The 288,358-nt window shown below is 39.4% G+C and overlaps 7 protein-coding genes across 14 annotated transcripts; 4 read left to right on the plus strand and 3 right to left on the minus strand.

The window, feature by feature from the left end:
• The first annotated feature begins 860 nt into the window (after nt 1-860).
• On the plus strand, nt 861-15,223 carry CCDC28A (coiled-coil domain containing 28A). Of its 2 annotated transcripts, none has more exons than XM_081943379.1 (6): nt 861-1,014; nt 3,948-4,114; nt 7,323-7,486; nt 11,629-11,783; nt 12,835-12,857; nt 14,781-15,223. In XM_081943379.1, the coding sequence occupies exons 2-6, from the start codon at nt 3,957-3,959 to the stop codon at nt 14,833-14,835; spliced, it is 555 nt and encodes a 184-aa protein (XP_081799505.1). In that variant the 5' UTR covers nt 861-1,014; nt 3,948-3,956; the 3' UTR covers nt 14,836-15,223. The 2 variants fall into 2 exon arrangements, with proteins under 2 accessions (XP_081799505.1, XP_081799506.1); XM_081943380.1 differs by having other exon boundaries at nt 14,785-15,223.
• A 2,678-nt stretch (nt 15,224-17,901) lies between these two features.
• On the plus strand, nt 17,902-70,960 carry ECT2L (epithelial cell transforming 2 like). Its single transcript, XM_081940563.1, has 22 exons — nt 17,902-17,964; nt 19,875-20,099; nt 23,186-23,298; nt 25,022-25,184; nt 26,337-26,586; nt 27,749-27,882; nt 31,500-31,588; nt 34,261-34,354; nt 36,750-36,918; nt 40,541-40,669; nt 43,206-43,298; nt 44,276-44,458; nt 45,332-45,435; nt 46,790-46,909; nt 47,641-47,852; nt 50,557-50,704; nt 52,838-52,911; nt 53,818-53,974; nt 56,789-56,854; nt 58,035-58,120; nt 61,853-62,025; nt 69,315-70,960. Exons 2-22 carry the CDS (start codon nt 20,034-20,036, stop codon nt 69,443-69,445), a joined length of 2,754 nt encoding a protein of 917 aa, XP_081796689.1. The 5' UTR covers nt 17,902-17,964; nt 19,875-20,033; the 3' UTR covers nt 69,446-70,960.
• Nucleotides 70,961-71,081: 121 nt separating this feature from the next.
• On the minus strand, nt 71,082-124,605 carry REPS1 (RALBP1 associated Eps domain containing 1). 4 transcript variants are annotated; one of them, XM_081940561.1, is made up of 20 exons: nt 123,966-124,605; nt 118,801-118,924; nt 116,654-116,850; nt 113,967-114,120; nt 106,623-106,687; nt 102,344-102,506; nt 101,724-101,787; nt 99,817-99,971; nt 98,405-98,541; nt 92,279-92,359; nt 87,270-87,357; nt 84,876-84,977; nt 79,973-80,042; nt 78,265-78,383; nt 76,717-76,781; nt 76,207-76,389; nt 75,985-76,080; nt 74,684-74,832; nt 73,863-73,968; nt 71,082-72,383 (listed from the first exon to the last, which is right to left on the minus strand). In XM_081940561.1, the coding sequence occupies exons 1-20, from the start codon at nt 124,116-124,118 to the stop codon at nt 72,315-72,317; spliced, it is 2,340 nt and encodes a 779-aa protein (XP_081796687.1). In that variant the 5' UTR covers nt 124,119-124,605; the 3' UTR covers nt 71,082-72,314. The 4 variants fall into 4 exon arrangements, with proteins under 4 accessions (XP_081796687.1, XP_081796686.1, XP_081796685.1 ...); XM_081940560.1 differs by having other exon boundaries at nt 92,279-92,356; nt 106,560-106,687; nt 123,966-124,604; XM_081940559.1 differs by having other exon boundaries at nt 106,560-106,687; nt 123,966-124,602.
• Nucleotides 124,606-129,393: 4,788 nt separating this feature from the next.
• On the plus strand, nt 129,394-142,952 carry ABRACL (ABRA C-terminal like). Of its 3 annotated transcripts, none has more exons than XM_081941158.1 (3): nt 129,394-129,591; nt 134,752-134,818; nt 138,756-141,822. In XM_081941158.1, the coding sequence occupies exons 2-3, from the start codon at nt 134,758-134,760 to the stop codon at nt 138,938-138,940; spliced, it is 246 nt and encodes an 81-aa protein (XP_081797284.1). In that variant the 5' UTR covers nt 129,394-129,591; nt 134,752-134,757; the 3' UTR covers nt 138,941-141,822. The 3 variants fall into 3 exon arrangements, with proteins under 3 accessions (XP_081797284.1, XP_081797283.1, XP_081797285.1); XM_081941157.1 differs by lacking the exon at nt 129,394-129,591 and adding an exon at nt 129,732-129,880 and having other exon boundaries at nt 138,756-142,952; XM_081941159.1 differs by lacking the exon at nt 129,394-129,591 and adding an exon at nt 129,897-129,980 and having other exon boundaries at nt 138,756-142,952.
• Nucleotides 142,953-154,269: 11,317 nt separating this feature from the next.
• HECA (hdc homolog, cell cycle regulator) lies at nt 154,270-191,224 on the plus strand. Its single transcript, XM_081943500.1, has 4 exons — nt 154,270-155,690; nt 174,059-175,099; nt 189,131-189,285; nt 190,373-191,224. The coding sequence occupies exons 1-4, from the start codon at nt 155,462-155,464 to the stop codon at nt 190,535-190,537; spliced, it is 1,590 nt and encodes a 529-aa protein (XP_081799626.1). The 5' UTR covers nt 154,270-155,461; the 3' UTR covers nt 190,538-191,224.
• Nucleotides 191,225-200,450: 9,226 nt separating this feature from the next.
• Nucleotides 200,451-229,872, minus strand: TXLNB (taxilin beta). The gene is made up of 10 exons (XM_081943499.1): nt 229,692-229,872; nt 223,336-223,768; nt 219,109-219,200; nt 215,111-215,281; nt 213,096-213,290; nt 211,752-211,871; nt 207,666-207,740; nt 205,754-205,846; nt 202,715-202,810; nt 200,451-201,927 (listed from the first exon to the last, which is right to left on the minus strand). Exons 2-10 carry the CDS (start codon nt 223,757-223,759, stop codon nt 201,397-201,399), a joined length of 1,797 nt encoding a protein of 598 aa, XP_081799625.1. The 5' UTR covers nt 223,760-223,768; nt 229,692-229,872; the 3' UTR covers nt 200,451-201,396.
• Nucleotides 229,873-255,863: 25,991 nt separating this feature from the next.
• Nucleotides 255,864-258,897, minus strand: CITED2 (Cbp/p300 interacting transactivator with Glu/Asp rich carboxy-terminal domain 2). Of its 2 annotated transcripts, none has more exons than XM_081943501.1 (2): nt 258,360-258,897; nt 255,864-257,844 (listed from the first exon to the last, which is right to left on the minus strand). In XM_081943501.1, exons 1-2 carry the CDS (start codon nt 258,398-258,400, stop codon nt 257,121-257,123), a joined length of 765 nt encoding a protein of 254 aa, XP_081799627.1. In that variant the 5' UTR covers nt 258,401-258,897; the 3' UTR covers nt 255,864-257,120. The 2 variants fall into 2 exon arrangements, with proteins under 2 accessions (XP_081799627.1, XP_081799628.1); XM_081943502.1 differs by having other exon boundaries at nt 258,470-258,890.
• Between the last annotated feature and the right edge of the window lie 29,461 nt (nt 258,898-288,358).

The following is a 288,358-nucleotide window of genomic DNA, read 5'->3' on the forward strand; positions in this document are numbered from 1 at the left end:
GAGAGTGGGGAATGGAGAAAAGAGGAATAAGGGAGATATTTGGGATTGCACTCATTGCCCCAGTTGGAACAGAGAGCAATGCCTGCCCTTTCTGGTGCAAGCAAGCTTCAGGCAATGTTCTTCCCCAACCTGGTTCCTGCTAGCTTAAAATTCCCATCTGGGCAGCATCTATTGTAGCTGGGAGATGATGGAACTATGAAATAATGCATCCTAGCTAAAGCAATAGGACTATGGCCACTGTAGAGCTTTGGGTTCCAGTAGAACCTTTATCCCTGAGTAAAAGGAACAAATAAATACAAGCCGATCAGTGCCCAACACACAAAAGGGTGGGGGGAAGAAGGAGAGAAAGAGAGAGGGGAGGGAAAGAGAGATAGAGGGGAAATAGAAGAGAGAGGGAGGGGAGGAAAAGAAAGGGGAAGGGGAAAAGAGAAAGAAAGAGAAAGAGAGGATAAGAGAGAGAAAAAGGGAGAGAGAGAAAGAGAGAGGGGGCAAAGAAAGGAGAAGGGGAACAGAGGGAAAGAGAGAGAGAGAAAGAGAGGAAGGGAGAGACAGAGGAAGGGAGGAAGAAGAGAAAGAGAAAAAGAGGAAGGGAGAGAGAAAGAAAGAAAAAGGAAAAAGAAAGAAAAAGAAAAGAGGAAGGGAGAGAGGAAGGAAGAAACGAAAGAAAGAAAGAAAGAAAAAAAGAAAGAAAGAAAGAAAGAAAGAAAGAAAGAAAGAAAGAAAGAAAGAAAGGGTCGCGCGTTTCAGCGACGTGGAAGAGGCACTCTGGAGAAGGACGCGCGGTCACATGACCGACCTCTTCCGGGTTCTCTCCTCTGGGTTTCGTCTCCTGGAGCACGTGGGTTCTTGTTTGGAACAGGCCCGGAAGTTTCGTTCTACCGGCTGATTCCGAAGGGCTGAGTTGTGCGGGGGTGGGGGAGGGTGACCGCCTTATCGGGGAAGATATAACCCAGTGCCGGCAGGTTACGGGCCAGACTGACTTGGGGGAGATACCGGGCTTCCTCGCCGCCGCAGGTAGGTCCGAGGACCCATTGCTCCCGCCCCCCCCCCCCCCCCGATGTTAACAGCGCTTCCACGACAGGGTGAAGCCCAAACTGCCTACCAACCGTTTACTTCCAAGTCGGTTAACTGAGAAAATGGTGTGCGGGATCCATCGCGCATTTGCAAAACGCTAATAACGCTTGTTGCGAGATAGTGGGAATACCTATGAACAAGACACGGGAAGATTCAGGTCAAAACTATTTCAACCTATTCCCTATTGAAATATGGCTTCGATTAAAGGGTTTCCGGACCTGACCAAACTCTTTGGATTTCAAATAGGATTTCAAATGCTTCGGTCTACTTTGCCTCTGTTTTCTCTGGAATCAACGAGGGTGTAATTTGTTGCATTAGAGAGTAGCAAAGACTTCTCGAGGGCTGAAATCAAAGCCAGACCCAAGTGAGCCTGCTGCAGCTTATTTAAATCAAAGGACCACTCAAGCACAGTTATCCTAAAAAAACGGTTTTGCCAGTTGGAACTATCAGTGGTAGGAGACTCTCATTTCCAGAGCAACAGGTCAAGCAAGAGCTGAGAGGAAAAAGATTAAGTTTTAGGTTTAAAATTGTGGGACTAGATTCTTTTCCTCCTTAAAATATTACCCAGGATATGGTAAATAAGTAAATAAATAAAAATGGCAGCCATAATGGTGCAGTCAAAATTGAAAGTGTCACATATTTCTGTACAGGTTTGACTTAGCAACAGAAATTCTGGCCTCAATTATTATGGTTATGAGACATGAGTTTTTCCCCACTTTATGACCTTAGCTACCACATTTGTTAAATTAATAACCGTTTTAAAGTGAACCTGGCTTCCCAATATCTATGGAGATTCAGGTCATGGTTGTCCCAAAGGTGCTTTTTTTCAAGAGGCAACTAGACTGTCTGGTTTTTTCTTTGAAGACGTTTCGCTTCTCAGCCAAGCTTTTTGGATGAGAAGCGAAATGTCTTCAAAGAAAAATCAGAAAGTCCAGTTGCCTCTTGGAAAAAAGTACCTTTGAGCCTGGCTTCCCAATAACTTTGCTTGTCAGAAGGTTGCAAAAAGCAATTGTATGATCCTGGGACACTGCAACCATCATAAATATGAACGAATTGCCAAGCATGCAAATTTTGATCACATGACCATCGGGATGCTACAATGGTTATAAGAGTAGAAAATGGTCATCAGTCACTTTTTTTAGTGTTGTAACTTGGAGTGGTCACTAAATGAATATTTGTTAATTGAGAATTACCTGTGTTCATCCAATTGCTGACCATCTATGCTCAGAGATGTCAAACTCACAGCGGTGTTACAAGACGTATCCTGACTTTCCCCCCCTTTGCTAAACTGGGCGCGAGCGTGGCCAGTGCGTGATGCATCCCACCCAGGGGCCGCAAGTTTGACAGCCCTGATCTAGCTCTAGGCAGCTTACAATAAAGTGAATACATAAAATACACAATATAAAAACAAAGAGGCATTCAAGAATTGGATATGTGGTTATTATCTTGACTTTTTGTGACCATAATGTGGGGACACATCTATCACTTTGAATGGAATTGTACTACAACTCTCACAGTCCTTGAGATAGTAAGGAATGCAGAGAAGTTTTTTTAGGAGCTTTCTGATGTGTATGCATATATAGTATACCAATTTGATAGCCATGCAAAGCTTTTATTGAACAGATTGGAATTTTAAAAATAGGTCAGTGGAAATGAATTATTTTGGGGGGAGAGGTGGAAACAGCTATCTATTATCTTCTGAATAACTAGCATTTTTAAAGGGGTATACTCATACTGATTTTCAAGCAAGGTTGATTATATTGGCTGACATTTGTATTTGATATCACTTACAGACCTTCCAGTAATTCCCCCAGTTCTAATGGATATTATCATATATTTTAATACATTTTCTGTGGATTACATGTTCATTATGACATACATTAGACCCACTTTTGAAGATGAAATTCTGAAGACTGTTGTTAACCAAAGTATTAATACATTTTACAACACTTTTTGAATAAATAAGGCCACAGGAAATAGAACTGATTTTACTCCTGTTGAGATATTAGTTAATGGGACTATTTAAATGTATGTTACTTATTCAGTGTATATCCTTCTTTTCAAAGAGTTGAAAGACATAATCAATAAAAATGTTGTCTGTCCCAAAAGCCATTTAGAAGTTTAGAGCTTCAGCTCTATTATTTTTATTTGGAAAAATATTTTATGAATTTCTGGCTTCTGTAATATGCAGTCATAAGATTTGACTAATAATATCTCCTTTACTGAAAGTAGCTGTCAGATTGTATCATTCACATTTGACAAGTAGGCAGGCAGCAAGCTGGTGGGTGCAACATTTATCACCTCTTCCATTTTGGATTTTCTCCTTCCTTCCTTCCTTCCTTCCATCCATCCTTCCTTCCTTCCTTCCTTCCTTCCTTCCTTCCTTCCTTCCTTCCTTCCTCTCTCTCTCTCTCTCTCACTCTTTCTTTCTTTCTTTCTTTCTTTCTTTCTTTCTTTCTTTCTTTCATTCATTCTTTCTCTTTTCATTCTTTTCTTCCTTCCTTTCCATTCCTCTTTCTTTCTCTCTTCTTTCTTTTGTTCCTTTCTTCCTTTCTCCCTTCCTCTTTCTTTCTTTCTTTCTTTCTTTCTTTTTCTTCCTTCCTTTCTTTCTTTCCTGCATTGTGCTGTCTTTCTATGTGTTTTCTTTCTATGCTGCATTGTGGTGATAATTTAATTTGGAGGATTTATATATTGATTTCTAGTATATCTGAGTTGGCTTGTTTCAAGATGGGCGGCAAACAAATACAATCAAGCTGGTTTATGAAATTTAAAAATACACACTGTGCAAAATTATATTTCCATTGAAGTCATGATATGATAAGCATATGTATATATAAATGTAATTAGCTATTTCTCTTCCTCTATAATACAAGAATCAGGAAATGGAGGAGAAAAAAAACAAAAGGAGAAGTCCCAAGTCATCCATGACTCATGTCAGTCAAGTTCACAACAATAAGAAAAACACTGTGCCTTCTAGCAAAAGTACAGCATTTACCAATTCTGCAACCCAGGTTCATTTACAAAGACCAAAGCTTAAAAGGTAAGGTTTTATATGGAATGTGCTACTGGCAATCAAAGCTGGCTAAATTGAGGGCTGTACAATTTTCAGACAGGGAGACATTAAGAGATAAAGAATACCTGGCCCACAAACCATCCAGCTTGCCATGCTGTGGCATCCCCTTTTTTGAAGCTTGTCTGCCAAGAGCTCCTTGGTATGATGTTTCCCACCCCTCTCATTTGGAGAGGGTTATGGATCAGACAAACTCAAGCTTAAGGATGCTGGCCCCTTTTGAAATCATCCAAACTCCATTTATGAATTTAGTCATTAGAGGCAATATTTCATTCTAAACATATTTTAGTTCTATTGGATTGATTAATTAAACACATATATTTATTCTTTAACTAAACAGGAGTTTTGTATTTTTAAAATGGAGTGTGATCTTTACTAGTTGCTAAAATGGTGCATAAAACAAAAAAATACTTTTCTTCCTGTCAATATTTTGATACAAATTTCCATAAGCTCAAGAGCTTCATGGAGCTTTGCATTACACTTCAAGTGGGCAGGGCAAGGAACACAATTTTTGAAGTTTTTCTAGGTTTTAAGGGGGATAATATATATATCCCCCACACACACAAAAAATAGTAATAGTGGACATTTCCTGCCAATCCTGTCATTCCAATAGAAGAGAATATCTGCAGTTTAGAGTTGAACATTGAAGTCTTTGGATCTCTCTAAGCTGGTTGTTTGCTTGCAGATGTTTCATTACCCAACTAGCTGATATCATCAGCGTGAGTAAGTGTGGGGTTTGCTCCCTGTTTTCATACAGCACCTTACCCCGCCATTTTTGGTGGGGATGTAGTTTTCTCTTAATCAAAGAACTACCAAGGAGAATGAATGTAATGAAATATTTGTAAGCAAACAGCCCAGCTTTGAGAGCACCAGGGACTTCACATCCCTATAATTTGAAACAATTAAGGAGGTTCATCTTCAGGGCTTTTCTAATCCCCAGATGCTACAGTTTTCCAGATTTTTTTCAAAAAGCAGGAAAAGCAAAGTGAAGCCATACCTTCAAAGGAAAAATAACATGGCACTACTAGAGCTTCCAAAGATGGATGCCATAGAAGGATTTTAAAAGATTTTTAGACGATGAAACCTGTTAGTTAAAATAATATTTTTAAAGAACCTGATCAAGAGGCCAGACTTCAATTGTGTTCAAGTAAACTTTGCTCTTAATCTTTCACAAAATCCAATCAACACAACACTGTTTGAAAAAAATAATGCTGCTAGGGCAGTCATTTCAGCAGATGGAGGAGATAATTCCAAAAATCATTGAGACAAAGAATAGAAGCAGTGTGTCACTAATATTTTATACTCTCTTCTGCCGTTTTGTTGTTGTTTTGTCATTTCTATATCTGATTTCAAGTTTCACAGAACTACTTGCTTCTGTTTAGGGGTGAAGAAAAACTAACTACAGGACAATTCAAATATGGTCTGAGAAATATCTCAGCTGCTCTGTTGACTTGTTTCTTTTTTATATTTGGCAAGGAATGTTTTAGCCAGAAAACAGAACAAGACATGTCCAGATAAAAGAGATAGCATCCTTTAGTTAGGTCCTGAAATGTCTCTGTTCTAGGACAAATGCATTGCCATTTCAAGGTCTAATGAGCATTGCAGGATGAAGGCAGCAGTGCAAGTTCTGCTAATTATTCGAGCCGAGGAACATTTCCCATAAGTTTTCTTCTTCTTTTCTTAATAATCAACAATGGAACAATGTGTTTCCTCCTGGATTTGAAGTGATTGTACGGTATTATGTAGATAAAAATATTTCTGAATGTAAACTCAGAACACAATCAAAGAAACCTATTTCTGAAGATGAGTTCTTGGCTGCTAAAGATATATTAAAGGTGTACATGTGAATTCCTGTTATGTTCAGCCCTTAAATGGGCTTATATTTTTCTTTCAGGAATAGTGATATGCAATGCAAGCTCACTCTTTTTTTCCTAGTAACTTTGATATCATGTGAGATAGTTTACTTGGCCACTCAGATTTACCTCGAACTGAGTGGCATATAAATTTGATAAATACATCTAGGGATACATCCAAAAGCTTTGATAGCAAATATCCAGGCATGTCTGGAATTCCTGCTCAATGGACAGAGTGCAATTGCAAACAATAATCATAATAACAGGTTCTACTTAAATACAGCATAACTCAGTTTATCCAAAATATAAGAAAGTGAAAAAGCAAGTTCTTCATGAGACGCCCAATAATTCTGCTACTTTTACTGATCAGATAGTAGGTCATGCTGGTCAAGATAAGGTGGCACCTGTACATTATATCTCTTCTTAAATTATTTTCACAAGAGATAAGCCCAAACATGAGGCCAGAAAGATATTACAGGAAGTCGTATGTCTCACTAATCAGCTGAATCTTCAAACATTCCTGTACAATGCAAGAAGGCTAAAAATTGAGGGAGCTGGATATTGCAACAAGGCTTGCATGTTCTCACAAATATTGTCTGGATTTCTGAAAAGGGCTAATACTTCAGCCCTAATAACCATTTTCATTTATTCTTGTACTTGGTACAAGAATAGAAGAGTACAAATAAGAATAATAAGTTATTTGGAACTGAAATGTACCAGATTGGGTTCTTTCAGCTTTTAAGGGCAAAGTGTGGAATTAGCATACTGTAATTAATGTGTACTAGGGTGTATGGTATATGATACAGTATCTTTTTGGGGAAAGTTGGAACAAAGCTAATTCCTATCATGATTTGTCCAAATTGGACACTGCAATAAGATAACTTCACTTAGTGGAGCAATAGAAATAGTTGCCCCATACCAATTAGAGAAGAAAAGGAGGCTTTTCCCAGACACTGAAAACTTTCCTAAGCTATTTAAGCAGTTTCCCATTAGCCTTCTTAATAAAGGAAAATAAAAGTATGGACATAAGCTACCTCCTTGGTAGCTTTAGAAACTAATCCTGAGTTCCTCTAATTAATTGTTTTTGTATATAGGGAGAGAAGGGGTTAAGTTCTTCCTTCAGAGCAGGGGTGTCAAACTCAGCATCACATTGTCATGTGACATATCACAACTCCCCCCCCCCTTTGCTAAACTGGGATGGGGGTGACCAGCGCAAGACGCATCCGGCCTGCAGGCCACGGGTTTAACACCCTACTTCAGAGCATTTGTTGAGGTGGGACATTCAAAGTAGCAAGCAAAACTAAATGACAACTTTTCTGTCTTAGAGGTGTGAAAGAGAAAGCCAGAACACCAGGAGTGGAAAACAAAGGAGCCCAGTCAGCTCCAATCCAGCATTCATTTCTCACAGATGTATCAGATGTTCAAGAAATGGAGAAGGGGCTTCTGAGTCTTCTGAATGACTTCCACTCTGGAAAACTGCAAGCATTTGGTATTTTTATTCTGACTGTTACCTTAGATAAATTACATGTTGAAATGCTCATGTGACCACTGTTGGAAAAAGTGGGACATTGAACACATAACTGAAAGCAACTGCGTGATTTGCTGAAGTCATACAAATTGGGAAATGTTTCATTAAACTTATTTTTTCAAGGCAGAACAAGTTGCTTAGATCAACGTACTGTTGCTATTATGGTACTACCGTATTTTTCGGAGTATAAGAAGCACCTTTTTCCCCTGAAAAAGAGGGTGAAAATCTGGGTGGTTCTTATACACTGAATACAGCATTTTGGGCCTCTTAAAACTCTGCCCCCTTTGCAAAAATGGCTGTGCAGAGCCCTGGGGCCCAGGGAGGGCAAAAATGAGTGGAAAATGGGCCGTTATTTGCTAGTTTTTGCTTCCCCAGCCCCCAGAAGCACTCTATAAACCACCTAAAGGTTATGCATGCCATTTTTTTTGGCAAAAAACAGCCCTGTTTTCATGAAAAACGGGCCATTTTTTGCTTGTTTCACCCCCCCCCCCAGCCCTCAGGAGCAATCTACAAGCCTCCTAAAGGCTATGCATGCCTTTTGTTTGGACAAAAAACGGGCCCGTTTTTGCAAAAAACGGGCCGTTTTTGGGAGGTCTGCAGAGTGCAAAAACTTTTTTTTAAAATTTGCCTCTTCAGAATCTTGGTGCGTTTTATACTCTGGTGTGTCTTATACTCTGAAAAATACGGTACTTAATGGATTTATGTAACAGTTTTCTACTGTGGTGAATACTCAAGATAATTAAAAAAGTATTTAGAAAATGAAAATCAACACTAAAATAGACAGTAATGTTATTTAACAATTCTGGCCCTGGCAACCCTGTTTTGTATTCCATTTTTAATATATTTGCTATCCGAACTCTCTTCAGAATTTATATTTTTAAAGGAGGAATGGAGTTGTAAGAAAATGAGATTTTTAAAAATAAGTTAGCATTCAGAGTAAATTGTCCATAGTGGCTGTGGTTTCATCTGTTAAGACTAGAAAGTAGGGTATGTAACATATATATTTCAGCATTCTATACTCACAGGCCTACATCCTCGCTGGCTGTGTAAGTGATCGTAATACATATTTAAATTAGCTGCTCAAACTCTCCTGAGCCACAAGATGGGCAGAAGTTTTGATAAATAAATAAAATAAATAAATTACTTTATCCTCCCAAAGAGACACAAATTTTATTTGCTACATGTCCAAGCATGGGGAGTACGGTCTGTGTCTTTTCCATCAGTTATGAATTCTAGCTAGATATTTGAATTTTTACATTATTTTCTTTGATTTTTTTTTCTTCAGAAAGATTGGGAAAGCTGAAACAAATTAGAAGGCATAAAACAAATCCAATGAAATGTTTTCTTTAGAATAATGAACACAATGTGACAAAAAGCTGTTTTATTTCTCCCAAATGTCTCTGGTTATGGCTAAGCAATGTGTAGAGGCATGCTTGTAGACTCTTGCAATTCATAAAATCCAATGTGTTTTTCTGGAATAACACTGAAACTGAAGGGAAGCATTTGATCCTAGGAAAAAATACCCCTGGTTTAAAAGATTTGCAGAGAGCTGTCCTGTAAGCGTTGCTTGGTTCGCAGCCCTACTTTCTATTGACTTGTAATAAGTAGGCTTTTATCTAGGGCAGCAGAATACAGCAAAATTCCTGTATGTGGAGGACAAGCAATGCAGTATAGTTCTCAAAGGCAACAGTGAGATGCTTTGCTGTTCCTAGGTGGCCACAAGTGGTGAAGGAAGGAAGGAAGAAGATTCAAGGCTTGATTTGCTTGTGGAATTGTCTGCTGCTGACTTTTTTGTTTAAGATCTTAAGTAAGCCTCAAAGGATAGAAGAAACACCCAGAAATAAAATTACTATGTTACTAAAGCAGTGCTTCTCTAGCTTGGATAAATTGCTCAGGCTCTTTGGATAATAACACACAAATCTATTACCAAATCCCCTCAGAGACATTCAAATTAAAGTGTTTTATCTACAATGGGTAAAAAGGGACCCTTCTGATAAGTGGCTTTGGGTAACAAAGGAAAACATTTTGGAGCGATGGGTTAAAGTATACTATTCCATTTAATAAGCATACCAAACTTGATATATGAGTTATATGCAGATTACATATACATACATTATGGAGATTACATTGTATTTCTGAAAATAGTAAAATGAATCTATACCGCTAAGGATGTAAAAATGAATATGGTACGACTTCGCCACTAGTAGTCTATACTGCAGCACAGGTCTACATGGGACTGCCTCTGAACTTCACCTGGAGCCGGAATGGCGAACCTATGGTACGCGTGCCACAGGTGGTGCACGGAGCCATTTGTCAGGGCACATGAGGCGTTGCCTTGTCAGCTGGCCAGCGCGCATGTGCGCACTGGCCAACTGAGTTCACCCTTTTTTAAAGCCATTTTTCGCCCTCCCCAGGCTCCAGAGGCTTTATAGGAGCCTGGGGAGGGTGAAAACAGCCTCCCTCGCCCCGCCCGGAGGCCGTCCGGAGGCTTCAGGAATTTCCCTAAAGCCTCTGGAGCGCAAAAGCCTGCCCCTACAGGCAAACCGAAAGTTTGGAAAAGATTTCCGGTTTGTTTGTAGGGCCAGTTTAAACCCTCCGGAGCCTTCAGGGACCTTCAGGAGAACCCTGAAGGTTCTGGAGGATGAAAAACGACCCAATGGACAAACCGGAAGTCACCTGAAGGTCCCTGGAGGTTCTGGAGCACTAAAAACGGCCCTACGAGCAAACCGTAAGTGACTTCCAGTTTGCTTGTTGGGTCATTTTTCATCCTCTGGAGCCTTCAGGGAAGCCTCCTAAAGGTCCCTGAAGGCTCCGGAGAGCTTAAACCGCTCCTACGAGCAAACCGGAAGTCCGTTCCCGAACTTCTGGTTTGCCTGTAGGGCCGGTTGTTTGCACTCCAGAGGCTTCAGGGAAGTTCCTGAAGCCTCCGGGGGGACAGGGGGGCTGTTTTCGCCCTCCCCAGGCTCCTATAAAGCCTCTGAAGCTGGGGAGGGCGAAAAAAGCATGGAAAAAATGGAGGGGAGCATCTGTCATGTGCGCTGGGGGGGTCGCCCATTGCATTATGGGTGTGGCATGCCCGCGTATGACCTCCCCCCCACGCTTATGGCACATGAGCCAAAAAAGATTCGCCATCGCTGACCTAGAGCCTTCTGTTGATCCACCATGTGGTAGCCCAGGTGCTAGCTGTTACATGCTGACATGAATACATGACACCTGCACCCTACAATGGCTCTGTTGGTTTCTAAGTGCAATTCAAATGCTGGTTTTAACTTTTAAAGCCTTACGTGACTTAGCCTGAAGATAATTTCAGGATCACCTTATCTACCATATGTTGTAGTAGAACCTGCTGGTGGCTGCTCACATCTTCAAAGTTAATAGGCTTGGTGACTCACAGGTTGCTTGTCCTTTGGTGCGCTTGCATTCTTGGAGAGTCTTTTCCTGGCAATTGTATCAACACCCACACTTCTGATTTTCTGTAAGCTATAGAAGTGGAGCTTTACAGAGAGCTTTTGAGATTTGAGATGGTATCATAAACCTCCCTTAGGGTTGGCTGACTATTTGTAATTCATTTTCTCTCTCTCTCTTTTTATTGTGAACGTTTTATGCTATTACATTGATGGAAGGGGTGAACTAACAAGTGTTTTCTTGAATGCGGTGAGGTAAATCCAATAAATCATATTTATTCATCACCCCACAAAACCACTTTTAAAAAATGATATGTGGCTTCAAAGCCTCCACAGATGCCACATCTTTAGCTTGGGATCGCCTAAAGAAAGCAGAAAACCATCTGCAAGATTTATGGAAGGACAGGTTCAGGGAGAATTACTATGAAGAAGAACTAAATTATGGGGTTATCAGATCTTCAAAGGGGAACATTGCTTCTATGCTGTTTCAAGCGAAGTACTCTTTTGAAGCTGGTTTGTGAAGTCATGTTGCCCTTCAGTTCTGAAGAGTAAAGGACTGGCGCGATGTTGCACTTTGATCATTTTCTTAATCCTCCTGTAGCAGTTCTGATCTGTTTGTTAGCATGATGGAAAGTTAATACTTTTAATTATTATCAAATCTTTGGCTTAATGCTCTTTTTATACCTTTGTTTACTTCAGGAAATGAATGTTCTATTGAGCAAATGGAACATGTAAGAGAAATGCAAGAGAAGTTGGCCCGCTTGAATTTGGAGCTTTACGGAGAGTTGGAAGAACTTCCTGAAGATAAAAGAAAATTAGCTAGTGACTCTAATCTGGATAGGTTGTTGTCAGATGTAAGTATAATCAGGGTGCAGGGAGCTTATAATAGAGGCTTACAAAGGGTTTGTTTCAACCGTCTCAAAGGTGCTTTTTCAAAAAGCACTTTGTTTTTCCTTGAAGATGTTTTGCTTCTTCCGTTCTGTTTGTTTCAAACAATTTTACCACCAGATTTTTAAAGAGTGACCCATTTTAACAGCAAAACTATCTCACAGTGCTCAAAATATCCTGCCTTGCATACAACCCTGTACTTTTGTGACATTTTATGTTCCAAATTGTACAAAATGAAGTATTTTGCACACTCCTAATTGATAGCAGAGGCGCAAAAATTCCCCTGACTTCAGGTCTGTTTTTCATCCTTCAAAAACATGTGGCTTTGTTATTTTTGTAGCGTTTGCATAATATCAAAATTACATTGTTCAAACTATCACCTTTTCCTTCATAAGTGAGGGTGCACTGACAATGAGATATTTTCCCAATATTATACCACCCTCTATTGATAAAGAAAAAACACTGCAGTCTTCCTTTTTTTAAACAGGAGAATACACTTTAAAAGGAAATTATCATTCCGTTTTTTGTCTCCTCACTAAAACCCTTTAAATACCATTAAATTTTCATAAATTTCAGCATTACAATCTCTGGAAGAAACAAAAAGAGGTATTGTTAGGCTTCAGATATCTGTTTTGCATTCTGTCTTTGTGGTATCATTACATTTGCATTTGGAAATTTGGTAAAGGATGAAAGTTGAATCTAATGTGGATTGCAAGATTAGTTTAGTTCTGTCACAAATATTTGAATAACAAAAAATGATTAAATTGGTGGGCCCCTGTTGTTTCCCAAATTAGAAGTCTCCTGCAGAAAAGGCAAATTCATTGACGAAAAAAATGTTCTAGTTTGGAAACACTGCAGAACAGTGTGGGGACATTGTTGTGGGAAATTGACATCCAGTTCTTTCCCTAGTTGGGGTTCCAGTAGATCTCCGTCTCTTTCCTCAATATAATTAAGCCTTACTGATAAATTATCTGGACAATTAATAAGTGCAACTTTTTATATTTCTTTCTACTGTAGCTGGAAGAACTGAATTCTTCTATGTATCCTTTTTGTGAAATGTCCAGTCTTAATCAAATAGCGCTCTAAATGCAATAGCTTATTTTATACAAAGAGTAAAATTAAGTGCATGTGAGGCAACTGCATCTCAGTCTAAGAATAGTTTGTTCTGTTTTGTCTTTTTAAGCCTGCAACCGAGAAACATTTAACATTTCTTCATGATTTACAAGTTAAGAAACAGTGTGATTTACTGCATATTTGGGCTGTAAATTGATTTCACACGCTTCCCACAAAACCCTTCTCAATATTGGCCTGAATAATAGTGGAAAGTCATTTTTTGGTTCAGTAATATTTATTTATTTATTTTTTATTTCTAAACCAACAAAAACAGACAAAGACATAAAACACATACAACCTTCTTCCGTTTCACATAGTGTGTCATTTGATTACAAGATTTTGTGCGTCCTTTCCATGGTCACCACTTATAATTATGTATCAAATCACAAATTATTCATTATCATTATATATCAATTATTCAACTGTAATTGTTATCCCTTAATTTTAAATGAGTTATTCTAAGTAATAAATTCATACATACAACATCCTTTTGCATCAATAGTTCAACTCCAATTGTTATTTCTACATTTTAAACAGAATATTCTATATATTGAGATCATACATCACTCCATTACATCGTTCCAATCTGTTTAACAATACTAAACCCTTAAAGTATTGCATATATTATTCTATTATTCTTTTTTTTTATTGAAAAAGTTTTATTCAAACATATTTTCCCCCTTTAAGCCCCCCACCATACAGTGTAAATCCCATACAGATACTATACCCCCTCCCCTCCCCCCAGCCCCCCCTAAAAAAAGGAAATTCAAATATTATACCAATTATTTTACCCCCTCCCCCTGTCTAAAAGTAGATTACTCATACACATATTGTACCCCCTCTCTTCCCAACAATCACAATATAAATTTCTCTTAGAATAATAATAGCCCATCAATCCCTTCTTCTAAACTAATTTAACATATATAAATCATAATATAAATTTCTCTTAAAATAATATTTCATTAATCCCATCTTCTAGTATATTTATACATATAACCCCACCCTCCACCCTAACCCACCCCCACCTCCCACTCAACCCCCCCCCCTGACTTCCACTATACACCACTCTAATGATTCCAAGCATCCCATGTATTATTTACTCTAATCAACTATCAGTCTAAACAATCTTAGCTAAAGGCTACATAATACCTCCTAGTCTGGTACTTATTCTGTATATAATCAATCAATTTTGCCCATTCCTGTGTATAATTCTCCTGCTTCTGATCTTTTAAAAAAGCTGAAATTTTTGCCATTTCGGCGAACCCCGGGGCCCTAAGAAACCAGAAGATTATAGGCCGATATCTCTTCTGAATACAGATTATAAAATATTTGCTAAGGTACTAGCCAACAGATTGATGCCGGTTATTCAAGAGATTATTCATCATGATCAAGCAGGATTTATTGAAGGCAGACATATGAAGGAGAATGTAAGGCAACTCATAGATTTAATTGACTATCTTGATAAGATTAAGCAGATCTCGGCAGCGCTGGTCTTCTTGGATGCAGAGAAGGCCTTTGATCGAGTGAACTGGAATTTTCTAACCAAGACTCTGGAAAAGATGGATATGGGACCACGATTTCGGCAGGCGATTGGAGCAATTTATCAGCAACAAAATGCACAACTTATTATTAATGGAAATCTGTCAACAACTTTCGAGATACAAAAAGGTACAAGACAAGGTTGCCCATTATCTCTATTCTATTATTCTTAAAATATAAAAGGTTCTCCAACATTTTCCATTGCCATGATTTTTTATCAAACCATTGATAGAACAAGTCCCAAACCTTGTAAAATTGTTCATCTTCTTGTTCTCTAATTTCAAATGCTATTCCTTGACTCCTTGCTTCAGACAGAAACTTCACTTAGCAGATGTTCAAGATCTGCCGAATACCAGCACAAGCTAAATCTACCATTTTCTTGCTTGTTTTGGGGATCCAAGTTCCCGTATTTAATTTCCAGCAGACTGTTCCTTGCTTCTGTAACAACATGTTGAAAATAATTAATATGTGCACACATTCCTCTTAGCAGATGTGCATTGTTGCAGCCTTGTCAGGCTTGAAGCTTAGGGTACAGTATGGCCATGTTTTGCTGCTATGCTTTGTATTGTTGCCTTATCCTCTGTGAAAAGGGGGGAAAACTTGAAAGAGAAGTTCTAAAATGGGGGAAAAAATCAGTATTGATTAACAATGGTGTGCCTGCTTCCTTTTCCACAATGTAGACAATCAGCACATGCTCAGTGATGCCATTAAATGAATGTTTAATTTATTTTATCAATAAAATAATTTTAAAGACCTCTGCTTTCTATAGAATGTATGTTACTATGTGTACCTTTATTTATGCATTGAATTTATAAAGCTGCCAAATTCATAATTTATTACTCTGGGCAGCAGATACAAGTAAATATCCAATAAATATAAAACCAGCATAATAAACTACAACAGCACACAGATAACCAAGACTAAAAATAGCCCTTAGACTTATATACAGCTTCATAGTGCTTTATGGGCCCTTTTAACAGGTTTACAGAGTCAACGTATTGCCCCCAACAATCTGGGTCCTCATTTCACCAACCTCAGAAGGATGGAAGGCTGAGACAACCTTGAGTTGGTGAGAATCAAACTCCTGGTAGTCAGCAGAATTAGCCTGCAATATTGCATTCTCAGCAGTGTGCCACCAAGGCTCAAATAAACACTCCTTCATAATTGAGTGGGTTCAGTTACCATCTTGGTCCAAGACACAAGAGTAAAGCATCTCTTCACAGCTTTACAAAACAGTAGTAGAATCAGAGTGCCTGTACCTTAGGGGTGGGGAAGAAGCTCATCCCAAAGAACAGATGTTTCAACAGTAAAGGTGTGGAGTCTAGGTCCCATTAGATAACTCTGCCTCAGGGGACCTGAAGCATGTCTACTTTGCTGAGTTGCATGAGCAGAAATAGCTGAAGATGGGCTCATATCCTGCACATAACTCAGCCCTCGGAGCAAGGGAGAAATTGCACTACATTTTCATTACAGCTTTACATTTCATTTATCACTTGGGAGCCCTTGTTATTAGAAAGAACGAGTTTTCAGGTGTACATTGATCTCACCCATTTAATAACCTTGAGTGAGAAAACAGTCTCAGACATTTGTCTGCAAGCAGACAACCAAGCTCAGAGAGTAACAAGGATTCCACAATGGTCTCTGTTGCGCGTGTGTGTGTACATATGTGTATGTATGTATGTGTATACATATACATATACATACATGCATGCTGGTCTTGTAATCGGGTTGTATTCGGGAAATGAAAGTGTGACGGTATGGTGTTCAAATTTTCCACTTCTAGTTGCTTTCAGGTAATTAGCCGCCTATATCTGCATGGTATTATTTTCAGCTGATTGATGAAGAGGAAATAAAAACCAGATGCCAGACACTTATTGTGTGAAAGTGAGTGGTTTCATATGGAAATCATTATATTGATGACAGATTAGCATCATAGCTTGATTCTCACAGTAATAATACCCTTTCTCTGCTGAGCTTTACTCATCTGGTCCCTTCCATATAAGTGGAGACCACAGTAATTCTCACCATAATAGATATTGACAGGTTTTAATTGTTTCAGAGGTGTTATTCAGTGGTAAGTTGCTTCTGTTTTCTGGAAAATTGAGTCTCTACTTTGTGTTGCTGTTTGATGTGTTAAAATTAGTAACAATATGGATTACTATTTGAATACTTGATACTCATGGAAATTGCCACTGGGGATGTGGCACCTCTTCGTGTTATGGTGATGTCCAGGTAAGCAAAAGAACACCTTGATCCTTAGTCTAACCGAAGTAGTCAAGGTGACCACTCAAGATTGCTTTCTCCCTATCTTTTATATCTCTATAAAACCTTTCCATTAATCCTAAAAATCAGGAGATTTTCTGGGAAGAGATAGATAGGATTGCATTTGTGTTATATGATATGTCATATATTTAAATGATCTCAACTGCTAAGTAGAGTTGATAGTTATACACACATACAAACCAAGCATCCTGGACAGCACACAGCTTCCCCACTTTAAGCATACATCCCCCATTCTCTTCTTAGCATAGGTGACCCAAAAGAATGGTGGAAATGGAACAAGAAAAAGGGTAGATTCACTGGGGAAGAGTAAGAGAAGCTGATCACAAAACTGAAATAAGATGTGGGGAAGGAGCTGTGGTGGGATTCAAATTTTTTTACTGCCAGTTCTGTGGGTGTGGAAGTGGAAGGAATACTGCAAAATCCCCATTCTCAAAATATCCGCTACCGGTTCTCCAGAACCTGTCAGAACTGGCTGAATACCACCTATGGGAAGGAAGTGTAACTGGACAGGAAATTAAGGAAAAGTTGGAGTAGACTTGCTTAGAAGTTACAGAGAACACTAAACTCGCTATGAGTACAGCCTTTTTCTGCAGGCATTGCTTTTGTTGCCTGTGTCCTGCAGCTTCTATTTCTACAAACTACAAGAACCCATATGTTTACAGCTTATTATTTGGAGAGATCTTATTTCCACTTAACAGGTTTCCACTAATGCAAGGGGCTTTTTCAATCCAAGCTGATATTGTTTAAAAAGGAAAAAGTAGAAGGAATTTGCAGATGTTTTCTTTTGGGTTTCTTTTTAGCAAGGAAAAAGGGCATAGTATAGGAGTGTCAAACTCAAGGCCTGCAGGCTGGATCTGTGCCAGCAACAATGTATGAAAGTTTGGTTTTTTAAAATTCGGCCTCCCTTTCTAGGAAGATCTTTATCTCTCTCGTTCTCTCTTTTTTATTCGAAGCCCCATCAGAAGAAATACTGTTGTACAGGTTGATAGATATAGTGCTACAGTGCCATGGAAATCCAAGGAACTTTGCCCTTGTAAATAGATTCAAACTGGACAAGAAATATTTTCCTCTGGTCCTGAGTCAGACAGTGTTGGCTAAAAGCCCAAGGTATGTTGTATTGTGTACATTGGTTCCTATGGAGATGTGGAGAAGACCTTCAGCCAACAGTACTTCTGGCTTTTCTCGGAAGGGAAAGATCCATCAATTCTTAAGGTAAAGTAGTTGATCTACCGGTGATTATTTATTTGTTCGAACGTGTGAATGGATAGAGAGGATACTGAGGGGTCGGGATGTGTGTATTGTGTGTGCTGTGTTTCAGAAACTGCGGAGTTGGTATTTTCTTAGACTAAAAAGAACAAAATACATCATAATACTGAATCCCAAGACTGGTGCACAAAAGCTTAATTTGTAGTATAATTCTAGAGGTTAATAGGATTCAAATTCATTTCAGAGTGCAATTGTTTCCCTTATAAAATTTATAATCAAAACATTCAAAATTAGCCTACCAAAAAGAAAGAGTGAAAACAAGATCGAAACTTGGAATGTTAGAGGAGGAGGAAAATTTCCCCTTTTTGCTTTTCCAGTGAACATTATTGAGCTTTAATCCCTCTTCTTTCTATCCTGTCTTCCTTATATTGAGGTGGTCACTCTTCTCCCCACCACCACCAACCACAAAATCCACAATGGAGCTTTTGAAAAGAAAAAGTGTATGTTTTAATAAGAAACTAATAACTTAGTATTTGATTTCGCCCCTTCCACACACACATATGGGTAGTAGTCACTGATTTATTTCCTGCATTTTAACCCCATGTTTGAAACAATTCTTCCTCCAAACAGTTTGTGTAAGAATGAAAAAAGGGTCCATGTACACAGTCTAGAACAAGTGATCCAAAGCTCTTCAGCTCATTGACCCCTTCCTGATGTTTCATACTGTTAATAGCTTCAGAGAAAAGTACCTTAATATTTCTAAAGCAAATGTAAAGATAGAAAAGGTGAACGGGGATTTCTTCAGATGTACAGTATGTAGAGCTCACCCAATAGCATCAGGTAGTACCAATTTTTGGTCCAGTTACTAATACTGAGGATAAATTAAAATACCACCACAGTTTGTCATGTGGCCAAATTATCATGATGCAAATAAATGGATGTTAATATCACACTCAATATGGATTGATGGGGATCCAAGTAATATTTGAAAAAAACAAAGGATGTAGCGAAGGTAAAGTGTCTATTTGCTCATTCTGATAAAGTTACTAACTTCTAGAGATTACCCATGAGGTAGCATTCCCAGTCTAGAATTCATACTTCAACGCCTTCTGCACATTATAGCTCCTCCCAGAACTTGCACAAACAATGCCCTTTTTGATAGGGGGACAATGGGTGTTGTAGGCCCAGTGTATCTGTCAGATTACAAAAGGCCAATATGTATTTATTTATTTTATTTTTATCCAGCTTTTACTATTTTTACAAATAACTCAAGACAATGAACATATTCAATACACCTTTGCCTTCCTATTTTCCCCACAACAACCCTGTGATGTGATTTGGGCTTAGAGATGGCCCAAAGTCAACAAGTTGGACTGCACAAAAATCAATCCACGTTTTATAGTTCTCTCTGCGTGTGGTTTTAAGCCAGTTTTGACTGTTAGACTGTTTGGACTAGTCCCTGTGTTTGTAACTGGTTTACTATTGCCTTCATCCTAGGGCTAAGAGAGTGACCCAAATTCTGTTGAAACTGGCTCAGATTCACAGAGCAGGCATTGTATCTAAGGCAGGATTAATATTCCTGATTTCCAGGTTTTTTATCCTGCTGCCAATGACAATAAACTGCCTCTGTTTTACAGTATTGCCCTATTTTAATCAAACACCATATTTTGTTTCCACCACTATTAATAATAACATTAATAGTATAAATATGAAATCCTATGTTTCTTATTTTATAATAAGATCTATATTTCAAAAATTGACACAGGAGATCCAGAATAATTTGAAGAAACTAAAGACACACTCCAAATGTTCGTCTTGTTTTTAGAGGTTTTGTGATTAGGATGTAGATTTTGGTTGAATTTAGAACTCGGCATTTACTCTTGAGCATGAAAGTTACACCATTATTCCATTTCTAGCCACTAATAGGAATCTAATTGATGTGTACAACAGAATTAACAGCAGACGAAAGTGACTATTACTTGAATAATTATAGTTCATACAATATATACACCTCATGGTAACATTTGAAAAGCTTAGGACACCCTATAAGAGACAGACAGAGTCCACATCAAATAATGGAAATCCTGCATACACGATTCAGTTCTTGGACACCAATTGAAAATAAATCACTCAACAATCAGGTGAGTTAATATTAAATTAACACTTAGCACTTAAACTGCTAAACTTTTGCTTTTCAATTTAATATTTCCAAAACTTTCATAGCTTGCTTGTCCATTAACAGCAGGATGGTTTTGTAGTTTGTTTAAATGTTTCCAGAAAAAAAAGTACTCTATATGCCAGTTTGTTGTAGCAGAACTATGCATACTATGAAATTGTGGTACCTAGTTCTGCCTATAACTGAAGACTATCATAGTAAGACTTCATAAAAGTGATTGAGTTCTGCTTCTCACCTTCTGATTTCAACCAAGAGAATACGTTTGTTATTTTAGCACTTGCTAACCTAGGGGTTTTGCTGCGTGCAGTAAAAACATGCTGTTGTAGACAAATATTATTTTGATGCACATTTCACCTGTGGTTTCTATATTCTTACGTAAATCTGGAATAAATACAGTTACCTAATACAACTGTTGTTCTTTTTTTCTTTCTTTTTTTGGCTGCTAACATAAAAAACAAATCTGTTAAAGCAATCTCATATCCAAAATGTTTCTCTCACCACAATCAATTGATGCAACATTGTTTTTTAAAAATACATTTGATTGCTTTTAAAATAATAACAAAAAAAGAAAAAAAGGGAATAAAACACAAAATACATTCCAAAAATAAAGTGATTACTTAAAAATCAGTGAAAAGTATATTGGATGCATAAACATATAAACATGCATAATGTTTGCATTATGTTACAGCGGTGGGTTCAGCCAGTTTGCTCCAGTTCAGGCGAACTGGTTGTTAAATTCCCACCCCGCGCTATCCAAGTGAATCCTTGGATGCTATGCTGCAATAGAGAAACGGGCAACGGAGCGGCCAGCGTGAGAGAAGGAGACTGCTTTCTCTATTTCTTCTCCCTGATCCTCCTTCCCTCATGTTGGCCACTCCATTTCCTGTTTCTCTATTGCAGTGCAGCACCCAAGATCCACTTTGATAGCGGGCCGGGGGGTGGGGGATTTAATAACCGGTTCTCCCAGGGTCAGGTTGGCTGATGCGAGAGGCTCATCCCACATGTGTGGCGGAGCTGGAGAACAGGGATAGGCCATGCCTTCCACAACAGCCAATCTGACACTGGGCAAACCGGTTGAATCTCACCACTGGTTATATATATATAATTCCAACTGTTTACTGTATATTTACTCTTATAATGACATACTGTGCAAGAAAAGAAATACTAGCATTAAACACTAACTGTGTGCGTTGTATACAGTCTTGTTCTGTCTTGAGCTGTGGTGGCACAGTGGTTAGAATGCAGTACTGCAGGCTACTTCTGCTGACTGCTGGCTGCCTGCAATTTGGCAGTTCGAATCTCATCAGGCTCAAGGTTGACTCAGCCTTCCATCTTTCCAAAATCGGTAAAATGAAGACCCAGATTGTTGGCAGCAATATGCTGACTCTATAAACCACTTAGAGAGGGCTGTAAAGCACTGTGAAGTGATATATAAGTCTAAATATTATTGCTAAGTGCTATTGCTAATACCTACAGTTGGAACAGAAGTACAGTATTCCATTCCTCTGAAGGTCTACAAATTCTGCTATCTTGCCTGTAGAATTATAATGTTGACTGTCTACTATTGTTCAGCATGCTCAGTTTCCCCCCCCCCCCAGTGATTTTCCTTTCTGCTTTTTATTATTATTATTTTATAACCTAAGCCACACTGTATAGAATTGGGCAGGTTCAAAATTTAAATCAATCAATCAATCAATAGTATTGACATCAATTTTAGCAATTTTACTAATTTACTAATTTTCTGCTTTGTATATTTTGGATTTTTGATATAATAAAGAACTACTACTACCACACTTCTTCCCCGCCCCCCAAATAGTGTTACAAAATAAATCAAAATGGCATGCTAGTGGTATGCTACAAAACTAAATGCCGTCCCTTAGCATTATGCTTACTAATACCGTAGTTTATTTATTAATGATAACTTTTAATAATATCTTAGGATCCTAGATAGGCCTAAAACAATGGAGCTCAGTTGAAAGAGAGTCTGTATACTACGTACACATGATAAATAAACAGCATGGGTCAGTGATGGCAAACCGTTTTCTTCTGGCGTGACACAATTGTTTGTGTGCGTGCTATTGTGAGCATGTTATTGCACACGTGCATGTGCCTACACCAATTCAAACCTCCCCGCCCACCTGCGCATGTGAGCACAACCCTCCCGTGCATGTGCGCACAACCCCTCCCCAGGCTCCAGATGCTTTCCTGAAGCCTGGGGATGGCAAAAATGGCCTTCGCCAGCCCCACCCCAGAGGCCCTCCAGAAGCGGATCATTTCTGAACTTCCGGTTGGCCCGTTGGCCCGTTTTTCGCCCTCCCCAGCCTCCAGAGGCTTTCCTGAAGCCTGGGGAGGGCAAAAACAGGCTCCCCAAGCCCTCCAGAAGATCGAAAATCAGCGGGTGCCAGAACTGATGGCTGGCGTGCCAGCAAATATAGCTCCATGTGCCACCTGTGGCACGTGTGCCATAGGTTCACCATCACGGGCATAGTAGAAAGTAAATGAGTGTTCTGTGACTGATGCCTGTTTTGTGTGTGGTCCTCATATATGCTGCAAAATCAAGCTTTGGAACAAAATCCTTACCTTCAAATGAAGTTCTGACTGGCTGGATGTTCTGTGACTGATGCCTGTTTTGTGTGGGTGGTCACGATTTATTTTGAACATTTCAGTGGGGTCCCCAGACCATAAAGATTTTTTGCCCCTAGTCCAGGTTGTTTTACCAGTAGGAAATAATCCAGCGAGTCAGAACTTCATTTGAAGGTAAGGATTTTGTTCCAAAGCTTGATTTTGCAGCATATATGAAGATCCGTGGTCCTCCAGATATAGTAGCCAAAGACATTAGTACTGTCCAACACAGCCAATGTTGAGGGTTATTGACAATTGAAGTTAGCGATGTCTAAGGACTCCAGATTATTACCCAAGTTGCATCTTATAATGAGGTTATAAAGTGACCCTAAAGTGAAAAAATTAGCAGTATTGTATGTGGAATGGTCTAATATTGTATGTTATTGAACTATATATTTTTATTTTAAAATATCATGTGGCTTTGTTTAGCTTTATCAGGAAAGAATCAGACTTGTAAGCCACTGGTTTGACTTGTGGACAGACAAACAACGCAAGCAATTTCTCTTCTTGATATTGAACCAGTGCAGTAAATCACAGCTGAAGTAAGTGAGCCACTTGCTTTATTTTAGTACTAGGCTTTGGAAAATAAAAAGTATATTATGCAAGGGCACCTCCTATAATATAAATTATTTACTGCACCGTTGTTTGCCTTTTCTGGAGCCCAATCCTATAATTAGCTGGAACTCATTGAGATCTCCCAAACAGAGATCTAGAAGTGCTAATTCTTGTAAAACGTGGATGTACAAATTTGATGGACCAAAAGGCATATTTCCAACCTTTGGGATCTAGATTTCAAAAAAATTGACTTGTGCTAAGGAAGAAAATTGTTTTAAATTAATTTAACACTGTGAATATGGTTATTTCCTAGGCATTTAATAATTCTCCCTGTTCAGTTAACAGTTGTGATTTAGCTACAACTTTTGGTGGGCGTTTGGGCTAGTTGTAGCTCTAGCAACTATCCATATGTGTTATAAAATACATACATGAAAGCTAGTGACACGAATATCTTACTTCGGTATTGATGACAATATAAAGTCTTATTCCATAGAGTATGGAGCAAAAGAGTTAAGGGAATAAATGTATTTTAAGAGTAAAATACATTTTGACCCATGTGCAGCCTTATTTTCCAAGAAATCAGGGAAAGGTGGGCCAGAATGGGGAAAATACATGAGATAGAAATGTGCCTCTGGTGTCCAAGGTCTTGGAGTGATGATATCTAATGTTAAGGTGGGCCTCTTCTAAATTTGAATATGTCCGCTAGCTTCCTATGAAGCTGGAGATTATAATCATGTGTCAATTGACAGACACTAACAAAAAATATTGGTGTTGCCCTGTCTTAGGAGGTGCTGTCACATGAAAATGAAAGTATAGAATAATAGAATAGAATAGAATAACAGAGTTGGAAGGGACCTTGGAGGTCTTCTAGTCTAACCCCCTGCTTAGGCAGAAAACCCTATACCACTTCAGACAAATGGTTATCCAACATCTTCTTAAAACTTCCAGTGTTGGAGCATTCACAACCTCTGGAGGCAAGCTGTTCCACAGATTAATTCAAAAATTTCTGCAAAAGGTTCTTTGCCCGGTTGCTGGGTGGGTGTGGCCGTGGTGGGGGTGGCCTAATTGGCCGCCTGCACTATGGTGGGGGGGGTGTTTTTGCCTCCCCCAGGCTCTGGAGACTTTCCTTGAGCCTCTGGGAGGGCGAAACCTGCTTCCCCTAGGCTCCGGGGCCATTTCCAGCCTTCTGGAACTTCTTGGGGGGGGTTCATTTTCCCCCCTCCCCGAGCCTCCACATGGGCCCTACACTTACTTCACATCCAAAACGGCCACATGGAGACTCCTGGGAGGGGTGGGAGGGGAGGGGCATGGCATGGTGGGAGGGGCTGCCAAGGGTGAGATTTGGAGGTTCTCTGAACCGGCCATAATGTTAGTTACAGGTTCTCCCAAACCTGGGTGAATCCGTAGCATCCCACCCCTGGATTAATTGTCAGAAAATTTCTCCTTAGTTCTAAGTTGCTTCTCTCCTTGATTAATTTCCTTCTCAAGTGAACTTGAGAAGTTGAATATATGGGGAGAAAGCACAGTGGGGGAGAATCATGGCTTACTCATTAAATGTTTAAAACCTCAAACATGATGTTGCTTTCTATTTAACACAAGCCATGGTTCACTTTTACAATCCTCTTCTCCTGGCAATAAATGTAAGTATTTTCCTAGTTCCGATAATTCATTTCATTGTTGTTGTTGTTTTTCCCCTTCCTTGTTTCATAGGTGTGTTGAAAAATGGCTTGTAGAAAATATCCCACTGACCCATGTAGATTTCACCACTCTGCTTCCACGTTTCATATCTCTCTATATATTCTCCTTTCTCAGTCCAAGGGAACTTTGTGCTGCAGCCCAAATCAATTGGCACTGGAAATTTTTAACTGAACAGGTAGTATCAAACTATGCCTTGTTCTCAGGTGAGCCAATGCTACATGCTAGAGTTGTAGAACCATAGTCCTCTAAGTGACGTTCAATTCCCAACTATTCCAGATTATGTGACCCATGGTGAGATACTGGGAACTGTAGGTCAGCAACATTAAAAAATCATAGGTTATCACCTTCATTCTTTGAATAAGCCCCATCAAGTTCAAAATTGAGAGTGAGGTTTACAGAGTCACTTTGTAGTCATCCCAATTAAACACCAAGTTCTTATGGTCATTGATTTGAAATGGCATGAACGTTTGTAACATTCCTTAGTGACATTTCCCATTTGTGTTACCTGTCTCTTAATTATGGCAATTTCTTTTCCAATCTTGAGTTCTTAGATGAAGTAGGTATCTTTCTTATTCCTAATGGAAGGAAAATAGTCCTGTTGTCAATTATTAAAATTCATTGGCTTTATTCAAATTTAAAGTGGGAAACTACCAATTGTAGGGGAAGGAGTGGCAGAATCTGGGGGCAGAGTCAAAAAAGGAATCAGCCTGGACTCTATGTAGTCACAAATGGACGAATCCAACCCTTCTTGAATTCAGTTGCCCCTTATCTACCGCTAAATTAGTGCTAACCGTTAATTAAGTAGATTGCTGTGCAGAGACATGAAAAGATAAATTGATTTAATTAAAACTTCATATCCGTGCTCCTGACATCAATACAATAATTGGCAATAATTAATTTTACATTCAGGTGGCATCTATCAGATCTATTGAAGAATTAACATACATACAGAATAGCATATAGCCTTGTTTGTATGTCTATTTATTTTTGTACTATTTATCATTGTTTTTCTATATCTCTACTATTTCCACATATTATTAGGGTATGATCATAATAATTATTCAAATCAACCAGTCTAATTAAAATTAAACCAAACAATGAGGCTCCTGAGTTAAAATCCAAAGAATTACCTTTAACTCTCTTTCAAATAAAACAGATTGCATGTACCTTCCAAATCAAGGAAAAGGGAGAAGCTAGTATTTGTTTACATCATCCTCATAGATCTCTTACATATCTGATGTTATCAACAATTAAATCATACTTTACTTGATTTGATAAGTTTTCATAATAACTTCTCTTTGAAAATAAATGTTTTCACTTCCTTAAGGAATGTCTGTGGATGCCAAAATGCCTTAAGTTAGGATGGTTTCTTCCATATGTTCCTGAAAAGAATGAATATGGCGCTTGGAAGCGATACTATATTGCCTGTGCAACCAGCCTGGAAGATCTAACTCCTAGGAGAATTGCATACCATGGCACCACTAGTGATCTCAAAACAAAAATTGAAGAGCAAGAGGAAAGATGGCAAGCAAAATGTCTTCAGAAATTTATTCGAGGAGGACTGGCAGTACGCAAAAGTCAGTTTGGTTCAGTTATTAGTAAGGGAGGATCCCGTATTTTATCTGTAGCAGCTGGGAATCATTAAATACTTGAGAATATATTAGATGCATAGGAATGCCTAGCAAGCCCCAAGGACTAAAACAAGAAATAAATAGCTTTTTAAATAATTGCATTAGACAGAAAAATGGAAAAAGTTTGGCTGAGTTTGACCTCTTTTCACAAATGCAGCAAAGTGATTAGAATATTAGGGCATTGTCTTCTCTTTGAAGTATGTGTATGCCTTCTTAAATTAATATAATTATTTTCCATGGGGATTGAATGTAAAATACTCTAATGAATGATTCCTATAAGTCATATCAAATGATTGCAAAAGTGGAATGCAGTTTATAGAATGAGTCATTCTTCTCTGTTCCTTGCTGCTCCTATGAATTTGATTCTCTGCTTTGCCAGTTTGTTTTGGATGCCAGTAGTTTCCCACGTTAGCTTAATTTATTTAATTTTATTTTTCACATTTCTGAACTGTCCATCTCCCTCAAAGACGGTAACTGCAGCATTGACACCTACCTTGTTTCTCCAAAAATAAGACCAGGTCTTATATTAACTTTGTCTTATTTTAGGGGTAATACAGTACTAAATGCATCTGGCTGACAATGTTAACTGGGGATTAGTCTTAGATTACGAGCATCCTGAAAGATCGTGCTAGGGCTTATTTTTCAGTTGAGTCTTATTTTCTGGAAAACATGGTAGTAATCTCTCTTTTTTGTACTAACTTGGACAGAAATTTGTGGGCCAAATCCTTTATTTGCACCCCCATGGCATGTTTCTATTACAGCCATTGTGATAAAAAAGAATAGGGAGAAAAATTGAAGAAGTCATGTCAATCTTCTATTATGACACATGTGGTGAATTCTTTGCCCCTTTTTAGTAGAACAGTTTGCATTTTTTGTGTATTGCATGTTTATGAAGATCCAAATGTGAGGCTAGTTTGGGCGGCTCATTGATTTATATATAAATTCTCTTCTCATTAGGAATCTTGCACAGCTTATTAAAATCTAGAACTGGCTGTAAATTAAAATAGATTTTTAAATTAATAGTATAACCTGACAGTGAAAAAGGGAGCATAAATAATCACCTTTTGAAGCTGACATACAATATAATTGAATGGGATTTATTTTTCAGAGGAATTATTCAAAGCTCGTCCACCTTGGATAAGTGGAATCCGGAGCTCAGGATTTTACAAGTCTGGATTTCAACCACATTTATCCCAATCTGTCTATGACAAGGCTAAATTATCAGCCGAATTATTAATGAAGGTATTATTTTCCCCTCCCCATGTTTAAATTTTTATGTCTGTGCATATAGAGCTTCACTTAAGACTTGTCTCCATCTCCAAAATAATTTTGAGTAACAGTGCCTAGAGCCGTGATGGTGAACCTATGGCACGCGTGCCTGAAGTGGCATGCGGAGTCATGTCGCTTGGTGTTGCCCGTTCCTCTTCTGACTTTCTGGCGTGCATGCGCGTGATAATCAGCTGGCCTTCATATTTGCGGTACTGCTGGAAACTGGAAGAGCTGGTCTTCCCTTTACTGGCATGAGCATTCACGCCAGCCATCTGATCGTTGCACATGCATGCATGCATGCCAGGAGCTGGAAAACTAGTCGGCTGGTGCGCATGCCCACACTGGAAACCGGAAGTTCATTTTCCGGCGCGCGCATGCCCCCTTGGCTGCACCTCTTCCAGGTTGCGCCTCCGACAAGTGTGTGAAGTGCACATGAGCTTGCTCCCTTTTCGGCACTCAGTGCCAAAAAGATTCACCATCACTGTCTTAGAGCTTAAGCATGTGTTAAGGAGAGCAGTGTAGGCATCTGAGTAAGTGGACTTTAGGGCCTGAGGAGGTGCTAAACAAGCAACGTTGGCACTGGGGTCCCTATTGCCAATCTCTGGTTTTGTTAATCTCATTGCTGTGCCTGTGTTTCCATCAGTCTCCTCTGACTGAATAACGATGGTAGGAAAACCATTCTCTTCAACTACCTCCTTTAAATGGCTATGCAGATTAACGTAGATGAGTGTTGCTCAACCGTGGCAATTTTAAAATGAGTGGACTTCAACTCTCAGCATTTCCATCCCAATGTTGAAAAACACTGACCTACACAAATAATCTAACAACTAGCAAAGATGGTGTAGGGCCGTGATGGCGAACCTATGGCACGCGTGCCACAAGTGGCATAATAATAATAATAATAATAATAATAATAATAATAATAATAATAATAATAATAATAATAATAATAATAATAATAATAATAATAATATTTAATGCTTCTAGACCGCCCCCTCTCCCGCAAGGGACTCGGGGCGGTGTACAGTTCATACAAAATATAACAGGATACAATAAAATTAAATTAAATATGTACAGTTGACAATTGACATGGAGGAGGTTAAAATGTAGTTAAAAGAACTGTACAAAGCAGATATAAAATAAATTCAAACCCCTAAAAACAAATACAGTAAATTAAAAAGCCCCTAAAATAACCAGATATAATACATTTGCCAGGAGGGACAGTTGAATTATGCCAGGCCTGCTAATCGGAACAGGTGGGCATGTGGAGCCATTTGTCAGGGCACGCGAGGCGCTGCCCTGTCAGCTGGCCAGCGCGCATGCGCGCGCTGGCCAGCTAAGTTCACCTTTTTAAAAGCTATTTTTCGCCTTCCCCAGGCTCCAGAGGCTTTATAGGAGCCTGGGGAGGGCGAAAAGAGCCCCCCGCCCCCCCGGAGGCTTCAGGGACCGTCCCTGAAGCCTTTGGAACGCTTAAAACTACCCTCCGAGCAAACCGGAAGTGACTTCCGGGTTGCTCGGAGGGTCGTTTTAAGCATTCCGAAGGCTTCAGAGACTGTCCAAGGCTACCCTCATGCCTTTGGAGTGCTTAAAACGACCCTCCGAGCAACCCAGAAGTGACTTCCGGTTTGCTCGGAGGGTGGTTTTAAGCACTCCGAAGGCTTCAGGGAAGCCTCTGGACAGTCCCTGAAGCCTCCAGAGGGCCTCCGGGGGGTCGGGGGAGGCTCTTTTCGCCCTCCTCAGGCTCCTATAAAGCCCCTGGAGCATGGGGAGGGCAAAAAAAACATGTAAAAATGGGGGGGTCGCACGTTTTTCGCACATGCACACTGGGGGGGTCGCGCGTTGCATTATGGGTGTGGCACGCCCGCACTCGACCCCCCTGCGCTCCCCCCACTTGTGGCATGTGAGCCAAAAAAGGTTCGCCATCACTGGTGTAGGGTATTGGCATTTTATCTGGTACTCCCTAATGGCTGCAGCTGACACTATCTTTGTTTGTACCAAGTACAGCTAGTGTCTTTAGTGTCTTTTTTCCTTGTTAGAGAAATTTTGTATTCAAGAAGCAGCATTTTCTGTATTTTGACATCCCTTACTGAATTTTAGCAGGCACTGCTTAAATTCTCAAGATGTGGTGTGATACTTTTCATTTTAGTCTTGTGGCAGATCTAGTTGGTTAAACAGCAGCGAATTGATTTTTCTGAAGCCGCTCAAGTGGCTTCAATAATTCAATCTGAATCTTTGTAGCAGAAGACTAAAATGTTTAGCCAACAACAGAGGAATTAAATGTCAATGGTCTGGGGATCGGTATTAATCAAAAATATTGCCCTTTTCTTTTGTTCGGAGCAAATTAACGTGCTCCCGACCTGTACATCCTCAGCGTTCAATTCATTAAGAAGAAAATGCAGGAAGATCCATTGCAATTTAAATGTAAAATGGAATGTCAATAAGATAATGACAATGTATTATCTCTCCTCCTCCCAGTTGTAACCTTATAACAGCCTTTGGCATTAAGAGTTGTTAATGCCTCCAAATCACAGAACATATCTTGACTGCAAAGGCCTAGGCCAGTGATGGCAAACCTTTTAGACACGAATGCCCAAACTGTGTGTGTGCATGCCTAAACAGAAAGGTGCGTGCGAACATGCTCAGACATGCACAAACATGTGCACGTGCATGCAAAGATAGGTGTGCATGCGCAGCAGAGACCCGAAGATCAGCTGGCTGACAGGAGGCGGGGTCTCCCAACACCGGCAGCGCAGCAAGAGGTAACATTTTTCTTTCGTGAGCTTCTGCTTTGTTGCTTGCAGGGAAACAAAAGCTCACGAAAGAAACGCTACAGAGAGCTGAGCTGGGGTGACAGTGAGGGCTCTACGTGCCACCTCTGGCACGTGTGCCATCACGGGCCTAGGCCAAGGGACAAACTGTGCAGCAACTTCTTTTCTTTTCTTATGCAAGAAATAGCAATTCTAGTTGCTAGTTGTTCTTTTTTTTTGAACTGCTGAAAAAATGAAATAAGGGAAATAATATACAGAGGAGAAATCTTCCTCAAAGACCTGAGTTGAGAGGCTAGGCCTTTTTTCCTACTCTGCCTCTATGAATGGTGTCATCTTTACTCCTCACCCTTCAGCAGGGAGTATATACCTCCTGTAGGAATTTAACACTTAGATGTCTTGCCTTTTCTACAGTAGTGTTTCCCAAGCTTAGCCATTTTCAGGGGATGGACATCAACTACCAGAATTCTTATCAATGGCCCTGCACGCTGTGCAATAATGGAAACTGAAGTCCACACACTCCAAAATGGGCATGTTTTGGAAGCCCTGTTCTAGAGCAGGGGTGTCAAACTGGTGGCCTGCAGGCTGGATGCGTCACAAGTAGGCCACGCCCACCCCAGCTCCGCGAAGGAAAAAAAAAATCGCAATATATCACGTGACAGCAATGTGACCCTGTGAGTTTGACACTCGTGTTCCAGAGTATACACCTATCATCGTTAGAATTGTGGTTCCTCTTAGATATGCCATGTCATCTCTCTCCCTCTCTCTCTCTAAATGCTTTTATTGAAAACGTTCTTTCCACAAATAATTCATTTTTTCAAACAGAATTATCAACAGAATAAATCTACATCAGGGTTCAGACTAGAAGCTGAGAAGCCGTTCATATTGTCGCCTGGGAAATCTCTACCAGAAAGGTAAAATGCCTTTTCAAATTAATTCCATATTTTCTGCATATGGAATGAGGACGGTCAACAAAAGTTTCTATAAGGGCTCAGAGCTAGAGCGAGAAGGGAATCTTGTCCTATCCTGTTCGCCATCTGAATTGAGAAAAAAAATCCCCCTGTCTTGGGGCAGAAGCAGAATTTCCTTGCAACATGGGGGTTTGACAATAGAGCTATATATGGGCTTTAGCAGTGTTTCCCAGCATCTGCTTGCCTGCTGTATTCCTTAAAAGCTGTAAACTTTGACGATATCTGTCTGTCTATAGCTGTGCCCTCCCTCAGGGAAATGAGGAAAAACATGTTTCCTCTCTTTGTCCTCTCCCCTTCCCTCTGTTTCTTGTCTTTCCTTCCTCTGGCGGCATTCCATTTTTGTGTTGCAAATTATGTACACCATACAATGTCCAGTCTGAGAGAGAAAATTGCTTGCTTTGGTACTAACTGATGAATTTGCCTTATAATGGGGAGATGGTAGGACCTCCCTTCACTGTGCCACAGCTAATCTAATTCTGCCATAAATAGCCAAGAGATACCTATCTCTGGAGTATCTTTTGTGCTGCTATTGAGATTTATATGCAGTATGGCTGCCGGGGGGAATTCTGTGAGTTGCAGTTTACACGTTTTAAATTGCCAAGGTTGAGAAAATCAGTATACAGGTTGATTTAAAACATTTGCCTTAGAATTTCTGTTTCCAGTCAATGACCAAGAGAAACTTTGCTGTGGCAGGAAATAGTGCGGTATTCCTTTCTGAGCCCTGACTGTTTTTGAGATTCAGCAAGGAAGGACTGATAACAATGTGCTGCGTAGTATCTAGTCTGTTTCTGTCTCCTAGTGCAACAGAAAGGCTTGCTGGCTTTGCAGCAATTGAATTTTCCTCAGATCTGAAGCTTCCTGAACAAATACGTTGCTTTCACACAATTGTGAAGGGATGGGGGGTGGGGGGTGGGGGAGACACTATCAGGGGAAATCCTGTTGCAGGAGAGGAAATCTGCCACTGTAATATTAGAGGGAGACTTCAATCTGGATGTAGCCCCAGGATGACCTTTGGAAGCTGAGTGCACAACTTGTTTGTCTTATAATTTAAAACAAAAAAGGCAGCTTCTGAAATATTAGGGCAGTGGCTTTGGAATCTAAGCTGGCAGACTTGCTGCTAACTTCCCACCTAAAAGCATGAGAAATTCAGGGAGGAGTGGAGCCATAATATGGCCAGAAAAATAATGAGATCATTCAGCCAGCATGATGACTTGACCATTTTAAAAAGTTGAGTGTGAAATAAGATTGATGAAAGGTGATTTATTGTTTACTTATTTATTCCATTTTTATTTCTGCTCACCTCCAATAAATCAAGTTTGGGCTTACCACATTTGTGTTTTCTTTTTTTAAGCAGAAATTGCAGGGAGACCCATATCTAGTTGCTATTTTAGGACAAGAGAAGATGTGTGTTGTCTGTCTGTCCGACCCTACTTTACAAGCCTAGGGCTCTTGTTCTGTTGTGTGGAGAACTGCTACTATTGTTGTTGCTGCTGCTGCATGCAGAACCTAAATATCTTTCCCAGAATGAATGAAGCCCAATGATTGGTTCATCTGATCTAATATTATCCATACTGAGTGGCAAAAGGATCTCTAGAGTTTTGGGCAGATATTTTTCTATTTCGGTCTGGCTGTACCATGGATTGATGTCCTCTGCCATTGAGTTACTTAAGTCCATAAAGCTAGAGTTCGCACACAGTTGATTGTGTTCACCACAGAAGTTGCAAGAGAAAAGGGGGAGCACCATGGACGCTTCAGGCTTAGCTTCTGTCCCCTTCCACTTGATGCTACTGGTTGGAGGAACTGATGTGACCTTTTCTAACAACCCATTGGAGCACTGCCCCATATCAATCTATATGTCCATAACCCTCACCTTGTTTATTTTATTTAAAAGACTTATATTCTGGCCCATTATCAAAATCCTGGGTGATTCACAGTCGTCGTAGTTAGTTGTGAAGTTGTGTCTGACCCATCATGACCCCCATGAACAACGTTCCTCCAGGCCTTCGTGTCCTCTACCATCCTCTGGATTCCATTTAAGCTCACGCCTACTGCTTCGGTGACTCCATCCAGCCACCTCATTCTCTGTTGTCCCCTTCTTTTTTTGCCCTCAATCTTTCCCTGCATTAGGATTTTCTCCAGTAAGTCCTTCCTTCTCATTAGGTGGCCAGAGTATTTGAGTTTCATATCCAGGATCTGGCCTTCTAAAGAGCAGTCAGAGTTGATCTCCTCTAGGACTGACCGGTATGATCGCCTTGCAGTCCAAGGGACTCGCAGGAGTCTTCTCCAGCACCATAGTTCAAAGGCCTCAATTCTTTGGTGCTCAGCCTTTCTTGTGGTTCAACTTTCACAGCCATCCATTGCAACTGGGAAAACCATAGCCTTTACTATACGCATAGTATGCCCAATTAATATTTTTCTATCTAATTAAACACATCAAAATATGCTCTGTCCACTGGATTGGGGTGGAGAGGAAAGAGAACTTCTAAGTGGAACTTTATTTGTGTGACATTTGATCATCATAATTATAAAACTTCATATGTAACTTTATATGTAACTTTTTATTTGTACAGAAGGAATATTACTTGTAGCAGTTCTTGCCCTAACTTGTCTCATAGATTTTGTCAGCCTGTTTCCAAAGGATACCCCAGTGGGATGCATTCACTTCATCCACACCTGGTCTTGATATCCTCCCACCTTCCTGCGTATGAGGTAAAACTTTATGAAATCTGTCTTTCCTGCTTTCCTCCATGGGACTGAACGAGATGTCTTTTTCCCTTTTGTACATATAAGGAAGAGCGATGAACCAAATATATCAAAGCAATCAAACAACAGAAAATCTGTTAGGTCAAATAGGACAAAACACAAGGACGCAAACAAAATGAAAATAGATTTCATATCTCATAACTTTTAATCTACTGTACGAGCTAAAATTGGGGAGGAGTGAAAAACAGAAAGAAAGCTAGCTAGTTCTCTGTAGCCTTTCCCATCCTATATTTGCATTGCGCTGAAGACTTTAAATGCTAGTTTTCCAAGCTGAATAAGTATGTTAAACTCTGTTGGCTGATTGACAGAACCTTCTGACTCATTTTTGTGGGGTTGTTACTTTCCCCTTAGCCAGATGCTGGCAGCAAATCCAATTTCTCTTGATTTTCATAAATGTGTTGATCCACCAATTTCAACCCAAGACTTCAGCTGTGGTATGAGTGGTGATGTTGGTAATGATGATCATCATCATATAAATATCTCCATGGGCTTTATTTATTTGGTCATGATGTCATTAACCAAGTTACCTTCCTTGATGCAATAATAGAAAAATCCCTTAAAATCAAGGCCTAGGCATTAAATATGGGGTCAGAACTGCCACCTCACTGCCACAAACCATGGAGGGGCGGGGAAGCTGGAAGGAAGGCTGAGGGCCTGGGGGAAAGTGAACTGTGAAACTGAACTGTAAGAAGATAGAATAGAATAGAATAGGAAAGAGAGAGAGAGAGATATTTCAGGAACTATGCATTCTTTTAATGCACATGCAATTATTGGAGAAAGGCATCTATAATATCCGTGGTGGCACAGTGGTTAGAATGCAATCCTGCAGCTAATTCTGCTGACTGCCAGCTACCCGCAATTTGATAGTTCAAGTCACACCGGCTCAAGATTGACTCAGCCTTCCCTTCTTCTGAGGTGGGTAAAATGAGGACCCAGATTATTGGGGGCAATATGCTGACACTGTAAGTCACTTAGAGAGGACTGGAAAGCACTGTGAAGTGATATATAAATCTAAGTGCTATTGCTAACTAGTGTCGAACTAATAAACTTTGAAAGATGCCATATAAAACAGGAAATAGCGTTATCTTGTTTAAACTGTGCATATACATGTCATGGTGGGGGTTTGTTTCCATTCTTCTTTTTTATATGTGGATTATTTTATTACAATCCTGAATTTAAAAAAGAAACAGTTTAGGAGAGTAAACCACAGTTTACAATAGATTTTTTTTTGTTGGCTCACTGCAACTGTGGCTTAGCATGAACAGGAATATATGGTTTGTGCGTGTGTGTGTGTGTGTGTGTGGTGTGTGTGTGTGTGTGTAATCATACTTTGAATTCTTTTGGTAAGCATCAGAAGTGGAAGAAGCTTTGAAAAGGAGACATAAGCAAGCATAGAGTATTTTCTGGACAATAGTCTTGTTTTCTTTCTGGTTTGGCAACTAGAAAATTGTTAAACTGACTTAGTGGTGATACAAAACCAGCAACTGGAATGGTGGCAAATCAGTCCTGTACAGAAAAACACCACTTTTGAAGTCATTGCCATGATTATCAGTAGACTAGTGTTTCAATTGCTAGTGTTAGTTGTTATTTATATAAAGTCCTACATGGCACACCAACCTGTTATAGCTTGATGGAGTGAAATCTGCCCACCCAATTTGATCATGGGAGAGTCTACTTAGAGATCCTCATCCCTTTGAGAAGTAAAGGTTGGACATGGTGGCAGGATCTCTCAGCAGTAACTGATTTTATAAACATATATCTCCATTGAGCTTCGTGTGACTCCCACCTCTTTGTAAGCAAATGAAATTAGTCTTATTCCATCAAGTCCCAACTGAATAGGGATACCATGATGAGTATTTTGAAGACTTTTGTAGCAGTCCTCTTGTATTGTTTGTTTTAACTAATCTACTGGGCATAATGTGACCTAGAACTGCCATCAAAATCAACCAACCAACCAACCAACCAATAAATAAAAATAAACCTTCTATGCAGAGTATATGGCTCAGAATAATGGATAAATTAATATATAGGAAGGCAGAATATAGAAAAGGAAAATGAGAATAAGAGTACTTTAATAATGGAACCAATCTCAGCAGGTTGCATTTGAGGATTTCAATTATATTTTCAACCCTGCTTTTCTATGAATAATTCATTTTATGAATATAATGTTAACATTTTCCTTTTGTTGTCATACAAATAAATCATATCCATAACACGTACAAATGTATTACAATGCAAGAACATCTTTAGACTGATAAAATTCATCCGTTGTACTAAACACATTTGCTTTTAATTTGAAAACTATGTTCTTTCTTGTTGTTTTCTTCCGGTTTTATTTCAGATGGTTGTGGACAGTGTAAAGCTTGGCGTCGTTCTGGTAGTGTATGAACATACTGGGAGCACACTGGAAAGCCTTATTCATTCAGTAGAAAGGGCCTTGGATGGCCAAATAGCAAAGAGTATTGGGATAATTAGTGATGGCGATTCCAGAGAGATTAACTTGCTTCAAGGTAAAAATATAATAATAATAATAATAATAATAATAATAATAATAATAATAATAATAACAACAACAACAACAACAACAACAACAACAACAACAACAACCTAGGCCCCTGGGTGGGCCCGACTAGTAATCAATGCCAAATCCGGTGAAACAACTGGCCGCTGTGATACAATCGAATAATAATAATAATAATAATAATAATAATAATAATAATAATAATAATAATAATAATAATAATAATAATAATAATAATAATAATAATAATAATAATAATAATATAAGAATTTAGTCAAGACATTGGCATGTAGTTTGAAATTGACAAATGTGCAACAATGGCAATCAAAGCAGACAAGGTCATAGAAGATGATGGAATAGAACTTGAGAATGAAGAAATGATAAAGGCAGTAAAACTAGAAGGAGGTTACAAGTACTTGGGGATTTTAGAGGCCTCTGACAATGCATAATAAAGTCAAGGAATCAACTTCAGCCAAGTAGATTCAACAAATTCGCAAAATATTAAAGTGCTAATTGAGTGGAGGAAACATAAAAGCAATAAATACCTGGGCTATACCTGTGATCCGATACTCTGCAGGAATAATTGACTGGACCCAGATGGAGTTGGACAATTTGGACAGAAAAACAAGGAAGCTTATGACAATGAATCATGCTTTGCACCCTAAAAGTGATGTTGACCAATTATATCTACCAAGAGCAGAAGGTGGTTGAGGACTCCTACAAGTAAAGCAGACTGGGGAAGAAGAAAACACAACCTGAATGACTACATCCAGAAAAGTGAAGAACCAATGATTAAGGAAGTAAATAAAGGAGGCCTTCTGAAGACAACTAAGTCGAAAGCTGAATACAAACAAGAAGTAATTGAGAAGTGAATTGAAAATTAGAAAAGCAAAGCTATGCATGGCAAATAGTTGAAAAGTATTGAAAGCAAAGCTGACCAAAAGCTAACTTGAAACTGCTTAAGATCAGGAGTGCTGAAAAAAGAAACAGAAGGTTTATTTTGGCAGTTCAAGAACAAGCCTGAACCACAAATTACATGAAGGCAAAAATTCAGCATGTTACCGCCAATAGCAAATGTCGCCTATGTAATGAGAAAGATGAGACAGTCTACCATTTGATCAGTGGGTGCAGCAAAATTTCACAAACTGACTACCTACAACGCCATGACTGAGTTGCTAAGATCATTCACTGGAAATTGTGCCAGAAGTTTGGATTTGAGTACATCAAAAACCACTGGGGACATCAGGTTGAGAAGGTTCTAGAGAATGAAAAAGTCAAGATCTTGTGGGATTTCAGAATTCAGACTGACAGGCACTTGGCCTACAACACACCTTTTCAATAGTAGAAAAGAAAAAAGTATGGTTCATTGACATTGCAATACCTGGTGATGCACAAATTGAAGATAAGCAGCAAGGAAAAATCACAAAGTACCGGGGACTTGCAAATTGAAGTTGAGCGACCGTGGAAAAAGAAATCGAGTGTTGCCCCAATTGTAATTGGAGCCCTTGGAGCAATACCTAAAGGGCTACCTCGCTATTTGGAAATTCTAAATTTATCGGACTTGAACATTCTGACTCTACAAAAAACCACCCTACTTGGAACAGCTTATATCCTTTGATGTTACCTTAACAGTTCCTAGGTCCTTGGTTAGGACTCGAGTTGTTGAGCTACCAACCATCCCCAAAGGCTGTGATTCTCACCAAAGATTATCATCATCATCATCATCATCACAACAACAACAACAACAACAACATGTTCAAGAATTTTACAAAACACATCAAGAAATTGCAGCTTCCTGCCTTAACACCAGCTTAACTGCAAAAAACTGTGCTGCTTGGAACATCATATATTTTAAGAAGATACTTGGTTGATATCTAGGATGCTGGCAACAACACATATCAACCATTAGTACCAGTCAATGGTATTTGTGACACATTTTTGAATGTTCAATTGACTGAGTTTCATGTTTAATGAATAAAATAGATGATGATGATGATGATGATGATGATGATGATGATGATAATACATGTATGGTATGATATTTTGTACTGAAGTATTACACAGAAGAGTTGAAGTATGTTGAAGTGAATTTCCTTAAGACTCTGAGTTATTGTGAGACACATTGCAAGCTATATTGATTTACCTGTTTTCTAGCTAATTATGGAAAACCAACTTCTTCCAGAAAAAAGATAACTATATAAAATATTATTGTTAAAATATTTTTAAATTACCAACAGCAGCAGCAGCAACAACAAAAATCCTAAACTAGGGAATACATCCATGTACAGTACAGAAGTAGTCAAGTATAGATTTTAAAAACATTTTGGTTGGAAAGATACTAAAAATAATAATGGAGAGTTGATTAGGGAATGGAGGAATAGGAAACCAAATCAGATCTGAAAGTGACCAAAATATTTTATTAGGAAACTGTGGGTTTTCTTTCTTTGTTTCAAATCAGTTAGTGGCCAGCACCTGATTGATCCTTGTTAATCTCAAAAAGCTAAGCATGCTTAGATCTGAACCATACTTGAAAGGGAAATTTCAAAGTGATAAATTTCCCTTCTTACGATTTTTTTCTCCTTGATTAAGAGGTTATAAGATCTTCTGAGTGTGAAATTTAATTATTTTTGACTCGGCCTAATAATATTTCTCTAATTTTCTCATCCTCCACTGACGTTTAAGGACCATAAAGTGTAGCAAGGTATATTTGATCATCATAATTTCCATAACTAATTTTCAATAATCAATCTTTATTTTTCTGCAACTTATAGTGGTAAAAACATGAAGTGGTATAAAAATGCATTAATTTCTTCACTTCCCAGTAACTTAATTTACTCCCATTGCTCAATATAAGGCATGATTTCCTTACTTAGGAAAAATACAAACAATATTTTATATAGAAGCCTAATTATCTTTCCTCAGCCTTTTATTAGCTTTATTAGATTTTAAGTACTTAAAAAAATAGAGATCCTGATAAAATAAAAGAAAATTTGGGAAAGTAGAACAGAAAGAGAGTATCAGACAAGAAGAAAGCACAAAGAAAAGGTTTTTTTTCTGCCAGCCCAAGATTTAAAAACTTACAAAACTCTTATATATTATACCAACAAGCTATCCTTACTCTGAACTCTGGGATAATCTTTATATATCATCATCAATGCAGATGGCAATTTGCAAAGGAAGAAAGGTTTTGCTGGTTCCTGCCTCAGTTTGATTAGAATCTAAAAATATATACAAAAAGGAGCAGGAAGAGGGAAACAGGACAATTCTTACACATTTCCTACACTAGGAAAAGATTATTGTGGCTCTAAAGTTAAGAGATAGGTTCCAACTCATGATGTTGGATATCTATCTCATGATGTTGGATATCTATCAATGATATCTATCAATCTTATGACTTCTTTTAAAAATAATAGACATAGGAGTTTGTGCATCTGAAGAGTAGCAGAATCAGAGTCTGGCACTTTACTTTTACATTTTCTAGAGAAAAAAATTGCATCAGTCAATACTTCCTGATGGGGTATAGTAGTAGAATCTTTTTGCAGTTCAAGACAGTTGGGATTCTGAACGTTGCCCCTTCACCTTAATTGCACCCTTTACTTAATTTTATTTAGGTTACAAAATCAACGCCCCAAATCTTCTTAAACCTGAGGTGAGAGAGTTTTGGAAGCGCTTAACAAGTTGCATTATCTCTCCAGAAGAAGGTGGAAGCATAGACCTCTTTGTTCCTCTGGCAGCTTCAGGTCAGTCTAACTTGCCACCCAGAAAAATTGGCATCTTTCCCTTTGTTTATAATAGATCTACTCAAACAGGAAACTCCTTTGATTTGGTTGGGGCTTCAAAGGAGCTACCATGTGTTATGCAACGGTTAATTACATGGCCACAAATCATGAGTGGTTTTGCTTCTCCCTTTTCCTTCCCAACCTCTTTTCCTTTGGATAGAGCCTTTTAGATGTTAGCCAGAAAGTGGGTGTTATCACCACTTACTCATGTTTTCAAGTAATTTCCACAGTACAAACATAACCAGGGACATACATTGGTCAAAAAGTCAAGATGTTGACTGTAACTACTGTATTTTTCAGAGTATAAGAAGCACCTTTTCCTTTCAAAAAACAGCTTGAAAATCTGGGTGCGTCTTATACATTGAATACAGCATTTTTTGCCTTCTGAAACCCACCCCTTCACCAAAATGGCCGTGCATAGCCTTTAGGAGGCTTTCAGAGTGCTCCTGGGTGCTGGGAGGGCAGAAATGAGTGATAAACAATGAGTTTTTTGCTCAATTTTGCCCCTCCAGCTCCCAGGAGCACTCTATAAGCCTCCTAAAGGCTATGCATGCCCTTTTTTTGACAGCAATGGGCTCATTTTTGTGAAAAATGGGCCATTTTCTGTTTGTTTTTGGCCCACCCACCCCAGGAGCACTCTACAAGCCTCCTAAAGGCTATTCATGCTCTTTTTTTGAAATTAAAAAATGGGCCCCTTTTCGCAAAAAACGAGCCCTTTTTGGGAGGTCTGCAGAGTGAAAAAAAACTGTTTTTTTCTTCAAAATCTTGGTGCGTCTTGTGCTCCGGTGCATCTTATACTCCGAAAAATACAGTATGTGATTGAAGCCAAGGCGTGTGTGTGTGTGTGTGTGTGTGTGTGTGCGTGCACGCACGCGCATGCCCACACATGTTTGTAAGTATGATTGTTTTGGGATCACCAACTCCCCCCCCCTCCAATATAATATACTCGTTGAGTATAACTTCATTTAATTTAGCTTCACCTAGCAAAACATTTGGGCTATCCTCAGTTGTATCAGATGTGGTCTTCAACAGCCAAAGACCTTGAGAGTTGGTCCAAAGGCCAAAGTCTAAAATATTGTTTAGTAACTTGCTTTTCATGTTCAGATTAAAAAAGGGTGAAAAGCAGCCTCAAAAGAAGGCTGAAGTCAGCTGGCCAGCGTGTGCATGCATGCTGGAGCTGACAGGGCAATGCCTTGCGTGCCCTAACAAATGGCTCCGCGTGCCACCTGTGGCATGCGTGCCATAGTTTCACCATCACGGCACTATACCATTTCAGATAAATGGTTGTCCAATCTGTTCTTAAAAACTTCCAGGGTTGGAAAATTTACAACAGGGGTGTCAAACTCATGTCGTCACGAAGTTGTCATGTGACGTATCATGACTTCCCCCCCACGTGATGCATTTGGCCCGCTGGCCGCAAGTTTGGCACCCCTGATTTACAACTTCTAGAGGGATGTTGTTCCACTGGTTAATTGTTCTAACTCTTAGGAAATTTCTTCTTAGTTTTTGGTTCCTTCTCTCCTTGATTAGCTTGATGTTTATTTTAGGGTTGTAATTGCTACATTCTACATTTTTCAAATAATGTTTATTAAAAGTTTGAATTAAACAATAAAAGATAATAAAGACTAAAAGAAAAAAATGCAAGAAAATAAATGTATAAAGGGGGGGGAGGAAACCCTTCTCCCTAAGAAAATGATTCCTCACCCTCTTCATGGCAAGTAGACAGTAAACAATTCCCTAATCCATTTACCTTCTCTTAGCTAACAAATATAAAGCTCTGCACCTTACATCTATTTCTTAATAATAGGCAAATCAAACAAGTAACTATGTTTTCAATGAAGTTACCAGCAAAAGATCCAAGCAGAGTTCTAAATTTTTAATCAACATATACAGTACAAATCTCAACATTCCTCATCTTGTAACTATTGGCTGTCCTTGACGTATGATCATAATCAAGTCAAAAATTTATGTTGCTAAGCAAGACAGTTGTTAAATGAATTGTGTCCTATTTTAAGGCCTTTTTTGCCACAGCAGTTGTTAAATGACTTGCTGTTAGCTGTTAAGTGAATCATATGGTTGATTTTGCTTGTTGGAAGCCAGCTGGAAAGGTTCCAAAGTATGATCGCATGACCCCAGGACATCATAAATACAAGTCAATTGCCTAGCGTCTGAATGTTGATCATGTCATTAGGGGAAGGCTGCAACGGTCATAAGTGTGAAACCCAGTCATAAGTTGGTTTTTTTTTCAGTGCCGTTGTGACTTGAATGATCGGGAAACAAATGATTGTAAGTCGAGTGTATAACAAAATACCATTTGAAAGTCAAAAAATGGCCCCACTATCCTAATATAAACAAAATAAAACCCCCAAAATTTAACATGAGAGAAGGAACCATTTATCCTTCACAAAAGACCAGCCCCTAATACACAACATTCAAAATAATATCTTATCCTCAAATACATGTTACACTTTTACAGGATTACTTTAATCATTTTCAGAGGCAGGAAAAGAGATCCTTTCACAGCTGACTCATCTAACTGGAGCATTCTTCAGGAGTCCCACAGGAATAGCTACCGGGTCTTATCAACACAGTAGGTGGAGAAAATTCCTACATATTTGGGAAGATCTACATCAGATATTTGACTGCTGGCCATATTTTAAATCAGCTGCATCCCATCTTATTTTCCTCAAAGTTGCTTAGATTTTGAACAGATGAGATTGCTAATAGATTACAAGTGAACAATGACAATTGCTGGCAATGATCTATTGCCAATCAGAAACTGACATATCAAGTTTAAGGATCAGTGATCTGACTTGGCGCAATAAACAGATGCAAATGGCATTTTGTAATGGGATCCTGAAAGAATCTAAACAAACAGGAGCAGGTTCTTCTAGAATCTTTTCAGCAATACTAAGAATTGAATGGATAAACTATAAGATGCTGCTGTAAAACAATGTTGTCTGTATATGCATGTATGCTTCCACATGTTATTAAATTGCAAGACGTCCAAGCTACAGGTTTGGAACAGGGGAAACTGGAGAAGAAAAAACAAATTTAATTACATCATTAATACTAATACTTTCATGTTGGAAGTATCAAAGTCTTCCATGCCAAAAGAATTTACCAGTGACATCATCATTGCCCGGTGGGGGCCCAGTTGGGGGCTCCTTTCGTGTCCTCGTGATGTTGCCCACTGAAGTGGTACCATTTATCTACTTGCAATTTCCCACTTTTGAACCGCTGGGTTGGCCACAAGCTGGAGCGAGTGACAGGATCTCACCCTGTCCTGCAGCAGCAACAGGTCTCAAACATGAGACTGCTAGTCATCAGCCCAGTGTTTTAACCTCGTGACCCACCAAGTACCTATTACAGCCTTTATATGCAGCACTGCTTTATTTTCCAGGGGTTTTTAATACAGAAAATAAAATTCGCATTTTTTAATTTGATACCGGTTGGTGCTCCCCAAATCTTAGACAATTCTGGTTTTTTGGGGGGTGGGGGGTTGCAGAGAGACTGGAACATAAGAAATAGTCCATGGACAGGGAAATGACTTTTGTATTATTACAGTCCTCAGTGAATGGCTGGCACATCAGAAAGAAAGCCCTCCTCCATTTCTCTACCTCACTGAAGTAAAACTGCAAATATGGCTCAGATTCACCGAGCTGCTGGAAGAGGCACTGGATGTTGTCAGGAAAAAGCTGAGTCCATATTTTTTTGATTTGCAAAAGAACATGGCTGGCAAAATTCTTGGTAATTTTTTCTCAATATGCTCTTCTATGTATATCTGAAATTAGAATTCCATTGGACATTTTAGACTTTTGTCAGTATAAAAAATGCATCCCACCTTAGCAACGGTGTTCAGTTTATTATAAAGATAGATGCTATTTTTTGGCCTGGCCTGTATATTACAGATGTGGATTTTTTTCTGTGTTATTTATTTGTGCATGCTTGTCATTGGTGGGTTTCTATTATGGTCACTATGATTCGCTCGCGTGTGTTTGCGCAATGCTTCTGCACATGCATAGAAGTGTCCGGGTGGGTGGGCGGAGCCTCCTGCCGCCGCCACTACAGTTCACCAAATCTGGGCCGAACCAGAAGCAACCCACCTCTGATTCTTGTATGCCTTCAAAGTCAATGTTGACTCCTGGCAATGGCCTGGATATGCCCCTGAAGTGTTATTGGCAAGATTTTTGCCTTTGCATCTTTCTTAGGGGGTGAGAAAGAATGACTAGCCCAAGGTCAGCCAACCGGTTTCATGCTTAAAATGGGACTTAAGCTCAGTTTTCTGTTTTCTAGCCTGGTATGTTAATCACTATCGCAAAGTGGCTCTCTATTTACAATATAAAATCTCATTATTGAGTTTGACTCCTGTTCAAATACTCATCAGGTTCAATGCTGTTTAGTTGCAGGCAATCATCTAGATTTGACTAGATGCTACCAACTAACTCTCTGTGTCTGGATCTGTTTATGTGCATGCGCAAGTAACTGGGTAATCAGAATATACAAAATAATCTAGTTTAAAGGGAATTCCCTATTTTTGTCCCCCTTTAAACAAAGCTATGTAATGACAAGTAGCAACCCTGTGAGTGTGACATCTTAAAGTAACTAATATTTCATACACAGGTCAAATTATGTTTAATACTATGAGTTGGTCCGATATTCAAGACAATGAAGAAATAATCCAGATTTTGGCTAATGGATTAGTTGAACTCTCAAGAGGAAACCATGTATGATAAGTGTAATCTTTTAATGTACTCTATATTAATATTAAGTTACAATGGCATCAGTTTTGACTTCAGGACTTATTTGAAGCCCTTCCATTGGCATCACTGCACTATCTTGTGGTAGGTGCTTTCCATTGCTAAGGAGGCAGGGCAATATTACTTTGTGGCGGTCCCGAAAACAGGGAATTAAAACCCTGATTCTATGCACAAACTATCACTAAAATGGGCACATCATTGTAATTCCTGTAACCCTAATGTTTCTTACATCTTAGATATGTGGGATCAGATCTAAGATGCAAGAAACAATACATGGAATAAATTTCTCTATGAATTCACTTACTAGCCTGATAGCCATTATGCCACTTTTCCGACAATCTTCCAGGGGAGGATGTGAGCAGAACAGGGAAAACCTGCAGCGTCTTTGTTTACAGGCCAAGTGACTGGTTATAGCATCCATTTTAGTAGACCAGAAGCCCCTATTTCAGATCTACATTATGTTTCTTACAGTTCTCTTCATAAGTTGATCTCACACAGAAGGGTATAAAAGAAGACCGAAACTAGGCTTCCTGCTCCAGTACTATGGCATTTATGCACTGAGTACCACAGTTACAAAGCAAAACCTATAATATACAGAGTCTGCCGTGTGTACAAAAAACAGCAGAACATGTTAATCCCTTCTTCTGTTTTTGCACATAACTGTATTTTTAGACAACAGCTGAACAGTACTTCCCCCACAAGTTAAGATGCATGCAGTGATAAGCAGGAACGTGATTAGAAATGCTACTTCTATGCTTTGACACAATGCAAATAATTTAATTTAGTTAATGAAGAATTCTCTTTATTGAGCAATCAACCAAAAAAGTATTCCTATCCCTGGGCTTTTGTAAAGGTGAATGCATGTCCTGTTACAGTCTGCTTGAGAACAGTTGCTCTCAACTGTTGTTGCTTTGAGAACAAATTGTTATCAGTATCCTATTGCACAGAGGGAGACTGCCACAAAGGAAGCCAACCTTAAGCAGCTGAATAATCTGCCATGTGTTTTTCCATATCTTCCGCATCTATCTGCCTGTGCATGATAGCCACTATTCTTAGCATGTGACAATGAAGTATCAACCTGATCAATGTGTTAATGTCATGTGTTTTCACTGCCTTTCTTTATATGTGTGTTGGGAGAAATGATTCCAGATGAACTCTCTGGTGAATCATGCCATAACTTGCTACTACATTAAGATGAAAAGAAAATAGTTGAAACCTTATCTGTACTTCCTCTCTTACTAGTTGATTGGCAGTGGCTGTATCTGCATGAAAGGAAACAGTAGACATATTCTTCTAAGCATTTATCTGTATGATTCTTTAGGAAAAACCCCTGGAATTTCTATCATCTTTCCTCATGAAGAAATGTAAGAATGGAGAACTTGGAGACCAGGATCTCTTGACCAAGGGCACTTCAGAATCAGGGCTTGATGTGCTACTTAAGGTACACAAGGGTCAAATGTTGGGTTTTCGCTACTCCTATAATTTTTAGTTTTGTCCTTATTCTGTTTGAAACCTTTTTCTTGACAAAGTGAAAGATAAGTGGTTTGTCATAAGATTTGAGGTCTTTGATAGATCATTACTTAATTTTTTTTATTGAGAGGGTATAGTTAGAATAATTTTATATCCCTAAATTGAAAGGAAATTAATACGTAATTTTATTAAAAACATATTTGCACTCTAATTCTCTGTTTCAGAATTCATAAAATTGAACTCATGTATAATATATATGTTTCCAGCATGGAAACTGTAATAATTGAAGTGGCCTATTTTAGTTAGTGCCATGCAAGCCAAAGTTATTTCAGCAGCTCATGCAAGCAAATGCCTACTGTAAATGTGAAAAGAGGATATTGAAATCTTCAGATCAGTTGTGCCATACTTCAGATGAATGAACTGTATGATGTCTTACTTATGAGAACAAGTAACGAGCAGTACTATATATTTTGATTCAAAAGCAAAGCCAAATAAGGTTTCATCCCAGGTAAGCATCTGTAGTGCTGAATCTAAAGAGGCTTTTGAAATAAAAGCAATATGTTTTAATCTATTTATGGTTGGATATATGAAAAGAAGCTTCCAAGTTGCATAACCAGAAATCAGGTAGTAATACATTGCATCAGGCTTTAGATGGTTAAAATAAGCACATTTTAAAAAGTTGTCTCTGTCTTTGAAATTTAGATAGATGAACCTCAAGGTGTGATAGAGAAGCGCCAAAGCTTTGCCAGAGAACTTCTCTTGAGTGAGAGAAACTACGTGCACATTCTGGAAATTGTGAAAGATGTCTATGTTAAACCATTGAAAGCAGCATTGGCATCCCATCAGGCCATCCTAAGTGATATAAGTATTCCGCTCATCTTTTCTGATGTCTTGGATATTTTACAAGTAAACAGGTATATTACATTGACTACTTTGAACCATTTCATTATTTTAAAACTTTTAGAGATAAAAACAAAGCAGTCCCTAGTAACCCAGCACTAATAAACACTCAACGGTTTGGGAATATAATAATTAGAACTGACTAGTAGATTTCCTGTAGACATAACTTCTTGCTAATCTGGATGGAGGGATGGACAGACAGACAGACAGATAGACCTTTGAGTCAGTGTTGACTCCTGGTGACTGCCTGGACAAGTTTTCTTGGCAAGTTTTTCAGAAGTGGTTTGCCATTGCCTCTTTTTAGGATTAAGCGTGAAGGACCTAATATCATCCACCTGGCTTTGTGGTTCAGGCAGAACTAAAACTACAGCAGGGCTGTCAAACTCCCGTATGTGTCATCAGCTAGCCACACCCACACCCGGTTTAGCGAAGGGGGAAAAAGTGCCGATATGTTGCGTGATGCTGCCGTGATGATGTGCGTTTGACACCCCTGAACTACAGTCTCCCAGTTTCTAGTGCCTTAATTGCTACTCAAACTTGTTCTCTGTGTTCCAGTACAGTTAACTGCTTTCTAATCTGCTTTGTTAAAGAGTTATCAATAGGAGTAAACATTGAATATGATTCCAAGTGTTTGCTTTCAGTGAAAAGCAGGATAGGAAGCTGGACGTTTCAGATCAGGAGCAACTGGGTCGATTTCCAAATGAAAGTAGTAGGGCCACTGTTTTCTGTACAAGCCAAACCTCAGCCCTGGTTCCAGTTCTGAGCACCTCCATTTCTGAACACCTTAAGAATAATTCAGAAAAAATTGGATAGGTATGGAGAAGTTCAAGAAGAATGATTAGAAGACTAGAAACTGAGATCAGTGCAAAACACATTGGTACAGTGAAGTACTACTCTTGTAGTACCAATGCAGTCATATTCTTTGGAAAACTTGGTACAACTGTGCTTTCTCATGTCATCACCACACAAATAAGCACCTCACCTTCACCAGTGGTCCCATCACCATAGGAATGTGTCTGTTCAAGCAAACAACCTAAGAAAGCAAGCCATCAGTGCAGTCCCATTGACCTTTGACGGGGTTACCTCGACACTTCAAACAGGAATCTTACTTCAATATTCTTCACAAAATGTCTTTTCTAAATGGTTTGCTTAGCTTAATAAGTAGGTTTTATATGGTTATAAAAGCACTTCTCCAATACCTGGAGGGATGGCACACAAAAATCAAATGCTGTTTGTATCTTCTTGGAATGTAGGTAGAAAAGTGGATTCCATCTGAATGCAGAATAAATATCCCAATGGTAACAGCAGATCACCACTAGAACCAGTAAGGGAGATGGTGAGCTCCCTTTCCTAAGGATAGCTAGCTATTCATGGTACTTTAATTTGGATTTCTGCACTGAGGATGGGGTTGGATTTGGTGGTTCATTTAAATCAGAGGTGGTATTCGGCAGGTTCTGACCAGTTCTGGAGAACTGGTAGCAGAAATTTTAAGTAGTTTGGAGAACCAGTAAATACCACCTCTGACTGGCCCCGCCCCCATCTATTCTCTGCCTCCCGAGTCTCAGCTGATTGGGAGGAAATGGGAATTTTGCAGTAACTTCCCCTGGAGTGGGGAGAGAATGGAGATTTTATAGTATCCTTCTCCTTCCATGCCCACCAAGCCACACCCACCAAGTCATGCCATGCCTACCAAGCCACGCCCACAGAACCACTAATACATTTTTTGAATCCACTATGATTCCCCAGGTGCGTGGCAAAGTCACAATGTATTATAATATTTAGGATAAACATTTGAGAAAGTTTAGTAGGTCTCTCTTGTAAATTGGTTGGCAGAGAACCTCCCAGTTTTGATAATGAGATAAATAAATAGCTAGAGAGATTATTCTTGACAGTAATCTTGATAAGAACTTTGCTTTTTTCCCAAGATTCCTCCCTCCGCCCCTTTCTAAATCTAGCCTACAGTCCTTAGATGTCTTAGTTTCCTCTTCTGGCACTCAGGCCTGACTCTGACTTAGTTAGGTTAGCCAGGTGCTGCTGGCTGATAGAACCTCAACTGTTACAGGCAAGTCTGGATTAGCAAGCATTCCACTTCATGCAGGTGATTTAACAAAATTTCCCAGGGGTAACTGCCTCAATGCTTAAAGGTGTTTCCACCCCCCCCCCTCCCAAATGTGGGTCAGGCAAAGTATCAAATTTGCTAAAGGTTATACAAAGCTGAGTTTCTTGTTTATGAATGGATAGCTCTAATATATCCTGTAGTAATTCTAGATATAAGGAATCACTTGGTATAAGGCAGGCTGAAATAACTGGATACCGGGGATTCTTCTTAGTAAAAAATGCATTCAACAGCATCATTTACACCTGCCAACTATTTTTCAAGGGACAGATCCTATTCTACCACTTTCTCAGATTTCTACTTGGGTATGAACTTATCAGTTTTTAAGAATAGAATATCTTAATGTTGGCCAATTGAGTATTGAGCCTACCTGCTATAAATTAATATTTACAGATTAATAGTTTTCTGTAACCTTACTGGGATCTTTTCTACTGGAGTGGAGGCAGACCCATTAAAGGTAAGCCTTAAGCCTTGCCTCCTGCAAACTGGAAGGGAGATGGCTCCTTAGATGTAGAAATATAATGTTGTCATCACCAGCTGTTGCAACTTGTTTGCAACCAGATAGAAAGATAGAAACACCCTTCTGTGTGTTTCAAATACAGGTGTTTTTTAGCTGAGTTAACACGAAGGCTTAATGAATGGAGCCCTGCCCAAAACGTAGGAGACATATTCATTAAGTTGGGCCAGCAGTTTCAAATCTATGCAAATTTTTTCAACAACTATGCAGTGATTCTGAAAACTATCGATAAGGTAAGAATGCATCTCTCAAGATCTGACTTATTCTCTACAGGTTTATTTTATTAAACATACTCTTGCTAATTCATTTAAAATGCATGATGGGCATTTCCCTTTTACAACTTTCAAATGGTGCCAGTGATGGAAGCCTTTGGTTTGTGGCTAGCATGCATACAACAGGTTTAACTGGAATTCTCATCTCGATGGAGCCAGAAAATAGGTTTGAAAGTGCCTGGAGGATTTTCCAATTCCTCTCCCTTGAGGCCAGCATGTATTATGGCAAAAGTTTTTGCTATTCAGTTGTTTCTTTTTAATCTGATAATCGGATATCACTGTTTGTGTTTTCCCTGTAATTCCATCCATCTCACCGGACTAACATTGCTTCCGTCGTTTCATTCATAACCTATTTTGATATTTCAGTTAATTTTACTATGTAGCCCATCTCCCTGTTTTTAGATAGTTGTGCTTTCCATCTCATATAAGCCAGTTACTATGTGGTTTTTCCATTCCACACAATTTCAATTGATGAAGGGACAATTTTGACAGGATTGTTTCAGATTTATCTCCAGAATTGACACTTGGCTTATTTTTGCTATATGGGATATAAAATTATACAATAAGGAAATATAAGGAAAGCAATTCTTGCCGTATCAGATACATAATCAATATTGTATTATCCTTATCATTATTCACGCCTGTGAACCAGATGGCCTTAACCTAGTTTGGGCTGTTCATTGAGTTCAAGGTATCTACAGTATTTTCATTAAATAAAATGTGTTCCTTCCAATCATAATTGTACACAACCACAGACTGGGGCTCAAATTAGAGTTTAATGCCTAGTTTCACGTTGGCACAAAGTTACATGCAAACCATGGCTTATGGGAATGGATTTTTTTTCTTATCTGATCTGCCCACCCAGAGAATTCCTAAACTTCTTAAGCCAACTTAGAAAAGATAACTCTTAAATCTCAGTTATCATTGTGTTGATTGGGAATGATGGGCTTTATAATCTAATGCATCTAGGACAGATTGGTGGAAAATAGTGTAATCATACAAAAATAGACAGATGCACATCATTGTAGAAAACTCTAAAAGGAAAACAAGGCAAAATGTATTGGCAATTTCATTAAGGCAATAGTCTGAATACATTTTCTGCTGCAGCTCTCTTCAGCAACTTTTAGCACATGTTTGATGTGACTTTGTCTTGCTGATTGTTGAAAGAAATCTTTCTTTAATGAAACCATCTTGACCTGAGCAGATACACCAGACTTCTAATTAACACTCATAATACCATGGTATATATCCTTTAGACAGAAAGCATTTTATGAACTGCCTGACCAAAGAAGTGAAGAGTTTTGCTGGGACAGAGTGCTAACAAAATGGGGCAATGTGAAATGATATCTGTGTTAGAAAAGCTGAGAGCTGCCCATAAGTTCCTGGAAAATAATAGTGAAGTGTAACAGAAACAAGACATTTGCGTCTAGTTCCCCACTGCTTCAGGTTTCAATGCAATATCTGGAAAGATGGATAGTGTCTCCAGAGGGAGTGAAAGAAGAGTGGGCTTGTCATTTTTCCCAAGCTTAGTTAGATTCATGAATGTGTTGCTTGAAACTTTTAACTAGTAGTAATTGTATATTAAAATATTATTATAACCTTATATTCTGTTATCTGCAGTTCAAAACTATTTGAAGTTATTAGGTATGATTGACTAGAAATTTATTTCTTCCTGGTATCCATTAGTAAATTCTTAAATATTTCTCATTTTTTGTTCTGAGACCTATTTGTGAAGGTCTAAGAAATTTAAAAAACAAGCGAAACCAAACTATGAATTTAATCCATACTTATACACCATATGATTTGCCTTCATTTGAGCCCTTGGTTTTCCCCCTCACCATCATATCCTTGAAGAGAGATTTAGTATAACCCAGTTTCCTTAATGGGTAATATTCTAAACACATGACTGAATAATGTTGCAATTTGTGAGAGCTCAGTTTAGAGATAGCTCAGGATTATAATGCAGCACCTTTAAAAACTGGCAATTACAATGTTTTTCTTATTGAAAACTCTCTGATTGGACCAGATTAGACAATTGTCCTGTTTCATACATAATCTGGTCATTATGATAACCGAAACCTCTTGTTTTCATAGTGCCGAGAAACTATTCCACTATTCTGTGCTTTCTTGAAGAGACACGATCGGACTGTGGTTACCACCATGAGAAGGTAACCCAACCTTATTTCACATAAAGATTGTCATAACCTGGGAGCAAAACAATTGGCACACATCTTTTTATTAAAGTTTTAATATATCCTTCGGACTTAAAGAGGGATTCCTAATAAATAAGGAAAAAAGCAAAGTTAGGCTCTACCAAATAATGCTTTTCTATAAAGTTGTTCTAGATACACAAAGACCCAGAAATTTCTTGTTCTGGCTCTGTCAGCCAGCCCTTCAGCCACATTTTCTTCACAGGATAACATTAATACCATACATTCTTTTCTCATCTAGAAAAAGCACACTATTCTCTTCTCATTGGCAAGTTTATATATCTGCTTCCATATATGTGGAAAGGAAAAATTCTATGGTTGCATAGAGGGTAGGAGCGGAAGCAGTACTACTTTCTTTCCATTTCATATTCTGGTCGGCAAAAAACGATTTTAACTCCTGATTTTGGCTCTTAGATAAATTAACGTAAATACTAGCTTCTTCCTTCTTCCTTCTTCTTTCGTTGGATACGTTATCCAATATATTTTGGGAGTGTCTCACACCCAGGAAGGAAGGGAAATGATAGGTAGGCAGCTGACATGATAATGTGGCCTGTTGGCTAAACAATCGGCATATCTGGTGAGGTCTTTTAAAGTTGTGATGATGGTAGCATTGACATTAGAGAAATCTTCACTGTAAAGTAAAATAGAGTAATCTATCTAGCATGCAGATCATAGCAGTCTGTACAGCATTCAGTTTTATAGGTAAGATTTTTAAAGAAGTTAAGTTGCTTGTAGAAATATGGTGCTTCTACCATATGAGTTAGTTGACTTAGCTTTAAAATTTGTCTCTTAACAATTTGTTTTGACTGTACTTATCTGCCATTTTTCTAATTAAAACATTTAATGTATGTGTTTCCTGTGTAGCTTACAAGAACTTCTGCTCTGCCCTGCTAAGAGGGTCAAAGAATACATCACTCTCCTCTGTGCTCTTAGACTTCACACTCCTCAAGAACACACTGACCACGAAGACTTGGCCACTGCAATTAAGCAAATAAAACAACTCAGTGATTACATAGACAAGGTCTGTCTTCTACATTTGCTTTAGCACAATGATTATTTTGCACCCTTTTAGATGAATGGGGTTTATTTCATGCTACACGGAATATCCTCTAGTTTAATGAACCCAAATGGGATTGTGAAATAGGAGTGCCTCCTCCTCTTCCTCTTTTAATGCAATGGGATTCATGGTTTCAGTCACATTCTGGAGCTGCTGTTAGTTGCAAAAGAAAAAACCAAACCCAAGCTAACTATATGATATTTCCTTTGTGGCTAATAGGAGGCCAAAGTAGTAAACCAGCTGAGAAATTCCAGTCACAGCTGTTCAGTTTTATGTCTTTGTAGATTTTTTCAGATATGCTCATACTCAGACAGTAACTAGAGAATTTTTTTTCAAGCAATGGTGCTATAGCCAGCAGAATTCCTATCACAGGGAGAACTTGGTTATTCTCCAGAATATTCTCCAGCTCCTTAAATAGATTGTAGACCAGGTTTATTACTCTGTATGTGGTAGTGGATGATCAGTCACAATGCCAGGCTTTGGGGGATATTCTTGTATATCTGGATTTGGATTGATATAAAATGGATAAACTTTCTCACTTAGATTTGTGATTACATTGATCTATGCAATAGAAAACTAAAGCCTGTTCATTATGTCTTCTGACTGCTATCTGGTGTTCGGGAACAATTTGTGCTTCTTTGTCCTACATAGCGGTTTTCACGATCTTCCCATTTTTGTGTTGTAAATAAGTTCTGCTCTGTCTTAAATTGATGGATTTTGAGGTATGCCTAGGATACTTGGAGAGATTCCATTGATATGGGGGCCACTCTAAAAGTCTAGTAGTTGAAGTAATTTGCTGGTGGGAGATGTACTGTTTTATACAGTTTTTTTTAATTGGAATTTGGATTGCCACTTTGGTGGTGCAATTCTTTGTTGTTATTTTTTTTATATGCATACCACTGTTTTCTCTGCTGATAAGAATATCTTTTTCTCTTGTAAATTTGATCCTGTTGAAGATGTTATTGGTTGTATTCTGTGTGTTTTCTAAGTGACTTTTTTAATTATGACAAATGTTTTGTACACTCAACTGAATCTACATTTTGGATTGTATGTGTGGGAGGCCAATTGCTTCCAGATGTTGCATGACTGTTTTTGCTATGAAACTTGATAATTTCCATAAGGGTTCCTCTGATTAGTTTGTTCTGTCCATCAGAATTAAAGTCAGTCCAGAGGCAAAGGTCTTTAAGTTTCATGATTAGATTTATTAAAATGCTTACACACTTGGCAAGGTTTGGTACTTTATATAATAAGGCTGAGAACGGCTGGTTTTGGATCCATGGGTGTGTAGGGTGTTCTGTCATGAAATGAAGTAATAATTTCATATTTCTCAATTGTTAAGCCTTAGATTTTCTGAAGGCACTGCAAGGGTGAATTAATTATATGTTTATTCCTATTTATGCAATTTCCAATTTTTTGTAGTGAGCCCTAAGTTCAGTGGTGGGTTTCTGCCGGTTTGCACCGGCTCGGGAGAACTGGATGGTGAAAGTTACTGATCCAGTGTGAGGAGGTTCGACTGGTGGACCCAGAAGTAACTTCCGGAACACCTGCCCCGGCCCTGTCACTCGCTCGCTACCCCCCGCGCCCATCCGCACTATCCTAGCCCAATTCAGTGTCAAGTCCAATACCTGGGAGTGGAGGTGGTGAACTGAGAAGCATGGAGAGGTCCAGCGGCACAATCCACCAGATAGCAGCGGCAAGCTCAGGAGTTTTCTCCTGGATTCCCCTCTGTCCTCCGATCTCCCAAAGTTCTTTCCCCAACATGTGATAGTTTTATACTGGATTCCTCTCTGTCCTGCCTTCTCCAATTTCCCTAATTTCGGCCCTTAATCCTCCAGTTGTCTATTTTTGGGAAGTTTTCCCCTCTCCCCCCCCCCCCGTCATAGGAGTCCCAAAAAATTTTGCCACATGACTTGGGGTGGTGGTGGTCATGTGACTGAGTGTGCATGAGTGATGTCAAGTTGGCCATAGCCGCCCGGTCACCTGACTGCCAAGCCACGCCCACAAAATAGGCCACACCCACAGAATAGGTTCTAAAAAATGTTGAAACCCACCACTGCCTAAGTTGTAGGTCGTGGTTTCAGGTAGCAACACAGTTAGATAGCTTTATATTTGATTTGCTTATTTGGGGGGCATCTTGGGTTGAGGATGGGTTCACAACTTTTCATATGCCATTCTTCTTTTCTAAGCTGTCCTATGTTACCTGCATCAATTGCAGTTTTCTTGGCCTGCTTGTACAGTTTCTTTTAGGTTTGCATATTTGCATATTTGTGTAATATATTATTGATTGCATGATAAATGCAACAAATATGTAAATTGTCAGTTGTTCATCTGGTGCACTTCCATCATACAACTGTTAATTTTTACTTGGGGAGTCTACTGTGTAGGACATAAATCATTGGAACTTGTTTGAAGGCAATCTGCTCCCACAAAAGTTTACTTAGATGTTTTAAATTTATGCAAATATTTTTAGACAGGTGACTCTTTATATGAATATTGAAATGAAGGAAATTACATTTTCTTAGCAGACAGTAATTTGAGCTGATCCAGGTAATGCTTTGAGGGACTATAAAATAGGTTCTCAAAATTTAATCCAAATATACATGCCTGATTCACTGTGCTAAATTAGACTTCATTTTTTTAAAATGACTTTATTTTTTAACAAAAAATTAACGTACAGTTGTTTTATTTGCTTTTTAAAGAATATCTTCTTGGTTATGTAGCATAGCCCTCTAAAGAGATCCTTGCAGTAATTTACTTCCCATATATTAAATTTTCTAGTTGAAACTGAATGTGGGCAGAAATGATCAGCTCTTAAGTGTGCAACAATGCATCCAAGGAGGTCCTGTAAGTAATCAGCTTTGTTTATATGAACCAAAATGCCCAACAAGTGCATGGCATTTATTTGTCATAATGTCAGAAGATGTTCCCATAGTTTAATGTGTTCAGCAATAAATGACAAAGACAAAACCAATAGAGTTACTCAAAGAAATATGTTTTGGTAGAATAACAAAGAAAAGTAAATGCCTTTTATGAATGGGAAAGTTGATTGGAAAAGTATTAAAAACTGCAATATGAGAATGGGTCAATTAAAGGTCAGTGTGTATAATAAACTTACAAAAATAAAATTTCAAGCAAGTAAAACATAGTGGCTGAGTTACTAGAATTGACTATGCTAAAATCCCATTCAAGCACAGAACTATGTTCTTCTATAGTAATTAGTGTCCTTGACTAGGAATAAGGTTTCTGTAGTATTTGACTCATCTTCAAAGGCAGCTCTATGTTGAGTTCATCGTGATAGCCCAGCTGCAAGGGTTTGAGGTACTTTTACCACTTCATTGTGGTAGGTAAACTACAACTGGTGTGCCAGCCAAAACTAAGGAATAGATCCCGTGGCCACAGCCTAGTTTACATGATGATTTAGCAGGAGTTTTCAACAAAAAAGTTCCTTCTCCAACTCAAGGATTAGCCTATTCTAGAGATCGTGATCCTAGCAAGAATCATTAGTTTCAATGTTAACTACCCTGATGTTTATAAACACAAGAAACTACGTATTGTCATGGTTTAGTTTTTGTTAGTTTGAGTTTGTTTCTTCCTATTTCAGATCCTAATTATCTCCAAACACTAGTGTTACTGGATCTGGAAGTTGGAATATATGACACAACCCATGGATAGTTGGATTGATGTATTGATTGTATTGTCTATGGATCAAATGTTGTATCCCTCACTGTAACCATCAATTAGTGAATCATAATCAGACATTTATATATTCATTGGAGTGTTGTTGCTATGTTTTAATTGGTCTTTGAGACGCACAATCATGATGTTGAAATGGGTGACCATACAGATTGAAAAAAAAACCCAGAGTAAACCAAGAATGTTGATCAATACCGCAAAAAGTACTTCTGATGTTTAAACATTTTAGAAGCCTATGATTTATAAACACTTGCAATTCAATGCAAAGTAGCTGAAAATAGTGAAGGAATTTGATAACAGTTTGCATCATTTTTAATGTTCTCATTCACAGCAGTTATTGAAAGCCAGTAGATACCTAATTATGGAGCAAGATGTGGCCCAGCTAAATTGTTCTCAGAGAATGAATTTGCCATTCAGGTAAATGTATCAGTAAAATATTAAGGATAATATAAACAAAATTAGGACTAGCATTATAGAAATGCTCCTTCGTTTGTTTTTTTAAACGTTTTCTTCTTTCTAAACAGATACCATGAAGATAATAAATGCTAACTGAATTGAATTATTTATTGGGTAAATAATATGTCACATTGCATACTTTCCTTTTTAGAGTGCGATAAATCTTTTTAAATAAATAAATAAATAGAAATATACAAATATAAACATAAACACAAGAATATAAACACGGCTATAAAAAGTTACAGTATATCTGGACTTCCGGTTCCGGCGGCTACGGCAACAGGCAAGCCTTTGCCCGCTCCCGCTCTCCCGGTGGGCTTCCCCCGCTTCTGGGGGGGCACAGGACGCCCCGGAGAGGCGTCCTGCCGAGGGAGGGCTCGCGGAGGGCCCTGGCATCAGTGGCGGCTGGTGGGGGCTTCTCCGCTTCGCTCTAGGCACCGGGGAGCAGTTTCTGAGGGCGCGCATGCGCCTCGCTCCATGCCGATCGGACAATGTACTTTTGAAGGAAGCAGCGGCGGTATGGTGAGAGGTTTCCTTTCTTCATTCCCTTTCTTTTGAACTGATGGACTTTTCAGCGTTTTTAGAAGTTAAACTTTCGGATTCTTGCTGGAGGTGCGGCTAGAGGGAGGGGGATTCCGCCCCCCCCTTGGACAAGCGGCTTGAGAAGATTTTGCTTTCGCCCCCAGGGGAAGGAGGAGGGGGGAGAGCCAACTAATGATGCCTCACCCCTGTAAAAGTGACTTTCATTGGATTTAGCTCCAGAACTTATGGGTGAACTGAGAATTTTTTGAACTTTTAAAATTTTGTTATGCCTCTGAGCCCAAAGCTGGCAGGGCAAGATGGCACACTTCCGTTGCCTTCATGAACTGTGAAACCTGACTCCACCTTTAAAATTCAGGCTTCCGGTCTTTGTCTCCGTGTCACCCAGAAGAAACTCTTGTGGATTGCTATTTCCTGAATCCTCTGGAGAGAAAATTTTTCTCTATTGCTAGACTGACTAAAGAAACTCCCAGCTGCTTGGATCTTCTGCCTCCTGAACTCATCTGCCTGCTCTACCTCTTCAGCTGTCCAGTGTCTACACTGACTGATCTCTCTGCTTTATAAACTATGTCTCCAAAAAGACCACCACCTGGAAAACCTGGCTTTGCTACCTCTGCACCGACATCTGCAACATCCAGTCCTGCCACACAGTCAAAGATTACAGAACTGATGCAACCTAAGAGTACAGAGATGGATTTGCAACAAATGCTTCAGCAACTCATACAGGGCCAGGAAGAAATTAAGAAACAATTAAAGGAAATGAAGGAAGAAATTAAAGAGAATCAAGTCCAAATTTATAAGAACTCACAGAGACTGGACCTTGTGGAGGGTGGGGTGGCGGAGGCGAGGGGGGGGGTAGAAGCTTTGCAGAAGGGTAACAAAGAACTTGATATCCAACAAATGAAAACAGAATTTGAGAGAATGTCCTTTTATCTTAGATTTCAAAATGTTATAGAAGCAGATGGGGAAAACATAAGGGACATCATGACTAATATCTTAGCTGAATATATACACAAAGATAAACAACAGATGGAATGGGAGATAGACCTGGTCTATAGAGTGAACTCAGCATATGCCAGAACACACAATGTACCCAGGGAGGTCCATATCAAATTTCTTAGGAAAAGCACAAGAGACATAATTCTGGGTGTACAAAGGGGGCAAGCATTGACATATCACGACAGGGAGATAACCATCTTGAAGCAGATCCCAAAAAAAATTAGGGAGAAAAGGAAAAATTATTCGCAATTGGCGAATAAATTATACCAGAAAGGGGTGTGGTTTAGATGGTTGATGCCTGAAGGGATGCTGATATTCTGGGAGGAGACAAGAATCAGAATTAATACACCCATAGAGGCTCAGGCCTTTATGGAAAAAAATAAAGCGAACCTAGAAAAAACAGAAGACTCTTCAACGGTCACACAGGACACGGGAGGGGCCGGAGCTCTGCCAGCGGGGGGAGAAGGGGCAACACTAAGAAAGCTCAGATCACAAAAATGAATAAGAAAATCACATTGTTATAAACAGACCGAAAGTAATAATGAAATTATATCTAGACTATATATCATAATATATAAGCTGATTGAATTTTTTTTTATAGAATTAATATGCTGATTTTATACAATTTTGTATTAATGTTTTATACATAGATGTATCTTATAAGTTTGGAGGGAGGGGGCGTCTGCCATACTTGCAACTGCCAAAATTTGTATACCATTCCACCTACCCTTTTCCTTATAAATGTTTTAAAAAACCAATAAAATTTTCTGAAAAAAAAAAGTTACAGTATATCTCTGGGTAGTTTTAAGACTGCTCATCCATAGAGATTCTGCCCACTCAATTCACGGGCACAAAGAGTGCCTTACACCAATAATGGAAAGTTCCTATCCTTAAGGGATCCTGAAAGTGGGCATTCTCTTCAGGGACTTCTCTATTCTGGAGCAGCTTGGTCCCCAAGGGACAAGGGTAGCTTCCATTCTCCTGTCCCCCTAGAGGTTCATAGGAACTTGACAGATTTGGAAATCCTTGGGACTTGAGAGGCTACACCTCCTGTTGCTAGAAATATTAATCCTAATTTTAAATCTAGTTTTCTATTGCATTTTTCTTATTGTATGTTACTATCACCAGAGGTGGGCTGCTGGGGGTTCGCATGGGTTCTAGCTAGAATTCTGCCCAGTTCAGCGAACCCCCAAATGCCACGCCTGGCTGGCTCCTCCCACCTCTCCCATCCTGCCCTGCCCCTCCTAGGAGACGCCACGCGGCCCGTTCATCATGCAAGGTAAGTGCAGGGCCCGCGCGGAGGCTTATGGAGGGCGAAAAACTGGCTTACTGGAGATTCCGGAAGTCTGGAAATGGGTCTGTTTCTTGCCTCCGGAGTCCGGAGGAAGCAGTTTTTGCTCTCCCTGAGGCTCGAGGAAAGCCTCCGGAGCCTGGGGAGGGTGAAAAACGGACCTTCCAGAAGTCCAGAAATGGGCTGTTTCTGGCCTTTGAAGGGTCTCTGGAGCCCGGGGGAATCAGTTTTTGCACTCCCACAGGCTCGAAAAAAGCCCCCCCCCCCTGTGGTGCAGGAGGCTGACTAGGCCATACCCACGATGGCCTTGCCCACCCAGCAATGGGGAAGCGAACCCATTGCCGGAACTTTTGAAGCTTACCACTGACTATCCATCAATGCATTCGCTGCAGCTGGAGCTTTTGTGTACTGCTTAGAATAATCTTGACTGAAATAGTTTACAAATTTATAAATAAAAAGATTTTAAAAATTAAATATAGAGGGACACCAATAATATTATATCATCGGGCAAAACAATTCAGGCAATTGTGCCGCTAACATCATTCCAAAAATGTACAGCAAATCAGCCTTTTTAATGAGGTCCTCGCTGAGCTTTGAGTTTGAGCAGTTAGGGAACTGTTTTATGAGTATGAATGGGTGAAACATGTTAACTTCTGTATTTTATTGTAGTGATCCAAAAGATTTTGCGTTTTGTCTTATACTTTTCAAGGGGTAGACTTTTCCTTTTTTTCCCCTTTTAGAACACTTTTATAAACATTCACTATAATGCACTTTAAAAAAAATGTAATGTTCTCCTGTGGTTGTTAAATGATTTATAAATAATATTAACATGGATAACGAAACTAATCTTTCAATTTTTCCAGGTTGTATGAGCATACCCATGATCTTAGGCTTTTCCTGTTCAATGACATCCTTGTTATTTCACAACGCAACATCTCCTACAAGCCCTTTGAACGAATCCCCAAGGTCATGTACCAGTTTTTGACTACAATCATGCTCCATCAGCTCCAGATTGAAGACATTCCAGATTCTAAATGTATGCTTTTCATTACTCTAAAATAGTAAAAAAAAGTTGAATGCTGTCATAGGAAGTTTAAAAATATATATATTTACCGTATTTTTTGGAGTACAAGACGCACCAAGGTTTTGAAGAGGCGAATTGTTAAGTCCTCGAGGCTACGGTGCCATTGACTATCATTACCGGCCCCTGATTGGTTGAGACGCGAGCATCCAGCTGGCGGGAGAATGCAGCCATTCTATTGGTTCAGCGTCTGACAGCTCTAGTATAAAAAGGGCTGTCAGCTGTCAAATGCTGCTGTTTGCCGGGTCGAGGTTTGCCTTACATTTTGCCGTCTTATACTCTTAATAAAGGTTGTGCTAGTTTCAACCTGCCTTGCCCCAGTTCCTGTCTGCCTCGTTCTCCCTATAGAACACAAATTTTAAAAAAAGGTTTTTGCACTCTGCAAACTTCCCCAAAACAGCCAGTTTTTCATGAAAACGGGCCTTTTTTTTCCAATAAGGCACAATAGCCTTTAGGGGGCTTGCAGAGTGCTCCTGGGGCTGGGAAGGGGGGGAAATTGAGCAAAAACACCTCATTTTTCACTCATTTTTGCCCTCCTCAGCCCCAGGAGCTCTCTGAAAGCCTTCTACAGGCTCTGCACGGCCATTTTGGTGAAGGGGGCGGGGTTTCAGAAGAAAAAAAATGCTGTATTCAGCATCTAAGATGTACCCAGATTTTCAGCCTCTTTTTTGAGGGAAAAAGGTGTGTCTTATACGCCGAAAAATACAATAATTATAACATTAAGTATTGTTACAAAATCTCAAAGACATTCTCAGAATCAAACTATGTGATGCTTGTAGTGAGATCTGACTTCTGGCAACTTCCTGCAATATTCCTGGAAAAAAAGATGCACTTTGCTCTTGCCTTCTTTTTAGGGCTGAGAAAGTGGGGCTGGCCAGGCATGAAATCTTCTTACCTTCACTACTTGTTCGGAACTGGGAGTGTTCCCAGTTATACGTGTGCTTGCTTCACTCGCATGTGGCACTTTTGTGCATACGCAGAGTGTCTGTGATGATGTCTGGGCAGGTGGGCGGAGCCTCCCACCACCGCCACTACCGGTTCACGCGAACCGCAGCGAACCAGCAGAATACCATCTCTGGGGCCGGCCCAGGGTTGTCCAGCTGCCTAAGGACGAATTAAAGTTCCCAGTTTTTAACCTGGTCCCTTAACCACTGAACCAAACTGTCTCTCTCTTCTTTAGCAAGAACCGTTATAACATACAACATTGCTTTTGAAAGTAGGCTTGTTCCAATTTGAGCATTTAGGAAAGAAAGACCCTTGACTCCATTTTAAAGTGAAAAGGTTTACTTTTACCAAAGTTGAGCACTTACAGCATAAGCAAAGCTGGATCTGAATATACCTGCGCAAAGCCTGCGTTTTCCCTGGCCCTGCCCCCACCCCCTTGACTAGTGTATCAATGTCCAATGATATTTGAATTAGAAATTTTGGGAATGGCCTTCAGATTTGGCACCTCTGTAGTGGAGTTTCACATTCCATTCTCATGGCTCCATCCTTGATTGGACAGTCTGTTCCGGATTGACACCTCTTGTTCCTGTCATATTTCCCCATTTACCTCCCCAATCTCCCCTCTCCCTGCATTTTATGGCAGGATGCCAGCAAAATGGAGTACACTGAAGATGGCAGAGCCTGGCAATCTTGCACTTTTTTTTTTAATGTAACAGGAGAACCTCTGGTTTAATGATCGTTTAGAACAGTTTGTTTACACCACTGGAAAAACGACCGTTGCAGCATTCTCACAGTCATGTGATCAAAATTCAGACGCTTGGTAACTGACTCATATCTATGACAGTTGCAGTGTCCCAGGGTCATGTGATCACTTTTCGTGACCTTCTGTCAAAGAAAGTCAATGGGGAAGCCAGAGTCACTTACTGTGGCAAGAAAATTAAAGTGGGGCAAAACTCACTTTAGAAATGTCTCAGTTAGCAACATAAATTTTGGCCTCAGTTGTGGTTGTAAGTCGAAGACTGCCTGTAGTAGATGGGAGGAGCTGTTAGTATATACTTTTTAGGAATTTCCATCTCTTACCTTTCTCTTTCTGTGACTGTTGATGTAGGAGAGAGAGAAATATTCACACATTTTCACTGTGAGTCTGCTATAAGTCTCAGTATTTGCTGCTGGGGTGGCAGATGTATCAAAATGAATACATGGCACTGTAATGGATACTAAATCATATCCAAATCCCCTAAGGCTTTATTTGAAATTCTGGAAGTCTATTTAGAATACAAAGTAGCATGTGTACCCAGACACAAAGAAACAGCAGAACAATGCAAATCAAACTGATGATAGTTTAAAAACAACTGCTCAGTAATGTAATGAATGCTTCCATTACCCTCATTCTGGTTTCCTTGGGGTATTTAAGTCATTGACTGAGATGGGTGGCTATAGAAATTGAAGAAATAATAAATAAAACAAATGTTGGTTCAAAGACAAAAGCCTGAACCTTTTCTAAATCTGCACACTGTGGGCAAAGTAATTTGACCAAAAATATTCCAGTGAAAGGAATTTTTTAAAAATCAAATACCTCTAAAGATGGCTCCATCCCGCCTATACTTTAGAAGAGGAGCCAGAATTAAGCCAAACAACTAAAGGTCAATAACCACACAGTCATCCTTACTAAAGGTATAAAACTAGATCAAAATTAATCTGAACATTTAAAATTTAGTAAGGCAAATAGTAACAAACGTTCCTGATTTATTAAAGCCAAAGTTGTCCTAACAAGTATGTTCAATAGGGGCACTTTTGTATTTCAACAATTAAACCATAGCGAGGGCAAATAAAAAAAATGGGGGGGGGGGGGAGAAAATTCCATGAAGCAAATATTTCACAAATTTGGTTTATCACCAATTCCAAGAATGGTATTGATTGTTGCGGTTTGTCTGATAAAAACAATGGGAGAAAGATTTAGGTAGACTGTTGTGTAAAAAAGACTGAACTATTAGGAAATAATCTTTAAGGGATTGCAATCAATAATGTTTATGACAGTTTTGGGTTGTTTTCCAAGTCAACTTAAATTGTTGGTTTTAGTTGATCCCAGGACAATTCAGCAAATACAAAAGTTAAAATAATTTTGATGGAACAGTGGCCAATAATAATAAAATAAATAAAGTCAATCCAGATAGATTTCAAGATTTTGACAGAAATGTAGTCATCAATAATAAAGTAATTGAATGACTGGGCTAGACTGGGCTTTTGTAATCTCATTTTTCAAAATTTCCCAAGCTTCTTGAGTTGTTTTCCCCTTGAGGATTCTCATCCATGGAATTCTTCCCAAGCTCTCTCTAAGTTTATTGAAATTAGCTCTCTTAAAGTCCAAGACTCTAGTTTGACTTTGTTCTACTACTTGTGTTTGCATAATGTTGAATTCTAATATTGCATGGTCACTTGCCCCCAGGGTTCCTGTGGCCTCAACACCTTCTATCATTTCCTCTCTGTTAGTGAGAATTAAGTCCAATATGGCTGATCCCCTTGTTCCCTTCTCTACTTTTTGGGAAACAAAGTTGTCTGCTAGGTTCATTAAGAACCTGTTGGATCTTCCACTTGGTGCAGAGTTTGTTTCCCAGTTGATTTCAGGGTAATTAAAATCCCCCATTACTATTGTGATGTGCTTCCTACATACCTTAGTTAGCTGACTAGCAAAAAGTTCATCTACTTCCTCTGCTTGGTTGGGTGGCCTGTAATATAGACCTATGTCAATATCATTCCCTCCCAAACTTTAATATTGACCCAAATGCATTCAAGATAGTTCTCATCATTGTTGTGCTCTATTTCTGTAGTGATGTGGTTATTTCTTATATATAGTGCAACTTCACCTCCTCTTTTATTTGGTCTATTTCTTTTAAATAATTGAAATCCTTCCAGCTGTATGTTCCATTTGTCGGTTTCATCCCACCAAGTTTCTGTAATGGCAACAATATCGTATCTGCCCTCATTTACTTGAATTTCTAATTCACCCTGTTTATTCCTCATATTCTGTGCATTGGTGTATAGACATTTGAGTCCATTTTGATTGATCCTGTGTTTACTATCTACATAACCTGTGTTATGCCTGACTGCCCCTATTTTCTTGCCACTTGTATGATTCATGCACATGGCATGGCACTCACAAATTTTGTAGAAGAGTTTTATTGGACTGAGTATCACTTTGGAGGGGGGGCTTCTCATTTCTAAAATTATAGATTAGGTTGAAGGGTATTCTGTTGACAAAAATATCCAAGGCCTTAATATTGGGATCCTATACAGATACTCCTCGACTTACAACAGCAACCGAGACTTGAATTTCCATTGCTAAGCAAGACAATTGTCTTGTGAGATGCACCCAATTTTACAACCTTTTTTTTGTCATGCTTAAGTAAATCACTGCAGCTGTTAACCACACAGTGGTTAAGTGAATCTGGCATGCCCCCATTTGCTTTGTTGGTCAGAAGCTGGCTGGGAAGGTAGCAAATGGCAATCACAATGACTCCAGAACGCTGCAACCATCATAAATATACACCAATTGCCAAGCAGTTGAATTTTGATCATGTTATCAAAATTCATGGTAATTTGGGGAAGCTGCAATGTTCCCAAGAATGGTTGTAATACTCTTTTTACAGTGCTTTTAACTTTAAATAATAACTAAATGAATGGTTGTAAGTTAGGGACTACCTGTATATCAGGAGAATATTGGGCCTTTTTGTTGCTCTAAAACAAATGGATCAGTCACTATTTGACTCCAACCATTAGCAGTTCACAAAAAAAAAACCCCACCACACACACACACACACCACACACACACACACACACACACAGACACACACGACAAAGCGCTTGATGGAAAACCCACTCACTTTAGTGCACGGGTTTCCTGTTTAGCAGGCATTTGTAGATTAGATTAGCTATTTCTGCAGTAAGGACATGTCCAGAACTGACTTTATTTGGAAGCTGAGAAAACAATTGCTATCTTCCTTGATCATTCATATGCATCTTTAATATCCTTCAACCTATTCAAATGGGAATTCTCTTTAAAGCCAGATGAACAGCATCTGATTCCAGCCAGTTGATTACAAAGGGGGTGCATTTCTGAATTGTAGTTTCCTAAGCCATTTTCTTTAGATCAGGAGTGTCAAACTCGCAGTCATGTTGTCGTCATGTGATGTATCACAATTTTTCCCCCTTTGCTAAACGGGCGTGGGCGTGGCCAGCACATGACACATCCGGCCCAAGGCCATGAGGTTGACAACCCTGCTTTAGTTGATTAAGTATACCCACCTGTGCTCTCATCTTTCAACAGCAAGTTTGGTGTGGCAGTTAAGGTATCAGCCTAAAAACTGGGAGACTGATTTTGTGCCTTAGGCACAAAACTAGCTGGGTGACATTGTGCCAAATGCACCTTCTCCACCCTCGGAAGAAGGAAATGGCAAGCCAAAAATCTTGCCAAGAATACTGAGGGCACTAATTCAGAGTTACCAGGAGTTAAAACTGCATTTTGGAAAGAGCCAGATAAGACAACTCTTTTGCCTAGCTCTGACCACATATCATGCTCACAATGAATCTCACAGAAAGGTTGAACCTATATATGGTTCAATGGATGGCATGGGCCAGGTCATATGAAGAACCACCTCTGAAGATACCTAAAGGTATCACAAAGGTGCTTTTTCAAGAGGCAACTGGACTTTGCTTTTCTTTGAAGATGTTTCACTTCTCATCCAAGAAGCTTCTTCAGCTTTGGCTAGAGTCAGATGCTGTTCGTCTGGTTTCAAAGGGAAGAAGCTTCTTGGATGAGAAGCGAAACGTCTTCAAAGAAAAACCAGAAAGACCAGTTGCCTCTTGAAAAAGCACCTTTGGGACAACCATGACCTTAATGACTGAGACTCTCCATAGACATACCTGAGGATCAGGGATGGGTTGTTGCTGGCATTCCTATCAGTTTGGTGCGCATGCGCTGTTGCCTGTAAATAGATCTGCGCTTGCACAGAACATTAAAATATGCCCCAAAAAACATGTCACAGTGACCGGGTAACTGGTTCAGAGGTGTGGCCAACCTAGGTCGCTGCCGGTTCTGCGACCCTGGCCAACATTCCGGAACCAATGCGAATCAGTAGCAACCCACCTCTGCTGAGGAGATCTCCCTGTGCTGCCAGGTCAGATATAGTAAGTTTTCCAATCCCTTAATGGTATCACCTAGTAGGACCTGGGAGATTGGTCTTAGAGAGCCTTTTACTCTTCCAAAAGGTCTTGAAAGGCTGACTTTTTACCTCAGCATTGGCATAGAGTAAACCTGAAACTCACTGATTGCAATCATGTATGTATTGGGGATAATTGTTTATGGATACGTTCTATTTCTTTGGCGGCTGGTTTTATTACTTCTATGTTTTGTTGTAAGCTGTTCTGAGTTTTGACAGATAAGGTAGGCGGTCATTTAAATCTCTTAATACAAGAGATGAAGTTCTAAGAGCTCAAAGGGGAGGACCATTAAAATATAAGGATAAAGAAATAACCATTCTTAAGCAGATCCCAAAGAAAGTAAGAGATAAGAGAAGGAAATATTCCTTCTTAGCAAAAAAATTATACAATAATGGGGTTTGGTTTAGGTGGTTGTTACCAGAAGGTATGTTGATTTTTTGGGAGGGCAGTAGAATTAGAATTAACACAGTTGCGGAAGCAGAGGCTTTCACTAAAAAACACAGTGCTCTCTTAGGTGACATGGGGGATGTTACACAAGAAACAAAGCAGGGAGGGGCTGAGGCTCTGCCAGTGGACGGGGGGGGGGAGGATGCGACAACAAGAAGACTCAGATCACAAAAGTGAATTGAAACATTATTGCAAATGTTATCACAATGTACTTTCATGGAAGTGATAAAAAGTAAAATGATTGAAACATACTGATGATTTTGTGTTAAACCTAAAACTGCTAATATCTATGTAAATGTTCATAACTTTCTATTTTTCTTTTTGTAAAAGTTGCGAGACCCGGGGGGGCTTCTCCCCCCAGCACGATGTAGCTGTCAAAATGTTCTATAACCTTCTAACCCCTTTTTCCCTGTAAAACTTTTAAAATCAATAAAATTTGGACAATAAAATCTCTTAATACATTCATACAGATTGGAATTTTTAAGCATTCTATAGAAGTACGTAATACTTACCTGGATAATATTTTTTTTTGCAATGTATATCCATTCCAATTTTTAACTGCTGCACATTTTGACTTAACAAATATTCCTAAGGAATCTAAATTAATGCCAAATTTTGTTTGCTTCTTTTCACAGATATCAAGAATGCTTTACTTTTACAAGGGCCCAAGCAGCAATGGATTTGTTCTACAGATGAAGACAAGTTTGTATGGTTTTCTGCATTACGAAAAGCAATTCACTGTAGTATCAGTGAGCATGTAAACTGAATAAGGTAGTCCTCATTTAGTGACTGCAGTTGGGATGGACAACTCTGCCATTAAGTGAAGCAGTTGTTATGTGAAATCCATGTCTGTGTTTATGATCTTATTTTAAATGTTTTCCTGTGTGTTATATACCTACAAGAGTTGTAAATGTGATGATTGGTCACCAAGTTTTCTTCCTGTTGCAACTGTGAATGGTTGCTATATGAGGCAGTTGCTAAAGAAGGCCTACCTGTATACTTTCCATGTATACTGCTCATGATTTAATGACATGGTGGATGTAACCATTAGCTGCATTAACTTTCTTATTATAAACAAATTTAGTGTGAAATAAGTATATACAATGATTTATCGCAGGAGCATGTGGTTGAGTCATAGGTTTTGAATGTGATTAATAAAATAGATATCAGACTTTTTTAAAGAGATACTTCCTTATCACCAATAAAATACAGCTTGCCTGATTTTGGACTTTACATATGCAGTCAAAAATTTATATCTGAAAATTATGCAGTAGAGTGTGTTTCAAACACTATCACGATGCTCTTATCCGTATCTTGCACAAGAGCTTGGGTAGGCATCTATAACCCTTATACTGATTAGTGCTGTAGGGAATCTCCAAACTAAGTAAGAGCTGGAATCTTTGGATTTGAATATGAGAATGTCAGGATTGAGCATGATACTATATGACAGGCACACACTGTAACCAAGTGCTCATGAGCTTCAAAATAAAGTGAGAATAAAAGGGTTTTGTTTCAATGACTGAATATATAAGGGATATAACTACCTTTCTAGTCCTTTCATCCATAGAAACATGTTTTCATGCAAAAGAAAATGTTTAGTAAAATAATAAATGACACTTGCTGTGACTTGATATTCTGTTTATGCAATACAATATGTAGAGAGAGATTAATGAACCTAATGTCAGTGCATGATGCATTATACTTTATTTTGAATATGTTGATTGTTTGGCATGTGCAGAAAATGGTTTTTTTTTCTTGTTTCTTCCTGAAAGTTTGATATTTTCTACTAAAAAGTTTGTTTCCAATTTTTATTAGTGAATATAGGACTATCAGTAGCATATACAACCTTAGATGCAAGCAGATAGTCTGGTGCCCACAGAATGCTAAACGTGTCTTTCTTATTTACCCTATCATGTATGAACCCACCCAGTTTTAGCGTTAAAATAACTGACTATATATTCAGTAAGTAAGGGATGCGGTGGCTCAGTGGCGAAGACGCTGAGCTTGTCAATCAGAAAGGTTGGCAGTTGGATGGCTTGAATCCCTAGTGTTGTGTAACGTAGTGAGCTCCCGTTATTTGTCCCAGCTTCTGCCAACTTAGCAGTTTGAAAGCATGTAAAATGCATTTAGAAAATAGGAACCACCTTTGTGGGAAGGTAACAACATTACATGTGCCTTTGGCGTTTAGTCATGCTGGACACATGACCACAGAGATGTCTTCGGGCAATGCTGGCTCTTCAGCTTTGAAATTGAGATGAGCACCGCTCCCTAGAGTTGGGAACAACTAGCACATATGTGCAAGGGGAACCCCTACCTTTTTATATTCAGTAAAAAAATGTAAAAAAACTTGTCTTCTATCCACTTGTCTCATTATTGAGCCAAATTAAAAGAATTAACTCCAATTAAAATATTGTGCTGTTTTATTGTTGTAAAAATCACACAGTTGCTAGTTCTGATTCTGCTGAGATACTTCCATGCATTTTAACATCTATGATCCCACAGCCAGAATAAGCCATTAAATAGAATATCTGCTGTTAGTCAGCATTAATGCAAATTTACATACGAGATCAAAAGGTGTGTATTATACAATATACAACAAATCCTAATACAGTACATCAACCTGAATAGCAGGATACACTCAGGAAACTTTGTGTTAATAATGAAGCCTGTCTACAAGCCAGAACAAGAATGCTTGGAGACATGAACAGAAATAAGAACCCCAACTTTTTAAAAAAACACAAATTGGGGGTGGTGTGGTGTGAGGAGTGGAGGGGAAAGACTGGGCAAGAGTTGAGGTACTGACACATTTCTTGACCACAGTGTTACAGTAATGTTTGGTGGGTGTGTCAGTTTGTAAAAGATAATGTGCAAAGCATGCAACTATATGTGGTGTTCAGGAAATATGCACGACTGAGATCGACACCCAATCCTTTAACAGAAGAGAAACACTTTGTGGGCAGACTGCAAAAATGACATCATGAATGCAAACATTTCAACAATAGTCAAGCTGTGGTCACACATGCAATGGATTAAAAGTCAAGGACAACGGAATTTGGCATGGGAAAGTATCAAAGGACATAGGCAGGACTTGGAAGATAATTGGCTTACTCAAAAAGAATAGGCTTCTGAAATTACTAATGATTTGCAAGACTGCGAACTCTGATTTGGGGGATCAGTGATGACCACAGCTGGCTAATTTCCATTTACACAGTAAGACAGATGTGTAAAAGGTATTTATGATACATATATGTGCTTTTGTGATAAAAGTAGCTATTGGGATGTTTTTATACATGATTTTTGATGTGAAAGATAGAAAATTCATTCAGTATTCAGTTCCAGTTTGGGATATAGGCCACTTAAGTTGTATAAATCTGGCTCCAACTTAAAAATTATGTCCTCCCAAGAAAATGGGAAGATTGGCAGTGCCAATATATTGAACATTCAAGGAAATGCTTATTCCATTCTTTGTATTAAAATTATAAAAAGTTACTTAAATACAACTGTGGACAGAGGACATAACAATCACAACAAAAATGTTAAAGAGTGCACTGAGTGAAACATATGGGATTTTAATTAGGCCTTTTACCCAAATTTCTGTTTCAGAGTTAATTATTTCACAGTTAATGGCAATTGGTTTATAAGTGAGAGAAGGGTCGGAGCTGTTCCAGTTGAACCTCCAGTGAAATTCTCTCTTCCAGAACATCCTAGAAAAGAAATTGCCATTTAGATACCATAATTAAAGTGTATTACTATATATACACACATGCACAATTATATATATATATATTGCTGATTTTATATAGAGAAAATTAAATGTTTATGTAAATAATGTAGGACTATGAAGACACAACTTTTACTTCAGCATGCAAAATTTCTTCCTAAACAAGTATTCTTTATATTTTTCTTAAAAACATGTCAGCAATTAAATTCAATAATCTTGTTTAGGAAGGAACACTTGTGGTTTCCTTGCATGTAAAGAAGTAAACCAATAAAGAAATATTGAAACAAACTTACGTTTCAACAAGCCTCTTTATTTTACATTTAGTAGATAGAAAATATTAATGGATGTATGAACTGCATAAGATGTCAGTTTATCAGTAGTCAAATTCATTATTGTGTTAAGAGTAGTGGTTGTGAATAACGCTGAAAAATTACTTTTACAAAACTATGTTGATGGAAAAATGTGACAATTAAAAACTTATATTCTCTGTGAATCTGCAGTCACAATCATCTAATGATTGTTCCACCAACTCTTTCAGTGAAATGTCTGAGAATAGATTGTCAACATTCATACATAGGCTACTTACCGTGTTTCCCCAAAAATAAGACAGTGACTTATTTTCTTTTGACCCCCGAAATAAGTGCTTGGCCTTATTTTCGGAGAGGTCTTATTATTTTTGAGGGGCAGGAGGCAGCGAGCATGGTGACCTCATGGCAGCTGCTGTGTTGCAATATTTTTGCATGTGCTCAAAAACCCGATTGGGCTTATTATCTGGGGAGGTCTTAACGCATTTGCTCAAAAGCCCGATTGGGTTTATTATCTGGGGAGGTCTTAACGCATGCGCTGAAAAGCCCGATTGGGCTTATTATCTGGGGAGGTCTTAATGCATGCGCTGAAAAGCCCAATTGGGCTTATTATCTGGGGAGGTCTTAACGCATGTGCTGAAAAGCCCGATTGGGTTTATTATCTGGGGAGGTCTTAATGCATGCGCTCAAAAACCCGATTGGGTTTATTATCTGGGGAGGTCTTAACGCATGCGCTGAAAAGCCCAATTGGGCTTATTATCTGGGGAGGTCTTAACACATGCGCTGAAAAGCCCGATTGGGTTTATTATCTGGGGAGGTCTTAATGCATGCGCTCAAAAGCCCAATTGGGCTTATTATCTGGGGAGGTCTTATTTTCTGGGAAACAGGGTATGTATCTGAACTGAAGAACTGAATAGCTCTTTTCCCTTTTCTTCCCTAATCCCATGGATCTGGTAATTAGTTTTCCAACATGTTCTGAAGCCTTTGGTATTCTGCAAAATAAATCTCACTTAAACTATATGAAGGAATTAGCTGAAGAGAACATGCAAACTGAAAGCATGAGCTATGGATCCTGGGATTTTCTTTACACGTTTGCTAAATGGAAGGAACAATGTATTTTTGTAAAATATTTCATAATAACTTGTCAATTGTCTTACCTTTAATTGTTGCTGCAATTCACTGTTCAGTCTGGCCAGAACAGTATTGGTCTCCTTATTGCGTCTAATCGATGCCTGAATAGCTTTCTTGTCCTTTCCTACCGATCTGAGGGAACATTTCATGAACATTTCACCGCCCCGAGTCTCTTTTGAGAGAGGGGCGGTCTAAAAATCCAATAAAGTTAAAAGTTAAATAACTTTCAGGAATTGTGTAATACTTTCCCCCCATTATAGCTCAAGTTGTTCTGAACACAATATTGTTAAATTCCCAAATTAAGCAACAAAAATCACAGGTTTTTTTTTTTTTTTTTTGGCGGGGAAGCAGTTTACAAAATCAAAAGCACATTATCCTGTACTTTGACCACTGTAACTTAGAAAAATACCGAAAGGTCTCAATCTCCAGCCCTGGACATATGTTAGATTCAATTTCAGTTTAGAACATTACCCAAATGGAAAAAATTACCCCAATGTTTGTTAGTTGCATTCTCTCAATCATATAACCAAAAGCTCCATATGATGAAAGAAGGATCTATGTGCATCAATGGGTTTGCATGAGCCATTCCATTCCCTCCTTATGCAGAATACAGATATTTTATGTAATTTTAATAAATTTAACATGGAAAAGTAGCTTGCAAAATATTTTGTAGTAATTTTCTCTACAGTCTCAATTTTTGCAAATTAAAGCTTGTTTATGCTGCCTTTCCTAGCAATTCGAGAATTCAAGCATCACAGACCATTAAACGTCCCTTTAATAAATTTATTTGCTATTTAAAATGAAAATATCTCAGTATTAGGAGATACTCATACACATCTTGGATTACCTAGGAATAGATGGCTGAGAAGCAAGAACAGCAGCTATGACACCTGCTTTCTGTGCATGTTCCTCAACTTCAGGTCTCAGCTCATCTTCGGATTTTGGCCTTCTGCGAATAGGCTTTGGTGGTGGTGCTAGAGGTGTAGTGCCTTTGGCCTGAAAAGAGAGTCATCATGGTTGATGAATGCATATTGAAGTAAGTTTCACCTGACCTCAGAAATATTAGTTGGTTAAATAATTACAAATACTGATTATTTAAGGTGTAAGAATCACTTTGATGTAGGGGTTAAAGTAGGGGTGTCAAACTCAATTTCATCGAGGGCCACGTTAGGGTTGTGTTTGACTTCGAAGGGGGGGGCGTGCCAGCAGTGGCATAGCCATCTTGACGTCACTCATGTCGGGGGGGGGGGGGGGGGGCAAGCAGGCTGCTAGCGAAATGGGTTCCTGAGCTCAGTTTCAGGCAGTGATGGGCTCCTACAGCCCTCCACCAGCGAAAATGAAGCTCTGTTTTTGCTGGTGGAAGTCTGTAGGAGGCCATCACAGCTGAAAACAGAATGTGGGAGGGAGATGTGTGGCCCTCTCGAGCTCCATTTTCTCTGGTAGAGGCACTGCAGAGGCTGGTCGCTCGCTGTTTTCAGGGGGGCTGCGCGGGCCAGATCTATGCACCCCGCAGGCTGTATACAGCCTGCGGCCCTTGAGTTTGACACCTCTGTGTTAAGGCATCAGGCTAGAAACCAGAGGACTGAGTTCCTGTCCCATCCTATGTACAAAGCCATATATGTTACCAGGGCCAGTCCCCTCCTCTCAGCTTTTGAAGAGAGCAAAGGCAAATCATTTCCAAAATCTTGCCAAGTTCATGCAGTTGCCAGGAGACAACACTGACTTGAAGACGCACACATGCACACTCAGAAAGCTAGCTATTAAACTAATTAGTACATTTAATTATGGCTTTTAAAGAGACCTTACTGTAAGTCTCGTTAATAAAAGACCACACACAATTCTACAAGCTATAAGGTGGCTGTGCCTAGGGATATAGGACCTTTCCTGAGAGGTCATCTCACTTGGTAGAAGCAGCTAATTTTCATAAACCTCTTTGAAGACATCAGCCGCAAAATAAATCAGCAGCCATTTGCACTTCATGCCAATTCCTTGATTTCCCATGATTCTTCAGTTCTTTAACAAAAAAAGCTTATTGGCTGTGTTCAATATTTATAAACAATGAAAAGAAAAGAAACCTGAATGTATTGCTTTCTGTACATTGATTAATACATTTTATAAGATATGTTCACCTGTTAGTATGTTGCATACCATGTTTGCAGGGGTAGTAGAAACTGTTTTGTCTTCTATTCTTCCATCTCCTTTGGCAACTCTTATAGATCCTGCAGTATCAGAGGGTTTTTCTACCTAAAGAGAGTCAGAGACATATTCCAGAAACTTATCAAGGCTAAGGATGAAAATGCTCTTCAAATTTATGGAAAGTCTCACTTAATATAGCTATAGACAGATACAGATATATTGATATGTGCTAACCTGGACAACCTCTGGAAGTTTCTCAATTTCTTCAACATCATCTTCATTTACATTTGATGCAGCAAAAACCTCAAAATGGCTAAAGTCTGCAAAGTTTGGCTGTTCTGGGATTTGTTGAGGTGAAGTATTGTTATGCACTATTAAGCCGTCAGCATCTGCTGATCGATGAGCGTGGCTTCCAGCCTATAATTTAAAAAAAAAAAAACCTTTTAAAATCTAAAACAAATATATGCAAAAAGTTGATGAAAAAAGTTTGCTACTATACACTTAACCTAGTCATCACCAACTCAGTCACATTATGGCTCTGGTTATGAGGACTCTTTCACATTATGAGAGCTCATCATTTTGAGAATGCAAAATTCTTTCTTGCTTTCTCCAAGAGACTTCTATGCACTGGCAAAGAGTCCTGTAGTAAAGGGAGAACTGTATTTCATGGCCTAGAGGAAAATGCAATCCGAAAAGAATATCGCAAGAAAACATTGCTAAGTTAAAACAGAAATTCAAACATACCTGTGCGGGCAGAGGTCTTGGAGGCACTGCAGGGGGACAAGCAATCGCTCCAGTCTGCTGTTGACCTAAAAACAGTAAAATTGAAAACCTTCTTGCTTAATAATACACTAATCATATTAATTTCTGGAAAATATTTAGCTGTTGTTTGGATATAATACAGGATCCTGTCAATTAAGAGTCATACCTCAGTAGTATCTGTTGTTCTATTTCAGCCCATCATACATGTTAAGGGTATACAAGATTTAATAGGTTTTAAAACTTTGTGCAAAAGACAGTCTTCTATTTATAAATTCTATACAGTAGTAGAGATAGAAATTCTTTAAATCATCTCTATTAAATTTTAGAATGTCTATACTACTTTGACATGTATACAAAGTCAAAGTTGCAATTACAATTGATAGTACCTTGAATGCCATACAAAAAAAATTACCTAAGTGATTCATAATCTAATAATACTATTATACATGGGTGCCCATAAATTTTAATGTGCCCAATGACAACTGGCATTTGTCAGTACCCTGTTTCACATGGTGGTATTTTTATTTATTATTATTATTATTATTATTATTATTATTATTATTATTATTATTATTATTATTATTATTATTATTATTTATTATTATTATTATTATTATTATTATTATTATTATTATTATTATTATTATTATTATTATTATTATTTGCTAAATCAATGTTTTGTGTTTGGTTCTAACTGTTGAGCAATTATTTCTGTAAGAATATAAACAGTGGGTCTCTGGCCCATCTAGTGCAACAATCTGTTCTCTCAGTGGCCAAGCAACTGCATAAAGAAGTCTATTAGTCTCAGCAGAGGCAGCCTTCAGAGGAAGCCGTACACTGCAATCAAGACCAATTTATGATTTCCATAAATTGGTCCAATGCTTATGCCAGCCAAACTGGCAGTCCGTGTATCTTAAGTAACACCACATCTCATGGTAAAAGATACCATATCACACTCTTCAAATTAAAATATATAGATTGTCATTAACAAATGGGTACCCTGGTTCACTAAACTGTATCAGAGATGTTTTCCTTTGAGCTTTATATAGACATTCCTGTGATTTAAAATTGAAGACTACAGAATCTAATTATAGTAATGATATCACATTAAACTCCTCTGTTAAAAAACATAACTACCAAGACTGGCCTAGGGAATATTAAGAGCTGAGGAATTTCCCTCTGAGGAAACATAATAAATAGCATTTTAATTGCAGGTCTTGAGGAATGGAATGTATTACTAACCATCTTAGAATTGTGAAGTCTTGAATATGTAATGTTTTAAAAAACTACCATTAATTTTGTACATCAAGGTATTTTCCCCCTCTGTATTAGAAAAGTCTTGTAGCATTTAACGTTACCTTAATTGTAATAGTATTAAATACATTTCACTAGTTTCATAAGACTTCTTTAATATTACTTGGAAAAAAAAATCTAAATTATTTCACAACCAACATGTGCATTTCTAAAAATGGGTTAATACAAAATAACAAAAAAAAAAAAAACACCCCCACACATTTCAACTACACTCACCTGGAGTAACTGGGAAGGTCCTGTTCATATCTAAAGATGATGATCGCGAATGAGAGGGATGAGGCCTTGGAGGGGGTGGAGGAGGAGCAGGGTTATCTGGAGAAGTCCCTGAATGTGACCTGAAAAACAATGGAACTACAGAAATTCTATTGCAAACTGCAACTTCCAAAGACTAAAAGATCAGAAAAGTAACATATTAACTTACAAAATAATAATATTGATCCCATACAATGCAAAGACCCATTTTTAAATTTGTGCATCACACCTGATGCATTTGTTATAATTGCTATTACATCGAAGTTCAGCTGCACCTTTTTCACTTATACATTTACATTTGAAACTGGATATGTTATGAATCAAGGCAGTGTTCCCCCATCTGATGCCCCATCAAGAGGTGCTAGAACAGGGGTGTCAAACTCCCTGCCCACGGCCCGGATGCATCACACACTGGCCATGGCTACCTGTTTTAGCGAAGGGGAAAAAAGTAATGATATGTCACATGACAACAACGTGATGCTGCGAGTTTGACACGCCTGTGCTAGACCATCACTTCATCCAATAGGCAACCCGTAGTATCTGGAAGGACTTTGAAAATACCAGCTAAGGAAAGGCTGAATGAAAAACTTTAAAGCAGTAGTCCCCAACCAATCTGGCTCTGTGGACGGCAGCGTGGCGGAGGGAGTGGGGAGGGGATGGTTTCATGTGCACACATGTGCCACTTGTGCAAATGCAGCTTCATGCACTCACCTGCTGCTTGCGTGACCCAGTTCCCAATGGACTGCGGCCCAGTACTAGACTACACACCAGGGGTTGGGAACCCATTTGGAAAAACAGGGCCTTTCTGATCTGCTGAAACTAGCTCTTATCGTACCTTCCTCAACGATCATGGAGAAATCTGGGACTATGCTGCCAGGGATGTTGAGAACTTGAAAATAACAGATGGAAACCTAAGCTATTTATTGGAAAGCAGTTATTCTATCAGGTAACAGAGAAAGGTGAGGAGTGTTTTGCTGAAGCAGCATCTCCGGGGGGTGTGTGTGTCCCTCTTATTATTTGCACCTATGTTATTCACTATAAGAATTGTGTAAGTTTATGAATGATGATTTAGTTCATCACCTTTTTCCTACTTTTGTTTTGCACCTGTATATTATCCTTTCTCATGTTTTATTTCATGAAAGCAGGATACAATATTGTTAATAAGCAAATAAAATTAGGTGAGTGCTCCTAGCAGGAGCACTTATAGAGTGTGATATTATTTTTGGAACAATTTCTTTTTTTAAAAAAAAGATGAATAGCAAAAAGAGCAACAGAGTGACAATTTAGCTGAGGACAGTGAGATTTCTGGTGACAGAATAACACCTTCTGCAAAGCATAACTATGTACCTCCATTATTCCATTTCATTTTGCCTAGAACTCAATCATCTAATTATTTAAACTTTCTGTGAGGGTTTTAACTTCTAAAAGCCTAAAATACTGAAAATCCTCTGAATTGATAACTCTGGCAAGTAGTACATAAACATTCATTTCATTTTTATGTTAATAAATAATGCTATTAAAAGTAGAGCAGTAACACCAGGAAATAACCCTTGAATGACTATCATAGAATCACAGGAAATTTTACCAGACTGAAGTATGTTCTGCAAACAAGCTACAGGGTAGCCAGTTCAGCCAAATAACATTCTGTTGTAATATTTAAGCAGCCAATTACCGTTGTCTAGTTACAGTAGTTCCAATGTGTTCTGCATCTGAAGTAAAGGAATCTGAGCTGCTGTAACCATCTGCTGGAATAAATTAAAATAAAATCTTACCATTGATAAATTACCGTATTTTTCGGAGTATAAGACACACCTTTTTTCCTCAAAAAAAGAGGCTGAAAATCTGGGTGCGTCTTATACATTGAATACAGCATTTTTTGCCTCCTGAAGCCCCGCACCCTTCACCAAAATGGTCGTGCATAGCCTTATGGAGGCTTTCAGAGAGCTCCTGCGGCCTGGGAGGGCAGAAATGAGCAAAAAATGGGCCGTTTTTTGCCCCCCTAGCAGCAGCACTCTATAAGCCTCCAGAAGGTTATGCATGCAACTTTTTTGACAAAATACAGGCCCGTTTTTGCGAAAAACAGGCTGTTTTTTGCTCTTTTTTAGCCCCTCACCCTCCCAGGAGCACTCTGCAAGCCCCCCCAAGGCTATTCATGCTGTTTTTCGGAGGTTTGCAGAGTGCAAAAACTTTTTTTCCTTTTGGAAAGCTCTAACAGATGAGAATTACATTGATCAAATACTGTGCCAGCAGAAACAAAGTCTTAAGGTTTGTCAGCGATTTCCTTCTCTAGCACATGGATAAATACACCTGGAAACACCTACCTACCTACCTACCTACCTACTCTCTTTCTCCCTCTCTACCTACTGTATCTCTCTCTCTTTCTCTATTCCTCTATCTACCTAGCTACTCGCTCTCTCTACTGTATTTCTCTCTCTTTCTATTTCTCTCTCTCTCTCTCTCTCCCTCTACAGACCTACCTACCAACCTACCTACACACACACACTCTCTCTCCCTATCTAGCTACTGTATTTTTCTCTCTCTATCCCTCTACCTACCCTCTCTCTCCCTACCTATCTACTGTATTTCTCTCTCTCTTTCTATTTCTCTCTCTCTCTCTCTCTCCCTCTACCTACCTACCTACCTACCTACCTACCTACCTACCTACCTACCTACACACACACACTCTCTCTCCCTATCTAGCTACTGTATTTTTTTCTCTCTCTATCCCTCTACCTACCTACCCTCTCTCTCCCTACCTATCTACTGTATTTCTCTCTCTCTTTCTATTTCTCTCTATCCCTCTACCTACCTACACTCTCTCTCCCTACCTACCTACTGTATTTCTCTATCTATCTATCTATCTATCTATCTATCTATCTATCTATCTATCTATCTATCTATCTATCTATCTATCTATCTATCTATCAATCTATCTATCTATCATCTATCTATCATCTATCTATCTATCTATCTATCTATCTATCTATCTATCTATCTATCATCATCATCTAGCTAGCTAGCTATCATCTATCTATCATCTATCTATCATCTATCTATCTATCTATCTATCTATCTATCATCTATCTATCTATCATCTATCTATCTATCTATCTATCTATCATCTATCTATCTATCTATCTATCTATCTATCTATCTATCATCTATCATCTATCTATCTATCTATCTATCTATCTATCTATCTATCTATCTATCTATCTATCTATCATCATCATCATCTATCTATCTATCATCTATCTATCATCTCTCTCTCTCTCTCTCTCTCTCTCTCTCTCTCTCTCTCTCTCTCTCTCTCTCCCTTTATCAACCTACCTACCTACCTACTGTATTTCTCTTTCTCTCCCTCTCTCTCTCCCTCTATCTACCTACTTTTTTTTTAATCTGCCTCTTCAAAACCTGGGTGTGTCTTATACTCTGAAAAATACGGTATATTACATTACAATCTACAGAATGAATTTAACTTTTAAGAATGTAAAAAATAGGGGGGGGGGAGAGGAGCTGACATCGCGACGACACGACGTGCGATCTTGGAGCTCCAAGATCGCAGTCAATACTTTTGCTGCTGGACGGTCCTTTTGGACCTAAACTGTCCCGAAGAGACAGTGACAGGGAAGAGTATGTCCTGCTGATCTCAGGGACACCACAAAGTCTCTGATTGATCCAGGAGAATCTCTTTTTTTCCGGTGACAGAAGCGCAGCCATTGAAACTGCTGAAGTTGGGACAGCTCCAGAACGGGAAGAAAATGGAAAGAGAAAGTGTGTTGCCTGGTGAGGAAATCGTATTATTATAAAAGAGATTCCCCCCCCCCCCAAAAAAAAAGTTAAAGCTAAATTAAATTTGAAAACAGAAGAGAACATGTGGCAAAATTAAGCTATATTAGACAGTGTGTTATTTTTTTTTTAAATTTTCTTTTAGGGATGGAACTTTTGCAAATGTTTCCTATTCTTTAAATTGAATGGATTAGTTTTTCTTCTACTACTTTTTATATTCTTTTTTTTACTCTTATGGATTAAAATCTTTTTCCTTATTTTTATAATGCTGGATTGTATGGGGTTTTTTGCTCCATTTAAGAATTTTGTTTTCTTTAAGCCTGGAATATAAAGAAGATATAAAAGGAATACAAAGAGGGCTGTAATAACAGAGGGAAAGGAAGTAACACTGCCACTTGAGGCTGGAGGCTTGGAAATATTGTTTTTTCTTTTTTCTCTTTGATCATTTGACTTTGCATTTCAAGGTTCTTCAGCCCGTTTACAGAGAGTGATAGTGAGAAGAGCATGGGTTGTTTATACAGGTGCTCTTCGGGAGCTTTATTGGCAGCTGGAGTGGAGTGAAAACAAAACCTTGTCTTGAAAGATTATAAATGAACTTGCTTTAAATTTAATAAAAAGTTTTGAATGCCAGAGTGGCAGTGTTTACAAGTTGGAAGAATGGCGCAACATGAAAAAGAAACCTTAACATTGCAAAAGATTATGTTTGAAATTCAAAAATAATTAGAAGTAACAGAGAAAATTGAGAAGAGATTGGAGAACATAGATCATAGAACAGTAAAATTTGATGGAAAAATTGAGGGTGTTCATCAAATGAAGAAAGTGGAGGTCAGAGTTCTAAAAACTGAAGGAAAAAATAAACAAAGAGACAAGAAAATTGTTGATACTGACAGTGAATTGAGCGCGGTTGGAAATGGAAAGTGTGGAATATGGAAAGGGGAGATAGATGGGCTCTACCCCAGATTTCAAAGTATAGAAGAAGAAAAGAGAGAAGAATTGATGGAACTAAGGAGAGAAATCTTGTCAGAAGCACTAGTGATAACCAAAGATAAGCTGATCGAAGAAGCAGAGGGAGGGGTTTCGAGTTTATACAAGATATGCAATAAGCAATAAGTTGCGAAGAGAAGTCCATACAAAACTTACTAAGGAGATAACCAGAATACTAATGCCACAAATGGCAAGAGACACAAGACTGCACTATTACTGGAAAGACACAGGTTGATGTAATGAAAGCTTACAATAAAAAATTAAGTCAAATTTAGTTAAATTTAGAGCATTATGTATAAAATGAAGTGATAATGTATATAGTTAAATAATTGATTGACAATGATAATAATGCATATATATCTACTGGTTTGATAAGAGGAAATTTAATATAAATTGCAAATGGTGACTACGAAAGGAGGTTTAGAAACTCTGTTATTAAATATAACCAATTTTTATTTAGAACATGTTATAAAGATGTAATGTTACTGGGTGATATTGGGAAGAGCTAATGGAATGCCATTATGTGATTTTGCTTTAAATCTGAAATATTTTATATAAAAGGACGTAAAAACAATTATAGTCAAATGAAGGTTGAGGTATAATGGGAGTAATATATATAAATATATTTGATTTAAAATATATGATTTGATATGAATTGTAGGTGATGACTGTGGAAGGGATGCACAGAAGTTTTTGTAACCAATCGACACACTTTCTACAAGTTGTAATGGAAGATGGTTTGGTGTTTGTGTGTGTGTGTGTTTTGTCTGTGTTTATTCAAAAACAAAAAAAATCTTTTTAAAAAAAAGAATGTAAAAAATAATAAATTGAGCCCAACTGATAAAATATTTGACATAAGACAGATTTCTAGTGTCCAGCCCTGAGACTACCATTAAGAGTATGCTCTTATAGGTATATAGATAGATGGCCCACAATGGATACTTACAGCATAAAAGAAATTACAGTATATGAGTAATTAATTTTAAGTGAGCAGAAGGTCACATAAAAATAATAAATTGAGCCCAACTGATAAAATATTTGACTAGGTTTAAGAAATGTATAGTTTACAACCTGGAAGATTATGTTGCATGAATAAAGCTCTATTAGAAAGGATTGTGTGAATCATAAAATTTGAAAGAACTTCACCTGCCATAGATGGGATTTTATATTTACTGAACTAAATTGTATCTTTATACTAGGAGAAAACATTTTGACTAAAAGTATTCCTCGAGTTACAACAGTTCATTTAGTGACTGTTCAAAGTTACAATGTCACTGAAAAAAGTGACATGACCATTTTTAATAGTCACGACTTTTGCAGTATCCACATGAACATGTGATCAAAATCCAGATGCTTCGTTAACTGGTTCATATTTATGATGGTTGCAGTGTTTCAAGGTCATGCGATCACCTTCTGCAACCTTTTGACAAACAAAGTCAATGGGAAAGCCAGATTCCTTAACAACTGGGTTACTAACTTATCAACTGTGTAATTTACTTAACAACTGAGGCAGGAAAGGTCATAAAATGGGGAAAAACTTCATTTAACAAATGTCTCACTTAAGAACAGATATTTTGAGCTCAGTTGTGGTTGTAAGTCGAGGATTACCTGTAAATAAAAACTACAAACCATCTCAAGACAATTCCAGAACACGGCACTTATAAAACAGCTGCTAAATCTCAGAAAACTTTCAACACATTGTTGCTGAGTCAGAAGAGAACTAAGCTATACTTTATTTTTTTTCAGCTGACTGGAATAACACGTTTTCAAGACATTATTGAAAAATAAATTCTGATACTTGCCAGCCGCATTTCCTCCTGTGAATTTTACTGATGAACTTATTTTACTTTCTTCTGCAAGATCTGGTGACTTCACTAGCAAGGGACTTGTAGGATTTGTGTGATCTGGAAAGAAATTTAAAAACATTCAGCGCAAGTTTAGATAATTACTCTGACTATTTGAGACGAAGATTGTGAAGTTTGATGCAAGCCACTAAACAATAAAGGTGCGCTTGCCTGCTTGATTTGAAACAAAAAAAAACAGAAAACAAATGGTATGTTAAACTAGTTTTGGTATATGAAGTCAGACCCAGCATGGGAAATTTAAAACTGTGCAGCATTTAAACCATTAAAATTTAAATGCTGCAAGGTTGATCCTGAATTTTTATTCAAAGGCAACCCAATAAAGAGATAATAATACAATAGCAGAGTTGGAAGGGACCTTGGAGGTCTTCTAGTCCAACCCCCTGCCTAGGCAGGAAACCCTGTACCATTTCAGACAAATGGCTATCCAACATCTTCTTAAAGACTTCCAGCGTTGGGGCATTCACAACTTCTGGAGGCAAGCTATTCCACTGATTAATTGTTCTAACTGTCAGGAAATTTCTCCTCAGTTCTAAGTTGCTTCTCTCCTTGATTAGTTTCCACCCATTGCTTCTTGTTCTACTCTCAGGTGCCTTGGAGAATAGTTTGACTCCCTCTTCTATGTGGCAACCCCTGAGATATTGGAACACTGCTATCATGTCTCCCCTAGTCCTTCTTTTCATTAAACTAGACATACCCAGTTCCTGCAACTGTTCCTGTGCATTTCGTTTTTCTTGCCTAAATGTAGAACCTTACTCTTTTCACCATTGAATTTCACTTTATTAGATAGTGCCCAATGTTCAAGTTTGTCAAGATCCTTCTGTATCTTAAGCTTATGTTCTGGAATGTTGGCTATTCCTGCCATCTTGGTGTCATCATTTAAGACATCATATCTTAAAATCTCAAATTTAACTTTTGCAGTTTGTTTCTTCATTATCTTTTATTTTATAACCTTGCCTCACTAAGAGATCTGGAGAAAATGTGCATACTTTTATATAACTTTGATTACTCCTAGTAAATATTCTCCCAATAATTGATTTTGCATTTGCTCCGTAATCTCGTTTACAATTCAAGCTGTATTGTTCTTCTAAGTTGTCATTACAGAAAATCAGAGAGATCATGCACTTCTTTAAAATATAAAAATGCATTTTCAAACATATAATTCTCTTACAAAAGTGTATTTGGAAAATGAACTCAACTTCACGTTAAGTACCAAACTGAATGTTTTGACCCCCTTCCAGTATTTAAGATCTATACTACGTCAGAGGTGAGCTAGATTCTTGACAGAAGAGTTAACAGGATAACCAATTATGCTGCCATTAGTGAAAGATGCACTGTACAGTCTGTCACAAGCCTTAATCATCATCTCGAGATAGAGATACAGTGGTACAATCTGTCTCTGTCTCTCTCTCTCACACACACCCCTCCCCAACTAACAGTCTGCCTGACACTTTTTTAAAAAAAAATATTGGTTATTTCACCAAGTTCAAAACTTTTCACAGTGAATTGGGAACATTTTGTCAGTTTGTAATCTTTGCACATGGGTAGGCAATTAATTTTGCCAAGGGGCTACTCCCATCCCCCATCCCCCAAATGGTTGCTGCCCAGACAGGGAGAGTGAAATATAAAATGCCTATGTTTGCCCTAGCAGGTAACAAAACCTGGATATCCATCCATGTTTGAAAAAGAAACAGCAATAGAATTAGAATTAAAACTAACTAAAAATAAAATCAAAAGTAAATATGAAAACAAGAAGGAATACTAACTGGGAGTGTGTGTGTGTGTGTGTGTGTGTGTGACAGAGAGAGAGAGAGAGAGGGAGGGAGGGAGGGAGGGAGAGAGAGAGAGAGAAAGAGAGAGAGAGAGAGAGAGGGGTATCTTAGGAATTTATGAACATTTTAAGCATTTCTGTACAATATTTATTTATAATACAATGCAATATTTTATTCTATAGAAAAAGGCAATCTAGTAAGAAACATTTCAGTTAAAATTGAGGCTCAGTTTGGCTGAATTTGTCCTTGAAAGAGTTTTTCAAGACTCTGTTAGATTAATTTTTAAGGTGAAAGAGTTTTCTGTGTTTTTGAATCCCAGTTCATTATACAGTATGTGGTATTCATATAAAACATTATTGGTTGAGTCAGAATTATCCCAAAACACTCTTAAGTGCACCAAGATTAAAAAATCGGGTATTTTGAAATATTTAATGAGTAACAAAATGATTAGTGTCTTTCCTTGGAGCCCTTAAATCTGTAGTTTTTAACAAATAACTAATTATCGTGGAAGTGATTCTTGGCTATTAAAAAGATACTTCTATAAGTGACAAGCATCTCTTACCATTTCCAGTTCTTTTAAGTTCCATTTCTTGCATATGAATTTTGCTTGGTGTCATTCGAATAGGAACAGGGTGAACAATAGCAGTATCCTAAAACAGAAAGGGATTTAAAAGGAAACTATTTAAACCAATTATTCTATTAAACTATGTTGACTGTTTTAAAATAAGATAAATTGTTCTCGGGCTTATTATCCATATCCATACCCATTTCACTTTTCTCCTTTTGTTGCTGCTTGCTTATGTGTCCTTGGCTACCTTTTCCCTAGATATACAGTTTTTCAATTTTTTTATATTCTCTTAAGAAGCAAGCTACACTTAAACCATTTGTTCTGATTATGTCATCTACATAAGGCTACTATCAAAAGAGGCAAATCCACAAAGCAAGTCTTAAATTTTCTTTAATTTCATTTACAGGATTATCAGAAAATGGATTAATTATGCTACAGAAAGAAGTATAGCTTGACCTCTAAGGCTTACTCTTATAATTAAATACTGGGTACAAGAACACTATGCACAATGTAGGTACTATCTCTGTAAATCTCTTTTATACCTCAATAGCATTAACATTTTGCACACATACAGTATTTGGGATCTAACATAGTGAATATCAGCTCTTTTCCTGACATTACACAAAGGCACACATTTCACTGGGAAAGCATGTCTATTTTCCTCAATACCAAAGCAAAATGCATTGGTAGTTACTAAGTGTGAAACTTCCCAAAGCAGTTTTTATGCAATATTCTTCCCATAAAATGATAAAAGGTTCAGAAGCACATGCATCACATGTCTAATAATTTACGTAGAGACAGGGATCAACAAGCTAGGCAGAAATGTATCCCCACCTCCAAAGAGAAAAATAATGTTATATTTTTATAGTGCTCCTTATTAATTTTGAAGGGCTAGCTATAGGAAAACCATGTTGGACAAAGTTCAAACAAAGCAAAATAAAGGAAGCAAAAATGTGCTGCCTGTGATCTGAAGTAGCATAACTACATTCAATACGGTAAATTGGAGGACTACTAACAGAACAATAAATATTTCCATGTTTCAGGCAATAGATTTGTGACTAGCAGCAATATAACATGAAATAAAGGGCTAAAGATGTTCTAAGGCAGTAGTTTTCAAACATCTTGGTCTCTATTTTTGTTTCAGGATCCCTTTACTTTCTTAAAAATAATTGAGGAACACAAAGAGCTTTGGATTATGTGGCTCATATTTATTATTATTTACTGTATTAGAAATTAAAACTGAGCTATTTTAAAATGTTCATTTAATTTTTCTTTGTGAGCCCCCCTGAAAAGGTCACGGGGACCTTTGGCCCACACTTTGATAATCTCTGCTTTAGGGCACTGATTCTTCCATTGTGGAAGACAGACCTTAAGCAGGAAGAACAACTTAGTTCAAAGGAGTATTATTGTTGTTGTTGTTGTTGTTCTTTACAGTCAGCCAAATGTTTAGATTGGATTTGGCATTTTATCCACTTATCAAGTTCTTTCCAAGAACATGGGACAGGCAGATCTTGTGTGATCGTATTAAAGCTATGGCTGCAGTGAAAGCTGTTCTGAGTAAAACTGCCTTTTGTAATCAAATGATGGTGATTTTATCAATACTGATGTAATCAACTGGTGCTCCAGATGTTTTGGGATTGTACCCAAGGTACCTATTACTATTGTTACTTTGCTTTCTTTTGCCTTACTTCTGTTTGTAAAAACAGAAAACAGAGTATTCTATTCTATTTGTATTTTGTGATTTTCTTCCATTCTCTCTCTTCAATGAGGTTGTCTCCAGGTACTGTAACAACAAAGAACTCTCCAGACTTTGTCTTTCTTTTTAACAATGGTTAAAGTCTAAGGCAGGGGTGTCCAAACTTGGCAACTTTAAGACTTGTGGACTTCAACTCCCAGAATTCCCCAGCCAGCAGAGCAGAGCTGGCTGGGGAATTCTGGGAGTTGAAGTCCACAAGTCTTAAAGTTGCCAAGTTTGGACACCCCTGGTCTAAGGTTTTATGTGGCAGGTGCTTCTCTGTTAAAGTCCCAGAGCATTTTAGCTTCTTCATTTTCTTTGTTTATTTTGTGGTCCCACCAGTTCTTGCTTGCAGATAAATGGTATTTCTTGCAGAACTTCCGATGCACCATTGTTGCCACTTTGTCATGCTGCTATTTGTAGTCAATCTATATCAACTCTTTGCAGCACCTAATTATTGGTGGCCCAATGCTTCTTCACCTTCTTTGCAGAGTTTATTATTGTTATTAATTTTTATCTTTCCCCATTTTTGTATGGCATTTTTATATTCATAAGATGCAAAGTTCTGGATAGGAAGGTCAAGAATAAGCTAGTTTGCTTCCACTAAGTTTACAATAATCAAGAAAGCTGCAGACATAGGGGTTATATGAAAACTTTTTATTACTGATATCTTAATTATTTTTCTTCCCACTACTTATCCTCCTTTGAAAAAAATCACTGACAAGTAACTTGTTCTTGATCTCTTTTAATGACAATGTGGACGTATATTCCAACTCATTCATTTCTAGGCATAGATTACTGAATAATATATTTTCCTTTCCTTTACAAAATCATCAAAGTGGATTACATTGGATAAAATACAAAATAAAAATATAGAATAAAAAGGTTCGCAAAGAAAAAAAAGAATAGAAAGAAAATTCATCCAATATTCAAATAAAGAAGGCTTAAGTGAAATTTTAAATCTTTTAACAAGCGCTTCAACTGTTTCTGAGGGAAAATAAAAGCTGAAACTGAACTCAGACCAGGGTGGATAAAAATCAATGGTTTAAAAAAACCCGATTTATTTAAATTGGAGTTTTTTATTTTTATCAAATTTATTTTAATAAAATGCTTTTGGAATAAAATATATCTAAATATAGTTTTATATTTAATATACATTAATAATTTAGTTTATTCAGCATGAAATGGAGTTTAGTTATGTAGCATGAGGCTGTATATTCTGCAATATTGGGACTATTGGGGAGTCAACCGGAAGAGGAGCTGCTGTGGGACAGAAATACAATAAAATACAATACAACAGCAGAGTTGGAAGGGACCTTGGAGATCTTCTAGTCCAACCCCCTACCTAGGCAGGAAACCCTAAACCATTTTAGACAAATGGCTATCCAACATATTCTTAAAGACTTCCAGCGTTGGGGCATTCACAACTTCTGGAGGCAAGCTGTTCCACTGATTAATTGTACTAACGGTCAGGAAGTTTCTCCTCAGTTCTAAGTTGCTTCTCTTGATTAGTTTCCACCCATTGCTTCTTGTTCTACCCTCAGGTGCCTTGGAAAATAGTTTGACTCCCTCTTCTTTGTGGCAACCCCTGAGATATTGGAACACTGCTATCATGTCTCCCCTAGTCCTTCTTTTCATTAAACTAGACATACCCAGTTCCTGCAACCGTTCCTGTGCTTTTCATTTTTCTTGCCTAAATGTAGAACCTTACTCTTTTCACCATTGAATTTCACTTTATTAGATAGTGCCCAATGTTCAAGTTTGTCAAGATCCTTCTGTATCTTTAGCCTATCTTCTGGAGTGTTGGCTATTCCTGCCAGCTTGGTATCATCTGCAAATTTGATGAGTTCCCCATTTATTCCCTCATCCAAATCATTGATGAAGATGTTGAAGAGTACTGGGCCCAAAACAGAGCCTTGGGGTACTCCACTGCATACCTCCCTCCATGTAGATGCAGTTCCTTTGAGGACTACACGTTGAGTATGGTTGGTCAGCCAGTTACGAATCCATCTGGTGGTGATGCTGTCTAACCCACATTCTGCTACTTTATCTAGTAGTAGGTTATGGTCTACCTTATCAAATGCCTTACTGAAGTCCAAGTGACAGTTGCTCTTTAAAAATTATGATTTAAATCGAGTTGATTTAAATCAAATGCACCTAGACAACATGGAATATTGATTCTGAATTCTTGACATCAAATTTTGACACTTAGCAGTTCTGATGGAGCTGCGCTCTTCTTTAAAACAAGTTGACAGTCTGGGGCAGTCTTGGATCACTATTTATACTGTATTAACGTATCACAAAAATTATCAATTCTGGATCTGGTGATCCATGAATTAATAACATCAAGGCTGGACTACTGCAATGTGTGGCGGCCCTTAGGATGATCAAACAATTGCAAATGTCTGAGCCCAATTTGTGACAGTGCCTCCTAGAGGGTACCCATTATCCTACTAATAGAACAACCTCCTTATACTCACTGGTTGTTGTCAGAGTCCAATTCAAGGTGTGCTCATAAGGTGTATAAATATTTATATGCTTATACCTAAGCTATTATAGAACTGATGACTCCTTCCATCTGCAACATACACTCTGGTCATCAATAGAGCATTTTTTGAGGGTCCTCCCCCATATAAATTTGACAACAACAATAAATTCTGAGAAATAATATTAGGGGAAATATTGATTCTTTGGGGATAAGTTATTATATTTAGTCTAGCTTTCTTGTGTGCAAGATCATATGATGAAGTATGTGTGCCTGACAGTACCTATGGCATCCATGATTTCCATGAACAGTGAAGGATGTGAGAAAAGGTTTAAATTATGTAATTGTGAAATATGTCTACAAAGGGTGTATTCATGTAATAAGCTTTTGGGTGTAACAGAACTGGATCCAGAAAAACGAGATGCTCACATTAGCTTTTGACAACTCACCGTTTTTACTCATTTTATTTCTAACACATTTATCAGTAAAGAAAAATCAGTTAAAATGTTTTACCATCCTTTAAAAAACAGTTAAATAAAAAAATCTCAAAATATTGGGGCAAATATTAGAAAAGAACAGACCTAATTTTATTTTTGCACTTCTAAAATATTTTGTTATTTTAATTGCAGTGACAGACAGGACCCTTTGATGAATTTTAAAGCAGAACAAATTATTAAATTGTTTACCATTCCCCTTTACTTAGCATGCAAAACCAAAACAATTAATGAAAATTTGGAGTTAATAAAATTAATTTCAAAGAAGCAAGCTAAGTGATTGACTTACAGGATCAGCTGGTGCAATGTTAGAATCAAATTGGGTCAGAGTTTGTGAGCTGGAAGAGCGTTCACTAAATGTCTCCCACTGCTGAACAGACAGAGGAGAGACAACATGAGAATAGAGTCACCCCTGGAGAAGATTTAGCATAGTTCAGAGGTTGTAATGGCAGTTGTTTTTCTTGGGGGGGGGAGGGAGGGGGGAGGAGCCAAAGTATACATTTCAACAGTTTTCAGATTCTGCCTTGCAAAATCTTTTGAATCAACGTGAAATACTGTACAGATTAAAGAAATCAATTTGAAAGTGAAAGTCAGCACTGATTGAGAAATTTTTAACAAAATCAAACTACAGAAAACAGAAGCTTTAAAAGTCACTGCTGCTATTGCTACCAATGTGTAAGATTCCTTGCTTTTCTAGAATCTTTTATTTCATTTAAATAAAAATTAATAATAAATTCTCTTCACATGAGGTCAGAAATAATGTATATCTTTATATTAGGAAAAAAATTTAAAAGAATCACATGCAAATTGCCATTGCTATACCTGAAAACATTTCTAATAAAGTACATTTTATACATAAATTAAAGATATGTTTGATGATTGAACAATTCAAAGTATTCAATGTATTCAATTATGTTTGATAATTCAATTTAAAGTATTCAATGTATTATTATTATTATTATTTATTCACATTTCTAAACCGCCCCCTCTCCCAAAAAGGGACTCGGGGCGGTGTACAGTCCACAATAAATCACAGATAAAATACAAATATAAATAGGGCTATAAATATATGTATGTATGTATGTGGAGGAGGTTAAAATTAACAGTCCTGTACAGAAGAATAAATAAATATGAGGCTAAAAGCCCTAAAAACAATTAAAACTAAAACATTACCCTTAAAATAACCAGATGAGAATATACTACCAGGAGTTCATAGATGTAACATTTATAATCATGCCAGGCCAGCTAGTCGGAACAGGTGAGTCTTCAATTTTTGACGGAAGGAGCGGAAGTCCGAGGTGGTTCTAATGTCGGGGGGGAGGTCATTCCAGAGGGTTGGGCCCATCACAGAGAAGGCTCTACTCCTTGGCGCCGCCCGCTGGCATTGCCTAGTGGACGGCACCTGGAGAAGGCCCTCTCTGTGAGAGCGGATTGGCCGCAGGGATGTATGTGGGAGGAATGTAAAAGGAAAGACTGCTTTAGCAATCATTTCAGTAAGATCCAAGACATGCCCCGCTGAAATATATAACTGCCAAATCATTTTTTTTCATGCATAAACTAAGATACAGGCAAAACAGAAATAATCAGGTTTCCAAGCAATGAAGGATTTGGTCTGAGATTCAATGCTCAAGATTACTTCTTGGAAGGAAATGTTAATATCTCTGTTAGTGGAATGGTGAGTTAATTATTAGACATATCAAACATTTACACAAATGGACTGAATATATTTTCCTAGCAAATCGGGAGCCGTTTATGCTGCACAGCTGGGAAAGAACTTAGCTGATCATAAGGGGTGAACCTAGGTGGAGATATAGTTGCTTTTGGATAAACAAATTAAACTTAGCTGGGAGAGTGTACAAAGGAAAGTTAGTGTGGATAATATATGTACATGTTGTACGTCATTGGTTAGAATTCTAAAATCTAATATATCCTTATATGAATATTCTGAAGAATTTTAGAAATTAAAAAGAAATCCAGAGACAATAATGTAGAAATCTAATGAGCCAGGTTTTTTTTTAAAATATATAGTATTAGGTATAATGGACAGAATTCAAAGACCCATGAGCAAGATTAACAGATAAAACTTCAGTAGCAGCTTTCTAAATTTAATTTGGCATGTTTGAAAAGCAATCTGCAGTTTGCACAGAATCAAGGAATTCTGTGGGAATTGTAAAATCTCCTTGCATGAATTATATATTCAGATATTATCCAATATTGTTTGTTTATAGATAGTATCTTTTGTATAAATCTAAGATATTTATGGTAAGTAGAAAGCAGTTTAGTACCTCCCCCAACTCTTCCAGGATAAAATGAGGAACTTAGCAAGTGGCAAACAACTTTCTACTGACAAGCAGAAAACACTGAAATGAAATTTGATATACATCAAAGGTTTCAACTGCAGCTGGTGTAATCCCCTCTAATTTTCACTGTGTTTCATACTTCCATGATGATGCCAGCCTGTTTTTATTGCCCTACACGTGTTATCAATCTAATATGCAAAGACCTTATGGTATTTGACTATGGGCAATGCTGCCTTATTTTACTGAGTCTCTTCACATTTCTTTAAGTTTCAGTTTGATGCCTACTAATTTCTGACATGTATTGTATTAATGGTCTCCAACTCTGCAAGATCATTTTCATGTTGATATATCTAATCCATTAAGAGTGAATTAATGTGTTCAAAGCTGGGAATAATAACAAAAGGTTTCCGACTGTAAATTATTATAATTATAATTATTTTAATATTCAATTTTATTTTAACTGTACTGATTTTTACCATTATTTTCCTGTATTTCACATTATTTAATTATTGTAAGCCATCTAGAATGTTTACACACATAGAAAAGCAGGACACAGCTTTAATTGATAAATTAAAAAATACATTTTTTGAGGTCAAGAAACTGGAAGAAGTAATTTGTTCAGCTAGTAATGAAGTTTTTAGGGGATCTACATAAACCGACAAATAGTAGATTTATGGTTTCTGAGCTGATTTTTAGAATCAGAACAGAACATTCTGAGCTCAAAACAAGTTATTCTAAATATTTCAAATCTGGAGCCATACATTTGTATTTTGGAGATTTTGGTCCAGCTTGCTGCAAAAACACAATGGCTCTTTGGAATATTCTGGATGGAATTAACGATTGGCCTATTTTATTGGGATCACCACTCCATTTCCTGCCACCAATGCTTCCAACCTAACAAGAATTCTGGTTCCATTTCTGAGATAAATGCCAGAAGAATATGACCAAAGATTTTACTGGAGATTTGCCACCTAATGTTTTGGAGCTATAGGAATCTAGTTGTCCAGGTCAGAAAACAACACATTCTCCCTACATCCTGTTACAATAATGTGTTTCTTTTCAAATGATATGCATCCAATAGATGAGCAAGATCCTCCTTTCAATATACGCTCCGTTTCCCTCCAGATGCAACCCAAGTATCAGATTCATCTTGACAGAAATTAGCAACATCAGTCAGCAATCTTTTGAACAAGTACCTTGGATACTCTTGGATATTTCCAATGGAAGGGAGAGCAACATCTAGCTAGCATGAATGCAAATTTCCCAGAGAGCTAGTCCATCAAGATATCTCTAAATGATGGAATTCCAACTCTCTGTTATTAAAGGTTCTGCATTATGGGGCAAAGCATTCAAAATGTGTATCTCCTCAATCAACAAGAAAGAAAACCCACAGCTAACCCAATTCATTTCACCCACTTCAAAATGGTGCCTGGTCCTGGGATGGTGTCACACAGCCTCCGTAATACATAGGGAAGGTAAGGAGTGGAATGGCAAACTCTCCTTCCTAAAGGAGAACTAGGCATTTCACCCTTCAGCCTTCCTATACAGTATGGAGCCATATGGCATCATCCTTGAAGTGGGCACCATTTCGAAGGAGCCACAATTCATTGCAAAATGATGTCCACTTCTGGAATGGCTGGAGCTCTGTGTAGGAAGGACTCTTGGCTAAGGAGCTGCTTTTCAAAGGAGAACTACTGAAAAGATAAGACACAGAGCTGTGATGAGGATGTAGACCCAACAGGATGGGAAACAAACCCAAGTTTGCAGGGACCCCCAGCAGGGTAGGATTGGAAAAAGACAGGCTGCAGTGTCCCTCTAGTCAAAAATCTGAATTTTGTTCACATGTCTGTGGGAGTGCTACAATGGTAGTAACTTTGGGCAGCAGTCTTCATTCAGTGCCATCATCATTTCAAATGGTCGCTGACTCTGTATTTGCTTAGACTGCTGAGCCATATAATAAGGCAATGGTTGTAATGAAGATTTGTTTTTTTTTCCTCTTCAAGGTTGGGCCATCTTTAGCCCCAAAATGGAAGTAGGCACCATTTCCAAGACTAGGGGACACTGTTAGAATTTTGAAATAAAGAGGACAAACTATACCTATACCTGTACCCCAAAAGCAACAAGCAATGCAAGCGTCTTTGCCCTCCACCTAATTCTTCTGGCTTGGTGCCCTCGGGATATCACTAGGTCGGCAAGCGGTGCTTTGCCTGGCCAGAGGGGGGTGATTGTCCAGGGGGCTTATTGGGGGGGGGGAGGGCTAATATTTTTGCCCACCCGAAATATGTGGCAAGGATTTAGTTTCAGGACAGGTTGTCTTTTCGGGGGAACACAGTATTTAATTGCTTTTCAGCTACTAGGAAACTTTGGATTGATTGACAGTTTAATTTACAGCAACAGATAAGTTTCCTTCAAGTTTTAAATAGACTTTTAAAGAACTTTTAAAAAAATAAACAGCAAAAGGGTGAATAGAATTTTGATTTTGGAATGTTATAAATAAAGAGTCCAGATTTGAAATATAATTTTTAAATTAATTATAAGTATCCTTCCCATGAGGAAATGCCTAATTCTTTTTTTAAAAACAAACCAACATGATAAATGGGACTTTAAAGGTTGGACACTAGAAGGAACTAAAGATTACAATTAAAAGGAAAGAACACTTAATTTACCAATAGAGAATGAAGCAAAATATTTTAAGACTGGACACACTTGACTACAGGTTAGGGTTAGATTAGGATTTTTAATAGTGGACACAGAAATTAATTTCAACAAGTTCTGGTGTCCATTTAAAAAGTGTTATGGAAGAGCAACAATTTTTACCTGACAAGACTGAGACTGATCTGAAAGTGGACTTAAAAAAGATAGGCTACAAGAATGATATGGGAAAAGATGATACAAAAAGATATCCAGTGGATATCTTAATAATTAAAAGGAACATTCAAATAGCAAACCAAAAGACCTGCATAATCTTATTACAAAAGAGGCATATTAAAGTTTTAAAGAATTTTGGGAGAAATGACAGAAAAAACCAAAAGAAATCAAGTTTAAAAGGATTAAAGATCAACACTGTTAAAAGTAAAAAGAAGGAATATAAAGTTGGTTTATTTGACCAAGGTTAAAATAGATATATTGTTCTCTCTGCTAACCCTTAATAGACTTTTGCTGATCAGGACTGAATGATGAGATTCTAAAGATTTGTTTATAGATAAGAGGTGAGACATGGGAAGAAGAGATCATTTGTATTTTAAGAGAAGAGACTGTTTATACTTGTGATGGAGAGTCCTCCCCCCCCCCTTTTTCCTTACTATATTATTTTTTCTTTTCTATTTTTAAGTTTTATTGTTGCAGTTGTAATTTTTAATAAAATTACTATAAAAACCATATTTTTTTAGTGAGCATTCACCAAACAAGGATTTTTCAAATGTATTGAAATCTAATTCCCAGTCAATGGCCAGACTGATTTAAATGGAATCCTGATTGTACTAGATATAGGCAAAATGGTTTCTGGTCTAGGTCAGAAAGGTAGTAGAACCTAGTCAATTTAAATAATCCCAGAAAGCTAAACAGGACTGGACCGTGACTAGCATTTGGATGGAAACTACCAGAAACTTTCCAAGGTTTTAGATTAGAGATTTAGATTAGGGAAATCAAAAAAGGGAAGCCAAAAACAGTTATGGCGAATCACATCCATGCTTTTGCTAAGCAAACATAGACAGTCACTAGGAATCCAGTCACCTCAAGAGGGACTTTATCTTTTACTTTCATATAACAGCAAAAAATGAACTGAATCACTCCAAAAGGAAGCTCTCTAATCTTTTCTACCTTACAGAGAATTGAAATCACCCTCAAGAAATTAGCAAAGGACCTATGCTGGATTTAGAACAGAAATCACGGACGGCAGAATAACTTTTGTTTTAAAGAACAGGAAAAGAAAAAGAAAAAAGTGAGCTTTTGTGTACAATCCCATATATATTCTCCAATTATTATGACAAGGATCAAGGTTATATACAGAAACACTAAAACTAACCTCAAATTTAGAACGCAATCCAATCTATATTGTGTTATACATTCATTCTCAAAGTAGGAACTTCTAAGAAAATAAGGTATATTTTGCTAACCTCGCTGCTTTGATTCAGTTCAGGCCACGTTTGATTAAGTGATGGCATTGATGGCGATTTGCTTGGCGGTGCTTCTGCTGGGGAACTTGCAAAACCTACCTCAGCAGATTGATCCCCCACTTCTGAAACAGGAACCGCTACAAAAGCCAAACACAACATTGTAGCCATGTCTTTAAAACTGTGTGTTAATAGTTTGTTGCAATTTCATAATTAATGCATGGAAGCATGCTTATAGCGTATGTTATTTATGATCATTGATCAATTCATTTCAGAGATGCTCATTATACAAAGAACTGCATTATATTTACTTTATTTCTACAGCATGTTGTAGTACATTTAGCTCCATTATAAATTTTGTAGAACGGATTCCTCATGGGATATTTGGGAAGTCACAGGGCTCAAGGACAGTTCTGTCATTAATCCTGGTCTCAGTCCCTCTACATTAAAAAAGTCCTTCAATTTTATTGCAAACCAAAGTATCACCAACCACATAGATTCTATTCCCATTAATGACTCTAGGCCCTATGGCAGCGATGGCGAACCTTTTTTGGCTTGCGCGCCATAAGTGGGGGGAGTGCAGGGAGGTCGTGTGTGGGCGTGCCGCACCTACAATGCAATGCGCTCCCCCCCAGTGCGCATGCGCACACTACTACAGGCGCTCCCCCCATTTTTACCTGCTTTTTTCGCCCTTCCCAGGCTCCAGAGGCTTTATAGGAGCCTGGGGAGGGCGAAAACAGCCTCCCTCGCCCCCTTGCTATTTCCTGGCTGTAAAAAGGAGTTGCTAGGTTGGGGTATCGGGCACATTGCTTTGTTAGTAATATCAACCATTTTCTTTATTTTTATATTTTAAATTGTTTGATTAAATTGTAACACAGGTGAAATATATTTTTTTCTAATAAGCAGACATGTAGCTTTACAAGAATCTAAAAACATTTTGAAGGGAGCTGAATAATAGCTTCCCACAAAACAAAAATTTAAAGGACTTTTTACAGTAAGACAAACATGTCACGTGAATTCCGTGTTTCCTTCAACATATTAGTTACTGAACACACATATAATTTACGTGCTCGAGAATAAGAGACTAGCTGGAAATATAAACTTTAGCCACCTAGAATCATGGACAAATGGGCAACCTTAGAAAGCAATAGAAGCAATAACAATTAATTGGAAGTTGAATAAAAGACGTTTTAAATTCTGTAATAGAATGCTTGAGTAAATGCAAGTAGAATCAACTTACATTTTTGATAAACTATTGTAGTTTACATACATAAGGACAGAAGCTTCTGTCTCAAAAAGAAAATCAATTTTATACAGACACATACAAGAGAATGAAATCAAACAATTGCAACGCACATGCAGTACAGTTGTGTTACACATCCTTTAGCTACTAATTTGAAGTGGGGAAAAAGTACCTGCTGAGTCCTCCAAATCAATCAACTTGGGCATTAAACTTTCTGGTAGCTTTTCCGGCAAGTCATAACCATTCTTCCTAGCAACCACTAGATGGAAAGCAGCACAGAACTCATCCAGTGTTAATGCACCGTCTTTATCAAAATCTGACAGCTCCCTGAAATGAAATTATTTAACTTTATTGTACTTTTTTTGGGGGGGAAAAAACCTTTTCTGTATTTTCCCAAAGTCTTTCAAATTGACAATAATTAATTTGAAGAATTTCTTCCTAATACCAGATATTTGTTCAAGGTAAACATTAGACTTTCATAGTCTGGTATATTGTATTTAAAACACAATTAATTGAATCCTGAGAATCCATGAACTCATGGAATGCTCCTATTGGATGAAGAATAATAACAAATTAAAAAAAACTAATTTTCCCATTTTTTAAAAAAAAGAAAACCTTAAAGAATTTCTCCAAAGAGTTGTAAGAGTACTTATATGTACTCTATGCATTGAGGGGATGCAGGAGAATTATTAGGAAAGGCAAACTGTCAACAATTATTTTCATTGCTTCTTTGCCAAAAGGAATTTGTACAGGTAGTCCTTGCCTTACAATTGAGCCCCAAACTTCTGTTGTTAAATGAGACATTTGTTAAGGGAATTTTGTCCCAATTTACAACCTTTCTTGCTCAGTTGTTAAATGACTCAGTGCAGTTGCTAAGTCAATAACCTGCTTGTTAAGTGAATCTGGCTTCCCCGTTGACTTTACTTGTCAGAAGGTCGCAAAAGGGGACCATATGATCCCAGGGTACCGCAACTGTCATAAATATGAACCACTTGCCAAGCATCTGAATTCTGATCACATGACCATGCTGCAAAGGTTGTAACTGTGAAAAACAGTAATAAGTCACTTTTTTCAGTGCCATTGTAACTTTGAATGGTCACTAAACAAACTGTTGTAAGTTGTGGACTACTTGTAATGTATCAGAAACCCATCTATTCACACAATATTAACTCAGAATCAAAACCATAGCATTCAGTATTGTGGAAACCTTGAAGAAAACCCTAATTTTCTGTGGTGCAAGAAAAGCTGATAACTATTAAATTTGACAACTATTTCTTAAAGAATGTGAAGGGAGCATCTTATCCAATGAAGCATTCAAAACACTTATCCCTTTAGGCTTGCAGTGATAGATAGTATGGAAAGTACATCAAACTGAGCTATTATCTTGTCCCTTAAAAAACAGTAGGCAAACTGATGCCATCTAGATTACAATTCTTATCAGACAATATAAACAAAATTGTAGCCCCAAATATTTAGTGTGACATGAAGGCATGCATAAAAAATATTATTTGAACAATAATTGGGCCCAGAGTATGTCATATTTACTTCATACAGAAAACAAAAGGCAGAGGTTGTGATTAATTTGTTCTATTGATTGGAGCTAATACATGTAATCCTTGTTTAGCGATTGCTTTGTTTATTAACTGGACAAAGTTTTGATAGTTATGACAAAGTAATTTCAGCACCAGTTCTCACATTTATGACCTTCACAGGTCTATAAAGCAAAGAAAAGCTGAAGTAAGATCACAATCACAGTTGCGGTTTCACTTAGCAATCGCTTTGCTTAACAATGAAATGGTCAGTCCCAGTTATTGTCACTAAATGAGACTGTAATTTGGATATAGGTATGAAGTTTTATGTTTGTTTCCTTGGTAATTACAACAAAATTTAATATGATAACACATTAAATGGAAACTTACTCAATTTTAATGGAAATATAATTAAGCTTCTAAATTACATTTGTTTTTAAGACAAGGTTTCAATATAAATGGTAGCGTTGGTTGCTAGACATTTCAGTTTTATTATCAAATAATTTGGGATTTTAGAACAATGAGTTTAAATAATTATATTTTAACTTACCAGATGTGTGAAAGTTCAAGAATAGGAAGCTTTGATTTTGTGAAAAATTCTTTAGCTGCAGAACCTAAAAATATTAAATGTATTTATTTGCAAAATGTATTGGCTGCCCATCTTACCCAGAGTCATAATGTTTGACTTTCAAACTAGAATTATAACCTTAATTGCAAATTTAGTATAAGCTTTATCTATGACTCAAAAGCTAGTGACTTTTTAAAGATACACTAGGGCTGGGGGCTGGGAGCATGAATTCAAAAATGCAAATGTAGGAAATCGTTACAAAACATTAAAGCTAAGAAATTCACAAAAGGGCTTACACAATATTTAATAGGCTCTCTTATGAATAAAGAATTCTCTCTATTAAGAGAAGGATCTCTGAACTAGCAGAAATTAATACCAAAAGCTGCATGGAAATTTCTTTCCTCACAATGTCATTCCCTGGCTCAGTTTTCTTAAAGGTGCAGAAGAAAATGAAGAACTCCTTTAGTAACATCTTTAGTTTCTACATGCCAGGAATCTCTTTACTGAAATTTGAACTACTGGTATGCACAGTTTGTAAAATAAGTCTAATATTGGATAATTATAAAATTATTCATTTTATCATATGTGCTTAAAAAGCTTACCTGGAATATATCCATTCAGATCAGGCTGAATAGTTTTAAACTGATTTACATAATATTGCCTTTGTTCATCTGTTATTTTCCAAGGATCATCATAACTACTCGACTGCCTACGAATTTCATTTGTTGTTGTAGCTGATGCTACAGTTCGTACTGTAGTCTGGTCCTGCAATAAAATATTTGTCTTCAGCATTTTCTAGCTTTATTGACAATCTTCTGTATTTATTTGCCTCGAAAAAGAAAGCAATTGTAGACTTCTGATTAGTGTTAGCTGAGTAGACCCATAATTTTCTTTTTCAATATTTAAAGGGTCTTTATGATTGTGAACTCAGCCACCTATTCTCTAGATCCATGGCGCTCCTATCTAACTAAAACTGCCAGCCGTCGTGGAGCAGTGGTTAGAATGCAGAATTGCAGGCTAATTCTCCCAATCGCCAGCAATTAGATTCTTACTGACTCAAAGTTGACTCAGCTTTCCATCCTTCTGAGGTCAGTAAAATGAGGATCCAGATTATTGGGGGCAACATGCTAACTCTGTAAACCGCTTAGAGAGGGCTATAAAGCACTGTGAAGCGGTATATAAGTCGAAGTAGTATCGCTGCTTGTGGGAGAGCTCTTGCTGGCAATGAATTATTCCTTGAATAAGAGGGTCTGACCCTTCCCTAAGAAGCCACTACAGGATCACATCATACTGGAAAACTAATCTCCCCACTTTTTTCAATCAGGATTCATGCCTCAGTAGAAGATGGCAATGGCATTGGTTGTGCTTTACGATGATCTCTGGTGGTAGCAGGATGGAGGTTGTGAAACCATCCTTGCTCTATTTGACCTGGCACCAACATGGTATCTTTGTGGATAGTTGGTGGTAATTGGATAGAAGAGATCAGCCCCTATCCTGATACTTTCTCTTCTCGTATTCAACATCAACATGAAGCCACTGGGTGACACCTTGTGTCCCCATGGAATGTGGTATCTTCAAAATGCTAAGGATGCCCAATTATACTTTTCAGCTCCTGATGACTTGACCAATGCAGTCGATATCTTATCCTAGTAACTAGGGGCTATGGGAGCCTAAATGGGGAACACCAAACTTCAACTGAATCCTGATAGGATTAAGGGACTCTGGGTTTTGAAGCCCTCTGGCTCAGATACTATGATATTATTGGTACTTGGGTTGCAGTGTCCCAAACAGATTTAGTGCGCAACTTTCTAGATTTGTGACTCCAACTCAAAGAGCAGGTGGAATCATAACTAGGAGGGTTTTTGCACATCTTTGTGTTATGTACATGTGGTGCCCACATGTGGTGCTCATATCTGGATTGGGAGACTGGCTCACAGATGTCCTGGTCACTTCTCAAATGGACTATTTTAATATGCTTTACATGTGATTGCCCTTGAAGAGTATCTGGAAGGTCGGGCAGGGTGCAAAATGCAAAGGTGTAGTTAATGGGATGTGTTGCCCGAGAACAGTACACATTGCATCTCTGCTCTGTGAGTTGCACTGATTGCCAGTTTACTTCTGGATCCCATTCAAGGTGCAGGTGTTGATTTTTAAAGTCCTCTATGGCATGGGGCCGGGTTTGAAGGACCAACTCCATGCAATTATCTGTCCATTGCATCAGGAAATATGCTGCAGATCTATGAAAGAGTTTCATCTGGCAAGAGATGGTCTTATTTGGCATGGTACCCACCCTCTGGAACATCATCCCAACTGAGATGAGATTGGTCCCATCCTTGACATCTTTCCAGAAGTCTATTAAAGCATAACTGTCTGGGTCAGCAGGCCTGGAGATCTCAATGAAACGATGATTTCATGAAATGGTTGCATTGTTTTCAACATCAATTCTTTCTATTATTATATTATTAATGTTTTTTAATTGTAGTTTTAATATTTGGATGTTATAATTGCTTTTACTGTTAGCCACTTACAGTTCCTCTACTCTTGAGATGGGCAGATATATGTGACAGATAAATAAATAATTTGAAATGACAACAGCCATTGAAGCAACATAATGTTATGAAAAGTGTGCACAGAAGAGTTTTTTAAAAATAAAAAACAACAAAAAGCTGACAGCTGGTTTTACAAATGAGTTTTAAAATTAAGATTCCTTGATCAAGAATCTTCAGTGATACATGTTCAATGCCAGATTACATTGAGAAAGGAAAAATGAATTAGAGCAGCGGTTCTCAACCTGTGGGTTGAGACCCCATTTGGGGTCGAACAACCTTTTGACAGGGGTCGCCGAGGAGCCTCCCGCAGAGAGGCTGGCGAGAAGCCGGCCCGAAGGGAAGGAGCGGCTCGGGTTCCCCACGTGGCGGAAGGAGAGGTGTGTGTGTGTGTGTGGGGGGAAGTAGGAGCCAGAATGGAGGTGAGGAGGGGGAAAAGAGAGATGCGCGCAGCATAGAGGACGCTGGGAAAGCAGCTTAGCCTAGTGATGGAGGTTGATGGGCAGACCTACGGAAGCCAAGAGGTACCATTTCTGAAGCATAAAACAAGGCGGGGAAAATAAAATAAAGGAACCTGGGATGCGCGTACGCTGAGATTCCCTATTAAGACTGTTACCCATGCTTAGCATGGGTAACAGTCTAAATAGGCTTTGGTTCCTCTCCTGCGGCTTCCTGCTGACCCAATCGCACAATCTGCTCTTCACCCTGAGAAGTCACGAGCCTCTTGCCTATTTTTGTGAATCAGAGTCCTTCCCAGGCAACTCAGTGTTGGGAAGAGCTCCAGCCCTTTTGTCGCGCTTATCTCTTGCGCGCGTGCACAAGCAAAATACCCTCCTGGGCCAGGATCAAGGCGGAGGGGACGACTCTCCTCCCGCTGTCACCATTGCGCAATGAGGTGAGTAACTGGGTACCCAGCGCAGGAGACTCTTCAGCGCCAGACTCAGGTCAGCGCGAGCTGCGGTCCCCTTCGTGTTGGCTCAGGAAGGAGAATGGGGAGCAGCAGCAGCAGCTGGTTGGGTGCAGGGAGGGAAGAGCTCCAGTTCTCCTACGCTGCACAGGGCTCTTCTTGCACAGGCTCTGGAACTCTTCCCCTCTGTGCATCCAGAGTCGGCTGCTCTGGCTGTTTCCTGAGTCAACACGAAGGAGTTGAGGAGGAGTCTCCTGTGCAGCGCAGCCAGCTACTCACTTCTCAGTGGCGGCAGCGGAAGGAGTTGCTGTCCCCGCCGCCGTGATCCCGGCCCAGGAGGGTATTTTGCTTGCACACGCAAGAAAGAGATGAAAGAGAAAAGGGTTAGAAAGAGATAGAGAGAAATGAAAGAGAGCTGGAAGGAGAGAATGGGAGGGAGGGAAAATAGAGGGAAACAAATTAGAGGGAGAAGGGGGAGAGGGAGAAAGAAATGAAAGAAAGCTGAAGGGAAAGAATGAGAGAGAGGGAAAAGAGAGGGAAACAAATCAGGGGGAGAGAAAGGAAAAGAAAGAAAGAAACTAACTTTCTCAGACCTTTTAACGAAAGCAATGGCAAGCTAGATCTCTTGTCAAGAAAACTGCAGTTTGCCAGAAGGCACAAATTGGAAGCAAGTCTGAGTTTTTAAAACTCAGAAACAGAGATGGCAAAAAAAAATGCATCTGAAAATAAGATTATTTATAATTTTGGATAACGTATTATATTGTCAAACTCAAAAGAAATCAAAATATATATCCTATTGCTGTTAGTACAATCTTGCCAGCTTCTATCAACTTAGAGTTCATCATGAAAAGATTACAAAGAAGCAATTTCCTACAATTAATAACTTTATTTTGGATTTGCTATCATATTCAATGAGAAAGAAAGAAAAAGAAAGAGGGAAAGGGAAGGAAAGAAAGAAGAGAAAGGGGGAGGAAAAATAGAGAAAAACAGGAATGAGAGGGAGGGGGAGAGAAGAGAGAGAGACGCTATTCCCACAGAAAACACTCAGCCATGAAACCTTGGTAGGCATGTCTGGGGGATGTCATGTGACTGGGTGGGAGTGATGTTGAGTTGGCCACACCCACCCAGGTTTTGTGGCTCCCAGTGTTACATAGTAGCAATGAAAATAATTTTATGGTTGGGGGTCACCACAACATGAGGAACTGTATTAAAGGGTCGCGGCATTAGGAAGGTTGAGAACCACTGAGTTAGAGCTTAATCTTAAAAGACATGTAAAGACACAGCACAAATCTTTAGCAGCAATATGAAAATGACTGACGTTATTTGGAATGAAGCAAATAAAATAGTACTAATAAAATGTCACACCTGGACAGAAGCAGGATGCATGGTTAAAATAGTACTGGTTGGAGCATTATCTGCAAAACTGACCCAGTTTTCTTGATGCGGTGGTGGTGAATGGCCAGACCACACAGGATCACCGGAATTACAGGAGCCTAAAAATCAGAATGCATGTCAGTTTCAAAATCAGTATAACAGTCTATTCAAGAAATATCCGTCTTGAAAAACTTTTAAGAAGTTAGCTGAAACAGTGGTTTGGTCAGGGGCTTAGAAAAATTTAAAGCAGGATCCTAATAATATAGATTCAAATGAAATTTGAATTCAATTACATATTCTTTTTTAAGTATTCTTAGAAAGACTATATGCATTCTTGATTTCCTAATTCACATACCGATTTCAAAATAATTCTCTTGGTAACCTGCTAATTGTGTTAACCATTATTACTACAAAGATTGCTTAGCAAGGCTTGGTTTCCTAATCTTGTCAGTCAGACATGTTACAATTTGCAGTTTTCTAGGAGAACAAATTTGAATGTAATAAATTAGGCACCCCAAATCTGAATGTGTTAACAAGAGCAGTGAATGAGCTTAAGACTTACTCCTAATAAACAAAACTTCAATACAACAAACAATACACTGTCAGAGATACTTTCTGTAATAAATATCAACCAAACCATGGTTGCAATGGGTGATTCTTTAACTTTAATCAGATAACAGACTTTGGAACCTTTTTTGATGACACACTGTTGGGGGGTTACCTAGTTCAGTAGAATAAAACTAAAATTCCCTGGTTGTGTTAACTATGAAACCTCAAATCTGAGGAGTCCATTCAAAACTTATGCCAATATTTTCTATCAATTTACCACCATTTTTTTCACGAAACTTTTAATTTTCCATAGACAAGTTGCTACAAAGGACAGAAGCATTGCAAATCTGGGTTTCAAGCAAAGACTAAGAAACATGTTCCCTTATTCACCCAAAAAGCTTTTTCAGTTTGCCCTGATTGTTCCACTGCGCCTGGGGTTTGTACTCTAAAATGAATTAACTAACCTGGCCCCGCCTTCCTGCAAAATAGGGAGCACCATAAAAATAAGTCATCAAGCCCATTACTAGTGCTTAGTTAAGCATATAAAGACATTTAAAATCTGGGTTTAGAAAAGATAGCCGCAAAAAAATACAGTATTTATATATTCCATTTAAATTGATTTTTTAAAAAATTTAAATAGTGGATTTCTTTTTGCTAATGTGCTTTTTAAATTTTGATGTTAAAATTGAAGTTTTTGCATGAAAAATAAATATAATAAAGAAAAAAGTTTTGTTTAAAAAAAAACCTTTCAAGGAATTTTGGCTAAAAAAGAAAAGAAAAAAGTGAAATGATTGACAAGATCATCAATGGTTTCAGTGATTGAAAAAGATGAGAATTAAATAAGAGACTGAGGGATTTCTGCAATAGTTAAGAGAAAGGAGAGATGATGAGTTTCTTTCTTTCTTTTTGCTAATATCAACGACAAGGACATACTTTCACAAATGAAATATGGGAAGGCTGAAATTCTATAACTAAAGAAACTTCAAAAATGAACTAATCCATCCTGTGGTGATAAGACAGTTGAAATTTCAACAAATGCTGCAAGCACTGAGTACTGGATTAATTTCTTGTAAGTGAAACAGAAGTCTTTATCATAACTTTTCACAATAAGGTGAGAATATGCACAGATCTAGGCCTAGGTTTTTTAGTTCTATTTAATTCTATTAAAGCCTATAATTTTATTAGGTAACAGAATTTAATTCTATTTCAACCCAACCTTTCTTAAATGTAGGTGTTACATCATAACCAGATGCAGGCATTTTTTTCTAGAGAAACCTAGTTAAAAACCTATGAAAAGTGTTATTTCAATACATAAAATAAAGCTTATTCCTGAGTGTGGAGAAAACAGCATTATGTCACAATTATTATCTTAATTATTACCACTTCCTCATCTGCCAGCAGCTTTATAGAATATTATACTATTTATCTGAGTAAGTCTGAAAGTCTTAGGCAGACCAACTTGAAATTTGGGGGTGAAAATGGGCAATAAATATATGACAAAATAACAAATGACATCCATTTTCAGGACCTCAGTTTACCCATCTGAATCCCATCTTATTTGAAAGGACATTAGGACATACTCATAAGGACATTGCACTTAAAAACATGTTACAACTACAAAACTGAACTGGGTTGACATATGTGTTTTGGTCCATGCAATGTAGTAACCCTAAATATGAGTTCATACTATTCCTATGTTCACATTACATATTATGCCCAAACACATAAAGCATATTGTGCTTAACATGATGCTTGATTCCACAAACATACTAAGATAGTAGTTGTGCCCCCACCACGTACTGAATGACAAACTATTCCACTCCATTTTGGTTTTCTTGTAAAATTCAACTCAGATGTTGCAAAATTGAAATTAGGATAATTCTTGACTTATGATTGTAATTGAGTCCAAAATTACAATAGTAAATCATTGCGGTTGTTAATCAGGTTACCACATGACTGTGTTCAATTTTATTACCTTTTGGGGTAGTCATTAAGTGAACACCAGAGTCATTATGCAAATCCATTTTATCCAATGGGCATTTCTTTTTATGAAAACCAGAAATAAATACTGGAAACTGGCAAAAATATATATATGAAAACTTGTTGCCATGAGACTGCAGGATGCTGCAAACAGCCATATAAGTTAGCTAGTTGTCAAGCACCCAAAATATAATCACTGGCCCGTGGGAGTTTGTGAGCAGCTATCGTACTTTAAAATCAGGTTGTAAGTAGGTTTGGGAGGTGCGTCGTAACTCTGAAAGGTCGCTAAGTGATCAGCCTTAAGTTGAAAAATATCTGTAATGATGAAATAAAGATATCCACTGCTCTAAGCTATGTGAAAAAGGAAAGATATAAATATCAATGAATTAACTTTACTTCGTAATTACTGAAGTAGAATATATCAGCTTAATTATATTCATTTGGGGCGCTATCAAATTAGGGATTTCACACTGTTTACATCCCTGAAACCATTCAACTCCCTATTCATTTGTCAATATATTGGTCAGATGCCAAGAGGTGGGTGGTGTATGCTAAATCCAAACCAAAGAGATTACATTAAGGATTATGTGATATGCAGATTGCGACAGCAGTCTACAGCAAGCATTGTTAGCCTGTTCAGATTGATGCCTACCATTTCTCTACAGCTTTAAGGAAAGATAAGGTAGAGATGGAGGAATTACAAGGAAACTGAATTTAAAAGTGATGCAAATATGTAACCTCTCTTGCTTGTTCGGGCTATTCTCTACATTCTCTTCTGTGGGCTTCAGTTGTTTAGTGAAGCAGCACGTGCCTATCATAAGGGCAGATCACCTAACTTCAAGAGCCTCCTGTTTGTTATAAATCCCTTATTCCAGAACAGCTTGCCAAGATCAGACTGTGTCTTTCAGTGTTGTCCCTTAGGAAAGCAGCAAAGACTGCTTTTTCACAGAGCCTATGGGCAAGATGCCTCCTACATAAAAGCAATGGCATTTTATTAGAGACTGGTCAGTATGAAGCTGTTTGTATTATTTTTATCACTGTCTTTTTATATCTGCTTTTATTATATTGGGAATGTAAGTGGTCTGCAATCTTCGAGTAGGTGGCATAAAACTATTACAAAGGTGAGATGCTATATCCCCAGTCTTAACAAGAAAGTATAAGCCAATTTAACAATTGCTTAATAGAGTCATGGATAAAAATATATGGCATGTTCAAATTGGAGCCTAAGCTTATTACTAGTCAGTGCTTCAAGGTAGACATCATAAAATGCTATAATTCTACTCCATGGATAACAGAATATAGTAACAGAATCTTAAAATTTGGTTTCTCCTCCCTCCCTCGAGAGTGTCAAATGGGGTGATCTTAAGTTTCCTTCTCACACCTTCCTGTTTCATACGCTAAGTTTATGTTTCTCCAATGGTTGCTGCATATTTTCTGGAAGGCAATCTCTACATCCCTCACCTCTCTCTCTCTCACACACACACAATTTCATTGCATCTAATTGCAATGCAGTTAGCAAGCTTTTCCTAATGGAAAAAGAGGAAAATCAGAATCAAGACTTTAAACATATCAAGCAGTTTTCTGTAGCGCTGCAAATGCAGGCATATAACAACTGAGACGTTAACATAGGAAGTATAGTAGTATTTTATAGTAGTACAGTATTTGACCCCTAAAAGGGGGATGAATGGTAAGGGGATAATAGAAACAAGTGGGATTCAGACATAAATGCGGGTATTAATTTATATCCATATTCAGCATGAAAATCAGGCATAATTAGCCGTTATGAGAGGGAGGGAGAGGGAGCGAAAGAGAAGGAGGGGGAAGAGAAGAGGGAGGGAGGGAGAGAGCTTGCTTTCAAGCTTTTCCTTGAAAGCACAATATGACATGTCTATGTCTATGGGGATAACAAAATAGGCTGGTAGAAGTAACATTTTAAAATTCATAGCTAACCTAGATAAGTTTCATTTGAGTCAAAATCCAACTTCTAAAGATTTAATGAAAACACAGGTTTCTTGGGAACTTTATGAAATACTTAGGTAGGTTAATTCAATTTTTTTTGCCATCTGGTATGCTCTGTCAGCTTCTAGTTTATACACACACACACACACACACTTACTTCAGAGTAAGTGAAAGATTAATACTCTTTTTGCTAACCTAGCAATAGCAAAATTATTTACACTCAAAGAGATGTTGATATGGAAATTTGACACGAACAATGTCCCAGATTAAGATCTTGCTAAAGTATTATTCTTGTAATCTGCTCAACAATGTGTTTTAAAATACAGTATATATTTTGGTACAGAAAGGGTGTGAATCCTCTTTTCCTCTTTAGAATACATACAGGAAAAAACCCCAAAGCCCTGAAAAATTATGTACACTTCTTGGATGTATCGGCTAACCTATTTAAAGTTCCTCTAATTCTCTGTGGGCAAGTAAAAGGGATGGGGGGGGGGGGAGACAGAGACGTGGGGAGACAAATAAGTCTGCATTTTCTAATCTTTATACCGTTAGTCCTTGACATACAATCACAAAATTTTCTGTTGCTAAGGCAAGACATTTGTTCAGTGAATTTTGCCCCATTTTATGACTTTTCTTATCACAGTTGTTAAATGAAATTGCAATTATTAAGTTAGTAACATGGTTGTTAAGTGACTCCAGCTCCCCATTGACTTTGATTAGAAGGTTGCAAAAGGGGATCACATGACTCAGGACACTGCAACCATCATAAATATAAATCAATCCACAAGCATCTGAATCTTGAACACCTGACCATGGGATGGGAATGCTGCAACAGCCCTAAGTGCAAAAAATGGCAGTAAGTCATTTTTTTCATGCTGTTCTAACTTTGAATGATCACTAAATGAACTGTTGTAAGTCGAGGACTCCCTGTACATTTGAATTTGGATCTGTGAAATTGAAAAAAGAATAATTTGAACATTTCTGAGACTGCAGTCTCAGAGCAAGCAAAGAATTTTATTATCATCTGCTAAAAATAAATTATTCTGACCAGCCAAATAACTGCAGTAGATTTTATCTTCCAGAGGCCACTTCATTTTTGCTTGCTGTTTTTTTTAAAGGTATCAGTGGATTTAGGAAGAAAAGTCAATGCTGGGGGAAAAATAAGCATGTCTCATATACAACTTTCTATATTCCCCATAGTTAATTTTACAAAAAAAAAGCATGGATTCTGACACTAGAAAGATGCTTTTTGGCAAGTAATGTGAACATGGGAAGTAGATTTATTTAAAAAAAAGAAAGAAAAAACAAAACAAGGATGTAAAAACTCTGATTGTGGGTTACTTGTTCCCCCTTGCTGCAATAATTTTCAAGTCACTGCAGTGGTGTAATGATGTGATAGAAGGAGAAATTATGAAATATATGGCCATTAACATTTAACTGGAATTCATTTAAATTACATGCAATTTTTTTTCCTGGATCCATACACTTTTTAAAGTACAGTATACTTTATACACTATAATGAAAGACTAAGTCTGGTTTCCTTCATTATAAAATGTATTATGAATGATAAAGATATGTTACCTGCTGTAACTGTGCAGCAGGGTAACTAATATTCTGTTTAGTTAAAAATTAAAGTGCCCTGGTAGACAGATTGTACATACATGAATCAGCAAAGGGAAATTTAATTTGGAAAAACTAGTGTACTGTATTCCTAGTAAAAGCCCGTACTACTGCTGCTGTCTGGTTCCTTTTATACTCATGCCCCTCCAATCTCCCTACAACACTCTTCTTACTATTGTGGTGGCTGATTTAAAATGGATCAAGTACTGTACAAAGGCCAAGATGTCATAGCACTATAAAAATAGTATAACCAGAAGTATTATTTATACCCTGAGTCCCCCAAAATAAGCCCTCTCCAGATAATAAGCCCTCTCGGGCTTTTGAGGACATGTGCTAAAATAAGCCCTCCCCGAAAATATTGCAACACGGCAGCAGCCATGAGGTTACCATGGTCACTGCTCCTGCCCCTCAAAAATAATAAGACCTCCCCAAAAATAAGGCCAAGCACTTATTTCGGGGTTCAAAAGAAAATAAGATCCTGTCTTATTTTCAGGAAAACAAGGTAGTAGTGAGTTACTACTATAACCAGAAGTGCTATACTGATGTTTTTTCCTCTCTCATCCTTCTCTACTCCAGACATGAGGGAGACACAAATCTCACACACCTAGAGTGCGATGATTGATTGATTGATTGATTAAAGCCACACCTTTGAAATTAGCAGGAGGAACATGGTTGCCTAATCTTGGTATATTATCTAGGGTCAACAATAGTTCATAGAGATAATCCTGAGAGCAGCTGTCTTTCCCACCCCCACCCTCAAACCAGCATGGTTTCCAAACAGTAGAAACATTATTATGCAGGTCCAGATAAAACAAGGGATGGGCACATGATAAAGTGGTATGACTGGTTATTGTCATTTATGAATTTTTTAGCAAAAGATTTGACTTCCCACAATGCATAAATAGCCAGGAAGTATATAATATCTGTGTGATATTGAACTATACAAAAAAAGTTGAAGTAATAAAGAGTCAAGCATTATGTGGACACTCTGTAGAGCTCCTTTGAAAATAAAGAGGATTGTCTCACTGATTTCTCAGAATGAGAAAGGATAGGAGTTTGCACTGGTGCAGGGAAGAAGGTAAAGATTATTATCACTAGTGTCAGCATTGCCTGAAGTGTGTGTATTCAAGACATGAAGTACAGTGAAAATAACTTTTATGCATATCACATGCAAGTTCACCCCATTCTAGAGGCAGGCTACCTCAAATCACTGGAATCCCTAATTAGTTATTAAATTGTCTGAAAGGAGTTTCACAAGCCCAAACAATGCAAGAAGACATTTCTTAATACCTGATTGTGCTTCATTAAACGGAGCCCAGAAAGGCCCCGGTCCAGCAACCGATCGTTCATTATTTCCTCCACTAGGATGGCGGCTGTGTTTCCTCCATGAATGGGGAGAAGTTGGTGGCGACTGCTGTGGTGACACGACTGGAGATGTAGACTCCTAAAAATGAAGCAAACTAATAAGTGCTGAAACGTATTTGTAAAAATCACTGCTCTTGGGTAAAAACCATTATCCCAGCAATGGATTTCTATTTATATAATTTCTTCCCTTCCTTCCGTCCACTCTGAACCAGATTACGAGTAGTCCAAAAGTGATTTACAAGTGGTGCTTACACTTAACAAGAATTTCAGTGTCCTGCAGATACGTCACTGCTATTTGTAATCTTTCCAACTGATTCCAACAAGCAATCAATGGCATCACCAGCAGGAGGTTGCTAGTTGTAGTCATGCGATGCTTCACTTAACAACCATGGATGAATAACTTAACTACAAAGGGACTGCCATTGCTAACTGGAATGGTCATGTGTAATTTCCTTAACAACCACCTTATTCTCAATTACAGTCATTAAGTGAGGACTACTTGTACATGGGAAGCTTCAGGGAATGAATTCTTTTAATCCTCTCACTTTATCTAGAAGAAACCGTTTCTGCTACTGAATATATGAAGCTGGATTTCACACAAGATATAATTTTATTAGAATAGGTTGACATGTTCCTATTTTTTTTGAGTGCAGTACAGCATTACATGAATAAATTAATATCTCCCCCATCACTGAACAATTAAAATACTCCTCCAAACAATGACAGATGTCACTATTAAGACAACAGCAATTGTCAAAGATTCTTGTGGAATCAAATTTAGTTCTCTTAATTGAGAAACAAATGAATGAAACAAACAAACAAAAAACTACAGGGAAATTACATGCTGCGTGAACCAATTACCACTTGAGGCTTTTCCTTGCCCCTTTTCAAGCAAAATCTGCTCAAAAGATTGGACAGTTCTTTGAAACATATGTTAAGGGTGTGACAAAGAAGGGAGAACTACTCTAGTCTAGCTTTCTTGATGAAAACCATTCCAACAATATCTATGGAGATTCTCGGTCATCCAGGCCATGGTTGTCCCAAAGGTGCTTTTTCAAGAGGCAACTGGATTTTCCCGTTTTTCTTTGAAGACGTTTAGCTTCTCATCCATCCTCTTCTTCAAAAAGAACTGAAGAAGCTTCTTGGATGAGAAGTGAAAGAATGGATTTTACTCTAGACATGAAACATTCATTAACAATAGTAGTTTGTACTCAAAAGTTCTGCAGACATAAAATCTTCAGAAAAGTTTCTCATTCTAATTTACAACAGTTCAAAGCTGCCTGATACTCAATAGACAGGGTATCACTACAATTTTTCCAGCATTTACTCTCTTATTGCAATTGTTCTCCACCACACTTGTGGGGGAGAGGTGACGGGAAATACTCTTTCAAGAATATCTTTCTGTTAACACAATCTCTGATCAAGTCCAGCTTGTTCAGACACGCCTGATTCCAAAGCATTCAGTAACAATATATTATATACGTTTAATGGAATTATATTACATGTTCTGCTGTCAGCACCATATACAGAAAACAGTTGAATGCATAATTTTAATACAGGTTATAATCTGTCATCTCTGTGATAAAGGTTTTCAGTTGAAGGCAGTCAGGTGAAAAGTAATCAATAAAGGCTGCCTATATTTAGCAATCGGTTCTAAGCAAGGTAAACAACTTGTTCAAAACAGTATTACTATGGATACATAAATTAGGGCTGTGCAAAGCCTTCCAAAGAGGTATTTTTTCTGTGTGGGAACATGTAGGAAGCATCTTTCCTGAAATAATTAAGAGTTATTTACAAAAACTGCATGGAAGCTAATCCCAGATCTTTGCACATGCATACATCAACATCCATTTTGTTTCACTTAGCCGTTGGAACTTATTGATTCTATATACTTACTGCCAATGATTTTAACTTTTTCACTTTTGGGGGGGGGGGGTCTCAGAAATCTGCACCTATCTAATTCTATGCAGATGACTGCAGGTTTTTAATAATTCTTCCTTACAAAATACGTCTCAGACCAGCTGTGTCTAATCCATGGCCCATGGGCCATATGCAGTTTTTGACAGCTAGCAATGTGGTACCACAAGATCATAAAAGTATAAAAATAATGAACTTTGATTTGCATATACATTAACTATATTATATATTTTATATATGGCTCAACAAAATTCCTTTTTGCTCAAGCCAGGCAAGCCAAAAAGTTAGATACCATGTCTTAGATCTTGGCGAACCTGATGCCAACTAAAATGGCACTCAAGATCATCAGAGAACAAACTGCAACTTCTCAATAGAAATGAGATAGCACAAGATTATTATTATTAATCAAATATATGAACAGCTGGAAAAAATGGCATTTAAAATAATAGTTAAATGTATTGCTTAAACAACAGAAAGATTAGTAGCTGAAATCCCTGGTACTATTGCCTGGTACACAATTTCTTACACAAGTTAAAGTAAATTTGACTATTGTTCTTTTGCAACTATTGTTCCTTTTTAACACATCAAAGAAATAGACTAGTTTCATTGTATTTAAGTACAATGACAATAAAGATTATACTTACTTAGACATGAAATACACATGTACCCATAAGCCAGCCTCTAGACTGCATTACCTGTTGATCTGTAGCTGGACGTTGCTGAACTATATCATGGCTCACAGAGCCCTTTTTAGCTTGTATTCTGCCTGGTGGAGGAGGAATTGCACCTGAATAGGAAGATGAGTTATCAGCATCTGAAGAATATAAGGATGAATGCCTTAACTCTTGCTCATTCTTTGACATCACAAATCGGGGTAGGGGGAGGTCTTTGACTGTCAAAATAAGATGACATGGATTAAGAAACTTATATTACAAAATTCCTTTGAGCAATAAATTAAAATATAATTTTACTTTGGGCTGTTGCTAAAATTCTTTGTTAAATCATATTGCATTACTATAAAAATAACTAAGATTCAGTCAAGAGCCAAAGAACAATTAACTTTAGTATCAGTATTTTCAAATATAGAAACATCAATGCAGGTAATCCTCAACTTAAAACAGTTGCTTTAGTGACTGTTCAAAGTTACAACACTGAAAAAAAATATGACAAGACCGTTTTTCAGTTATGTTCTTTCCACTATCTTCATGGTCACGTGATCAAAATTCAGACACTTGGCAACTGGTTCATATTTATGACCGTGGCTGTGTCCCAGGGCCATGTGATCCCCTTTTGTGACCTTCTGACGAGCAAAGTCAATGGGGAAGCCAGATTCACTTAAGAACCAGATTAGAAACTTATCTATTGCAGTGATTCACTTAACAACAGAGTCAAGAAAGGTGATAAAATGGGCAAAATTAACCTAACAAATGTCTCAATGTCAGAAATTTGGGGCTCAAATGTGTTTGCAAGTTGAGGACTACCTGTAATTTAATCTAAATATAAAATTTAAATATTATAATAGGGATAATTCATTTTCAAAATTTTGTGAAACTTTAAATACATTTTTTATTATTTAATATTTTGTGTTTGTTAACAAACATCAAAAGACATTTAATTCATAAATGTAGATACAGGAGTAGCTTCCATGAAATAAGAAAATGTAACTTTTAATACAATGTACAAACATGTAGTTTTGAATCACTTTTGTCAATACATAAATGAACAAGTTTAATGTTTTTGAGTCATTTGTTTAATTGGGATCTCTTGATCTAGTTTTAGGACTTGTGGGTAGAACAGGTGATGTTTTAGGTCACATTTATGCAGAAATATTGAAAATTCAAAAGGATCCACAAACCTTTAAAAAACTCTGTATGTATTTGCATCTAAACAATAAGACATGGTATCTTAACAAGATGTATCACAGTAACTTAACACTGAGCTTACTTGTAATATTACAACTTCCCAAATCCAAATTTAAAGCATTTTAAAGCCTTGACTAACTAAGCGGGTGAACCTCAGGAAGAGAATGAAAATAGTTTCAACTCAGATTCATGGAAAAGCTTGCATCTATTAATGGAACAATTGATGCTTATTTTAACAGCAAGTTCTCAAGTTTGAAAAGTGTAGTGTTGCAGCTATGCCCCTACTCCTCAACAGCATTTTTAAAAACATTTAATCCACTGCCAAAAAAATAAATAAAAATCTAATGAAGTATCACAATCTGGGCTTTTAGCTTGATAATTCCAAAAGCACATCAAGCACATAACAGCATAATACCTGAGTAGCCAGGTATTAGAATGCACAGATGTTTCTCTGCTTGTGCTTTTTTTCACCTGCTTCTATACTTACTAACAATGAATGCAGAAATCTTATTAGGCATTACTATTTCATTCTTCTATAGGTTCACTTATTTATTCCTTTTTCCTACTAGAGGAAAAATGATTAAATAAACACCGACTTTGAGAATAAGTTAAAGTGAAAATCAGGCCAAGCTATTCGACACTCCTTTTCATATTAAAAACAAAATTCTGCATCTTCCCTTACACTTAAAAATGCATGACAATTTAAGGCTGAAAGGTTTATGCATGTGTGTGTGTGTGTGTGTGTGTGTGCTTACATACATGTAAGAAGTCAAACTCGGCTTTCTTTTTTTGTTGCTCAAGAGCTGGAATTCTGTGATTGTTCCACTTTCTTGTGATAGTAAGAACACTAACACAACCATGCGTGAGACGCTGTTTTATGAGTTCCTTATTTCATTTTTGAGGAACTAGCCCAGTAATATATCATGGTCAGACAACAGGCATATTTTTAAATTTGATTTTAATATTATTTCAAGGCTTACCAGAATTTAAACTTTCCATTCGTAGTGGAAACCCAGACTGAGCCACTGCAACAAGTTTCAAAGCAATGTAGAATTGGCTTCTTCCGAAGTATCCAAGTCTAGTTGCACCACAAAGTTCCATGATCTACAGGCAGATCAATATACATAACGTGAGATTGTATCTGTCTATAAAGCTTAGTATTAATATATGCATTCTATCAAAGGAATAAATAATTCCAAAATACAAAGTGAATGATACTGAGCCATTTCTCAATAGCTACATATTGTAATAAGACAACTTGGCAATGCATGGGTGCATATTACTTATTATTAATTTCCTCATAGATAATATGCATGCAGCACTGCACAGTGTAGTCATGCATTTCTAACTGTAATGAAAAATTTGGCAATCTTAAATGGACATTTTAATAGCCACTGATTCAAAGAAAATAACATCCAGAAAAGGGGAAACAGAATGAATAGGTGTCTGAAATCATACGAATGTTCACTACAAATTGCAGTCCATTGTTTAGCAATGATTCTGTTCACCAATAATGCTAAAATATTGTAAGGTACTAATTTACAAGTTTCTGCTCAATATTTAACTTGTATGCTTTGTGGCACTTAACAGTTCATATTCAGTGAAATATCTTAATTTCGTCAGTTTGAATGCTAGTACCTAATATTTGTTACAGCAATATATTTTGCTGCTTCCACCAGAAAAAGAACCTCATTTTTTATTAATTCCTGAGAATCTCAACTTCAGTTTTTAATCATACATTTTTCTGACAGCAGCATGCTGTACAAGCAAATCTACCAAAAACAATCTGTAATGATCTGATTGACAATATCAACATCAAGTCAATTAGCTATGGAAACCATTACTGCTCAGCAACTTCACTGAAAATTTGGTTTGAAGCATTCTGGAATCTGTCATACCAGATAAAAAAAGCTGGGTACTCAAAACCTGAATTATAACAGTAGTAATAAAACTGATGCAGTTTGGTTTGATTTAATTTTAAAAGGTTCCAGTACACCGAAAGATTTACACACACACACACACAAATTTAATATATAACAAAATGGTTTTCTGATGAAACATAGAAAGGGTAGAATACAATATGTCTTGCTGTTACAAAATATATTTCAAAGGCTTGTCCATTAAATCATCAGTCATCAAGTTCAACTTGGAGAGGTCTTTATTTTAGCTAAGAAATACCACTGAATTCCTAGAGACAGCAAAAAAAGGACTATCTGTAAGAGGTGTTTAATTTACCCCAATATGACTAGTAGACTACAAGCAATCTCTCTTCTTGTGTAAGTTCAGTCTCTGCAACAATTTGTACAAAAGCTGCAAATGAATGTATAATAGCATTGCAGGATTAGGCACATTAAGCATGATTAATTCAATCCCGTAAACTCCCACAATATTTTGGACTGAAAATTGAGATAATTATGTTTTTTCAGACTTTAAACATAGTATTGATTCAAAGTTTTTTTTCATTAATTGATAAATGCTTTAAAGAGTCCCTAAGTAGGTAATTTCTTCATATTTTTGAATTCTTTTTGTAATATGTAAAACACAGACATTAATTGTATCTTACTTTAGGATAACTATTTATATTCTAGAATTTTTTAAAAAAATGTTATCATAAACAAGATAGTAGTAACTGAAACAGTATCTCAATAATTGCAAGAAACGCATGTGCTATTTAAGTATAGCTCATACAGTTCTAATTCAAATAGCAGCTAAACATGATACAGCATTTTAAGTGACTACTTACTGCATCAGAAGTACCCATAGCTGTACAATTTTCTAAAATATCATTAAAAGAAATTCTTCACATTTGAACCTTAAGCAAATTTGTTTTTATATATATTAAACAAACTTGTTTTACAATCATTAAACAAGTTAGGGAATAGACATATCAACCATGGATTCTGGATCTTTTGCCCAATCCCTTAACAATAGCTCTGTTGTAATTCATCCTAAGCAGGGAGCTTAGAATGGAAAAGCTGGAAACATTGTGAGACATTGTCGTACTGTCTTATAGAAATGCAATTGAGAATTCCCCCCCCCCCCCGATATTTTTCTACATAGTTCTTAGCTACATATGGACCTTTCTTTAAAGACCTGAACTCTCTTTTATCAGCTTCTCCATCCCTACCAGATGTGGTTCACTTTTCAGAAAGTTAGTCTGCTGATGAACAAACAGATGGCATGATGGTCCAGTTGCCTTTACATAAAAATAAAATAAAATTTTATACACTTCTATCCACCAATCACTCCATACAGGTAATCAAATGCTTAATCTATGAAGTTCTAACAGAATGCACTGAACTTCCTGCTCACATGAAACTGCCTAAGCTTCCACTACACTTTCTTCATAGAATAGAAACGATGGACACCTAATTTGATCCCATTTTTATTTTCCATAATACATGTTTTGCATTACTGATAGGCTAAAGAGGCATAGTCCAAGCTTCCCTTTTTTATTCCACTGGGGTTCTCTGTTAATCATTTTTCTACTGCATGCTTTCTTTTCAACTAGATTCCAAAAAGGGAAGATAGTTTACTTATTGATAGTTCACCTTATTTAGAACTGAATCTTAGGAGATAACTGGCTTTGTATCAAAGGTAAAACAGTATTTATTGGTAGTGTTTCTCTCCATTCTGAGTACAAGCACAAATATGTATATGAAATACTACAGCAATCAGTGAAGCAATCATTACTTGAAGAGTTTCACAGCTAAAAATGAACTGTATTATTATGTGGGCTTAAAGACATTTATGCAATATGCATTACAATGAGGTGAGTTAAAGCTAAATATAATATTCTGAATCAACACAGGAGAAATTCTAATTTTTAGGGGGGGGGGGTTTTGTCAAATTTTGTCAAGTTTTTGTCCTAGCCTGCTTCTGAATGTTTTACAAAGTATGCAATTTCCCATGTCAAACTTTTAAAAACTTCATTGTAAACAATTAAAACACAGCAGAAATGTATATGTATGTGTTTACGAATCAGAACAGCATCTATTTTGACTAATATACATATATATTTTGACTAATTTATAAATGTACCATAATTTTAATATACGAGCATACATGGCAAACAGTCACTCACATGCACATTTATTAATGTTCAAAGTCAGGGGCTTTTCTCAAATAGAAAAAACAATGAATCAAACGATCTAATGGATCTGAAAAACATAAAGAACTTATGCTGATGAGACATCATAAAGAACTCTGAGAGCTATCTCACCTTTACCAAAAACAAATTCAGGAACACAATACTACCTTGAATCGTAATAGGCAGCCTATTAGATGCTTTGGACACTATTCTTTTTACAGTACAGCCAAAGGCAAAAAGGTTTGTGGTTGATATAGTCCAAAGTACTTAGAGGGCATCTGGCTACATATGTGGACTTAAAAGGTCTAAATGAAAAACAATGCTTAAAATGTACTTAAAAACAAAAACAGGTTCCCCTCTCAAAAGAGGGGTACTAACATTTACAATGAATACATTCAGAACAATAAACATAGCTACTGATCTTCATAATATAAATGGTTATTGATAAAAGTGATTAGCTGGAAAATAAAAACAGAAGAACATATACAATGTGCTTGAATAGTGACAGAATTGAATCTATTTTGACAATTACAGAAGATGTGGATCTCATTCAAGTTTAACTAAAACTCACCCCCTTTTAAAACAATTGTATTCATAAGCAAATTCAGCAAGTTTTGTCAAAAAGTTATCTTTTAGACATGTTCCAGTTAGTCAAGATTCAAGGCCATGTCCATTTCATACAAGGGGCAAAGCAGTCTTAATACAGTCTTCTCTACTTGTTTATTGGCAACAGTTGTGTAATACACAGTTCAGGCTTTCAATAGATTAAAACAATGTAACACAACATCTACTTACTAACCATATCATTAATAGATAAATTTGTTTTGCCTCATGAGAGCCCTGCCACAGCATGCTAAAATACAGTACACTGGCGGCTTTTTATTTGTTCAAGTTAAGGAAATAATACTGTCCAAAAGAGTTGGAAGCACTAATTGTCACTGACCTACTTCAGGGCCTTACATTTTCAATAACTTCAAAAAGAAGTTGGCCTGCATTTTACATTTAATTAAAAAAAATGAGGCACTGATACAGGGTAACGACCACTACTGCTTCTTATACTTTGGGATAATAATCAAATGATGATGATGAAGTCACACCAATGACCTCACACTTACAAAACACAAGCCACTGAATGTCTTTGTGCAAACTAGTGAAATGAGCTAGTGGAATAATTAAAAGTTCAGCATATCAGACTGGCAATGGCAGTATTACGCCACTTTCTATGAAGTAGAAAAAGTGTTTTTTTTAAATATTTCGCATGGTTGCACACTTCCAGAAAGAATCCAAGGCAAAAAAATTGAAAACAGCTGTACTAAATTTCAAAACATACATTCCTAACCTATAAGGTATAGTTTACCTAGCTAAGCTAACTTATCTAGCTAAGATTATAAAGCATCCACTCCATACCATGAAACTGTGTCCAGTAATTCAGAGTAGCGGCTCAACAAAACAACATCGAAAAAGGATTATCATATAATTAGATTGAATACTAATGAAGTAGAAAAAAAAGGCAAAATGTTGTTTCTGTGTTACCTTTAAGCATTACTTCCACTCAAAAGTTATAGGGGGGGGGGGAAGTCTCGCTAAATTCTAAATTCCTTGGAAACACCTACCTTCATATTTAGTTTCCAATTCAATGGTTTCCCCAGTTTATCACTTTTGCCGAAGATTTAAAAAACCCAAACCAAGCGATTAACGTCATACCTTGCGTTCTGTCGTTAAGTGCTGATCTTGCAACAGGGAAAGAAGAAGTGCAAAAGTGCTCGAGAGCCTTGGGGGGGCTGCAACCGAAGAAGCACCAGCCAGCTTTGCACTGCCTGCCTCGCTCGGCGGTGCATTTGCTGAAATGGACCCGCTTTTCCTTAAAAAATTCAACACCCCCCCCCTCCAGCCACCCTCCCTCAAAATCCTCGAAGGGAAGCAGGAATTCCCTGTTGACGCTTCTCTTAGCCAAGGCACCCACCACCCACCCCGCCGGAGGTCAAAAGCAGCAGTCTGGGAGGGGGTCGTCTTCAAGGGGGGGAACCAGGTAGAAGGAAGGAGACGGAGGCTTACCTGCATGACTATCTCGTTGGGTAACTGCGCGGCGCGGAAAAGCTCTAGGACCCGCCCGTTGGACGCCACTTTCTTGGTGCTCTCCGTGTCGCAGTAGGAGAAGAGGTCGCAGTAATAGCGCTGCTCCGTTTCACTCAGCGTTAAACTCTCCATCTTACGCCGGCCCTGCCCTGCCCCGGGGATCGATCCTACAACGGGGTAGAGTGGAGGAGGGAGCGGGGCCGCGCTCGCACGCGCGAAGCCGCCGGCGCCGCCTCCTCCTCCTCGCGCCAGTAGCGGCCGGGGAGGAGGGGCGGGGGTGGGGGAAGAAGGAGGCCTTCCGCAAAAAAAAAAAAAAAAAAAAAAAAAGGAACGAGAGCGCGCGTGCGTGTGTGTCTTTCGCCGCCTCGGCTGTCGCTTGTTGATCTCGCGCCGCGAACCTGCCTTGCCCGACAAGAGTTGCGGAGGAAGGTTCCAATCCAGAGGAAGCCCGACGACAGGGGGAGGAGGGGGCGTGGCCGCGCGTGCAAAGCGAAAAAAAAAAGCGCCCAGCCCTGAGTCGGTCAAAGTCTCCTAATAAAGTTTTTGTACGTTTCTCCTTCCGTGCCTTTGGCCACGCCCATTTCCCCTCCCTCGGGCGCTCTGGGGAAGGCGCGCGCAACCAAGGGGCGGGCGGATTTAATTCCGCTCCCGGAAAAGGAGAAAGAGGAGGGATTAAAAAAAAAAGGCAGCCCGAGATCTCGCGCACGAGACCCGGATGCGAAGCTAAGCGAAGGTTTAGCTTTTCGCTCAGCTTTCTCATACGACAGAAGCGTTGGCGAGGGGCGGGGGGGGGGGGGGCAGAGAGAGAGGTGGCTACACCGTCCTCTGACGGTTTGGAGGTCTGCTACAGGGTTCCTAAGTACTGCAGCGCCCTGTGGATGTCTAAATTTTGGAGCTTGCTCGTGCGATCAACTGAAGATGAAACAAGAATATCTTTAATGGAGTCTGCTGTGGATGACTGGTTCTCCTGCTCTGAGAATGATAGGAAATATAGTCCAACATAAGTGAAGGACACCAGATCAAGGAATATATTTATTGTTGATTTCTTGTACTCCACCTGGCAATACCTTATCAAAAGCACTTGACTAAACTTAAAAACAACAGAATATTAAAAAGTAAAAGCATATATTTAAATTTAACAAAAGACTGACCAAAAAAGATGTGGCTTTACAGATTTTTCTAAATATACAATTAAAAAGTGACACCCACAAGAGGATGTTGACTTCTGTTCACACCCAAGCTTGGCAAAGTGATTTGCCATGAATTACTGGGAAGTTTTCCAATTTCCTAAATCTATCTGACGATCCTGATGTTGCCTGTCAGTTTCTCATTCAAATTCTAACCACATTTCATCTTGCTTAGTTTGAGCTTTTTAAAAGCTTGGTTGGGTCCTGCCGCTAGAGGCAAATGGAGTTTCTACGGTATTTTTCACATCTTGTGGGCAGCACAGAAGGCCGCCTCCCACATGCAAGAAAGGCTGGCCTCTGATTATTGTGCAAGGGTATCTTCAAAAGTCCATCTGCTTCAAAACAGCCAGCGAAGAAAGGAAGGAAAGCAGACTGAACGGAAGGAAGAGGCAGTTCCTCAGATCAGAGGTTTTCAATTTATTTCAGGCCATTGAATCTATTTTTTTTAAAACAAACAAACCTTGGAACTCTTTATTGAGAGGAATGGGACATTTGGATGTCAGTGGATAAGCCCTAATCTTTCCAAACTAACTTAGAAAAATTGCTATAAAAGTTAATGGTAAATATTCCCCTCGCACATATGTGCTAGTTGTTCCTGACTCTAGGGGGCAGTGCTCATCTCCATTTCAAAGCTGAAGAGCTAGCGCTGCCCGAAGATGTCTCCGTGGTCATGTGGCCAGCATGACTAAACGCTGAAGGCACACGGAATGCTGTTACCTTCCCACCAAGGTGGGCCCTATTTTTCTACTTGCATTTTTACATGCTTTGAACTGCTAGGTTGGCAGAAGCTGGAACAAGTAACAGGCGCTCACTCCATTACACAGCGCTAGGGATTTGAACCGCTGAGCTGCCAACCTTTCTGATCAACAAGCTCAGCACCTTAGCCACTCAGCCACCGCGTCCTATCAAAATTGCTATAGATATGCCTAAAAAACAGCATTAAGGCAGATATACACAGCTAAGCACATTAAAGTTTTCTTTCCTTTAGAGAACCAACTCTAAATATGGTCAGTACATACCTAGATGCTATTTTTCAGGGAGATCCAGAGCAAAGGAAAAATCCCTCTAACACAAGAGACTAATGGGGAAAAACTACCTTCCCTACAAGGATCTAAGTTTAGGTCCTTGGGTGGAGCTTTTCTCAGTCCTACAGAACCCATTTAACTTTCCATGAAACTTAGGATTCCACAGAATCCAACCTGCAAACCTCACCTTAAGTATGGAAATCTATGAACCAGTACAAGGGAAGCCAGTGATGGCACACATGATAGCGTCATCATACAAATGCTGCATTTTTTGTTAGGTATTGGACATTAGTATGTAGTGGCATTTGCCTTGTGATATCAATCAATTATTTTGTTTTGCTTGGTGAGATCATGTACAGGTATTTGATTTGCGATCCTTTGAGGTTGAACAATGGGACATGTATACGGTTTAGTTATGGCTATTGCAGTGCCCCCACACTCCTGATCAAAATGTGGCTACTTGGCAGCCTGCCTGTTCTTATGATAACATGGGCTTTATAGTTCTCACCTGCCTATCTTCCCTTTACCTATGCCGTTTTGTTTCCTGGCTGCCCTTGTGCTCTACCACCCCAGCTGATCTTCACTATTTTCTTCCCGTTGCTGATAAGGCATGCCCAGTCTGGCTGCTGAATCAGTGAAAGTCAAGACCAGCTAAAGAACTGGCAGCTATGATTTTATGTTGTGTAAGTAATAAAGTTATAATGCTTCACAACTCCCATTAATGAAATTAATTTTAAATGTGGACTTTTTCTTTCCTTCCAGGCGGTTCTTCTTTTACCTTCCAGGTAAAAATTTCTATTAAGCATTATTAAAGCTTATATTTCTACCAGGTTGTGGAGAAATCTTGAGCAGAGTTGAGAAGAGAATTTCCTTTCAACTGGTTCCACCCCATCAGCAATTCAAGCCTAGCCATCCTTTTCACTCCCCACCTCTACTCAAGATTCCAGCACAGACATATAGAGATTTGAATCTGTATATGATAACAGTTCCCAAGACACTTTATGCTTCTTGCTAATATTACACATCATTCCTTCTTTAGAATTTAATTTAAATTAGGAACCATTTATGTACTACAGGTAGTCCTTGACTTACAACCATTTTTAGCAATCAAAGTTACAACCATGCTAAAAAGAATTGGCCGGTCCTGAACTTACAGCAATCACAGAACCTCACAGTTATGTGATTGCCATTTGCCCTGCTATATATGTACAGAATTAGTGTTATACAGTGGTTGAAGTGCTAGCCTAGGAGCAGAAAGATCCAAGTTCTCTAGCCCTCTTTCAGGCAAGAAATCCAGCTGAGTTGTTTTGGGTCAGCTATTGCTTCTCAATTCTAGGCTAGGAAGTAAAAAACGCATCTATTTACCACCCATTGCTGGACCAACATGGTCGATTATTGTCCATAATCTTCATTGAAAAGACCAGCCTGTGGCACCTTGGCTTGGAATGCTAATATAGAAAGTATAGGCAAATGGGTATTGTGGCTCCTATAAACTTCTGATAGTGTAGTAGTTGAATCCAACAGAAAGTGCAAAGTAATCCTATGCATACTTACTGTAAAGGAAATTTCATTACAGGTAGTTCTTGTTTTATGTCCAAATTGAGACCAAAATTTCCATTGCCAATCAAGAGAGTTACTAAGTAAATTTTGCCTCATTTTACCACCTTTCTTTAACAGTTAAGTTAATCACTGCAGTTAAGATAGTAACAGGGTTATTAAGAGAATCTGGCTTTCCGATTGACTTTGCTTGTAGGTGGTTGCAAAAGGTGATCACATGACCTCGGGATAGTGCAACTATCTTAAATACATTCCAGTTGTGAAGTGGCTCAGTTTTGATCATGTGACCTTGGGGATGCTGCAATGATCATAAGTATGAAAAACAGTCCCAAGTCATTTTTTTCAGTGCTGTTGTAGCTTTGGAGGTCACTCAATGAATGATTGTAAATTCAGGACTATCTGTATCATGAATGAATCTTAGGATACAGCCACCATATCCCTGTAACGTTAAATTGCTGTTGCTTCACTAATTGCTTTTAAGAGGTGTCTCCTTTTATCTCTGGCCTTTAACTTTGGGTTTCTCATTCTATTGGAGATATATTTTCCATCTTCTCTAGTCCATACAAACCTTGCTGAATGCATGATTTTGCTCACTTGGTCAAGCAACCACTATGATGAAGTGGCAAGAACAGAAATGTGTCCAGCAACATTTGGTCGCTGTGTGCATGCTACCTTTCCAGTCACTTGATTTTCTTCTATTGCTGTTCCAATTTGTGCTACTGAACTAACATGACCACAGGAGAAAAGCAGCAGCGTAACTAAAGAAAGATGAGATCAGGCTTCTTTTAAACAACCTACACATCGGTCTCAGACCCAAGGGATGTAAGCTGTTTTCGAAAGTTTGTGTTCTGCAATATCGCTTTCTCTAGCCATACTGGGACTGCTCTAATAATCTGCTTGCAGCTTGCCTCTCAGATATTATATAGGTCAACAAATGCCTCCAGAGAGATCCTGGTTTAATCTGCTATCACTAAAGCAGCACTAAGATACTTGAGAACGTGTACTAAGCCCTCTGTAAAGTAATCTGGCAATTGGGTAGAGTTTTTTTCAGCAGTGGTCAGACAACTAGGTCTCACCAAGTTAGCAAGAGCAGTACCTATATTTAATAGTTTTGACAGGTGAATAAATTTACTGCTGTAACTATTTGTAAAACTCATTCCTTCCCAAGGCCCAGCTCGTATCTTGAGAAGTGACTGAAATCCACGAATTACTGCACCTTAATAAGTCCTGCAGTGAAGGGTTAGGACGTTACTGTGTCCATTTGCTGTCTCCCTTACTAGTCAGAATATGAACTGGCAAAATAGGAGCTAATTATGGCAGCGTACTTTTAAAGACCCTGCCGAAGGACATATGCTCTGTACAGGGCTGCAGTCCTGAAGTTGGGGCAATGAATGTTCATCAAGGACTCCAGGGAGGTGGCTGGTTAAAAAGCCTAGTTAAAAAAAAATATTACAGCGGAGGCGATTTCAACATTCTGCCATTGTTTTCTGATTATGCGAGGTTGATTGACACCTACAAGTCACTTAACGATGCTGCATCAGGTAATGAACACACAGGTGTGACCTAGCCCTGTTCCAAGAGACTAACATCGGCGTTTTCCCAATTGGCCAACGGAGCTTATTCTCAGGTGCCATCAGTTTAACTCGGTCTTAACCCCTCGCCTCCCCAGAAGCGTTTGCTACAGGCGTGTGGGCGGCACCTCTCCTTCCGCTCACTTTCAGTCTCGAGTGGGGGGTGGGGAGGGGTTGGTCACAGATTTCCTCCTCCTGACACTCTTTCAGAGCCACACTTCCTCCGGCACTTTGCTTTGAACGCCGCTCCTTCTCTTCTCTAGAGGTAAGTCAGCCTAACCGAGGTGAGCTGGAATGGCCATCCACAGTCAGGCGACCGACGCGCGGGAGGATGGGAGGACGGCAGGGCAAAAAAAAAAAAAAAAAAAAATCGCAGGGTGCCCCCGTGCATCTGACTGCGGGAAGCCGCGGAGTTAAAGTCCGCTTCGTGGAGCTCTTGTTCCCGAGTCGGGGGTCTGAGCGAGGCTCTTTGTCAGGCGGAGGGAAGACGAGGTGGTGGCGGTAGCCGGCACTTCCGCGCCGGCGCCATGTGATCCTCCACGCGGATGGAAAAGGCAAGGCAGGAGAATCCACCTTGGAGGGGGAAGTCCTCGGGTCCGAGACGGCTTTTCTCTCGGAGAGAGAGTCCACTTCGGCAAGCGCCGGCGATTGCTGGTGGGCGAGCGGGGTTTGTCCCAGGCGGGCGCAAGAACCGGTAGCAACCGGCGGCGCGGTTGATATTCTGCTTTGCGCAATTGACCAGCGGGAGGGCTGCAGCCCTAGGCGCCGTATTGCTTACAGCAGGGATGGGAGTCCTACAGAGACGAAGAGACTTGATTCCAGAGAAGCAGGGTTGCTTGGGGATGGGGGTTATTTATCCCATTGCTTGCCCAGCCGCTGTACCTGCGCCCTTTCGCTTTCTTAGCCCCGTCAGTCGCCTTTACGCAAACGGTTCACCCTCCCCACCTTTGCAAGTTGCATTTCCCTCCCGCGGCTCGTTTCCTTTGCCTGCCTTCTCTGCCAGCCTCTTCCCCATTTCTGGATGCGGGCGGGGCAACCCGAGGGGCGCATAGGAACAGGTGAAAGCTGTTTTGCCAAGCTCGAGGAAGGGGACGTAAAGCGAGAAAGATGCAGAGAAGACCTTCAACTTGTTGAAAGCTTTCGTTAGCTGAATACAGAAACTCCCCATACCACATTAGAGCCATACAGCCGTTAAAGCAGCAGGCTGAAGACCAGTGTAGTCCTGCCTCGGGCATGAAGCCAACTGAGTGTCCTTGGGCCAGTCATTCAGTCTCAGCCCTAGGAAGCAGGCAATGGCAAATCACTTCTGAAATCTTACCTAGAAAATGGCCTGACTTGTCAGTCAGTCAGTCACTCACACACAAACACACACATAACCAAATTAGGGTATGTGTTGCACCAGAAAGGAAATTACTCACCATGCTGTTACTATTCTAGCTGCAAACAAAAGAATTCAGAAATGAATATATTCCTGAGCCAGAAGCCAATGAAAAGTCCCAGGTTCCTTTCTCTCCTGTAATAAATGTAAAAGACTACTGGAAATTAATCAGGCAATTGCATACCATTGTTTGCCATTCTTACTCATTTGGGGGAAGGAAGCATCTTAAGTCAGAATTCAGTTACACTTGCTCTGTAACTTTTTGAAAAGGTAAACAAAAACATTCCCCTAACATTTGAAATAATATGCACACTTAAATAATTATCACCTGTTTCCTCATCTCTGCTCTTTGAAGTGAAACAAAACATGTTTGTTCACTGTGTTAATAACATCCCATACTTTGTGTGGAACTATAGGAGCTTGCCTGCCTGAGCTGCAGTCATACAAGTTTCCCATCAAACTTAATGAACTTATAAATGAGGTTCCAACATTGAAATTTTATATGGATGTCTACATCCATATAAAATTTCAATGTTGGAACCTCATTTATTTATTAAAAAAACAGCTTGTAGTTTTAGTGAAAAGACTTGTAGGAGAGATGTGTTAGACTGACAGCCAAAAATCAGATGGAGTCTGGTTGCACTTTTTCTGATTAACTGAATATTTACGTTTTCTGAAGATAACTGCTGCAAGATAAAGCAGACGCCGTTCTCTTATATGGGTGGATTTTGTGTAGTCTTTCAGGAAACTGCCATTGCTTAGCAAAAAAATATATATCCCTATTTGCTTGAATTAATTTATATAAATGGAACACTATCTTGCAATGCCGTTTGATGTAGATGATTTTGAAGAGGTGGTGCTTTGGCAGAATCTGGATGCTACAGTAGATATCAATTTGTTTATGATACTATACTACTTTTGAGATGGGTCTTACTATTAGATTTGCAAAATCTAACCTGTAGTCTCAACCTATAGCCCAGTGATGGCGAACCTTTTTCGCCTCGGGTGCCAAAAGCACATACGTGCGCGCTATCACACGAACTCGAGTGCCGACCCACATAACGTAATGTCCCCGCTCACCTGTGTGGACCGCGCATTTTTGCACAAGGCTTCCTCGCCACTCCCTGCTCTGGCTGCTTCCCCTTGGATAACACCCAGTGAGGGGAGAAGTTGCTCTGCCACTAACGGGCAGAGATTGGGGTGGGGGTGGGGGTGGGGGGGATGCTCAAGTGTGCTCCTGTGTCAAAAAACCTTCCCTTATCATTCTCCTGTGTAAAGATTGGGCCCTTTTTACAATGGCAGGTGTGAGTCCAGTTGCTAAATTCTCCCCTTCTATTAAAGAGGATCCTGGGCACTACAGTCAATAGACAAATGAGGAAGGGAGCTTCTGGCACAGGGGAAAGAAAAGCAGCAAGAAAAGAAGAAAAAGCAGCTTTTTCCCCTCAAGGTGGCTGCTCTGTTTCCCCCCCCTCCCCCGTGCTAGCACAGAGGATCCTGCCTGGTCCCTGCAGTCCAAAGGGAAATGAGGAAGAGACCAATCTGCATGAGGGAAAGACAAGTAGCAAGGAAATAAGGAAAAGCAGCTTTCCCCCCCTCAAGGTGGCTGCTCTGTTGCCCTTTTCTCCATTTCAGCACCACTCCATGGAGCCTGCCCCACCCCCCCCATCGCCCAGGTCCTCGCTTCTCCCAAGCATTTCTTTGCCTATTTAATTTCCCCTCCGTAGCATTTTTCCATCGTGTTTCTTGCCGTTTTGGACAGGAAAACAAAGTTTGTGGGACTAAAAAAAACTCCTTTCAATCAATCAATTCCAACTTTGCGAGATCTCTTCCCCCTCCCCAAGTTGTAATTGATTGAAGTTTTTTTTTAGTCCCACAAACTTTGTTTCTCTGCACACGATGGCAAGAAACGCGATGGAGCTGGAAATCAGGTAGGCAAAGAAATGTTTGGGAGAAGCGAGGACCTGGACGATGGTGGGTGGGGCAACCTCGATGCCCTAGCACTGAAATGGAGAAAAGGGCAACAGCAGCCACGTTGAGTGAAAGAAGCCTCTTTTCTTCTTTCCTTACTGCTTGTCTTTCCCCCCTGCTGGTAGCTCTCCTCATCAGCCAGCACGGTGGGCAGGATCCTTTTTAGTAGCAGGGGGGAGGGGGGAACACAGCAGGCAGCACGGGGGGAAAGAAGCCTCTTTCCTTGCTGCTTGTCTCCCCTGTGCTGGCAGCTCTCTCAGCGATTGGGCAGGATCCTTTTTAGTAGCAGGGGGGAGGGAGGAACACAGCAGGCAGCAGGAGTGAAAGAAGCCTCTTTCCTTGCCGCTTGTCTCCCCCGTGCTGGCAGCTCTCTCAGCGATCCGGGCAGGATCCTTTTTAGTAGCAGGGGGGAGGGAGGAACACAGCAGGCAGCAGGAGTGAAAGAAGCCTCTTTCCTTGCCGCTTGTCTCCCCCGTGCTGGCAGCTCTCTCAGCGATCGGGCAGGATCCTTTTTAGTAGCAGGGGGAGGGGGGAACACAGCAGGCAGCACGGGGAAAGAAGCCTCTTTCCTTGCCGCTTGTCTCCCCCGTGCTGGCAGCTCTCTCAGCGATCGGGCAGGATCCTTTTTAGTAGCAGGGGGGAGGGAGGAACACAGCAGGCAGCAGGAGTGAAAGAAGCCTCTTTCCTTGCCGCTTGTCTCCCCCGTGCTGGCTGCTCTCTCAGCGATCGGGCAGGATCCTTTTTAGTAGCAGGGGGGAGGGGGAAACACAGCAGGCAGCAGGAGTGAAAGAAGCCTCTTTCCTTGCCGCTTGTCTTTCCCCGTTCCGGCAGCTCTCTTTGCATTGGGCTGTTTTTCGCCCTTTGGAGGCTTCAGGGAATCCTCCGGAGATTAAAAAAAACTATCGAAAATCAGCTGGCCAGTGGGTGCATGCGCACTGGAGCTGACAGGGCAATGCCTCGTGTGCCCTCAGAAATGGCTCCGCGTGCCGCCTGTGGCACGCGTGCCATAGGTTCACCATCACGGCTATAGCCATTTGTTTAGCAACCATTGGAAATTACAACAGCTGTGAAAAAAAGTTAAGTTACAACTTGTACTTATGAACTTTGTAGCCTTCCCATGGTCACCGGATCAAAATTACAGTGTTTGGCAACTGGCATTATTTACAATGGTTGCAGAAGCCCAGAGTTATGTGTTTGCAACCTTTCCAGCTGGCTTCTGATAAGCATAGTCAATGTGGGAAGCCAGATTATCTTACTGACTGCATTCTTCACTTACAACTGCAGTGATTTGCTTAATGTTCATGGCAAAAAGATAATAAAATCAGGCATGACTCACTTAACAACAGTTTAGCAACTGAAATTCTGGTGCCAATTGTTGTAAATCAAGGACTGCTGTGGAAGTCTGTTAAAGAAAGCTAGTTAAAAGGGGTGGCAGCTTTTCAAGTTGTGTTTTCATTAAGTCATGGTTGCATTTGCACTGGTAATTGCAAATTATTATAATGAAAATATAACAATTATATGAAAAGTAAGGTACGGTAGTTCTTTTTCCCAAACGAGTTATACTTTAAAATAGAAAAATAATCTTAGATTTGGTCTGCAAACAGCAAAAGAGGTAGATAAGTTTTTTTTTTGGTCAAATCTCCATTTAAGGGAGAGAGAGGGAAGAATTACCTTAAATGCAGAATCATGTGCTTTTCAAAGAACTGTAATACTTTAAATAACTGTTATACTATTCATGTACAGAACAGCCCCTTTTGCTACATTTCGTAATATAAAAGCATTTTAAATGCTAGGATTTTTAACATGAATAAATGCTTTACATATACAGGCACCACCTGCATTTTAAGACACTCCTTTGCAGAATGTGTAGCAATGTATCTGACTTCCAAATACATAAGCCACTTAATAAGGAAGATAACTGTCTCTTTGAGAATGTGAACTGATAAAAAGGACCCCGCCCCAACATGCATTCATGGTGTCCCTAAGTGTACTTGAAACTTCTTTTAAAGTCTTAGTATTTTGAATATGAAAGAAAACAGAAAGGAACAAGTTTATAAGGCAACAATCATTTATTTGTAGGTTACAATGAATGTGGAACATGAAATCAACCTGTTAGTTGAAGAAATTCGACGGCTGGGGACCAAAAGTGAGTATGACTAAATGGCTGTAGAAGGAATATAAAATTAATAGACTCCAAATGTGATAAATATAACTGCCATAATTTCCAATGCAAATTGGTCTAATATTTCCACAAGGCACTGTATTGGGGAAAATCTGCAATGTAGGAAAACCTGCAGAAAAAGGCCCATTTTGAAAAGTAAGGTATAAAAGTCAAGATACAAGATTTTATTCTTAAAACATGGGAGTAGATTGGATGAAAATCAATAAAGAGTTCAGTAAACTTCTGGAAACTGTTCGAACATTAAAGGAAGTGGTTAAGGCTTTTGCTTCAAGCCAGTCTGATAAGTTTGTTACAGAATATAAATTATTGTTCATGTGCTATTAAGTTGGTGCCAATTCTTAGTGACCATATTTTCTCCTGTTCCCAATCTGGTTCTTCTGGTCTTTCAGTGGTGCATTTAAGACCACTTTAATTAAGCCATCCTCTTTCTGTCTTTATTTCTATCTTTCCCAACATTATAGACTTCTCTAGAGAGCTATGTCTTCCCATAATGATTCCAAAGTGAGATAATTTGAAAACCATGAGAACCTTGAACCGTGAGTTAATTGGTTTGATGATCAATTTGTTTGTTCTTAGCTATCCAAGTCCAGAGGACTTCTCCAACACCAACAGGATATAAATATTGATTACTAAATAGACAATAAGAATAGCATGGGAGCCCCCAGACTACTTAAGCCAACAGCATGCATCTCTAGTTCTAATAGCATTATATAAAATAACCAGACTGCCAATTTTCTTTCAAGGGCTTCTGAAAACTGATGCCAAGTTTCCCATACACTCAGAGCTTCTAATGCACACTTTACTTGTGACATAGACAATAATTTAATGGAAAACAACAGTATCTTCTGAGGGGATGCCTACTTGCACGTGGAAACTTGGCAACAGTGAGACATGATGTCTAGGTTGATACATCATGTTATCTTCGTTTACTCATTGAAAATTAATTAGGTCACAATTTATGTAGCAGATGAAAACTATATTTGATTCCCAGTTAAGTCACTGGAATTTTTTCATAATTCTCCCGCTTTTAAAATAATACTAGATTCTTTAAAAAAAACAACAAAGTTTTTTATTGGTTTTTTGATGTTTTACATAGGGAAAAGGTAGGGGAAAGGTTACAAATTTTGGCAGCTGCGAAATGCGGTAGGTGCACCCCCCCCTCCAAACTCATAGTATACATTTGCATAAAATTCAAATATTACATAATAGCATATAGTCAGTGTGGTAAATTCAATTGGTAATTTCGGTCAGTTTATATCACGTGGATTTTCTTACTTATTTGTGTGATCTGAGCTTTCTTGATGTCGCCCCATCTCCCCCAGTTGGCAGTGCTCTGGCCCCTTCCGTGTCTTGTACATCTACTGAAGTGTCTTCTGGTTTTTCTTGGAGTAGTTTATTTTTTTCCATAAAGGCCTGCGCCTCTATGGGTGTATTAATTCTAACTCTTGTCTCCTCCCAGAATATTAGCATACCTTCAGGCAATAACCATCGAAACCACACCCCCTTCTGGTATAGTTTATTCACCAATTGCGAATAAGATTTTCTTTTCTCCCTCACTTTCTTGGGGATCTGTTTCAGAATGGTTATCTCCTTATCTTTGTATATCAAGGCTTGCCCCCTTTGTGCATTCAGGATTTCATCTCTTGTGCTTTTCCTAAGAAATTTAATGTGTACCTCCCTGGGGACATTGTGTGTTCTAGCATATGCTGAGTTCACTGTATAAGCCAGGTCTATTTCCCACCCCATCTGTTGTTTTTCCTTCTGAATATACTCAGCCAAAATGGTTGTCATGATGTCCCTTATGTTTTCATCATCTGTCTCCATCACGTTCTGGAATCTAAGATAAAAAGACATTCTCTCAAACTCTATTTTCATTTGTTGGGTGTCAAGTTCTTTGTTTCCCCTCTGCACGCCCTCTATCCCTCCCTTCATCTCAGCCGCCCCATCTTCCAAAAGATCCAGTCTCTGTGAGTTCTTATTAATTTTATCCTGGTTCTCTTTAATTTCTTCTTTCATCTCCTTCAATTGTCTCTTTATTTCCTCTTGTCCCTGTAAAAGTTGTTGTAACATTTGATGAAACTCCAGGTCCGTAGATTTAGGTTGCTTGAAGGCTGTTAACGTTGATTGTGTGCTAGGACTGGAGGTTGCAGATGTTGGGGCTGAGGCAGCAAAGCCTGACTTTCCAGGAGGTGGTCTTTTAGATGCCATTGTTTATAAAGTAAAGAGTCCAGTCAGTATAAAGAAGGATCAGTCAGAGAGATAGAACAGCCAAGAGAGTCCAGGAGACAGAGAGTCCAGGCACAGGGGAATTTTCTAATCACCCTGGCAAAAGAGCAGTCGTTTTTCACTCCAGGGGGTTCAGAAGCAAACAATCCACAAGAGAATTATCTAGGTAGCACGGAGACAAAGACCGGAAGCCTGAAGTTAAAAGGTGGAGTCAAGTCTCACATCTCATGAAGACAACGGAAGTGTGCCATCTTGCCCTGCCAGCTTCGAGTATTGAGGCAACAAATAAAGTTTTCAAAGTTCAAAGTTCCCAGGGCTTCCAGATATCATTGTCTTAAACCTTAAAAGTTTAAATCTGAAAAATCCATTTAATAGGGGTGTGACATCTTTAGTTTGGCTCTCCCCCTCCTCTTTCCCTTGGGGCTGAGAGCTCACTTGTTTCCAGCCGCTTGTCCAAGGGGGGGGGAAATCCCCCTCCCCTCCAGCCGCACCTCTCCAATTCAAGCCAAAAGTTCAAGTTTGCACAGCTGACAGATTTTATAGTTGGTAATAGGAATGAAGGGAGTCTACACCTCACCGCTCCGCCGCCGCATCCTTCAGCTTTCTTTTTTCACTCCGAACAGCCTGTCAGCGAAGACGCGCCCACGCGCCCTCCGATCTGCTCCCTGGTGCCTTGAGCGCGCAGGGGACCTCCCGCCGGCCGCCGCCGATGCAGGGATCCCCTGCGATGCCCCCCTCCGGCAGGACGCCTCTATGGGGCGTCCTGTGCCCCCCAAGAAGTGGGGAAGCCCACTGGGGAGCCGGAGCAAGCAACGAGTTGCCCGTCGCCGTCAGCCGCCGGAACCGGAAGTCCAATAATACTAGATTCTTATGTGCATGTTGGTTCCAGTTCAAACGGCTAATGTTAGTTTAGGTTTTAATCAACAACCTAAGTAGCGGTTTGTAAATTCACTATACTAGTGTGCCTTTTTGGAAAGGGCATTTAAATGCAATCTTATTTTTTTCCCATTGACTTTAATTTTAGGTGATATTCATGTTCACTAATCACAACACGTTAAAAAAACAAGGGATTTTTTTTGTTGCTTTCAACTTAGTATATCATGCAAATTACTATTTGTAAAATATTTTTATAATTTAACATGTAGGGAAACGTATCTATTCAATAAACCATGGCTAAAGTGAACCCAGTCAGTATTAATCATAACTACTTTGAGTTACTTTGGGCCTAAATGATACCAGATTTTCATATGACTATTATTCAGCATATAGTTTCAGTTTTTAGTGATTAAAAATGTAAAAATAGAACAGTAACTTTTAAAAAAAGAAATGTTAAAATGTGGTTTTTTTCAACCATGTTAAAAGATTTTTGATACCTTCTTCAGCAGTGTCAGCAAATCTTAAATAATGCAGAGATTACTCATTTGATATAGTTTACTATTTGATCTAATGGATTTGGATTTAATAATATTTTTATCAATTTGTGCCTCCGAGTATATGTTGTTTAAAAGTTAACATATTAGTTGTATTTTCACATTTACATTGTGATGAATTTGGCTATGGATACAATAACCTTATTAAATGAAATTAGAGAACTTGAAAATCTCCAAGTCCAAAAACATATTGGGAATTAAAATGTTAATATGGCATTTCATCCTCATGCTTTTTTTTTGTCCAGATCCTGATGGGACATTGAGTGTGAAGTTTGGAGTGCTGTTTGCGGATGAGAAATGTGCCAATCTTTTTGAGGCTTTAGTGGGAACCCTGAAAGCTGCAAAACGACGAAAGATAGTTAGTTATCCTGGAGAACTGCTTTTGCAAGGAGTTCATGACAATGTTGATATCTTGTTATTGCAGGATTAGTTACTTTCCTAGCAAATGGCATTTTCATTAGGTATCTTTATGTAACTCAGATCAAGATGCATTTGATTGAAAGTATATCTTCCTATTTATCTTTATAGAATTATATATAAAAATTCTTTGAAGGCCTTTTAAGAATTTTTTTTCTGAAACCTTGCTACATACTTTCTTAGGCCTTTGGGGGGGAGATTTGGGGATTACATTCTCACGTCTGAAATGTTATTAAAATTTTGAGAATTCCTTACAAATTAGCAATATTAACAACCTAAACCCTGCTACAAACTTCCAAAGAGGATTATGGGGATTCTGTGATTTCTTTGCAAGAATCAAAATTATTCTGGCCAAATGAAGCTTTCAAGCTGGTAGTTTCATCTGAAACTGAATATTTGATATGGTATTTTTATGCATTGCTTGAAACATAGGTTTTTCATGTGACACTTTCTGAACTGTGATACTTCAGAGGAACTGTAGAAAGTTATAAAAGCAATGGCAAGCAGAGGAATTCTCTTGCATTTTTTTTAGTTAGATTCTCATTAATGAAGGAGAGAATGTTATGGAAATCATTTCAAAGAAGAAAATAATGTAAGAGAAATGTGTCATTAGTGTGTTATTTTTCACTTAGTTGGTTATAAAGTGACCAAGACAAAGTGTTTTGTTTTTTATTATTATAATCATTTCTCCAGCAATCGGAAAATCAGACATGAATTCTGAGGAAATACTCGAAAGGATATTTGGATATTTTCCTTGGCAGCATTTCATTGCTAAATAGGTGTACTGCTATTGAGAAATTGTCCATCCAGTTTTGCCTCCCACAAATTTAAGAATCTCAAAAGACCATTTGTGTCTCATATATTCCTTTTCTCAGGGTGAAGTTAGAAAGAGATGTGGGAGGAAAATCCTTCTATTCCTCAGGTTCCAGTTTCTTTATAAGGGTCATTACTTGATGCTGCTGCCCTTCTGGGGAATGGGTGTACACTAAACAAACTATAGATCACCTCAGAAAGCGCTAAGTATTATCCAAACTGCTGTTAAGGCAAGTTCATTCCTTTTCCATTTGGTCTGTTTGAGAAAGAGGTGGAATAGGCTGTGGGAAATGCTCATATGAACCCTCTCTGGCAAGCATCAGGGAGTGAACACTTGAAAACGAATGACATAAAACAAGAACAAGAAAATTGTCTCATAGAGGACATGAACATGTGAAGTTGTTAGAATCGTACAAGACCATCTCACAGAGGTCCATTCTTTTAGTTTTTTACAAGATGATTGAAGTGCACTTCTTATTGCTATAATTCATCTAGGAAATTAGAAAATCACCAATTCTTTCTCCTCTCTCCTCTACCTAAATACTTAAGAATTAAAGACTGTCTAAATGGCAACAATAGTGTCATAATACATTTTGTCTTTTAGCCCTTCTTCTTCTATGCATTCTATTCTATTCTTTGCATGATCCTTTTGTGTCTAATTGATTCAGTGCCCAACTGGTCTTCCTTAGAAGTCCCTAAAGGGCTTCAATGTAAAATACTTCATCAATAAATAAAAATCTAGGGGTTATTGTTAGCCATTTCATTCTGTGAAAAATTGCCTTTAATTAAATAAACATTTCATGTACACCAGGAAAATTTGGTATCAAAAATAAATATTTTTGGTATTTACAATAAAACATTTCCAATTCTCACCAGCGTGGTGTGTTTCTTGAAGTCTGGAGTAGCTTACCTGGGCACTGGAATTCTTACTTTGTAAGGATCCTCTTTGCCAATTCTGTACATGCTTGTATTAATTCATCAAGATTGAAGCATTCAAGAAAAAGAAAAGATAGCTTGTTATGTTGATGGTGGAGAATAGGAAAGAAATGGTACTTCCTCTTAAATGTTGCTTTGATGCTTAAGAAGGAATTTGATACAGTATTTTCAACTCGAATGATTTGTATATTTGTTTAAATAATGCATTAGTGTTAGGAGTGATCTTATTAAAGTTATGATTCAAGATTAAGGACCTTACAGTACTTTCCATGAAAGAGAAGCAATTGAGCCTTTCAATATGTCTTAAAATAGCTGGAAATGTTTTGGAAGTTTACAGTGTGAATTTTGGATAAATAAGATAGATAAATAAGGAAGCAGTGCATCAGAAAAAAATATTAGTGTATGATTTCAAAACAAGATAATTTCCTATGGAAACTCATGTCTTTGAATTAACTGACACCTGGCTGACTAAAATGCAAGAGGTTTAAAGATTTTAAATTAAAGTTTATGTTCAAAGGACATCTAAAATTTTAAGATCTTATCATTTCTCGCTCTTCAAAATAATTGTACAGTAGGCGATCACTTCTGGTCCCCGAAGGCGACGGACGTTCGCGACCACTGCTCGTCTTCTCGGTGGGCTCCCCTTAAGTTTAGGAGGAGCACAGGGAGCCTTGGAGGGGCCCCCTGCCGTAGGGTGGCTTGTTGGGACCCCCTGAATCAGCGGCGGCCGCAGGGGGGTCTCCAGCTTCGCCCCAGGAGCCGGGGAACGTGGGGGGTGCGCAACAGTGCACCTTCGCCGAGCGGAGCGTGGAAAGAAACAACTAATCGGACGTTACAGCTGAAATGCAGTGAGGTGGGAAGCTTCTCTCAATCTCCTTTTTAACTAATTGATGAACAGCAGCCTCTTTTAAACTCTGGTTTCAATCTTTTGAAGTGTTAAGACTGGAGGGGGGGTTTCAACCCCCCCCTCGGAAAAGCAGCAATTGGAAAATCCCTTTCCCTCTGAAGAGAGAGTTAAAAGTTACTTTCTCTTCCTTTAAGCAATGGGAGGATGACTTCTTGCTACAATTGCAAAGGATGTTTGCTGAGTTGATTCTTTTAAACTACTTTATGGAAACTTTGGACATTGCTTTCTGATCTCCTGTGAAGGCGGAGCCAAGATGGCCAACTTCCTCCTTCTTCTTGCACTTATGAATGAAATTTCCCTTTTGAAAGAATTTCTGGCTTTGTACTATATCACACCCTAGAGATCTCCAGGAGCCTCTCCTTGCACGTATCTCCCTTGGATTTGGAACATTGATTTATATCACCTGGCTTGGAGCTGTATAGAGACCTACGCTCTCCTCTGGACTTGCTTGCCTTGTGACTTCTCCCGGTTGTGTCTTTCCACAGACACCATTTCTTTGTGCAGACTTATAGCTATCTCTGAACCTAATATGGGTCCTAAAAAATTACCGCCTGGTAAGCCGTCTTCGGCCCCAACATCTTCTACGTCCAGCCCGGTTACCCAAAAGACACCATTGGCTTCATTTTTACAACCTAAAGCGACTGAAGAAAGTTCAAAGGAACTATCTGTTGATCAAATGTTTCAAACTCTCTTAAAGGGACAGGACGAACTGAAAAAACAATTGGCAGACTTAAGTGATCAGCTCAGAGAAACGCAACAACACCACAAAATAAACAGAGAATAGGGGTGCTGGAGGAGGGTGCGACTGGGTTGAGGGAAGAGGTTAAGACAATCCAGAAGGGGAATTTAGAATTTGAAAACCATATGATAAAGGTAGAATTTGAGAGAATGTCTTTTTTTCTTAGATTCCAAAACTTGCCAGAAACAGAGAATGAAGATCTCAAGGAGATTATGACCACAATTTTAGCAGAATATATTAAAAGAGACAAACAACAGCTAGGGTGGGATATTGATCTGATTTATAGGATTAACTCAGCATACGCTAGAACACACAACGTGCCAAGGGAAGTACATGTTAAATTTCTTAGAAAGACCACAAGAGATGAGGTCTTAGGAGCTCAAAGGGTGGGACCACTAAAATATAAAGACAAAGAAATAACCATTCTTAAACAGATTCCAAAGAAAGTAAGAGATAAGAGGAAGAAATACTCCTCTTTAGCAAAGAAATTATATAACAATGGAATCTGGTTTAAATGGTTGTTGCCAGAAGGAATGCTGATTTTCTGGGAGGGCAGTAGAATTAGAATTAACACAGTTGCGGAGGCGGAGGCCTTCATTAAAAAAAATAGTGCCCTCCTAGATCAAACGGGACAGTACACAAGATGTGAAGGAGGAAGGGGCCGTGGCTATGCCAGCAGACAGCAGGGAGGATGCAATGCTTAGAAGACTCAGATCACAAAAATGAGTTGAAACATTTTTGCAATTGTTGTTATAATGTAACTCTTGGAAGTGATACAAAAGATGATTAAATATATTGATGATTGAATGTAAAAACAAAAAGCTGCCAATGTTTATTCAAATTTTGATGTTTTTTCTCTTTTTTGTTAGAGTTGTGAGATTCGGGGGGATTTCTACCTCCTGCATGATGTAGCTGTCAAAATTTTCTACACCTATTTACCTTTTTCCCTAAAACATTTGTAAAAAACCAATAAAATTTTACAATATATATATATAAAATTGTACAATATATGCATTTTCTTATGATTTATGGTGATTGCAATTTTACTTTATAAACAGGAAAAAAATACCAAAAGAACAAAATTCCAGAAGTTTAATTATTGATTAATATGAAGCATAAATTGAACCATAACGTTGTCATATATTACTTGAATGGTTTATAGCGCAGAAGCTCAAATGTTGGTTTGGTGCAGAAAAGATCCAGATTCTATCCTTAGTCAAGGTTTACTGGGATACATAAGTGATTTCTCTCAGTCCAACACACTTCAAAGAGCAGCTGTTTTATGGAAAAATTTGAATATTATGTGTGCTGCCTTGAGGGCCTGAAGAAAATGTTGGACATAATTCTAACAAATTGCTATTGAGATTTAAGAACCAAATATAAAAATCTGTAACAATATAAGTTTACATAGTCATTAACTGGCACATTCAAGAAAGCATTCAACACATACCATAGTATGAGCTGGCTAGGATATTTTACTTCTAATAACTATTATATATGGCAGGGCTGTCAAACTCGTGTCATTATGACATATCGGGACTTCTCCCACTCCTCTTTGTTAAACTGGTTGTGGCCACGGCCAGCACATGATGCATCCAACCTGCGGGCTATGGTATAGGTAAACTAGGCTTCATTCAAACCAGTATTCTGTGTTGCAGTCACCAAATTATAAACCTGCCTGCTTTCCTAATTGGAACATCTTTTAAGTGAGACATGTTGTGACTCTTTCTCTTTCCAGTTTATGCATTGGCTATTAGGTGAGGCTGGAATCATAACATAATGATTATTATATTATAAGCTGGGCTAACCTTTATAAGAAAAAAACTCTGAAAACTGCTTTAGTCATTTTCTCAAATAATACAAATGTTCCTTTATTATTTATGCAATAATAGATGTGAAAGAATCTCACTTATCTATTGCAGGCAATGAAGAAACGCCATTTTACAATTACTGTACATTTTCATGCTGTGTATAAACTTGTGCTTTATTATGTTTCTTATAGATTTATTTCCTTGCCTCCCTCTCATAAAGGCAACATCTACTATACCTAAATAAAGTTAAACTGGTCAATAAATTACATCAAAGCCTATCAGGAAATCATAAGGTTTTAGACAAAATTCAGAAATGTAAAAAATATGGGCAGGAGGCACTAGAAATCTGTTTACATGCAGTTGCCAGGAAAATAATATCTATATATTTATATAGTAATGAAAAATCAAGCTTGATTTAAGAGAAATCCTACCAGTATTAACTTTTATATATAATTGAAGAACCTCATTGAAATAGAAATAATTCAGTCTTAGTGGTGTCATTAGTAAAGATATATACAAGTAGAAAATTGGAACCATAATTTCAGTTGTAAGTTATGATGGTTGTAAGTTAAGGCACCCAGGTGGCTGGATCTGATTTTACAACTCTTTTTATGGTGGTGATTAAGTAAATCATGAGGTTATAAGTGTGAACCCATTCCCTTGGAAACCAGCAAAAAACCACAGGAAATTGGCCCAAACCACTGCAAATTGTAATCATGTGACTGCAGTATACTTCACAAGTTGTAAATGTTCAAAATATGCTCATGTGACCAAGAGAGAGGAAGCCAATGTGATGTCTTACAATGTCTGGAAGTACTTAGGGCCCATAAAGCACCCTTTCCAAGATTGTCATAACTGAACAGGCATTAAATGACTAATTATAAGTGAAGGACTACCTGTACAGATGGTAGGTAAAAACATTTCCAAAACTGACCCTATTCCCATTTTTAACATTTGTATTATTAAAGAGTCAAGCTAATATAACTGACTGGAAAGGCGGTTTAGCCCTTGGTCACCATCTTGATCCAAATCCAGACTGCCCTCTTTTTCCCTCTGCAAATAACAAAAGCAATGTTTCTGATTAAATTAAGACGGCAATGTGGTCAAAGTTACTTAACCTTTTAATGAATCTGGATGAATTTACAGCCAATTTTCATCAGTTACCACTTATCAAATTAAGCAAAACTGGCAGGGTTTACAAGTTAAACCAAAATTAAACTAGTGTGGAAATCCATTCTCATCCAGTTGTCTCTGGAGATTCTCAGTCATTCAGGTCATGGTTGTCTCAAAAGTGCTTTTTCAAGAGGCAACTGGACATTCTTGTTTTTCTTTGAAGATGATTTGCTTCTCAGGAATATCTGAAGATGTTTTGCTTTGCAGGAATATCTCCAAAGCTCAGGAGGATCTTCAGCCAACATAATATAATGTGCACACTTTAAACTCAAGAATACACTAAGGCAGAAGCTTGTCCACCCCAAGAATAAAATATCCAGACACAAACTGAGCAACATGGTCTATGCAGTACAGTGCAGTGAGCCATGTGCAGACCTGTACATTGGGAAAACAAAACAACCACTTCATAAGTGCATGGCACAACATAGCAGAACAAACCCATCAGGACAAGATTCAGCAGTCCATCTGCATTTAAAGGACAAAGTCCACTCTTTTGAAGATAACAAAGTCCACATTTTGGACAGAGGGGACTGCTGGTTTGAAAGAGGGGTCAGAGACCATCTATGTTAAGATTGAACAGCCCTCTCTCAACAGAGGAAGAGGGATACAATATCATCTATCTCCAGTTCCAAAAAGGCTCAATTTGCACTAATCAGGTGACTCTGAGGACATAGATAAACCTCCAGTGGCTTCAACAACTTCCCAAAAGAATGTGAATGACTAGCTGTCTGCAAGGAATATAAATCCTTCCATTCCCCACCATCCAGCCAGAACTGAAGAAGCTTCTTGGATGAGAAGCGAAATGCCTTCAAAGAAAAACAAGAAAGTCTAGTTGCCTCTTGAAAAAGCACCTTTGGGACATTCTCATCTAGTGCTTTGAAAAATATTTGCTGAAAATACAGAAATGAGTTGGAAAACAAATCAAAGCCCAGAAATGCAAACCAAGAGCTGTGTTTTCCAGGCATTTTTTTAAGCATTAAAATAACCTTAAGAAAATCTGACAATTTAAGGATTCTGGAAAAGTCTTGTCCATACAAACTACATACTACTACAGCGACCTTCGCTCCTTCCGTATGAAGCTGAAGACCTACCTGTTTCGTCAAGCCGGCCTGGCATAACGTTACAATCTTGCCACCCCAGGTCATTTTATAATGGGAAATTTTGTTTTTTAAAGTTTTTAGAGTTTAATATTTTTGGGGTTTTAAATTTTGTAAGTATGCTTATTTATGGACTTATTTTTACCTCCTCTGCACGATATACGGTGCTATCTTGATTATTGCTCTGTACGTCGCCCCGAGTCCCTGTGGGGAGAGGGGGCGACTAATAAGTTCAATAAAATAAATAAAATAAATAAAATAATATATCTGCCAGCATTGTCCCTCATCACACATTTAGAATAAACTCACATGCTGCAAATGGGACTGCTTCTGAAGACTTACCATAACCTGAACCTGATAGAAAAGGAGTCTATTAACAGATGAGAGCAACAAGTGCAATATAACCAGTGTTGACTCAAGGGCATGTGGAATCCCAGGCCACTCTGACTGAGGTGCCACCTTGTACCGATTTGTATTTTTAGAATGATTCAGCAGGATGGTACCTAGGTTTTGGCACCTAAGGCTAGTGCCCACTCTGCCTTAGCTTAAAGCTACCAGTGAATATAATACAATACAATACAATAGTAGAGTTGGAAGGGACCTTGGAGGTCTTCTAGTCCAATCCCCTGCCTAGGCAGGAAACCCTATGCCGTTCCAGACAAATGGCTATCCAACATCTTCTTAAAGACTTCCAGTGTTGGGGCATTCACAACTTCTGGAGGCAAGCTGTTCCACTGATTAATTGTTCTAACTGTCAGGAAGTTTCTCCTCAGTTCTAAGTTGCTTCTCTCCTTGATTAGTTTCCACCCATTGCTTCTTGTTCTGTCCTCAGGTGCCTTGGAGAATAGCTTGACTCCCTCTTCTTTGTGGCAACCTCTGAGATATTGGAACACTGCTATCATGTCTCCCCTAGTCCTTCTTTCTCTTAAGCTAGACATACCTAGTTCCTTCAACCGTTCTTCATATGTTTTAGTCTCCAGTCCCCTAATCATCTTTGTTGCTCTTCTCTGCACTCTTTCTAGAGTCTCCACATCTTTTTTACATCGTGGCGACCAGAACTGAATGCAGTATTCTAAGTGTGGCCTTACCAAGGCATTATAGCACCAATTCTTTAGTTGTTGCATTAACTACCAAACCAACATCTGATTCAAGGAATGAGATGTTACAATTGGTTTTAACTCTAGGCAATGGTGGGATTCAATTTTTTTTACTACAGGTTCTGTGGGCGTGGCTTGTTGGGCGTGGTGTGGTAGGATAATGTAAAATCTCCATTCCCTCCCCACTCCAGGGGAAGGTTACAGCAAAATCCCCATTTTCTCCTGGGACTAAGGAGGCAGACAATTGATGGGGGCGGGGCCAGTCAGAGATGGTATTTACTGGTTCTTTGAACTACTCAAAATTTCCGTTACCGGTTCTCCAGAACTGGTCAGAACCTGCTGAATACCACCCATGACTAGGGCTTGGCTCTGGGATACCTTATGGTCCATCTTTTCTAAGGGGATCTGACTAGCCTCTGCAAACAAGAAGGGACGGGGTACTTATAGTCCTGCCTGGTCAACAAATCAAAGGCATAAGGCTCCAAAGGCTTTATGGCTCCTGGTACAGAACACTTTATGCTCTCAAGAGTTCTGCCAGGTACTCTCTTTATTTGCTTTTCACAGATGCATGAAAACAGTTCTGTGGCAACTGGCATCGGCATTTAATATTATGAGTGTATGGAATTGGGTTGTTATTTTCATTGCACTGACATGTAGATATATACTCTCTCACAATTCTTTATATGTAAAGTTATTACCCCTGTAAACATAGGCTTTTAATTTTATTGTAAACTGCTCTGAGTTTAGAGAGCTGGGCTGGACATAAATTCATATAAATTTACCAATTTCCACCCAGGAGCCAGATCACCTGTTGAATAAAGAAATAAAACCAAATAGAAAAGACAAAGGCTTTTCAATCACTACAAATTTGCACCACAAATAATACAGATAATTAAAATCCATGGGATTAGGGAGAAAAAGACTTAAGCCTCCTTCATATATATGAAAATCTCATTCCTTACCCATATCTACGTATAGATCCCTGTTGTGATCTTTTAATATAAATATTTAAGAAATTACTCAGCAACAGATACAAAAGCTTTGACTCTACACGGAGCCTCCTAAATTTGAAGGTGTTTCCCAAATAACCAGTTTGAAGGGATTTTTACAGGTTCTAGCACTTTTTTCTTCCAATAATTCAAAATTATGTATGTCTGTGTTGAGTCACATTGTTACTCTGAATGAACAACAGTGCTTAGTTCTAGAAGAGAAACCCATGTATTGGCTCTATGTGGGCAGAGGACTTGGATACAGCACTAAAGCAGCACAACTGCAGGGGAAAATCATAGGTGTGTTGTAAAAGATTGACGTGAAAACATAATAAATGCATTTTAAAGACTAACGAAGAGTATAACGAGCTGTAATGCACTAATCCTACTGATAAAAAAGATTTAGTTCACATGGTATTCAGAACAGCAGAAATATCTTTGAATTAAAAATAATAATATAAATTAAAATTAGACAGCATAAATAACATATAAAGAGATAAACAGACTTTCCTGATTTCAGGATATAATCCTTCAGAGCTGTGTGTTTAAAAGCTTCATTATATTGTATTTTGGAAGCTGCCTGGACTAGCAGGCAGAAATTAGGTTAAAAAAAACCTGAGAGGGTAAAAGAGGCATGTATTTGCAAGAAAAAATGAATGACAAGGTAAATAACAATGTTTTATTTGCTCTTCTTCCTTTGATATATATTCTGAAGTAGATACTATCATATTCTTAAAGAAAGACAAAATAAAACTGTTGCTTAACATTTGTTGTTATTAGCATTGTTATTATATTTTTAGCATTCGCATTATATCCTCTGTCATGGTGGCCCCAATCCTGGATGAGAAATGAGACAGTTTGGACATTAGACTAGCAACCAGTCCCTGTAAAAACTATAACTGCTACAGGAACAGCAGAAGAATCTCAAGAAAATTTTTGTTGTTGTAATTTAGTATAAAGAATTTAAACACTGTACGCAAAGCAATGAAACACCCATTCCTTGTTTAGTGACTATCTTTGTTAACAACCATTGTAAAAACAACTGTAATAAAAACCTCACTTTCTGACCAATGCATACATTTACAACTAAGTTTTGTATGCCTCACCACAACTCATTTCAGAGTGAAAGTAATACTGGAACAGATGTGTAGAGAATATCATCTGAATGAGATGTTGTAACCAATAATCTTCCTTCCTTCCCGCTCCCTCCCTCCCCTCTCTCAGCAACCATTTTGCTTAACAACTTGGTTGTTGGGAATGGAACTGAGTAACTAAACAAGTAATGGATCTACAGCCTCTACTGTCAGCATCACAAAGCTTTGGGAGATGATAAACCTTTCCTTCACTAGTTCCATCTTGATTTAAGGGACGGATGGCAACTCTTGTCAGGGACACTATAGGCACAGAATCTGCACTGGCCAGGGAATTTGACCAGAAGATTTTCAAGATTCCTTCCAATACCTTCACTTTGTGATTTTATGAATATATTTGATAACAAAGTAAAAATGTGAGTTTTCTCTCTGGTTACCAGAGGGGACCAATCTTGGCTTTTCTTGCTATTATATTCTTCCTTAGAAGACGGGATACAGTTTCTCAGTAGTACTTTTCTCCTGGCTGAGGGATAAGGCTTTTTTTCAAGCTCTCTGCTCTATCTCTGACTAATGGTTGAGAGACAGTAATAACAGAAATACAGATGTTGGGAGCCCAGATAGAAAATCTAGTTTAATTTCCAATCCCATGGTACGTATGCATCTGCATTAAGAGGTAGAGAATGTGATTACCAGTTAAATTCAACAACTGCTCCCTTCATCAATTGCTTACAACAGCAATAAAACAGTGCTTGAATGAATTGTAATGCCATTCTGCTTCTTTTCAGACAGGCATTGCAAAGTCTACCTTGAAATTTTCATCTTTTTTTCGTGTCCTTTGAAATTATTGTTTTCTCCTATTCCAATAAACATTGCAGCAAATACTTTCTTTGGTCTTGTTTAGCTATCTCACTGCTTCATTCAGTGCCCATTCAGATACTACAGCAATTGAAAAGTAACTTTACAACAAATATTAGAATTTACAAACTTTGCAGATCTGTAAAGCAAAGAAAGCTGAAGTAAGATCATAAGTATTTTGCTTAACAACCAAGTTGTAGTCGGTATATGAGGACTACATATAATAGGCTTAAAAGTTGCATCAGCAAAAAAATATTTTAATATGATTCTTACCTGAATTGTCAGAATGGAGCACTTTAATGTGTGTGTGTTTTTCAAAAAAAACCCTAGAATAATAATCAGATGTCTCATAGTTTTTAAGCAGACCAGTGAGCTTTTTAAAAGTTGAAATAGATAGTTAAAAGAATTTAAACCTGTCACAATATTAAATACATCTTCTTTGCATATGTACTAACTAGGCCAAGAAACTGCAAAGAGGTTGGGGATATAGCTCAAGAAATCCTTAAGAAATGGTCCCAGGTGAGGCTTCCATTGTGGAAACAGAGTTAATTAATAGATGGTTAATTACTGAATAATATTATGACTCCTAATATGAAATGTTTTTATCTGAGAAAAAGCCACCCCAGGTGAAATACATCACATCTTTGTATGTGAAATTGCCATTCTTATACCTGGGAATAAACTGCACGAAACCTGGTGGGGCTAAGTTTTTATTGCGTTCTAAATGATTGCATCTATTGATAATATGTACAGAATTTTGGCATGCTTCTGACAATATGTCAATAATACTAAAAACTCATCTGGTCTTAATTTATTGCATGAGCAACTAGAACTTCCCCCTTCTGACAAGCAACTTTTCTTGAACTTGCAGTGTGAAAATACAGATACAAATACAGGTAGTCCTTGACTTACAACTACAATTGAGACCAGAATTTCCATTGCTAAGCAAGGTGTTAAGTGTGCCGTATCCAATTTTACAAAGATTTTTTTTTTGCCAAGATTGTCATGTGAATCACTGCAGTTATTAAGTGAATCACACAATTCTTAAACAAATCCAGCTTCCCCTATTGATGTTGCTTGTTGGGAATGAACTGGGAAGGTTGCAAATGGGGATCACAGGATCCTAGGCTGATGCTGCAACCATCATAAATACATGCCAATTGCCAAGTGCCCAAATTTTGTTCACGTGGTCATCAGGATGCTGTGATAGTTTTAAGTATGGAACCTGTGGTAAATCTCTTTCTTCAATGCCATTGTAATTTTAAATGGTCACTAAATGAATGGTTCCAAGTCAAGGACTGCCCATAGTAACATATATAAAATAAATTTGATATATTTCTTGATAAATTTTGAAACTGACCATGTACATCCATAAATGAATCTTAAATCTCTCTCTCTATATATAAGTTGTGTGTGTGTGTGTGGTGTGTGTGTGTGTGTGTTCCAGCATAACTCTGGAATGCCTTGAGCAATTTCAACCAAACTTGATACACAGATGACTTACTCCCTGGAAAAAAATACTGGGGAGGGGGGGGGTGTAAGACACCACTAACATCCCTCGGGGTATGTGTTCTGTTAAGATACAGCCTGTTGTGCCTTAAAGTGGCTTCTACGGTACTGCTGTAAAATGGCTTCTATTGTACAGCGCAGTGGAGTTATCATTGTAACAGCTTCACAGTATTCCACAAGGGGGCTCTCTCTGGTAAGGGGGAAAATCCAACATTAGAAATTATGTTTGGTCCAGACGTTTCCCCCCTATAAATAAATACCCAGACAATGTCGGGTTCTCAACTAGTTAACTAGAAAAAAAGCAAGCAGATTTCCTGCCATGTTTGTCAAATAATAACAACAAAGCTCCCAGTCTGAACTGAAATTGCTTGATGAAAAGCAGAAGATTGTTTGTAAAACTAGCCAGATAAACACAGGATTTGGAACTCTTATATAAACTTATTCTCTAATTAGACATCAGAAACAGATGGTTTATTCAACATTGTGGGCTGCTGCCCTGCATCCAGATTTATATTTTGGTTACATCACATTATATCTTGATACATTCCCCTTTGAGATGTTTTTCTTTCTTTGTTTTTTAATCTGCTTCTACATAATTTTTTGTTTTTGTTTTTTTTTATACACCACCCAGAGTCTCTTTGTGGGAGAGGGGCAGCTATGTAAACTTGATAAATACATAGGTACTTCAGTAGGTAGATACATGATAGATAGCAATAGCACTTAGACTTACATACCGCTTCACAGTGCTTTTACAGCAGTCTCTAAGTGGTTTTATAGAGTCAGCATATTGCCCCCAACAATCTGGGTCGTCATTTTACCGATCTTGGAAGGATGGAAGGTTGAGTCAACCTTGAACCTGGTGAGATTCGAACTGCTAAACTGCAGGCAGTCAGCAGAAGTAACCTGCAGTACTGCATTTTAACCTCTGCGCAACCTCAGCTCAGATAGGGAGGCAGGTAGGTAGATACAGTATTTTAGTTTGAACCACAAAGTGATATACAAGACTTCATAGCTGCTGGCAGAAGAACTGATAAACTGCACCACACACTGAATACTGAAATATCAGCTTACTATACAGGCAATCCTTGACTTATGATTACCTGAGCTCTCAACTACAGTTGTAAATTATCACATGACCATATCTGATTTTATGACCTTTTTTGTAGTGATTACTAAGTGAATGTTGCAGTCATTTATTGAACCCATTGGTCTCTATGGGGCACTTTTTGCTAAAAACTGGAAATAAATGCTGGTTTCTGGCAAAAATGTAATTCATGGACATATTTGCAGGATGCTCCAAATGCTGTAAACATGGGTCAGGTTTTTGACCACCCAAAATAGGATCATGTTATTGTGGGGGAGGTGGCTGCTGGGACTTTGAATCTGGGTCCAAGGTACCTTGTTCTGGGGTCCACCATAACTTTGAACTATCTCTAAGTCACTGGTGTAAGTCCAGGACTTATTGGATATTGGATTGGAAGAGTGCCAATCCAGCTAGTGTTTTCTCACTGGTGTAAGTCCAGGACTTATTGGATATTGGATTGGAAGAGTGCCAATCCAGCTAGTGTTTTCTTTTAAAAAGAAATATAAAACACAACTCAACACTGCATATCTGGAATGGTTTAAACACAGTAAGAAGTTACATCTCCATTGAAATTTCAAAGCCATATTGAAATAATATTGAGAAATAACGCCAGGACAACATCGCTATTTCATGGCCAAACGTGCAGTTCTTTTTCAAAAGGGCCAAACTCAAGTCAGGTCTTGTAAAGATAATTCTTTATTGTGGAAAAAACATTTTAATCCATTCTTTGCATGAAGAAACAGGCTTGGTAGTTACTTTCTCCCCAACCCCACCCACAACTGCTACTTGCGGGATCGCATCCTACCCCATACATCCCTACGACCAATTCGCTCTCACAGAGAGGGACTCCTCCGGGTGCCATCCACTAAGCAATGCCAGCGGGCGGCGCCCAGGAGTAGGGCCTTCTCTGTGATGGGCCCAACCCTCTGGAATGACTTCCCCTCCGATATTAGAATCACCACTGACCTCCGCTCCTTCCGCAAGAAACTCAAGACCCACCTGTTCCAATTAGCTGGCCTGGCCCAATCATAGTTTTAATCTTCAATCCTCCTGGCCGGTATTTTAAATTCCTGGGGTAGATTTTTAAGTTGTTTTAATTTTTTATTATTATTGTACAGATTTTATTTAATTTGTTTTTACGGGGTTTTGATGTCTTCTATGTATATGGTATTTTAACCTTTGTCTGTACACCGCCCCGAGTCCCTTTGGGGAGAGGGAGCGGTTTATAAATTTAATAAATAAATAAAAATAAATAAATAAACCATCACCAAATGGCATGACTGGGATGGGCAGATTGAAATTTGGCCCTGTTAATAGAGGCACATTTAAAATCGATTCCCAAGTAAGGCTGCAATCACATGGCATAATAATCATAACAACCATAACCATAATAATAAACAGCAATCCATCAATTGGAAAATATACTTTCAATCCTTAAATCCTATGCACTTTCTACTTGAAAGTGATTTAATTAATACTCCATTGGATTTATTCCACGTAGTCAATTTTTTTCGGTTTATATCTTTTCGCCACGGTCTTCCTTTCATTTACTGGCCCGTTTCCCTTAGCAAACGTTTTGGGGTGGAACTCCAAAGGAATTCTTCTAGTCTGAACTTGTGTCGAGATATACTAGAGTATGGCCAGCGTTTATACTTGCCTACCTGCCTCTCAATCGCGCACATAACAGTACAAAGCTCTGGTCGAACTGCACTCACCTTCTGGCCTAACCCAACGCGCTTCACCTCATGTCACGGCGAGAGAAAGGAAACGTCCACTCTGAGAGATTAGCCGCTAATCGGATTAGGAGTTCTTACCCAAACTCCCTTCCCTTGCTTTATTCCCCTGTATCGGGCCTAGCCCCTGTAGACATCTGGAGGAAATCCAATCGTCGTTGTAAACAAGAAGCTCCGGGAGAGGAAAGGCGGCTTTCCTAAGTCCGAAGGCAAGGCTTAAGCGCCTCCTCGTTGCTGTCGCAAGTCCAGCCTCTGAGCCGCGCCTTCCTCCTCCCTTCCTTTCACTTGCTCTTTGCTTAGCACTGTCGCCAAGGCCTGGCAGGCGAGAGAGAGAGAAGGGGTGGGGGTGGAGGAGGAAGCGGGCGGGGAGCCCAGCATTGCCGAGGGAGCAGCAGAATCAAAACAAGCGAGACACGCCTTTTCCCTGGCTTGCATTTCTTCCGCGGCGAGGCGTCTGTGGACGCGCGCCCGCGCGTGTGAGTGTGTGTGAGTGTGAGCGTGCGTGCATGCGACAGGGCCGCGGTGCGTGAGCGAAGGACGAGTGTGCTGCTCCGCCTGACAATGGAGCTGCAATAGGCGGGGGTCGGCGGGGGTAGCAGCAGCAGCACCAGAGGCAGCAGCACTGCCACCAAGAGCCTCCGCCGCCTCCTCCTCAGCCTTCCCGCTGCGACCCGCTCCTCCTCCTCCTCCTCCCTTGGCGATGCCGAACCAGAAGAGTAACAAGGGCAAGAAGAACAAGCGCGCCAACAGCAGCGGGGACGAGCAGGAAAATGGAGCCCTGGCCGCGACGGGAGCTGCGGGCGTCGGAGGAGTCCTGGCCGCCGTGGCTGCGGTTGGAACAAGCGGGCCCATGGTGGCTGCAGGAGGTGGAGGAAGCTCCGGGGGAGCGACGGCGGCGACGGGCTCGGCTTCGGGCGACTCCAAAAACGGTAGGAAGCCTACGGGACGGAGATGGAGAAAGAGAGAGAGAGCGAGCGAGAAAGCAAGGCACGCGGCGTGCAACCACCAAACTTCACTCGCTGGCTCTTTTTTTTTTTTTTTTGCTTTCCCTTCCCTGCTTTACCGGATGGGCAGAGCCGGAGGCGCCCCTGCTACTGGGGGAGCTGCCGGGCCTTCGATGGCGCAGCAGCCCTTGGATGGGAGACGCGGAGCGGGCCAGCATGCAGATGAGCCAAAGGGAAGCGCGGCCATTCTCTTTCTTGGCTTGAGTTGCACCGCCAGCGCGCACGGGCGCGCGGCCTGCCCCCCGGGTCTCGGGAGTAGGAAGTTCGAACGTTTGGCCGGGCTGAAAAGAGCCCTCTTGCCCGGCCCGCGTGCCCCTTCCCGCTCTCTCGCCCTTCCGAAGGGTTGTGGGGGGACGTGGCCCCAAAAACGGGCTGCATAAGCGGTGTACGTTGCATTTGCGGTGTAAGGAGAACATGTAGGGTGGTTGGTTTTTTATGTACCTTCTGACGGATTTCCTCCAGTCTCTCTCTCCGCCCCCGCAATATCTTTAATTTCTGGGGAAATTAGAAAACTGTTTTATACCTTAGCTCTTCGTGTCCAAAAAACGAACCGGTGAGGTTACACTGAGTAGGAGACGCGTCTTTCTCTTTCAGAATGACAGTTTTGAACCTTTAAAAAAGACGGACCGGACAAGAAAAAGCCCATGCTGTGGCGTACTGTATATAAAAGTGACCCCAGAAAAAGCAAGGAAGTACTACCACCACCCCACTAAACTATATATCTGTTACTTTCGTTTTAAAACGGCCAGCATGTTTTGATTGAAAATATGCTCTGATAAAGTTGGAGTCTGTGTAATTGGACTCAGCTGGATAGGAAGTGTCAAATGTTCAAGCCTATCTTCACTAGGACTGTGAAGAGATGGGTCTTGTTCATGGCCATAGCTTGTAGTGTTTCCCTCACTGACCCCTCAATCTTTCTGAAATTGCTGTGTTCCCCAAGTGCATGCTTAGCAGCCCCACAAGTCCTACAGAATTGTCAGCTTAGTGTCTGTAGGGAATGACCCCTCTCAGCTTTATTCAGATAATCAGAGTTATAATGGCTAGATGTTTCTATTTTTTTAAAGACAGAACAGACTGCTGATGACACACTTCTATATTTGCCACAGGATAGTTTGCAGGGTAGCGGAGCTTAGTTGCAGCTGTGCCATCATCTCACTCTATCAACCTGCCATGACCTAAAATAAAGTGAAACAAAAAAAATTGTCCTCCCTGCACTTCACTCTCTCCACTGAAATAAGTTAGAGGAAGAGGGGGGAAATCTATTAATCGTTCTATGAGTCTTTCAAATGCTTCAGCTTCCCAGTGATCTTTTTCTCTTTAAACCCAGCGCCTATTTTGTGAGCGCAGAATTTAAGTACCCAATATTTAAAAAAAAAGGCATGTGTGAAACATTTCCCTATTTTCTTTTGGTGGCTGCCAGGTTACTTTTGTGTGTTGGTGTTAGAAGAACAAGCTTTTTTGTTTTGCTTTGTGTTTGAAAAATGTTATGAAATTTTCATCAGAATTCTTATTTTTGGGCTAGTCCTTGCTGGAATGTGCAAAACACTGCAAATACTTGGGCAAATACTGATCTCTGAGGAATTTGAAATAATATGTGTTTTGTCTCTGCGTATGACAGTGAAATAGAGGAGATGCATCTGAAAATACAGTCTCCTGCTCATAGCAAAACAAAATTTAAATTCTGCAGTCTCCTAGGAATAGCTTCCCGCGCAATGCCTGATAGTGACGAAATGTAGCAATCTGATATTTTGTACTAAATTTAGGACACATGCTGATGTTCAACACATTTGGATGAGGTCTAATAATGTATGGATAACTATTTTTATATCTTAGTAAGGATATATTTCCAGACCTTGGCACCTTATTTGTTAACCGACAAAAACATAAAAAGAGGGTGTAAAAATATTAAAAATCTATATATAGTTAAGTCTTTTAAAATCAGAGGATTCAGGGATTCTTGGCTAGTCCTCAAGCAGTTGCTATATGTAGACACGGTAGTCAAACTCTTTTCAGTTTGAAAGATGTTATTGTAACAGCTTTGATATAACTGGAACTTTTTCTGTTTAATTTTATGAGTAATTTTATAGAAGAAATATACTGAAATGAGGTCAACATGACTTTGAAAGTCATCAAAATACTTGTGTTACCCTTGCAGACTTGGTGGACTCCTGAGAATTCCAGTTTGCATTCTGCAAGAAGCTGCTACTTTTCAGAATAGACAAAATATATATAAAAATATTGTCATAAAAATATTTGAAACAAAAACAAAAGCAAATCAGGAGGAGATCGAATTCATTTGTTTTTCCAAATATCTTGATCTCAAAGACCATGACTCAGAACATCAAGGAAATTACTATATTTTTCCAGAACAGACTTGTATTTTAAAAAATTGGTTTCTGGATTTTCTTAGTAAAAACGTGCCTTTTTAGTATTATGAATTGTATTTATGGAGGAGATGGAGAAATATGTCCTGGATGTAAATCTAGAACCTGAGGGTGGGAAGGTAATTGGTACTGAGTCAAAGTAACTATCTTGCTTAATTACTTGAGAGAGAGTTGTTAAGAATATGTAGCAAGTACAAGTTTGAAATAACCTAGGAATTTATTGGAAGATGTTTATTTTTTAAAAAAAGTAATTAGTTTTCTGCATTTAAGGGAACATAGTTCTAAAAACTCAAAACTTGTCCCTGAGGTAACTTGTGGAGAATTGAGTTATACAGTAGAGTCAGCCTCTGTTTCGCTGTTTGCTTTCAGCTGCCATTCAAATGGGAGAGGGGGCATGGTATTTGGGAGGGGAAGCTTTAGTACAGGAGAGATTGTAGAGTGAGAATTTTGGTCTCACCGTTACTGTGCATGCTGGAGATTAGCGCTTGGTGTTGGTCAAGGCCAACCGTCCACATACCTACCTGATGATACTCCTTGAAAATGGAATTCACATGATTCCTAAGGGATTTACAGATTGGACAGTGGGATGAGGGTTGCCAGAGGGAGGGGGTTTGGTCACATATTGATATGTATGATTTCGTGCGCTTTTGCCTCAGATCTTGCTTTGCTTAGCTGCTATCTTTTCATAACCAGTCTTAATTCTGCAAAATGGAGTTAAGTGGTTTCTTTCTTGGTTACTGAGGGAGGCCGGCTTGACACAGTAGTATGATTTAATTTCTTTGTTTGGAAAACATAATTTTGTATTTTATTACCTCAAATGTAATTTATAGGTGCAGCTACCTGCGTATTGTATAATCCTATTACTTAGGCTGATTATAATTAATAATTTTTCTATCCAACTCATTTTCCCTAAGCTCCCTTGCATATGAAAAGCTTGTACAGCATGTCATCTAATAGAGCTTTACATGATTCTTCTTTTTGAATTGCATTACTTTTAAAGAGACAGTATCTGAAAGAAAATGATGTGCTTTAATTAACAGCAGTTGTGAATTACAAAAACCTGTTCAAAATAATTTTTGAAGCATACACAGGCATGTCAACTAAATATTTGCAAATGGTTCAAAAGTAGTACAGGCCTTTGAAATGGCTGCACCAACATGTTCAAATTAGTTGTTGAAGATATGTTGGAGTAAAGTGAGCATGTGAAGACTTGCTAATTCTTTCATCAGAATTCTTTCCTAATATTGCAAAACTGAAAATATCCAAATAAGTAAAGTTTGCTTCTCTTTTTGGTGAAATAACCCAGACCCACAATAGTTGACTGTATAAATTGCATAAAATATGTTTTCAGTGTTCATTATGTTACTTGATTTTATTATAAAAATTGATACATATTTTTATCACAAACTAATATAAAGGCAATTCCCAAGTTATGTAAGTGTTGACTTATGTAACTCTGGCATTATGCAAATGGGTGAGACTATCATCTGTGCATGAGCAGAATGGCATGTAATCCCATGTGAAAAATTGGTTAAGACAGATTTAAGATGTATTGCTAATTTCCTGATATTGAAAACAGAATAATGTACTTTCAGTTTAGCCACAAAATTATTTGTCCAAAGTGGAGTGATTCAGCTTTGGAATGTTGTGCTTTTACTTGGTACAGATTGATCTTGGCATTTCTGAAGTGATTTACACATTTCCTGAAATATATCATAGAGTACAGGAAGTTGGTTGAATTACATTTTCAGCTTTTGGAAAATAGACGTGGAGAGCTGTTGTAGGCATTAGGTCCAACGGTGAAATGGTTTTCTAGGGTAGAGGTGCATAGCAACATGCCGTACATTGTTCCTACAAAGGCTTGGTCTGGCTAGCCAGAAACCCTCCAAAAGTAGCTACAGATTTTGCAATTGTTTGCCTGATGGAAAAAGAAAATCATTACTGTTATATGTAAATCTATGCACAAATATGTTGACCGACAAAATTTTAACCAAAATGCCATGAAAAATGCCACCTGAGGATAAGCCAATCTTTGGAATTTTCATAAGTTTTAATTTTCATAATTGGATAATCCACAAGTGGCACATTTTCCAGTTAAAATGTGTTTGTTTATGTATAGCTGGGCTTATAGTATATGTGAAAATAAATGGGATACACAGGCAGTCCTTGATTTATAACTTCAATTGAGCCTCAAATTTCTGTTGATAATTGATACATTTGGAGCTTTGCCCCATTTTATGATTTTTCTTGCCACAGTTTTAAATGAATTGCTGTAGTTGTTAAGCTAGTACATGGTTGTTAAGTGAATCTAACTTCCCCTATTGACTTTGCTTGTCAGAAGGTTATAAAAGGTGATCATATGACCCTGGGACACTACAAGTGTCATAAATATAAGTCAGTTGCTAATTCATGTGCAATAATCACTATTGTTTTAATTAATTTAAATATAAATTTTAGTTATTGGCTCGATTTGATATGTAGCATCAAGCCTGCCTACCAAATGTGACTTTACTCCAGAACACAGGCATTCTCTTGCTTATCTGTTTGATGTTAGTTGAAAAAGTACATTTTTCTCCAGAAAAAATATATATATAGTAGATTAAATTAAGTGAGAATACATTGTATTTAGATGGTGCACAGAATTCCCTAATAATTTAGGAGGATAAGGATAAATTTGTGAAATTGAGGTAAGGAAAGTCAAAGACCGAAAACACAACTACCCTAAATTGTGCATTGCCAGTGTATACATTTGAAACCTAAATTTTGATATGGGTGCATAAAAAGAGTAATTAATGTAGCAGTTGAATTAAATCTATGTCACCTTGTTAGTTTATTTTTTTGTTGAATGTTTAATCTGCCTAATTCCAAAATGACTCTAGGTGGCTTCGCAAGTTAAAAGAAACAACATTGTATAAAAACAACCATTATCTGAAGGACAACATAACTTCTTATCATATTACAGCTGATTCAAAGAGGGCCCACTCAGCTCCTAAACCAAGGCCTTAAGAGAAAACCAGGGTTTTAAACTTAACCAAAGTAACGTCTGGCTGGATGCTATTCTAAAGAATAGATGCTGTACCAGAGAAGTTCTACTTAGATGGCATTGTTTAATTGATGGGATCCAAAAGAAACTGACTATGTTAGAATGGATGGTATGACAGTGCAGAAAGCAGATGGTCCTCCAAATTGCTAGGCCCTGTGCCAAGCAAGGCACTATAGGTAAATAACCAGCACCTTGAATTGTACCTAGAAGCCATCTGGCAAAGTGTGCAGTTTCTAGCAGCTACCTCACCCTTGGCATAGCAAGGGTTATCCATCACTGTTTGTGCTAACTTCTTGTAGCTTTTCCAGTAGAGTAGAGGGAGGGGTCACTCGAGGGTTAACACAGCCTGATTGGTCCATTAGACTGAGAGAAAACTTCTTAACCTTCTGTCTCTCCAATTGGTTCCCAGTTTCCTCTCAGTCTTTTGGTCCAAGCAATGGGTTGTTTGGTTCCTTAGATAGGAAAATCAAGTAAATCCCCTTAAAATCCCCCCCTTTTTTTCTAGCTAGTGTAGTACTTCGATTTGGAACATTGGCTAATCTAAAACTTAAATTGGTGGCTGCACCCAGACGGACAGCTTAGTTCTGCCCCCAGCGGTCAGGGAGAGCCCCATGGGGCGATCTACCTGCTCCCTGTCTGCGGGCCGGGTGCCCTGGTCTGATTCCCGGGTTGGTGGGCATGCCGGGCGACCCCTGCAGCTTCGGGAGCCATTTTTTTCTGCTGCCAGCAACGCACCTCACTTACGAGGCCGAAGATCGCGCCGAAGGAAGGAGGGGCTTTAGATGGGCAGCGGCGCTCCGATCGCCTTGCCGGCCTTCTCGCAGCTCCGGCCCCTTCATTTCAGGCCACGTGGCTATTTAAAGGACTCGGCAGACTCAGCAGCAGGGCGAGCCGCGAGGAAACTAAATACTGCGGCCGCCCGAAGAGGAACGGGCGTGCGGCTCCGGTGGCCATTTTGAGGGCTGCCACATGTGCCGGGCCTTCTAGCCTGCTGGTGCACTTTATAGGCTGAGCTGACCGGCAGCGCTGAAGCCTCGTGGTCCCCGCAACCTCGCTGAGGGCACGCCAGGGACCTACTACGCGGCAAGACCAGGCAGCAGCAGGAGCCACTCTTCCACAGGCCCAAGAGGGTTCAGAGGGCCTATTGACTGGACAAGTGAGTGGGGCGATGGTGGCGCGTTTGGAGTCAGCTCAGCCACTCCTACCCTGGCCCAGGATGAAAGGGAGGGCCCATCTGACCAACCCAGGGCCAGATCCTCCTCCTCCAAACCCATGGCTGCGCAGAGGCCTTCCAGGGCCACTGAGAAGGACGAGTTGAGACACCTCAAGGCCTTGGAAAAGACCTTTGCTAAGGCTGAGAGACAGGCCCAGTCGACTAGGCCCAGATCTAGGTCCAGTTCCCCTGTTGAGCCCATTCCTGGTCCTTTCCCCCCGCCCCGCAGGGAGTTAAATCCCTCTTCCCCTTCGGTATCTCCTTCCAAATCATACCGGAGTTCCAGGCGGGCGGAGTCTCCTTCCCTTCCAGATTCCCCGGATGCAGTTGGTATGGAAGCTGCAGATCCCATGGAAGGTTCCTCCAGATATTTTCCTCCAAACAGTGGCCCAGCCTCTCAAGGCCCACACCATGGCCAGGAGGACATGTCTGACCTAGATCATCTCCCAGAAAGCTTAAAGAGATTTATCTCAGCTGCCTTTACTCGGGGCATTGCCCAAAGGGACAAGGTGCCTTACCATGGCAGGGCCCACTCCTATCATAGGTCCCAGCTCAGAGCCTCCTCTCCCTCCTTGGTTAGCGAGGGCTCCACCAGGGGGGAAGATAACCAAAATGATATGGGATTCTCGGAGGATGAGGACTCTGCTCCTCCAGACTCCCCCTCTTCCTCAAGTCTTCTGCCCCCGGCCATGTTCAAGCCCTTGCTACACAAGGCCAGAAACACCACCAAAATTGGGACAGGTGACCCCACAGTCCCTCCTCCCAGGGATCTTGACATGGCCATGTTCTCTAACACGACTATGAACAAGGAGGAGATCCCTGCTCCACCCCTGTTTATGGAAGTGGTAAAAAATCAGTGGGTCCGGCCGTCCAACTTCTCCACCCCAGGCAGCAACAACCGTCGTGCCTATAACGTAGAGCAGGCCTTTGCCCAGGCTCTTCAGCTTCCGATCATCGATACTCCTATAGCGGCCCTTGTCTCCTCTCCAGTGGTATCTGGGGATGCAGCGGACAAGATGAAGCTGGAAGACAAGCGGGCCGAATTAACTCTGCGTAAAAATTTTAATGCCTCCACATGGGCGGTCAGGGCAGCAGCCGCAGCATCGTACTTTAACCGTACTACGGTGATGTGGCTCCGGCAGCTCCAGGATTGAATCCCGATCCAGGACGATCAGCTCCACCAGGACATCACGAAGATCCTGGCGGCCTCCCAGTATTCGGCCGACGCTACACTGGACGCCGTTAAGTTAGCTTCCAGTGCTCTTGCCACATCTGTCACCTCCCGTCGCCTCTTGTGGCTCCGCAGTTGGCAGATGGACAATAAAGCAAAGTGGAACTTAGCTGCGGCCCCCTACCCGGGCCCCAACCTTTTTGGGGCGGCCCTAGACCCTATCTTGGTGGAAAATAAGGATAAAAAGAAGGTGATACCTTCCACCACCAAGAAGAACGAAGCCCACTCCCATCCTTACCGCAGGCCTTCCTTTAGGGCCTCCGACCACGATCATCAGCAGTGGTACCAGTCATTCAGACAGGACAGACAGTTTTCACGGTCTTATCAGGACCATAACCACTTCCAGCCCCAGTCCAAACAGCCCTTTCATGGGGGGGGGGCAGGGGGGGCAGCGGCTGCCCCTTCCACAGAGGGAAGTGACTCGAATCCGAGTCCCCGCATTGGCGGCCATCTGGAGCTTTATGTGGACCAGTGGGATGGGATCATCACAGATGCCTGGGTCAGGGCCACGGTTGGGTACGGGTTGAGGCTGGAGTTCCTTGCCTTCCCCCAAGATTTTTCAGGACCTTTCCTCCCTCCAGGAATCCGGAGCGCCGCCGGCTCATGGATCTCGCCGTAGCTCACCTGCTCGAGATTCAGAGCCCGTTTTGGAACGCGGGATGGGCCACTACTCAAATCTTTTCGTGGTCCCGAAGAGCTTGGGGGGTTGGATGGCCATTCTGGACCTCAAACATTTGAACCAGTTCCTAGTTTACAGGCGCTTCAAAATGTCCTCCCTCAGATCCATCCTTCAGGGCATCCGGCGGGGGGATTACCTGGCCTCGGTAGAGTTGACGGAGGCCTACCTCCACATCCCCGTCCTTCTGTCCCATCGCAAATACCTTTGGTTTTCCCACGGGGACAACCACTATCAATACCTGGCCCTTCCATTCGGCCTGGCCTCGGCCCCCTGCACATTTACAAAAGTCCTCACGGCATTGGCGGCTCACCTGCGCTCGGTGCCGGTGAGACTCCAATGCTACCTGGACGATGTCCTAGTCCAGGCAGACTCCCTTCCCAAGTCAGAATCAGATCTTCACCTTACCATCCACTGGCTTCAGACCCTGGGGTTCTCTGTCAACTTTCCCAAGAGTCACCTGTTCCCGTCCACGCAGATCCTCCACTTAGGGGCAGTCATAAATTCGGCGACAGGGATAGTGCAGTTGTCCCCAGAGCAGCTGGCCAGCCTACGTCAACTAGTAACTGCAGTCAGAAGAGGAAGGTCCATTTCCATCCTGACCTTATCCCAGCTGTTAGGCAAGATGGTATCCACCTATGCCCGCTACAGTGGGCCCTGATTCCGTTCCAGAAGAAGAGAATGAGCAACTCCTTGAGGTCACTTTGCCTCCCGGCAGAAGTTCAAGCGTCCCTGTGGTGGTGGCTGTCCCCAGCCTTGCAGAAGGGAGGCTCGCTTTGGGAGCCGGACAGAGTAGCGGTGACGACTGACGCAAGCCTCTTCGGCTGGGGAACAGTGATGGGCTCCAACATGGCCCAGGGATAGTGGACTGCTTCAGACCTCAGCCACAATATAAACTGGCTGGAGCTAAAGGCTGCGAGACTGGCCCTTCGTCATTTCAGTCATCATCTGCGGGGTCACCATGTCCTTCTTCTTACGGACAATGTCGCTACGAAGGCACACGTGAACCGTCAGGGGAGTACCCACTCCCGTGCCCTTTGGCGGGAGGCGCAGACATTGAGCTTGTGGGCGGAGAAGCATTTGGCCTCACTAGTGGCGGAACACATCTCGGGAGTGTCCAACCACCATGCGGACTGGCTGAGCCGAGCGACCCTGGACAATGGCGAGTGGCAGCTGGCGCCCGATCTGTTCCAGAAGATCTGTCAGTTGTTCGTCACTCCCCTGGTGGACTTATTTGCCTCCCCCAACAATTCCCAGCTGCCAAGATTCTTCTCCCGGTTCCAGACTCCCACAGTGGAGGGCACGGATGCCCCCAGGAGCTGATGGCCACCAGGCCTTCTTTATGCCTCCCCTTCCCTTCCCCTCATCCCGGGGATGATCAGGAAGATAGTGTCAGAGAGGGCCCTCGTCATTCTGCTCGCCCCGTACTGGCCCAGGAGACCATGGTTCGCGGACCTAGTCCAACTTTCGGTGTCCGCGCCTTGGAGGATCCCTCAGATGGAGATCGCCTTGTGTCAGGGGGTCCTGGTTCATCCGGAGCCCCAATGGCTCCACTTAACCGCCTGGCACTTGAGCGGCGCCTGCTGAGGGAGGCACAGCTTTCCTCAGGGGTTATAGCAACCATTGAGGCCTCTAGGCAGCCATCCACCACCAGGATCTATAACTCTACCAGGGTGGCGTTCGCAAAATGGTGCTCTTTCCTCGGCCTCAACCCCTCCAGAGCCACGGTGCCAAATGTCCTGGAGTTCCTATAGAAGGGGTTGGAGGATGGCCTGGCCCATAATACCCTATGTCGACAAGTGGCTGCCTTGGCTACTGTATTGGGGAGGGGAGGGCTCCCACACACTTTCACATTCTCCCATTGTGAAGCGTTTTCTAAAAGGGAAGGCAAATATCAGACCTCCGCCGGTCCACAGGTTTCCAACTTGGGACCTTCCCCTGGTACTTAGGGCCCTCACAGAAGCCCCGTTCGAACCCCTTCGAAAGGTTCATAGGCGCCTACTCACCCTTAAGGTGGCATTTCTGGTGGCCGTTACTTCGGCCAGGCACATATCGGAGTTGGGAGCGCTCTCGTCCTGGGACGACCTCTGCCTTTTCCACCAAGACAGGGTAGTCCTTTGCCTCGATCTGGCGTTCCTCCCAAAGGTGAATACTCCCTTCCATAGGGCCCAAGAGATTATCTTACCTAACTTTTGTCCTAATCCATCCCATGAGAGGGAACGTTTGTGGCACAGGTTGGATGTCTGCTGCGCTCTCCGCATTTACCTGAGGCGGACGGAGGGCCTCCGTAGAACAGAGGCACTCTTCATGTCTTTCCAGCCGGGGTCTTTTGGGATTAAGGTTTCTTCCTACACCATCGGTAGGTGGCTGCGACAAGCCATAGTAGCGGCTTACGAGGCCGCTGGTCAGGTTCCCCCTTCAGGTATTACGGTGCATTCCACTCGTAGTGCCGCTACCACTGTGGCTTGGGCTACCAGGGCTCCATTTGAGGACATCTGTCGGGCGGCTACTTGGGCTTCCCCGACTCTTTTTATTCGCCATTATCGGTTGGTTGTTTATGCCTCGGCCTCGGCGTCATTTGGCCGGCGGGTGCTGCAGCGGGTGGCGGCTGTCCCTCCCCCTGGGCCCCAGTCTGCCCTTCCTGGGACTTAACTTAGGTATGTCCCTCGAGTGACCCCCTCCCTCTACTCTACTGGAAAAAGAATGTTGGTCTTACCTGAACGTGTCTTTTAAGTAGAGTAGAGGGAGGGGTCACATCCCGCCCTAGTTAGTTAGTTACTTTCCCCACTGGTCAAAGTTTCAAGCTATGAGTCACTTTACAAATCATGGGCTTTGGGATTGCTCCATCTACTCTCAAACCCCCAGTGGAACTGGCTGTGCAGAAAGGAGAACTGCCATAACACTGAGCTATCTACTGTAAAAAGTAGAGGGAGTGGCCTTGAGGACAAGAGGAAGAGCCACTGCCAAGATAACAGTCAGATAAAAGAGTTCTGAGTGTAGTGCAGGAATGTAATTTGAATAAATGTCTTGGACAAGATACTCCTTAATTCTCACAAAGATAAAGCGTGTGTGGGGAGTGCATTCAGACTAACAAGATTCTGTTACTGTAACTTTATAATACAGGTAGTACTGACCTACATGCCATTGGATTCCTACTCGGATCTGCCTTGAAGGGTTAACATCAACTTCCTGCAGTTGGTTTAGAAGCATGGTATCAAAAGCCATAGAGAAGTTTATGGGGCAGAGATGGTTGCATATCTGCTTGGTTTAGGATACCGACAAGGGCTGCTGGTGCCATTTTAGTATTGTGTCCAGATTTGAAGCCTGTAATTTGATGAGAGAAAATACATGAAGTCTTGATATTTTGTTTGTTTTCAGTACCCAATATAAGAAAAAGATTATAGTAGAATTATTAGAAGAATTAATTTTGATGGCTAGAACTGACACAAGGAAAATGACTGAACAGAACTAAGAACTTAGCATATAGTATGGTCCACTCCAGAAGAAGCTGTACTGCTCCCAGTCTTCTATTTGAAGAACCTAGATCTGAGCAGCACAGTTATCTTGGTTTGAATATTAGTGAAGGGACCTGGTATGTGATAGCATTGGATTTATAAGGAAAGCAGGAGTCTAATGCTCTTAATAGTATAATTTTTCCAGTCCTACTCCTGACTGGGTATTACTTATTGATAAGTGGATGTGTATAAGTTGAATTCCTCAGATCTGCTTCTGGTATGAGAGCCTCAATATTAACATGTATTCTTACATTGGTTTTCTTTGGGAATTATATAAAGGAAAGACAAATGCAGAGGTTGAGCAGCTTTTAAATGGTTTGATGACTAATCACTTGACAAAAGAGAAGAAGTAATGGCTTGCAAATGTTGAGCTAGAACTTGCATTATGTTTGCTCATTGGCTAGATTGTGGAAGGATCTAACACAATTCAGAAACATTAGAAGAGATACAGGTTCTGTAGCTATGGCATAGAATAGAGAGAAGAAAAGTTTTAATTCTTTCTGAAAATGGGAGAGGCGTGTAGACTAAAATCTTTGGCTCTTGGCTCTGGAGACAGTGCCAATAGCTGAGACTGCTGAAGAGTTCAGCACTCTGCTTCAGGCCTAGCCTCGGTGTCATTGCTGATGAATGTAACTGCAAGACCAGGCTGAGGCTAAGGCTTTAAGAAGCAGTTATAAATTTGCACCACACTGTAGTACCCCAATTTCATGTGCAGCCTGGGCTGGGCCTCCCAGCACCTCCTCCAACCTCCTGTGGCACCTGCGTTCCTTAACCTGGGACTCTTATCACCTTAATAACCCACAAGATTGCTTAATGACCCCAATCTTAAATGTCCGGATTGCAGTTGTTAAACAAAGTGATCATGTGATGTCTCACTTAATTACTTCATTCAGCAACTGAGATTCTAGTTTCAATTGTGGCCATAAGTCAAGAACTATTCATAATTCCTTTTAAAGAGTCTTTTAATAAGCTATTTCTGAACTCTTCTAATTTAAACATTTTCAGATTAATTATCCTTTCAAGGATATCTAATTTTCTTTCAGACTTTGCGGCAAGTTCCAGTCCATTTTTACTGAGTGATATAATGAAGCTATGCTGGTTGAAGTGTGCTTGGCTATGTTTAATAAAAATGTTATTTAAAAAAACCCAGTTTATTCACCAAAATTTTACTGTGTTAAATTCTGTAGTGTGCTTTTAATTTTACCTCTAGTCACTATTATTCATTTGCCATTTTTGTGGGATTTTGTGTTTTAGTGAGTGACAGGTATACATAGATTTGATTGAGTTTCTGTTTACTAGGGCGGCATGTTCCCAAATGTTACTTTTCAGAAGTGATTTGTGTTATAAGGCTCTGAATATCTATTAGCTTCTCTTTTTGTGGTTTATGGCTGGGCTACTTTTTAAGTCTTTTCCCTTTCGTTCTGCTGCAGTTTAATGTTTTTCTTTAATATTCATTTTCTGCTTTGTGATTATTCATGAATCGTATATTGAGTATGATCATAATCCATGTTGTTTATCAGATAGATGGCCAGTTTTTCATAGGGGATAAACAAATGAAGTCCATCTGTAATGAGACTTTGCTTTTGTTCCTGTCTATGTAATAAAGTGGAGAATATTTTATATTGCTTTGTCAAAATTAAAATATTAGTGAAATGGGGTTTTGCTATTTTACTCTATATAATTATATTATTTCGTTGCATTTAAGTACAATGACAATAAAGATTATACTTATTATAGATTATAGAGAAACAAGGGCTGGAGGCTAAGACACAAGAAGGCTATTACCATGTAATAGCTGCTGTCCTTTGGTAAATTTTAGGAATATAGTGATTCCAACTGATTTTAACAATTATTGCAGATTTTAAGCCATCTATAATTAAAAAAAAATAATATTAACAATCTTAATATTAATTTGTATATTTTGTTTTTAGCTTTATTATATGCCACCCAAAGTCACTTGATTTTGAGATGGGCAGCTATATAAATATGAATAAACAAAACAAAGGGAGAATTTATAGAATTGAATATGAACATTTGTTTGAAAATACGCATTTAGTTTATGTTGATGGTCAATTAATAGTTGCAAATTGAACATTTAAAGAAGTCTCCTTATCCTGCAGCCCTCAAAATATGGGCTGCAGGATATTATTTTGTCAAATAATAACTTGACAAAAGTTACAATAATTCTCACATGTCACTTAGATTGTAAAACTTGCCTTTTTTTGTCTTTCAACAGTGTGCTACAATTGGAATTACTTTATAATTAAAGCATTTCTTAAAAGTTTGTGAACTCTTTTGAATATTTCTGCATATATAGGAGCCAAAACATGATGTGTTGCCCACACAAATCCTAAAACCAGATAAAGAGAACCCGATTAAACGAACAAGTCAAAAACATTAAGGTGTTCATTTATTTATTCACCAGAAGTCATTGTTCATTTTTTTCTTACACTTTTTTGTGTACTCTTTAAATTTCCCTCTAGTTCAGTGTTTCTCAACCTTGGCAACTTGAAGATGTCCGGACTTCCCCATCTGGCTGGGGAATTCTGGGAGTTGAAGTCCGGACATCTTCAAGTTGCCAAGGTTGAGAAACACTGAACTAGTTCTTTAACCTGGGTGTATAATAAAACTTGCATAAGTCTTAATGAATCAGTGACACTGTCTAAACTCTAAAGGTAATGATGGCAGGAGGATTTTCATTTGCTACTTCTTAGGTAAACCAAAATACTAAAAAGCAGACACCTCACCCTGCCAACAAAAGTGTGTATAGTCAAGGCTATGGTTTTGCCAGTCTCAATGTATGGCTGTGAAAGTTGGACCATAGGAAAGGTTGAGCGCCAAAGAACTGAGACCTTTGAACTATGGTGCTGGAGAAGACTCCTGCGAGTCCCTTGGACTGCAAGGTAATCAAACTGGTCAGTCCTACAGGAGATCAACTCTGACTGCTTTTTAGAAGGCCAGATCCTGAAAATGAAACTCAAATACTTTGGCACCTAATGAAAAGGAAGGACTCACTGGAGAAGAGCCTAATGCTGGGAAAGATTGAGGGCAAAAGAAGAAGGGGACGACAGAGAATGAGGTGGCTGGATGGAGTCACCTAAGGCCTGGAGGAATGTCCATAGGGTTGCGATGGGTCAGACATGACTTTGCAACTAACAAGAATAAGTAAACCAGGACAGAGAGATCTAACTGGAAAATAAAGAGAGGTGGTCCTTCCTTGAGCATAGGATTGTGGGTGGAGGATTTAGAAACCTCTTCAAGGGAAGCAGCAAGTGCCCAATTCACCAGTTGCCTGACTGTACAATTGATGAACCTTCTGATCATATGCAAATTCTCCTGGAGTTTAAAAAGAAGTGTCTGAATAAGAAAAAAGGAAGCATGCAGTTTGAAATGAGGATATGTATTTCTTTTAGTTTATTTCTTCAGGCCAGATATTCCTGCTGATGATGCATATTGGAAGCACTAACTCTTGACTTTAGGGTGTGCCCCCAATGAAACATATGAATAACTCCTATGAGTAAGCCCCCAGGAGAAGATTTGTTATTCTGGTGGTATTTTAAGTGTTCCATAGATTTGTGATAAGAAAGAGAAAGTAGCAGGAATGGATAGAAAGTGTGAATCATTGGAGATTACCTGCCCTTAAAAATGTGTTTTGATGTCCAAGCAGGGTTTCCATTTTGAAATAATAGAAAATACTTGTAGTTCGGGTTTTAGATTTTGGCAGTGGTTTGCTTTCCGAACTTGCCATTTAATTCCTGAATATTTTGTTGCCAGGCTAGGTAACATCACCAGTGGGAGTTTTGTAGAAGGATTGTCCTATTCCTCTTTAGCTTATTATATGTCTTGTGTGCCAGTATGGTCAGTTGATCATATGATTGGCTGTTTGTTTGGTGCTGTATTTAAATTCTGAGAAGCTGATTGGCCCCCTTGATTGGTTGTTTGAATGATCTGGTTTCTTATATGCTGGATCTAGGGTTTCCATATTTTTCCCCTTTTCTCTCTCTAGTTACTTCTTTCCTGCTCCTTATCTTAATCCAGTTTCCATACTTTTCTTTTTCCTTTCTGTAGAACTACTTTTCCCCTTCCACATTTCCATACGGTTTTTCTTTTCTTTCCTGTTTTTACTGTTCTGTTTAAAGAAAGGTTTGTACGTTGTATATTTCTTTTTGTGAATAGTTTATGCATCAGCGAGCAGATGAGAATCAATTAATTCCATAAATGGAATTACTAACATAAATGGAATTATTTTACAAGCAATTAATTTTAATCATTAAAGTAGGCAAGTTGTCTGGCTAAACATATTGCCGTAATTCTGAATGGCAGATTTTAATCATTCTAAGGATTTTAAATTCATCTGGCTAGCTTTCTGAAGGGTAAAATACAAGTATTGTATTCTTCTATTTTTAATAAAAAGAAACATAATTGTACATTTAATTACAGACCAATTTTATATGTGTAGCTGCTAAATGAAATGCGAAGCATTTATTGCTTCAAATTGGAGAATGGTTGTCCAAAATGGTATTTTGGAAGAAAAAAACTCATTATAGAGTTTAATGTTCTTCATTTGATCTTTGTTTCACATTTGCTCAGAGGGTTAATGTATGGGAATATGAAATAAAAATTTTTTGTTGCTTGGTTGACTTCACGGATGACAGTGGACTTTGATTAACTTAAATAACTCCAATGTGGGTCAGTATCATTTGATCTTAATATACAATTATATTCAAATCATAATATATAAATGAGATAATAATATAATAATATAATGGTCCAGTTTCTGTCAGTATTCCAGTCATTATCAAGTAGCCTTTATTCTTGCACCACTGTTTTTTAATATATTTATTTATGACTGTTTCAGTGTGTAGAGTACCATCTTTATTTCTAGTTGAAAATGTATGAAAATATGATTTACAGTGTTATTACTTTAGATTCACGTGCCTCACAATAATTTGTGTAGGTGATTATTCTTGGTAATTATGTTATGGAATTTACTAGTAATTAAGTATGAAAAAAAGAAAATATGGATTTTTGAATCAAAACATTCCAAGTATATGTGGATAATTGATCCTCACTTTATTGTTCTGGTTGTCACATATTGTTACCAGAAATCTCTGCTTTCTTAAAATGGTTGTTGTGGGATTTCAAATGTGGTTCGGAAGAATAGGTTATGCTTCCAAATATTAGGGGTACATTTATTTTTATAGCATAATTTGTATTATTCTCTCTAAGAATATTTCTTTTACCATATCAGAAGGTTTAAATTCCTGAAAGCTAACCTACTAAGGCTTTGCACTTAGAAATCTTTGTTAATCAAAAGGTGTATTTCTCAAACATAACAGTTATTGAAGTTCTTCAAATATGTCAAAGACCATTTTAATTTTTGACTCTGGAATAATTTTTTTTTTTTAAATGAAAGATGTTTGCATGTTGGCAGACTTGCCTTAAATAAATACATATCAATATTCTTTGACTCATCCACATCAAAACCTAATTCAATAACTTCTTAATAGTGTACAATATTAATATTAAATTAATTTCATTGGTAGCTAATTTTTGGCTTAATACTGAAAAATACTACAAACTTGCAATTACCAGAAATAAGTCCAGGTCTATACTACTGTCTTAAAAACACATATCTGGGTAACAATATATTAACTACTTATTGCTGTTAAATAAAAACAGTCTGATAATTATTCTTGCTATGATTTGTTCTGAAAACATTGTAATAAGATATCTAATCCATTTTGTAAGAAATAAACTAAACAAATAAACAGATGTCATAAATTCAAACTTGGTGCTTTAAACAAAATGTACTGAATTATATGCTTTGGTGTCTTCTGGAGCTTTTAGGTATTGTGAACAATCAAATAAGGGTTTTATCCATTAGGCTTACTCTGCTCATTTATAAAGGAAAATACTAGTGACATATGGAATCTCAGTTCACAGCATAGTTTTTATTAAATATTTCTTTTTAATTTGACATTTTCTAAACATTAAAATCACAATTACACTTTTACAGCTTTCTGTTATTGGTATTTCTTTTTTCTGATTTCGGGTTTTCCGTTTTCCATTCTATTGTTTTATACATATTCAGCATAGTTTAAATGTATTACCTGTGTGCTTAAAACTCCCGGATTGTAGTTTAGTATAGTTCTCTTGTAGTAATAAAGATAGTAAGTAGTTAATTTTGAATCATACAGCTCATCTGTCTCTCTTTTCTGCATTCCACAGAAGCACCTTGTGCTACACCATTGTTGTGTAGCTTTGGACGGCCTGTTGACCTAGAAAAAGATGACTACCAGAAAGTTGTTTGCAACAACGAGCATTGTCCCTACAGCACTTGGATGCATCTTCAGTGTTTTTACGAATGGGAGAGCAGCATTCTGGCTCAATTTAATTGCATTGGAAGAGCAAGGAGTTGGAACGAGAAACAGTGTCGGCAAAATATGTGGACCAAGAAAGGATATGATCTTGCCTTCCGTTTTTGTTCATGTCGATGTGGGCAAGGCCATTTAAAAAAAGACACGGATTGGTACCAAGTAAAACGAATGCAAGATGAAAAGAAGAAAAAATCAGGGTCCGAAAAAAGCAGTGGAAGATCAACATCTGAGTCTTCAGAAGATCTTAAAAAGTGCAGGTCTGCTAACAAACCACAGAAAGGTTTAAACCATGATCTCCAACGACGGCATTCAATGGATAGGCAGAACTCTCAAGAGAAAGGCACTGCTAGTGGTAGCTATGCAGCCCGTTCTCCCTGTGGTTCTCCTGGACAGTCCCCCCCTGCAGGTTATTCTGTCCTTGCCCCCACCCATTTCAGTGGACCTCGCTCTTCACGATACTTAGGAGAATTTTTAAAGAATGCCATTCATTTAGAACCTCATAGAAAGAATATGGCCAATAGTGGTATGTTTAGAAATGCTCACTTTGATTATGGGACATCTGGGTTACAAGCACATAGATCAGGACATTTTGATGCTCCAGTACAATTTTTGAGAAGGCTTGATCTATCTGAACTCCTTGCTCACATACCTAGGCATAAATTGAACACTTTCCATGTCCGTATGGAGGATGATGCCCAAGTGGGTCAAGGAGAAGATTTGCGGAAATTCATTCTTGCAGCACTCAGTGCCAGTCATCGAAATGTTGTCAACTGTGCGTTATGCCATAGAGCATTGCCTGTATTTGAACAGTTTCCACTGGTGGATGGAACCTTGTTTCTTAGCCCGTCAAGACATGATGAAATTGAGTATGATGTTCCCTGTCACCTTCAAGGTACAGGTTGCTTTTATTTTTGTTTTGCTTTGTTTATTTATTAAATTTATTGGCTATTTCTTAAATGGCATAACTGAAGTCTGTAATGTCTACTAATATCTTGCATTTTTGGAAGGCAGTCTACATTATTCTTTTCCATCCTGTGCATTATTCCCAAATGTGTGGAATTCAGCCAGCAGGTGAGTGGATGCCCACTAACAAGCTCTGCTATGATGGATCTTAAATGGCAGGTGCTGTTTAATATTATAATTATAAGCTGCTTAGAAGGTTTCACTTTTGTTTTTACTGCTTGCCCTTTCTCCTCACACTTAGATGAGCCTGTTGGTACACATCAGTGGTGGGTTGCAGGCGGTACGCCCCGGTACGGGCGTACTGGAGCCAGCCTGGAGCACCGGATACCGTTCTGGTATGGTGCTCCAGAGGGCCCTCCTGCCTGCGCTCCTTACTGTGTTTTAAAGCTGTCGGTGCTTCCGCGTATGGCACGTACAGCACCTGTGTGAAGCTCCGCTAAGCAGCTGGAGCGTTGCAGAGGCTTGTGGAAGCGTCGTTTCCAGCTACAATGCATGCGCGTGGGGTGCATGCGGCGTGCGTACATGTGGGTGATGCCGGAACCCACCACTGGTACACATGCATTTCTCTTCAAACAATCAGATGATTTGTAGTGTACATTGATTTGCAAAACTATGGGGTAAAGAAATATTCCTGAATGTTACTGGGAAATTGTATGAATGCATCAATGCAATGCATGTTATCTCAGCTTGCAGAGCTTGGATTCGTTGAATGAGCTTACCAAAAATGTAAATATTGATATACAGCCTCATGCTACATAACTAAACTCCATTTCATCCTGAATAAACTAAATTATTAATGTATTTTAAATAGAAAACTATCCTTAGATTTTTTGACTCCAAAGGCATTTTATTAAATTTGATTTTAAAAAAATCAGATTTCTATAAAAAAAATCTTTTTTTAAAAAAATGGATTTTTATCCATCCTTGTGTGTAGCAGAGAAATTGTGTAAAAAAAAGGGCTGTAGGTAATTAGAATAACAGATTTGAAAGGGAACTTGCTCAGGAAATCTCCTGGTCTTTCTGGTACTCTGGCGCATGTGTGCGTTCCGGTTTGGGCATTCGGTGCCGAAAAGATTCGCCATCACTGTTCTATACCATTTCAGACAAATGGTTGTACAATCTCTTCTTGAAAAACTCGTATGTTGGAACACTCACAACTTCTGGAGTCAAGTTCTTCCACTGATTAATTGTTTTAACTGTCAGGAAATTTCTCCTTAGTTCTAGGTTGCTTCTCTCCTTGATTAATTAAATTTCTTTTCTTTTCTTTTTGGCAGCTGCCCACATATTTCTGATTCATAATGTGCTTATATTTACAGGTTATATTTACAGATTATACTTGGAACCTAGGCAGAAAAAGAATTGCTGGGGGGAAATTTTTGTATTTCTTCAGTATTCTAAATTATTTCCCTTTGCATTTGCTTACAAGAAACATATTTTGGATTTTAGATTTTGATTTACAACAATTTGTTCAATGACTGTTCAAAATTACCACAGCGCTGAAAAAAGTAACTTACAACCTATGACTGTCGCAGTATCCCTGTGGTCATGTGATAAAAACCTGGGCACTTGGCAAAGTAGCATATATTTATGACTGTTGCAGGTCGTTGAGGTCATATGATTGCAATTTACAACTTTTCCAGTCAACTTCTGACAAGCAGAGTCAAGGGGAAGCCCATGTGGTTCACTTAACAACTGTGGCAAAAAAAGTTATTAAAATTGGTCATAATTCACTTAATAGAGACATTGCAACAGAAATTCAGGATCCAATTGTGATCATTAATTGAATACTACCTATATGGGTAATTTTAGGACCACTATTGAGCCCACATTTTCTGTTGCGAAGCAGACAGTTACTAAGTGAGTTTTGTCTCATTTTATGACTCTCTTTGCCACAGTTGTTAAGCAAATTTATTTAGTGAATCATGGTCATTAAGCAAATCTGGTTTCTTCTATTGACTTTGTCAGAAGTTGGCTGAGATGGTTACAAATGGTGATCACATGACCCTGGAACAGTACAACTGTCATAAATGCATGCCACTTGTCAACTGCCCGAAATTTGATCACATGATCATTTGGATGCTGTGACAGTTGTAAATGTGAAGATTGATTGCAAGTAACTTTTTTCAGTGCCGGTCACTGAATGGTCACTAAATGAATAACTGTAGGTTCAGAACTGTAGTAATACTTTTACATTATTGAAGCTTTACTGTTAGGAAATTTTCTGATAAGAGATTTAGACAAAGACAAAAGCAATCAGGCTAGAAAAGCAAATTATGATTAGAAACCTCTCTAAGATTGTTGGTGTCTTCTGGACTCGAGGAAGAAAAGAATTAGATGAGAAGAATTAAGAGAACTGCTGCATAAATTAGGTCATTAAAATTAATAATAAAATTAATTTGATAAATAAAATTTTGATTTGAATGATAAAACTGAAATTAATGGAAACAAGCCAACCTAACATTGTAATTTACAAGAATTTCTTATTTCCGCTAACTAAAATTAACATTAAATGTAACTTAAAGCTTAGGTTTTCTAATATGGGAGGAAGACATGGTCCATCACTGACCATGACTTATCCTTGTAATGCAAATTTAGAGTCCAATACAACCTACCAGAAGATCAAATGAGGCAAGATTGATGGTGGGTTGAATGAACTGATTGCCTGACAAGCCATAAGTCAATTTCAAATTTCAAATCCCTTTTTTTCTATCTGGGGCATGATTGCTGAAAACTGAAAACATGATATACTATTTTAAGGGGGTAAAACACAAAACTGTACAATCAACCTACATACTTTTGACACAATTTAGACATGCAGTCTCTTCCAAAACCCAGCCTTTCTTACTTTGCAACATACAGAGTCCCACAACATGAAGATTGTTCATCCTTTGCGTTGATGGTTTTCAAATTCCTGTGGCTAAGGGTACTCATGCATGTCAATAAGCCCAAAATCATACACATTACAATTTAGCATGATATGTGCCATGTTTCCCTGAAAATAAGACAGGGTCTTATTTTCTTTTGACCTCCAAAATAAGCACTTGGCTTTATTTTCGGGGAGGTTTTATTATTTTTGAGGTACAGGAGGCGGTGAGCATGGTCACATCCTGGCTGCTGCTGTGTTGCAATATTTTCAGGAAGGGCTTATTTTCTGGGGGAGGGCTTCTTTTAGCACACACACGCAAAAGTCCGATTGGGCTTATTAACCGGGGAGTTCTTATTTTCGGGGAAACAAGGTACATCTTCTCTGTATTTGCCCATTAGTGTAAGTCATAGTAATACTTCCAGGGCTACACTGTCCTTGAGATTTATTTTCAAATGAACTTTGTTTTTAAATGACTGTATTTTAATTATTTTAGGGTTTTTGTGGTTGATGTCTGCATTGTTACTCTTTTTACTTAGTAGTTTTAAAGGCTTGTTTTGTCTACTGCTCTTGGATAAGAAGAACAGTAATAATATGGATTGTAGCCCAAATTGCATAATTGGCTATTTAACTGTATAAGGCTTAATTTATGTTTTGTTCTGCATTGGTAATAAATCATCAAAACAAATGCTGAGTTCCAAAATAAACTTATTTTGTAGCCTAGAAGCAGTATTTTTAAAAGAAAAGTCAGAAAAAAAATCCCTTTAAAAACAAAGCGTAGTCATAATTTGGCTATAATAAGTATGAAAAATGCTGACTGGCATGATTGCAGTTGCTTTATTGCTGAGGTATATGATGACTACAAATAATGTGCAAATATGAAAATAATGTGCATTGTTTTCACATATTTTCTTGTTATCACTTGTTTTTTTGTTGATTAGCAGTAGCCAATGTATTGGAATCAAAAGATTGTGTTTTGCATTTTTTGATGTGATTGTATTTTTGAAAGAGCATTGCAGACTTTTCATTCTGCATATACTCTGCTTAGAGTTTTCCTTAAAGAAATATCCCAAGTAGTCAAGATTACATAATCCAATTGTGCTATTCTGATAGTGCACAAATTATTCTTGTGAAAATGTTCAGGGCAAATTTTAATTATGCTTGTGCAATTCATCCCATAAACTGTTTCACAACTGAGATTACGCCGTATGAGCTGTTTTGATACTTATGTAGTGGAAGCCGTACGGATCTGGATGGGAAGGAACAGACTCAAGCTCAACCCGTCCAAGACGGAGTGGCTGTGGTTACCGGCACCCCGGTTCAACCAGTTGATTCCATCACTGGCCATTGGGGGCGAACATCTGGCCCCCGTGGATCGGGCGCGCAATTTGGGCGTCCTCCTAGATGCCCGGCTGTCAATGGATGACCATGTGACAGCCGTGGCTAGGGGGGCGTTTCACCAGGTTCGCCTGGTGCGCCAACTGCGTCCCCTACTGGACCGGGCCGCCCTTCGCACAGTCACCCATGCGCTTGTGACGTCCCGGCTGGACTACTGTAATGCTCTCTACATGGGGCTCCCCTTGAGATGCACCCGAAGGCTGCAGTTGGTCCAGAATGCGGCCGCGCGGGCAGTTTTGGGAGCCGCTAGGTACTCCCATGTAACACCTCTCCTGCGCGGGCTGCACTGGCTACCTGTGGCTTTTCGGGTGCGTTTCAAGGTGCTGATTATCATCTTTAAAGCGCTCCATGGCACAGGACCTAGGTATTTGCGGGATCGCATCCTGCCCCATACATCCCTTTGGCCAATCCGCTCACACAGAGAGGGACTCCTCCGGGTGCCGTCCACTAGGCTGTGCCAGCGGGCGACGCCCAGGGGAAGGGCCTTCTCTGTGATGGGCCCGACCCTCTGGAATGACCTTCCCCCCGATATCAGAACAACTACAGATCTCCGCTCCTTCCGCACGAAGCTAAAAACCCACCTGTTCAATTTAGCCGGCCTGGCCTAATTCCAGCTTCCCACCCCAAGCCTGGGTTGGTTTTAGGTCGTGTTTTAATTTTTAACAATTTGTACAGGGCTTTAGGTTTAATCTGGTTTTAAGGATATTTATTATGTATATGTTTTTTTAATGTGGTTCCTTTACACCGCCCCGAGTCTCTTCGGGGAGAGGGGGTGGTCTATAAATCAAATAAACTTAAACTTAAACCAATAGAACCATATCAACTCTTGTACATTTTTAGAGTATTAAATTGATTACAACTAAGTTAGTGATACTGTATATTTATTAAAAACGCCTTTTTAATCTTTCAAACGACTATTTGAAAGATTTTATAAACAACACATCTGCAGCAGTTGTTTTTACAGAGAGTCCTTGACTTATTTGGACTAGAATTTCTGTCCGTAAACAAGGCAGTTTTCCAGTAGAGTGGAGGGAGGGGTCACTGAAGGGTTATTACAGCCTGATTGGTCCATTTGACTGAGAGAAAACTTCTTAGCCTTCGGCTTCTCCCGTTGGCTCCCAGTTTCCTCTCAGTCAAGAAGGTCCTCAGACTATTGTTTGGTTCCCAGTGATTGTGAGTACTAAATAGAGCAGTATTTGGACAATTGGATATTCCAAATTGAAAGAAATTATAGAATAGAAGGAGCTGTGCCCAGCGGGAATTTTTTGCTGTCCCAGATAAGCAGGGAGAGGCGCTTAGAGCATTCTCCTCTCCTACCTATTTCTCCATTCTGGGCCTTTCCTTCCCCCGGCTGATTCCTGGTGTCTCGGGCGTGCCGGGGGGCTTACAGCTCCCAACTCCTCCCCCGACGACCCATTTATCTAAGCCGCAGCGCCGGCGGCCTTTTTTGCCGCGCGTGAAGACCGGCAAGCCCCTAACTCGGCCGCGTCGCCTTTTCCGGGTCGGCGGTGCTCTCGGCGGCGGCGCGAGCGCAAGACCGGAGCACCAGCGGCTCCTGCCGGGCGTGAAGACCGGCGGTGAATCGCACAGAGCTGCGATCGACAATAGCGGGTCGACTAGCCGTCGGAACGGCTGGGGAGGCAAGCGGCGGCGCGCGCGCGCCATTTTAGCGGCCGCCTGAAGAGAAACGGCCGCAAAACAAGCCGGCGGCCATTTTGAACACGTGGCGAACGGGCCTAACGCAGGGGCACCACAGGCCCAAGCTGAGCGTCTCCACACCAGCGCCGGGCTCAAAGGCTGCAAAACACCCCAAATCAGCTAAAGCACCTTCTTCTGAACACGTGAGTGGGGCGATGGCAGCGCGTTCCGAAACCGCTCAAACCGCGACCACCCAGGCCCCAGAGGAGAAGTCAGGCCCCACGGCCCCGGCCAGGCCTCGAGCTGCTAGGCCTACTGCTGAGGATAGACCCTCCAGAGCTCTGCAAAGGGACGAGCTTAGGCGCTCCAGAGCTATTGAGAAAGCCATTTAGAGGGCAGAGAAGAAGAAGGCCAGGGATCCCAGACCTAGATCTAGATCCCCCAGATCTGAGGCTCCTTGTCATTCCCCTTCTGTCAACAGGGGGTTCAGCCCTTCTTCTCCCTCTTCCTCTTCATCCAGATCAGTTAGGAGTGAAGGACGGGGGGCTTCACCCCCACCCCCAACTTCCCCTGGGACAGGGGGCTTGGATAGAAATGACCCATTAGAGGGCCCCTCTGCAGGCTCCTCCCGGGGTAGGAGGTCTCACAGGGATTCGATCCCCCATGACTATGATTCTGAATGGGATGAGAAGGATCTAGAACACCTCCCTGAAAATCTTAAAAGATTAATCTCTGCAGCCATTTCCAAGGGAATAGCTCAAAGGGACATACCTTCCCGGCATAGTAGGATTACTCCTTTCAGCAGGGCCAGGTCTAGAACTTCTTCTCCTTCCCTCATGAGCGAGGTCTCCTCTAGGGAGGAGGCCCGTCGTCAAGACGACTGGGGTTTCTCTGAGGAAGAGGATGCGGCCACTGATCAGCCCACCTCTTCCAACTTATTCATCCAGGCCATGTTTAAGCCCCTACTGAAGAAGGCTAGGAGAACCACCAAGGTGGGCACGGGGGACCCCACAGTGCCCCCGCCCAGAGATCCGGACATGGTGATGTTTTCAAACACGGCCACCAATAAAGAGGAGATCCCTGCCCCTCCACTGTTCTTGGAGGTAGCCACCAGTCAGTGGGCTAGGCCTTCAAATTTTTCTCCCCCTGGCAGCAATGACAGGCGGGCTTATAACATGGAAAAGACCTTCCTACAGGCCATCCAATTACCGGCCATAGATCAACCGATAGCTGCCCTGGTCTCATCTTCCCCGGTGGTCTCGGGGGATGCCGCAGATAAGCTTAAGCCGGAGGATAAAAGGGCGGAGCTCACCTTGCGGAAAAATTACAAGGCTTCCGCATGGGCAATGCGGGTGGCGGCCGCCGCCTCGTATTTTAATCGCACGACCGTTATGTGGCTCCGCCAACTCCAGGATCGTATCCCGATCCAGGATGATCGCATCCATCAGGATTTAACTAAAATTATGGCGGCCTGCCAGTATTCGGCCGACGCAACCCTGGATGCGATGCGATTCGGCTCCAGCGCCTTAGCTACCTCTGTGGCCACACGTCGGCTCCTTTGGCTTAGAAATTGGCAGATCGATAATAAAGCCAAATGGGATTTAATAGCTGCCCCCTTTGCGGGTCCCAATCTGTTTGGGTCTGCTCTAGACCCGATCTTGGTGGAGAATAAAGACAAGAAAAAGGTGATGCCCACCTCCACCAAGAAGGCCGAAACACGTAGTCACCCGTATCGCAGGCCTTCCTTCAGGACTTATGACAGGGACCAGGAGCCCCGGTTCCAGCAGTACAGACAGGATAGGCAGTACAACAGGCAGGGTTTTCAGGACCGCCCCAGGTACCAGTCCCAATCCAAATGGCCCTTTCGCGGGGGGGGGGCGCCCCTTCCCTAGAGGGAAATGACTCGAACCCGAGTCATCCCATAGGCGGCCGTCTGACACTGTATGCGGACAAGTGGGACCAGATCACATCAGACGGGTGGGTCCGAGCGACCATTCGCCACGGCCTAAGACTAGAGTTCCTCTCCTACCCTCCGAGACGCTTCAGAACATTCTCCCCATCCCGGGATCCGGAACGCCGTCGTCTCATGGACCTCGCCGTCTCACACCTTCTGGAAATCAGAGCGGTGGAGGTCGTTCCGGAGCCGGAGAGGGGGCGGGGCTACTATTCAAATCTCTTTGTAGTCCCGAAGGCCTCGGGGGGTTGGAGGGCGATTCTCGACCTGAAGCGCCTGAATCAGTATCTAGTTTACAGGCGCTTCAAGATGGCCTCCCTAAAGTCAATCCTGCAGGGCATTCGAAAGGGGGATTTCATGGCCTCGGTAGATTTGACGGAGGCCTATCTCCATATCCCCATATTCCGGGCTCACCGCCAATTCCTGCGATTCTCCCACAAAGGCCAACACTACCAGTACCGGGCTCTTCCATTCGGCCTGGCCTCGGCCCCACGGACGTTCACCAAGGTCCTGGCGGCCCTGGCTGCATACCTGAGATCCATTCTGGTGAGGCTCCAGTGCTACTTGGACGACGTCCTAGTGCAGGCAGGGTCCCTCCCCAGAGCCAAAGCAGACCTCCAGCTGACCATCCAATGGCTCCAGACACTAGGTTTCTCAGTAAACTTTCCCAAGAGTCATCTATCCCCATCCAGACAGATTCTGCATCTAGGGACAGTAATAGATTCCGAGTCAGGGAGGGTTCGCCTGTCCCCAGACCGCCTGACCAGTCTGAGACAATTGATCACGTCCATCAGGACAAAAAGGTCCGTTTCCACCCTGACCTTGTCCCGACTCCTGGGGAAGATGGTATCCTGCATAGGGATAGTTCCCTGGGCCCGTCTACATCTGCGTCCCCTCCAGTGGGCCTTGATACCAGCCCAAAGGAAAATGTTGAGCAACTCTCTACGACCGCTTCGCTTAACGCCAGAAGTGAGAGGCTCGCCCAAGTGGTGGATGTCCCCGGCATTGCGACAGGGGGCCTCAATTTGGGAGCCAGAGAGAGTACAAGTCACGACGGACGCGAGCCTTTACGGCTGGGGGGCCGTGATGGGGTCCGACATGGCCCAGGGACGTTGGACTGCCTCGGACCTCAGACACAATATAAATTGGCTCGAACTCAAGGCCGCGAGACTGGCCCTCCGGACTTTCCACCGCCAACTGCAGGGGCGACACGTCCTCCTGCTTACGGACAATGTAGCGACGAAAGCTCATGTCAACCGTCAAGGGGGGACTCACTCACGAGCCCTGTGGCGGGAGGCGCAGACATTATGCCTATGGGCGGAGAGACACTTGGCCTCAATTACGGCGGAACATATTTCGGGGGAGTCCAACCACCAGGCAGACTGGTTGAGCCGGGCGACTCTGGACAACGGCGAGTGGCAGCTGGACCCAGAGTTATTTCGGAAGATTTGCCTCAGATTCGGCAACCCCCTTGTAGACCTGTTTGCCTCCCCCGGCAACGCACAACTGCCGAGATTTTTCACCAGATTCAAGACTCCAGCAGCAGAAGGAGCGGATGCTCTCAGAACCCGGTGGCCTCCGGGTCTCCTCTACGCCTTCCCCCTCCATTCCCCTCATTCCCAGAACCATTCGGAAGGTAGTCACAGAGAGGGCTCACGTCATTCTATTAGCCCCATATTGGCCGAGGAGACCATGGTTCGCAGACCTGGTCCAGCTCTCGGTCACGGACCCCTGGAGGATTCCGCCAGAAGAGGTAGTCCTGTGTCAGGGGGTCTTAATTCACCCAGAGCCGCAGTGGCTGCATCTGACCGCGTGGCTCTTGAAAGGGGATTACTGAAAGGGAGGAAGTTGTCATCTGGGGTCATAGCTACCTTGGAGGCAGCTAGGAGACCGTCCACAATTAGAATCTATAACGCCACCTGGTTGGCCTTCGCGAAGTGGTGTAGCCCCAGGGGGGTGGATCCAGCTAGGGCCACGGTTCCAGACGTTCTAGAGTTTCTCCAAAAAGGATTAGAGGACGGGTTGTCCCATAATACACTCAGGCGACAGGTAGCGGCCCTATCCACTATATTGGGAAGAGAGGGCTCCTCTACCCTCTCTCGCTCTCCATTGGTGAAGAGGTTCCTTAAAGGGGCGGCCAACATCCGTCCGCCTCCCGTTCATAGGTTCCCTACATGGGATCTTACCCTCGTCCTGAAGGCGCTGACGGGTTCTCCCTTTGAACCGCTCAGATCGGTTCACATGCGTCTCCTCTCGCTGAAGGTAGTATTTTTAGTGGCCATTACATCGGCCAGGCATATTTCTGAATTGGGGGCCCTTTCTGTACGAAGTGACCTTTGTATGATTCACCAGGACAGGGTGGTTCTGCGCTTGGATCCTTCGTTCATCCCGAAGGTTAACACCCTGTTTCACAGGGCCCAGGAAATTGTCCTACCGAATTTTTGCCCCAATCCAACAAGGGAGAGAGAACAGGCGTGGCATCGGTTGGATGTACGCAGGGCCCTCCGTATTTATCTAAAACGGACGGAGGGCATTCGTAGGACCGAGGCGCTGTTTGTCTCGTTTCACCCGAGTTCCTTAGGTAAAAAGGTCTCGTCTTCAACTATTGGGAGGTGGATCAGGTTGGCCATTGTTGAGGCTTACGGAGCCTCGGGTAAATCCCCCCCTTCGGGGATTACGGCTCACTCCACTCGTAGTGCGGCCTCCTCAGCGGCCTGGGCCACAAGGGCACCCTTCGAGGACATCTGTCGCGCGGCCACCTGGGCCTCCCCTACTCCCTTCATAAAACACTACCGCCTGGACACTTATGCCTCGGCTGAGGCGTCCTTCGGGCGGAGGGTGCTCCAGCGGGTGGCGGCCGATCCTCCCCCTGGGACCCAGTCTCCCCTCCCTGGGACGTAGCGTGGGTATGTCCCTTCAGTGACCCCTCCCTCCACTCTACTGGAAAAAGAACGTTGGTCTTACCTGAACGTTTTTTTCGGGAGAGTGGAGGGAGGGGTCACTTTCCCGCCCTAGGTAGATAGACAGGGTCCGGGAGGGGTAGAATCGGGTGGCCCTGGGCGGCTTTCCCTTGTCTTCTTACATCATGCAGACGCTGACCGTGACATCGTGGAAACTGGGAGCCAACGGGAGAAGCCGAAGGCTAAGAAGTTTTCTCTCAGTCAAATGGACCAATCAGGCTGTAATAACCCTTCAGTGACCCTTCCCTCCACTCTCCCGAAAAAAACGTTCAGGTAAGACCAACGTTCTTTCTTAAGTCAGTTGCTTCCAATTTTATGATCTTTTGTGTGACAGTTGTGATTCACAGCAGTTGTTAAATGAATCATATGATTGCTAAGTGAATTTGGCTTCCTCCATTAACTGCAGCTGGGAAGGTCACAAATGGTGACCTAAAGACCTTCAGACACTGCAATGGCCATAAATACATGTGGGTTGCAAAACTCCCAAATTTTGATCGTGTGACCATTGGGATGCTGCAGTAGTCACAAGTGTGAGCGTTGGTCATAAGTCACTTTTTTTCATTGCCATTGTAACTTTGAATGGTTGCCAAACGAATGATTGTAAATCAGGGATTTTCCATATTTCCTGCTTTCATTTTATTTAATTTTTGCTTAATTATGGAAATTGGGGCTTCTGGGTATTTATAGGCTTTAGTTCCCAAATGCATATTCCTAGAGAGTCCTTTTAAAATTCCCATTTGAACACAATTTGATGCTTTCTGAACTGCAAAAATCTGGGAAATAGAATTGAAGTGTTACCCTCTAGTGATAATTTGACCACTTGCTATCCAGATTTGGCAGCCCTATCACTTTTCAGTAGAATTTAAAGAAGCCATTCTGATCACTCTTAAACCTGAGAAATTTAATCTTAAAAGCATAATAATTTAATCTAAAATCATAAAAATAATGATACCTGAGAAAATTTCCCAAAATAATTACAAATGCTGTATGTATACTGTACAAATACAGATAGTCTTCGACTTACGACCACAATTGAGCCCAAAATTTCTATTGCTGAGTGAGAAATTTGTTAAGTGAGTTTTGCTCCATTTTACAACTTTTCTTGCCACATTTGTTAAGTGAATCACTGCAGTTGTTAACACAGTTATTAAGTAAATCTGGCTTCCCCATTGAAGGGGGAAGGACACAAAAGATGATCACATGACCCCCGGGACACTGCAAACGTAATAAATGTGAGTCAGTTGTCAAGCATTCAATCCCGTGACCATGGGGCTGCCACAATGGTTGTAAGTGTGAAAATGGTCCTAAGTCACTTTTTTCAGTGCCGTTGTAACTTTGAATGGTCACTAAGTGAACTGTTGTGAGGGCCACTTGTACATAAATTTATAAACATATAAATTTGTATATATACAAATAAGGTGGCGGGGAGGAGTCTGTAAACTTGTTTCTCATCTTACCTAGCAGGGAGAGAAGTAAAAATTGCAGAAGTGGGAATAGATGAAGGACTGGAATATAGTCATGCTAAATGTTTATGACAGGTAGGTGATCCCAGCTGTTGGGCAGAGGAGAGAGATATCTAATTCCCTTATCAGGTACTTATAAATCAGTTTGAATACTACAGAAATATTATAGGCTCACTTTGCGTTGTCCTTCCATGCAATTCCTGCCTCCATTCCATACCTGGTAATTTCTATAGCTCCCTTGATTTGGATGTCACATGAAATTTGGTTGAGAATAAATTGTGTTAAAGAATAAGAAGTTTAAAGAGTTTTGAAAATTAGCTTTGAGATTAGTATTTACTATTGCTTACTCAATAAACATAATTATTGTAAGTTAAAAATGGATGAGATGATTTATAAATGAGAGGAAATGATAATGACCTTGTTCTTAGTCATCCTTTAAGGATTAGAATAATGTGTTTGACCTCACACAATATTAAGCTCAAACCAAACCAAATATACAATACAGATATACATTTGTGTGTTTTATTGGTTTGTAAACTTTGACACATTAGATGTGAAGTGTGATTTAGTCCAATAATAACTAAACAAACTGCAGTATGGATTAGCACCATATAAGATCCAGATAAGTACCTGCATTGGGCTAGCTAATATCCATCTTTGATGAGAAGTTATTTCACATTTTCTAGTATTTTTTCCAGGTGAAAACTGCATGAAATGGGGAGTTTCTCCTAAACAAGGAAGTTTGTTTTTCCATATCGTATATTATGAGATAAGCACAATTGCTATAGTATAATTCTACCTTCCTGCTTTCACACTGGAATCTTTTCTATATTTATGCAGAGTGCGCAAGTGTATTCATGTAGCAATTTGAACCCTTTCCTGAAACTGAGTTATAACAGAGACTTTGTGGTTTGAAAAAGCCTGTATTTCTTGTTGAGAAGAATCTGCTTTTCCTGACTTCTTCTTTGCATAAAGAGTTTGTGTGATATATTATTTTGCCAAAAAAGATAATCATATATGACTTTTATTCATATGTATAAATACTGTAGACGTTTATGAAATAATAACTGGAAGGAAATCAAATATATAGAGACACCTAATTAACTTGTGGGTTCTACTTTTGCTTTGCACATGGAGAAAAATCTTATGAATTTACAGTAGCAGAGAGCCCATCCTCCCCTCTGAAGCATGTGATATGCAGCTGAGAGTAACTCTGTAATACAATAGTAATTCTCTACAGTTATTTGTTAAGCTTCTTAGTTGAACTGAAAATTGGAATTCTTGTCTTGTTCATTCTGATATGAGAAATTAGCTACTCATACTGATCATGGGTTAGCTTTAATATAGTTGATTTGTAGTTTAATTAAAAATCAATTTTGAATTTTTAAAGACTAAACTTTACAACCTAAAGTCCAACCTCTCTGTTTAGAAGCTAACTAATACAGATTGACTGCCAGCATTAGTTTAAACTAGTAATGAAATAATAATTTGCATTTGAAGTTAGGAATGTAATTCTGAATAAAATAGACTTTCCTCTTTAATAGTATTTTGACAGAAGGTGACTAGAAACATAATGTTTGCTGAATGCTTCATTTCTTGCATTTTCTAATTAAAACGCTATTCACAATTCTGTTAATATATGGTACATTTGATATATTCTGTTTTTACACATCTCTCTCCACAGGAAGGCTTATGCACCTATATGCTGTTTGTGTAGACTGTTTAGAAGGGGTTCATAAAATTATCTGCATAAAGTGCAAATCTCGGTGGGATGGAAGCTGGCATCAGCTGGGGACCATGTATACTTATGACATTCTAGCAGCCTCTCCTTGTTGTCAGGTTAGTATTATGAAAGAGTTCACATTTTAGTAAATTATGTTCCACGGTCTTGGCAAGCCTCCAGGATATAGTGATAGCTGTCTAGACACTATTTCATGGATGAGGATACATTCATGACTCTCTGGTGGATGCTGCTTCTCTTCCAAAAGCACATATCTCTTCCAGCAGTACCGATCAGGCAAGCAATTAGATCCACATAGATAGAGTTCAGGCTAACTACTTTATTGTGTTCTGCCTATAATACAAGAATCTCCCTAGATTGCTTGCTTTCCTTTGGGAACAAATAGATAAGGCTCTGTGAGGCTTGGGGGGGGGGGAGGAAGGAGTCAGCCCTGGATGTCTTCTAGCTGTGCAATGATTCAAAGCTAATTCTCTGCTTGAACTTTCGCTCTACCTGGCTGAGCATTTTCTTTCAATACTGGCTCCCATTCACAGTGATGATGAGAGGCCCATGTGACTATCAGAGCACTGCAGCTAATGATTAAGAAGAATTTATGTGTTTGTTGTCTGTGTTCTGTACATCTTCATTAAAGAGCATGTCATGTAGAATTGCATCTACACATAGAGAAGATAGCACTTGTAATTATCTCAGTGTGCATTGAAATAAAGATGAAGCCTGGTGGTGCAGTGCTGTTCCATCTCCTGGAAATGCCCTCCTAGAGGAAGAGTTTCAATACTTCGGGGTCATATTGGCCAGATGTTAAGATAAAATGAATCAAAAGCACCAAACCCTCCTAGATTTAATCCTTGCCTTTCATTTTTGTCTGATATACCTAGAGATGAAATCTATGCATCCAATGTAGGCATTGTAAAATCAATCCTCTCTAGGTAACCATTCATTTTTTAAAATCTACATTAATAGCTGATTCTACAGACACAAGAGATTGATGTTCCGAATTTATTATTCAGGCAAGCTTTCCCAAGTACAAGCTGTAGTAGGAATTGGCCCATCAGGCTATAATCACAAGGCATATTCAGTAAGAATAAAACAAATAGAAGCATGATAGGGTTTGATGGACGATGGAAGCCAATTATGAGATTTTTGAAATTCTGTTCTCTTTTTCTCTGTCTCTCTCCTCTATTATAGGCTCGACTGAACTGTAAACACTGTGGGAAACCTGTTATAGATGTACGTATTGGGATGCAGTATTTCTCAGAATACAGCAACGTTCAGCAGTGTCCACACTGTGGAAATTTGGACTATCATTTTGTGAAGCCATTTTCCTCATTTAAAGTTCTGGAGGCTTATTGACAAAAGCTTTGCCATAGTAATAGCTATTTTATGAGTATTGTTCCATTTATTTTACATATCTTTTATAAGATCTGCTCTGTGAAGGGGAGGGGGGCTTTTTTTCTAATTGAAAGGAAAGTACAGCAAGCTTTGCGTGGTTATGTACATGTGTTCCTGTGTAGATGTGTGTCATTCAGACAGAGGTCCTCTTGCCATGATTTCAGTGAAGGCTGGAGATGCAGCACCATCTTTTTTTCTCTCTCTATCATATTATCCTAGCTCTTTTCCAGATGTGTTGGGATCACACTGCCTGGGTATTCTGAAAAAAAATGTTCCATCACATCTGGGAAATTGTCTATATTCACCCTGGTTGGAGAGAAAATTCCATTCTATTTGTCCCCTTTATTGTTAAATGAACAGTGACTTCAAGTTTCTTGTAGGTTGGAGAGATGAACAGATTTTCATAAACATGTAGAAGAAAGAAAATTGTAGGTCTGCCCAGATGAAGAGGGAAGTCCAGCATCATGGGAGAAGAGTTCTGCTAATAGATAAGGTCAGTGGTGGGATTCAGCCAGTTCTCATTGGTTCAGGCGAACTGGTTGTTAAATTACTCACCCCTGTTATCAAAGTGGATCCTGGGCGCTGCACTGCAATGGAAAAACGGGCAACAGAGAGGCCAGCATGAGGGAAGAAGAAGGCCATTTTCCCTCTATCTTCTTCCTGCTCCTCCTACTTCTCTCGTGCTGGCCACTCTGTTGCCCATTTCTCCATTGCAGTGTAGTGCAGTGCCCAGGATCTACTTTGATAGTGGGTGGGTGATAATTTAGCAACCTGTTTGCCCAGGGTCATGTTGGCCGTTGCGGGAGGCTTATCCCACCTGTGTGGTGGAACTAGAGGATGGGGATGGGCCATGCCTCCCATGACAGTCAACCTGACCCTGGGGTGAATCAGTTGTTAAATTATTCGAATCCCACCATTGGATAAGGTTGTCCCTCAGTCTTCCGCTGTGCCCTGAAAATCAGTTCTGAGGAGTGAAGAGGCTGAACAGATTTTGAAGATATTGGGGAGAATAGAAAGTGGTTCTATGCTGAGCAGCACTCCCATTACTACTGCCTTTTCCCATGCACCCATGCATATATTTCAAGGCCTAATATAAGATATGAAAGAGGGAGGGGAGGTGTTACAAATAACATTAAATGCTTAATGTTAATCCACAGACTTCAGGTTTGTATGCAGATCCTATCTGTACATTTTAGATGAACTAAGAAAGGATACTGGGTAGTTGTACAGCCAGATTTTCAAAGACATTTTCCTTGTGTGTGCCTCTGTACATCCAATATCTTCATATTTTGCTCCTTCGTTGAATTTACATCATTCCTGGGAGCAAAATCAGGATTTGATAATATTAGTAGTGCTGGTTAATACAGTTCAAGTCTCTGTTTGTTGAGATAAACTTAACCATTGACAAATGAATGTAATACTATATCAAAAAGTGCACTGTTTAAAACTATTTTATTTTTGCATAGTGTCTTCCTGCGATATATATTTGATAATCATAGTTACTCTCACTGACAGATCATACTGTTTCCACTAACACTGTAATTCAAACAGTCAGGGAAATTTCTACAAAAAAACCCCTTGCATTTTAATAAGTTGTGTTATTTCAGCTTTTTTCAAGCATTTTAAAGTCACCTTAGAGTGTTCAGTAATACTGCAAAACCCATTACAAAATCTCTTATCAAGAGAGGTATCTGCAACTTATGTTGCAGATTTTTTCATTGTGATTAACCCTTGTCTCTTGGTACAGTTATAGTAAACTATGTTCAAACTAAATGAAGGATGATAGATTAGTGTGCCTACCTGTAAATTAATTTTCCTATAGGTTGAAATATTTAATAATTTCTTTACAGTATTTCAAAAGTGTTCTCTAAAACTGAATGTTGTTTATAGAACAGTTTTTATTAGTTGTTCACATATTATCAGGTAAAATTTCTGCAGAAATACTCCCAAGATTATATGTGCAGATATGGGCTGTGTATAAACAAACAAGGAATCAATTAAAAGACTTTAGCATACTTAAGGTTCATATAACAGTTCAAAAGAGCTGCTAAAGATCTTAGTAAATTAATGGCTTACACCAGGGGTAGTCAACCTTTTTATACCTACCGCCCACTTTTGTATCTCTGTTAGTAGTAAAATTTTCTAACCGCCCACCGGTTCCACAGTAATGGTGATTTATAAAGAAGGGAAGTCAATTAAATTTTAAAAAGGAAAGTGCTTCAGTATAGAACAAAACTCGTACCGCCCACCATGAAAGCTGGAACGCCCACTAGTGGGCGGAAGGGACCAGGTTAACTACCACTGGCTTACACTATCTTGTTGAATAACAGATCTTCATATTTTGAACCTCCCTGCTGTTTTGGATACATGTTATCATGTGAGGCGCATTATGCCCCATGACTTGTGGAATTCATTTTATGTCTTTTGAATCCTAGTTTGAATTAAGTCGTATTAAAAGAGGTTAAAACCCACTTTTTGGTACCTATTTTGAAATGGCACTTTTACTTAATTTTTAAAAACTTTTAATTTATGAGAAATTAAAAGTGAAATAATTGAAACCGAAGAAATTTAAGAACAAAATAATTGTTTTGTGATTATTGTTCTCTTATCAGTGTTGTAGTTACTTTATCTGTACATGTGCAATTTTTTTTTTTGTTAAAAGTGAATGTTCAGTCTTTTCGAATTGGTTTTTCAGCACAAATTGTTCAACATCAGAAACAAATGATCTACTTGAAAATGGAATGTTTTATTGAACTACAATTATAACATTATTTCCAAAGATGAGGAGGTAAATGTAATTTTTGTAGATCAGCACTAAGGAGCAAATGAGCTGTCACATCAGAAATTTGTGATAAGATTTTGCAATATCATTTTATTTTAGGTTTTTATGGATATTGCATGTGATAATTTGGAGTCTATTGCAATGATGTGATGGATCAGTGTGAGCAGTATAAACCTCTTTCCTTTTCCACAGTTGTTGTGAAATGTAGCAACAACAACATTCAGTTATTATTTGGATGACTATTCTAGGCTACTTAGCTCAAAACAGATCTGGGGGAAGAGGTAATGTAGGTGAGGGGAAGATTAGCTGCTCTTCAACATGATGCATCCTCCATCAAGTAGCCCTGAAAACAAAATTATACAGAGAGATAATTGCAATTTTTAAGTGCAGTTTTCTCTGCTTTGTTTCCAGTGTTGGGTCTGCAGATTTGGGAGTACTGGGTTTTCAGACCAACCGAAGAGTGTTATTTGGGGGAAGATTGTTCTAGTGTGTGTAAGCTCTTTGGAGTTTTGGTGGATCTAACCACTCCAAATTTTGTACTGGATAATAAACATTGTGCAGCAACAATAATCTATTGAAAAGAAAACGCTGCATTGGGATCATGGCAAGCATGAATGAAAAGACACTCATGCTTCAAAAGTACAATAAAATGGATATCCAATAATATGTGGTCTGATGAACTATGTTTTCTTTCAGCCCTGCAAGATTGTCAAACTGTTTTCATAGCTTGCATATGAATTTGAAATATTTGGAATCTTAATTTCCAAAAAACGTTTATTGATAACATTATTGTAATTATTCAAGAGAGGGGAACAGCAGTGAAGTATTTTACTTTTCAACTCAATTGGATTTTTCTATTGAGGCCTTTCTGATACTGTTTATTTTCTAATTTGCATGCCGTGTACAATTTAGCATTTGGTTTGGATTATAAATCATGTTGCTCTTTCCCGTCACCATGTAAAGATATGAACATTGGCAGTTGTATATATGTCATTGCCTGAGGCATAGATAGAATTCCTTCCTAATTGATACATTTGATTGACATTAAATTATACAGGAATGATAGAGGCCGTGAACTCATTTATGTGCATGCATTACCCACAACCTGCATGCGTAGAACACAATGTTATTACTGGGCAACATGTTTCATAAGGGCTATCACTACTCCTCTCTACTTTACTCAGTGTGGATTGACCAGGAACACTCATATCCATAGCCATCGATTTTTTTAGGTTAACAGGTAGTATTCATCAACTTTCTCATTCAAAATTTAAGGTGAGTTGTACAAAAAGCAGAGTAGCAGCATAGTAATCCAAATGCAAATCACAGATCTCAAGACCAAGAAAGATGTAAGGCAAATAAATGCTTTGTTTGCAGTTTAGAAAATGCATACTCTGTGTGTGTGTGTGTGTGTGTATGAGTGTATGAGAGATAGGAAGAGAATGGGAGAGAGAGAGATGGTTTCTTGTGCACCCCCCCCCTCTCTCTCTCTCTCTCTCACACACACACACACACACACACACAGGCAGATATTTAGTATCCTAAGTATTGAAGAAAATTGCCCCTAGGGAGCTTCATGTATTCATTGAAGCTGGCAGTATGAAATTTGGGTTCTATGGGATATATTGGCTATATTTTAGCATCTGCTCAAATTATGTCTCCACAAGTGCATGTTGTGTGTATGACCATTTTAAAAAAGGCATTTGCCGAATTGCAATTAATCTTAAATGATACAGGATCAAGACATTGAGAGAAAATTGAATGAATTGCAGAAAAAAAGGTGTTCACTTTCATTAGTGAAAATCATTTCTGGGCTGTTTACATGTTAAAATAAATCTTACAAATAAATATTTTCCCCATTAAAGAAAGCATATTAGAAATTCCTTAAAACCAACCTGATAATAGATTGATATTTATAGTGTATACAATATCTATTGGGGGTTAGCATCATCAGTACCCCCAAAAAATAAGGTTCTTGATATATGTGAATTTGAATTAATTTGACTTTCCTGATGATTGCATATAATACAATACCACATAAACTAGGGCTGTTGAAAGAGGAGCTTCAGAGTGTGTTAGACAGTGAACAGGGTAGCTTTCTTTGAAATGTTCAAGCAGCTGCATCTTTTTTTCTAAGTTCCCACAGTTGTTTTAGAAACTGGCACTTATGGTCTCCATGTGCATTTACGTAGACATTTCACTTTGCTGAGGTGTGCAATAGAGATGTATCCTGTACTGCATCTGGCAGAAATTTCTTTCCACAGCCGCTACCACCATAACATCTGTATTTCATCCGTGACTTGTTTTTCTTCTTAAACATTGGAAGGCCATGTTAAATTTTTTTGCTGTGTCCACATGATCTTAACCAAACTTGATAAAACTTTTTTTTTTCACCGTGGCATTTGCATTTGATAACACAATGCTAGCATTGTGGCAGTAAATTGTTCCATGTGGGTAACCACACCTCCACATATAAATAACAAAATTGAGATATTGACTGTTAATCCTGCATTTTCCCACCCTTCGTGAAGAAAAAGGACGTGTTCCTAAAGAAATCAGCAGAATAGTGTTACAATTCAGCTTGAAAGACTCTTTGATCACAAACACATACATTTTAAACTCCATTTAAAAACATTAAGTGCACCTGAGACATTATATGACTATGATGCTTATTTGATCATTTTAAGTGAGTAAATTACTGAAAATCAGATTTGAGGCAACAGGTGATTCTGTCAGTGTGCTCTTTTGCTAGGAAGACATGTAGCAAATTTAATTTTTTTCTGATTTACTTGTACGAGGTATTTCAAGGGCAAATTGTTGTGCGGTATCCAGCTTGCCCTGTTTGCGTTTGTCAGTAAAAGCCTTTTTTCCTCAAAAGGAAAAAAAAAAAGTTTCGGATTGCACTTTTGCAGGGGGAAAATATGTACATAACAAATGAATGTTGAAAAACAATTGTTTATGATGCCATTTTTGTGATGTTGAGTTTTGGGGTTGTGATTTATCTGTATTAAAATAATAAATTGTGGTGGATTATGTTTGTGGCTGTTTTAAACTAGTTCAGATAAAGATTCACACCGTTGTGTGTAGGAGGACTCTGCAAAGCATGCTGCAGAAGTATTTTTAAAGTAAGATAATAACAGAAATAACAGGAGGGTCTTTTTAGTGTCTATAATCACCATGAAAACGCAGGGCCCTGTTCTTACTTTAAGGTAAGATTCAGCACTAAGCAGAATCCAGAGTGGCTTTGTCAGCCAAAATTTACATTATGTCAGAAGGCCTGAGAAACCTTTGCAATATTGGTCAGTTTCAGAAAACTGGTAGGCTTTAGAGCAGAAGTGTCCAACTTAGGCAACTTGAAGACTTGTAGATTTCAACTCCAAGAATTTCCCAGCCAGCAAACTTTGTTTCAGTCGCACAAGAACTTCAGCAATGAATTATACAGCATCTGAAATTACCACATGGAATAGCTCATTCAGGAAGCCAAACAGCCAATACAATAGGTATGAAATAAGTTTCACCAATAACAGGTTTTACCCAGTCCTCCTACCATCCTTTGTTAATGGAACTCTGGCTTATCTCTGAAGAACAATTGAAAGAGCTTGCAAAAGAAAAAGCAGCATTTGATGGCATTCATCACTTTTTAAATAACTGGTTAATGTTTCACCCAAAAGAAGTTAGGTCTTCCCCCCCCAGTTTTTTCAGAGTGCAGTATTTGGGATAATATGTTTAACTGGAAGTGATGCAGCTTTCTATTAAATGATAAAGGGAAAATTATTATTTAAAGTTCAACAATAAGAACTCTGAATAGGGGTGGGCACTTCTTCACTGAATGCATTCAAATGGCATCATTGTGTCTTTGGATGTATGCTTTAATTTGCATTTTTTGAATTGAACAGGATTGAACTGAATGGTTACTTTTGATTCTGATTCTCTGATGTGACAAGATTCAAGAATCTGATTGTTTCAGGCACTTTATCTCATTAATAAAGCAATCTCTTTCATGACTTCAGCAGTTAATGCTGTTGCTAATTCTGAAGCATGTAGCCAATAAAATGAATATATATGCTTCTAGAAACAGCAATAAGAAAGCCCTTACAGCCATCACAAAACATGGTTGAGATTTGATTTCAAACTCTTAAATGAGTGCACACCAAAATTAAAAGGATTGGCGTACAAGGTTTGCTTCACCAGATTATCTCTTTGTGACTTTCTAGGACACAACCATGGATTGTTGTTCAACACCATGTCTGCATATGCATTAATTCATGAAATGGCTTTCTGTCCTTTTCAGAGAGCTTATGGTCCTTTTTAATCACCAATAATATAAGGGTTTTACTGGTGGATATCTGCAATCTGGTCCTCCATATCATTAGTTTGATATTAAAAATTAAATCAGATGTCTATGCCAAAGTCCCATTTTGTAGAATGTCTTTAATGCATGGTATTAGTCCCAAGGTATGTTTCTATCCAGTGAGACTGGTCTGGAAAGTCTTATTTTTGGATCCCCTTCTGTGCTAAAGGAGAATATACCATCTAGACATATTTGTTAGGAGCATTTAAGTGAAATCCATTTTGATCTCCGTCACTGGTATATCTAACCAGATATACCAGATATACCCGAACATGAAGCAGTCAAGAATGCATTGTTCTTAACCTGGGAATAAGCTCTTTCAGAAGAAACGTGCTGGGACACATTTCTTGACTGACATTGGGGTTTGAATGTGCCTCTTAATTTTTTGCTGAACTCAACCCCCTCAAAAAACAAATGAGACATCACTTGGCTCCCGAGATTCAAGTTACAAGACTTGCTTGCAAAAGTTGCGTCCTTTTTAAATAGGGTTCACTGTTTTGGTGGTCAGAACAGGCCACTATCTCCTGAAAGCAAGGTTTGGGCCACTAGCTCCTGAAAGCAAGGTAACAGCATTTTGGAGGAATAATCTTTGTTGATTTCTGTATCAGAGATTCAAAACAAATACAGGCACTTCTGTATAAAGAAGCATTCTACATTAATAGTGGGCCATTTTAAAAAGAAAACCACACATAAGCATGAATGCTGATGCTGGAAGGAAACTAGTGCAAAGCTTTGACTGCATAAAATTAATCAAGAAACAGTCTTGATTTAAATGGAAAGATGAATCTGTTGTCAGAGTTGTTCTATACATCTTTCTCTCATTCCTTTCTATATATCTTTCTCATTCCATTCCTAGGATAACTAAAATATTATCCAGCACCACCTTTTGATCAGCTGTTATCTATTTATACCGTGTTTCCCCGAAAATAAGAAAGGGTCTTATTTTCTTTTGACCCCCTAAATAAGCATTTGGCATTATTTTTGGGGAGATATTATTTTTGAGGTGCAAGAGGCAGCACGCATGGTCACCTCATGGCTGCTGCTGCATTGCAATATTTTTGGAAAGGGCTTATTTTCAGGGTAAGGCTCATTTTTAGTGCATGCGCTCAAAAGCCCGATTAGGCTTATTATCCGGGGAGGTCTTATTTTCAGGGAAACGGTATCATATAACTAAGGCTTCCAGGGTTTCCTTAGCAATAGCAAATTTTACATTATTTTCTCAAACATTTGTAAACAAGTTACAGGGAGTCCTTGATTTATAATAATTGAGCCCGCAATTTCAGTTGTAAAGCAGGTCACCACATGACCATCACATTTTATGACCTTTTTTGACATCTTTAAATGAGGATGGTAGTTACGAAGCAAACAAGTGATAGTTAAGCAAAACCAAAAATGTAAATTGCAGCCACATGTTCACAGGATGTAGCAAAGAGCCATAAATACAGGCTGGTGCCCAAAATGAACATGACTGTCATCTCTTTTTTGGGGTGTGTTGCAACTTTGAATGGTCACTAAGTGACTGGTTGTAAGTTGAGTACTACCTGTGTCTCAAACATCCCAACAGCTTACAGTTATATAAAACAACAAATAAAGCTCATTTAGTTGCTAATGTCATGTAGAAAGTGAAAAAAAGTGTGATCATCAGTTCTGGCACAGCCTTTTCTGACTGCTTGAAATTCTTGATCTGTAAGTACAATGGATAAAGTTGTGAATTGCTGCTGAATTAGTGCTAAGTGTGCACCAGCCTTTTAGTATTTATGGCTTTAAAAAGTCAGAAAAGTTGAGTAGGTGGAAACCCTCATTCTGTCTGCTTACTGCTTTCAAGTACATTGATTGTATGTTTCCACAAGGAATAATATGAAAATGTATGAGATAACCATGAGGTGAACCACTCAAGCAGGATACTTAAACAATCATTTTGTAGCCAGAATCCTATTTGCAATAGCCCCTCGAAACATCTAACTATTAATTTGGATCTGTCAGGGGTTTTCAAAAGATATTTTTGCACCACTCTACGAACTTGCTAAAGTTGCTTCTCATTTTTGTGTGATAGATGTTGTCAGTTCAATGAAAATCTCAGGTATAGACTTGCTACTTATTAATGATTCATTTGGCTTGTCTTATAGACTCTGCCTGTTTGGGTGGGGCTATGGGATCAAAGGTTTCTGTTTGCCTTTGTAGTCATTTCTAGTATTTTTAAATTGGAGACCAACCTGCTCTACCAACGTTCCAAAGTGCAATCACAATAAATTATACAATACTATGTAGTATTATAAAGATCTTCAAATAGATTTTCTAATGTCTAATGTGGAGAGATTCCTACTGCGAAATTGGTTCTGGAGTCATCCCTAATTTGAATCTCTTCAATACAGGTGGTATCTCTTCAATACAGGTGGTACAAATATTATCAACTATTTTTCAGATGGTTCATTACATTACAGAGATAATATATCTCAACTGTTTTGAAGAATCTGATCATTATTAGGCCTAGTTCAAATTTCTGTTTATAGTCTCCATAAAAACATTCACATCTGACAGCTTTTGTAGAAATGTGAGCCTTTGTCTAATAAAAGAAAGGGGGGGGGGAGAATCCCCAGCAAATGGAAACTATTAAGGCAATGTTTAAAATACTAAGGAGTTATAAATGAAAATCTTAATATTGAAACGGCTAGAATTCCTGAGATGCGATCCAGTGTTTTAAAAAATCATGTGAATTCAATTGATAGGCATAAAATATAGTCTAGCTAACATACTGAACCATTGTTTAATTCAGGGGAATCCAATGACAAACTCAGGTACTAGATTGTGGTCATACATGTTTGAATAATGACAATTTTAAAAAGACAGATGAATTATTTGTAATATAAAATATGAATGCAGAATAGGGGTCCCCAACTTCGAGCCATGGACCAGCACCTGTCCGTGGATGGTTAGGAACTGGGTCACAAAGCTGGAATTGAGTGGCAGGCAAGTGAAATCAAAATCACCCCTCTCCCCCAGTCCATGAAAAAATTTTTTTCCCATGAAATCAGTCCCCTAGTACAAGAGGTTTGGGGACTGCTGATGTAGAATATAGGAACAGAGGTGTGCCATTTTTCATATTTTATAACCCCCAAAGAATTGACTGCAAAAGGAACAGCTAATTTTTGAAAGCAAAATTTAAATGCCATTCCCAGGTTTGAGGCCTACCTGTTCTTGTACTGGATCTTGAAAGATTTCCAAATTTAGTTTATTTTTCAAGTCAGATTTTATGACTAAAGATATAATACAGCCATTCTAAGCTTGGACATGGATCAGTGTTAACACCGTCATTCTATATCAGAAAGCATATGGCGGATCACTTCATACCAGATCCCAACTTAAGGCATAAAAATTTAAAGCAAAAAAAAAATTGTTTTCAGAAATCCACAACATTTCCAAAGACTTAACTATGATGAAAGTAGCAGAAAATTATGAAGCGAATTACTGTTAGGTAATTAGGTCAAGATGCCTAAACTCTTGGCTTTACCTGAATGAGAAGTAAAGCAGATTCAAACACAACCAGTAATCATGGGGATACAATAGTGTATATTCTATCAAATTGAAGGAGGTTTGAAAATACTTGTAAAGCCATATTACTATGAAAACCAATGTTTAGGAAAGGGTTGGGGAATGTCATTTTGGGGGAAAACACATCATTATATTGTGCTAATCAACATCTTCCATGTCAGTATTTGAGAGCTTCAACACGGGATCAACTTTTACTATGTCCCCCTCTGGTTCCTGTGCTTTGGGCATGGATGTTGGATCAATACAGCAGTCTTGGTTGCCTTGTGGCTTGCAAGAAACCAATATCTCAGGAGAACAAATTGGGTCACATACTTTGGGATCATGTAGTTCTTCCACTTTTTCTTCATTGGTTGGGATCACAGGCATATTCACATGAGTCACCATGAAAGCTGTAGCCAAATCTTTTGGGATAATTTCACTGGTAGCAGATGGCTCATCAATAGCCTGACTTGTAACTGTTGTCTTATTCTCCAGACTATCCTCCACTCCAGCTTGCTGTTCTTCCTCCTCATCGTCTTCTGCCTCCTCTTCTTTGTTCTCTTCAGGGAATTGTGCTTCTTTTATTTTTTTATACAATACGTTCCGTTCCTCCTGCAGAGCTCTGCAAAGATTTTCTAGTCTTTGAATTTTCACTACAAAGCATTCATATTCCTTGGCCCTCATGGCTTTCTGTGATAGAGTAAAAAAAAGCAAAACATTTGAAGGCTGCCATGCTGGTACACGACAGAAGAGAATCTAAATATCTCCTCAGACATTTTTGTTTGCTTGTTCAAATACTACTTTAAAAGGTAACCCCAAGATCTTAACGATTCGCTTGCCATTTCTGCAAAGTTTGTGGTAGTCTGTACCTTTTATGCCTCCAGATTTTACATTCAATTTTTGCAAATCTATAGAGCCAGCTAAAACTTCTTAGATATGCTAATTTTAGCTGGCAGGATGCGAAAGCGGGTGTGTAAAAGGGGAAATTGGGAAATTACAAATTATAGCATGTAACTGTTAGCCTTTCACTTCTGCAATGCATGAAGCCAGCCCAAGTCATTCTATTATTGCACTTAAATCATGTTAAAAGTCTTTTTTTTTTGAAAAAAAAAATCTGCCTAACTTGCTCGATGAAAAATGTAAGTAGGATAATTGGATTGTGCAAATGTTATCTAGTGGCCGCTAAATACTCCAGCTGACCATGCATGCTGACAGCTAGATTGCCTCTGAATTAAAGTGTGACTCCAAATTCCAGATTTCTTTAATTTTGTCGTTTCATTTCCCACATGCAACAAGCACTTACATAACTCTACTCTGTTACTTCATTTATTAACTGCCACTGAGCAGACAAGCAAGTATGAACAGTATTGGAAATCTTTCCAGTAATAGTGACATCACAGCTCCATTATTAAAAACATTTTAATGAACAAGATTATATGGCTTTTATATGCAACTGATTTTAAAATTTGTTTCGTACCTCTTCAATCATGTCCAGTAAAGCTTTGTTACAGTTCTCAAACCTTGCTTTCCATGTGGCTGTATCCTTTTCCAGTTTTTTCATTTTCTTTGTCATCTGTAAAAAATATATCAAAATCTAGTGGACAGGGCAGGAAAGTTAAATTTGACTTTTTCTAAATGGCTTTCCTTAGGGCTGTGTAAGCTGATTAAACACTCACACAACGTCCATATTAATTTAATGGATGTTGTATGAGAATCCTAGAGCCATAGATGGTTCCCAATTCAAAGATACTTGTTCAAGATATATGAGTATTTGTTCATGTGACTAAGCTTCCTTTCTGTCTACATATGCTACTTAGGTTTGATACAGTATTCTTCAATTATCTGAGACTGGAAACACAAGGGAGTTACCATTCTACTGGTGGATACTACTTTATCTTGCATAAAGGTTTTGATTTTTCAAAGTTTCATTTTCAATTAAACAGTATGTTGTCTGGGTATAAATAGTTTGAAAGGTAATAATCAATGTTTACAACAATATTCATTACATTGATATTAATTCTATAATAATAAAAATAATAATCATATTCTCTATTTTAACAAATCCGCCTTATTTTATTAATAGTGGATACTACTTTATCAATAGACAGGCACACTTCATATGTAGACAGACACATCAATCATGAAGAGGGAACAGAAAAATGGTAAGATGTTGGTGGATATATTGAGATTCTATTGCATATGCCCCATTTGAATGATTGGACTGAAAAAAATATTAGAGATGGGGAATATTTCAGAAATTACCCTGTCCACCAAAACCTAAATTGTATAAATACTCATATTTTTTAAAATATTCTCTTTCCTTGCTTCTATATACTTTTTTTCATGATTTCTTATTCCTATCTATAATTCTTTCAACAATTTTCTTGCTAGTCCTGGAAAAAGTCATTGACCATCCCATCTAGCAATTTGCGCTGCACCAAATTTTTAGGAACATTGCATGACTTCCCTTCCTGAAAATATAGGCTGGGGTGTGGGAGAACCTACCCTATAGGGAAGGCGGAAATCATTCAAACTGGTCACCCCTCCACCCCCATGTTCCCTTATATCATAAGTACATTTTTTACATTTCTATACCTTCATCTAAGGGTTACAAAATGGTCTACAACAAAACAATTTAGTTTGAAAAATAAGATATGAACCACCATCAGAAAACTAATTAAAATAATGTAAATTATCAGTCTACAATAGTTGGAAGCAAATGGATGAGGGCTTGAATAAAGGGGTCACCTTAAGCTGTTTGTTCAGGAAGATCTCATGTTTCAGTGTTACCTTTTCTACAATGATGAGAGAAGGGATGGTAGGAAACCCTTTCCTACATTCATATCTTATTTCATATCCAAAAACTATGCAAATGATCTTTTTCTGCCTTCTTCCTGGAATTGTACTTTAGGTCTCAAATCTATGCTTTCATATCCAAAAAGTATGTATATTAGTTTTGATGCCAGCCCTAACATTCATTCTCATTTTGATTTCTGTGGTCACATTATGAAGATAGAATAGTTGAAATGTGCAAAGGTTTATGAATCCATGTTAGACAGATTAAAAATACCTATTGGGAAAATCAAAGGTCCATAATAAATACATATGACCATGCAGTTGCTAAAGTACTATAAAGCTGATATCTTTGCTCTTTTTTCCCCCTTTGTGGAGATCATCAGAGTAAATATTAATCTGTATGTAATAGTACAAAACAGAAGCATGTGAATACAGATATAACACTTGATTTTTTCCCCTATTAGGCTAGCAGAAGTAGGTGAATTACATAGAATGCAATAGCATAATCAATTTATACGTGTTTTCCAATATTTTTTTTTAAAAAAAGAATAATACAATGACAACTTAGTGGCGATTTTGTGGATAATTCCAAACAGCGAATGAACTGAAAACATGCTAATTATCAGCTTCTTAAATAGTTAGTAGGGTTGACATCAGCATGAAACCTTTTTTCACAAGAATCTGTTCTTCAGTTTAATACCATTTAATTCTATTCCATTAACAACATTCTGAACTATTATAAATGTAACCAAATGAATTAATGATTCTATCATCTGATAACTCTTTCCTGAGCTTTTAAAAACATGGTGTGTGGCTCCTAGTAGTAGGGTTTCTATCACAGTTTGATAAACCAGGATTACTAAGAACTTCACAGTCTTTTCATGTCTAAATGAAAGTGCTTACAAGATTATAACAAAGCAAGTGAGCTAAAAGGATGGCATTAGAACAAAGTAGGGAGTTGTGTTTATAAATACAGTTTTTATTATGGCTAATGCTATGACCTTCATTTTATTATGGCTAATGCTATGACTGTCAGAGTCCCATGTTTTGCAAATAAATCATAGTAATACAAATGGCCTTAATGTTTACAACATGAACATTTTATGGCTCTAACATGAACATTTTCACATTATGCCGCAAACTCAAAGTTCACAGAATTGTACTACACTGATATCATCAGAAATGGTGAGGACAGAATTTTGTATTAATCCCCTTACAGGCCCTTTAAAAATAAGCATTCCTTTCTAAAACATGAAGAAAATTGTACCATCAATTGTCACTGTATTCGAAGGCTGTGACATTGGAGAACTCTGAAGATCAATGGAAGGGCTGGAAAATGCCATAAGCTACATAATAGTTACTCCCATTCTACACATGACTGAACCATCTATTTATTTGATTAGTGGTTTCTAAAACCTGAAAGCTCCAGGCCTATTTTATATTCTTTACTAGCGAAACCAACCAATCAAAACTCAAGATTTTATAAAATCAAGATTTTATACAACAAAAGCTAAATAAATGAACTGATCTAAATATCTGGAATCATGAGAGAAATCTAAATTCCAGCAGATTCTTAGATTATCAGTAAAGAAGTTACAGCTTTATAAATACAAAATTGTTGGAAAGTCTTGAAAACCAAACAAAATCAACCTGAAAGACATTCATTGATGTCATTTAACAACATGGAAAGCCTAGGGTGGAAATGCAATGTGTAACCCACCTTGTCCATTTCTTGCTTGAAGTTGGCAAACACTTCATTGCTTTTTGTTAGCGTTTTCTGAAATTCTTCAAAACGTTCAGAATAGAGAGTCAGCTGCAATCAAAGTGGGGGGGGGAGGAGAGTGGTCAGTTACACCCACCATTGCACAATAATAGCACTCAATTCACTTTTCAGTTCAATTCAAAAGATTGCAGAAAGATAGTAAGATGAAACTTTTAGCTTGGAATTTAAAGGTATCTTAAAAAAGTTTGTGGAAGAAGAAATTTCCATCCTCTTCAGAGCTGTCTGGAAAATCAACATGTTCCTGAAAAATGGGGATGTGGTGTAAGTAAGGAGTGGGAGAATTGGATCCTAAAGGAACTTATATTAAGGAGATTCATTAAAGAAAGCTTTTCCTTCTGAAGAGTTAGGTAATTATGACAGCTTGTAGGCATTCCAGGTGCATTTACTAAACTTTAACTCCCATAATCCCTCACAATTCAGCTCCCAGAATTCTTCATGTTTCTCCAGGCTACTTGGATTTCCAGCAATAAATTGGAGTGCCATAGGTTGCCTCTCCCTGCCCTGCTTACCCAGGTAAGAGAGGGTGCTAGCGTTGGGATAAAGAATCCAATGTCTTATATTAGGGGTGTCAAACTCGCAGCCAGCAGGCAAGATGCATTACACGTTGACACGGCCACCCGATTTAGCAAAGGGGGAAAAGTCACACTATGTCACGTAATGCCGCGAGTTTGACACCCTGTCTTACATGATCAACATGGCAGAAAGAATAGTTTCCTAACAATTTCACTATATCTAATGTTTAATATTGCAAATTGTTAGCCCTTAAGACGGGTGTCAAACTCTATTTCATTAAGGGTTGTGTTTGACCTTGGGGGTATGGCCAACTCAGTATCACGTGTGTTGGGGGTGCCTGTGGTGGCCCAAGGGCTCTGCCATTGAAAACAGACTCCCGAGCACATTTTTGGCTGCAAAAGCTTCCTACCACCTTCTGCCATTGAAATCAGACCTATGCAAGTTTCGTTTCCAGCTGCGATTGCATCCTGCAATCCTCTGTCAGTGAAAATGAAGGTGTCCCTCCTGAGCTCAGCTGGCAGAAGCAATGTGTGCTGGTTCTTTGCTGTTTCCAGGGTGGCCCTGTGGGCCAGATCTAAGCATCTTGTGGGCTGGATCCAGCCCCCCGACCTTGAGTTGACACCCCTGCCTTAAGATGTTCCTAAATGCTAAACAGATGTAGATAATCTCACTTATTTAGCTATATGAAGTTTGGGAGATAATATGTGTAATTAGGACAAAATATTTTTTGTTTTCACTGTTTTTCCTATCTTGGACAAAACCCAGCTTCAAATATTCAACCATCCTTGATGGTTTATATAACATTGCATAATTTCAATTACTCTTTGACCTCTGTTGTTGCAGCTGATATAGCATAGGTTGGCTCAAATTCTTGTTGAGTCCATAAATTAATATATTCCTTAATAATAAAAATGGATGGTAAAAAAGGGTAAATATCCAACATCTGCTGAATTTCATGGATTCATTCTAGACATGAAACAGAGTAATGTATGCTGGCTTTAAATCTTTTTTTAAAGAGAAAATATTTTTTAAATAAAAGAATAGATGGAAAAAAGACAAGAAGAATAAGTCAAATTTCCTCAATTTTTCTCAATTCCAGGTTAATTAGATTGCGATATCCAAACACAGTTTCCAATAAAATGTATGGACTGCTCCATTGTAATATTTCATAAGGATTTAATCTACTGCATGCTACCCCTATGCTTTCAGAGGATGTGCTTAAATGGGGTTTGAACATAAATAAGGTTAGCTACATTTTATCCACTTTTACACATCTAATAAGTTGAACACGACCAGTTGGAAAAAGTACATAATAGAAACAATGGCCTTATTTTACCTGAGCCCGGAGAACAGTCTCTTGTTCCTTTAGCATTTTTGTCTGTAGTTTCCATTCTGCTGCTTGGGTGAGTAGCTATTTGGGATTTAAGAATGCATACAATATTTGAAATATCACGAAATTCGCATTTTTAAAAAATCTTTGCAAATCGTTGGTATTTGTAAAATATTGCATGTTTGATTAATATCTAATGAAATGAATGGAATCCACAAAATATATGAAATTACTTTTTTAAACAAATCTTTTTGATCTGGTAACATAGTATAGTCATTTTTTCTTTCTTTTTTTCTTTTTACGGCCCTGTAATCCCTTTTTATTGGGGTGGAGTCAGGACGACTGAATGGAGCTGAGCATTTACTAAGTGGATGCCCTTTCCGACACCTATGTTGAGTTCTCAGCAGCTATTTACACTTTACGTCCTGATAGAGAAACATTTTGTCTGTCGCTACCTAGGATTGAACGCTCAACCTTCCGAGTGGGAGATGAGTGTCTTCACCTCTAGGCAATGTTTTTTAAAATCAGCGCTATAAATCTAAGTAAAATCCTCATACAGCTTTTCATGAGGTTTTCAGAACTTTGTCCTTTTAAAATCCTCCATGCTTCGGTGGGAAACAACAAAGATTAAAATAAAATCCATGTAGCGTGGTGAGGTTGATAGCAAAGCAGAGCAAACAACTGTTAGTTAAAGTGGGGTGACAAATATTCTGAGGTCTAAATTAGATTTCAGACTTAATTCTTAATCCTGCAAACTATCCACATTTTGATAATGCTTAACATTTTGCCAGAGCTGCATAGCCACCTATTTCAACTGGAATTACTTTTTACCTGCCATAACCAAATAGAACAGATGAGGTGGAAACTGCTTCTATGTGTAATTTGTTCTGGCTCATTAATGAGTTTTATTTTGCCCTCTCTACTCTACAGCTCAACTTGACACCTCTAATTTACAAGACTAATCTGGGAGCTACTTGTAATAAAAGCAACTGTTCAAAGCAATATTTTCAATTAGCATTTATTTTTAAAAGCGAATTGTATCGCCTGGAGTTATCTTCCAAATCAGAAAAGTTCTGCGCTGGTATTGGTGCTTTTATTAATAAAATATGATGGAAGGGAAAGCCAACTCATAAAGAATATACAATTCCTGAACGCAGTTGGTTCTTTTTATTTTCTCCTAGAAATAAAGAAGGGCTAATATTATTTCATTTTTATTTATGAATCAAATTTATATAGCTGCCCATCTCACCAAAGGGAACTTTGGGTGGCACAAAAGAATAGATAAAATAGCCAATAGAATAGCAGATAAAAATAAAACAAGTCCACAGTAATAAACATACAAACAAAAATATTGTGGATTTTAGACATAGTATTATGCTCAGTAGAAGAGAGGATAAAAATGGCCTCCCTCAACAGTGAAGTTACTGAGACAAATGTTTGATTCTCCAGCAGCTGCAGATGTGGCAGCATAACCAAATCTGGAAGGCTGTTCAAAAAAATCAAAAGGGATGCGCCAATCAGGAGGAATGCATATTCTGTAATGCAGGTGAACAGCAGAGAAGGCATGTCTCCTAGGATCTACCAAATGTAATTTTCTGGCCAAGGTATCCACTGCATGCCTTCACTCTGTGATCTAATGGGATGGGCTGATACAAATGGGCAGAGGTGGTCCCTCATGTAACCTGCTTTTATGCCACGAAGGGCTTGAAAGGTTAAAACCAGCACTCTGAATTGGACCTGGAAGTAAACTGGCAACCAGTGCAGCTTGTGGATCAGAAGTGTAACGTGTTGCCCTAGGACCGTGATGGCAAACTTATGGCATGCCTGCCACAGGTGGCACTCGGAGCTATATCTGAGGTGTGCGCTGGTCAGCTGATTTTCGGTCTTCCGGAGGGTGGGGAAAGCCTCCGGAGCCCGTGGATGGTGAAAAATAGCTCAACGGGACTACTGGAAGTTCGTTCTGAACTTCCGGTAGTCCTGTTGGGTCTGTTTTTTGCCATCCACAGGTTCCGAAGGCTTTCCTGAAGCTTGGGGAGGGCGAACAATGGCCCAATAGGCCTACCGAAACTCCGGAGGCTTCACTGAGGCCTGCACACATGCACAGGGGGAGCACGGCGGGTTGAGTGTGCATGTACCAGGGAAAGAGCATTGCATTATGGGTGTGGGCATGTACCTGCACACTACTGTGGGCATGCCCTTTTGGCCACCCAAATAGAAAAACATTCACCATCTCTGCCCTAGGAAAACACACAACTGACCATACTACTGCATTCTGTATCAGCTGAGGTTTACAAATAACCTTCTAGAGGAGCTTCATGTAGAACGCATTGCACTAATCTAAAGACTTGGCCAACTAACCACGGCTGACTCACTGGCATCCTACTTGCTGCAGCCAAAATAACTGTGGGACAACTTGCCATGGCCAACTCACCATGAGCCAACTTTCCATGGGCCAATTCAATGTGGGATTAGTTCCTTTTATTGTTCATCAAAGCATTACAAAAGCATTACAAAAGCTGGTAGTCATAGGAATGATTTTCTTTAATGTAAGAGATAAAATAATTTTGATGAAAACGTGGTCAGCCAAAATGAAAGCAACTAAGTGAACCCCATGGGAAGTTGTCCTGCAGCAAATTGGCTATGGTGAGTTATCTCATTCTGATATATGTGACGTAAAACTATTGGCTGTATTGGAGTCCCTCCCAGAAGTTCACATTAGATTGTAATTTTTCATCGGAATTGAAGGAAATTATATTCATGGAAGTGGTTAATTATAAACATTTAAGTAATATGCTCTTAATTTAATATAAATAAAATTAATGCAAATAAAATCAGTTTTAATTTTTGTATTGAATCAGTTTCTTCTTTATTTTGTCCTCACCTACTTCTTGGAGCGTATCACATAATCACACCATTTTGCAATAAAAAATTAAAATTGTTTCTGTGTGAGAAGATCTGGGAAATAATAAATTTTGAAACAAATGTAGAAAAGGAATTTTTTCTACTGAACAATATTTACCAAAGTTTGGGTTAAAGTATATTTAATTTTTGAGCATTGCATTACATATGTTTTGAATATGATCAATACTTTTAAAAATTATTTTAAATTATAGGAGATTTTAGCTGGATTGCATGCCAAGAAGCAGCAAATAAACATGAAGGCCACCAGGAGGCAGCAGAGTTATTCTGCTGCTAATGCAAAATGCAAGTTTAAGCAATTTCAAAGCAAAAGCATTTGGGGCTGATATAAAATCTAATGATCAGCTTTTTCCTCATTTGGTATGCCACAAAGAATATATTATGCTCTAGATACTATTGCAAAATCTGTTAAACATTCAAATGAATTTTTGAATCATAACCGACTGAGATATTTTAATCTAAAAATAGACAAGTTTGTCAATGGATCTATTACAACTAAGTACAAGGATCTTTCATAAGTATCATATAATGGTTCAGCACCATTATAATTTAAAATGGTCGCTGAGCATGTTAAATGAGAACAAGCGGTAGTAGATTGGATAGGAAGAATATGGGTTCAAATTATTACTCAGTTATGGAGTTAAGCAATCTCTGGATAGATCATATCTTAGCTAATGCTAATCACAAAATTCCAGAAAGAAAAAAATAGAGGACTATAGGTACACCTAGAACTCCTAAGGCAGGGGTCTCAAACCTGCGGCCCGCAGGCCGGTTGCACGCGCTTGCCATGCCCATCCCCCATTTCAGCGAAGGGGGAAAAAGTTGCGATACATCACGTGAAGACATGTTATCGCAAGTTTGACACCCCTGTCCTAAGGAGAAATGTCAAATATCATTATGACAAGTGCGTCATTGCTATGTATGTGTGTGACAGAGAATGTGAGGCCATCAAGTCTAGGCCTCAGGTATGAAAGCCTTTTGGGCGACTTGGGGCCAATCATTCTACCTCAGTCCAACCTCAGAAAGTTGATGTGGAGAAAATAGAAGACAGGAATATTTTACAACTTGAGTTGTAAAAAATAAAGGGCACAATATCACACAAACAAGCAAACAAACAACATTTTAGAGGTGAACACAAACTATATATAAACAACTAAAGAAAAAAATGAATACATATTCCTTTTCTCGCTGATGCCTGTCTTCAGCTTCCTTCATAACCTCTTGTGACTGCTCCAACTTGGCATCTACCAGTTTCTGCTGAAGTTCCCTGTGCTTAAATATTTTATCAAGATGCTGGAAGGGGGGGGGGAAGAGAGAGAGAGAAAGATACAGAGATGGGGTGAATGCTAGACTCACATTGGAAATTATTTTTGAGTAGGCAAGTACAGAATTTCACTGTTAACAACATACGAAAAATAGAAGTGTTGCAAAATTATTTCACCTTCTGCTTGTTGGAAGGAGGTTATTTAGATTTTTAAATTATTTAAAGATATTAAGTATCCCCTATAAAAACAACTGTGAAATTACAAGCTACACAAGATCAAGTAAATAGAATTTTCTTAGTTTATGCATCATAATTTCTTTATAGCTGCTGAAATTCATTTGTAGCATTCCAAACATGTTTATTTTCCTGGCTATATTTATTTATTCAATTTATATGGCTGCACATTTCACCATAGCAACTCTAGGTGACTAACATTACATAAAAAGCACAATACCAAAATAAACATCAAAGTACAACCATATAAAAACTTATAATGGAAGCAAATTCAATCAGCAATAAAACAACACCTCATGGGCTTCAATTAACTTACTGACCCTCAGGCTTGTTGAATAAATACATTAGTAGTTTAAATACAAACAAAATGGATTGATTAAACTACAAGGATTGAGACTGGAATAAAAGTTCTATGGCACGCTAGCTGCAGTGAAGGGAAGAACTCATAACAAAACCACACCAATAGCTCTATTATTTAGGAAAGAGATGAAAGAAAATCCCCAAGCAAGACCCATCTCAAGAACTCATCATCAAGGTACAATGCACAAAAACAGATGACAGGCAAAACCCCTAGTAGTCCAAAGTATAGCTAGACTGTTTAGATTTAGTAAAGTTGGAAATTGCAAGGGGAATAAATGCTTATTGATTTTGCATAATTTGCAAAATACCTGTAACATTTACAGTCTGGGACAGAAGGATAGTTACTATTACTCCAGTGTCATAAAGCTAAGTATAACTCTCAACTTTGGAGAAACATCGCGTAGAGTGCAGAGCGTCCTCGTATAGCAACCATAACTGGAACTAGTCACTTGGTTGTTTAGTGAAGTGGTCACTAAATGAAAATGTGATTGTACTTATGGTATTACTTCAGTTTTCTTTTGCTTTACAGACCTGCGAGGGTCCTAAATGAAAGGATTGGTCACGGAGTTACTTTTTTAAATTTTATCACAGATGTAACTGCAAACGATTGCTCTTCGAGGCAGTCGCTAAACAAAGGCTACATGTCACATTGCTCTTACCTCCTCTCTGACTTCATACTGATCAATGATGCTTTTCAGTTTCTCTGCCAGCTCAGAATTTTCCTGGCACAACTTCATGTTCCTCTCACTTTGCTGCTCAATCTGTGCCTGGATATCATTCAGTGTGCCCTGGAAATGATTCGTGATCTCCTTCCTCTTTTCTTCTTCTTCTCTTGCTCGCTGAAGTGTCTCCTCCTGTAATGCAACAATTGGGTCAGCCCTCTCCATCATTGCAGCGTCATCCAGAAAGAAGTAGAAAAGCAGATTCCTATTCCCCTTCACCAGCTGCTACCAGCATTACCCCAATGGTAATGAGCAAATGGTCTTTTGGTTTCTTTTAACAGAATAACAGAGTTGGAAGGGACCTTGGAGGTCTTCTAGTCCAACCTCCTGCTCAAGAAGAAAACTCTGTACCAGTAGTTCTCAACCTTTCCTTCACCATGGACCCTCCTTTAAATACCTTTTGTGGCCATGGACCATGGATTCCCCAAGATGTAATTCAAGATTTAAGTCATAACATTTCTTTAAGCCTTTGTGGACCTCCTGTGATGATATCATGGGGCCCCCAGGGGACCGTGGACCACAGGTTGAGGACCACTGTTCATACCATTTCAGACACATGGTTGTCCAATCTCTTCTTAAAAACCCCTAGTGATGGATAACCCACAACTTCTGGAGGCAAGCTGATGTTCCACTGATTAATTATTCTAAGAGTCAAGAAATTAATTCTAGGTTGGTTCTCTCCCTGACCTGTAGGGCTGAAGGGAGTATAAAAAAAACACCAGATTTCTAGGATTAAGGTAAGGTAGTATTATTCATGGAAACTTTATCATTCATGGAAATTTATGGAAACGTTATAATTTTATGTAGTCCTCTGGAAATTGTTTGCAATTGCAGACTTCCAAGATTTTTTAAAAAAATCTTCTACATGCAACATATGATCCTATGATTTCTTGGTGTCTTTCCAACCAAATATCAGCTAGGTCCAGTCTTAATTTTCTGAAATCAGCGAAGGATGATTAAGGGTTGTTATCTATCCGAGCTTATATTTATTGGCCTTTGGATGCTGCTTTAATTATTTTACATTAGCTTTCACTAGATGTAGGACACATCTGCAGTCAGGAACATGTATTTGCATTACTTTTGGCATCTTAAAGCTAGAAGGAGCAATGGTCTAATAGTGGCCCACATGAGACTGGGACCAATTTCTGTAGTTGCATTATTGACTATTTTATGGGTTTCTTGAGGAACTGATATTGTTTTAGCTGTATTGAGCTTACCCAAACACGTCCACTCCACAGGTGGTGTTCAGCAGATTCTGACCAGTTCTGGAGAAATGGTTTTCTATTTTGAGTAGTTCAGAGAACTGGTAAATACCACCTCTAACTGGCCCTGCCCTCATCTATTCTCTGCCTCCCGAGTCCCAGCTGATTGGGAGGAAATGGGGATTTTGCAGTAACCTTCCCCTGGAGTGGGGAGGGAATGGAGATTTTACAGCATCCTTCCCCTGCCATGCCCACCAAGCCACACCCACCAAGCTACGCCATGCCCACCAAGCCACACCCACCAAGCTACGCCATACCCACTAAGCCATGCCACAGAAGCGGAAGTAAAAAAAAATTAGAATCCCACCACTGGGCCACTCATATACCTCACACTTTATTGATGCACATAAAACTGAAGAAAAGCATGATAACACAGCACCAGTTTCCATGCATTGCCACTGGAGATATCAATGGAATAAATCTGGGTTATAGCTCTGTAAATCAGGCTTCAGTTGTTTTAGATAAAAGTGGGAATCCAGGAGACAAAATTATATTAGGCACAATATAGAAGCAGCTTTCAATTATTTCCAGAGTACAGTTTAGACAGAAGCAGGAAACCATTTTGCTCCTACTAATGTCCAATATTGTAGAGTGAAAGATCCTTACCAATCTATTGGGAACCAACTAAGAATATCAAGTGAAAGTAACTTTTCCTTCTGACCTCCCCTAAAGATCTTCTTTTCTCATTACCTTCAGGGTTTTGTTGTGTCTTTGGAGTTGCCTACAAAGACTTTCCAATTTGCTCCGGGCCAGGATGGCTCTGCTGTGTTCATTCTGTAATTGGTCTTTCTCTTTCATGAGCTGGCCCTGTTTTTTCTGCAGATGCTTCAGCTTTTTTTGTTCAGAACGATGTTCTTCCAGCTGAAAGTATGTTGACAAGAATAAATGAGGAAAACAAGAGATCTTGGAACAAGGCTGTTCTTAGGCAATTAATAGACAACACACTCACACGCACTCCTCTGCAAGTAACATGAATATTTGGAATCGTAATTGGAATTTATTTAAATTTCATAGAACGAAAAAAGCTAATTTTCTTCCAAATAATCTTAAAAAATAGATTTTCTAATTTGCAATGGCAGTGGATAAGTGACGAAGGGGGGAAAAATACCCAAAATGTTTGGCTTGGTTTCATTCACACCAAAATTAAATGAGAAATCAAGGGTTGGGTAAGGATCACCACAATTAATGTTTAAAGTAAAATTAAGTGATGTGCAATTCAGTTTGATGCCTGGAAGAGGGAATGTTAAAAATTCTGGCTAAGTGATGGGAGATGGAATAGATGGCAGAGAATGCATTTATGTATGAAGAAATTTACATCTCTTTTATTCAGAAATCTGGTAATACCTTTTCTATCTAGCACAATTTATTTCAAGGCTTATGATAAAATCCAACTAACAACTCTCATACATGTAGAACAGAACAGAACAATTCTTTATTGGTCAAGTGTGATCAAAGGAATTTGTGTGTCCAATGACACTTGGATTTTATATAGATTATATATAACAAGGAATTTATAATAAAAATATAACTTTTAAAATGTTTTTATGGTTTTCATTATTATGATATTGTTTGCCACCCAGTTAACCGAATTGAAATGGGTGGCTATGGAAATTAAATAAATAAATACATGAAATAAAAGTGCCAAAAGCACTTAATAAGATTGTTAGTTGGAAAAGGTGCTACAGATTCTTGGTTTGTTTTCAGTCATAGACCGTCATTGTTCTCCTCCTACAATGCCTCTTTTATCAAGCTGACTAATTAACAGTCTACAAGCCAGCAATTCTTCATAACAACAACAATATAATAAAAAGGAATAACTGCATAACCCCACAGTAATTCTATAGCATATTCATGGTGCTGTGTCATATGTAGGGCAACAAAATTGGGATCTAAAATTTTGTGGCCCTGCATATGACACAGCACAATGAATATGCCATGGTAATATCATTGCAGTCTAAAGATGTTCTGAAATATATAGGCCTCAACAAGCTTTCAGAAGATCACAATGGAAGGCAGTCCGTTTTCCTTTAAGGGCAAGCTTTCCATAGAAGGGAATTGCTGAATGGATGGCCTGCTTCCAAATCTCATTTTTTTAGAAGTCTCCATAGATGGAATGAACCCCTTGGAAAGTACTCTTCACTTGCATGCATCAGATGAGTAGACTCAACTTAAAATAGGTGATAATAGATGATGAACCCTAGAAGTATACTCAAAAACAAACTGCCAGGGGCTAATGGGTCTATCCTCTTATCACACAGGCAAGTCCATTCTGTAGCAGCTGAAGATTCTGGATCCAGGGCAGCCCCATGTAATATGAATTAAGGCAGGCATGTCCAAAGTGCGGCCCGGGGGCCAAATGTGGCCCTTTTTTCAAATTGCAAGCGGCCCGCAGCCTCTTCTCCCCACTGGAGTTATTTGCTTAGTCTTTCATAAAATACTGTATTTTTCGAAGTATAAAGATGCATCTTTTTCCCCTCAAAAAAGAGGCTAAAAATCTGGGTGCATCTTATACACTGAATACAGCATTTTTTGCCTCCCAAAACTCTGCCCCCTTCACCAAAATGGCTGTGCATAGCCTTTAGGAGGTTTTCAGAGTGCCCCTGGGGACTGTGGAGGGCATAAATGAGCAAAAAACGGGCCATTTTTTGCTCAACTTTGCCCCCCCCCAGCCCCCAGGAGCACTCTAGAAGCCTCTTAAAGGCTATTCATGCCCTTTAAAAAAAAGGCCCATTTTCGTGGGAGAGTGCAAAAACTTTTTTTTTAATTTGCCTCTTCAAAATCTTGGTGCATCTTATACTCCGAAAAATACGGTAGTTAACTCGCATTTAATGTTAAGGGTTCAAAGAATGTCAGGCTGAATGATCGGCCCCACACATTTTCACCTCACCAAATCTGGCCCTCCTCGCAAAAAGTTTGGACACCCCTGAATTAAGGTAATCCAGGTGAGGCAACAATATGAGTGATTGTATTCAGTGCCCCCCCCCCCTCTATTCCAAGAATGGCCACAACCAGTGCAGTAAAGAAAACTGAGAAAAGAGCTTTTTGATCATGGTCTCTTCCAGTAGGAACTATGACTCCAGATAAATCTCTAGATTGTGGATCGGTTTTTTCAAGAAAAAGACAACCTTGTCTAGAATTAAAGTTAATGCAATCTTTTGCTTTCTAATTCAACAACCACTTTGTCTTTCTTGGGTTGAGTCTGAACCGGTTTTTCCCCTTCCAGACTTGGATAGGCGGCCCACTAGGTAGGTAGATCTGGAAATTGACTCCATAGAAAAACCACAACTACAATTTATTAAAGTAAGTTATAATAACAGAATCTTGAATCCTGCTTGTTCTTCTTATATCCCAGTGAATCATGTAGCTATTTGCCTCAAGTTACTTCCAAATATAATCTTGCCTCCAAGGTTAAATAATGCTTCACCTCTCTTTGCCTAAGTAATAGTTTTTGAATATTTCTGTCAAGGTCATCTCCCTACTGTCTATGCTGACAGACTTCAAATGCATTGGGAGTGGAGTGGATCCCCATTTGTCTCAGATGGAGAGATATATTTATTAACATAAATATTGGTGATGCCTCCCTTTGAAGCAATGTGTGACTTAACAGACTACATTCAGACATATTTAAAAAATGAAGGAGGGAGTCAAGACCCAAGAGCTCCACACTGGAGTATTCAAAGTCTGACCTCTCTTCCCCCAAGGTCACCGACTGGAATTACATCCTTATGAAAGAAAAGAACCATTCTAGTATGGTTGTCCTCCAAAGCTTATCCTTCCAGCTGACAGAGAATATTGTGGTCAAAGGCTATTGAGAAATCCAGTAGGAAAAGCATGATTGGAGTTCCCTCAGCCTAGCCATTTACAAGAGTTACTGCTACAATTTCAGTCCCATGAGGACAACTTAAGGTTCTTCAGTTATCGGCAGGGATTCCAATAAAGACAATAATGAGACTAGGATAGAATTTTCCAAGCCATGTTTCTGCTATGATGAAGTGTCTGGGAAGGTCCCAGTTTATTATACTAGGTTAGATGCTTTATTATACAAAGCCAATATTGAGTTCCTTAAGGGTCTCCAATGGAAAGAACAGACGGAACATAGCTAAATCTCCTATTATGGATTCACCAGAGGTGGTATTCAGCAGGTTTGACCAGTTCTGGAGAACCGGTAGCAGAAATTTTGAGTAGTTTGGAGAACCAGTAAATACCACCTCTAGCTGGGCCCGCCCCCATCTATTCTCTGCCTCCCGAGTCCCAGCTGATCGGAAGAGAATTGGGATTTTACAGTATCCTTCCCCTGGAGTGGGAAGGAAATGGAGATTTTACAGTATCCTTCCCCTGCCACACCCACCAAGCCACACCTACCAAGTCACACCACGGCCACCAAGCCACACCCACAGAACCGGTAGTAAAAAAAATTGAATCCCACCACTGGGACTCATCTGTACTTCTACTTGTCCTGTCAAAAGCATGTCTGATGATACTTGTGTATCTTATATAGTATAACTAAGAAAGGCAAATGAGTGGAGGAATTTTCCTTTCCCCAAATTTAAGATGGCATTTTCAATGCTTTATCAGGATTTTTAAAAGATACTGTATCTGCCGCCAGGTTGCAATCTGGTCATTTTGGACCACATAAGACATATTTTTAAACAGTCCCACCCCCCCTGGCCAGGGATCTTCATACTAACCAGTTCAGCATACTTCTTAAATAAGAGCTCCAATTTTTCTTCTGATGTATTCAGCTTGGTCAGATGTTGTATCAGCAGGGTAGCCTCTTTTCCTGAATCAGGAAAACAGGACAACAGACTATGATCAAAGTGAGAATTCATCAGATAAAATTAAGATTGTATGAATATACTAGCTGTACCGGGCCATGCGTTGCTGTGGCCCAATCTGGTTAAATGGAAAAGAAAGAAAAGAGAAAGCTCAAGTCCCCCACCAGAGGTGGCCCCCCGCATGGAAGTGAGCCACAGTGGCCCCTGCAAGAGCCACAGGCCCCGGTCTGGCTGAGCTGAGGAAGAGAGGAGGAGGCAGCCGCCGCCCCGACCCAGCTTCCCTCAGCGGTGGCAGCGAGAGGAGGTGGCCGGCATCCACTGAGGAGCAGGAGGAGGAGGAGGAAGGAGCTGCCCCTGGTGACGCGGACACGAGACACCCCCTGCTGGCCATGGCCCCATCCAGAGATGCTGTTGCCGCTGCAGTCGCCGCCTCACGGGGCACCCAGCAGCCGCCCGAGCCCCGCTGCGCCCCTGGCTGACACCGCCGCCACCCAGTCGGAGCTGCCTTGGTGAGGCCGTAGCTGGCTCCCTGTGAGGGGGGGTGGAGAGCGCGCGTGCCGGCCGGGCTGAGGAGACGCTCTGACTCCACCTCCTCTGGAGCTCCACTGGGCTGGGCGGGGGGAGGCTGGCTTAAGGATGGGAGGAGGCGGTCGAGGGATGGGGCAGACACTGCCCCGCCCAGACAGCAAAGGCCTGGTGGGATGGGAGGAGAGAGAGAGGGGAAGGGGAGGCCAAAAGGCTTCAGCTCCCTTTGGTGGAAATGGCGAAGCTCGTCGGAGGAGGGGCAGAAAGGGGAAAGGGTGCAGCCGCAGCCCAGCCACACATATAAAGGGACAGTTGGGACAAAGCTGGAGAGAGGCCGAACTGTTCCGAATATACTATACTCAAAAAATGAACGCTGTGGTATAGTGTGTGTTGCTTTTACGTCCAGCAGATGGCACTGGTTTTCAAAAAAGCATGTTTTTACCTGTCACAGGTGTGACATCTATATAATATACGTATATAGAAACATGCGCGTAGTTGAATGCAACGTTGTGTCAAAATTTCAAAGCAATCGGTGAAGAACCTTCGGAGATTTGAGATTTTGAACAAACAAACATTACATTTTTATTAATATAGATTTTAATCAGAAAACTGACTAATTCAGTTTTATTGCTTCTGTATTTTAAAAGATCAGGAAGGTGATGCATAGAACACCTACTGATGATGCATTCCATGGTCTCCTTTTCTATTGCTGCAGAAATTTTATACCCACTTTTTACCCACAAATTAAAATAATAATTTTGTAAGATGACAAGCTAAAAGAATACAGAAATCTACATGTTAATATTATATTTTCAGGATGTCCCTTAGGGTTGGGCTCTATTTTTCAATCCTATTGCAGCGATTCTGACTTTTAGGATTAGGGTTTAGCCACAAAACACCATGGGGACTACTATTCAATTTCCTCGTCACTAGCAAATCAGGTCGTATATAATTCTATCTTGTTCCCTATGCGGATTAACATCTACATGAAAGGGTTGGAGAAAGTCCTTTGGAATAGAATCCCATCAAAACTAAATTCACTTTGTGCAATAATTTATGAGAAAGTTTTTACTAATTGATATATAGATGGTATTTGACAACTGTGAAGCTATCAAAAATGTGTAAGGATGTTTCAAGTATCGTAAATGTTGGAAATGTGCAACAGGGGATGAAACATAATATCATATGTGACAGACTTGTAAAGTGACCAAAATATTTTGGGTCAGCGATCCAGAGGACATTGGTGAAAATAATAGGAATCCAATCTGAATTAGTAACTGGGGCCAGAGGTTTATTTTCTAAGCTTTCAAGAGTTTTGCTGGAGCCCATCTTCTAGGAACCTCAGTCTCTGAGACCCAGATTGGATCCTGCCACATTATCCTGGGACACATATATTTGCCTTCATTCATAATAGGAATCTCTTTGTCAGATGAAAGCAGAACTGTACTTATTAGAGTTAATGAAAGAAGGACTGAGTAAAATGCACGGTGTATATGATATGAAATGCAGCAAGATTATTATATGGGCAGAAATGGACAAATAAATGGAAAAATAAAGAACACCCACATCTGGAAGATTGGATATGTGACGTTAGGGGACTTGGTGGAGATAGCAAAACTGACATGTCTAATGAAAGAAATCTACAGATTCACTTAACAACCGTATTACCAACTTGACAACTGCAATGGCACTTAACAACTGTGGCAAGAAAGGCCGTAAAATGGGGCAACTGTCTCATTTAGAAACAGGAATTTGGGGCTCAATTGTGGTCATAAGTCGAGGACTACTGTATTTTTCAGAGTATAAGACCCACCTTTTTTCCTCAAAAAAGAGGCTGAAAATCTGGGTGTGTCTTGCACACCGAATACAGCATTTTTTGCCTCCCGAAGCCCCGCCCCTTCACCAAAATGGAGAGCTCCTGGGGGCTGGGGAGGGCAGAAATGAGCAAAAAACGGACCTTTTTTGCGCCCAAAACCCCCAGCAGCATTCTAAGCCTATGCATGCAATTTTTTGATAAAAAACGGGCCCGTTTCTGCAAAAAACAGGCCATTTTTTGCTCATTTTTGTCCCCCCCCCCCGAGCACTCTGCAAGCCCCTCTAAGGCTATTCATGCCTTTTAAAAAAACAGGCCCTTTTTTGTGATAAATGGGCCATTTTTGGGAGGTTTGAAGAGTGTAAAAACTTTTTTTCCCTTTTGGAAAGCTCTTTAACTGATTGATGAGAATTACATTGATCAAGTGCTGTGCCAGCAGAAACAAAGTCTTAGGTGCTGCAGATTGTCAGCGATTTCCTTCTCCAGCATATGGATAGATATACCTGGAAACATCTACCTACCTACTCTCACTCTCTCCCTATCTACCTACTGTATTTCTCTCTCCCCCCCTCTCTTTCTACCTATGTACCTACCTACTCCCTCTCCCTCTCCCTATCTACTGTATTTCTCTCTATTTCTCTCTCTATCCCTCTACCTACCTACCTACACACACACACACTCTTCCTACCTACCTACTGTATTTATCTCTATCTCCTTCTATTTCTCTCTCTCTATCCCTCTACCTACCTATCTACCTACCTAACTACTCTCTTTTTCTCCCTAGCTACCTACTGTATTTCTCTCTCTCCCTCTCTCTCCCTCTATCTATCTACCTACTTTTTAAAAATTTGTCTCTTCAAAACCTTGGTGCGTCCTATACTCTGAAAAATACAGTACTTCTTATGACTTTCAGGATTTGGAAAGCTCTTTGTAAGCATGAGTTTTTGCCTCTCCACTTTTTCAGCATTTAGGACAATGAAAAAATGATCTCATCAGTCAAGCTTTTAAAAATTATTGTACATACTCATAGATAAACTGAACCCAATTTTGGGGGTGTATGTTGGTGCCTAAAATTCTCAGCTAATCTGTAAGTATATACAGTATATTTTACTATTGCATTTTACTTACATTATTGTAAGCCCTTCTAGTGGGTATATAAGCCGAAAGGTAGGGATGCATTTAACAATAAAAATAAAATAACTATATCATTTGTTTCATAGAATGTAATGTCTATGTAATAGACAATAGACATTACATAGGAGAAGGCTGCATTATTTAACACATCAAAGGACTGAGAAGGCCAGTGTGACAGACTGGGATGTTGGGCTGAGAAGACCTAGATGCAAATTCGTATTCCATCAATGAACAAATTGGGTGATTTTAATCCTCACTCTCTGATCTTCACTGATTCAAAGGGAATTGCTGTGGGAATAAAATGAGTGGAGATTCCCATCTGCATTATATCTTGACCTAAGAAATGCAGGATAAATAAAAATGAACACACTGGCACATCTGGAGCCCAACATCCAAAATGTCCATTATTGATTAATTACTGCTCACTCCTATTATTGTTGCCTAAAATTCTATTTTTTCCCTAATTTTCCAAATATTTCACTTGAAAACAAAGCAAGTCCCCATTTTTCAGAAAAACCCTACTTTTTTTTTTTGCAATGTGGAGAAGAGAGCACATGGGATCAGTGTCAAATGCTGACCTTTTACAAAGACCCTTGTCATGTTTACCCTGTGACAAGCAAAGACTCCCATTTAAATTCTGCATTTCAGTTACACGATTAACTACTTGCCTAATCCTTTCAAGATTTTCTTTTCCAGTTTTTGTTCTTTTGGAATACTGGCCTCCTTTGAGCCATCCCCCAAAGGGGCCTGGTCTTTCTCAGCCTCATCGTGTCCATCTTCATAGTCCCCATCTTCGGGACTAAACGATTCTCCTTTCTCAGCTCCGTCTGTTGCTTTCGTATTCCCTTCCTCCATCAGACAGGCAGCTGACCCATAGGTTTTAATAATGTCCTCCAGCTGTTGGCTCAGCTCCTCAGATACATCACAGAGCTTTATTTCAGGCTGAGCCTGGGCTGTGTTCTCAGGGGACTGAGGAAGTGGTGTCTCACTTGCTTTCCCGAAGTCATTCTGAGAAGGCAGATCTTCAGGGTTGTTTGCAGAAGGTGACTGTTGCTGTTCAGGCTGGCCACTGGTGCTTTGGTCATAGTCCATGCTGGATACCTGACAGCAGAGAGCTCAGTTTTAGACAAACACCTGGAAGTTTGCACGAGGCAAAACAACTGATGCAGAAGTAGACAGTTTTAGTTTGCTTTTCCCATATGGCAATGTTTCTGTTCAGAAAACGTATTTATATACAGGTTTATGTAGGTATTCCCAGTATTTTCTACACTTCTTAAGTAATAGCAAGTATACAATCTCAGTAATAAATAATAAAATATAGCATCACAATGAAAAGATGAAATGTTTCTGTCCCAAGAGCAGAAGAGGGATTCAGCAGGTTCTGACCAGTTCTGGAGAACTGGTAGTGGAAATTTTGAGTAGTTCAGAGTCGCAAAAGGTCTCCGGATACTGCATGATCTCGGGATACTGCAACCATCATAAATACATGCCAGTTGCCAATAGGTAGAATGCAGTATTGGAGGCTAATTTTGCTGACTACTGGCAGTTCAATTCTGACTTAGCCTTCCATCCTTCCAAGGTGGGTAAAATGAAGACCCAGATTTTTGGAGACAATATGCTTGATTCTGTAAATCACTTAGAGGAAGTTATAAAGCACTATGGAGTGATATATAAAATCTAAGTGCTATTGTTATTGCTTCCACTTTGGTGGGAAGTTAACAGTGTTCTGTGCGTCTTTGGTGTATAGCCATGCTGGCCACATGACCTCAGAAGGAAGAAAATTACCCTTAAGGTTGGTCCAGAAGGATACCATGGTCAGTGGTATTGAAAGCTGCTGATACATCATCCCTATCCTGGCTCCACCATAAGTCATCACATAAAACCCATACTGAACCCTGACTGAATTTAATCCAGATAATCTGCTTCCTCCAGGATCCTCTGAAATTCCAGCCTGTTGGAGAAATGCCAACAATCTTCACTAAAAAGGAAAGGCTGGAGACAGGATGATACTCATCTAGAATAATTGGACCTTTTGAGGATGGGATATACCACAGCCACTTTCAAGGCGTTCATCACCATTCGCCTCTCAAAGAGGCCACCTTTTGAATCTCATTATAGATGATCTCGTAGCTATCTTAAACAAGTCAAGAATAGCCTGGATGCAAGAAGCAGATAGCCAAGTTAACAACACAAAGAACCCTGCTTATTTTTTCATGAGTCATTAACTCCAATTTATTCCAGATCACACTACCACAGTACTTAGCACCTTGCCCAATGGGAATTCAGCTCAGAGCATATTTGATGTCTTTAAAGAAAGCACAGAATATCTTCCATACAATTACTTAAATTATTATTTCCTGTTGTTGAATGTAAACAGAAATAACTACTCTGTACTTATCACACAGTTTTAAAAGAACACCAGCATAGCTGCTCTTATCCCACAACAGTTCCATCTTTTTCCATTTTTGTTATTGATTTGAAAAAAAAAACTTTAAAAATTACTTGGAATCTGTATGTTTTGCTTTTTGGTGCTTCTTATTGCTGACTCAAAAATAAAAATGCCTTGCACTGAAGTACACCATTGGGAAGATGTCCTCTCTGTAACATGTATGTTTCTGGAACAACAGGGATAGAGATGGTCTGCTATTTAAGCCTATGGTTGGGTCTTTTTTTCCTCCAAAATGTCCAAAACAACTTCATTTTCCTTCAGATCTCTATAAAAGGGAGAACCCAGAAGATTAATTCTTCTGATACCTATGCTAGTGACATTGTATATCCATTTCAACAAGTGAGGTACTAATACCACTCTATAAAGCCTTAGGAAGATCACTCCTAGAATATTGCATCCAGTTTTGGTTACCACAGTATAAAAAGATGTTGAGACTCTAGAAAGAGTGCAGAGAAAAGGAACAAAGATGATTAGGGGCAGTGGTTGGTTCTGGATCCTGTTCCAACCAATATGGTTGGAACGGGCCCGGCGGCATCCACATGGACGTGCGCACATGTGCACAGCGTGCACATGCGTCTTAGCGCCTCCATGAGGCTCCATGATGCTCCAGCTGCTCAGCAGAGCATCACCAGGCGCTGTACATGCTGTGCATGTGCATGGAAGCGCTGAAGATCTAAAAGACCAGTAAGGAGCTTGGGTGGGTGGGTGGGCCCTCTGGAGCACCGTACCGGAACGGTATCCGGTGCTCCAGGCAGGCTCTGGTACGCCCGTACCACCTGCAACCCACCACTGATTAGGGAACTGGAGACTAAAACATATGATGAACAGTTTCAGGAACTGGGCATGGCTGCTCTAGTGAAAAAAAAAAAGATCATGGGAGACAAGATAGCTGTGTTCCAATATTTGAGGGGCTGCCACAGAGAGGAGGGGGTAAAGCTATTTTCCAAAGCACCTGAAGGCCAGACAAGAAATAATGGATGGAAACTGAACACACAGAGATTCAACCTGGAAATAAGGGGAAATTTTCTGACAGTGAGAACAAACAACCATTGGAACAGCTTGCTTTCAGAAGTTGTGGGAGCTTCATCACTGGAAACTTTCAAGAAGAGACTGGACTGCCATCAGTCAGAAATAGTGTAGGGTGTCCTGCTTGGGTGGGGGGTTTGATTAGATGACCTACAAGGTCCCTTCCAACTCTGTTAATCTGTTACCAGTATATGGTTTGTGGCAATTGCATAATAGTCCAGCATCTGCAGCAAACCACATTTCTTCTTATCCCATCAAGTAGAAATTTCTTACTAGGAGGTGATCTTGTCAATTTTTATGTTTCAATAGTCAAGAGAATTAATACAGTACAAACCTGTTTCAAACAGAAGTGAATTTGGATACCCTGATATATCTGAATTATGGACATGTGTATATTGTATTAATGAATTCTATAAAGACTTTGAAATGTGACTCTGATCCAAAGGATTGTGTGTTACACTGTCTTAAGTAAAGAACTAATCTGACACATTTTCTGGATGAAGCCAGTTGCAGCAGAGTTCACTGTCTAAGAAAATAGAAACTGGTTGCAATTCTAATTTTGTTGTTTGCATGTTCTCTCAAACTAAATCAATGACCCCTTGGGAAATTGTTACAAAATCTGTGTATTCCAAGGAAACAAATGCTTTTCTGCATATGTACCACAGTAGTAGTTCCCTAGGTTATGCTCAGTGAGAAAGGAAATTCAAATAACTATAAACTCTGAATGCTAGTAATTTCAGGTAGTTCAGAGAAGCTGGATTAAAATAGAAGGATAAGATGACAGAAGGGATTTGATTGCATGCTTATACCCTTTTCTCTTGACACTGCATTGAGTATGAGTGACTAAACTAGATTTGGCCAATTAGCTATCATTTCCTGTTGTGTGAGTTGTAAAAGGAAGATGGACACTAAATGAATACTGGTCATATTATCCCATCTATCATTTTCATATAGAAATATTACAGCTTAGTATAAAAAATTACTTGGTAATAATTACCCTGGTTTGAAATCTTTTTCAGAATTATATTGCATTGAGTATTAGGAAAGGGGCATTGCTAGAGTTGCATCTCATCCAGAGTAACACTGTATTAACTATAAAATGCCTGAGTAAGACAGAAATCTCACTGAACAGGGGAGCAATTTGCTTTACAGAAATATGGGTATGTATCAGTGGTGGGATCCACTTACCTTCGCTACCAGTTTGCAAATGGGAGCGCGCATGCACAGAAGATTGCGCATTATGTTATGGCGGGTGGACGGAGCCACCAGCAGCCGCTGCTTCCAGTTCGCCCGAACCGGTAAGTACTGGCAGAATGCCACCACTGGTATGTATGTTTGTGTGTCTGTATATATCTAATATATACCCATCCACAATGTAGATTTGGGGGGCAAGAAACCTTGATGGAGCATTGGAATTATATCACAGGCTGTATTTACAGTACATTGAATTCTCCAGTTTAAGACAGCTGAACAGCATGAAGTATAATGGCTAAAAATACGACGTGAGTTTCTTCACAAACTTGGTTTGGTATTGAACAAGCATCTAATTGTTTTCAAAGAACTGCAATGACATCTTTTGTGATCTTATATTACCAGTTTCAGAGTTCTGATTTTGGATAATGCATATCAAAGGAAGTATGACTGTAAAATTCATTAAAGTTGGAAATCTTTCTTTGCATATGAGAAGCCAGTTGTGAGTTTTTGTTAGGAAGATGGTAGAAAACATTGCCTAGTTTTCCTTGTGATTTCATGTTTGATAAAACAGAAGGCGATCACAGTCATTTCTGGCAAGCCACAGAAGTGAGGACTTAAAAAGAACTCTTGTTTCCTATACAGTAAGTATAATCTTTATTGTCATTGTACTTAAATACAACAAAATTGGTTGGTTCATATATTCTATATATGGCATATATTCTAATATGCCATGGTTTGCTGTATCAAATGGTTACTTCACTAAACAAATCACATCATGGCTTAGCATAATGTATGAATCCAACTCATCCCCTGGTTTGACTATTTTTAAGAAAAGGCAGGTTAAATGTACTGAAGAAGATCTTGAGGTAGCACTATATGGATTGCATATAATGATACCAATTAAACAGGGTCTTATCATGAATATAAACACAAAGTTTATGAACATTCTTTACAGACACACACACGTGTGTGTGTGCGCACGCCTGTTCACCATGCCATAATATCATCTATATTAAATATACAAACGGGGGATATAATAGGAAGAGTGATGTGGAATCTGTGATCTATTTGTTGGCAGTAAAGCCAGTTAGTGATTTTAAACTATTTTAGATGCTATTTGGAGCAGGAAGAAAATAATACTAGAAATAAAATGTTCAGCTTTAGTCCATGGATCTGTTTACTGATCTTTGTATGATGTTATCATAAAATATGATTTTGGACTATAGTGTTATTCACATGTGCCTGGTCTGCTTTTCAAGGTGATACAGCTGAATTTTATTTACTACTAAAGTAACACCTGTTTAAGAACTTTAAAAAAAAGTTATTCTAAGTTCAGTGATACTTTTTTCTATTATATTGTTACTCTTTCAATACTTCCTGTTAATAGCTACTAAACACCACATCAACAAGTTGCCTTAATATCATTTTTATATTTATTAAGAAAACATCTTAATACGTTTTCTTCCTCTTTATAATAGAGATATGTTTTACAAAATGTCCTTCTCCTTGTCACAAGGACTTTTTCACACTGACAGTTTAAGAGTTTGCCTATTTTTAGCACTTGGCTCTCCATTCTCTTCTACTCAGTAGATCTCTCAGAAAGACACACAACACCTGCTCTAAAGTCACAAGCTATTTTCAGCCTAACCAAGAAAGGATGTTAGAGATCACGCTGGAGACTGTCTTTACTATTTATATTTACAAAACACACACCAAATATTTGAAAAGTTGTGTCTACTTAGAAGCAAACTCCACCAAGATGAAATTGATCTTATTCTCCAGGTAATCAATAGATTACATTAGTTAGTTGGTACCAGTTAAAATGGAAGCATTACCAAGACTAATGTATGTGTGTGTATGTTTGAGGGGAGACACTCACACAAACTTCCAGTGTTTGTTATTGCTTGCTCTCAAACATGAAAAACCCTGTTTTCTATCAATTCTTTAAACTATCATAGTTTATTTCAAAAACTGTTAGAAAATACCTACTGAACACAATATATTTATAACAAATTCAGAACATTTCAGTTACAGTAAAAAGACCATTTCAGAAACATAACACATAACATACTCATACTTTAATCATGACAATGAAGATTCAAATGTCAATAACCTCATGGTTTTCCTATTACATACAAATGACTTTTGCATTCTACTTTAAATTTCCTTTCTCCTAAAATATCAACTTTGTTTTCTTGATGAAAATTTCAGCCAGGCTGGTAATCTTTCACATGGACTCCCATGCTTTCATCTGCTAAGTATTTAAAATATAGAAAATGATACCGTACAATAAAAAGACCATCCCTCCTTTTCTTACTATCACAAACAAACAAAAAAAGGATTTGGCACACTTACCTGGAGGGCAAAACAAGAAGTAAAGTCGAAGAAAATGATAAGAGAAGGCCCCAAAGGAAGACTCTGACTACATAGAAGGAAAGGAGGAGGAGAAAGAGGAGTAAATGACAGCCAGCAAACACACACCCAAGTTTGAAAGCAATCTTCCAATCCCACATGCCAAAATGAAGAGAGTGCTCACTTGAGCTTCAGCAGCTGCACCAAATGCAGGAGGATTTTCAGCAGGTGCACCTTATCACACTACACAGAGAAAAATGTTACTAACCAAAAAGCTTTTTTTTTGCACTTTGAGGACAAGACTCTTGTCTGTGGTTGGTTCCTGGTTTTTTTTCTTTTCTTTTCTTATAGTACAGCTTATGAAAATACTGAGATTGTCCCCAGACAAAAGGTTTATTTGTGATTAATTTAATCTTTGTTTGTAATTAATTGAATTTTCAGGTTCTGCACAACATAACAAACTTTAAATTGACCACATAGAGTCAGAATTGCAGAATCTGTTCAGCTAAAATATAGTTGGCTAGTTTGTGGTTCAGTGTGTTATGAAAAGGCAACCAATGGGGAATTATGCCTTAGAACATGTGGGTCAAACTTGAGGCGTCACGTTGCTATCATGTAATGTATTGTGATGTTTTTCCCCTTTGCGGAGCTGGGCGTGATGCATCCGACCCACGGGCCACCAGTGTGACACCGCTGCCTTAGAAGGTAGGCTGTTGTTCATGGGTTTTATCATCCTGAATAGATCCTCAGAGATCCAAGTAACATGTATATACCTACCCCTCCTCTCTCACACAATACACAAACAATACACATGCATGCATCTTCATTAGTTCTTAGGAGTAAAATGCACACAGAGATATGTTACTTCATTGCACTATAAAAATAAATACCAACTCCTCCTATGGCCACTGTTGGTGAACAATTGAAGGAATTCCAAAAGTTCTATCCTGCATGTATCTTGTTTCTAGTCCCCATTATCTTCTTCCTTCCCAGATTCCATTAGTGCATTGATTTTGGCAAAATGCCATGAATGCTCAAGGAAGGAAGACCATTTGGAGTAAGCATTTTAAATACAGCAGGAAAAGAAGCAATACTTTTCTTTTCCTATTTGCTTGATCATTTACAATACAATACAATAGTAGAGTTGGAAGGGACCTTGGAGGTCTTCTAGTCCAACCCCCTGCCTAGGCAGGAAACCTATACCGTTTCAGACAAATGGCGATCCAACATCTTCTTAAAGACTTCCAGTGTTGGGGCATTCACAACTTCTGGAGGTAAGCCGTTCCACTGATTAATTGTTCTAACTATCATGAAATTTCTCCTTAGTTCTAAGTTGCTTCTCTCCTTGATTAGTTTCTACCCATTGCTTCTTGTTCTACCCTCAGGTGCCTTGGAATTTAAAGTCAATCCTCTGTGTTCTCTATAAATAAATAAAAAAACAGCCACATTTGCATGTTCTGTAAAAGAGGCATACATTGGTATATACACTTGGTCTTCTGATGTGCCATTAGTGGGGTATGTTGATGTAGTGTACATGGTACCACAGTGTAATTTAAAAAAAGCTGACATTATTGTAAAACCTCAATTTAATGGATTTAATGGACAAAATGTGCCTTTAGATTTCATCCACAAAGTTTGTCGGGTGCTTGATATAACTTAAGCCACATCTGTCCTAATTACTACTTGATTTTTTATGACTTTTCCATTACACAAATGATATAAACATGTCAACTGTGTATTATGCAAATGATATTTCTTAAATTCAGATTTAGTGAATTCTTTCCCCCCAAACTGGTCCATTAAATGGAGGTGTTATCACATCAAACATACAAAAAGTGAAGCGCAAGTCAAAGAAATGGCACAAAACCTCAGAAATGCTTTTCTTGAGTAGCTAAAATGTATCATACTGAGACTTTGTTAGGAAAAAATGAGGGATAATTCTACTTAGCATCTTAGAGTAGAAGATCCTTTTAAATCTCCTCAAGATATGAACCTCCCTGATTATCTTTAGGCCAGGGGTGGACAACTATGATCCCTTTATGACTTGTGGACTTCAGCTACCAGAATTCCTGACTGAGCATGCTGGCACAGGAATTTTGGGAGTTGAAGTCCACAGGTTATAAAAGGGCCACAGTTGCCCACCCTTGCTTTAGGCAAAGAGCCTAACTTCCCTCATAGGTTTGTTTTGAAGATAAGCTATCATGTATTCTACAACTGCTAAAAGAAGTTTCCATCAGTTGGACTGCACTGACAGATACCTAGTCTGTTCAAATAGAAACTTGTTTCTTCCAAGCTTTCCTGCAAAGTGTTCCAATATTCATGCATGCTACTAAATGGCTTTATTCATTATAATGTATTGCACCACAAAGTGGCTAACTACAGTTAAATGTAGTGTGCTGTGCAAAGACAAGCCCTTAACACAAGTGTGTTAAGGAAACCCATAAGACTGGGTTAACTATACAGGAGGAAAATATGTGTCATTTAATCAACTTTTGACCGGTAGTTATATTTGAAGCACCCAATTATTAGCAAAGAAAACTTTTTGGCTTAGAAATATAGCCTTTATATTACCAAGATACTATTCCGAGTTCTTATGGAGCCACTGAAAGAATCCTAGAATGTAAGGGATGGAAAGGATCTGGGAGAACATTTTTTAGCATCTGAAATAGTGGTGGGTTTCAAAAATTTTTAGAACCTCTTCTGTAGGTGTGCCCTGCTTTGTGGGAGTGGCTTTCCAGCCATGTGACTGGGTGGGAGTGGCTTGCCAGCCATGTGACTGGGTGGGCGTGGCCAACTTGTAAAATGTGGTGAAACTTGACAACGCTCTTGCTTAGCAACCAAAATGTTGGTTCAGAAACTCTGGCATTTGAAGCACGCAAGTCTTAAAGCTGTTAAGTTACAAGACCCTTGCTCCCCTAACCCTTTAGGAAAAAACAAACCCAGGGGTGTTCACACTTGAGAGCTTTAAGACTTGTAGACTTCAACTCCCAGAATTCCTCCTCCAGTCATGTTGGCTCAGGAATTCTGGCATTGAAATGTGCAAGTCTTAAAGCTGTCAAGTTACAAGACCCTTGCACCCCTACCCCTTTATAAAAAAAAAACCCAGGGGTGTTCAAACTTGACAGCTTTAAGACTTGTGGACTTCAACTCCCAGAATTCCTCCTCTCGCTCCTCATCTTGATGATGTGCGGACGGGGGGGGGGGGGGGAGAGGAAGCTGGAATCAGTTCTAAATGGCACTGTAGATTTGTGGAACCTCCTCTATAGAAGAGGTTAGAACTGGCAGGAACCACCCCTGATCTGAAACAAACTATGAGGATGCCAAAATGATGGCATTTAATGGTCGAGTACAATTAGAATATATTTTCTCCACTAAATGCTTGCAGTGTAAGAGAATATTATCAGCCAAAATGAAAATAAATTTAAAGCTAGTGAAAGCTGATTTATTTATCACATTTCAAACACTTGCTTTCTCAAAACCATTCAGGGTGGCATACATGGGTTTCTGAAATACCTCATAGCAGTCATGTGAGGAAGGGGAAGTTGAAATAGACTGGCCCCATCATTTTCATGAACTAGTAGGATTTTTGAAAGCAAGTGTCCAAAGCCAAGCAAACTAAGTCAATTATTTATATCAGTCATGCTGTACCATTTTAGAAGAACAGTTAATGTTAATTTAAAATGAACAATGTTAATTTTCTTACAGTGAGTCTTTCTATAATCTATGCAAAGAGTGTAAAGGGCTGACAGATTAATCATTTATTACAGTACAAAATCTTGTTTCTTTTAAGTTGTTGCTATTTGCCATTTCTCTGCATGAAAACAGCTGAAATTGGTTAGAAAATGATCTGCATACTGAACTGTATTTTAATTTCAAATATGGCTGGAAATTCTGCAAACTGTACATCAAATGCTGATTTCCCTCTATGTATCTAAAACCACTTATCTCTGCTCCAGTGGCCCTCTATGTTGAGAATAGTGCTGGACTATGCTTGCAAATGGTCTTTTTGTTCTCTGTCAATTGTGCCTGATTAAGATTCCACATCTTGTGAAATTATGCAGATAAGTCAGGAGCAGTAAGCTTCGATTCAGAATTCACAATATTTCCATTTCCAAAGGAAAGTAAGAATTCTAGTAGTTCCTTTCATACAATCATCTTTAAAGGGGTGGATAAGTGCATAGCTCTAAGACACAATGATTGCACATGTGAATTGAGTTTACATTTCTATGCAAAAAAATTGCTACAGTTTATACAATTGCTATGATCTTGTATATTACTCTTGAATACTATATTAGACTATAACTGAAGCACATGAATGCTTATGGCAGACATATTTCTTCTCCTGCTGCTTTCCCCTGTGTTTGGAAAACCATTTAGCTTTGACTGATTAAGGGTTCTTATAATCTTAAAACCTTGCAAATATTGAATTGACTTAATAAATGTAATTCTAGGCTCAATATATTTTACTCAGAAAATGATATTTTCAGAGGCTATCCATAAAAACAGCATCCAATATCTGTAGGTTTTCTTTAAAAATATTACAAGAATGAATAAGCACTTGTAAAAATAAAGTATTTAAAGAGATGCTACTTTTCTAACACATGGCTCAGAATATTTACAGGAAAAAAAGTTATGGAAATTTTCCCCAGAGGATGATCTTGTTGTAAGCTCATAGAAGTGAGTAATGCCTTCTGAATGGTTTTACAAATTAGAGACAGAAATATAGACTAGGCCAGTGGTAGTCAACCTGGTCCCTACCGCCCACTAGTGGGCGTTCCAGCTTTCATGGTGGGTGGTAGGGGTTTGCTGTAACTCTGCTTTATAAATTTAGAGAGTAAAATTACTTCCCTACTTTATAAATCACCATTACTGTGAAACCGGCGGGCGGTTATTTATTTATTTATTTATTTATTTATTTATTTATTTATTTATTTATTTCTTAGCGCTTATAGACCGCCCCCTCTCCCGAAAGGGACTCGGGGCGGTGTACAGTCCATATCAAAAATACATCATAAATAACTATAAAATTTAAACAATTAAAATTATTAAGTAGATAGATACATAAATAAGAGGAGGATAAAAAGATATACAGAACTGTACTGCTAAGTAAATAATTTAAAATGTACAAAATTTAAAACCCCAATATCCTATGAAATTAAGTTTAAAAGAACAATCCCCCTAAAAAACCAGTAAGAAATATGTATGCCAGGAGGTAGACGTTAAAATTATGCCAGGCCAGCCAGTCGGAACAGGTGTGTCTTCAATTTCTGTCGGAAGGAGCGGAAGTCAGTGGTGGTTCTAATGTCGGGGGGGAGGTCATTCCAGAGGGTTGGGCCCATCACAGAGAAGGTCCTACTCTTTGGTGTCACCCGTTGGCATTGCCTAGTGGACGGCACCAGGAGAAGCCCCTCCCTGTGAGAGCGAATTGGCCGCAGGGATGTGTGTGGGAGGATGTGATTCCGCAGGTAGCTAGGCCCTATTCCATGGAGCGCTTTAAAGATGGTGGTCAGAACCTTGAAACGCACCCGAAAGACCACAGGCAGCCAGTGCAGCTCGTGCAGGAGCGGTGTTACGTGGGAGTACCTGGTACTCCCAATGACTGCCCGCGCGGCTGCGTTCTGGACTAGCTGCAGTCTTCGGGCGCGTCCCAAGGGAAGCCCCATGTAGAGAGCATTACAGTAGTCCAGGCGAGACGTCACCAGTGCATGAGTGACCGTGCGTAGGGCATCCCGGTCCAGAAGGGGGCGCAATTGGCGCACCAGGCAAACCTGGTGGAACGCCCCCCTTGCCACGGCTGCCACATGGTCGTCCATTGACAGCCGGGCATCCCGGAGGATGCCCAAATTGCGCGCCCATTCCACATGGGGCAATTGTTCACCCCCTATGGCCAGCGTTGGAGTCAGCTGACTGAACCGAGGTGCCGGTAACCACAGCCACTCAGTCTTGGAGGGGTTGAGTTTGAGTCTGTTGTCCCCCATCCAGACCCCGACGGCTTCCAAACACCGGGACATCACTTCGACAGCCTCGCTGGGGTGGTTTGGGGTTGAAACGTACAGCTTAGAAAATTTTACTACTAACAGAGATACAAAAGGGGGCGGTAGGTATAAAAAGGTTGACTACCTCTGGACTAGGCAAAGGAAATGTCATTCAGAAAGAATTCCACTAGAAACAGAATTCATAGAAATATGCTTACACATTTCATTGAAATTCATTGTGGTCCATTAAAAATTATGCCATAATACATTTAAGGCAGAGGTGGGTTGCTACCGGTTCAGGTGAACCGGTAGTGGAAATTGCGACTGGGTTGACGAACCGGTAGGGACGGCAGGCTGGCCATGCCCCGAACTGGTTTCTCGGTCACCCATACTATTGCCAGCATGTTTTTTAGTCATTTTTTAATATTCTGTGCAAAACAATTTATAGGCAACTGCGCATGTGTGCGCAGCGAACTGGCAGTAACGCCAGCAGCAACCCACCCCTGATTTAAGATGACATAAGCTTCAGTGTTGTTTGTTGACTCTATTAATCATAAATTCAAAGAGTTGGAAGGGGCCAGGAAACAGTACAAAAACTCTAATTGAACACTTCCAATGAATGATGTCTTTCTGAACCGATTCACTGTCAAATTATTTTTTACTGTGAGTTTTAATTTTTCTAACATTGAATGAAATTCTTCCTTTCTCTAATGTTAGTTCATTATTCTAAATCTTGCACTCTGAAATGTTAATGAACATACTGAAGAATAAAGAACACAGGACTGATTCTTGCCCGCCACGTTTGATATATCACTTCAATTTAATGAGGAATCATTGGTGGGCACTCTTTGAGTACTGCTTCTGAGCCAACCATATATCTGTTTAATTATGCTAGCCAGCCCACATTTAGCTAGCTTGCTAACTAAATAAATATATCATAGGGTATTTTGTGAAATGCTTTGCTGTAGTTTTGGGTTTTCCAAAATAGATTAAGGAAGTTACATGATCAAAAATTGATAAGATTAGTCTGAAAAAAAACCTTGTTTTTGACAAATGCTGATTTATCTGATAATTTTTATTATGTTTGATGCCCTTACAGATTGAGTTCCTTATAATCTGCTCTAGAATTTTCCAGTTGTCTATGTCACTATGTAACTGGTCTGTTTTTCGAAGGTAGGGGTAGTTTCTCTGTTGATGTGCCTGTCTGTCTCCACCCCTTCCTTCCACACCATGGTAAACTGAGGCCACAACCATACAGTTGTTTTAACATAGTACCTTTTGTCCTGGAGACATGTAGTAATTGACTACACCCACCATAGCAGCTATTTCAAAGAGAAATATCTCTCCAATGGTAGTCATTTGATGTGGGTTTCAATAGCTTCTCTTACAATTCCAAGTGTGCTCACTGTTGCAAGGTGAATTTGCATTTCCTTTCCTTAAGGATAGGAAAGGAATGCAAGGATTCAGAAGAGGCTGCATGGCATACAGTACCCTTTGAAAACTATCATCCTCTGCCAAAAAAGCATCTGCTTGCTTGCTTTTGTAATGATAAGGTCATGTTAGGTAAAGGCAGTGGTGAAACTAACTTTTTTTTACTACCGGTTCTGCGGGCATGGCTTGGTGGGCGTGGTGTGTCTTGGTGGGTGTTGCAGGAAAGGATATTGCAAAATTTCATTTCATTCATTTTTCATTTATTGAATTTATAGACCGCCCCCTCTCCCCGAGGGGACTCGGGGCGGTGTACAGACAAAAGCTAAAACCGTATATACAATAACAATATTAAATACCCCTTATTAAAAACAAATTAAATATAGGGTCTGTACAGTGATAATAAAAATTAAAACAGGTTAAAAGGACAACCCCTTAAAATTTAAAATGCCGGTCAGGAGGATTGAAAATTGAAACTACGGTTGGGCCAGGCCAGCTAGTTGGAACAGGTGGGTCTTGAGTTTCTTGCGGAAGGAGCGGAGATCGATAGCAGTTCTGATGTCAGGGGGGGGGAGGTCATTCCAGAGGGTCGGGCCCATCACAGAGAAGGCCCTACCCCTGGGCGCCGCCCGCTGGCATTGCCTAGTGGACGGCACCCGGAGGAGTCCCTCCCTGTGAGAGCGAATGGGACGCAGGGATGTGTGGGGTAGGATGCGATCCCGCAGGTAGCTAGGTCCTGTGCCATGGAGCGCTTTAAAGGTGATAACCAACACCTTGAAACGCACCCGAAAAGCCACAGGTAGCCAGTGCAGCTCGCGCAGGAGAGGTGTTATATGGGAGTATCTAGTACATCCCATGATTACCTGCGCGGCTGCATTCTGGACCAGCTGCAGCCTTCGGGTGCATCTCAAGGGGAGCCCCATGTAAAAAAAAACTCCATTCCCACCCCGTTCGATGGAAATGATACTGCAAAATCTCCATTCCCATGTCACTCCAAGGGTAGGATACTGCAAAATCTCCATTCCCACCCCACTCTGGGGCCAGCCAGAGGTGGCATTTGCTGGTTCTCTGAACTACTCAAAATTTCCGCTACTGGTTCTCCAGAACCTGTCAGAACCCCTGGGTAAAGGTATAGCTAACCTTTATTATCAATGTATAATCTATTATCCAGAACTACGTAGTAGCATGAAAATGGTATTGACTTTGACAATGACCATTGCAATAATTTAGTAGGCTTCAATAGTACAGGAAGGTACAATTTATGTTTATGGACTGTAAAGCATCCGCCCACAAAATTTCATGTAATACACTCCTTACAAAGTTACTATATGTTGTTGCCTACAAAATTAAAAACACAGTAGAGTTTCTACCAAAGCATAGTTTGGCATAGTTTAAAACATTCCTAGGCATTTTTAGGGTCCTTGGGTCACATCTGGCCTTTTGGTTGTCCCTGTCTAACCTTTTATTTTGAAGGTAACTATTTTTTTTCCAGTTTACATATATGCCATATGAATGCCTACCCATCTTCACAGCCCTATTGGTTCAGCCCTACATAACAGTCCCAGTTTCTCATGTGGCCCCTTTGGAAAATTAATTGTCCACCTCTAGTTTAAAATATAGTCTCAGAAAAGTGGGATAACTACATAACAGTCCCAGTTTCTCATGTGGTCCCTTGGTAAAATTAATGTCTACCTCTAGTCTAAAATATAGTCTCAGAAAAGTGGGATAATTAATGATCCAATCTGTGGATTAAAAACAAGCAATTTGAATCTTTAGGATGATTTTGCTACAAGGTTTTAAAACTGAACAAAGCAGCCCTTCGTTCCTTTCTCCCTCCCTTCCATCCTTTTTTCACCTTGCTGCAATTTTATATTTCTATATCTTCTTTCATCTAAGATGCCCTGCTGTTCCTTCATATCAAAATTAGGCATATGTTAGTTTTGATTCTATGCAGTTAATAAATCATTTTAATAGGCATTTCTATGAAAGCAAGCATTTCCCCACACTACAAAGTAATATAACAAAATTTAATTTTTATTTTGTTGGCATCTATTGAGATAGTTTTTAAGGAAAAATTATACCATTAAGGGCTTTTTCAGCTTAAAGTGAAAGGAAACATGATACAGATATATGCAATCATTGGTGATATGTGAAATATGGATAATGGGAAGTTTTTCTTCCACTCACATGATAAAATTAAAAACTGTGATGGATAATAAACAGATATTACTCTCTCTCACAAAAATCAAAGTTAGAATGTGTTGCTATTAGATGTAGTGATGGCCATTACCTTAAACAACTTTAAAAGAATAGAAGATAAATGAATAGAGAATTCTGCCAGGTTAATGTCTATTATTTCAATAGCTATATTGTTGTTAGTTGCGAAGTCATGTCTGATCCATTTTGACCCCATGGACAACATTCCTCCAGGCCTTCCTGTCCTCTACCATCTCCCATTTAAACTCACGCCTACTGCTTCGGTGACTCCATCCAGCCACCTCATTCTCTGTTGTCCCCTTCTTCTTTTGCCCTCAATCTTTCCCAGCATTAGGCTCTTTTCCAGTGAGTCCTTCCTTCTCATTAGGTGGCCAAAGTATTTGAGTTTCATCTTCAGGATCTGACCTTCCAAAGAGCAGTCAGGGTTGATCTCCTCTAGGACTGACTAGTTTGATCGCCTTGCAGTCCAAGGGACTCGCAGGAGTCTTCTCTAGCACCATAGTTTAAAGGCCTCAATTCTTTGGCACTCAGCCTTTCTATAGCTATACTATAATATATACTACTTCCTTAAGGCCAGCAACATACCAGGTGCTGAGGCGCAACAGTAGAAGGCAGCTGGTAAACTTCTGGAATGTAACTTGATGCCAGTATGACAGAACATGGCAGACTATGTGAGTGTTGGCCTGATTCAAGATGCTTCTTTTTAATTCTTGCCTTCTCCAACACCATATAAACGTAGCCATCTTTTGTATCCTGCTGGTGCTCTGGTATCTCCAGCTGGGTACCAACCAAATTAAACCAAACTCTCCAATCCTTCAGACAAACTATGATAGTACCGTATGTTATTTTTGCAAAATGTCCCCATGAGGTGGTATTCAATTTTTTTTAACTAACGGTTCTGTGAGCATGGCTTGGTGGGCGTGGTATGGCTTGGTAGGTGTGGCTTGGTGGGCAGGGCAGAGGAAGGATACTACAAAATCCCCATTCCCTCTCCATCCTACTAACCTGCTTTCCAGCTTTCCAGCTCGGTTCTCCTGTGCAGGGCAACAAAAGACCCAGCTGATCAGCTGGGAGTCGGGAGGCAGCGAACAGATGGGGCGCAGGGCCAGCCAGAGGTGGTATTTGCCGGTTCTCCGAACTACTCAAAATTTCTGCTCCTGTTTTGCCAGAACCGGTCAGAACCAGCTGAATACCACCTCTGCCCATGACTATTTTTATATTGTATCTCCTAAATTCATCATCATGATTTCATTTAGGTTCACCAAGCTAAGTAAGTCTCTTATGAAGCTCTTCTTTGAGCTTTCAGTGAAAAATGATGAGAATGACCTGCAGCAAGCATCTCTCTTTGGGGGATCAGCAAGGGAGATTGTGATGACAATTCACATTCACAAAATAATGGTGGCTTCTGATATGGCTGTGCTGTCTGTTTTTCCAGCTGTCCTGCTAAAAGTGCTTCTCTTTTTTTTCCCTTCACAACCTTGGAATCTAGAGTACTTGCAATAAAATGTATTATTAAAACATTTTTTTAAAATAAGCAAAAATGTCTAATTTTAAAGTATTTAAAGCCCCCCCCCCTTTCCCTAAAAAAGTCCCAAATGTAAAAAAGGAAATTAGGGTTAAAAGTGCAATTGCAAATCTTTCTGGCCATCCATCCAATTTTAAAACCTGAGAAAGGAGTTATTAAAAATTGCATGACTGCATTTCATAGATGCATGTCAATGAAACTGCACATCTGAAATTGGATTACGAATAACATTTTAAAAAACCCTACGTGATTATAATAGAAATCAGCTTATAACTGTGTATCCAAATTATCCAGAATGCCAGCTACATCTAGTGGTTGCTATTAGGTTACTGCAAAACTTCCATAGGCACATCAAGGGCTTTTAATTTAGTGTGCCAGATCGCATCTATTTTATTTGAACTATGCGGACTGAAAGTAAACTCCAAACCCATTTTGGATTTAGTGTGCCAAAAATTCTAAGTAGTTTAATTATTGTTAAACAATATACATGATGGTTTAAGCACTGTTTGATTGTTTATAATGTGTGTGAGAAGACTTGACTTTAAAAGCAACAAAATAAATCCTGAGCTGGTTGTCTTTCAGTTTAAACACAAAATGCTGATATTTAGATGTCCCAGGTCTCAGCATGATAATTTTAACTGTGGCTTCAATTCTGTTTGTACAGATAAGTTGATCTTTGTTTCTAGGGATCTGCATCTAACTTAGAGTCAAACATAGCATTTCAAGTACGTTTAAACAGTTTTCTTAGGCTTACTATATAACTGTCTTCACATATACATGTACACACATATATACACACAAAAATAATAATCTGAAAAATAAATTTTGTTGGGACACTAACCTAGTTGCTCAGAGCCGTGGTACAGCTGTTCTTTTGCCCTCCCCGCATTCAACTATATATTTGTATAAGATATACTTGCATATTTGTATCCAAATCTCTCTCTCTCTCTCTCTCTCTCTCTCTCTCTCTCTCTCTCCCCCTCTCCCTCTCCCTCTCCCTCCCTTCCCCCTCTCCCTCTCACACACACACACTCCACCATCATCTTCATCTACCTCTAAATGCACAAATATATCCATCCAGGTAACAAAAACAATTATATTTGGGAATAGTAGCAAGACAGGAATGTAAGGGTCACTGGTGGGCCTTCCATGAAACCAGCCGAATGATGAGTACACACACAGTGTTCTCGGGATGGAAGCGCGTAAATCTAAACTTACACGTCCCTTTTATTGGTTACAAAAGTGGGTGGTTACAGAAGGCAAACAAAGGAATAGCAAAAGGAAAAATTATGATTTCATACATAGCAACACTCTACACGTGATTATAAAAATTAGTTACACAGCCAGAGATAGAGATGAACGCCTCCCCTTCAGTACGGCCAGGAAAGGAATGTTATCTGTCCGTCCTTGGACAGCCAGAGAGAAATGTATTTCTTTGAAGTCTATGTGTCAGTCTTTTGTATATGAAAACCGAAGTATGTCTCCACAAGGCACCAGGCTGATTAATAATTGCAACATCTCCTCTGTTTTTATTTTTTTAAAAATACGTTGTGTTCCTCGTCCGATGGCATGTAAATTATGGCGTCCAGAATTTTTTCCTCTTCGCTGCTGAGCACAAATGCCGGTTTTTGCAGCAGCTGGGGTTGTTCTGTAAGAAATTCCTAGCCATGGCAATTAAGGACAAGATACATTGAATAAAACAACAAGAACAAATAAGTGTTTTTGGTTTAGCTAAAAAATAACAGGCTACTCGAGACCATAGTTATAATGCATATGTCTATACGTAACCATTCCGTTATTCCCACATCTGGTTCTGCGAATTAGGTGAGCTTGTAGGTGTCCAAGATAACCAATTACTGAGATCATGGTAGCTTTCTACACATGTCAAAACCAGGGGCTTTGGATGCCTCCAGAGTGCAGGTCTGAGGTAGCAGGCTGAGACCCTTCGGTTCCAACCTACCACTCTCACCAAACATCTCTTTGGCATCCAGTTCCCCCTCTAAGTCGCTCTCATTATACAATATTGTAAATAATTAGAGGGAACATAGCCTATGCAACAACCCTGACCAATGATAGAAGAAATAGTAATAGAAGAGTTACTCCAACGACAGGTGGTATCTGAAATAGCATTAGTAAAGGAAAAAGGTGAGCCAATGGCCTCATAAAATGGTGGTTGGGAAGAAAGGCACATCCAGCACTCCGGATCAGCATTAGGAAAGGCATGACTGTTATTAAGAACAGAATAGGAGGAAGAAATAAGAGACAATAAAGCTTATTACTTAAAAATATACAGTTAACTACTTTAGCACATGTTACATTTTCAGAAACTGCTACTATCAGTGTATACAAAGCAATTGCATCAGGGGGAGGATCATAAGCAATTAATCCTCAATGAGAGATAGTCTTATAATTCGAACCAATGAAATGTTGAATTACTGCGGACAAAATTCAAACAGGATCCAAGCATGTAGAAAGTAAATGTTTCATGTACAATTCAGATAGGTGTGTGTAATGTTAGTTGCACCCATAGATTTTAACTTCAGTCATTGTTCAAATGAGTTTTTTGGTGAGATGACAGAACAAGTAAACATAAACAAATGATGACTAATGATGATTAAGGACTTGGCAAAAATGGCAGCACATAAGTTCTCATGTTGTTGTTTCAGCACTGCTTTTTGGTGGTTTTTGGTTTTTCATATCACTGGACAGCTGTTTTGGCAAGATCGTATTGGCCACTGTGCTGTCTGTAAAGTCATCTTGGTCATCTCTGGAACTGGATTTGGAAACTGGTACGACAATATTTTTGGCTGGACAAACACCACGTGCGGGAATCCACAAGGACCTGTAGAAGCAAGCACAACATATCCTCGTCCCCCTTGTGGGGGAGGCACCGCAAAAATGGCAGCACACAAGTTCTTGGGTGCGTGTTGGTGGTTAAATTCTTCACATCTCCCCATGTCACTGGATGACTGGCATGACGGGATCGGGGTGGTGTAGAGTCATCGTTGTCATCTCTGGGATAGGGATCAGGGGTTGGTGACACGACATCTTTGGCTGGACCCTGTAGATGTAAACACAGCAGCCTAGCCCCACCTCCAAGTAATTAAAGGAATCGGTGTTTTGTCTGGTAATGCTGTAAAAATATACCAGAGGTAGAAGCAAACTTGTTTTTTGTTGAAAATGCCTCTGATAGGCGGTCAAATTAGAAAGTGAAAAAATTCAATTGATTGAAAGTAAAGAAACAAGGATTGAGTTTGTTTTGCAAGGCTGGGAGGCCGAGGCATTTTTCCTCTTTTGATTTATTCAGGGCATGTTTGTAAGTCTAATTAGCTTGCTCCGCAATTCCCTGGCCATGAGAACCACAGGGCAATCCAATTGTGTGTGTGTTGGACCACTTGTCACAAAGGTCTGCAAAGGCAGTACAGATGTAAACAGGGCCATTGTCTGTTTTCAGTTCAATTGGGCGTCCCAACATTGCAAAGGTACAAATGCAGTGGTTGATCACACCCCTTTGCGGGGTGCCATAATAAATCCTGAATAAATATCCATGGAAATGTGCAAATATTTCCATGGGGCAAAGAAAAGGTATTGAATCATCTATTTGCCAGGGTTCACAAGTCCTCACATACACAAGTCCTTACATATTCATCTTCATATTCTGTCTTCAAAAACATATCCGTGACTTTCTGAAAAAACATATCTCTAACTTTCTTTCACTTTCTGAAATTCTTTCTTGCAATGACCAGTTGCTGTACAAAATGCACATTGATTTGGTCCCAAAATGACCTCACCAACTGCCAAGCTTCAACTGTCCTTAGCTACTTGCTTTTCTGCAACATCCCCAGTACCTTCCAATCAACAAAGCACATCTTTTTCTTTTTCCCACGTCCATCCTGACTTCCAATGTAGGTCAGATGCCTTTTACAACATTCTCTTCCCATCTATATACAAAGTAACCCTTTTTCGGCTCCAATATCTGATTGTCCTTCTAAATGTCCGTGTGAACTGAGCTGGATTCTAGCAAAAATGTTACTCATTCTTTCTGACTGCATTTTGTATTTTTTAGGTCATCTCTGTTAAAATTCTAAAGGGGACAGCGACCAGCGCTGCTGACAAACAAACAGACGAACAAACAACAGACCAACAAACAATTGAACAAACAGACGTGACATCTGTTAAGCATACAAAGTGCGCGCAAACATAAAAACATAAAAGAGAAAAAACACAGCTTCAAAAATAAAACAAACTTTTATGTTACTTATGCCAAATTAGCCAAATTGGGGTACACCAAATTATTAGGTACCCGAGATCCCTCCTTTTTTATTTGTTTGTGAAGACAGTCCTTAAAGGACCAATTAACACATTCCACAATAGCTGGACCTGTGGTATTGTAAAAAAGCCCATGAATTAAAACAATGTTTCAAGTTGTACAAAATTGCAAAAAGGCCAATGAAAAATAGGCCATGATCAGTTTTTTAAGAAAAGGGTTTACCCAAGACAGTAAAGGCTGAAAAAAGAAGATGAGAAATAACATAATTAGCTGTTTCTCCTCGTTGTAATGTGGCCAAAAAAATAAAAATAGAGAAATGAATTTACTTCTAGGGAGCCAGAGAGGGAACATGGGTGACATCCATTTGCCATAGGTTATTAGAGGCTAAACCACAGGGATTAACACCCGTGTCCCCAGAGGGGGATGCTGCAGAACACTGGGGGCAAGATGAAACAATTTGCTTGGCCTGGTTGAGTGGCATATGGCAAGATTGTGCCAGTCCCCAGGCATTTTGATGAAAAAAATAATCAAAAATAAATCTGAAGAAAAAACATAGTTAAAAAAAAATACCTAGAAAATTAAAAATAAATTGACACACATAATGAAAGTCAGAAATGTAGTTAAAAAGTTTGTTAAGAAAAGATGTGAAAAGTTAAAATAGCAACAAACAATTTTTAGTGTTGCAAGAACAACAGTATTGCAAGGTAGAAAGCAAGCAGGAAAGTCATAGAAACCACATAGTCAGTTAAAGTACACTGAAAAGATAAGTTTTTCTGAAAATAAAATGAAAAATCAGATTTTGGAATAGGAAAAATAATATTAATTAAATCAATCCAATTTCTACAACAAATCCAAGGTTATTAATTCAACAACTACCTAAAAAATGGCAAAACAATGTTAAACGGAGCCTTTTTATCTTTAAAAAAAATCAAAAGAATTAGCTGACAAGTTACGCAATCCACAAATGGAATGCTCAAAATCTCATTAATCTTTTCAACTGTGGCAAGGGCACGAAAAAAAAAAAAAAAAATCAAATAAAAAACTTTAGATAGCGGCAGACACAAACGGACGAACCCAAATAAAAATTCTCCAATAGCTGCCATAAATTAATTAGCAAAATAACTCCGTGTTCATTTAAACAAAAAAATTTTTGAACAAAAAAGATTATAACATTTTATGCAGTTATGCTTTACTAAAACAATCTACAATTCATACAATACAATACAATCCAACATCCTCTCAAAGACCTTCAATGTTGGGGCATTCACAACCCCTGGAAACAAGCCGTTCCACTGACCAACTGCTCTAACTGTTAGGACATTTTTCCCCAGCTCCAAGCCATCTCTCTCCTTGACCAGCCTGACTCTCCGTGGCAATCCCTGAGACATTGGAACAATGCCATCATGTCTCCCCTACTCCTTCTCTCTCTCAAGCTAAACATACCCAGTTCCTGCAACCTCACATCAATCACCTTTGTTACCCTTCTCTGCACTCCTTCCAGTAAAATATCATTTTTTATTTTTAAAAGCCAATTAGGTTATATCTTTGGGGCTCCAATCAAAATATCACCCATATAATGATTTATCAAAGCCAATAAATAACACTTATATAAAAAATTCAATTCTACAACATAAATCTAAATTTAAAAAAACTAAGTAAATGTATAATCATATCTACCATATCAAGATCATTCTCAAAACCAATAAATGCTCTCCAGCATTCAAACGTAACATTTCCCTTTGCTAATTTCACCAACAATTCCATTTGAGCCTCAAAATTATCTCTCTGTTGTTTTAAAACATCCTACAATCTGTTAAACCAACACAGGTTCTTCCAAAAAAGGGAGGGAGGTGGGAAGCAACAAGCAAAAGCCGACACAGAGTCTTTCTAAAGAGGGAAAAGTGTGTGTGTGTGGGGGAAACAACAGACATCCCGGAAAGGGGGAGGTGGGGGGAGGTAAGAGGCAAACACACAGAGTCAAACTTTTCTTGCGAAGCAGGACAATGAAGGATAGAAAAAAAGCAATCCTTTAAACTAATTACTTCATGATCTTGTGGAATCAATTTAGGTGGAGAGGCAGAAAACATATGTCTATTCACCTCCTCTTTTGCTAATTGTTTGAAAAATTAACATCTCCATGAGGAGTTGAAAGGCCAATTGAAGATAATTTTGGAAAAAGAATTTTTACTTGATAGATAACACTTTTGCAGGGGCTCTTTGTGTCTTGTGGAAATAAATTCTCCAATCTTCCACATAGACATTTTACAGAGCCTTTTCCAGATAAGCCAGACATTGTAAAAAAGCCAAATCAGATTTACTTGGTTTTTGTCTTTTTAAAATAATAATTTAAACCTTGATTAGCTCACCAAGTTCCTTCAGATATAATCTGCTGCATGGCTAGCTCTTCTTCCAATACTCACGAGGGGATCTCGTCTTCTTAATCTGCTGCATGGTTGCTTCCGACGGGATGGTGTGTACACGGCCTTCCAGGCAGTGAGCAAAGGAAGTTCAAGGGACGTATGACCTAAGTCATCACGTCGGGGTCGCCAGTTGTAAGGGTCACTGGTGGGCCTTCCATGAAACCAGCCGAATGATGAATACACACACAGTGTTCTCGGGATGGAAGCGCCTAAATCTAAACTTACACGTCCCTTTTATTGGTTACAAAAGTGGGTGGTTACAGAAGGCAAACAAAGGAATAGCAAAAGGAAAAATTATGATTTCATACATAGCAACACTCTACACGTGATTATAAAAATTAGTTACACAGCCAGAGATAGAGATGAACGCCTCCCCTTCAGTACGGCCAGGAAAGGAATGTTATCTGTCCGTCCTTGGACAGCCAGAGAGAAATGTATTTCTTTGAAGTCTATGTGTCAGTCTTTTGTATATGAAAACCGAAGTATGTCTCCACAAGGCACCAGGCTGATTAATAATTGCAACACAGGAAGAACGACAACTGGAAAATAATCATTCAGCAAGTATTCCAAATAAGATTGATAAAGTCAGTTTTAATTAAGCTAGATACATTCTATCTGCTTGAGGAGGTTTCTGAGTTCAGATCATTAGAGTTTATTGCAGAAAGAATATCTGAAATATACTTGAGCATAGAGGTTTCTTGATTTTAGTAATTAGTAGACTCCCTTTCTTATCTAAATCAATATTTTTGATAACAATTTAGCTAGAAAATAAAAATAGCTACTGGTTGAAGCTCTTTTCTCAAGGATTCCAGAGCTAATAAAGAAAAACAACAACAACCCCAGACCAAATAAGTTATTGTGTAGAGGCATTTATGTTTTGAGTTGTCTACGGAGATTCTCAATCATGGTTGTCCAAAGATGCTTTTTCAAAAGGCAACAAAACTTTATTGGGTTTTTTTTTTCCTTTGAAACCGCCTCACTTCTCATTCAAGGAGCTGAACTGAAGCTGAACAGAACTAAAGAAGCTTCTTGGATGAGGGGCAAAATGTTTTCAAAGAAAAAAACTAAGAAAGTCCAGTTGCCTTTTGGAAAAGCACTTTTGAGACTATGTGTTGAGTTGTATTTTGAGGAATAAAAGATAAATTGTAATCTCCTTGGCCTTCACAGCATGGAGTCAAGGCAATAAGATTTTGTAGAGACACCCTATTGAATGTTGACAATGCAGAAAATTGTCACAGCATTCCTGGTCACGAGCTCTAAGAATTTGTGTCTTGAATCCATACCTTTGCAGCTTGGTGATATTGGTTTCTAATCTATCTGCTTCTTGGGGTTTGAGTTGATTGTTTAGGCATGTATGCCTGTGTGTATTGGCAATAGGGGGAAAGCTTGAAAAACGTATTTCTCCACATTCCAAATGTCCTCACAGGATTAAAAAAAGACAGAGATCACCAGCAGATTCGGTGCACCTAGCAGTGCCTGCATTTGCAGGTGTTTTGCTTTCTGTTATGGGGTGAAACAGCTGCCATTCATACCTGTAGGAAAAATGGAAAGAGCAGCACTTGGCTACAATGCTGCCATCAGGTCAAACAACCCTGACACTGTGCTGCCTAGCAGGGACCCTATGATGGAATGAAATGTGTATGGAATACCTGCTGAGAATGTTGGCAAGGAGACAGAGAGTGCTAAGAGAGTGGCATAAAGCCCACGGCTGAATTTCTGGCCACATTAGAGCTTCTTACCAGAATAGCCTTCTTTTGTCTCATTAACCAGTGAGCTCTTTAGAACTGGGTCAAGGGGGGGGGGAGAGCAGTGTTTGCTGACACATAAAGAAATAGCTGCACAGGACCGGCAGACAGCTAGCACCTTTAGGCCTTTTTATTTTTTTAAAATGCCATTCTTTTCAGTACACGAAAAACACAGCCATTCCTTTTTTCAGGTGATCTACTGCAATCCTCCCATTCTGTGTGTGTGCTGAAGCTGTTGCAGGTGCCACACCTTCTTTTTTTCAAGGCACTTCTTTGCAATGGAAAAAAATCATTTTCCTCAGGCTACATAAGGAAACTGAGAATGTGTCATTTAACTTTCATGTCACATAGCAGGCCATTTTTAAAGCTCAATATTTTACAAAAGGGCTATGACTTCAGCAGTGCCCTCTTTGATATGGTTGCATGATGACAGACAGACAGACAGACAGATGATAGAAAGTTAATAGATGATAGCTAGATAATATGATAGATACAGATATAGAGAGAACTAGATAGATAGATAGATAGATAGATAGATAGATAGATAGATAGATAGATAGATAATAGATAGGTAGATGACAGATGGATGGATAAATAAATAGATAGATGACAGATATATAGACAGATGATAGATGAAAGATAATAGATGATAAAAAGATGATGGATGATAGATATGATTGATGATAGATGATATGATAGATATAAGTATAAGTATAATCTTTATTGTCATTGTACTTAAATACAACAATGATAAGTGATACAATGATAAATGATACAATACAATGATAAATGATAGATAGAAGATAGATAAAGATAGATGATAGATATATAGAGAAAGATGATAGATGATGGATGGGTGGATGGATGGATAGATGGATAGATAGATAGATAGATAGATAGATAGATAGATAGATAGATAGATAGATAGATAGATAGAGACTAGGTTTTCTATCTGGGAGGTGGCAGATGAAATACAAGTTTGTGATGTCCCTCCCGTCAAAATCACCAGCCAGCAATTCTGGCTCTGAGGGAAAAGGTGGCTTTTTTTTTTGAAGACCACAGAATGTGGAAGAGGCTCCACAGCTGAGGAAATTATAGAAAATTCCTGCTGATACAAAAAAGGAAAAGAAATGGGATTCTGGCCCTCCTTTTTGTGGTTCTTATCAGGAAGATGGAGAGGTGACAAAGATTGACTGAGGGTAGTTTGCTAGATCCAAAGACAAAATGAAAATGGAAGCTGCCCTCAGATAGAAGGAAGGATCAGGAAAAGCATCTGATGGTTGCAGACTTGGACAGGAAGGGAAAAATAGAGCAAATGTCTCTTGCTTGCTCTCTTTGACATATTAATTGTAACTATTTCTAATAATAGGATGTGATGAGCAGCCGTATAAATATAAATAAATATAAATGCAAATATACAATTTGTTTTCATCCTCATGATTTTCAAATATAATTCCAATATACTGTATTTTTCGGAGTATAAGACGCACCTTTTTTCCTCTAAAAAGAGGCTGAAAATCTGGGTGAGTCTTATACACCGAATACAGCATTTTTTGCCTTCCGAAGCCCCACCCCTTCACCAAAATGGCCATGCATAGTCTTATGGAAGCTTTCAGAGAACTCCTGGAGGCTGGGGAGGGCAGAAATGAGCAAAAAACGGGCAGTTTTTACCCCCCTAGCTCCCAGCAGCACTCTATAAGCCTCCATAGGGCTATGCATGCAATTCTTTTTAACATAAAAAGGCCTGTTTTCGTGAAAAATGGCCTGTTTTCTTGCTTGTTTTTGCCCCCGCCAGGAGCACTCTGCAACCCCCCCCAAGGCTTTTTTTTTGGGAAAAAAAAGGGGGCGGTTTTCGTGAAAAATGGGCTGTTTTGGGGAGCTTTGCAGAGTGCAAAAACTTTTTTTTTCCTTTCAGAAAGCTGTTTAGTTAGAGAGATTGATGAGAATTACATTGGTCAAGTGCTGTATAAGCAGAAGCAAAGTTTTAAGTGCTACAGGTTGTCAACTATTTCCTTCTCCAGCATATGGATAAATACACCTGGAAATATCTACCTACCTACCTACCTACCTACCTACCTACCTACCTACCTACCTTCTCTCTCTCTCTCTCTCTCTCCCTACCTACTGTATTTCTCTCTCTCTCTCTCCCCCTCTATCTACCTACCTACCTATCTACCTACTCTCTCTTTCCCCCTATCTATCTACTGTATTTCTCTCTATTTCTTCTATCCCTCTACCTACCAACCTACCTACTCTCTCTCTCTCCCTACCTATCTACTGTATTTCTCTCTCTCTCTATTTCTCTCTCTATCCTTCTACCTACCTACCTACCTACCTACCTACCTACCTACCTACCTACCTACCCACTCTCTCTCTCTCCCCCTACCTACCTACTGTATTTCTCTCTCTCTCTATTTCTCTCTCTATCCCTCTACCTACCTATCTACCTATCTACACACTCTCTCTCCCCCTACCTACCTACTGTATTTCTCTCTATTTCTCTCTCTCTCTATTTCTCTCTCTCTCCCTTTATCTACCTACCTACCTAACTACTCACTCTCTCTCCCTTCCTAACTACTGTATTTCTCTCTTTTCTCTCCCTCTCTATCCCTCTATCTACCTACCTACTTTTTTTAAAAAAATTGCTTCTTCAAAACCTGGGTGCCTCTTATATTCCGGTGCGTCTTATACTCCAAAAAATACGGGTATGCATATTTCTCACTCATCCACAGGTTTTTCACTTCATTCCATCAAGCATGGTTTTTATTCTAGTTAGATCCACACACTTTTGTGATGTTCTGAAACACACTGAAGCAGCTTATATATCTCCTATCCTTAAGTCCACTTTACCTTTGTACTGTTGAGAAATGTATCCTCTAAGACTTTTGGACACAGGACTCATACTCTCTGCACCTGTACCATTTTCACTCTGTTTTCTTTCACTTCTTTTCTTTCCTTCTACACAATCTTCCCCAAGAATATTACCAAATAATGTGCATCACACATTCAGAACTTCTCATTTTTATATTCTTTACCAAAATCTATTGGAAACAAGGTTTTTTTAAAACAGGTATTCCACATAAACCATTCTCTTCCTTCTTGAGGGAAGGCCCATCCTCTGGATTTGTTAAAGTGTTATCATGAACATACACATTTTAAGACGTGACACTTATTAAGGAAGAATATTCTGTAAAAATAGTAGGCATCACAATGCCTTTTTTTTGAAAAAAAATTAATGCAGTGTTTATAAATAGTGCATTCAGCTAGATATGACAATTAATATCATCCTTCTTTTTAATCAGGATGTTATGTCACCCTTCAAAGCCTTCCTCCTCTCCTGGGCCAGATTAAGGCCAATTGATGCCCTAAGCACAGTCCAACAATGCCCCTTCCAGTGCCTAATTGACAATACATGAAGACTCAATTACTTCTAAAGGTGAAATAACAGATTAACATTTTACTTATCTCCTAGGCTACCTCCCAAAATGGATTGTATTACTAAATTAAACATTGGTTTCCCCCCACCTCCTGAAAAACTGTTTTAACATAGTAGCAGGCAATACAAGCATATTATTTAGTTATATGCAGGACCATAAAAATGTGCAAATCTTCAACTCTTTTTATGCAATGCTTAATAAAACCGCCATGAAGGAAATTGCAAATAGAAACGTTTATTGAAAACTAAAGCCAAGTGAGGCAATGAAAAGAGTTACAGAGCATGACAGCTAGAGGAAAGATCTCAGTGGGACTTCCCTATCCTTGGTGCCCTAAGCATATGCCTTTTTTGCTTAATGGTTGATAGGGGCAGCCCTTTCTGCAATATAATATAGCCCTCCTGCATGTAACTCTTTCCCAAGAATATGTTAGCGAGGGGAGGGAAACACTCAATTATTTTCTCTTCTGTCTGCATTCCACAAGATGGCACCAGCATCTAATACATTCACCCACAAGCAGTGTTTACCTTTTAAAGCCGGCCACCCATAACAGATTAGGGGATTAAATATTTGTCTCTAAAAGACCTGCCTTTCACGCCCACATCAATTTATGCGCCAGAGTGGGTTATTGCCGTTACAAAAGACATTCAGACTATAAAGTGCACAATAGATGTCAACTTATTCTTCATCTGTCTCTCTTGAGCACCTTATAAACAGCTGCTAGGAGCTATTCTAACCAGATCACTCACTGACTGTCATGTGATGTCTTTCTCAGCCTCAGGAAAAAAAAAATGGCCTCTGCCTGTTGTTTTTTCTCCAACCGCAAGAGAGTGACGTTGTTTTATTAATCAGCATTTATTTTCCTAACAAGTGTCTTTTGTGCGGCTTCTGCGCAGGGAGGCTTATCACTGATCTCCATTGCAAATAAAGCACTGTGTCTATTTATGGTCATGGCTTAAAGAACAGCACAGCTCATGTACCATATTAGAACTGTCTGAAAAAGAGCCAAAATGCAGGGGTCAGGTTTCCTGTGCTACAAGCAACCTAAGTAAGAATGCAATATACCAGCACCCTCTCCCCAGCCTTGTTTGCAAAATAGCCTGGCAATTGCTAATAAACTAGTCCCTGCTCATATTATCACTGATTAACTTGGACAAGTGTTTTCTAACATTTTAGAATACACTTATGGCAGGTGGTATGGGTGCAGAATGTCAGATAGGGATTTTTCTTTTCTTCCAAAAAGTTGGGACATTTGAGATTGCCAGTTTGATTATGTTCCAATTTGGTTCAAAATAAGTGAGTAGGTCAAAGAGGATTTCCGAATGTTGATTAGCAACTTTATGTAGAATAGAGTTAATGATTGATGTTACAGTGACTGAGGACTGTTATGAAATGGAATCTCTGGGGATGTATTTCAAGTTTTTCTAGGACAGAGTAATTGCTTTGGATAATAGGACGTGTCTAAACACCTCTAGTGGTTAGGAAGCAGGGGAGACATGGGGCACTCTGGATAAATTAATATAAACTCGATGAAGCCCTAAACTATGATGATTAATGAAGCTGATATGAGTATTTCTCTCTTCGTAGCATCTGCCATTGATTGGAACGTTTTGTGCAATTTAATGAAAAAGGGGAATTTTGGTGCCCAAAATATACTTATTTTGTTCCTGTTTACTGAACAACTAACATGGAAATGTTTGACTTTGCATAAAGGTGACTACTAAACTCAAATTTTGAACCACTTTATACAACATCTATCTAATGCCACCCCAAAGCTGATTATTTCGTAAGTACTATTTCAACAGGACTTCAGTTATTTAGAAAGCTAACTGAATCCCAACATTGTTTAATAAATTAGCTAGGTAATTATAGATATATAGTCTCTTGGACATCTTCAGATATGCAGTTTTCCTGACCAAATAATCCAAAACCCAAATTTGAGTCCTGTAAAGGTTTAGCTACTGCTGATTACTGATATCATCTTAAAATAAATCGCTGCAAAATTTCAATGCTTCTCTAATTTTCCTGTGTATGCTACATAATACGCTGTACACAAACATAACAAATCCTAACATAATAGTAATGCAGTTAGCAGCAAATGCAAAGCCAACTACATGTGACTCAAAACATTGCTTTCTTGCTCAATTGTCCTTGACACCATATTCCTTGTTTTGGTGATATACAATGGGAATGTTTTAAAATGATTGTAGTATTAAGATCAAAGTGTATAAGGCATGAAAATGCTGTCAAATGCAGTTCCCTGCCTCAAAGCTTACTGCTAGTCATCCATCATCCAAGAGCAATTTATCTCATTCTAATGGGTACAAAGCAGCATTTCTGTGACATTACACAAAACATTGTTCTGGATAACAGAGACAAGGCCAGGGTCCATATTGTAGGAAGATAGAGAAAGCATGATGAAAAATGTTGCTTTCGGGGAATCCATTAAATACAGCTAAATTCAAGGAAGCAGTTTTAAATGTTTTACCAGATAATATACCCCAGCTTGATACAAATCCTAGTGCACACATAATTCATTGAAATTTAATATAGCAATCGATATACTGCCAGGCTGTCTTATATTCTGGTTAGAAGTATTAGAAAATGATAATTGACACTTGCACTTTGAAGTTGTTTCAGTATAAGAGGGGTATCTGTAAATGCTTGCCCAACACCTAAACAATAATTTTAAAAGTGAGATATCAGGTCAGTGTTTAACTGCTGCAGCCTTGTTAAACATGTTAAACACCTGATCTTGTACTGATCACAGAAAATAGAGAACAGCTTTCTTTTCCCACCAAGAGAAAGTGAAATAAAATATATTATTGATTTAAATATTTTACTATCTCCATGAGAAAATACATAAAATTATTCTTTTCGTATCTGTGTCCAAGCTTTAGACCGTAATACAATTAGTTCAATTTTGTTTAACAAAACATTTCCCACCAATGTGTTCTGCTTTTCATCTTTCTATAATGAAAACTTATGATTTTAGTGCAAGGTAGTTTTTTCAAACAAAAAATGGCTAAGGGCACTTTTATCTTGATGCAAGAAAGATGAAACAAAAGCTACAACATGCTTATTTTATGAAGAGCCCTTTCACATAAGTAAGAAATACATGTTGTGCATGAAGAACAAAGTCTTATTGAGAGTACTTGTGAGAGTATTTATAAAATTAAAGTTTAATAGATAAATAGAATAAATACTTTATGCATCATAATTCTGGACAACTACATTTATAGCAAGTAAGTTGGCAAAATCACAAGTTGTTGCCTCTTGGCAAATTCCACTTTTGATAAAATCACACAGGCATGTTACAATGTTACTTATGAGACTGTGATGTCATAATTAGATTTATATCCTTTTACCTTCTGCACTGATCATGACATATAGCACACAATGGTGTCAAGTAAATACTCCTTCAGAATGTTCACACAACCCAACAGCTCAACAAGTTAAAAAGGGTCATATGTACTAAATATTCGGAGGGGGAAATTGAAGGGGTAGGCAAGAAAAAGAAGTTTAGGAAAAAGAAGTTGGAACTATACCTAGGAAAAAGTTAAAGCCTTTAACTTTTTTATGGACACTGGCAACTTAAAATAAATTAACAAGTAGGTTCTCAGAAAAAAAAATGTACAAAAATACTGTCAAATTTCCCAAAAAGCTTTCAACACAGTAGTTCTTTCCTCCTATGTATTGAATAAACCATGTAAGCACATTACCAAAGTAAAAAGATGTTGAAAATAAAAGCCAGCAAAGTCCCCTCCCACCACCATTCCATTCACACTATCTTTTTGTCTGTACAAATGGGGGAGAAGAACAGTCAGCAGAGTTTAAGTAACAGTATTATTTTTCCTGAAGAGGGAAGGTTTGGCCCACATTTGCTAAGCTTCCAGTTTAGCAGACTAAAAATTAGCATCACTCCAATGCATAGTTCAAAACAAAGGAAGAGGGCAGTATTTGCGCAGGAATCTATCCTGAAGTTCGTGCAATCAACTAACGCATTTTTAAAAATCTTTTTTTTTAAAAAAAAAACTCCGAATCTGAATGCAGTTCTACTCATTTGAAATGTAACTTGCAGAATATCCACAATATTATTTTGCCAATGTTTGCATGTAGCCACTGACAGAACTGCCAGGTTAGCAGGGAAGAAATTAAGCAGAGAGAATAGAGAGACACTGAGGGATATGAGAGATGGGTACAGTTAAAAATTATTATAGGTTAGGGGGACAAAAATGGGTGGCCAAGCTTAAAAATAAAAAAAAAGTGGGGGTAGCAAACAGAAAATAAGAAAAATTATACAAGCTTATATTTTACTCTGCTTCCCAGGTTCCTACAAGCCTTTGAAATACTGTCTCTAGAGGGAATGTTTTCATTCATACATATGGAAAAAGAAGGTCCTTTGTTTTGCACGAAAGTCAGCAGCTCACTCTGCTAGACTGCTGTTTGCAAACGAAGTCTGTCATGAAATCAAACTCATTCTGTCCCAGCCAAAGCTCGGGAAGCTCCTTGATGCGATCCAAGCCCATTTCTACAACTAAGGACATCAGGACCTCCTCGTCGATGAAGTCCGTGTCAATGACATTGGGAGGAAGCATTGCTGCAGGGACGTGGGGCACGGAAGCAGGCACACTGCCGTTGCCCCCGCCAGCCCCACTGCTGCTGTGCTTGGGGTTGCAGTCCCGAAAATGCTGGGTTGCTCCATTGAGCTGATGGTTGGCAGGAAGTAAATCCGGCATGTAGTGGTTGTGAGGGTAAGGATGGTGAGTGAAGTACTGGTTGTTCAGCTTCTGCAACTGCATGCTGGCTGTCAAGGGCCCGCCTTGAGGGGCCACCGTCGGTGCCATGAACTGGGAATTATTAAACCTCGCTGTCGGCGGCATGCTGCCAGCAGGGTGTCCCCCGTTCACGTTCCCTGGCCCCATGGCATGCCTGATCCCACTGTTTGTGTTCATATTTCCTCCTCCGTAATGGAGATGGTCGCTCATCAAGGCACTGAAGGCGTGAGGCTGCTGCTGCTGGTGATGATGGGTTGGAAAGGGTCCCATTCCCATGCGATGCGCCGGGTGGTGGTGAAGCCCAGTGGTTCCATCCGGGAAGCGCCCATGGTTCATGGCCATCATGTGCTCTGCCATTTCCAGCCTTCAGAAAAGTTAATATTTACAGAGAAAGGGATCAACATTTATACTGCCTGCCTGCGCGCCCTCCCGCCCCTCCCCGCTATCTCTGCCTAGGAAGTCGCCTCTCCACCCTTCCCGCCCCCCTCCAGCCCACTCGGTCCTTTTCTCCTTCCAGAGACAGTCTTCCCAATTCGCCGGCACTGGCAAGCGGGGAAGGCGCCTTGGGCACCATCGCCGGCTGGCAGCCGCCCTCCCTTCCGCCACAACTCGCGCACACCTAAGCGCTCCCCGGCTCCTTTTTCTTTTCCCGCTCTCGCTCCATTTATCATCCGTCCCCCTTTTGATCGGCGAACGCCGGTCCACGCTCGTAACGCTCATGCAAACAAATCCACGCGTGTCGTCGCGGAAAAAGCCTTACATAAGAACCAGAGAGGGGAGAGCGAGCGAGCGCTGTCCGACCTTCCCGCTCTCCTTGTCAGCAACTTTGGGAATTAAAGTCCGCCAGGACCGCTTGTGATATAAGAACAAGTGGATTACCAGCTCCCGCGGAAGCCTCTTCCCTCCCCCGCCTCGGGCATGCCTTCCCGTGCCTCCAGTCCTCGGTCCGGAGCTTCGTGCAGGGAGCGCGAGAAAGCACAACCGCTCACCTCACGCTCGCTTCCTTCCTTCGCTCCCAACGCGCTGCTAAAACCAGTCAGCAGAAATCGCCCAGCATAGAGCAGGCGACGGTCCGGTTCCTCTCTGTGCTTGACCCGGGTGGAGGGTGGCGATTAATTCTTCTGGCTGCTGGGCATACAGACTCGAAGCCGCGGCTTCCCCTCCTCGGCGAGTTTCTCATCAGCCCTTGCCAACAATGAGCTGTGTTCCTTACCCTGCTTTGGCCACGGCTAATATAGGATTTCAAAAGGGAGGAGCGAAAAGCCTTCGCAGGCAACCAGAAGTAAAACCTGGAGCAAAGCAAGGAAAACAAGCCAGGCGGAACTGGAAGGAATCCAAAGCACCCCGTTGTTCTCGCGGGCTCCGGGCCACGTGTGGCATCGGCCAGGTCCTCAGATCAGCGCGGACGCGAAGGGATTCCGAGCGCTGACACGAGTGGCCGGGACTGGATCGGGCGCCGAGCGAGAAATGCGTGGGCCGTCACCCGGCGAACGGCCCTTTTGCTTCTAATTGAGCCATCAGTCCGATCACTCGTTTATCTCTCACCATTAGGCGCTGCTGCTGCTGCTTCCCTACCCCCCCCCCCCCCCCCGTGGGATACTCAATACGGGCGTTTATTTCTTTTCCGCTCTGGCCGCGCCTCCTCCCTCCTCCAGACTTGGTGAGGCTCTTTGGAAGCCCCAGGTTGCCACGAGAGGAGCCCAAAGGCCGGGTGCCCGGTCCCCCCTGCACGAAGAGAGTCCCAACTTCGCTCCAGACTTTTCGGCAAGGCGCGGGCGCGCACCCGCCAGTTCCACTGTAGCCTTGGTGGAGGCGTGTGTCCCGCTGGGGACACGCAGGATCCGATCCGCGCTTTCGAAGTGACAACGCGGCTTTGCCGTGGACATTTTGCAGTTTACCTCTCCGGGGTGGCTTTGGCGTTCGCACGCAGGCTCCGCAAAACAAACGCCGCGATAACCGACTGGAGTCCTTGCTGCCCTGCCTGCCTGCCGCTCCCCGCCATTCCTTTTCATAAACCGTCTGCACAAGCCATTTAAATCGGAGTGTCGGTGGGGATATAGAATGGGGTAGGAAAGGCGGGTCTGGCCCCGGGTTTAAGCCATCTTCTTGCTACTACAGTCAGCAAGCAAGTTGATATTTCTGGGAAAGCAGGCAAGGCAATAATTGCTCTGTAAATGAAGCGCGTCCTCTCCTACGGGTTTCCTTCATCTGCGCGCCCTCTTGGGAGACTTACTAACGGAGTCAATAAACAGCCGGTAGCACCGGAATAGCAGACTGCCCGTCACTGGGGTAGCCTCGCAAATGCGGGGAAGGCAGGGTGGTGTAGGCAGACTCCTAAGACCATGGAACTTTTCCTAGGGACCCCCGACCACTCTAGGTGCATAGTTACATACCTTGGATATCAACTCCCATCATCCTAAACAGCAGAGTTGAGGATTATGGAATTTGGAATTCATGGCCTCTCAGAAAACCGGGATTAGACAGCATTGCTACGGTTTCCAGATGGAAGGGGTCGCTACAGTATGGTTGTGTCATCATCAGTAATTAGGGAAAGCAACAGTGGGAGCTAGGGTCAGACACTCCCAGAACTGAGCAGTGGAAGGGTATGGTAGAGGTCATCTAGTCCAACGTCTTGCTTAATGCAGGATCTATAAGGTATAAGCAGTAACTGCTGCTGTCTTCTTCGATCTGGTAGTTACTGATATATTGAAGGACAGCTGCTATTGTCAATATTTATATAATAAGTACAATTTCAGAATGAGCAACCGTTCCCATAATAGCTTTGCAAATACTCGTCGCTTAGATTTATTTATTTATTCATTCATTCAATTTATATGGCCGCTGGTTTCAAATAAGTGATTCTGAACAGCTAACAGCAATTTTAAAAAAGCAAAGAAAAAGAGAACAAAAGTAAAAAGTAAATAGACAATCAGCATCACAAGATTTTTTTTTTTAAAAAGAAATCAATATGGGCACAACACAAATATTTCAACAAAATTAATTCACAGGCTCCAACACATGCTCTGCTTACTTTGCCCGACAACAGTGAGCAGAGTTTCCTGATTCAGGAAAAGGCACAACTGCAGATGGTTTTCTGGTTACTGACGTTGAAAGGAGAAGCTGTGAGTTGAGTAGGACCCCAAAATTGGGCAAGCCACATAGAATAGGAAATGGAAATTCCCCAGAATTGAGGGGACCTTGAACCAAAAAACCAAGCAGTCTTGGTAAGATAGAGTTGAAATCTGTTCTGCCCGATTCATCCCCGCTCTCAACCTCCAGACCAGTGGTGTGATTCAATTTTTTTTACTACCTGTTCTGTGGGCGTGGCTTGGTGGGCGTGGCATGGCTTGCCAGGGGAAGGATACTGTAAAATTTCCATTCCCTCCCCACTCCAGGGGAAGGTTACTGAAAAATCCCCATTTCCTCCTGATCAGCTGGGACTTGGGAGGCGGAGAATAGATGGGAGCAGGGCCAGTCAGGTGGTATCTAACGGTTCTCCAAACTACTCCACTACCGGTTTTCCAGAACTGGTCAGAACCTGCTGAATACCACCTCTGCTCCAGACACAGAACCTTCACTGAATCTCTTGGATGGCCTCAAATGTAATGAAATCCCCAGGAGAGCCCAGGTTACCTTGAACAGAATATCTGGATGACTATCGGCCAATACGATAAGTATGGAAAAACATTTGCCAGTCTTAGCACTGTTAGGTAGGCCTTAATAGTGGCTTTGCCTTGTGTTTGCTTAGGTTCACTCTTTGTTGTCCTTTGTTGTCCTCCAGTGGCACTCTAAGCATCTCTTCAATCATTTCATCTTCCTCGGTTCCTCGGTTAACTAAGGGGAATTTTGAAATCTATGAGAGGCTGCATAATTGAACTTTAAACCAGAGCCTCCATATCCTTTGCATTCCAAACAACTATCAAGGTCCTGCACCAGATCTTGAGGGACCACTTGAAGCTCCCTTAAAACCTTACTGGATGCACTTGGGGTATACTGATTGAGTAGCTCTAGTCTCCCTGCAACAGAGAGGTGGGGGGAGAGCACCAGAGAACTCCAGGAGTAACAAAGAGATGTCAGATCATGACTGACAAAATGCTAACAGTCACCCTAATTTCAAATCACCTTGCAATTGCTCCTGCAGAAAAAGTAGATCTAGTGCACGACCGAGTGGTGGGTTCCAGATCCTGTTGCAATCGGTATGGTTGCAATGGGGCCCGCAGCGCACACATGTGTCTTACCATCCAGCAACGCTTCTGCGATGCTCCAGCTGCTCGGCCGAGCATCACGCATGGTGCACCGAAGAGTTTAAAGACAGGTAAGGAGCGAGTGCTCTAGGCAGGCTCCGGTACGCCCATATCGGGCATACCGCCTGCAACCCACTACTGGTATGACCATTGTCATGTGTTGGGCCTTGATGACCTGGGTCAGTCCATGGCTGCCATTTGAGTCATGAAATTGTGGACATCCCCACTCCAAGGAAGGTAGGTTGAAGTCCCCAAGGATCATGAGCTTGGAAAACTCCAGCACTAACCTGATCAAAGAGTCTAGAACAGCAGTGTTAAACTCGTGTCATCACAGCAGCGTGACGTATCAGGACTTTCCCCCCGTCGCGAAACTGGGCATGGGCGTGGCCAGCACTTGACACATCTGGCCCCCGGGCCCTGAGTTTGACAACCCTGGTATAGAAACTCAGCTAGTGAGGTGGTTATGCAGTAGAAAGGATGGTACAATAGCGGGAGTCCCAACTGATCCCAACGACTCAATCTAACAAACACTTACACCAGCTATTTATGAAGCAGCATCTTTGAATGCCACCAGACTATCTCAGATGACATATCCTAAAATCCCATGATTTTGTTTATATCAGATATTACCAAGAGATGCATAGGATCTGGGAACTTGGGGATCTTGTGCCACCTACAAAGTTGCCACTTTTCCGAATAGCCTTGGTACTCTAGGTTACAGGGAGCACTGAGTTAAGAAGAGACAGTGGAAGAGCATGGTTAAAATGTGATTTAAGAATGGATCTTCAAATAGAATTAGAAAAACAAGATGACAATTTTTTCATTGGAGGAATTCACAATAAATGAGATAAAGTTGGCGAGAATTATTGGTGAGTATGAAAAGATGCTAAATATTTATTTAGTATCTTTTACTGCTATAAAGGAGAGCAGTCATCCTGAAACTTCTGGCTTTCAAATTCCTTGGCTTTATGGATTGATATTTTTGCTAACCTTCAGGTACCTATGGCCACTTCCTCATAATAGTTTTTAGTATCTTGTAATGTTGTTGAACCACTGACGTACTAAAGTGATGAAAACAGACTTTATATTACCTCAACACTTGATGATTGGTGATGCCAGAAGGCACAATATATTAGTAGTGAGGAAATGGCCTACATTTATTTTATTTATTACCCTTCTTTATTATTTTCAAATAACTCAAAAGTGGGGAACGTACCCAACATACTCTTCCTCGTCCTATTTTCCTCACAACAACACCTCTTGAAGTGAGTTGGGCTGAGAAAAAGTAACTGGCCCAAGATTGTCCAGCTGACTTTTAGGGCTAAGGCAGGACTTGAACTTACAATCTTTTGCTTTGTAGTTTAGTACATTAACCACTAGACCAAACTGGCTCTCATATTGTAAATAGACTTATAGTATTGAGACACTCATTACCGTAGCTTATCACTTCATGGCTTATGGCAAATGTTTCTACTCTTTTTTGATATTAGGTTCCATATGGATTGATGTCAATCATTAATTTGTTTTGGTCATGATGACAATTTATCTGGAAGAAAAAATATGTCTTTCTTGTTACTAACAGAATAGTAGCTCATGTTGTGGCCCGCATGCGGCCAGCAGAACTGGTGACAGATTCAGACAGTGAGGAGGTTGGGGAGGAACATGGGCCAGTTCTGGAGTCTGGGGAAGGCTCTGATGAGTGCTCTGTGTCAGAGGCAGAGATGGGGCCAGGGCCCTCCGACAATTATCAGCTGCCTTCGGAGTCATATATCAGTGGGGCAGAAGAACAGCTGGAGCCTGTTCCTGATATGCGTATGGACAGAACTGTCAGGAGAAGGGAACAGCTAAGGAATAAGAGCCGACTCGGAAGTAAAGGCACAGATGGACGGTGAATGGCCCCTCCATAAGGAATAAAGAAGAGTGAAAGGGGAGGAGAGTTTGTAGGAGACAATTAGTTCATTAGATCTGTTCCTGACTTCTTGCCAAGTAATTGCTGCTACAGTGTGGCATTTGGAAGATATTGGTCTGGCAGCTCTCCAAGCCTGATAAAGGTCTGTAGTTGTGAAATTTCATGAAAGACTGTTTGGCGGGACTTTGCTGGAGAGGAATTGTCTTTAATCTAAATAAAAGAGGTTTTATGGGATGAGGAGTCTGCTTCATGATCTTGGGATGCCTAGGTCAGAACAGTTCATTAGGTTTAGTTATGATGGCTAATTTATGGACTGATAATTAGGCTGATGTACCAGTAGCCTCTGGATAAAACTATTTTCTCATTTCTCTAGGAGAGTTTTCTATTAATGCAACTTTTGGTGTTGTTGATGCCTTGATCAGTTTCTTCAAATTAGGGATGATCTGGGTGGCTAACAGAATCGCTCCCAAACACCCAATAAAACTCATAAGATGATGCAGAGCTGGTTGCAACAAAACAAAACAAAAATTTTGCAATGAAGCATGTGGAGTAGAGGTGCAGGCTAGAGTTTCAATAGTACAATAAATCTTATATTTCTGTCATACTACATCTGCTCCCTTCAAGCCGGTGGAGTAATTCTGAGGTAGGAGAGGCACAAAATGAAATCTTCACTTATTATTTTGAAGTACATTGTTGTCTTATTAGTTGCATGATACTGTAGTTGTTTTCTTAAAGAATTCTTTACTCTAATGCAAATCATTCTGAGGATAGTTTCATATGAAAGGGGGCAGATAAACTATAATTAATTAAATGTACAGTTTTAAAGGATATAATTCTGGTTCTGAGTCAGGTTTGCCATTGTAAAAAAAATGCCTTGTTTCTTCACTTCCTTGGGCAGTAGAAAGTACCCGTTCTTCAAATTTGAATAGTAGTTTGATTTTTGTGGAGAAGATAAACCTCCGTAAGAGAGATGTCAGGATAGAGGCCATATGCTGTAATTTTAAAGATTTTGTTTTAATTCTGTGCAGAAAAATACATCTCTATTTTTTTTTCCTGTCAGTTGCCATTCAGGAAAAAAATATTTGTGAAATTTCTTTTGAAGAAAGAGACAATTTTAATGAGATTTTCATGGCTAGACTGTGATGTCACAAGGACTCTTCCAACTGAGCTTTTGCAGGTTGGAAAAGGTGGATCTTCAGAGAGAGTGATGGAAAGTCGTGTGACAGAAAACAACAGCAATACGACTTCCACCTCAAAGCATCCATGGTTTGGATCAGAAATGTCAAACGGTTGGCTAGGAGTGCTCAATGGAAACATTGACCCTTTTTTGTATGTGCCTTACACAAGGCTTTGTGTAGTCCCAGCTGCCATCTTGACTTTTTTTTAATAAAGAATTTTTTAATTTTTGAATAAACACAAACAGACAAAACACACACACAAAAAACCCCACAAAACCATTTTCCATTACAAATTGTAGAACGACTTTTTTGACTTCTCTTGCAGATGCCCTTCTCCATTGCCTTCAGCAGTAAAGTAAGCTCTGAGACACCACCAAAAAACAGCGAAAGAAATCCTTAAGGTTGCCAAGGAGAACCGAGATGAACAGAAGCCTCTTTGACAGAAAAGAACACTTTGAAGAAACTGTGAGACAGATTTTGATGAAGCATGAGGCTTTTTCATTCAACTCTTTGTCATGCTTTGTATTCTCATAAACATAGGCTCTCTTTTTATTTAAAGGAGCTAGTCATTTTGTTTATGGGAAACAATAATAATGTATCTTGTTTAGGGTGTATGAAAAACTGCCCTACTTGTTTCTTTTGCCTTCCTTCCTCTTTTCCAATAGCTCAGTTTTTCCTAAATATAGCAGGAGAGCAAAAACTATCCCTCATTTTCCCTAGGAAAAAAAATTCTTGACTATCTGGTTATCGAACCAACTACTAATTTGAACTGCCCACCTTGTTTGTGTGGGCTTGGATTTTAGTGAGGTATCAATTCACTATAAAAAAAATCCTAACTAATTTTGTATTTAAAACGGTTGTTATGTGTATGTAAAGGTACCATATATGTTATATATAATGAACTACTTACCTCAAGGATTATGTGTATCTCTCAACTGCCAGCTGAGAAATACAAAACTACATTACAAAAGAGTACAGCTAATTATTTACTATATATTATTTGTCATATAGGTACAATATATCTTCTAATACGTCAAAATTAAAAAGGAAAATGGTAAAAGATGAACACTAATATCAATGAAAATATATGAGATGCATAGTATTTTTCAGTTAAACTAGAAAAATGGAGTTTATCCCATTTTTAAAAAATGTTTGAGAATAGCTACTCATGGAACACAAAATATAGGCTGAAAATGCTGAAAATACTGAAACCTAGAATAAGGAATTTATTATAATGGTTTGTTTTTCATCTTTTCTTTTGAATAAATATAAGAAAAATAGGAACCACGACTTCAGGAATTATTATTTCTCTTCAGTTTGGCTAATGTTGTTATGGTTATGTACTTTCACGATAATTACTTAAAGATTTTATTCATTTATTGACAGAGAAAAGTGGATTCAGTCTATTTACTAAGCAAACTTGTTATTAATAATAAATATTATTATTATGGGGACGAGACCGAGCCTTTCAGTCAACTTCTACTTTCTGTTTATCAAATTATGATAGGTAAATTTCATCAAATTATATTAGGTAAATTTCTACCACATATATTATTATGTATCTTGTTCACATGTTTTTTTTTTAACCAAAAGAAATTCCTAGTATAAATATAAAAATCTACCAATAGGCCTAGAACTGTTATTAGCCTTTGGTTGCAATAGAAAACATTTTAGCTTTCATTAGGAAGGCTCAATTGATCTGATGTAATCACAGATAACACTAATCTAATATGACTTAAAATTAATCTGCCAATGAGCAGTTCTTAAGAAAAAGGCAAAATGATAGCTCTGTGATCAGTTTCAAGCCCTGAAGAATTTGGATTGTTCCTTTTAAAACACACAAAAGTCATACAAGAAGTGCAAGTTGCTGGAAATTAGTTCATTACATTTCTATTGTATCTTTCTAAAATAATTCAAGCACTTTCAACCGTTAAAAGTACAAGTGATGGCTTACAATGTAAATGGTAGAACAATAAAACATGGTAAAGAATGAAAAAAAAAATTAAAGTAACTTAGTATTCAATCCAGAAATAACATTAGAGTAAGTCTTACTGAAATCAATTAAGTTAACAATGAAGCTCTTGGTGGAAGAGATGGGCTCTTGCCATTTTTTCGTATATTATAAGAGTGGGGGACTCCTTCAGTAGTGCAGTGAATAGCTTGTAGTGACAAGAGATTCATGTACTTTTTAAAGTGCTTCTTCTGCTAGTCTAAAATACTGAGATGGTTTGTAGCAGGAGAGACAATGGTTCAAACAGTACAATCGCATCTTCAAATGTGTCTGCAAAACATCTCTTTTAATATTGCATTAGTTAGCACTTCACTGTAATGGTTTGTACCATTTGCAATTTCCAGGGACTTTTTTTCAAGAAAAGCCCCTTATTGAAGTAGTCAAGATGGGATGCAACCCAGAAGAATTTACATTTAGCATATATTGTCCCTTAGTAGTATTACATAATCGAGGAAGCCATATTCACAAGGAGTTCAGATGTAAATCCTGAGAGTTCAGAGTGACGTGTTCCCTTCTCAGAATCGTGCCCACCTGGATTGGGGGGTGTTATGTCAGCTTTGAATTCAGGGCCAATTAGCAATTTTCATCTAGGAAATCTTGATGGTTTTCAAAGACTCGGTCCCACAGATAATCAGGTGTGAGGTTATGACTGAAGTTGAGCTCTGGGGAGGAGGATTGAGTGGTACATTCCTGGCTTGATTGCATCACTAGATTGCTAGTGGGATCACTTAGGCTGATAGTCCTTAGCAATCTTTACTTACCTCTTCATAGCCACCAACATCACCATGGAGTGTTGGTCCAAATTATTGGGAGCCCAGTGCATAGCAGACGCTGTACACTAGATCTGAGTATTGTCTTAGTTGCAATATGTCCAAAGGTGGAGAATGTTTCTATTAGGATGTTTCTATCCTCCAAATAAAATCATGGTTAGAGGACTCTTAACTCCTCAACTGTTTTGCAGTTTCCTAGTAGTACCCTCCCTATCCCTCATCCCTTTGCAGGGAAGCAGGATGTATTGGACTGGCCCTCCTGAGATGATTAATGAACACATAGTCATTTAGGGTTCTTATAAGGATGGCCTGTATAGGAAGGTCTTTCAAAGGGGCCTTAAATCAGAAGTCCCCAACTCCGGTCTGCGGACTGTTATTGGTCCATGGCCCTTTGGCAACCATGCTGTGGAAGTGGAAGATGAGCACAGGAAGCTCCATTCAAAACCATCCCCTTCTCCCACTGCCATTGCCTCCACTGTTGGTCCACTTAGCTGGAAACGTTAGGGATTACGGCCTTAGATGGTATTTCTTAATGGGCAGGGCGTTGGATTCGATGATCCCTGAAGTCCTTTCCAACTCTAAAATTATAATACTATGATAGTATGATGGTTTTGTGATTAATCATGAAAACTTGATAATGAAAATGGCACAAAGAAACAACTCACATTTTTTTTTAGTTCTTGGAGCCAAACTTGTTTTAGATTTTATGGAGAAAGATTATATACAGATTTTTATAGCCTTTTCTCTGACATACTATCTTTGCCTTGATACATATTCAATATTATATTTTCTGTTGCTCTCTCAACTACAGTCTGAGTTAAAATAGGCTAGGAGCAGGTGCACTTTCTCAACTGCCAAAGACCAAATACTTACATTCTCCAAGTTTTCATATCAATATATACACTGAAGTGTTGCTGCATCTTTTCAATTAAAGATGTATACACAACATAAGTTAAGAGTATTTGAATGCCAGGTACACAATGATTCATGTATGTTTAAACCTAACGTATATATTACATGGCACGGTTTATAGATTAGAGAAGGACCAAAAAAATTGTTACTGAAACCATTATGGCTTAGTTGTGCTTAACCTATTTGGTGTTCATATGATATATTCCAAATTTTGAGAATGTTTCATATTTTGACCCATTAGATCACATTATGTTTCTCCATGATCCTTTGATTTACAAAAATATACATTCCAAGTGAATGAAATGGGATCAATGTTAATAATAATTAGCAGCAGGCAGTGCAAAAGTATTAAGATTATATTGGTTTTCTGGTTTTACTGAAGATTAGTTGGTTAAATCCTTTCTTGCAATTAATTTACCACTTCCAACTCAGTAATTCCTTCCCACATGAACTCCCTCAGTCATCTGTTTTTAGATACTTGACATCCAGATTCTTCTTAAATTATCTGTGCTGTTAGCCCTTAAGGCCCCCTGCTTGCCTTTAAGTTTTCAGAAGCAATTATCCCTGCCAGCACTGCACTGTCCTCTCTTCTATCTGAACATTTCTTTTCAAGTTGTCAGTTTGTGATGATTTATCTGCAATCAGAAAAACAGCCACTCAAAGCAAATGATAGCAGGTCTAAAAGACAGCATGACTTCCCTACCAAAACTATTTCTCTTGCACAATAAAAAGTTGTACCCATGCCTAGAAGTACAATCTAATGCATCTTTACACACGGATAACCCACGCCAGTGACGTGCAGTCAGGTGAGGCAAGTGAGGCACAGCCTCACCACTCTCATCATGAAAAAAAAAGTTAAAGGAAAAAGCTAAGCTAGTTGCTGCCTCACCGTGGATGACTCTGCTTAACCTCACTGGTGCTCTCCCTCCCCAAGTGTAGTGACTTCCTCCCCAGGCCCCCATTCATTTCTCTCTCTCTCACACACACAGCTGGATAAAACTATATAAAAATCTAGCCCAGCTTCACTGATTACAAGTTTGAAAAGGCAACGTGGCTCCACCTGCAATCAAACTACACTTGGGGAGGGAGAGCACAAGCGAGCACTGAGGAGACCACAGGAGGAGGCAGGAAGCCAGGCAAAGAGCCATGCTGTAGTACACACACTTCCCCCCAGCCTCTTTCTTTTGGAAGGCTCTTCTCTGCCTCTCCTCTCACCCCAGCCTGCCAGCAGGAGGTGGTGGGTGGGCTTTATTGTGTTCCAGGCATTTCCTACCCAGACAGCAGGCTGCATTTGCAATGGTGGAGGTGTTTGGGAAAGGCAGCAGGGGAATGGGGGGAGGGGATGGCAGAGGAGCTGCTTTCAAGCCACTGGAAAAGATATCCAATTCAACTTTTGTGTGTGTGGGGGTTTGTTTGAGAGTGAGTGAGAGAGGGAAGGGGTAGGAGAGATAGTCCAATCCAACTTCCCTGTGTGTGTGTGTGTGTGTGTGTGTGTGTGTGTGTGTGTGTGTGTGTTTGAGAGAGGGGGAGGAAGGGAGAGAGGGAGGAAGGAGGGGAAGGAGAAGAAAAAGAAAAAGAAAGAAGGAGCAAAGGAGAAAAACAAATGCTGTCGCTTTAAATTGGAACTGAGCATGCCTGGCTGTGGAATTCTGGGAGTTGAAGTCCACAAGTCTAAAAATATTTGAAACCCAGCACTGTGTCAGTGCCTCACCAGTCATAAACCTCACCGCACGTCACTGACCCACGCAGTACTCAGCTGGACTTATTCCCAGCTTCAGACATTTTGGGTGCTATGGATTATCTAGATGATTTTCTGTTTCACATCTGTCCCAAATCTTATTGGTCATAAGTCACCTCTGACTCTTGAACTGTGTTGGCCAAAGATACAAATGGGAGGTAGATGCTGGTAAACTTCTTGTAGGGATATTTGGAACTTTTGGCATATATATACTTCTATACTATTTTCCAGACGGTCTAATCCTATTTGATGAATAGTTAGATAAGAAGTACTGATAACTCCAGGTTAATTTTAGTTTTTAAATTTAAATTTAAAAATGTAAATTTAATTTTGCCAACCTACGTACCAGTTCAAAATCATGTAAAAAATGCATGTAGAAAAGTAGGGACTACCTTGGTGGGAAGGTAACAGCATTCTGTGCGCCTTTGGTGTTTAGACCCGCCAGCCAAATGACCATGGAGATGTCTTCAGACAGCACTTGCTCTTCGGCTTTGAAACGGAGATGAGCACCGCCCCTAGAGTCGGGATTGACTAGCACATATGTGCGAGGGGAACCTTTACCTTATACTATTTTCCAGAGTGTCTAATCCTATTTTGATGAATAGTTAGATAAGAAGTACTGATCGCTCTAGGTTAATTTTACTTTATATTTTAATGCTTTCTTTCATGTATTGCAATCGGTTTTGATGGGCTTCTTGATAAGGGAGAAAAAAACAACCCATAGCTAATAGAGATAGTCGTCAATATATAACCATTTATTTAGTGGTCAAAGTTACAATGGCATTGAAAAAAACCAATTTACAATTAGCCTTCACACTTAGAACTGATCCCCAAAGTTAAGTGATTAAAATTTGGAATCTTGGCAACTGGCATGTGTTTATGGCAGTTATAGCATCCCGAGGTCATATGATTACTATTGGTCATCTTCCCAGTAGTCTCAGACAAATAAAGTTCATGGGGGAAGTCAGATCTACCTCGTGACTGCATGATTCACTTAACACAGGGGTGTCCAAACTTGGGAACTTTAAGACTTGTGGATTCCGGGAGTTGAAGTCCACAAGTCTTAAAGTTCCCAAGTTTAGACACCCCTGACTTAACAACTGCAGTGATTAAAAACCATGGCAAAAAGAGTCATTTTTCCCCCCATGACTCAGTTAACTACAGCTTTGCTTAGCCATGGAAATTCTGGCCCCTGTTGTGATTGCAAGCCAAGCAACTATCTGCATACAGAATCATAAACAATATATACCACAATCTTGGCCTCACTGTTTCTTTTCATTAAGCATGTCCATTTTTCGAAGCATCTCTGCAGAATCGGTTCTCAATTAATGCTTCTGACAAATGCATCCTATCTCACCACCCAGCAGAATCACAATAGGCTCATTTCAGCAGCATGAGTCCTACCACATTTTTATCTGATGCTCTATGAATCAGCAATGCATTTTATTTAAAATATTTTAACATTTAAGTCATAATTAATTTGTACTTAGAGATCTTAAGGACCTCGGAAAATCAGACATTTGATATTTAGTTGAGAAATGTACGGGAATAGTAATGCAGTTTATCTTCTGCCTTCCCTGCAATTAAGGTTCCTGTGGACATTAACAGAGGCAAACATTCGGTGTTTCCTGTCCCCTAAAATTTTTTGCGGTATGTATGTGTGCTTGTGTGACTGAGTATCCAAATGAAGGAATACCTCAGCAAAATTACATGTATAGGTAGTCCTCGACTTACAATCACAATTGACCCCAAAATTTCTGTTGCTAAGTGAGACATTTGTTAAGTAAATTTCACTCCATTTTACGACCTTTCTTGCCACAGTTGTTAAGTGCATCATTGCAGTTTTTAAGTCAGTAACACTGCTAAAGTGAATCTGGCTTCTCCATTGACGTCTTTTGTCAGCAAAAGGTGATCACATGACTCTGGGACACTGCAACCGTCATAAATATGAGTCAGTTACCAAGCATCTGAACTTTGATCTTGTGACCATGGGAATGCTGCAAGGGTCATAAGTGTGAAAAACTGTTATAAGTCACTTTTTTCAATTACAGTGTTGTAAAACGGTCACTAAACAAACTGTTTTAAGTTGAGGACACTCTGTGGTCAGTCAATTCTGTCTCTTTCCGAGCTGGCTACATTTAGTCACAGTGATCTGTGTTTTAGTTATATTCTGCTTTGGTTTTAAAATTTGTTTCTTGCTGTAGCAGAAAGGTAGGGTATTAATCACACAGTCAGTCTGTCACTCAATGAGACAGGCAGGCAGGAAGGCAGGCAGGTAGGGAGGCAGGTAGGCAGAAAGAAAGTGCAATGCTTATAGAACTGCTTGCAGCCCTTCCTGAGGTAAAGATGGCCTAAGCACAGCTTAGGTTGCTTTCCTTCTGAATATATAAAGTAGAAGGGATGCACAGAGCTTTAAATGCGCATGATTGAAGGCAGACTTGGAGTTTAACAAAGTGGTCTTCCATTGTAATCTCTAGTTTATCTTCTTTGTATTGAACAAAGCCTCTGCCTAAAAGGGAAATACATGTATTCTCCATGATGGGATAAAATACCCTGCCAAAAAGAATGGGCAATTACTATTTAACAGGATTAAATGATAAGACTTAGATAACTTATTTTTCTTCCAAGCCATTCAAGGGCCTGAGTTTCTGTTTAGCAAAAAAATATGGGATGAGTTTTTTAGGAAATCAAAACAAACTGATAAACTTAGAATTCAGGGACATATTCTTAGGGTGGCATCATTTTTAAACAACACTGAAGCAGGTTATCTCTAGACCTAGTTTATGTCAGACAGTTCTTAAGTATATGGCCCAGCCATAAACATGTAGAAGCCTCCTTACCAAATGTGTAATTTAAGATGATATAAATATTCCAATTTGTTATGCTGTGCGCTCAGAATGAGAGAGAATTAATATTTGCCTTAACTGGTAATCTGTTATGAGGATTTGAGAATTCTTACTATAATCTTATTATATTTACTTTGTATAACACACAAGATACTGGGTATAGTATTGTTGCCAGTATGTTGACTGAGACTGGCTATACAGGTAGCTCTCAACTTATGACCAAAACGTTGCAGTCTGGACCTGATTTTACAACCATTTTTATAATGGTTGTTGTGAATCACCATGGTTTTTAAGCAAATCTGTGGTCCTTGAACAAACACCGTGGTTGTAAGTGCAAACCCATTTTTTTCTGAATGGGTGGTTATTTTTGTTGGAAACCAGCAAAAAAAGTCACAAATCGTGATCACGTGATCACAGAACACTGCAGCCACTTGTAAATGCAAACACCCAAATTATGATCACATGACCATGGGCTGGTACGACAGCCAGAAGTAGGATGACTGGATTTTTTTCAATACCATTTTACATTTGTATGGTCATTAAACAAATGGTCACAAGTAAAGGACTTCCTCTACATTCATTTGTGTTTTGAACTGCATCTAGAAATAAATTTGTCTCCTAAACAAGATATCATTGGGAGGCATATGTTAGAAATCTATTTTCTATGTAATTAGGTGCATTCTGTACAGTTTATTATCACCATGATTGTAACATATACGATTTTCTGTAAACTCTTATTTTCCTCACAGATCAATTTAACCTCGTTGTACATTACTGAATTTTAGATATTTGAATAGATGTATATAACTGAAGCCCAAATAATCCATACGGTAGTAGTTGCTGTGTCTCTGCATATCACAATATATAGCTTACAGATTTTTTTCAGATAAGGCTTTGTAAACTAATGGCATGATGTTGGCTTACAAATTAGAGAGTTTCTCCATGTCCCATTAGCATCATAAGATTACTCTAGTTCCCTTCAAACATTCATTTGTCTTTTTCTCTCTACCTACCTTGATAACATCTTTAAGCCATCACGTCTAGATGCACTAGCACTACTCTGATAGTGCTTTAAGTCCAGTACTTCAGATACTACAGGTAGTCCTTGACTTACAACCGTTCATTTAGTGACTGTTCAAAGTTACAACATCATTGAGAAATGTGACTTACGACAGTTTTTTTTCACGGTTGCAACCTTTGCAGCATCCCCATGTCATGTGATCAAAGTTCAGATGCTTGGCAACTGGTTCGTATTTATGGCTGTTGTTGTGTCCCAAGATCATGTGATCACCTTTTGCGACCTTCTAACAAGCAAAGTGAATGGGGAAGACAGATTCACTTAACAACTGGGTTACTAACTTATCAACTACAGTGATTCACTTAACAACTGTGGTGATAAAGGTCGTAAATTTGGGCAAAACTCACTTAACATAAATTTTGGGCTCAATTGTGATCATAGGTTGAGGACTGTTGGTATTTTTGTTAGGCTTAAAGATCTGAGCAAGCATTAAAGCTTCATGTATCTTTGTTGTGCAATTATATTCTCTGTGAATTCAAAACCTATTTAGGTGGCTGTTTTAAATAGTCTCTTCTTAGTACTCATTTAAATCTATTTGTCTATTTGAAATCTTATCTACTACTTTGGTAGATTTATTCCTTGCCTTATTATCTCCCCCAGCCTTGTCTTATAAAGATCATTTTGCAGCCACATAAGATTTCATTGCCTCATTATTCTCTTCCTCTTAAATGTCTTTAAATGTATATTAAACAAATGCTTCTCGTTGATCTTTAGGTAATTTCCTATTAAATTCTATTTAGTATGCAATTTAAACATTATTTGTATTCTTTTTTCCTACTCTTTCCTTCTTTCCTCTTCTGTCTGATTTTCAAATGAGATTTTGGCTAAAAGGCGTACACTTTGTGGCTGTAGTTAATATCTGTTCTTAATTATCTTATGAAAAACGTTATCCCAAAGGTTTCAGTCTTTAGATGCTATGGTTTATAATAACAAACAAATAAACAAATGCTGCCAAACTTCATCCCAATGATCTTAAAGAAATATTTTGATAAGTAACATGTGACCTATTTTTCATTGTCTAGTAGTACCATCAGATTGAGTTTTGGAGTTCTTGTTTCTGAACTGTTGCCTGCAGGATAAGAAACCATCCAATATAATATGATGGCTAAATAGACTTGTTCACTTTAGGAACAAATATTGCCTTATTTCCCGAAGTGGGCAATTCAGTCCTTGAAACTCATGATATTACATAAAGGCGATGTTTTGAGATTCTGTTGCAAGTTCTCACTTTGCTAAGTGCATCTGTCTTTGTCTTGTATGCTGCACAAGCGTAAGATAACTATACTTTTGGAATTTATGCCTAGAGAAAAATATGTGTTCTGCTTTGTTTTTTTAAAAATATTTGCAATAAATAGACACTTACGGTAATCATGTCTCAAAACCTACTTCATAAGTTGTCAGTGTCTGTTTGACCTTGTCTGCTATCAGATGGTAAGAAAGATCAGGCCTGGTTGGAACTTGGATGGACGATGTCCACATAATTTGTTGTAAGCACTGCAGAGTTGTTTAAAATAGGTGGCCATAAAATCTTTTAAATAATTCTACCAATGGAAGCTACACTGAAAACAAAATATCCCCGTTGCTGCAAAAATAGTACATCTGTCTCAGCTCCAATGACTACTCAAGGCAAAATATGTAAGGTCTACCCTTCCTATTGCACAGCAAATGTTTTGATTTAAATAATTTTTATTAAATGACAATTTTTCAAAGATTTTAAAAACTATGGAAGTACATAAGAAGAAATAGAAAAAGATTATAAAAGGGTAAAAGAAAAAGTCAAGACTAACAAAAAGATGCAAGAAAAGGAAAGGTATCTAAAGAAAGAACTTTAAATCTCCTTTGTAGCAATTGCAAACATATACAGGTAGTCCTCAACTATGAACTGAGCCCAAAATTTCATTTCTAAGCAAGACGGTTTATAAGTGAGTTTGGCCCATTTTATGACCCTTTTTGCTACAGTTAACATAATCCCTGTAATAGTAACACAATTGTGAAGCAAATCGGGCTTCCCCACTAATCCTTGTTTGTAAGATTATTGTGAAAGTTGATCATGTATCATGAGGACACTGCGATTATCATAAATATATGTCAGTTAGCAAAGGTCCAAAATTTGATCATGTGACCAAAGGATGCTGCAATGGTTGTGTGAAAAATTGTCATAAGCCACCTTTTTTCCAGTGTTGTTGTACCTTCAAAAAGTCACTAAGTGAATAGATGTAAGTCAAGAACAACTTGTACTACTGTATCTTCCCAGATTACTTTTTATAGTTCCTTTCTTCCTTTTTAATCAATCAATCCTAAAACCAGCAGTTCATTTTTATCCATTTTCAGCAAAAATTCTATAAAGGTTTCCAGTCTTTTTCATAGCAAGCTCATGCAAATGATCTGAAGCTTGGAAAAAGAATTGTAACTGATAAACTGCATGCGATTTCCTGTGAATGAGTTTTGATTCATTTTGGGACAGTGCTTGAGTTATTTTCTTGAAGCAACAATCTCAAGAAATTGAAGTAACGTAGCCCAAATCATTGACTTATCCTTTTTTGTGTGCACTAAATGATTTTCAGTGAGCATGAATTAATTGTGGTTCTATCCCAGAGCTAATGTTCAAAAGTGTCATCCAATTAAGAAGTAGAAAAAGGTAAATTGTAAATTGTGAAGCCTAACTACAAGAATTATGTGATCAATTTCTGTTCATGCCTGGAAGGAATTAAGAGATGAACAAGTGTTTTAATTTCTCTATCCTTGGTGAGAGCTGAGAGATTAGCTCTGCTTGTTCTAGTGAGGAGCAAATTATATTTGAGATGCTCTCAATATAGCGGGGGATTTTTTTTTTATTAACTCTCCTTGTTCTGATTTTTTTTAAAAAAATCTGAAGGCAGATTCCTCAGTGGTTACTCAAGCTTACCCAATCTTTTCAGAACTACCATTCATCTCTCTGATGCTAGACTGTGTGTTGAAGACATTTAACTCCAATTACAGTGGTGGGATAGTAGTAAAAAGATGAATTATTTTTATTATCTTCTAAGCTAGTTGACAGCTCTGCCTTTCCAGTTTAATTGGATATTGTTCCAGCAAATCTGACAATGGCATGGGTGAATCTAGCTACTATATTTTATCACCTGTTCATTTTTCCCCCCTTTCTAATTTTTTAAAAATGTCCTTTTCTCTCTTAAGCATCAACAATGGAGGGTGGATTAGAGGAAAAAATAAGTAGGAATATATATATATATGGTATGGGTTCTAATCCCAGTAAGGGTATGGCTAGCTGATGAGAGCTAATTAGCTCGAAATAGATCTATCCTAGTCTCCCTTTATTTATTTATCAGTACAAATACAACACAAATATATATATATATATATATATGTATGTATGTATGTATGTATGTATGTATGTATGTATGTATGTATGTATTTGTGTTACAACCCCTGGTATGCTTAGTGGCTAAGACTCCTGCCTAAGATATAATACAGCCCAGGTTCGAATCCCAGTAAGGGTATGGCTAGCTGATGAGAGCTAATTAGCTCGAAATAGATCTATCCTAGTCTCCCTTTATTTATTTATCAGTACAAATACAGCATATATATATATATATATATATATATATATATATATATATATATATATATATATATATATATATATATATATATATATATATATATATATATATATATATATACATACATACATACATACATACATACATACATATATATATATATGTATACACACACACACACATATACATACATACATACATACATACATACCTGGGATTTCTATTTATGTTTACTATTGACCCTTACTATAATCAGTGAACTGTGGAATAGTTTTTCCCAAACCCTTCAATGAAATTTAATTCATTTTAATTGAAAGATTTTTAATTAATTCAGGTTGAAGCTAGTACTATATTAATCAGTTTTTGATGTTTAGAATGCTTTTCTGAGATAACAATTTTTTAAACAACCCCCACTTTTATAGATAGAGTCCTCGACTTACAACAGTTAATTTATTGACTGAGATTACAGTGGCACTGAAAAAGTAACATGACCGGTTTTTTTTTACACTTATGACTGCTGCAGTATCCTCATGGTCATGTGATTTACATTCAGATGCTTGGCAACTGACTCATATTTATGACGGTTGCAGTGTCCTGGGGTCATGTGATCCCCTTTTGCAACCTTCTGACAAGCAAAGTCAATGTGGAAGCCAGATTCACTTAACAACTGTGGCAAGAAAAGTCATAAAATGGGGCAAAACTCACTTAACAAATTTCTCGCATAACAACATAAATTTCGGGCTCAGTTATGGTCGTAAGTCAAGAGCTATCTCTATTAAATGCAACTTCTCATTACGTGGGTGGAAATATCATAGTTTTGTATGAATGGGCTCATGCTCTCAGGCATATATGAAAAACATATCACTTTATTTTGCCTTTTATAAAGTGCATATATCTCCTATTAATGGAAAACAAAAGATATCAAGTAGGCAGTTTTTAATATAACAAAAGCTAAAATATATTAAGTTGTTATCCTACACAAGAAAAATCAATTAAGGACAAATGAGGTAGGATTAATCTGTGGTGGGAGGATATGTATTCTCCAAGAATAAAGGTAAAGGTTCCCCTCGCACATATGTGCTAGTCGTTCTGGACTCTAGGGGGCGGTGCTCATCTCCATTTCAAAGCCAAAGAGCCAGCGTTGTCCAAAGACATCTCCATGGTCATGTGGCCAGCATGACTAAATGCTGAAGGCGCACGGAACACTGTTACCTTCCCACCAAAGGTGGTTCCTATTTTTCTACTTGCATTTTTACATGTTTTTGAACTGCTAGGTTGGCAGAAGCTGGGACAAGTAACGGGAGCTCACTCCGTTACAAGACACTAGGGATTCGAACTGCCGAACTGCCGACCTTTCTAATTGACAAGCTCAGTGTCTTAGCCACTTAGCCACTGCGCCCCTTTTGAACATAGTTCTGTAAATTACACAGAATCCTTCTGCTGAATAATCAATAGCAGCTGGCAATTAAAAACAGTTAATCATACAAAGGCAGTATTTTATTAGGATTTGGATTACAGATGTGAAGACATATAAAAAACCTATAGGACTCACTATATGTGAGTTAAATGGATACAGAAATTTGTTTAATAAATTCATAAATAAAGGCATAACTAACAGGAATAGAAGTTCTACTGAACTTCATAGAAGTTTAGAATTAACTTCATTATATCTTTTTCCCAATTGTAAGCTCACTGATATTACTTCTCTTTGCTTGCTGGTCTTATTGGAAGGTATTTTGTACTTTCTTTAATTTTTTGATTGAATTAGCTTGGTCCTGAAATTGTTCTGAGATTGTGTCATGGTAGCTCCTGCATCACAGCCAAAGTAAATATGAGATGCAGAAAATGATGATAACTTTTCTGAAGTTTCTTATAATTATTTTCTGGCTATGTAAGGGAGAAACCAGTGAGCAGGGCATGCTTCAACTGGAGAAAAAATATGGTTTATGTTGGGAGTATACTCCTAGTGTTGGGTAGGCAACATATATCTATATACAATAACAAATGGCCGTTGTTGCTTTAAATGGGTGAATGTACTTATCAGCTCTAATTAACTTTACAATAAGAGGTAGTCAGGAGAGCTCACTCACTCTCTCTCTGCTTGTCCTATGTTCAATAACTACTTGCTTGCTTGATGACTGGAACGTGAACTGCAACTGTAAGCAATTGTTTGTTCTTTGAATTGTGTTTGGACATATATCTACTATCACTGCTTGTGAAGCAATTATTAGTAGTAAAGCGACTTGTTTTTTACTAGCAGTGTCTGAAATTCTTTTTTTTTTTTTTTTTTTTATTAAAAGAGTTTTGTACAAACAAATTTTCCCCCTTTTCACCCCCCCCCTCCATACAATATAAATCTCATACAAATGCTATACCCCCCCGCAAAAATTCACATTCAAATATTATACCAAACACTTTACCCCCTCCCCACCCCCCATCTTAAAATAGATTACTCATAACCCCTCTCCTCCCAACAAAAACTATAGAGATTAGTCTTAAATTAATAATAACACATTGATCATTTTCTAAGCTAATTTAACATCTATAACTCTTAATATAAATTTCTCCTAGCCTAACAATGTTTCATTAGTCCCATCTTCTAATTTATTCATACATATATATTGCCCCACCCTCCACCCTAACCCTCCCCCACCTCCCGCACAAACCCACCCCCCTGACTTCCGCTGTATACCACTCTAATAATTCCAAACATCCCATATACTATTTACTCTGATCATCTATCGGTCTAAACATTCTTACCTAAAGGCTAGATAATAACTCCTAGTCTGGTATTTATTCTGTATATAATCAATCCATTTTGCCCATTCCTGTGTGTAATCCTCCTGTTTCTGAGCTTTTAAGAAAGCTGAAATTTTTGCCATTTCAGCGAACCCCGCCACCTTCTGAATCCATTGATCAATTGTTGGCAAAAAATCTTTTTTCCAATGTTGCGCAATCAACAACCTAGCTGCTGTAACCATATACAAGGCCAATTTTGTTTCCCCTTTGGTAAAATCCTTAACTATACCCAATAAAAACATTTGTGGAGTGAATTGTATTCTTTTCTTAAATACATTCTGCATAACCCACCATATTTTTATCCAAAAAGCTTTAACCTTGTTGCAAGTCCACCATACATGAAAAAAGGTAGCATCTAGACACCCGCATCTCCAACATTTTGGTTGAACATTTGGGTACATGCATGATAATTTTTTAGGATCTAAATACCATCTGTAAAACATTTTATAAAAATTCTCCCTTAAATTCTGTGACTGTGTAAATTTAACATTCTGAACCCATATTTTTTCCCACGTTTCCAACATAACCACTTCCCCAAAATTCTGAGCCCATTTAATCATACAATCCTTAACCAATTCACTTTCTGAGTCTCTTTCTAACAGTACATTATATATTCTTTTAACTTGTTTTGGACCAGTCTCTTTTATCTGCTTAATCAGTTCCACTTCTTTATCCATAAAGCCGACCCTGCGATCTTCTTCCCATCTCTTCTGAAGCTGTATGTAATGTAACCAATTTAAAGTAATTCCTTCTTCCAACAGCTGTTCCAAAGTTTTTAACTTCCATTCGCCCCCATCAGCAATAAGCACATCTTTATATAAACAACCCCCGAGTGACTTAATATTCATAATCCCCATGGTGTCTGCAAGATCCAACCAAAGCGGTATTTTATAATCCCAATTGGGCCGGTGCTTCTTCCATATTCTCATCAAGGCACTACGGAGAACATGGTTGTTGAACACTTTATCCACCCTGTCTTCATAAAAAAGATATGCATGCCATCCCAGAACAAGATCATGGCCTTCTATATTGAGCAATTCCATTTTTGTTTTCCCAAACCAATCTGCTACATGCGTTAATACCGCAGCTTCATAATACAATCGAAGGTTTGGGAGTCTGAGGCCACCTCTTTCACGTGTATCTTGCATAATCTTCATCTTTACTCTCGGTTTTTTCTCCTTCCAAACAAATTTATTTAATGTTGTTTGCCAATTTAACAAGGTTTTATCTGACTTGAGCACCGGAATCATCTGGAATAGAAAGATAAATCTAGGTAGAATGTTCATTTTAATTGCTGAGATCCTTCCAAGCAAAGACAATTGTAACTTTTTCCACGCTTCAAGATCTTTCTGTATCTTTTGCCACAACACTTCATAGTTATTTGAGAAAAGTTTTGTGTTTGATTCTGAAATTTGTATTCCTAAATATTTAACTTTAGAAACTGTCTGAAATTCTATTCGTGTACTTTTTTCTACTAGCAACGTTTTTTTCTCTCTAGCTGTACATTCTGCTGCGCTATTTTCTGTCTCCCAACGGAGATATCCCTAACAGTTTTGAACTCCTTTTATGGCATAGTATGCTTGGACATTATGCAGTGTTTTCTCTTGTCCTCATATACTGTTGATTTGATGAGAGCAACATCTTCCCATTAGGAGGTCTCTTGATATGAACTGTTAGGAAGATTATTTAATGTAGATACAATATTCATATATATTCTTCAATTCATATGTTTTTTACTCATTTAATCTTTGAATCAATTTTAAGTGACCTATTTATTATTGAACTGCTATATCATTTGCTGGGCAAGTTTATTTTTATGATGACTGCTACATTATTTAACTTACTTGGAATACCTATGTGAAAATTACAGCAAAACCAAGCTGGTGCTTAAAACTTTGAAATGGAGCTGCTCCAAGCCTCTTCCCTGACATTTGATCAGGGACAAGGAAACTTCTTCTGGGTTTGCTGCTTAAATTACTATGTCACTTCAGCAACACTCCTAGTGGGAGAGCTGCACACATGCATAGCCCTTTAAAACAGCTTGCCAAGAAGACCCAATACAGTGGTTCCTTGGTACCCGTAGCTAATTGGTTCTGGGAGGCATGATGAGTACCAAAAACAATGAGTACCAAACAAATTTTTCCCATAAGGAATAATGTAGTGTCACAAGGCAGATGACACTGACAAGTTCTAGCTTGTGCATTGAGTACCAAACAAACAATGAGTATCAGGACAACATTTGTATGTCAAAATTGTTGAGTACCAGTTTCAATGCCTTTCAAAGCAGTTGAGTGCCACAGTTCTTGGACATTTCAAGGGTCAGATTTAGAGCAGGGCTTTCAAGAAATAACCCTAAAAATGATTTCGCATAGACCTAGTATAGACTGAAAAGTTGCTTTGGGGTATTGGTTAAGGCACCAGGCTATAAACTAGGAAACTGTGGGTTCTAGTCTTGCCTTAGGCACAAAGCCTGGGTGACCCTTGACCAGTCGATGTCTCTCAAATCTAGGAAGTAGGCAAAGGCAAGCCACTACTGAAATCTTTCCAAGAAAAGTTCAATCACCAGGAGTAAAAAAAAGTATACAATGAATTGATGGTAGGTGGCCATAATTATTATGTCTCTTTTTAAACAGAGATAGCTGTACCTCAAGAAATGACTGGGATATAAAAAAGCAGGGATAGTAATAACATACTTCTTCATTTTGAAGCCTAGCAATAGTACTTAGACAATGCTTTATAGCCCTCTCTAAGCAGTTTACAGAGTCAGCCTATTGCCCCCAACAATCTGGGTCCTCATTTTACCCACCTCGGAAGGTTGGAAGGCTGAGTCACTCTTGAGCCTCGTGAGATTTGAACTACCAAATTGCAGTCAGTTGGCAGTCAGCAGAAGTAGCCTGCAGTACTGCATTATAACCACTGCGTCACTGTGGCTCATAACAATGTCCCTGTTTCTTAGGTGACCTATTGGGGTGGGGAGACTTGAAAAAGAAAAGGGATCACACCTCATCCTTCTGACGGAGATAATTTCTCTGTGAAAGATTTTTATGTCCCATTTAAATGAGTATATGAACAATGTTACACTTTCCTAGATCTTATCTATTTGTGTTTTTTTTAAATGAACTGATGCAGGTGTTGTTCACAGCTCTCTGCGTTCTATAAATTCGGTAAATAATTCTGTACCATTCACATGCGTATAAAAATCAAGAAGGAAAAACTGCCTTAAGTCAGAGAATTCTAAAAATATTCTTGCAAATTTAACTTAGTTTGAAAGTCCATAGGATCAAAATTAGAAAGTATATCCTATTGAGAAGGAGACACAAGTGGATTTTTGCTAGGAGCCACTTAGAAATTTAGGGAGGCAACTCAAAGTAACACTGACATCAGTAAGAAGCTACAGGGCTGGAACACTCTGAAACGTCGCTAACTTTGGAGATCTAACAAGCAGTCCTTGATTTACAACCACATTTGAGCCTAAAATGCATGTTGCTAAATGAGTTTTACCCCATTTTATGATCTCTCTTGCCACAGTTCATAAGTGAATCACTGCAATTGTTCAGTTAGTAACACAGTTGTTGCAAAAGATGATCACACGACCCCAGGATACTCCAGCCGTCCTAAATATGTACCAGTTGCCAAAAGTCCAAATTTGATCTTGTGACCATTTGGATGATGTAATGGTCATAAGTGTGAAAAACGGTCATTACAGTAAATCACTTTTTTCAGTGCTGCTGTAACTTTGAATGGAAATTAAATGAATGGTTATAAATTGAGGATTACCTTACTTTATATTTGGAGCTGAACAAATCATCCTGATTTAGAAAATAAATGTAAACTAGTCATGTTGTCTCCTCTGCCAGGTTGGTATACTGGTCTATGATCATAATAAAACTTGATTTAAACCCCAGGCTAATGATTAAAAGATGATTAAATCATTCAGCTATTGCACTCTATCTCCATAAGACATTGTTCATACTGCATTTTAAAATATCTACCTGCAAGCTCCCAAATGTGATTTAAGGAGTTACATCCTTAACTCCTTGGTGCTTGTTGTGTTTTTAAACTCTAGTTTTGATTGCGTTATTATATTTTTGTTAAATTGCATTAGGTTTTATTGTGTGTCCTTCCTATAAGTGGGGCCAACAAATTCTAAGGATGATAGCCTGTTTCTCTTTTGCACTTCAGTTAATGTTTACTCCTGCTTAAAGAGACATGGTACTGTTTAGCTTCACCTGTGGTCACTTTGAAGATACCTAAACATACTAAAAGTACATGCAGACGGAAAACTCTCTTCCAATCCAATACCGCTCTCCAAACAGATTGAAGCGGGATGGCAGAGGTTCTCGCTCCAGCCAGTTTCATAATGCTGAGAAGCAAATAGGGATCCTTCTATCTAACCATCCAGAGTGCAGAAAAGAGCCGTGATCCAGGTCATGACTACAAACACATGGTTAGCTGCTGCATTTCAGGAATGGAGGTGGCTGCCCAACTGCCCTGCAGGACCCAACCCCCTCAAAGGCACACAGTTCAAAAAGCTTTATCCATATAAGATAATCAATTTGATGGCTTATATCCATGATGAAAGTACTCATTTATTTATATATTTTTTTATTCCTATAATCATCCTGCCTCAAAATTGGATATTGGGAATTTTAGGAGGAATCCTAACATCAATATCCTAACATCAATACCCAATTATAATTCTAGGGGATATATAACCCTTTAATAATGGTTAGTAAGCAGGTTTTGCTCTTATACTTCTAGGAGATATATATCCCTTTAATAATGTTAAAAAGTAGGTTTTCTTCCTATTTATTTTTTTCTGTACAGGGTAGTGGAAAAAATCTCCCCTGATAGGAGCACTGGAACCCCTAATTTTGCAAAAGTTTTCAGTCTCATAAGAATGTTACTAAAAATATTATGCAGCAGAGCTCATGCTAGCTGCCTCCATGACTGCACCATCTACCCCCCCTGCTGACTCTTGGACTAACAATTGCCCCTGTCTTCCATCTATGCGTGCCCTGGAGGATTACCTCCCTATCTTCGTCTGATTGATCATCTGCCCCTTGCCCATTATCAAGCAATAATCCACCTATCCCTCGCCACCCACCATTGACCACCCACCAGCCCCCACTTATTGACTGGCACCTGACCAGCTTATTACCATCACTACCCCCCCCATCTAGGACTGGACAATTTTCTTTGCACCGGAACCCGGCTTTTCAACTTTATTGGACTATGGCTTATTGGCCAGAACATCAGCAGCACAGAGCCTAGGCCCTGATGAATTTTTAATAACATATGTACTCAAGGTTAGACCTAATCCTACTGTGGGAGTCCCCCCTCTCGCAGGTGTGGCCCTCCGCCCTCTCAAGGGCCCACCTTGATGACGGATTTATTAATCCCGAGAGGTGGAGGAAGCGGAGACTTAGGGGTTTTTTAATTAAATGTTTTTTAAATACTTTTAGGGGTTTAGGGGTTGGGGGGCGGGTGGGTCAGATCAAGAGCGATGACAGAGCCAGGTCACCAGGTGGGGTCACGAGCAGAAGGAGCGGAGAGGAGGAGGGGGGGGAGGATATCATTCCCATACGGGGCTCCTTGATTCCAACAGTCATAGGGAGGGGCAGATACGAGGACAGATCAACAACTCGCAGTCGGTTGGGAGACCGTGAGTGCTGGTTACACCCGGTCGCTTGTACCAACCCCCATGTTCTAGGTGGTCAGGACCTGCAGGCCCAGGGCCTGAGGCTGTTGCTATGCAATGCGAGGTCCGTTGTCAATAAGGCCCCCCTCATTCATGATCTAATTTTGGAGGGGGAGCCGGACCTCGCGGGAATAACGGAAACCTGGTTGGGCCATGAGGGAGGTTTACCCCTCGTGGAAATGTGCCCACCAGGTTACCAAGCATTTCACCAGTCCCGGACCCGGGGAAGGGGCGGTGGGGTAGCAGTGATCATCCGGGAGGACTTAGAGCCGAAGGAGTCCACTGTGCCACAGACGTCCGGATGTGAATCCCTTGTTGTGAAATGGGGCCCTGGGAGGCAGTTGGGCCTGCTGATAGTATACCTGGCTCCCCGCCATACATCAGCGACCCTGCCTGAGCTCCTCGAGCTGATTGCATCGGTGGCGGTTGAGACCCCCAAACTTCTAGTGATGGGGGATTTTAACCTGCCATCGGTGGGAGAAGCATCAGAGGGGGTTCGGGAGTTCATGGCTTCCATGATAGCCATGGACCTGACTCAAGTGATTCAGGGCCCGACACACGAGGGAGGTCACACCTTGGACCTTGTTTTTGTCTCTGGCCAGTGGTTGAGTGATCTGGGAGGAGTGAATTTAACCATCACTCCTCTGTCATGGTCAGATCACTCACTCCTCCGACTTGACTTCCCTGGTGCTACCCCCTGCTGCGGGGAGGCGGAACCGGAAAGCACTAGATGGTTCCGCCCCAGGCGCATGATGGAACCAGATAGGTTCCAAACGGAGCTTGGGCCACCTCCTGCAGCCCTGACCCGCCCTCGGGTAGAGGACTTGGTGGCCGCGTGGAACAATGCGACTACCGGGGCCTTGAACCGGGTGGCGCCTTTGCGGCCTCTCCGGCAGCAACGATCCACCCTGGCTCCTTGGTTCACCGAGGAGCTAAGGGTGATGAAGCGCCGCAAGAGATGCCTAGAGAGTCGTTGGAGATCCTCCCGATCCGAATTTGACCGAGCACAAGTACGAGCCCATTTAAGGACGTACCTAGTGGCATTGAGAACGGCCATACGCCAATATTGTGCCGCTCTCATTGCATCCGCAGAGAACCGCCCTGCCGCCCTGTTTCGGGTGTCCCGCTCCCTCTTGTTTCAGGGGCCGCGGGAGGCCCCTTTACAGGGTAGGGCAGAGGAATTTGGGAAATATCTGCAGGATAAAGTCGCTCAAATCTGGAAGGATTGGGTCCCCTTCAGTGGCCCAGTCGAGACGTCCGTGGCGAGTCTTGAGAAACCTTTCTGGGAGGAGTTTGACTTGGTTGTCATCGAGGATTTGGACAGATTGCGTGGACGACTGCGACCTACCACATGTTTACTGGACCCGTGTCCCTCCTGGTGTGTACTGGCATCCTGGGAGGTCACACGCGACTGGCTCTTGGGCCTAGTGAACGCTTCGTTGGGTGAGGGGTCTCTTCCGGCCGCCTTGAAAGAGGCGGTGGTGAGACCCTTGCTCAAGAAGCCTTCCCTGGACCCTACGGAGCTGGCCAATTATCGTCCTGTCTCCAACCTTCCCTTTCTGGCGAAGGTTGTAGAGAGTGTGGTGGCTTCTCAGTTCCCACGACATCTGGAGGAGAATGATTATCTAGACCCGCGCCAGTCCAGCTTTCGCCCCGGGCACAGCACAGAGACGGCCTTGGTCGCGTTGGTTGATGATCTCTGGAGGGCCAGAGATAGGGGCTGTTCCTCTATCCTGGTCCTATTAGACCTCTCAGCGGCTTTTGATACCATCGACCATGGTATCCTGTTGCACCGACTGGAGGGGTTGGGGGTCCGGGGCACCGTTTTGCGGTGGTTCGGCTCCTACCTTTCTGGCCGGACGCAACGTGTGTTGGCAGGGGAGCAGAGGTCGACCCTAAGCCCCCTTACTTGTGGGGTGCCACAGGGGGTCGGTCCTCTCGCCACTCCTGTTCAACACATACATGAAGCCGCTGGGCGAGATCATCCGTGGTTTCGGGGTGGGATATCATCTGTACGCTGATGATACTCAGCTGTACATTTCCACCCCGAACCACCCCAACGAGGCCGTCGAAATGATGTCCCGGTGTGTGGAAGCCGTACGGGTCTGGATGGATGACAACCGACTCAAGCT

The sequence above is a fragment of the Natrix helvetica genome, assembly GCF_964273705.1.
Source record: "Natrix helvetica genome assembly, chromosome: 2".
NCBI lineage: Eukaryota > Metazoa > Chordata > Lepidosauria > Squamata > Natricidae > Natrix > Natrix helvetica.

Coding starts and splice junctions, on each gene's coding strand:
- TXLNB (XM_081943499.1), bottom strand. CDS start 223,759: ATGGACTATGACCAAAGCACCAGTGGCCAGCCTGAACAGCAACAGTCA. Junction 207,741..211,751: donor ATCAGCGAGAAAAGGAATAT/GTATTCATTTTT, acceptor AATCCCAAATAG/CTACTCACCCAAGCAGCAGA. Junction 205,847..207,665: donor AGACTGTTCTCCGGGCTCAG/GTAAAATAAGGC, acceptor CTTTGATTGCAG/CTGACTCTCTATTCTGAACG.
- REPS1 (XM_081940559.1), bottom strand. CDS start 124,118: ATGGAGAGTTTAACGCTGAGTGAAACGGAGCAGCGCTATTACTGCGAC. Junction 102,507..106,559: donor TGCATCCTGCTTCTGTCCAG/GTGTGACATTTT, acceptor ATTTTATTGCAG/GACCAGACTACAGTACGAAC. Junction 87,358..92,278: donor ACATTGCACCAGCTGATCCT/GTAAGTCAATCA, acceptor TTTCTGTTTTAG/GATACTGCTATTGTTCACCC.
- ECT2L (XM_081940563.1), top strand. CDS start 20,034: ATGGAAATCCTGCATACACGATTCAGTTCTTGGACACCAATTGAAAAT. Junction 25,185..26,336: donor GGAAATTTTTAACTGAACAG/GTAGTATCAAAC, acceptor CACTTCCTTAAG/GAATGTCTGTGGATGCCAAA. Junction 47,853..50,556: donor GATATTTTACAAGTAAACAG/GTATATTACATT, acceptor TTTCAAATACAG/GTGTTTTTTAGCTGAGTTAA.
- ABRACL (XM_081941157.1), top strand. Junction 134,819..138,755: donor TCGACGGCTGGGGACCAAAA/GTGAGTATGACT, acceptor TTTTTTGTCCAG/ATCCTGATGGGACATTGAGT.
- CCDC28A (XM_081943379.1), top strand. CDS start 3,957: ATGGAGGAGAAAAAAAACAAAAGGAGAAGTCCCAAGTCATCCATGACT. Junction 7,487..11,628: donor TGGAAAACTGCAAGCATTTG/GTATTTTTATTC, acceptor TGTTTACTTCAG/GAAATGAATGTTCTATTGAG. Junction 12,858..14,780: donor GAAGAACTGAATTCTTCTAT/GTATCCTTTTTG, acceptor TCCTTGCTTCAG/ACAGAAACTTCACTTAGCAG.
- HECA (XM_081943500.1), top strand. CDS start 155,462: ATGCCGAACCAGAAGAGTAACAAGGGCAAGAAGAACAAGCGCGCCAAC. Junction 175,100..189,130: donor TGTTCCCTGTCACCTTCAAG/GTACAGGTTGCT, acceptor CTCTCTCCACAG/GAAGGCTTATGCACCTATAT. Junction 189,286..190,372: donor CAGCCTCTCCTTGTTGTCAG/GTTAGTATTATG, acceptor CCTCTATTATAG/GCTCGACTGAACTGTAAACA.
- CITED2 (XM_081943501.1), bottom strand. CDS start 258,400: ATGCCCGAGGCGGGGGAGGGAAGAGGCTTCCGCGGGAGCTG. Junction 257,845..258,359: donor AGAGGCTTCCGCGGGAGCTG/GTAATCCACTTG, acceptor ACTTTTCTGAAG/GCTGGAAATGGCAGAGCACA.